General features: G+C 36.5%; 7 protein-coding genes and 1 long non-coding RNA gene across 27 annotated transcripts; 5 read left to right on the top strand and 3 right to left on the bottom strand.

Annotated features, from left to right (window-relative positions):
- Window positions 1-570: 570 nt before the first annotated feature.
- Window positions 571-12,800, bottom strand: prdm1c (PR domain containing 1c, with ZNF domain). The gene is made up of 7 exons (XM_048207767.1): window positions 12,694-12,800; window positions 11,256-11,444; window positions 9,702-9,824; window positions 7,834-8,098; window positions 4,104-4,891; window positions 1,782-1,910; window positions 571-1,698 (listed from the first exon to the last, which is right to left on the bottom strand). Exons 2-7 carry the CDS (start codon window positions 11,418-11,420, stop codon window positions 1,258-1,260), a joined length of 1,911 nt encoding a protein of 636 aa, XP_048063724.1. The 5' UTR covers window positions 11,421-11,444; window positions 12,694-12,800; the 3' UTR covers window positions 571-1,257.
- Window positions 12,801-19,000: 6,200 nt separating this feature from the next.
- On the top strand, window positions 19,001-30,513 carry LOC125278520 (prolyl endopeptidase). The gene is made up of 15 exons (XM_048207766.1): window positions 19,001-19,169; window positions 20,726-20,800; window positions 20,899-21,032; window positions 21,350-21,480; window positions 21,573-21,782; window positions 23,505-23,626; window positions 23,702-23,807; window positions 23,893-24,084; window positions 24,984-25,181; window positions 25,287-25,390; window positions 25,468-25,604; window positions 25,710-25,804; window positions 26,697-26,828; window positions 26,976-27,132; window positions 29,163-30,513. Exons 1-15 carry the CDS (start codon window positions 19,128-19,130, stop codon window positions 29,455-29,457), a joined length of 2,130 nt encoding a protein of 709 aa, XP_048063723.1. The 5' UTR covers window positions 19,001-19,127; the 3' UTR covers window positions 29,458-30,513.
- A 6,071-nt stretch (window positions 30,514-36,584) lies between these two features.
- On the top strand, window positions 36,585-61,283 carry gareml (GRB2 associated, regulator of MAPK1-like). Its single transcript, XM_048207764.1, has 6 exons — window positions 36,585-37,374; window positions 43,022-43,162; window positions 47,409-47,539; window positions 51,558-52,676; window positions 56,259-56,419; window positions 58,988-61,283. The coding sequence occupies exons 1-6, from the start codon at window positions 37,263-37,265 to the stop codon at window positions 59,751-59,753; spliced, it is 2,430 nt and encodes an 809-aa protein (XP_048063721.1). The 5' UTR covers window positions 36,585-37,262; the 3' UTR covers window positions 59,754-61,283.
- A 1,829-nt stretch (window positions 61,284-63,112) lies between these two features.
- On the bottom strand, window positions 63,113-75,561 carry hadhaa (hydroxyacyl-CoA dehydrogenase trifunctional multienzyme complex subunit alpha a). Its single transcript, XM_048207762.1, has 20 exons — window positions 75,418-75,561; window positions 74,052-74,093; window positions 73,896-73,966; window positions 73,106-73,239; window positions 72,887-73,025; window positions 71,447-71,566; window positions 71,237-71,339; window positions 70,598-70,720; window positions 70,381-70,499; window positions 70,252-70,308; window positions 68,171-68,280; window positions 67,953-68,087; window positions 67,390-67,561; window positions 67,206-67,292; window positions 66,276-66,416; window positions 66,135-66,203; window positions 64,452-64,647; window positions 64,123-64,237; window positions 63,887-64,032; window positions 63,113-63,733 (listed from the first exon to the last, which is right to left on the bottom strand). Exons 1-20 carry the CDS (start codon window positions 75,476-75,478, stop codon window positions 63,588-63,590), a joined length of 2,286 nt encoding a protein of 761 aa, XP_048063719.1. The 5' UTR covers window positions 75,479-75,561; the 3' UTR covers window positions 63,113-63,587.
- A 112-nt stretch (window positions 75,562-75,673) lies between these two features.
- On the top strand, window positions 75,674-88,910 carry hadhb (hydroxyacyl-CoA dehydrogenase trifunctional multienzyme complex subunit beta). The gene is made up of 16 exons (XM_048207763.1): window positions 75,674-75,825; window positions 77,419-77,503; window positions 77,598-77,639; window positions 77,809-77,899; window positions 79,768-79,812; window positions 79,899-79,998; window positions 80,595-80,682; window positions 80,845-81,032; window positions 83,922-84,102; window positions 84,318-84,439; window positions 84,555-84,634; window positions 85,107-85,154; window positions 86,535-86,622; window positions 86,910-86,984; window positions 87,982-88,146; window positions 88,238-88,910. The coding sequence occupies exons 2-16, from the start codon at window positions 77,437-77,439 to the stop codon at window positions 88,271-88,273; spliced, it is 1,416 nt and encodes a 471-aa protein (XP_048063720.1). The 5' UTR covers window positions 75,674-75,825; window positions 77,419-77,436; the 3' UTR covers window positions 88,274-88,910.
- Window positions 88,911-89,956: 1,046 nt separating this feature from the next.
- Window positions 89,957-203,601, top strand: tfap2d (transcription factor AP-2 delta (activating enhancer binding protein 2 delta)). Of its 18 annotated transcripts, XM_048207747.1 has the most exons (25): window positions 89,957-91,112; window positions 92,460-92,503; window positions 99,939-100,034; window positions 100,134-100,181; window positions 110,168-110,312; window positions 112,758-113,773; window positions 113,879-113,920; window positions 114,784-114,937; window positions 121,580-121,632; window positions 124,600-124,636; window positions 126,063-126,165; window positions 135,755-135,890; window positions 151,624-151,678; window positions 154,205-154,333; window positions 162,721-162,753; window positions 180,195-180,235; window positions 181,051-181,104; window positions 181,266-181,329; window positions 194,304-194,801; window positions 196,842-196,902; window positions 199,837-200,002; window positions 200,928-201,046; window positions 201,582-201,723; window positions 202,551-202,664; window positions 202,758-203,601. In XM_048207747.1, the coding sequence occupies exons 15-25, from the start codon at window positions 162,748-162,750 to the stop codon at window positions 202,972-202,974; spliced, it is 1,482 nt and encodes a 493-aa protein (XP_048063704.1). In that variant the 5' UTR covers window positions 89,957-91,112; window positions 92,460-92,503; window positions 99,939-100,034; window positions 100,134-100,181; window positions 110,168-110,312; window positions 112,758-113,773; window positions 113,879-113,920; window positions 114,784-114,937; window positions 121,580-121,632; window positions 124,600-124,636; window positions 126,063-126,165; window positions 135,755-135,890; window positions 151,624-151,678; window positions 154,205-154,333; window positions 162,721-162,747; the 3' UTR covers window positions 202,975-203,601. The 18 variants fall into 18 exon arrangements, with proteins under 18 accessions (XP_048063704.1, XP_048063708.1, XP_048063705.1 ...); XM_048207748.1 differs by lacking the exons at window positions 89,957-91,112; window positions 92,460-92,503; window positions 99,939-100,034; window positions 100,134-100,181 and adding exons at window positions 104,343-104,772; window positions 105,160-105,301; window positions 125,148-125,209; XM_048207751.1 differs by lacking the exons at window positions 99,939-100,034; window positions 100,134-100,181.
- Window positions 203,602-207,447: 3,846 nt separating this feature from the next.
- Window positions 207,448-221,844, top strand: tfap2b (transcription factor AP-2 beta). 3 transcript variants are annotated; one of them, XM_048207741.1, is made up of 8 exons: window positions 207,448-207,758; window positions 209,114-209,177; window positions 211,343-211,798; window positions 212,959-213,016; window positions 214,560-214,779; window positions 215,042-215,160; window positions 215,719-215,860; window positions 219,871-221,844. In XM_048207741.1, exons 2-8 carry the CDS (start codon window positions 209,130-209,132, stop codon window positions 220,169-220,171), a joined length of 1,344 nt encoding a protein of 447 aa, XP_048063698.1. In that variant the 5' UTR covers window positions 207,448-207,758; window positions 209,114-209,129; the 3' UTR covers window positions 220,172-221,844. The 3 variants fall into 3 exon arrangements, with proteins under 3 accessions (XP_048063698.1, XP_048063697.1, XP_048063699.1); XM_048207740.1 differs by lacking the exon at window positions 207,448-207,758 and having other exon boundaries at window positions 208,878-209,177; XM_048207742.1 differs by lacking the exons at window positions 207,448-207,758; window positions 209,114-209,177 and adding an exon at window positions 210,005-210,965.
- Window positions 221,845-221,991: 147 nt separating this feature from the next.
- LOC125278514 lies at window positions 221,992-228,778 on the bottom strand. The gene is made up of 4 exons (XR_007187160.1): window positions 228,177-228,778; window positions 226,735-226,823; window positions 226,567-226,651; window positions 221,992-223,003 (listed from the first exon to the last, which is right to left on the bottom strand). It is a non-coding gene; the product is annotated as an uncharacterized LOC125278514 (long non-coding RNA).
- Window positions 228,779-243,793: the final 15,015 nt, after the last annotated feature.

Below are 243,793 nucleotides of genomic sequence, written 5' to 3'. Positions count from 1 at the left end.
TCAAGATCCATAAAGGTACTAAAAACACATCTAAATCAGTTCATGTGAATACAGTGGTTCAAATATTATAAAGCGACGAGAATATTTTTGGTGCGCCAAAAAAACAAAATAACGACTTATTTAGTGATGGCCGATTTCAAAACACTGTTTCAGGAAGCATCGGAGCATAATGAATCAGCATATTGAATCACGATTCGGATCGCGTGTCAAACTGCCGACGGCTGAAATCACGTGACTTTATCGCTCCGAACCGCTGATTCGACACGTTGATTCATTATGCTCCGAATCTTCCTGAAGCAGTGTTTTGAAATCGGCCATCACTTTATAAGTCGTTATTTTGTTTTTTTTGGTGCTCCAAAAATATTCTTGTTGCTTTATAATATTAATATTGAACCACTGTACTCACATGAACTGATTTAAATATGTTTTTAGTACATTAATGGATCTTGAGAGAGGAAATGTCATTGCTCCCTATGCAGGCCTTACTGAGCCATTAGATTTCAACAACAATATCTTAATTTGTGAAGATGAATGAAGGTCTTACGGGTGTGGAACGACATGAGGGTGAGTAATTAATGACAGAATTTTCATTTTTGGGTGAACTAACCCTTTAAAGGAACAGTGGATGAAGTTTGTTTTTCCAGGGCAGCAACGGAGTTGTGCATGTATTCGGAATTTCGGTGACAAATGTTTTGTAAACAAGTCCCAGTTCGACACTGGATTTGCAGACCACGGGCGGCGAGAAAAACTGCATCAAATGTCCGTGTTTTGTTGGCAATCGGCGCACAAGTTCATATAATGTAAAGAACGTGAATTTTTTTGTTCCCTTTTTAGGTATAATGATGTCACAGCTTGCAGACGATCTCTAGGCAAAAGCTGCGCATACTCGTGACTCTTTATCTCTGCCCACGGCAGGCACGCCTCCAGGAGCTCGGCTGTTTTCGGAAAGAGTCAGTATAGCATATCTGTCTTTTATAAATATGATAAAACTAAAGACTTTTCAGAGATATGAAGGATGCAATACTACTGTACTCTACTATAAGTACTCAAGATTAACATGAGATTGGCAAAAACTGTGTGTGTTATGTACCTTTTAAATGATAAGCCAGTCAAATACAAACAAAAATAACTGAAAATGTATGTTTAAAATATAAACAGGAAATCACAGAAAACAGGTCAAGACTGTGCATCTATCAGACAATTTACCGATCACCTTCTTGTTTAATGGAAACCTTTGGAGAAAGAGGCCTGGACGATTCATTTCTTTATTATTTGGACCTGTGCTGCTTCCTGGTGGAGGACAGATGGATCTGCAAGTGCCTGTGTCCAGATCACCCGGCACATCCTCTTTATAGACTCCGTCTCCATATTAACCTCAAGGCTTTCTGCACCTTCGCTGAGATCAAACCTCTCGATCGCGTCATTGGCCAAGTCCAGCTGAGAGGCGGAGCCTGTGACGCTGGTGGCAGGACAGAACTGGTGGGTGTGGATCTGTAGGCTGCACAGGTGTGTGTACCTGCGAGGGCACTGCGGGCACTGGTGTGAGCGTGGAGCGGTGTGCAGGCGTCTGTGGAGCCGCAGGTGGATGTGCTGGGTGAAGCTGGCGGGGCATTGCTTACAGACATATGGCCGTTCACCTGAGTGCAGCCGCAGGTGAGTCTTCAGGTTACTGCAGCTGCTGAAACGCCTGTTACACACCTGCACATGAGACACATCACAGCAAATAAGATCTCCGTTTTCTCTCCTAGAAAGCAATGAGATGTTCCGCTGTGTGTTCTTACATGGCATTCATGTGGTTTCTCTCCCGTATGAACCTGGATGTGCTTTTGAAGGTGAGCCAGCTGGGTGAAATTCCTTCTGCAGATTTCGCACCTGTACGGCTTCTCACCACTGTGAACTCTCAGGTGCACCTGGAGATCAGAAAACCGAGAACCGAGAGACATTTAGTCAAATAATAAATAAATAAATATAGCTGCAAGCAGCAAATATCAGGGTTCAAGCATTTTAAGGCCTTTAAGCATATGTGTAAAATATATACACGAGATGGCAAGCCTGTAACCATCTCGATCACAGATAGAAAAGAGCATTTACAACCAATACAGGCAATTTACCATATGAAATATATGGTTTTTCAAGCTTTTTAACAGTTATCAGTGTTGAGCCAAAAACCTAGGACTAGTTCTCCAAAGTTGGTTTTCGAAATAATCTTGAACGATCTCAAACGATTCGATGGACAGCAGCAGTCCTAGAGGCAAAGTTGCTCAGAATGAGGAGTTCTACTATGTGGTACGAATGTTGTGGGCATACGCGAAAAATCATGGGATACACAATCCTTTATGCACGTGAACAACACGAAGGCGCCCCCGGTGGCTGATTTCTTTCAAATGTCTCACAGGCCTCTATGGCACCGAGTTAAACAGGCCCAGCAACTTTTGTTCCAGTCGGCCTCTGTTAAACTTGTCTGATAGCTGCTCAATCTTCCTTGGCTAATGCTGGCCATGTTTTTTTGAGATGCATCAATGGCCCTATCCCAAATAGCCAAATATACCCTCATGGTCTTCCTGTGAGTCCACTCTTTTGTGACGTAATGCCGCTTTGACTGCCAGTTAAGCTTGCAGACTTGCGGGCTCAGTAGAAGTGCTCATCGAGGGCATGCGAGCACCCTTCTGAAAGCTAAAATGACAAATGAACACCCTACGGTCTCTTGGACTTAAGCAGCCATTGTAAGTCCACAAGACCAAAAGTGCACATGAAGTGTGCCATTTGGGAAAGGGCCAATGTCCTTATAAACAATCATGGCACCTCAGACAAACCCTGCGTTCCATTCGGAAGGGCTCATCCCTATGCCCTAATCCCTTCAAAGGGTTTACCCTCCGGAGTGAGAGCTTCTAAGGGATGAAGGGTGTAGGGGTCAAAAAAACTCTTCTTTTGGAACGCACTTCAGCGTCATCTTAACGAGACAATCAAGGAGGAGTAGATTGTGCAAGCTGCTCCCTTTGTTTAATGTTACTTTATTTATTTATTTATTTTAGGTTTATTGCACCATGTATATTGTATCTATGTATTTTAAACATTTAAATGGACTGATAAAAGGAGCTGTAAAGTATTTTTGTTGAAGTACAATGTCGTTTTGACCATAATAATGTACCAAATCGAACTCGTTTAAATATTATAGTAGTATAGAAAAATACTATTCATTTATAGGTAAAATCGAACTCCTAACCTCCTGTTCCCATTCTGTGACGTCAAACAACTTCCCTGTGCAAAGGATCATGGGGGGCCGAAGTGTCCATCAGTTGTACCCTTCGAAATCCTTCATTCCGAAGGGCCCTTTGAAGTGGCAAGTTTTGAGCACTTCGGTTTGGAACGACCCTTCAATATGGCGGCCATAATTATTTTCACTCGAAGTGCCCTTCGGAGGGCGATATATCCCGTTTGGAACGCACCGAAAGACACTGCATGCCAGTTTTCAAGTCGATCGGACTAGCGATGAAGTAGTTATAGCCGTTTTCATGTTTTTTTGCTGTTATAGCGCCACCAAGTGGCCAGTCACCTCATCCTTTTTCACGTGGCCACAGGTGAAAATATCTCATTCCATTCACAAATCATAGCCATTTTAGTAAAAGTGGCTCCACATACTTCAAAGTTTTGGTGGCCCTTGGGGACCATTAATCGAAATTTAAACTATTTCTTTGATAATTATTGACAATCAGATTCCGGAGAATCTCGCTGCACTGGTTTGGTTCCGATTGGGCAAAAACCTAGCACTAGTTCACAAAATTAGGTTTTTAAAAAAATCCAAAATACCCAAAATATAATACCCAAAATACCCAAAAAAGTTTTGCGAGCAAAGCAAAGTTTCTTAGGGGAACACAAAAAACATGCACAAAAGCATTGACACATAATTTTTCTTCCCATCTCATATTTTTTCCATCATCATCACCATTAGGAGCATCATAATATATATAGTTTCATTAGGTCTTGATTTGAAAAATATCTAAAAATGTAAAAAATAATAAAATGCCTTATATATCATCATCTCTGACATCTTTCATTGAACCACTGACACTGTTGAAATTCATAAAAGAAAATAATTCATTTACCTTCAGGTTTGACAGTTGACTGAATTTCTTCCCGCACACGTTACATTCATACTGGATCTTTCCATTCTGTCTTTGCAATGGATACGGTAAAGCCTTGTAACCTACAGTCTGTTTCTTCTGGGCGCCCTGAGACTCTGTGCCGTATCTGTCGGCAGAGGAGGAGCCACCTGGGGAAGCCACGCCCATCTCAGGTGAGTCTCTATTGGCTGTGATGTCATCAGCACTGGATACTTCAGCAGGAGAAGGGTCGGTTGCGTTGCTGAGGGTTGGCGGTGGGTTACGTGACATCTTTGTTAAGTCTTTAGGTTTTGTCTCTTTTATTGTAGAGTCTCTCACATCAATTTTGAGGTCGTCTTTATTGGTCAACGCTAATGAAAGGTGATTCTCTTTGGATGTTTGACTCAAAAGAGATGGATACATGTGGATTGGTGGAAGGGGAATATTATGAGACATGTGTGCTGCTGTTCGGCCAAATCTTATTGGCTGATGTGAAGGCACGTACTGAATAATAGGCCATATATACCTTGGCATAAAGGATTGTGGGATAGCAGGGGTGTATACATGTCCTCCTACGTTTAAAGGAATGTCAGAGAAGCTATTAGTCATCAAAGATGGAGGTAATTTTGGATTCTGCAGGTCTCTGGTCATTTTTTCCCCATATTTAGATTGTGTGATGGTGCTAAGTGGAGTTACAGTGTGATGATCAGTCCCGGGGTTCAGATCCAGGATCTCGGTGACGGTATAACCTCTCTTTCTACTCCTCACCTTATCTTTATCTTGAGAATTAGCTAAAGCAGGAAATAAAGCAAAAACATTTGAGTGAATGATTAACATGAAAGAAAATCTTTATATTTAACAAGAAAGTTTTAAACTATTCAAAAATATAGCTGCAAGCAGCAATTACAGGGCCAAGCACAAAGAAGGCACATCGAGTCAGACCATCTGCAACAGTGAGCAATTAAAGACCTATTAAGATCATTTAGATCAAAAAAAGCTGAAAAACCATAAATACAGTCAATAATAAAGATTTACTGGTTTATCACTTTCGACCAATAGGTGGCGCTGTGACTAAATTAATTCAGAGTGAGGTGACAATGACACTCGCAAAGTGTGTTGTCAATACGTCAAAGCATTGCAGAGATACAGCCTCAAGAGTCATTTTGGCATCAAGCCTCTAATTCATTGCTGTGGTATAAGAAAACAGTTTCGTCTATCAACATGAAATACGTAATTTTTTGTCTGCATGGTCTGAAGATGAAAGATGGTGAAAATTGGACCAAGTCTATTAAGACCAGTCTCATTACAATAGGCCACATTTATATAAAGCTGTTAGCATTTAAAAAAAAAAAATGCAAAATTTTTGTCTCGAAACCTTTTGAGTACCTTCAGAGCATGGTGCCCATAGCACATACTGAGTTTCGTAATAGTACACCAATGCATTCATAAAATATAGCACTTTTTATCATGATACTGTATTGTAGTTAATGGCAATTTCATATTTTGCTCAATTATAGCGCCACCATGAGGCACAATCCCACCACATTTTTTATGTGTCCTCAGAGTGAGCCCATGCATGTTTGTGCCAAATTTGGTGAAAATATCTCATTTTGTTTTGAAGTTATAGACATTTAAATGAATGAGAACATAAAAAAATGACCCAGGCTTTGTTTTGATTTTTTTGCCACTTTCTATAAAAATTTTGACATTTGAGTATTAGCATTTAGTTAAAGGTCCCGTTCTTCGTGATCCCATATTTCAAACTTTAGTTAGTGTGTAGTGTTGTTGTTAGAGTATAAATAAAATCTGTAAAATTTTAAAGCTCAAAGTTCAATGCCAAGCGAGATATTTTATTTAACAGAAGTCGCCTACATCGAACAGCCAGTTTGGACTACATCCCTCTACTTCCTTCTTTAATGACGTCACTAAAACAGTTTTTTGACTAACCTCCGCCCACGGGAATACGCAAGAGTTGCGTTTGTAGAGTGTGTTTGTCGCCATGTCGTCGAAACGCTGTTATTTTCATCCCGCAGTCCAATCACTGGGTCTGATTCCGGGTAAAATTAAATACATGTTTACAATAACACTGAGCGCGTGCATCTCCACGTTATGGTAAGAGGAGTGACGTTTCCGGGCAAGGAGCGCTAAGCTGCTGTCGAATCACAACACAGGAACCGCTGGCACAATCAGAACTCGTTACGTATTTCTGAAGGAGGGACTTCATAGAACAAGGAAGTCATCAGCCCGTTTTTATGACAGTGGAAACAGCGGTATACAGATAATTAAATTATGTGAAAAATACTGTGTTTTTTTACACGCGAAACATGATCACATGTTATATTGCACACTATAAACACAATCAAAGCTTCAAAAAACCACGAAAAACGGGACCTTTAAACTATGGTTCTGTGTTTCCTACATTGGTTTAGTCTTAATCGGACTAATGGTTTTGAAGATATTTGCAAAAGTTTTTTAAGTGCTAAATCACCACAATGCACAAACCATAAGGCGAAACCTAGCTTGTTGATATCGTCGGACTCGGCAAGGATTCCGGAGTCTTCCGGAGTCTTTCTCCCTTGAAAATAAATTATAAGCATATAGTTATAAGTTATAAGCATATAAATATTTTTTTCACCACTAGGTGGCGCTGGTTCAAAACTTCTCAAGCTCCTTCAAGGCATCGTGATAATGACCCATACCAAGTTTCGTAATGATACTAATGCATTCATAAAATACAGCATTTTAGCACAAAATTCAAAATGGCCGATATGGGGAAATTGTATATCCTCCGACTCGGCATGATGCCCCAAATCTAACGAGAATATATGATAATTTTTTTATGATTTTTGGACAAACCATTTTATAAGTAAAAATAGCCATTCTTTGTATCTCCGGACCAGTAAGTGGCACTGCGCCGAAATGCTGCAAGTTGACTCAGGTCATGCTTGTAATGACTTGTACCAAGTTTGGTCTGAATATGATAAAGCGTTGCAGAGATACAACCTTATGTCTATTTTCATAAGTGCTATGTAAAATTTCTTTGCGTGTTTTTCGAAAACGGTTTGAGAAATCAACTTGAATTCCATTACTTTGTGTCGGCATGGTCTGAAGATGATCTGGTTCAATTTTCATGGAAATCAGAGCAACGGCCGAAGAGGAGTTCGAAAAAGAATGTTTTTCGGGAAATTCAAAATGGTGGGAAGTTTTACATGACGGAAAATGACGTCATAGGGTGCAATCGAATATTTTGTTTCTGGCCCATATGGTACAAAAGTTATTAGCATAAACTTGAGTGAAAATTTGAACAGGTGGTGGCGCTAGAGGGATTAAATTAGAGAGTCCAAAATCGGTGTGGTTAATGTTGGGACTGACCTCTATAAGTGTACCAAATTTCATAACTTTCCCGCAAGCGGTTCTATGGGCTGCCATAGACTTCCAGAGTGGAAACGGAAGAATAATAAGAACACCAATGATTACTAGGTGCCTACGTGCCTTCGATGCTTGGCCCCTAATAAAAAAAACACTGTGACAAATAAACAGCCATCACATGGTGAAACAGTCTTTCCAATGAAATTAAATGTGAAAAATATAGTCAATGATGTTCAATTTAAAGCTGTAATCCCATTAAACCGCACAATATATTGCAAATAAAATAAAATACATTTATTCAGTGTATTTGTATAGTACTCTTGACAATCAGAATAGCAAGAAACTGATTGTGGCTGTCACTCACGGTGTGGGGGAGGTGGCTGCTTCAGAAAGGCCGCTTCAGAAAGGCCGCTTCTCATTGGCCGCTTGTATTCTAGGCTCCGCCCCACTAGTAGCTCCTCCCCCGGCATTAGATCCTTCATTGCATAGAAATAAACCTGCATCCCAATTTGGAATCCTGCAAGATTCTGTTGCCAAGGAGATGGGGCAGAATTTACAAAGCACATCCAACCGCTGTCGCTCTCGCCCTCACAAGACAGGAAGTGATGTAATTGCCCCTCAGAGAAGATCTTAGCAAGGAGAAAAAGCATTGACATTTTAACAGAAGATTAAAAATTATGCATTAAAGTATGAAATTATCCTGTTCAATGTGATTTTTTCATCTTTTATCATCCATCGGTGTTGAGCGATAGTAATAGCTATGCTTAGCAAACATCATTATTAAGCATTCAGAGGGGTTTAGGAAATGAAACTGCGTGACATTAGACTTTTGCTCTCAGATTTAAAGTGCACATCTATTTGTGCGAGCGATCTGTGTGAAAGTGAGAGGTTGTGGTTTAGATGTTGATTCACGCTTTTAGCTGCTGGTACAGCCTGTCTGTTTGACCTTACGACACCTGTTTCTCTCTCTCTGTCTGTCTTTCTCTTTCTCTCTTTCTTTTTTCAGTTTAGTTCATTCTGTCTAATATCGAACTTAAGAGATTGGGCTTGCTCATTTATGAACTTACTTTGCATGCGATGCAGTCATATAGAGAGAACAAATTCATTTAGAGAAATATTTAGCCCTCTAGACATTCATAAGGTTGTATTTGTTTGGTATTGAATTTAATTATTTTATGTCAAATACTATTTAATTTACATATAATCATTAACATACTGTATAGTACCATTCAAATGTGTCTTCTGCTCACCAAGGCTTTTTATTTGATCAAAAATAGAGTAAAAAGAGCAGTATTATGAAGTTAAAAAAGCTGTTTTCTATTTGAATATTTTTTTTAAATGTAAATGCAAAGCTGAATTTTCAGCATCATTACTCCAGTCTTCAGTGTCACATGATCCTTCAGAAATCATTCTACTATGATGATTTACTGCTCAAGAAACATTTACGATTATTATCAATGTTGAAAACAGTTGTGCTGCTTCATATTTTTGTAGAAACAGTGATATATTTTTTCAGGATTCTTTGATGAATATAAAGTTCAAAAGAACAGCATTTATTTGAATCAGAAATCTTGCGCACCATTATAAATGTCATTTTTTCTGGATTATTTGATTAATAGAAAGTTTAAAAGAACAGTATTTATTTGATATAGAAATCTTGTGCAACATTGTAAATGTTTTTACTGTCCCTTTTGATAAATTTAGTGCATCCTTGCTGAATAAAAAAATAAACTGTCCTACTGACTCCAAACTTTTAAACAGTAGTGCTTGTTATGCATTGTATATTACCTATAAAAAATCAAATCAAAACATCTTTTACAAGAAATTTGACATTTCAAATTTTGTGCATAATTTTGCCCCATTTAACTCTCTTCAAATATATTGACTGAATTTCTGAAGTGTGAAATTCAATGGTGCTGCAAATGCAGCAGAGTGAGCTATTAAGGTTTTCTGGAAACCTTGTTCTCGTGTGTGTGTGTGCGCGCTCCTGTCAGCCACTTCCTTGCTGAGTCAGTGTGTGAGATAGGAGTGTATAGCTTTACTGGCACATGTAAGCGAGAAGGAGTGCGTCAGAGAAACCCAACATGAGCACACACCCCCCCTGAAACATGACTGGTAAATATGAACCTCAATGACTCAAAATGGTTTTTGATCTCACACACACTCACTTATACACACACACACACACACACACGTTTCTTATCTTTCTTGTGTGCACATCTGTTGACGTACCATCCAGATGTGTTTCCGGTTGATGTTTGCAGATATATCTTCACGGTGCAGAGGTTCTCCCAGCAGCGGGCCGAACCGGGTCCCTACAGGAATGGGTTCTGTGGTGAAAACACCCAGCTCCTTCTAACAGCACAATAGAAGAAAATCAGAAAGCATTACACACAAAAAAAAAAAACTATTTGCAGCGAAACCAATGTGTGCGGTGATAAATTAACCTCGGACTATAGATGACTCAGAAAGCTCTGTCTCCGTTTATCCAGTAAAGTGCCTCTTTACTTGTAAAAACTGTTGCTTTGTGAACACTTTGAAAAATGGAGCATATTTGTGCATGAGCATTTAAATGTGAAATTCATGTTTAAGTGATTTTTTTTGATGTATAAAGTCAGTTCTCTAGAAGAGTAGTTCATCACATTACCACACGTTTTACTGTTTTACTTGAAAAATGTGCTTGTGGTATCTTTCTTTACAATGAATTTATACTTATTTAATATTTTGTACCTAATGCAATGACATAACAGTTATTTTAGTATCATTGAGATGTTTTTAATTAATATTTTGATTTTTTTTTTTTTATATTTTTAAGTTTAAGGTTTTTTTTTGCCATTTTTATAGTTTTTTTAAAAGACTATATAGTTTTTTTTAAATTTAGTTTTAGTTATTTTAGTACATCAAGTTAATCTAAATGAAAATGAGAAATGTTGCCTTGGCAATTAGATGGGGATTAGTTTTTTATATTTATGGGCCAAGCACTGAAGTTGCGAAGTCATCTATTATATCCATTAGTTTTCTTCTTCTTCTTCTTCTTTTGCTCTGGAAGTCTAGACAGCCAATAGAAACGTTTGTGGGAAAATTATGAAATCTGGCACACAGATTGAGGACAGTCTGAACAGTAACCAGAGCAATTTTAGATTCTCCAATAATGCGCAAACATATTTGAACAGGAGCACGCCAAAATGGACGTGAGGCTGTATCTAAGCAATGACTTGCTGTAATAAGACCAAACTTGGTACATGTCATTACAAGCATGACCTGAGGCTACTTGCAGAGTTTCAGCAGAGCGCCACCTACAGGTCAAGAGAAATGAATGCTTAATTTTTGCTTAGAACTTCTGAAATGTTGCCCATGGTGCCAAGCTGATCTGAGCCTGTAACTCTGCAATGCTTTTTGACACCAAACTTTGTACGTGTCATTGTTACCTCACACTGACCACACCACCTCAATTTGGTAACAGCGCCACCTATTGGTTAAATAGTATACGCAATTAAATCATATTACATGTGACTGAATTTTTGATTTTTCAGACATTTTGACTAAAATCCTATAAAATGTCTTTAATTACTCATTGTTGCAGTTGGTCTGATGCTCCCAGCCATGCTCGCATAACTCATCATGCCTTTTTTGTGCTTGGCCCCCTTAATTGATGCATGCAGCTATATTACATTTAATTTCAGTTAAAATTTTATTTCAAGTAACATTTATTTGATTTCAATTTTTTTTCAATTTAAGCATCCAAATATATTTTTGAAGTCACTGTACAAGTATGTATGTGTGTACCTGATTGCGATGTGTAAATCTGAGGTATCTGGGTAATGATGTCTGGGCTCTGGTTTCCATCTCACATTGATCTTTAACATGACGGGTGTGTGTCACATCCACGCTGTCCTCAATTTGTACAGTGATGCGCTTGTTTGCTGTGGTGGTGAGTGTTTTAGATGGCATAACAAATCCGAGTTAAGATTACACCTGTGTATGACAGACAGACAGAAAAATGATCAATTTTTTCTGTATTTCTCATGCATACACGCTTGCTACTGGCAAAAATCACATTCATGATTTAAAATAGAAGTTTATGCAAAAAAAAAAGAAGAAATAGTAATTGAATTCACTCATCTGACTTCATTTGGAAATCATGATGATATAAACAGAACGAAGTGTAAGTGATTGCTAACTTTCCGGTAAATTACTAACCAACATTTCCATTAGTTAACTGAATGTGACTGAACATTTGAATCTTTTACTTAAGAAAATGAGCAATTGGAAAGACAAAACACAAATGACCCAGCTAATAAAATATATCATAGGAACGTTTTGCTGAAGTTCCTGTTAAGCTATGAAATTTTATCTCCGAATGTTCCCTGAACATTCAAAGAGTCCAGTTTTTTTCTTTGTTACACAAACATTAAGGGAACATTCAATCTGATAATTTTGCAAACATTATGAGAACATTACTTTTGAATGTTCTCTGAAACAAGTATTAACATTTAAAAAAAAAACGTCCAAAACATTTCAGAAAAAAACGTTCCATGAACGATGTAAAAATAATGTTTCTGTGCAAACATTTCAGGAATATCCCAGTTAACTCTGAATAAACGTTATTAAAATTACTGGAAGGACTAAAGTTCATAACTTTGTGAGAACCTTGCCAGAATGTTCTGATAATGTTCCCTGTTAAGTGGGGAAAATGGAGCTCAAATGGATATTTTCCAGTAATATCTCCATAATAATTTGCAATCAAAAGCAAAAAACCTTCAGCTGCTCTCCACATTCATTTTATAGCTCTATAATTTTACTGTACTCTATGTCAAATGTCTCATTTGCATCTATATTTAAAGAAGCATTTGAGATAACATTATGTCAATTATATAAAACATAAGTCTCTGGAGCTATGAATGAGAACCAACTGAGCAATACAATTGTCCTATATAAAGAATGCAAACATTTTACTGATCTTTTTTATTCCGATCTGATCAAAAGCACACGTTTGACAGGTCCAAGTCCTGTCAGTTTGATGTGGGAGCTCAGATGAACAAACCAGTAAGAATGAAACTCAATAAAAGAGCAGCGTTCTCGCTCTCACACAGCGCTGTGACCACAACACATCTGACCTGAAGAGTTTTCCTTCAGACTGATCTTCAGCTGATTCATACGCTTCTCACACGATACCCTACTACAAACCAACTGCATGTTCAGTTAGAGTAAAATGCACACTTACTGTGATGGTTTGAGTTGAGTCAGTGTGAGTTTCTCTCCAGCTGTCTGTAGGAGGAGGTTGCAGACAAGCTCTCTACCTCTGTTTCTCTCTCTTGAATGTGTAGATACCTTCGTTTTCATTCAGACATCACTTGACAAACTCCACCCTGATGTCTGCCTCCACCCCTTTGAGTCTGTTTCTCTCTTTTCCTTTTTGAGTGTGCATTTTTACAGAAACTCACATGGTCTCTATATGACATCTCAGACATGTCATAGTTTTGATATCTGTTCATATTATTCATACAGTTATCATACTTAGTACTGAATAATGACCATCACCACCTCATTTATTAATCTAGCTGATACTTACAAATGAAACAAAAACTGTTTTTTCTTTAAAGAAAATGCCTACACAAAATAAACAGAATTAACATTTTGTAAGTAGACTTATATTATTCTTACATGTTCAGTTTAATTTCTGTGCTGCAAAAGATACAGAACAAACTATTTTAAGTATACAAATACTGTATGGCTTTTACAACACCCATAAATAAATAAATAAATAAATAAATTAACAAACGTGCAAAACCCATTTCTGCCACATAAGAAAAAATGCTTTTGTAAATCATAATTATGGCATAAAACTCAAAACAATGACATTCTTAGTCATAATTATTTGATGAAAAGTCAAAATTATGACTTGAAAAGCCAAAAATATGACAACTTTTAATCTCATATTTTCCTATATTTAATCTCGTAATTAAAACCTATTTCAAACCTCTCTAAGATATTAGAAAAAGTTGTTGCCTCCTAGTTACAGGCCTATTTAACAGCACATGAGCCTTTCTAGTCTGGCTTTCATCCATCCCACAGTCCTGAAACAGCCTGGTTAAGGTTCTTAAAGATCTCCTTCTAGCTTCTGATTCTGGTGCTTTTTGCATTCTCCTTCTGTTAGACCTCAGCTCAGCTTTTGACACTTTTAGTCATGAGATACTCCTGTCACAGCTTTCAGCAACTAGAATTACTGGCCCAGCCTTTGACTGGTTTTCCTCCTATTTGACAGATAGGCAACAATTTGTTATAGAAGCACAAATCTTCCACCAAATCAATCAGTTCTGGTGTACCTCAAGGTTCTGTCTTGGGCCCTCTTCTTTTCACTATTTATACACTGAACAAAATTATAAACGCAACACTTTTGTTTTTGCCCCCATTTTTCATGAGCTGAACTCAGAGATCTAAGACTTTTTTTATGTACACAAAAGGCCTATTTCTCTCAAATATTGTTCACAAATCTGTCTAAATCTGTGTTAGTGAGCACTTCTCCTTTGCCGAGATAATCCATCTACCTCACAGGTGTGGCATATCAAGATGCTGATTAGACAGCATGATTATTGCACAGGTGTGCCTTAGGCTGGCCACAATAAAAGGCAGTTTTACTGTTTTGGGGTGGTCCAAAAACCATTCAGTATCTGGTGTGACCACTATTTGCCTCACGCAGTGCAACACATCTCCTTCACATAGAGTTGATCAGGTTGTTGATTGTGGACTGTTGAATGTTGGTCCACTCCTCTTCAATGGCTGTGTGAAGTTGCTGGATATTGGCAAATCCCAAACATGCTCAATGGGTGACATGTCCGGTGAGTATGCTGGCCATGCAAGAACAGGGATGTTTTCAGCTTCCAGGAATTGTGTACAGATCCTTGCAACATGGGGCTGTGCATTATCATGCTGCATCATGAGGTGATGGTTGTGGATGAATGGCACAACAGTGGGCCTCAGGATCTCATCACGGTATCATTCAAAATGCCATCAGTAAATGCACCTGTGTTCGTTGTCCATAACATACGCCTGCCCATACCATAACCCCACCGCCACCACTCGATCCACAACGTTGACATCAGCAAACCGCTAACCCACACAACGCCATGCGCTGTCTGCCATCCGCCCTGTACAGTGAAAACCGGGATTCATCCGTGAAGAGAACACCTCTCCAAAGTGTCAGACGCCATCGAATGTGAGCATTTGCCCACTCAAGTCGGTTACGACGATGAACTGCAGTCAGGTCGAGACCCCGATGAGGATGACGAGCATGCAGATGAGCTTCCCTGAGACGGTTTCTGACAGTTTGTGCAGAAATTCTTTGGTTATGCAAACCGATTGTTGCAGCAGCTGTCCAGGTGGCTGGTCTCAGACGATCTTGGAGGTGAAGATGCTGGATGTGGAGGTCCTGGGCTGGTGTGGTTACACGTAGTCTGCAGTTGTGAGGCCAGTTGGATGTACTGCCAAATTCTCTTGCCTTTGGAGATGGCTTATGGTAGAGAAATGAACATTCAATTCACGGGCAACAGCTCTGGTGGTCATTTCTGCAGTCAGCATGCCAATTGCACACTGTAAAAAAAATCCCATTGTTTCTACGGAAAAATACCGGCAGCTGTGGTTACCAGAACAATACTGTAAAAATTACATCAAACCGTAAACATACTTACGGAGTTACATGTGAATTTTACATTTTAAATATGTATATTTAACACTGGATTTCAGTACACTGTAAAAAAAATCCCAGTAAAATTTACGGTAAAATAACATATTTCATTAACTGATATAATGTTAATTTACCAACCTAATGAAGTACTAATATCTGTTTTGTACCTTTATAATACACTGACAGTCACCAAACACAGTGGTGATGAGTCACATGATGAATCAAAGTTCATCACAAGCAGCTTTTCCACAAGATGAGGAGGACAACACTAATATATAGAAGGAGCACACAGTGTCATTCACACACACACTAAACACCATCATGGTAACATGCATGAAATTTTAAAAATGCAATAAACATTAATTTAACAACATTAGATGTAACATAAAACCCTAATGTACATAACTGATTAGAAAAAAATGAGAAAAACTAAGAAGAAACAGAGTTATTTCAACAAAAATATATCAAATGTGAAGTGTCACGCAGGGAATTGTGGGAATGTCAATTTACGGTTTTTCACTGTAAATTTTACAATTAATTGTTATTTTTCACTTTCAAAAACTGTGAATTTAATGGTATTTTACCGTAAAATTACATTAAATGTACCGTTAGATCTATTACAGTTATTCACCGTATAGTACGGAAACTTTCTGTAAACCAATTAACAGTTTTTCACCGCAGCATTTTTACAGTCTTTTACTGTTAAAATCACGGTAATTTTTTACAGTGCACGTTCCCTCAAAACTTGCGACATCTGTGGCATTGTGCTGTGTGATAAAACTGCACATTTTAGAGTGGCCTTTTATTGTGGCCAGCCTAAGTGCAATAATCATGCTGTCTAATCAGCATCTTGATATGCCACACCTGTGAGGTGGCTGGATTATCTCGGCAAAGGAGAAGTGCTCACTAACACCAAAGAGTATAGAACCCAAGAGGTGACACTCTGATACTTTTTGGGCAACAGCCACTAGATGGCGCTCAGGTAGTGCAGCCGCCATTATGGGGTGAAAATACTAACTGGACCATAGAATCCTTCACATCTTACGCACCCAAAATCTGTGAATTTCACTGCCAAATCAGAAGCGCAATAGAATAGTTTTTTTTTAAATTAAGTCACCAGTAAATTGTATGGCTCCTACAGTAAATGTTGTATTGTCTTATATATGTTTTATTTTACCAGTTGTGGAATCCAATCATTCAACCATCTGAGATAACTTACAGTTAGCCTACTTTATTGAGTATTTTATGCAACTTTACACATTTATTAATAGTAAATTAATAATTAATAAATTTAAGATCATCATATTTGCAGCGAACAATATATTTCAGACCTAGTGGAGTAATAGTAATAACAATATCACTCCAAAGGTCTGAATTGAAATATATATATTGTATGTTTTAATGGATCACACTACAAACATAATGGTCTTAAAATACATGATGCATTGCTGTGTCCGTTATCCCATAATTCCCACTTTTGGACACTTTTGCTTTAACAGACATTAGACAACACTGCAAAATCAAGCTGTTATATTCATATATTTATTGTCCAACATTCTCAATTTTTCTGATGCATGTCCTTAATTTAATTTCATATGTTGGTATTAATTCAGTGTTTATAATGCTAATTCTTGAACTTCAAAGAATTTTAACCCAAACTGACTGGGTATCTAGAGAGCAAAGGTTTTGTGAAAAAAGTGGAAGACTTAAACTTTTTTTTAATTTTAAAGCGTGTAAAATAAACTGTTAAAAGGATTTGATGATCTCTAGCGATAGTATTTTATTCTGTGTTGTCATCATTCAGGTTGGATTTCAGCTTTAATGTATGTTTTTTTTAACAAAGCAGCTGATATTACCATAGAAACTAGTGGTCTGCCGAGTTGCTTTCACCCCAAAATGGCGGAAACGCAGGGCTGCTGCTGGGCGCCGGTGTTGCAATGGAACGGTCGCTTCTTGTTGAATGAATGAATGAATGAATGAATGAATGAATGAATGAGGCATTTATATAGCGCTTTCATATTTACTACTGTACACCCAAAGCACTTTACAGTTATATCAGGGGTCTCTCCTCATCCACTTGGATGATGCGACGGCAGCCACAGTACAACGGCGCCAGTGCGCTCACCACACACCAGCTGAAGGTGGAGAGAGTGAAATGTTGTTAGTGGATATTCATTGCTAACACAGATTTAGACAGATATGTGAAAAATATTTGAGAGAAATAGGCCTTTTGTGTACATAGAAAAACTCGGCTCATGTTCAGCTCATGAAAAATGGGGGCAAAAACAAAAGTTTATAATTATGTTCAGTGCATGTTACCAATTGGACAAATAATCAAATGCTATGGGTTTAACTTCCACTGGTATGCTGATGACATTCAGACTTATATTAGCACACCTTCCACCTCAGTGTTTCCTCCGCTTACATTAACAACTTGCATCAATGAACTCAAGCTTTGGCTGGAGGCAAATTACCTTAAATTCTACTGACCGGCTCTAAATCTGTTGTATCTAAACTATTCGGTCAACTGATTGATTTGGATGGTGACTTGATAATGCCATCTACGACGGTTCGAAATATTGGTGTTCTCATCGATTCCACTCTTTCATTTGATGACCACTTTGGTAAAGTGGTAAAGACAGCTTTTTTTCCACATGGCACCTACGTAATTTCTCTTGTATTAGTCAGCAGGATGCTGAAACTGTTATACATGCCTTTGTCACATCTCAACTGTTACTTACTTCTTTATGTCCTTTCAGCTAAAAATATCAAAAAATTACAATATGTTCAAAACTGATGTTTATTTGGTTCTGTTCCTTAAAGGTGCTAAAAATTATTATTACTTATTCATAAGTCTGACTTAATTTCAGCTTTGTCATCTATGAATTAGCATGTCATAATTTTGACTTTTTAATCTCATGATTATGATTATAAGAGTTACCAAAGCATGATTTTTTTTTCTTATGTGGCAGAGAAGGGCTTTGCAAAAGTATAATGAATAAAATATTTACTCCAAATAATAATAAAAATGTTCTGTCATTTAAAATCTTCTGTCATTTACTCACTCTCATGAGAAGGATGAGGGGTTGGTCAACTCCAAAAAGTACATAGGTACCATAAAAGAAGCCTATATGGTTCATGTGGGTTATTTCAAGTCTTCCAAATAATTTTGATTGTGTCATCTTAGACAGAACGTAATGTACAGTTGCAAGAAAAAGTACGTGAATCACTTGCAGAATCTGTGAAAATGTGAGTCATTTTAACAAAATAAGAGAGATCATACAAAATGCATGTTGTTGTTTTTTTTATTTAGTACTTTCCTAAGTAAGATATTTTACATAAAAGATGTTTACATAGTCCAAATGAAAAAAGAAAAAAGAAAATAAGAAGAAGCTGAATTTATTAAAAGTTTGTGAACCACTGATTCTCAATACTGTGTGTGGTTACCTGGATGATCTACGACTGTTTTTGTGTTTTGTGATGGTTGTTCATGAGTCTCTTGTTTGTTCTGAGCTCTGTTCTTTAGAAAAATCCTCCAGGTCCTACAGACTCTTCGGTTTTCAAGCATTATTTGCATATTTGAACCCTTTCCAGCAGTGACTGAATGATTTTGAGATCCATTTTATCACACTGAGGACAACTGAGGGACTCAAACTCAACTATTAAAAAAGCTTCAAACATTCACTGATGCTCCAGAATACACTGAATAAAATAAACATGACTCATAAATATGAATTAGTACATTTGTTAGCAGAACCTTCATCAGGAGTCATTTCTGACTCCACCAGCAGAGGGCGCTGTGGTGATTTCAGCGCTCTTTCCTCCAACGCGTTGTCTTTGTACGGATTCTTTTCCTGTTGATTCCGGACATTGTGCTGCGGCTCTCGAACACACTGAACACCCCGACACTCGTCTCTGTTTATTTCATCATATCATTATTTCATCTGTTCATCAGCTCTGAAGATCACTGAATAATGGCTTTCCAGTATCCAAACGCCTATAGAGACGAATCAGTGGTGAGTGAGTGAATAACAGAGAGAAAGAGTACATGAATGAATAGATGGAAGGATGAATGAATGAGAACAGAGGGATAAAAGAATGAATGGATACGTAAATAAATAAATAATTGATAAATATATGAATGAATGACTGAAATAATAAATCAAAGCATGAGAGACTATACATTAATGGAATAATAAAGTTTAATGTTAATAATTGCTTTAATGAATAATGGATGAAGGATAGATCAATATTCATATATGTAATAGATTAGATAGTAATCAGGGCTGGGTAGGTTACTTTTAAAATGTATTTCACTACAGATTACAAAATACATGCTTTAAAAAGTAATTTGTAACGTATTTTGTTAGATTACCCAGGTTTTGTAACTTAATCTAAATACTTTAGAATACTTTGGAATACTAATATGTAACATAAAAACAAGGCGATTGCGAGTTTTTATCTCACAATTCTAACTTTTTTCTCAGAATTATGTGATATGAAGTTGCAAAATCATAATTGTGAGATAAAAACTCACAACATTGAGACAATTGAGAATTTTGAGAAAAAAGTCAGAATTGTAAGATAAACTCGTAAGTTTTCAGAAAAATGTCTGAATTGCAAGAAAAGAAGTCATCATTGTGAGATTTAAACTCACAATTGTGAGAAATAAGTCAGAATTGCAAGTTTTTAATCACGCAATTCTGACTTTATAACTTGCAATTGTGAGTTTATCTCACAATTTTGAGAAAAAAGTCAGAATTGTGAGATAAAAAGGTGCAATTTTGCTTTTTACAATTACAAGGGACTCACAGACAACTATTGCAAAACATGAAAACAGTCGTGGACCATCCAGTAATGACAGGATAGTTAAGATTCAAGAGTATGTAAAATTTTTGAATGGCAATTTTTATAAATTCAGTTATTTTGTCTTGTGGAGTGTATGTAAACATCTGTTAGGTGAAATAGTTTATTCAGGACAGTACTAAATAAAAATAACATGCAATTTTTATGATGCCTCTTATTTTGTTAAAATTATTACAAATCTTACATATTCTGCAAACTTTTAAGCAGAACTGTAGCTTAGGATGCGTTTGCAGACTGTCAGAGTCGGAGAATCACCTGTTTACATTAATTGCCTGCCACAGTTTAAATTCAAAGTAATCACTTTGGTAATCTAAAATACTTTTCAAATGTAACTGTAATTTGATTACCACCCATTTAAAATATAACTGCAATGACATACAGTTACTCAAATTTAGTATTTTAAATATGTAACTAAGTTACATGTATTTCGTTACTCCCCAACCCTGATAGTAATATATGTAAAGATAGATAAAATACAGGATTGATAATAGATGGATGAATAAATGAATACAAGAATGAATGGCTGGGATTATAAACGCATCCATGAATGAAGGAAAATAGAAGGATGATTGAGTAAATGAACTTATGAGAGACTGATTAAAGGTGAGGATGAATGAATTGGGGTCCTGGTTGTTTACTTGAAGATATCTTGTGACCATGTTGCCATGGTGACCTCACTGCTCATGTGATGCATGTGTGTTGTCAGGTGGACGACTATCATGGCTGTAAAATTTCTGACCCGTACATCTGGCTGGAGGATCCCGACAGTGAAAAAACACAGGTGATCTCCACACAACACCTGTCCACTCTCCTTATGAACATGTGACGTATGACTCTGAGATGTGACTCTTAATGTATGTCGCTTTATGCATCTGCCAGGCCTTTGTGAACGCTCAGAATCAGCTGACCCTGCCGTTCCTGGAGCAGTGTGAGGTCAGAGACGTCTTTAAGGATCGCATGACTGAACTCTACGACTATCCCAAATACAGCTGCCCCTTCAAACGCGGGAACAGGTGAGGTGTTGAGCAGCAAATCGGGATATTAGAATGATTTCTGAAGGATCATGTGACACTGAAGACTGGAGTAATGATGCTGAAAATTCAGCTTTGATCACAGGAATAAATTACATTTTATTATATATTCAAACAGAAGACTTTTTTTTTTTTTTGTATTAATATTTCACAATATTACTGTTTTTACTGATCAAATAAATGCAGCCTTGGTGAGCAGAAGAGACTTTTCAAAAACATTAACAAATCTTACTGATTCAAACTTTTATGTGTGTGTTTTTGGAAGCACTAACAAACTTTTTCCCCCCCTCGTCCTTTAGGTATTTTCACTTTTACAACACGGGTCTGCAGAACCAGAGTGTTTTGTACATGCAGGAGAACCTTGATGCAGAACCCAGCGTGTTTCTGGACCCAAACACCTTCTCCGAGGACGGGACGGTCGCTTTACGAGGTGCTGGATGTGTCTGTGTTTGTTTCGTGAAGCATGTGACGTCTGTTTCTACAGCGTGTGGATGTCAGCTAACGCCTGCAGCTTATTGGCAGGTTACGCGTTCTCCGAGGATGGCGAGTACCTGGCGTACGGTACCAGCGCGAGCGGATCGGACTGGGTCGAGATCCGTTTTTTGCGCGTGGACGGCGCCGTACTTCTGGAGGATCAACTGGAGAGGGTCAAATTCACCTGCATGTCCTGGACTCATGATGGAAAGGGACTCTTCTACAACTCTTACCCCGAGCAGGAGGGCAAGAGTGACGGTAAAGACACACAAACACACGTGATACACAAATTCACACATGCATCTGTAAGAGACGTGTTATTTTAGTATTATTATATATACTAAATTAGTATTTATTATTATTTTGCATTAGCATTTATTTTTATATTTTATTTTTTATTTTAGTTCAAGTTTTAGTCATTTTGTGCTTTTGTCATTTAGCTTTAACTTTATTTTTATTTTAGTTTTAGTCATTTTAGTACTTTCGTTCATCTTCAGAACACAAATGAAAATCTTTTTAATGAAATCTGAGAGCTTTCTGTTCCTCCATTGACAGTCTACGCAACTACCACTTTCAAGCTCCAGAAAGGTTGTAAAGACATCATTAAAGGGGTTATATGTAAGATTTTCACTTCAATAAAGCATTAAAATACCCCAATATGTTTGCAGATATTTAGGAAACATGCTAAGTTCACCTACTTATTCCGACACGGAACGCACATTTCAAAGTAGAATGTCTGGCTGTAGCATTGTGTTTCTGAGAAACGTCTGTCTTTGTTTTGGTCTGTGCGAAACCGTGTGCTGCCAGTTTATCCAGTGGTATTTCAACATCACAGGTTGCCAGTTGGCGGAAAACACCGCGTATTGCAACCATGGAAACCTGCAAACAAACTGGTTGAGAGAATCGCAGATTCTACTTGACCTAAAAAGCCTTTGCATCCATCTACAAACCTCTATGAATGACAGCATATTAAAACACAGATAAATCAACTTACAGTGTGTAAGTCTCCTCAGCTTTCATTGTCAATTGCGTTCCCTCTTGTTACGTGTCCTCAAGCTGGCAACCCGCGTCTTTGAAGGAGGGGGCGGGGCAAACAATATTTTGAATTTTGGCTGCAGTACCCATTTCGACCACTACATACCGCACCTTTAAAGTAATCATTGTGATTAATATTTTGTAAATAAATTGTGTTTTATTGTGCAAACAAAGCACTCGCGTCACTTCATAATATTGAGGTTAAGCCACTGGAGTCACATGGATTACTTTAATGATGTCTTTACTACCTTTCTGGGGCTTGAAAGTGGTAGTTGTGTAGGCTGTCAATGGAGGGACAGAAAGCTCATTCAAAATATATTAACTGACCCTTTGCAAAGATCTGCCCTCCTTAGTTACAGTTGCTTTGACCGACAAGCCATGGCGCTGTCACGCCACACAGAGTGAAAAATACATCGTGGAGCAAAGAGGACACTGACAACACAGACAAGACAAAGCAGGACTTATGATATTAAACAAAGTCCCAGCTTTCAAATGTGTAATTTTTTAAGAAATTTGAACAATAAAAAACGTTTTGTGGCTCTTTAATGTGTCGTGACAGATTGCTGTAGCGCCTCGTGAACCGATCATCTCTTCCTACTAGTTCATTTATAGCATCAAATAAACATGAATGAACATGAAATGGAATGGAAAAGGAATGTTGTTTCAAATGCGGAAAGACGTCAGTACACACCATTTTCAAAGATCAAGTCCACTGAGGTTAATCTTCTTACTCTTGATTGCTTTGTCGGACAAAATGTCGGATTCGGCGTTATGATTGGTTAGATCGCTTGTCAATCAAACTCCCGACGAAGGGTCAATTTGTGTTCCAAAGATGAATGAAGGTCTTACGGGTTTAAAGCGACATGAGGTTGAGTAATTAATGACAGAATTTTCATTTTTGGGTGAACTAAACACTTAATCAAACGCTCTCTGTCTGTCTCTCAGGGACTGAGACGTCCACTAACCTGCACCAGAAGTTGTACTATCACGTGTTGGGAACCCCTCAGTCTCAGGACGTCCTGTGTGCCGAATTTCCCGATCAGCCAAAATGGATGAGCGGTGCCGAGGTAACAAACACACACAGGCGGTACATAATTTCTGATCGTGTTTGAGGTGAATAATGTATGCCTGTGTGTTTTCAGGTGTCTGATGACGGCTGTTATGTGCTGTTGTCCATCCGAGAGGGCTGTGACCCGGTCAACAGACTGTGGTACTGTGACCTGAACGACGTGCCGCAGGGAATCACTGGTACAGATGCACAGAAACATTATTATTCGGACAAAAATACTTCTTTTCTTCTGCCAGTGTCTCATTCCTCTCTTAATGATGGTAGGTTTGTTGCCATGGGTGAAGCTGATCGATAACTTTGATGCGGAGTATGAATACGTCACAAATGAAGGAACCGTTTTCACTTTTAAAACCAACCTGGACGCTCCTCAATATCGACTCATCAATATCGACTTCGCCCAACCATCCGTCAGCCAGTGGAAAGAGCTCATTCCCCAACATGACAAAGACGTCATCGGTGAGCGGAGATGCTGTTTTTTTAAATCAAAACTTGAAATTCACTGTATTTACTACCTTAATAAATGTCACAGGACTTATTGTGCCCAAAACATCTGCATGCATAACTAGGGATGCAAAGGGGCGGGAAATTTCCAGAATTTCCGGAAACTTTCCAGGATTTTTGGAAACTTTCAGGAAATTTTTGGAAAGTTTATCTGGAAATTTACAGGATTTTTTCCACCCCTTTGCATCCCTAATTATAACAAAAAAAGGTTATTTTCATAATCTACAAATTTAGATGTATTTACTTTCTCCCTCTGAAAAAATGTTTCTAACCCACTTTTAACAGTCCAATCAAAAATATTGAAAAAAATGTCCTGTCATAAATATTTTTCTCACTGAATATTCTGTTACAGATATTTTGTCATATTATGGAATTTAAATGTATTACTAATGCACACACACACACACACATATATATATATATATATATATATATATATATTTTTTTTTTAATATATTTATATATTAAAATATATTTATATATATTTTTATTATATTAATATATATATATTTTTTTTTCCATTAATATCTTTATTAATTAATTTATATAATTTATATATAGAGTAATTTATTATTCAATATTATTTTATGTGATTGTGTATTTTATTTTTATTTTTTAGATTTATTTTTAATTTAATTAAATTTATATATATATATATATATATATATATATATATATATATATGATTTATTATTATTTTTTATATGTTATTATGTGTAAATTATTTTTATTTTTTAATTAATTATTATTAATTATATTAAATGTTATTTTAATTTTAAATATTATTTTGTCAGTTGTTTTTTATGACGATAATGATAATTAAAACATAATTTCTCTTTATCTCTCTCTTTCAGTGTTTGCTACCTGTACATACTCCAGCTTCCTGTTTGTGTGTTTCCTCCATGACGTGAAGAACGTCTTGAAGATGTTCCATCTGTCTTCGGGGGAGGAGATACGCACGTTTCCACTGGACGTCGGCTCAATTGTGGGCTTCACTGGGAGGAAGAAAGACTCTGAGATCTTTTACAGCTTCACCTCATTTTTGTCTCCAGGTCCGTCAAGATTCAGAAGCTTCCAACCTTAATAACTCATTAATAACAATCAGGTAATGTTGTAACAGGTGTGTATTGAGTGACGTGTGCTGTGCTTTCCTGCAGCGATCATCTATCATTGTGATCTGACTAAAGAGCCGCTGCAGCCACACACCTTCAGAGAGGTCACGGTGAAGGGCTTCAGTCCTGCTGACTACCAGACCACTCAGGTACAGCAGCACGCTTGTTCATCTGTCTCTCTGTGGTTTGATCACCTTTGCTTTATGTCTGTCTGTGTTTCTTACAGGTGTTTTATCCCAGTAAAGACGGCACCCAAATCCCAATGTTTATTGTCCATAAAAAAGGAATCAAGTTGGATGGTTCCCATCCTGCCTTCCTATACGGATACGGAGGTTTCAATATTTCCATCACACCCAGCTACAGGTACAATACAAACCAAACACAAAAACATATAGCCGATCACACACTCCACACATGCATCCCCCTCCTGTTCCTATAAACGTCTGTCTCTCACCGTTTGTTTTTCAGCGTTTCACGGCTGATATTCGTCAGGCATCTGGGAGGAGTTTTAGCTGTGGCCAACATCCGAGGAGGTGGAGAATATGGAGAGACGTGGCATAAAGGCATGTGACTGTAATTCTGCAGTTAATCAGGGATTGATCTGTGCATATGTTCTGAATAGATTACTGGAAAATTGCATACTATACATTATATGCTGCCTACTATTTAAAATAATTGTACACTACCAATGAAAAGTTTGGGGTCAGTAAGATCTTTGGTAGCACTTTAGTTTAGGGTCCAATTCTCACTATTAACTATTTATTAGCATGCATATTACTAGGATATTGGCTGTTTATTAGTACTTATAAAGCACATATTAATGCCTTATTCTGCATGACCTTATTCTACATCCCTTAATCCTACCCAATACCTAAACTTAACAACTACCTTACTAACTATTAATAAGCAGTGATTAGGAGTTAATAGAGGCAAAAGTGAAAATTGGACCCTAATCTAAAGTGTGACCAGATTTTTTTTATTTTGAAAGAAATTATTAGTTATAATCAGCAAGGGTGCACTAAATTAATCAAACATGGTGACATTTATAATGCTACAAAAGATTTTTAATTCAAATATATCCGTTTCCACAAAAATATTGTTTTCAACATTGATGATAATAAGAAATGTTTTTTGAGCATTTCTTATTTGAATGATTTCTGAAGGATCATGTGACACTGAAGACTGGAGTAATGATTCTGAAAATTCAGCTTTGATCACAGGAATAAATTACATTTTAAAGTATATTCAAACAGAAAACAGTTATTTTAAATTGTAATAATATTTCACAATATTACTGTTTTTACTGTATTTTTGAGCAAATAAAAGCAGCCTTGGTGAGCAGAAGAGACATATCGACCCCAAATTTTTGTAGAAATAGTGTGTACTATAACTCAGCCCGGTGATCTTAAACATTTTGTTGCATTTGAATGAAAAGTCTCTTTTCTCTTTGTGCAGCGGGGATGTTGGCCAATAAGCAGAACTGTTTCACTGACTTTCAGTGTGCAGCCGAGTATCTGATAAAGGAGGGTTACACTTCCTCCAGCAAACTCACCATCAACGGAGGCTCCAACGGGGGGCTGCTCGTGGGTACGACACACACACACATACACACACACACACACACACACACACACACACACACACACACACACACACACACACACACACACACATACTCAGACACACATGTTTGTGTTCTCCTGGTACTGAGTTCTTGACTCCTCTCTTCTGCAGCGGCGTGTGTGAATCAGAGGCCTGATCTGTTCGGCTGTGCTGTGGCTCAGGTCGGAGTCATGGACATGTTAAAGTTTCATAAGTTCACCATCGGACACGCATGGACCACTGATTTCGGCTGCTCTGAAATCAAAGAGCAGTTTGATTGGTTAATCAAGTGAGTTTACTTTCACTCAATCCATTGATGCACAGAAACATTTAATTCTAAAAGCAGCAGAGGCAGTGACACATCTGAGACAAATAAATACATGTCAATTAAATGTATAGTTTGGATCTAATCACTCATGTCTACAGTAAGAATCATAATAGAGTAAATCACCTTCTGAAAGTAACTTAACACTTCAAATGAAGATTGTATCAATTATATTGTTACACCAGTATGCGGCGACAGGTGACTGTTAAAAAATGTATTTGTCATTGAATCATTCATTCAAGAGATTCGTTTAAAAATGCTGATTCATCCAGTAATGAAACAAGTGAAGCCTAAATGAGTGAGTCATTGAATCATTCATTCAACTGATTAAAAAATAAATAAAATTTATAAATTCAATAAAAAAAAAATCAAATTAAATATTTCTTAAAACAGACTGCAGCGATTAACAATTTGTCATGTTGTTTTGTTTAGTTGTCTATACAGAATCGTGGGAGAATCAAAATCTCTTTAAACAAAAAAAATATGATTCTTAGTTTATTCAGAATCGTGCAGCTTTATTAAATAGCAATATTTTAAAAATAACAAAACTAATAAGTACTTAAAATTGCTAAAACTTAAAGTAAAGGCTGACCCCAGACAATAAAATGTGATTTTGTAACTATATATATATATATATATATATATATATATATATATATATATATATATATATATATATATATATATATATATATATATATATTAGGGCTGCACGATATATCGCATGAGATTGTCGCGCATTTCATCAGTAAAGCCGGTTCCCTGATTACCGCTAAATCACCATCGCCTGCTTTCAAATGGAGCGGCATTTAATAGACGATTTAGTGGTAATCAGGGAACCGGCTGTACTGACGAAATGCGCATGACAATCTCATGTGATATATCGTGCAGCCCTAAAATATATAAATATATATATATATATATATATATATATATATATATATATATATATATATATAAAATTACTATTTAAAAAAAAAAAAAAAAAAAAAATATATATATATATATATATATATATATATATATATATACACTGTGTGCAGAATTATTAGGTTGATTAGGTTCTGATCATATTTTTTTCCAAGCACATTTTACCAATTCCAATCCACATCAATCTTAATAACTCCTATTAATATTGTTTTTAATCATTTATAAGTGGTATATAATTGTTCATGAAGGCTGGAAATGAAAAACACCTTATATTCAGGTGTGCAGAATTATTAGGCAGGTCTTCTTTTACAGGCAAAATGAGATTTAAAAGAGATTTAACTCAGACTGAAAAGTCAAAAATTATTAAATACTCATGAGAAGGATGCAATACTAATGCAATACTAGAAATTGCAAAGTGTTAAAGCATGACCAAGGGACAGCAAAATGCTCATTGGGTCAGCGGGGTCATACAAAAACAGGTGGAAAAGAAAAGACACGTTAACTGCAAAATAATTAAGAATTAAGGTGAAGAATTAAGTGTGAAACCATCAGGAACCCTTTAGTCTCCAGCGCCACCATTTCCCAGAACTGCAACCTACCTGGAGTCTCCAGAAGTGCAAGGTGTCAGGATCTCAGAGACTTAGGTTAGGTAAAGAATCCTAAAAAATGATCCGCTCTTAATAAGAATCACAAGCTGAAGTGTTATAAAATACATGAAGACTGGGTTTTTATAGGCCTTATAAACAGACAGCTTGAGAGTGACTCCTGAAGGACCAGCACCACATCCTCTTGTACCACTGTTTGAAGAATTTATCTTCCAGAATCTGGCAGTAAGTTTTGGAAGATCATTTTTAGACCATCTCTGCGAGACGGACATTTCAGGATAAGAGATGGACTGAAAGTGTACTCCTACACCTTACTGCCAGATTCTGGAAGTCATTTCTAACTTTCATTCAGTGAGATAACATGGACAATTTGCCATGGTTTAGTGTTAAGATTTCTTCTATCTTTTGGAAAATATAGTTTTAAAGAGCTGATCCTGATTCAATGTTCTGATCCTGCAGGTATTCTCCTCTTCACAATATCCGTGTTCCAGAAGGTGACGGTGTTCAGTACCCCGCCGTACTGTTGTTGACAGGTGACCACGATGACCGCGTGGTGCCGCTGCACTCATTGAAGTATATCGCCACCCTGCAGAATGTGATTGGTCACTGGCCCGGCCAGTCAAACCCTCTCTTTATCTATGTGGACACAAAGTCAGGCCACGGCGCAGGAAAACCCACCAGTAAAGTAATTCAGGAGGTGGCAGACACGTACGCCTTCATCGCTCGCTGCCTGAACCTCAGCTGGCTCGAATGAAACGTTACGAGGCTCTTAACCTCCTCTAAGCTGTTCCTCTACTCCTGCAGGTTTATTCTTCTTACAGTCCGATTTAATTCTTGCCTGTTTGCGCTCCTGTTCACTGAAATACTCACTTTTCTTGGTCTCTGTCTTTCTCACTCCTCCACAGTTTCATTATTTGATGTTACTTTCTACTAGACACGCTAAAATCATTTCAAACAGGAAGTGTTGGCTGAATGCTCTAACCTGAACTGCATTCATGACTGATTTCATATCAGTTCACCATGTGTCACGGCTGTGTACGGGATACACTGGGCTCTTGTGCTTAGGAAATATTATAATTACTGAGGTCACGGGGTGAAGTGTCATAACCTCTCAAGCACTTTACTAAAACTGTATTTATTTGATGACAGAAAGGCATGAACAGTTACAGTTTATGGATCACTGCATCACTTCAATGTACAGCATCCATAAAGAAATCATTTTGCAAGTGAATCTCATGAAAACATGTTCAGATCACATTTTGCCTCCAAAAACTAAAAGAAATAAATGTAAATTATGCGTAAAGAAAATGAATTCTGATTTTTTTAGGATTTTTATTCTTTGTTACACTAATTTTTAATGGATGTTAAGCACATTTAATCTTGGGGTTGAGTTTAATGATTTTATTTTTCATTACTGTAATCTGTCTGGACATGTTTCCCATTAATTCTCATTACTCAATATGAGAATATAATACATATTTTCATTCAGCATTAATGATATAAATGTGCATATAAATACTTTGTAATGTTACTGTAATGACAATGAGTATTTGCATACAGTACTGAGAATTGGGGAGGATGTCATGAAAAAGTCACATTATTTCTTTTGATTGGAGTTGAAATATAACCTGAGCATGTTCTTAACATGAGATTCACCCTTACAGTGTTTGTGAGAATGTGTTCATTTGTTTGAATGAGCTATATCTCGACAGAAATCCGTTTCTACCTCCACATTTATGCAGATGGTTTTAACTTTAAAGGGAAAAGCAAACAAAATAACCGAGTACAATAAAACCCATTTGAACATGAATAGTGTGTGTGTTCAGTAAGATCAGAACATGGCTGTTTTGGTTTGTGTTCTATTAGGTTATTTCACTTCGCCTGGCAGAATTAGCATTTCATATACCTTTTTAAAGACTAAAGGGAAATTATTAAACTCTTTTATGTGGATTCTAATATATACACTCATATACAATCAAATATTATTACTCACATTATCAGTGTGAATTGAATTTCTGCAGTGTCTCACTGTCTTCCTCTGCTGGCTGGTGGCAGGATTACATGCCCACATCCCATCATACAAAACTAAAGCAATTTCAGCATTATGTCATATCACTATATGGCTATTTTAGGGTCATTATAATGATGTGTAATGATATTTGACTTTGAGCTTGTCTATTACACACAGACACAAACATACACACACACATACATATATATATATATATATATATATATATATATATATATACACACACACACACACACACACACACACACATATATATATATATATATATATATATATATATATATATATATATATATATATATATATATATATATATATCAGGTTTTACATATCAGGACATAAAAAAAAAATCATCTGGTCTTCGGTAGGTCTTAAAATTAGGTAAATACAACCTCAGATAAACAACACATGACATATTACACTGTCATTATTTATTTAACAAAAATACAGCCAAAATGGAGGAGCCATGTGTGACAAACTAAGCACACCCTATGATTTAAATGCTTGTACAACCCGAATTCCGTGAATGTTGGGATGTTTTTTTAAATTTGAATAAAATGAAAACTAAAATACTTTCAAATCACATGAGCCAATATTTTATTCACAATAGAACATAGATAACATAAATGTTTAAACTGAGAAATTTTACACTTTTATGCACAAAATGAGCTCATTTCTATTTTGATGCCTGCTACAGGTCTCAAAAAAGTTGGCACAGGGGCAACAAATGGCTGAAAAAGCAAGACATTTTGAAAAGATTCAGCTGGGAGAACATCTAGCAACTAATTAAGTTAATTGATATCAGATCTGTAACATGATTAGCTATAAAAGGGATGTCCTAGAGAGGCAGAGTCTCTAAGAAGTAAAGATGGGCAGAGGCTCTTCATTCTGTGAAAGAGTGTGTAAAAAGATTGAGGAAAACAATGTTCCTCAACGTCAAATTGCAAAGGCTTTTCAAATCTCATCATCTACAGTGCATAACATCATCAAAAGATTCAGAAAAACTGGAGAAATCTCTGTGCGTAAGGGACAAGGCCGAAGACCTTTATTGGATGCCCGCAGGGCTGGCCCAAGCTTTTATGGGCCCTAAGCAGAATTTCATTTCGGGGGCCCCTCGGTTAAAATAACTTAAGATAAACAGTATCTTCTTCTATAAAAAATAAATGTAAATGTACAAAACGGACAATATTAAATTAAAAACTTAAATAATGACATAAAATTACCAGTTCCGATAGACCTGTAGGAAGATAACAATAATAAATGTATTAACATTAAAGGAACAGTTCACCCAAAAATGAAAATTCCTGAAAGAATTTCTTTCTTCTGCTGAACACAAAATAGGATATTTTGAAGAATGTGGGTTGCTGGTCACCAACTCTTTGGTTACTCACATTCTTCAAAATTTCTTATTTTGTGTTCAGCAGAAGAAAGAAATTAATACAGGTTTGGAACAATATGAGAGTGAGTAAATAATGACAATTTTCATTTTTGGGTGAACTGTCCCTTTAAGGACAAGGGAAGCATGTTTACTATTAGGCAGATGTTACTTTAAGACCTGCACACATCTAAAAAACAGACACGCATCCGATTTACTCTCAACTGATTACTTTCACTTTAGACATAACCAACTGTGTTTATGTAAACCTTGTGTGTATTTGACAGTATTAGTGCAATCAGACGCGAAAGATAAAGTCCACTATTCAGGCGTTGTTTGCCAGGCTTTTAGTGTGCGCATGTCAGAATGAAATTAATGAAATGTTTAACCGGCAAGGCTTTGAAGCACATGGCAATAATGAACTTTTGTGATTGCGAATAAGTGCAGAGTCCTTTGAGTGTAACTCTACCGCTGCGTTAACGTGATGCAAATGTACGTCGAGTTGCACAGTAATGGGACGGAGGTGCCAGAACAGCAACTGAGGGAATAAGCGCTGTGAAAATCAAGCTGTCATTTAATTTGCTCTTGGGGGCCCCTTGCTGGTGGCGGGGCCCTAAGCAGCTGCTTAGTTTGCTTATAGGGAGGGCCGGCTCTGGATGCCTGTGGTCTTCGGGCATCCACATTACTAAATGGGCCCTGGAATACTTCCAGAAACCACTGTCGTAAACACAATCCGCCGTGCCATCTGCAGATGCCAACTAAAGCTCTATCATGCAAAAAGGAAGCCATGTGTGAACATGGTCCAGAAGCGCCGTTGTGTCCCGTGGGCCAAGGCTCATTTAAATTGCACTGTTTCAAAGTGGAAAAGTGTTCTATGGTCAGACGAGTCCAAATTCAAAATTCTTATCAGAAATCATGGACACTATGTCCTCCGGGCTAAAGAGTTTATGCACAGCTCTCTTAAGGTCCTGCCACAGCATTTCTATCAGGTTGAGGTCTGGACTTTGACTGGGCCACTACAACACCTTGATTATTTTCTTTTTCAGCCATTCTGCTGTAGATTTGCTGGTGTTCTTATGATCATTGTCCTGTTGTATGACCCAATTTCAGCCAAGCTTGAGCTGTTAGACAGATGGCCTCACATTTTTCTCTAGAATACTTTGGAATACAGATGAGTTCATGGTCGACTCAATGACCTCCACTGCCATGATGGACAGTTGATACATATAAGTTGTTTGTGCTGATATGTTGTGTTTGGTTTTTGCCAAACGTAAGGCTGTGCATTATGGCCAAACATCTCCACTTTGGTCTCGTCTGTTCCAGAAGTCTTGTGGTTTGTTCAGATGCAACTTTGCAAACCTAAGCCGTGCTGCCATGTTGTATTTAGAGAGGAGAGGTCTACTGGAAACCCTTCCAAACAGGCCATAATTGTCTTGCCTTTTCTAAGTGTACTGTCAAGAACTGTAACATTTAACATGTTAGGCCTGTAGAGTCTGAGATGAAGCTCTTGGGTTTTTTGCAATTTCTCTGAGCATGACACGGTCTGACCTTGGGGTGAATTTGCTGGGATGTCCACTTCTGGGAAGATTGGCAACTGTCCTGACTGTTTTCCACTTGTGAATAATCCTCCTTACTGTAAATGATGGACTTCAAATGGTTGGAAATGGCCTTGTAACCCTTCCTAGATTAATTGGCAGCAACTATTGCTTCTCTAAGATCATTGCTGATGTCTTTCCTCTTTGGCATTGTGTTAACACACACCTGAAGCCTCCAGACCAGCAAACTGCCAAAACTTCTGCTTTTATAGAGTTGGTCATGCTTGATGATGATCAATTAATCAAAGGCATTTGATTAGCAGCGCCTGACTGCTACTTACCCTATTTTTATGGAAGCAGTAAGTGTGTGTTTAGTTTGTCACACATGGCTTCTCCATTTTGGCCTAGTTTTGTTAAATAAACCATGACATGGTGCAGTATGTCATGATTTGTTGTTCAACTGAGGTTGTATTTACCTCATTTTAAGACCTGCCAAAGACCAGATGATTTTTTTTATTATGTCCTGATATGTAAAACCATAGAATTTAAAAAGGTTAGGGTTAAGCCATAAATGGCACAAAATCTCATCTCAGCACTTCTGATGAATGGCTACGCTATTTTTAATTTGGTCAATTCATCTGAATATCAACATTTGTGAGATTTAGTCAGGTTAATTTGTCTAATTTTGTGTCTCTGGAAAATAGTGATCTACGACATTGCATTATGTTGAATATCATTTTTTTTTTTTTTGTCTCTATTTGTTGAGGGATTTGTGGACACATTAATGCTTTTAGATTTGTGGAGTAAAAGTTATAGTTTTTATTTTCAAATAAAAAGTTAAAATTAGACCCTTGGGGTAAGATGAGCCATCCAGATTTGACACAGAATGCACCAAGTGCATGTAGTTTCTTTTGTTATTTTTTTTTATTTAATATTTATTGTAATTAATGAGGTTATTATTTAATATTTCCATTAATTATATGTACATTTCAGATATATTTGCTTTCATAAAAAAACCTATTGAAAAACCTATTTCACAGTGTTTCTATTATTACATTTCTTCAATTAAAATATGGGCAATTAAATAAGTAAATATTTAAATATTATGCCTGCATAAGTCATAGAAAAACTGTACCTTTCAGATAAATCTCTTTTACTCGGATTCTGCTTTATCTGTCATTGATTATTCGACTAAATTGTCAAAATAAAATTTTAAATAGAATAATTGTTTTACAGTGGTGCTCAGAATTATTGGCACCCTTGGTAAATATGATCAAAGATGATTGTAAAAATAAATATGCATTGTTTATCCTCTAATTCATAAAATGAGTAAAAATCTAACCTTTCATTGAAGAAAAAGAATTGAAAGTGGGGGGAAAATCACATTATGAAGTAAATGTTTTTCTCCAAAACATGTTGGCCATAATTATTGGCACCCCTAAAACTTTTTATGAGTAAAATATCTCTGAAGTATATTCCCATTCATATTTAAATTTTTTTAGCACACCAGGTTGATCATAAACATGAAATTGTCCAGCCATGACTTCCTGTTCCACAGGAGGATAAACATGAGGAAACACAAAGGCCAAATTCCCTTAATCATTCATCACAATGAGTAAAACCAAAGAATATAGTTCTGATGTGCAGCAAAAGATTGCTGAGCTTCACAAAATAGAAAGTGGCTGTAAGAAAATAGCTAAAGCATTGAAAATCCCCATTTCCACCATCAGGGCAATAATTAAGAAGTTCCAATTAACTAAAGATGTTACAAATCTGCCTGGAAGAGGACGTGTGTCTAAATCATCCTAATGTGAAGTGAGGAGGAGAGTTTGAGTGGCTAAAGAGTCTCCGAGGATCACAGTTGGAGAATTGCAGAGATTAGTTGAGTCTTGAGTCTCAGAAAGCCTAAAAAAAAATATCAAACAGCACCTACATCCCCACAAGTTGTTCAGGAGGTTTTCAAGAAAAATCCTCTGCTCTCATCCAGAAACAATCTCCAGTATATTAAGTTTTCAGACATGATTGGAACTTCAAACGGAACCGGCTTCTATGGTCAGATGAAACTAAAAAAAAGAGCTTTTTGGCAGCAAACCCACCAGATGGGTTTGGTGCACACATGGATAAAAAGTACCACATGCCCACTGTTAAATATACTGCTAGATCTTTAATGTTGTGTGCCTATTTTTCTGCTGGAGGTCCTGGACATCTTGTTCAGATATATGGTATCATGGATTCTATCAAATATCAACAGATAAAAAATCAAAACCTGAACGCTTCTGTTAGAAATCCTATAATGAGCCATAGTTGGATCTTCCATCAGGACAATGATCCAAAATAAACATCAAAACCAACACAAAAATGTGTCACTGAGCACAAAATGAAGCTTCTGCCATGGTCTTCCAAGTTCCCTGACCTGAACCCTAAAGAAAATGAGTGGAGTGAACTGAAGAGAAGAAGCACCAACATGGAACTGGGATCTGAAGGATCTGGAGAGATTCTGCATGAAGGAAGGTCTCTGATCTCTTGTCAGGTGTTCTCCAAACTCATCAGGCATTATAGAAGATGAATCAGAACTGTTTTCTTGGCAAAAGGAGGTTGCAAAAACTATTGAATAAAAGGATGCCAAATAATTGTGGCCAACGTGTTTTGGATATAAACATTTATTTCATAATGTGACTTTCCCCCCACTTTCAATTCTTTTTCTTCAATGAAAGCTTCGATTTTTACTCATTTTATGAATTAAAGATCAAAAGGATAAACAATGCAGATTTATTTTTACAGTCATCTTTGATCATATTTACCAAGGGTGCCAATAATTCTGAGCACCACTGTAGTGACATTAATGCCACTTTAAAAATATATCTAAATATTAATACAAATGTGCTACAGCAACTAAATTAGCAAATGCTTGTATTTATTTCCTATAATAACACATTGGCTGATGCATCATCATCCCGCACATGCTAAACCTATATCTAAATATGTTACAATTTAAAAGTAAATCCACATTATTCTTAAGTGGGACATCTTCCCCCATGTTACCATACATATTGAGATGTAATATCACAGGAAAAGTAAAAAATAGCCTAACTTTTTAGGTTGCATTCTAAACATAAGTATACATTTAGGCCTGAGTACCAGATGTAAGCTGTAAATAATTAGTCCCTGACGCAAATGCTGAGGTCAAGACCCCCACCCCTCAAAAAGTCATTGTATAATTGGCATAATGAATCAAGGTTCCCACGGTCTTTAACTTGGACAAATTAGGGTATTTTAATTAATAAGCACGCAAATGTTGTACTTTACAAAATCTAAAGTTTTTCGTCTTTTATAAAAAATACAGAGCGACCCGTTTGCGTTTTGAGGTGGTATGAATCTCCAGTACCGGTGAGAGCACTGTTAGTCCGGTGTTCCGGTGCGCGCGGGTGCGTGAGGAGGAGGAGGAGGAGGAGGAGGAGGAGGGCGGGTGTCGCGCGCCTCGGTGAGTCCGGTTTAGATCACTTCACTTCGGAGTTTCTCTCACGCGTTTCTCTTCATCATGGCGCGATGCGTCCCTGACACCGGTTCCGTTCCGTCCCCGTGATGCGCGTGATGATGATGATGGTGACGGATGAAAGATGGAGAAACTATCCGCGAGCATTACCGGACTCTCGTGGAGCTCCGTGTCGCTGCCGTTGGACGTGATCGTGAGCAAATTCCGCTTACCGACACTCGTGCGGCTGAGCCACGGTAAGAAAGACATGTTATTGAATGTTGTTATAAACTGACAAGATCAAGCACATAATCAGCGAAGCTGCGCTCCGAGCGCGAGAGTTTGTTTGACGTTGTTGCGCCGCATCGCGTCAAAGACTCTTCAGATTGTTGCCGAATCAAAGTTAGCGGAATAAGAAACATGACATTTCGCTTGTATATTAATTAACTTTTTGCTCTGAATGTGCATATTAATCCTGGAAACACTCGAGATAGTTTCACAAACGCTTATAAAATCACAATTTTTATCGCACGAAACATTGTGTAAATGTTTGTAACACAGAATGAATCCTCAGTGAAGTGTGTAGTTGATTTGTCTTTTGGCTAAAGGTGACAGAGTGTGTGTTGTGTGTTAAAGAGCTGCAGCTCTTTTCATATGTTAATGTTGTAATGCGCTGTAGTGTGTGTTGAATACTAAACAACCTCCTGCAGGAGAAACTCCAACATTTACTCAACAATCACAACTGAAGAACACAGAATTAAACTCCCATCAATGTCGACACATTCCCGTGAGAGTCTGTGAAAGTTTGACTCTCCATGGTGGGAAAAAGCTTCTGGATTGGAACTAAAATAATGATCAACTACTGTATTTGTGGCTGATATTAGTCATGATATGATACACACCTTTCACACAAGTTTCACAGACTCTTTGTGTTTGCATTAGTTAAACTCCATATTCTCTGGTGAGAGTATTTAAAGGAATATTTTGCATGTTCTGACATCATTTACTATACCTGAAAGAATTTCTATTTTGGGTGCATTAACCCTTTAAACATAAAATGGTGTCACTTGACACAGCTGCTCTTAAAGTAAAGATTTGGACATTCTTAGTAATAAAACTTGATGAAAAAGGTTCCTTTTAACACAAGATAAGAGTCCAGAGCTTAATTTTTCCATTTCGCCTACCAGCTGACTGAACCAGAGGCAAGATTCTTACATTCATGTTAAATTAAATTTGGCATCTACTCTGATTAAGCTCCATTGACACAACCGTAATGGATTACTTTTTATTTTATGCACATGTACCGCATAAATACTTATGTCTGAAATTGATAACTATAACTATATTAGTGTCTACACTAGCGAGGTCCACTTTCCTGCAGAGTTTAGCTCCAAACCTAATCAAACACACCTGGAAAAGCTGATTAATGTCTTCAGGATTACTAGAAAGTTACAGAAAAATAAGTTTGATTGGGTTTGATCAACTCAGCTTGAGGGCCAGAGATAAGAACTCCTGCTTTCTGTTTATTCCAAGTGTGTGATGCAGCTATATCGTCTGTCGCTTTATATACAGAATCAGAATTCACCATCTCTTTAAAGTTAGATGGATTCTGAATGGCTGACAATGTTTTTATTGTTCATCAGTTGATGGATAGTGTTACTCTTTGTCATTATCATTATAGTTTTTGTGTAGACTACACTATTATATTAGGGTGGAGTCGCAATAACCGTAATCTCTAAACGTCTAATGCATATGGCATACATAACTGGAAACACTTCAGGATGATCAAAGTCGTTATCTGATTGGTTGAATTCTACAGGATGTCCGGAAGACGTATGTCTGCCTGGAAACAAAGATGCCGTGAAGCCAAACCCCCTCATGGAAAAAACACTGTCATGTTTAACAACTGTGACAATGAGCGCTTATCATGATCAAATAAACGCTGGATTTTCTATGTAAAGTTTGAGGCATGTTATTGTAGGGTCATCGACGTTACATATTCACGCCCTTAAACGTGATGCAGAACAAAATGAACGTAAGAAAACAAATTATTGCATTATAAAACCATTTGAGTGTAATTTCTCACACTCGATTAACTGTTAATTAATAAAAAAATACTTATAATAGCGTATTAAGTGAATAACTGAACATCATTCATTTGTTTTATTTATCACTGAAATATGTGGACATTTAACACTTAATTTAACATACATTAAAGATGATTGTGAATACATGTAGGGTAAGTACAAATGCGTGTATAAACTGAGCTATCAGGCTAATCGGGTATCTGTATGTTATGCCAGTACATAAGCTAACTAATACAGACATAAATTATCATTATAACGCAGTTGAAACAGCAGTATTTATCATAACATGATTTTGTTGGAAATGCACTAAAGAGAGTACCTATTAAAAGCAATTTGAACCAATGGGATCGCGTGGGGTCCCAATGGAGACTTGATTTCAGGGGGGAACCAATTTGGTTGCTCAGAAGATTTCGCGGGCAAAATCCAATCATTTCAATAGGATCTGCGTGATCGTGAAATTCGCCAATACAAAGTTCCCCATGCAGATTTTCACTCATGTTCAGGTTCAGTTCACAGCGTAAACCAACAGAATCTGCTTTATGAGCTCTACTTTATACATCGCTACAGCATTGACGATGCACAATGGAGCTTTTTTGCCCACAAAAATTTGCTAATGTTCTGCACCTTTAGAATTAGTATGATTATTAAAACTTTATGGCTATAGTTATCGTCCTTGGTGTGAACAGGCCTTTAGAAGTGCAGTAAATACTAGGGCTGTCAAACGATTAATCGCGATTAATCGCATACAAAATAAAAGTTTGAGTTTGCATAATATATGTGTGAGTAATGTGTGTAAATAATATGTATATATAAATACACACACATTAATGTATATATTTAAGAGAAATATGTTATGTACAAAAAAAGGTATTTATATATAAATTATATAAAAATATAAATAAATACATATACTTGTAAATATTTCTCAAATATATACATGGATGTGTTTGTATTTATATATATATAATAATTACACACAGTACACCCACATATATTAGGCAAACTCAAACTTTTATTTTGTATGCGATTAATCGTGATTAATCGTTTGACAGCCCTATACACTAATATGTTATACAGTATGGCTGCGTCCGAAATCGCATACTATCTTGAATAGGTTCTTATTTTTTTGAATAAGTAATTACTTTGCAACCGTTAAAAAGTATGTTCTATATGTGTGTAGTATGAATATAATCTGGACGTACTTCATTCACCATGTTGTCATTATCATGTGACCTACGAACTTCAGTTGCGTCGGGATAGTAAAGTGTCCATCAAATGCACACTTCAGGATGGCGCCGGAAGTAGTAGGTCATCCGGGTACTTTTTGCCTTTAAGTACAAAATATAAGTACTGTGAATTTGGACATACTTATTTTGTCACATACGGTTTTCACCTACTCTATAGTAGGGGTTTTCGGGATTCAGCACATAAATATGGTAGAGTGATAACAGATTTGATCATGTTATATTATTAAATCTCTTGTTCCTGCTGTAATGTTAATTTTAAACCTTCTCATCATCTGCTTGATTAGATGCTGCTGTGATGTGTTTGTGTGTAGGAGGATCTCACTGTATCAGCACAGACAGCAGTAATTATACACAACAGACAATCTGCAGAGAATGTGTCTGTGTTGTGTTGGACTCGTTCCCTGTGTAAAGCATCTGTTTGAGACTCGTCTCAATGAAGAATGCGTTTAATACCAGATCAATACAGTTCACCTCTCTTTCGCTCTCTGTCCATTCATCCATTCTTCAGCGGACAGATCCGCCTGATGTCTGTGAGGTGATGTTGTTTGTGTCTGATAGCTGACCTCAGTTCTCTTCAATAAACCCCATGTGAGGAAGTTCAAAGAACTCATTTGATGTTTGTGGTTGAGCTCTTATGTGTGTGTGTTTGTGTGTGAGACTGACTGTCTCTTTGGCTGTGTGTGTGTTTTAAAGCGACAAATTGCATCTGTTTCAAGGTCAGATGCATCCGGATTTGTAGTTTTGTGCATTATGTGTTTTACAATTCCTGGTCAATGTTTAAGGGTTTGTGTAAGGAATAATGTCAAGTTAAATGTATTTATAACGCTTTTCACAATACACATTGTTTCATAGCACCTTTACAGAAAATCATGATGTTAATGTTTATAATATCTTAATGCCTTACACTTAATTTAAGCCATACATTTTAACTTTGTTGGTTAAAATTAATGCATTTAGGTTGATTCAGCAATGTTTAGATGTAATCATTTTTAGCTTACTATTTTTTTCAATGATATTTACATTTTACAATGGTAAAAGCAATTGATAAATGCTGTATATAGCATATATATCACCGTATGAGTATACTGTATATATGCGGATAAATTTGGACATATTTATATATCCTATATAACTTTATTTAAAGACCTGGGTAATAATATAGTTACATTTTGCGAGGAAATAAAAAAACAGGCAATTGAGATTTGCTATGTAGTATACAGTATATCAATTTATGTGAGTGTTCTGTATGTAAGTGAATAAAGTTGTATATATATATATATATATATATATATATATATATATATATATATATATATAGGTTCTGGTCATATAATTAGAATATCATCAAAAAGATAATTTATTTTGCCCAGGCGAGACGCTGTCTATTGTTCAAGAGTGGCTTGACACAAGGAATGCGACAGCTGAAACCCATGTCTTGCATACGTCTGTGCGTAGTGGTTCTTGAAGCACTGACTCCAGCTGCAGTCCACTCTTTGTGAATCTCCCCCACATTTTTGAATGGGTTTTGTTTCACAATCCTCTCCAGGGTGCGGTTATCCCTATTGCTTGTACACTTTTTTCTACCACATCTTTTCCTTCCCTTCGCCTCTCTATTAATGTGCTTGGACACAGAGCTCTGTGAACAGCCAGCCTCTTTTGCAATGACCTTTTGTGTCTTGCCCTCCTTGTGCAAGGTGTCAATGGTCGTCTTTTGGACAACTGTCAAGTCAGCAGTCTTCCCCATGATTGTGTAGCCTACAGAACTAGACTGAGAGACCATTTAAAGGCCTTTGCAGGTGTTTTGAGTTAATTAGCTGATTAGAGTGTGGCACCAGGTGTCTTCAATATTGAACCTTTTCACAATATTCAAATTTTATGAGATACTGAATTCGGGATTTTCCTTAGTTGTCAGTTATAATCATCAAAATTAAAAGAAATAAACATTTGAAATATATCAGTCTGTGTGTAATGAATGAATATAATACACAAGTTTCACTTTTTGAATGGAATTAGTGAAATAAATCAACTTTTTGATGATATTCTAATTATATGACCAGCACCTGTATATATAAATGATATAGTAAAGCAATAAGCCCCATGAAGCCGTAGTTTACAGTGAATTTAGAACAATGGCCGTTGTTAAAACCCTTAGGTGTTTTAAATTAACTGTAAACCATGGCTTCACAGGGCTTATTGCTCTTATAAATGGTTAGTCCATAAAAATATTTATTTTAATATTTATCACAGATGTTTGTAGAGTAATTTACAACTGCTTTAAACGTGACTCAACAAATCAGAATCAAGGACCGGAACTATACTTTTTATAATTTACAATATATATCAATCAAGTAGTGGGTAAAGTTTGATATACTTATAGAAGTTGTTTATTTTGATATTAATTAAGTCAATTTAGAGCCAGTCAGCCAAGCATTACTGATGCTGATCATCTCGAAAAAGCCAAGTATCGGCCAAATACTCAGCCTGGCCAATATATATGTCTTTTTTGCATCAGTGCTGAACCTGTAAATGATGAATAATCATATCAGTTGTGCATTTTTGTGTATATACAGGTGAGAATGTAGAGGGTCTGTCGGAGGAGGATGTGATTTTGCTTCATTCCTGCAGACAGTGGACCACCATCACTGCCCACAGCCTGGAGGAAGGTCATTATGTGATCGGACCTAAAATAGACATCCCACTACAGTATCAAGGTACCATATAACACACACACTGCACTGTGTGACTGCGCCAACAGGTGTACTGACACTCAAGTAATGATTTTAATTCATTAGTAGTTGCTGAGTCAAGCATCACTTTTGCTAGTTCTATGGACGTGAATGATATTACAAATTAGTTTGTTGACTAGAGGTGTGCTTTAAATTTTCAAAGTGACATGTACAAAGTGACTTATAAGCAGCTCTTTTTGAGAATAACTTTTACTTTGTGTATTGTGTATAACTTGTGTGTTATGTATGTGTATAATTGTGTTTTTATGAGAAGCCAAAGGAGAATATCCACATTGGTGAACAATAAAGTTTAAACTTACTGTAGCAACATCCTTGCATTGTGGTGAAAATGCACCACATTTTCATCCAAAATCTAGTTCATAAAAGTAGAGTTTTAAGCAAATAATCATTGAAAGCATACAGCAGATATATTTCAGCACACAAAACTGATTTCATTATTATCCACTGAGAGTGTACAAGCTATTAAAAACACTCAGGCCAGAGAGAAAGAGAGAGAGACGGAGAAAAGGAGGATGATTGGTTGTTAACAGTATATTGATTGTTGTATTCAAGCACTTAACTTCACACATGGTCACTTAGACGTTCTGAATTACACACACAGTCAGTCGCTGCTCTCTCTCACGCACAGGCAGTCTCAATTCAATTCACAGTGTTTTATTGCAGTGAGTGTTTTCATACAATATGGGCAAAGTGTTCAGGTGATACAGGAACAACAATAAAGAAAAAAAGAAATTATACTATGAAGATTATGATTTTTTTTCTAGGGAATAAAGCCAAAAATGTCTGTTATTTAACCATCCTAAGATTGTAACAAAGACAAAGAAGTCTAAATTCTTTTATGAAGTAATTCGATATAATCTTTTATTATTTTGTATATAGTAGTGAAACTATTTTGTTTAAAATATAACATTTTTCACACACGTTTAATATTTTAAAACAAATATTATTAAATTATTCATATTAATTTTTATTAATTATTCAAACCACCTCTATCCATCTATCTATCTATCTATCTATCTATCTATCTATCTATATATATATATATATATATATATATATACATATATGTGCATGTATGTATGTATGTAAGTGACATAGCAATGTAATTAAATAACTGCAATGTTTATAACTTGGGGAAAAAATTGAATTCATTAGAATACATGACTGCTTATGAATGGCTGTCAATGGAGAAAGATGCTTTTTGGCCACAGAATGGTGTAGTTATGGCATCCACCAGCAGGGGCCAATTTTTAAAACCCTGACCCTTTGGTTAGCGCTCTCATTCATAAAGTCAAACTCATCATTACCTCATCCTGACGTCATTCCCATGAGAGCCGCGGAGGAGCCCGTTTTACTGAGCTTCCGGAATCGCAGACATTACTGCGCTGGACTTCCTCTCATGGGACGGCCGTTACCTAATATACCCGCCACCCGCACCATTAGGTCAGGTGACCAATGAGATCATCTGTTGGGGTTTCCGGAGGCAGTAAGATGCTGAGAGGGATGGATGAGGTCATTTGTGTCTCGGTGGCTGGGTCTAACGTCTCTCAGATAGACAGATAGAGTGCTAATAGGGAAGATGGAATTACAGAAGGATGATTTTTACACAGCTGAGAGATGCAGAAGATGAGACCATGTTGATATTTTAGATTTGATGCAGAAGAGGGTTGTTATCGATGACTCTCAAAACGGAAGATCTGCAGAATATAAACATTATATTTTGGGATTCAAGCGTATAGCGCCGCTGAAACCCTATTGTAAATGTTAAAATTTCCAAGGATCAGCATTCTCCCCTAAAAGTGATCAAACCGTAAGTCATGACTGTCTATGAGGACATTGACGCATCTCAAAAAACATATCCACCATCGGCCACTGAAGTTTGAGCAGCTATCAGACAAGGTTAACGGAGGCCAATTGGAATGAAACTTGCTGGGCCTGTTTGACTCACTGCCCTAGGGACCACCTTCACGTTTTTCACTTGCATAAAGAATCGTGTATCACTCGATTTTTTGCGCACGCCCACGATATTCGTTCCACATAGTAGCACTCCTCATTCTGAGCAACTTTGCCTCTAGGACCGCCGCTGTCCACTGAATCGTTTGTTAAATATTGGAGATTATTTCAAAAACCAACTTTGGCGAACTAGTCCTAGGTTTTTGGCCCAACTTCGATAAGCTTTATGAACCATAAATTTCCTATGGTAAATTGCCTATATTGGCTGTAAATGGTATTTTACATGATCTAAGTGGTTACATGCTCGTTAAATAAAACATAATACCTTTTTATGCACGTCCTTAACCCCTTAAGACCGGATGGAGCGTCGGCGCTCCCATTTGCGTGTCTCTCTTTAAAAGCCAATAAAAATTGAATCCATATAGGTAGCACAAAAATTCTTTTTGCATACAAATCCAGAGACTTTAAACTTTCATATCAAGCCTCCAACATGCTTCTGTTGCGTTGTTTTCACCCTCTAATGAGTCTGAGAAATATGCGTTTACAACAAAAACAGCCCAGCCGCTAACTGTATACAAGTATGTATATTTCACGTGCTCATAACTTGAAAAATGCACAGATCATAAAAAATGGCACATCAATATTTAAAGCAGATTCTCAATATTAAAATTAATCCAAAATCAATATAATATATTGCGTTGATCACAAGATATTACTCACGGAATGATTTAACATACTTGGCTAAAAACATGTCTCTCATCTCTCTGGGATGCAGTGTGTATCCAAAAAAAAAAAAAACTCTAAAAAAGCCTTCAGGTCTTAAAGGGTTAAAGGCCTTAAAGAGCTTGAACCCCGATAATTGCTGCTCGCAGCTATATTTGTGTGTGTTTCTGACCTAGCTAACCGTAGGGACTGGGAATAATAATCTTATTCATTTTCTGCATAGAGAAATTGATTTTTAATGATAACATATACCTGTAATAATAAACATATGTTGTTTACACTCTATGAAGAAAATGGACAAAAAATACTTTGCGAACCAAGACAGCTGAAAAAGTGGGCGATCAGTGGACAGTTTTGCACTTTATCCAAAAACTAAAATTTGTACATGTGTATTTCTGTCTTATACAGTACATCTGTGGTCAAACTTCTGCAGATTGCCTTCTTAAAGAAAAGTGCCTTCTCAAAAGGAAATTTTTTTTATAAAAACAAAAAATTCCTGATTTACTAGCTGTATTTTAGGTGTTTGGATTAGACTAATATATAGTAGATATTAATAAAGAAGAAAATATGAGAGGTGCTTGACCAATCAGAACCATGACGCAAGAGTAATGTGAGTGGTTGCCAGGGTGTTGCTAATGTGTTTTGAGTGTTTTTTGAAAGTTGCAATATGGTTTCTAGGGTGTTGGAACCTGCTCCCAGGTCTCTTTGATATTCAGGTCCATATACATGCTATAGATTTGTAAATCCAGTGTTTTGTTTTGTCATTAATTGGATTTTTTTCTTTCTTTTTTGTGTGTTTCCATTGTCTGTCAGTTGAAAATAGGTTAATCACTTAAGTCTTAAGGTAACAGCACATCTCTCCTCAATAAGGCCCATGATTTGAGGAATCATTCATGTCTGTAGCATAAATGCTGCAGTTTAATACACAAGAAATCTCTTTAGATTGCTATGGAAAAGTGTTTGCATATGTGTGTGCTAACGAAATGTGATTGGTGTATTTAAATTTATGCTTGCTGTGATTGGTTGAAGGTGTTTCAACTAATGTGTACAACAGAAATCTTAGTGGCTTTAATAGAAGAGATTTATTTTGTACAAATGCGTCCAGAACAGAAAAGAAAAGTGAAAGTTCAGAAGAGAAAGAAACCCTTTCAGCTCTGAGTGTCGTATAGAACTGCGGAAATAAAAGCTGTTGCCAGGAGACAGAAAGACAAAGAGAGATACGCTCTCTGACGCTTTATCTGTGTGTGTGAAAATGACCTATACGATCACACACACACACACACACACTTAAATGAGGACATACCATGTTGTTTATTTTATAAAGCGAATGCGAATTATAATCTCGACAGACTAAACTCCATACTCTAAAAGAGTCATTTTGCATTTTTTTTAAATAAATAACTGTATGAACTTATTTTTATCTTTCAGGATGTCATCAAAGGACAGTTTAGTACAATTTAGCTCACTTCCTCGGGAAAATTTTGTAAAACTATTTCTTTGTTTCTGTCTTTCACTCTTTTCGCTCTGTCCTCAGGAAAGTTTAAGTTATTGGATCAGGATCGGGATGTCCGTGAGCCGGTTCAGTATTTTGGAAGCGTGGAGGAAATTGCAGGAATCTTTCCTGATCGCGTGTTCGTCATGGAGCCCATCACGTTTAGTGTTAAGGTAATGACAGCATCTCAGCAAAACCTCACATAAATCAGTCAGTAACTATTATTAATTACAAACTAAAATTAAAATGGAAACAGAAAATATAAAAATAAAAACTCATTCAAAATATTATACTATAATAGTACAAACCCGATTCCAAAAAAGTTGGGACACTGTACAAATTGTGAATAAAAACAGAATGCAATGATGTGGAAGTTTCAAATTTCAATATTGTATTCAGAATACAACATAGATGACATATCAAATGTTTAAACTGAGAAAATGTATCATTTTAAGGGAAAAATAACTTGATTTTAAATTTCATGGCATTAACACATCTCAAAAAAGTTGGGACAAGGCCATGTTTACCACTGTGTGGCATCCCCTCTTCTTTTTATAACAGTCTGCAAACGTCTGGGGACTGAGGAGACAAGTTGCTCAAGTTTAGGAATAGGAATGTTGTCCCATTCTTGTCTAATACAGGCTTCTAGTTGCTCAACTGTCTTAGGTCTTCTTTGTCGCATCTTCCTCTTTATGATGCGCCAAATGTTTTCTATGGGTGAAAGATCTGGACTGCAGGCTGGCCATTACAGTACCCGGATCCTTCTTCTACGCAGCCATGATGTTGTAATTGACGCAGTATGTGGTCTGGCATTGTCATGTTGGAAAATGCAAGGTCTTCCCTGAAAGAGACGACGTCTGGATGGGAGCATATGTTGTTCTAGAACTTCGATATACCTTTCAGCATTGATGGTGCCTTTCCAGATGTGTAAGCTCATGCCACACGCACTCATGCAACCCCATACCATCAGAGATGCAGGCTTCTGAACTGAGCGCTGATAACAACTTGGGTTGTCCTCGTCCTCTTTAGTCCGGATGACATGGCGTCCCAGTTTTCCAAAAAGAACTTAAAATTTTGATTCGTCTGACCACAGAACAGTTTTCCACTTTGCCACAGTCCATTTTACATGAGCCTTGGCCCAGAGAAAACGCCTGCGCTTCTGGGTCATGTTTAGATATGGCTTCTTTTTTGACCTATAGAGTTTTAGCCGGCAACGGCGAATGGCACGGTGGATTGTGTTCACCGACAATGTTTTCTGGAAGTATTCCTGAGCCCATGTTGTGATTTCCATTACAGTAGCATTCCTGTATGTGATGCAGTGCCGTCTAAGGGCCCGAAGATCACGGGCATCCAGTATGGTTTTCCAGCCTTGACCCTTACGCACAGAGATTGTTCCAGATTCTCTGAATCTTTGGATGATATTATGCACTGTAGATGATGATAACTTCAAACTCTTTGCAATTTTTCTCTGAGAAACTCCTTTCTGATATTGCTCCACTATTTTTCGCCGTAGCATTGGGGGAATTGGTGATCCTCTGCCCATCTTGACTTCTGAGAGACACTGCCACTCTGAGAGGCTCTTTTTATACCCAGTCATGTTGCCAATTGACCTAATAAGTTGCAAATTGGTCCTCCAGCTGTTCCTTATATGTACATTTAACTTTTCCGGCCTCTTATTGCTACTTGTCCCAACGTTTTTGGAATGTGTAGCTCTCATGAAATCCAAAATGAGCCAATATTTGGCATGACATTTCAAAATGTCTCACTTTCAACATTTGATATGTTATCTATATTCTATTGTGAATAAAATATAAGTTTATGAGATTTGTAAATTATTGCTGTCCTTTTTTATTCACAATTTGTACAGTGTCCCAACCTTTTTGGAATCGGGTTTGTATATTAATGATACTAAAATAACACAGCAAAATGCATTCAGTTGCTCAACGGTTTTCAAAATAGTGTCACTTTACTAGTTGTGTAGTACATTGTCCAACAAATGGTCATTTAACATGGCAAACCACTTCACATTATGCACACTGCTTTATAATCGACTTTTCATTGTAAAATCTAACTGAATGTATAATTCAGATTATTTAGACAGTTTCACATTAAATAAATCAGTTCAAAAGAAATGACTCACTGATTCATTCAATGTTTATTTAATGTTTTTGAGCCAAGATTTGAGTCTGAAAAAATGATAAATGATACTATCACAGTTACATATCGTCGTTGTCGGGCAGAAACCTTGTATCACCATATTTTGTCATTTTTATTTCTTTTCATAAATTATTATTATTGGTCAGCCTTCACATTTTTCTGTCAGTTTTGCAAAAACTTAATCAATGAAAAGTATTAAAAAGAGCTAACTCCATTGGCTCTTCAAACTGTCAGTCAAACATCGTAACTCCACCCAGCCTCTAACTGAATGAAGTGCAACACGTAGTTTGGATCTTTTCTGCTTGTTTGCAGTGCAAGGGTAAATAAAGAACTGTTTGTTTGAATAAGTACAACGTTTTATTTACTCAACAAACACTATTTATATAAAAGCTTATGTTTTATGTATTTAAGGAGCAGAGAAGAGTGTCTAAGTCTAGCATTTGTCGTCGAGTCATAGTCTTAAATAGCCTGTGTGGAGCAGCTTTGTTTTTAATAACATGAAATTTTGGCCAAAGTGACAGAAAAAAAACTGATTGACCGAATAGCTACAGTAAACTTTATAACCTTTAAGTTGATGAAAACGTAATGTAAAACCTCAGATGCGGCTGTTCTAATGACGTATTTCCAAAATTCTCAGAAATTCGCTGGACAAAAACCTCATAACTCCATTTGAAGCTTGATTTTGGTAATCTGTTAGTTATATAATGACACATGCATGTGTCTGACTATACATAAAGCCACAATATTCAACTTTGACAACTTTGTTTTTTCTATTTCCTGAAAAGTAGCATTTTTGGAGGTTTTCACCCGACAGCGACAATATTTTAAAAGATATTGTCCCCTTAAAACGTTAGTTCACCCAAAAATGAAAATTATGTCATTACTGACTCACCCTCATGTCATTCCAAACCCGTAAGACCTCCGTTCATCTTCGGAACACAGTTTAAGATATTTTAGATTTAGTCCGAGAGCTTTCTGTCCCTCCATTGAAAATGTATGTACGGTATACTGTCCATGTCCAGAAAGGTAATAAAAACATCATCAAAGTAGTCCATGTGACATCAGTGGGTTAGTTAGAAGTTTTTGAAGCATCTAAAATACATTTTGGTCCAAAAATAACAAAAACTACAACTTTATTCAGCATTGTCTTCTCTTCCGGGTCTGTTGTATATCCGCTTTCACTCCACAGTGACGCTGCTTCTTCTTCTTCTTTCCTGTTTTACGGCGGTTGGCATCCAGCTTATTGGTGCATTACCGCCCCCTTCTGCTCCGAACAGTGACGCTGCTGACGTGTTATCTGGTGCGCCGAGCTTCGTTTATAGTCTGAGGGAGACGCACGCTGTATTCAAGCTATTCTACATTGTTTGTATTTTGGTATTGCTATATTTTTTTAAAATGGTGCGTAAGTGTGCATGTCGTTATGTCCTAATCGCGTCACTGTCCGGAGCAGAAGGGGGCGGTAATGCACCAATAAGCTGGATGCCAACCGCCGTAAAACAGGAAAGAAGAAGAAGAAGCAGCGTCACTGTGGAGTGAAAGCGGATATACAACAGACCCGGAAGAGAAGACAATGCTGAATAAAGTCGTAGTTTTTGTTATTTTTGGACCAAAATGTATTTTAGATGCTTCAAAAACTTCTAACTAACCCACTGATGTCACATGGACTACTTTGATGATGTTTTTATAACCTTTCTGGACATGGACAGTATACCGTACATACATTTTCAATGAAGGGACAGAAAGCTCTCGGACTAAATCTAAAATATCTTAAACTGTGTTCCGAAGATGAACGGAGGGTGAGTCATTAATTACATAATTTTCATTTTTGGGTGAACTAACCCTTTAAATGGCTTCAATTTAGTTAGCATTTTGTTAGTACCTTCTAGTGTAACTAACTAATTTTAGGCCAGTTTAACTGCTGTAAATTATGGGTAGTTTGTAGCTTGACAAATGAGGTTCGAACTTTACGACATCAGTCATTGTTTTTTTGCATTAAATTCTAATCAGTTTGTCTCTCTCTTTCTCTTTCTGTAGGTGGTTTCTGGGGAGTTTACGGAGGATAGCGAATTATATAATTTCTCTCTGCAGGCGGGAGATGAATTGACTCTCATGGGCCAAGCAGAACTGCTCTGCGTCCAATCAACTCGCGAGAAATCCCGCCTGACGACGCTGCTACGGCGACTGGGCAAAGCAGGCGGAGCTTTGGGACGTCCCGCCCGCACAAAGATGCCTTGTTTGATATGTATGAACCATCGGACCAATGAGAGCGTCAGTTTGCCGTTCCAGTGTCGCGGGCGGTTCTGCACACGCTCGCCGCAGGAGCTGCAGATGCAGGGAGGCGAACACACCGTGCGCAGCATCATTGAGCGCGTGCGGTTGCCCGTGAACGTATCCGTGCCCACGCGACCTCCTCGCAACCCGTACGACCTTCATGCAATCCGCGAGGGTCATCGATATAAACTCCTCAGCATCATCAGCAAAACTGTCGTTCTTTGCTGCATACTTCGCAAAGAGGAAGTGACGCCATCTCACTTCCTGTTGTTAACGGACATGCCGCGCTTCACTCTGCCGGAGGGGCTTTTGCGCGCGGACGCTTCCTACCAGCAGGTGGTACTACAGTGTGCAATGCGTTGCCAAGAGAGCTTCGACCCAGACGATTACTCGCGTGCCGTGCGTGAAGTCAAGACGGACTTCTCCGAGGAGTGTCTCAGTCCGCGACGAATTCGGGTGTGCGTTCAAGGATACGGGCGTGATGAGTTGGGGACGTCCCTGCAGAGACTGTCTCTGTGCGTATACGGAGGCGGAGCGGTCACGCACACAATCTCACATGGCTGCAGAGACTCGCTGGTCGACTCGCACACGCTGCCCTCTAGTGATGGCGACGGAGAGGAACGAGAATATGTCACACCTGATTGGTCGACTGACACACAGGAGATTCCATATGAGGAGCTCTGGACCAATCAGAGTTCTGGAAGCTTTGGGGTGACGTCTGAGAGCGCAATGAAGGCGGAGCATAACCTCATATCCTTTCACTCCACAACCACATCATTGGATGGAACGGTGGGTTCCGCCCATGTCTCTATGGTGCAGATGGAAGCAGGAAGAGTATCGAGAGTATCGACTCCACCCCCAGTTCCACCCAAATCAGAAGCTGTAAGCAGTTGTTTTCCACAGATTTTCACATAATCGTAATTAATAATCGCAATTACAATTTCAAGGGAATAATAGACAATTATGATTTTTGGCATAATCGTGCAGCCCTAATATCTTGGCTATATTTCAGCCCTAAAATTAAAGGTGCCATCGAATTGAAAATTGAATTTACCTTGGCATAGTTAAATAACAAGAGTTCAGTACATGGAAAAGACATACAGTGAGTCTCAAACTTCATTGTTTCCTCCTTCTTATGTAAATCTCATTTGTTTACAAGACCTCAGAAGAACAGGCGAATCTCAACATAACACCGAATGTTACGTAACAGTCAGGATCATTAATATGTATGACCCCAATATTTGCATATGCCAGCCCATGATCGAGGCATTACACAAGGGCAGCCAGTATTAACGTCTGGATCTGTGCACAGCTGAATCATCAGACTAGGTAAGCAAGAACAACAGTGAAAAATGGCAGATGGAGCAATAATAACTGACATGATCCATGATAACATGATATTTTTAGTGATATTTGTAAATCGTCTTTCTAAATGTTTCGTTAGCATGTTGCTGTTAAATGTACTGTTAAATGTGGTTAAAGTTACCATCGTTTATTATTGTATTCACAGAGACAAGAGCCGTTATTTTCATTTTTAAACACTTGCAGTCTGTATAATTCATAAACACAACTTCATTCTTTATAAATCTCTCCAACAGTGTGTAATGTTAGCTTTAGCCATGGAGCACTATCAAACTCATTCAGAATCAAATGAAAACATCCAAATAAATACCATGCTTACGCGATTAGACATGCTGCATGATGAACAATTTGTAAAGATCCATTTTGAGGGTTATATTAGCTGTGTGAACTTTGTTTATGCAGTGATAGTTGAGAGCTCGGGAGGGGGGCAGGGAGCGCGTGATTTAAAGGGGCCGCAGCCTGAATTGGTGCATTTCTAATTATGCCTCAAAATAGGCAGTTAAAAAAAATTAATTAAAAAAAAATCTATGGGGTATTTTGAGCTGCAACTTCACAGACACATTCAGGGGACACCTTAGACTTATATTACATCTTGTAAAAAACGTTTGATGGCACCTTTAAAGAAAAAATCTGAACTTGTATTTTGCATAAAGAAAGTGAAACCTATTTTTAGGACCATTACTTTTTTCATTATATGACATTATTTTCATGACAATTAAGCACCTAAATTCTCCAGTTTTTTGTAATTCTCATTATTTTTTTTGCCTTGTTGGGCTGGTCGAGAAACAAACAGATCAATGTTTTGATAGTGTCACGGTGTGCACACCTTCAAATGGCTTACACACTACACTGCATATATATATATATATATATATATATATATATATATATATACACACAAGTCGCTGTTTGGATTTAAATAGGCAAATGCTTAAGAGTCTATGATTGGATCATTATTGCAGTGATTATTATGTTTCTAGCATGTTATATGTCTGGCAACACTTCTTCAAAATCTAATTGATGGAGTGTGTAGCTTTTCATTTCTTAAACAACTATGTAGGAAGACACATCATGGCCATATTCCAGGTTGACAATGTCATGATTCATCAGGCTCAAATTGTGAAAGAATGGTTGGGAGGGAACATGAAGAATCATTTTCACACATGAATTGGCACTGACCTTAACTTTATTGTAAGTTTTTGGGATGTGCTGGAGGAGATTTTACAGAGTGCTCACCTCTTGCATTATCAATACACGATCTTGACCAAAAATTGATGCACCTCTTGATGGAAATGACGTCACAACATTTATTTCTATCATGAGGTGCATCAATTTTTGGTTCAATATTTCAATATTCAATATTTAGTTCAATTTTTGGTGTGTATATCAATATACATACACACAGTATATGGCATTTCAATAACGTTAATGAGATTTTGTTTTGCATTATAATGATAATTTTAGGGAAATGTATGTATTTGTTATGGAAAATAATGCCACTTCACATTTTTAATGGTTCTAAAGTAGGCTAAATTTTCTGTATGTATAATGTAAATAATATGTGTAAATATAAAAGATGTTATATTAAAAAATAAGTATAATAATAATTCATAATATTGTATAATAAAATATATAAATAGAAGTCCCTCTTTGTTTCTATTGATTTTGAGGTGATGTTCTTGAGAGTTTCTTCTTTTAGACATTTTCCTAGTGTTATTGTGCTTCTGACCCTGAGCTCAGCTGTTCTGTAGTTCAGTAACCCTCTTTATTGTCATGAGAATACTTGTCTTCCTCAGTTCTTTTTGCCATGGTCCCACACGCATGTGCATTATATACAGTATCACACAGCACTGCTGCCCTAGACTAAATTATTGATACTATTGCTTTTAAAGACTGAATAATGAGCATATGTTTACCGGAACACAGCATACACACACCACACACACACACACACAAACATAATCACACATCATCTCAGACTATACATTTTATATAATGTTAATATGAGGAGCTACTTGAATATTTTGAACACTTCAAAATATTCTGATAATACTAATAATTCAGGTGCTAATGTAGCAATTCTTTCTTATAAAATTACTGACATTTTACACAGTCAGAGAAACAAACATCCCGTCTCATCAGGATGTAGAGCCAGAATTAAAGTCTTTTTGACACTGTTGACTGAAATTACAGCCTTTTGCTTTTCCTCTCTCTCTTTCTCCCACACATAGAGGCTTCAGTTCTGGCCTGTAATTTAGCTTCCCAAACACACACACACTCTGTCCCTGGTGTATTTGTGGAGGGAAGTGAACTGTATCCCTGAATCCCAGAGTTGTTCCTCCCAGAAGTGGAAATTTGGACAGTGATTAAAGATATTAAAATGATCATTAAGACAGTATTTCCATATCAACTGTAATGAAAAATAAACACTTTTTTAAATATAATTTGTTTGATCATATTAGAGTTATTAAATAAGAAGTACATAATTAATCTTGAGGATATCAGATTTAGATTTAGGAGAACCTTTTTTATTACTAAAATATAGTTTAAAAAAATAATTTAAAAATCATTAACGCCGTTTCCATAAAATAAACAATATATTGACTTATAAGAACACTTTTTGTCTGTTCAATGATTTACACATCAGCCACCACAATTACTGTATGTATTTGAATCTTAATATCTTATATGCAATTATTTGATGAATTAATCAGCAGCATATCATGTAATTAATTTGATTGGCTGCCCGAGATGAACTGATACTTAATATTACATCTGTTCTAGCGATCATAGTTTGAATTTACAGTATTATATTCTTTTAATGTATGATTTTTGCCTGTGTTTAAATGTTTTCAGTTTAATGGTTTAGTATTTATTATTCCGTGTTACATTTCCATATTCTGTGTTTAATATTCATTGTTCAGTTTTTGGTATGTTCGGGTTCAGTGTTAATGACATGAGAAAATGGTTTCTTCTGCACAGAAAGTGACATTTACTTGAGTTGTGAGGAAGACAATAGCAAGGCTGTGTAATATAGGAGATGTCACTCACACTCTAGTGTGATCTAGTAATAGTTCTTTTGCATTTCTTCTGTCTCTCTAGGTGAAAGAGGAGTGTCGTTTTTTAAATGCTCCTCCTGTTCCGCCCCGCTGTGCTAAAGGCCCCGCCCCCAGCCCTCCAGTCCCCACCCGCTTCCCTAAAACTCCAGCCACACAGACGCTCAACCCAAACCTCTCATTTTATTCCTCTGGACTGCAAGAGAGGTAAAAATCACAGCTTATTCAAAGACTTAAGATATACCAAGACACTCATTACTCGTTGTTATGAATGATAGAAAGTGCAACGTAAAATTTGGCAGAATAAGTCCCCACCTTCTAAATAAAAGAGCCAATCGCCAATTGGTAAAGACATCGTGTCCCTGCTGCGGTCGCCTTAGAAATATACAATTTTTTAATGATATTTAAGCATTAAAAAATAACATTTATGGGACAGGTCATGTTAGATTTTGTTGCTATATTGTTGAAATATATCATTGAAATGTGAGTGTGGCAAGCAGTTTTTGAGATTTCAGGATTGCCTCATTCAAGGAGATAAGACTTGGTCTTGGACGCCCAAAATAGCTGCTGTGAAGGCGTTGCAAATATGGCCGCCGTCTTTTCTTGAAAGGAATTATTGCAAAAGAAAAAGTATTGTTGTACCCCTAGAGGAATTTAAATAGAGCCATTTTAAGTACTAATTGGTTGGAAATAAGTAGGAATGGGAATTAAGAGGAAGTTAATTCTTTTAGTACTTTTGAGGAAATATTTCCTTTAGGAAGAACTGGTAAAAATCTTCCTAACTATATCAAATACTACTAAACAAAATCCGAAGGAACAAAAACAATATTATTTTTGCATTTTATTTATTATGACAAGTTGCAAAAAAGGCCCGCACACGAAAAACTACAGCGTTACTGAGGATCGACAAATGATTTGGTCACATGATCTTGCATTTGCTTTCTTGTTGTCTTTTATCTTAAGCTCTATTCGGACGGGACTAGTTTTCCAGGGGGACATTCATGTTTCACAGATGTATTTTGCAATTTTAATCCCATCTAAATCTGCCAAGTCTGTGTTTTTCTCACACAACCTCCAAAGCAAATTACCTACTGTTTTTCAGCAAACTCAACGGTCCTCTGAGAGCTCTAATGTGAATGTTATATTATCCTAATGCTTCTCCTCATGTGTTTTTTGACCTACCTGAGCTACCGTTTGCACACCAATATTCTGCATTCTTTCATTTAGTTTCAATATGGATGGTATCCGAAGAAAAAATAACATTATAAAATGTATAAAAAGAGTCAAGTCACAGAAACTGTGAAAACTGCCCGTTTTAATATCAGTGCCAGGTAAGAGTAAGATAATTGTCTAGATTTCTCTGCTCTTTTATGCAAGTTTATTATAAACAGCTTCTGCTATAAACTCATGAAGTTTACTTAAATAGGGTTTTCATATTAAATTAAAATTATATCAACAAGTAATATATTAAAAGACACATACAGTACAGCCCAAAGGTTTGGAACCACTAAGATTTTTAATGTTTTTAAAAGAAGTTTCGTCTGCTCACCAAGGCTACATTTATTTAATTAAAAATACAGTAAAAACAGTAATATTGTGAAATATTATTACAATTTAAAATAACTGTTTTCTATTTGAATATATTTCACAATGTAATTTATTCCTGTGATCAAAGCTGAATTTTCAGCATCGTTACTCCAGTCTTCAGTGTCACATGATCCTTCAGAAATCATTCTAATATGCTGATCTGCTGCTCAAGAAACATTTAATGTGTGCAATTGTACAAAATATTTGTGTACAATTTTTTTTTCAGGATTCTTTGATGAATAGAAAGTTCAAAAGAACAGTGTTTATCTGAAATCTAATCTTTTGTAACATTATAAATGTCTTTACTGCCACTTTTGATTGATTTAATGCATCCTTGCTGAATAAAAGTATTCATTTCTTTAATTTCTTTTCAAAAAAATAAAAATAAAAATTCTTACTGACCCCAAACTTTTGAACGGTAGTGTATAATGCTACAGAAGCTTTGTATTTCAGATAAATGCTGTTCTTTTGAACTTTCTATTCATCAAGGAATCCTGAAAAAAAAAAGTACACAACTGTTTTCAACATTGAAAATAATCATAAATGTTTATTGAGCAGCAAATCAGCATATTAGAATGATTTCTGAAGGATCATGTGACACTGAAGACTGGAGTAACGATGCTTTGCATCACAGGAATAAATTACTTTGTCAAATATATTTAAATAGTGCAGAGTTATTTTAAATTGTAATAATATTTCACAATATTACTGTTTTTTACTGTATTTTTAATTAAATAAATGTAGCCTTGGTGAGCAGACGAAACTTCTTTTAAAAACATTAAAAATCTTAGTGGTTCCAAACTTTTGGACTGTACTGTACATCATACATGATGCACGCAAGCACAGCAGATGACCTTCTGTTACGCCCATATCAAGAAAACAAAAGTTGCAAAACAGGCATGCACACTAAAGCCCTATTCGGACAGTTCTAGTTTTCTAAATAATATTTGAGTTACAATTTTTATCACTCAACGTTTGTGATTTCATGTTCCGATAATGTTAGTCCCGTCCAAATCGGAACATGAAATCACAAACGTTGAGTGATAAAAATTGTAACTCAAATATTATTTAGAAAACTAGAACTGTCCGAATAGGGCTTTAGTGTGCATGCCTGTTTTGCAACTTTTTGCCTATTTGGATTAGACTTTTGTACTTTTATTACAACACAACTCTCTCTCTCTCTATCAGTTCTGCTCCTCGTAGCGGCAGCAGCTCTCCATCGCCGGACTCTTACTCTCTGTACTGTTACCCATGCACCTGGGCCGACTGTGTGACCTCTGACCCCTGCGTAAGCCCTGATCCCGCCCAGCCCGCGCAGGCTTGTTGGTCCCACCCTCGAGGAGGCGGGGCCTACACCTCCAACATCCTCAATACACCTCTACTCAGCACTGACTCCGCCCAAAAGAACTACTCCACCTGCCCCAGACCACGGCCGGTGGCGCAGAACCGCTTCGCACCATTCGGTGCCCTAAATCCCTTTGCCAATCCGGGACACACCCACGCCTCCTCCGACTGGCTCACCACTGGTAGGAACTCTCCCACTCTGATACCCGACCTCATTAGCTCCACCCCCAAGGAGCCTCAAACCAATCAGGGAGCTTCAGAATGCAGTCCCGAGCCTCCGCCCAGACCAGTCAAGAATTCAGAAGAGGACACGGTCACGGTGGACCCCGCCTCCGGATCAGTTGCCATGACGAGGGGGGCTGAGGGCGGGGCTGGGTCTTCATGGCGACCCCCGGCGGAGCTCTGCTGGCTCTCAGTGGAGGAGGTTTCGTCCAGTCTGAGGTTTATCGGCCTTTCGGACGACGTGATTGGTCTGTTCAGCCGAGAGAGGATTGATGGCTCTATTTTCACTCAGCTGACGGAGGAAATCCTGTCGGAGGACTTTAACCTCACTAAACTACAGGTCAAAAAAATCATGCAGTTCATCAAGGGATGGAGACCCAAGATATGAGGGCAGCATCCTCGTGAATGTATAGATGTTTTTATTTGAGAGACACAAAATTACTCCAGCCACAATGAGTGCTTCTGCTCGGACAATTTCAGATGTTTTATAAGTGTGTGCGTGTGTGTCTGAAATACACCTCTCTAATTGAAAGACTGACAGATTGTGACTAATATATTATGGAGCACTATTTGATGTTTTTATTTTTGGGGCGGGGTGATTTTGTGTACCTTCGGTGGACAGTCAGAGCTTATCTTGTGGCCGTCCTGCTGTCTTTCAAGGGTTTACTGACTGTGTTTTGACCTCTTTTGTCTGTTTTCTAATAATCTGACATGATTGTCAGTTGGATTTGGTTCAATCTGGGTGAATCTCATGAAACCTGTCAAGAACATGTCCAGGTCATCTTTCTCCCCAAAATCAAAAGCATAAATAAATAAATTGTCATTGCTTAGAATGTATGAAAATCTCATTCTCGTTACTGTAATGTGGAAAAAAAGTTTAAATAATATGTCACGTTACCTTAATTTATAGTGCCTTATACAATACAGATTGTTTCAAAGCAGCTTTACAGCAATAATCAGGAAAATAACAGAATCAGTGATGCAAACTTCATCAAATACGAGACAAATTCAAATCGTGCTGTAAAGCAGCTGTCATTCTTCAGTTCGGTGTTGATGCAGTTCAGTTTAATAACAATTTCATCAATTATGAAATAAGGGCTACAAGCAGCTCTTGAAATGTAGGAAGAAAGTGTGTTGCCAAAGTTTACTTCCTTAATTATCCCCAGGCACAAAGCGGTATGCCTCAGGGCTTAGTGCTAGGCCCGCATCAGTTACAATAAATCATTTTAATTACAAGGTGTGTAATGTGTGTGTTACCTCCCAAGTAAAATAATTTATACTGTTATTTTACTGTATTTTTTATTTTAAAAAATGCAATGATGATCATTGAGAATGATCAGAATGACAAAACTCAAAAGTAAAACTTCTGAACACATTATTTTAATAAGAATTTTTGTGTTCCTAAAAACATTCTGAGGAAAAATATGCAAAATAAAATTGATTTTTGGGGGGTGGCTTTTGACAGGTTTGACAAGGTTCACCCACTTAGAGCACAATTTTCTTCATTCCATCTGCTCATACTGAGCTCATGTCATGCACACAGGAAGTGAGCGTTTTTAGAGACTTAAAGAGTTCAGTTTGTGATGTACACACTAATAAGAGCAGTGAGCTTACAGTCTAAAGAACACACTGTAATTAGGTGACTGTAATTAAGAGTTTACTAAACACAGCCCACACTTGATGTGTTTGAGGTGAGTCAGAGCTGCTGAAATGAGAAGGTTTTAGCCTTATCTCACTGTTTTTAAAAAATTTTTTATCAGCATTTCAGGAATGTTTATTTAACAGATTTCCCCTTTTGTAGATGCATGTGTAAAATTTAACAGCAGTAGTGTTTCATTTGTACTGTAATTTCATCATGTATGATTTAATCCTGCTGGATCAACTACAGAAAAGAATAAATCAATAGTGCTCACTTGAACATAGTGTTATCGTCAGGTAAATCTTTGGTGTACTGGTATGTTCAGAATGGAATATTAGCTTTTTTTGCTTAGTTTATACAGCATACTACTATTAGAAATACTTATTAGTTATTGTTTGCAACTATTATCAAACAGACAATACTGTCTAAAATGTGTCATTTAAAGGGTTAGTTCACCCAAAAATGAAAATTCTGTCATTAATGACTCACCCTCATGTCGTTCCAAACCCGTAAGACCTCCGTTCATCTTCGGAACACAGTTTAAGATATTTTAGATTTAGTCCGAGAGCTTTCTGTCCCTCCATTGAAAGTGTAGGTACGGTGCACTGTCCATGTCCAGAAAGGTAATAAAAACATCATCAAAGTAGTCCATGTGACATCAGTGGGTTAGTTAGAATTTTTTTGAAGCATCTAAAATACATTTTGGTCCAAAAATAACAAAAACTACGACTTTATTCAGCATTGTCTTCTCTTCCGGGTCTGTGTATGGTATATCCACAGTGACGCTGCTTCTTCTTCTTCTATGGCGGTTGGCATCCAGCTTATTGGTGCATTACCGCTCCCTTCTGCTCCGGACTGTGACGCGATTAAGACATCCGCGACATGCACACCTACGCACCATTTTAAAAAATACAGCAATACCAAAATACAAACAATGTAGAATAGCTTGAATACAGCGTGCGTCTCCCTCAGACTGTAAACGAAGCTCAGGCGCACTACATAACACGTCAGCAGTGTCACAGTCCCGAGCAGAAGGGGGCGGTAATGCATCAATAAGCTGGATGCCAACCGCCGTAGAAGAAGAAGAAGCAGCGTCACTGTGGATATACACAGACCCGGAAGAGAAGACAATGCTGAATAAAGTAGTAGTTTTTGTTATTTTTGGACCAAAATGTATTTTAGATGCTTCAAAAACTTCTAACTAACCCACTGATGTCACATGGACTACTTTGATTATGTTTTTATTACCTTTCTGGACATGGACAGTGCACCGTACCTACACTTTCAATGGAGGGACAGAAAGCTCTCGGACTAAATCTAAAATATCTTAAACTGTGTTCCGAAGATGAACGGAGGTCTTACGGGTTTGGAACGACATGAGGGTGAGTCATTAATGACAGAATTTTCATTTTTGGGTGAATTAACCCTTTAACATTTACTTCTTGTTCATGGAACTGTTATTTGGGAAAACAACACTCTTGCTTGTGTGATACTGTTTAAATATATACTATAAATATAAAACTTGAATTTTGGGGCCAATTTTATTTATTTTGGGAGAAATTTTGGCCCAAGCCCCTATTAATTTACGACGCTGTAATCGTCCATTCCAGTCAAAACAGTCAAGAGTAAAAGAGCAAACAAAGCTAGAATTTAAACGAATTCATATCCCCACATATTTATATCCCCATACCTTAGTGAAAGCTTTGTTCCCTCGCTGTGCTAAGAAGATATCGCGGTTGACTTGTAGTGATGTAAGAAACAGACGAAAACATTCCTCAACTTGAAGACGCGACTGTTATTCTTGCTACCGCCAACTGAATGAAAAGTATTAGTTAAAGTAAATAGAATATAATAAACTCAATATATATTTATTTTGTTAAATCAATTAATATTTTACCAGTCTTCGCGCCTTAACCGGCATGCTCTGGGGCCCCACAATTTGAAAATCCCTGAACTTTGTAATATATTGGTATATACTTGCATACTGTATTACGAACATACAGTATCAATGTGAGTACATATGCATACATTATTCACTCTTTCAACGAGTTTTCCATTACATACAATGAAATACAGGCAGGTGGGGTGTGAAAAGTAGACCCTTTCAGTTAAATCTGAGAAGTTTATTGTAGCAGAATCATATGCAAACATACAAACTACTATCCTATACAAAAAAAAAATACAACAAATAATATCTGTGCAATAGTCCTTCTCCAGCTCAACCTGGAGATAATCTGAGGCACCTTGGTTAAAAAAAATAAATGTAGCTGCAACATTCATAAATGTTTTTACAGTGATGTTATGTGTACCTGAATGAATATTATTCATAAAATTCTTTATCGGTTAAAAAAAACAAAAACAAATCTCAACTTTTATATCATTAATGTTTTTTTTGATCACATAAACAAACTGACAAATTATGTACAGGCCAAGTTAGGAAAGTGCTGCTTTTTAAACCACAAATGATAAAACACAAATAAAGGATTTGTAAATGATGCACAACTTTAAGCAAGTGAATGTGACTTTTTTTTTTGGATAAGATGCCAAATTCTGAGATCAAAAAATTATAAAGGTGGTGTATTTTCACTTGTGAAATCTCTTGCTGGAGTTCTTGGCGTGGTCGATGAGCAGCTGGCAGGGGGTGAACTGGTTACCATAGACCTCTTCAAAGCGCTTCATTTTCTGGACAAGTTTGTCTGCACCGTATGAATCCACAAAACGGAACGGGCCTGAAATGTAGGAAAAAAGTGTGTTGCCAAAGTTTACTTTGCAAATCCTTAATTATCCCCAGGCACAATGGGGTATGCCTCAGGGCTAAGTGCTAGGCCCGCATCAGTTATGATAAATCATTTTAATTACAAGGTGTGTAATGTGTGTGTTACCTCCCAAGCAAGGCGGGAAGCCAAGTCCAAACACGGCTCCGATATCTCCCTGCACAGGGTCGGGCAGGATGCCTTCCTGTAGACACAGTACGGCCTCGTTCACAAATCGAGACACGAGTCTGTACTGAATATCCTCATCGGTGGAGCTAAAGAAGGCCAGAGAGAAATATGAAGGTTTTTTTTTTGAGGTATATCAATGCTACAATCTGTGGTGTTAATCATGTGAACCAACTTACACAGCAGGGGGCGCTGTTAGCTTGAAGCTCTTAAGAATCTCTTCGGCTCCTGAGTTCACCTTCTTTTCTTTCGACTTGGCTTCGTACACGTAACAACCCTTTCCAGACTTGCGCCCTGAAGTGCATATATACATGAAATAATCTGAAAGCTGAATTTGAATGTGACAAGTATAGTTAGGCTTTTTGCTATATTTTCTAAAATTTAAATCATCAGTCGAATGCACATGCATTTTTGGGTGAACTCCCTTTAACTTGCTATCAATGTTCTGTGAGACCAACAATTCTGACAATTCATGAAGATAAAGCTGTATGTAGTTTAACAGATGCACCTTTGAACCCCTTTTGGACCATCATCTTCAAGACCTCAACATTTCCTCCTCCAAATCGTGTTCCAAAAGCCTTGCCAAGATCCTCTGCAACATGAGCCGCCACGTCAATACCGACCTCGTCAGCAAGTGTCGCCGCGCCAACAGGAAACCCAAATCCTGTTGTCAGGGAATCCAATTTCTTGGGCCCAACTCCTTCCTACAGCCAAAGTGATGAGACAGGAAGATTACAGTTAGCTCATAGAATTAAAATAGTTTTGAACAAACAGTCAAATTAAATTATTGAATTAATAAAGTTGAATTAAATTGTCTGGTTCTTCACTAAGACTCAATTTAACCACAAGCAAGCAATTATTTAAAAAAAAAAAAAAAATTTAACAACATATCAGCATCAGACTATCTTCATGGCGGGAACAAAGTGTATAAGTCACACAATTAACAAAAAGCTATATAAAACATTTAAAACTAATACAAGAAAATTCTAAAATTCATTCAGGTGATAAATTCATTAGTTAATCTTAACCTCTGAATAAAAATTGTCTATTTTCATTAATAACAGTGCAGTGAAGTAAACTGTTTAATAGTCATTGGAGTTTGACACCCTTCAACGTGAAATCTTGAATTACACTACCAGTCAAAATATTGTAAACATTACTATTTTTAATGTTTTTGAACAAAGTCTCTTATGCTCATTAAGGCTGCATTTATTTCATAATAAATACAGAAAAAACAATCATATATTGTGAAATATTATTACAATTTAAAATTATGGTTTTCTATTTTAATATAAATTAAAATATAATTTATTCTTGTGATCAAAGCTGAATTTTCAGCATCATTACTCCAGTCTTCAGTGTCACATGATCCTTCAGAAATCAATGTAATATGATGATTTATTATCAATGTTGGAAACAGTGCTGCTTAATATTATTTTATAACCTGTGATACTTTTTCAGGATTCTTTGATGAATAAAAAGTTAAAAAATATCAGCATTTATTTAAAACAGAAATCTTTTGAAACAATATACACTACTGTTCAAAAGTTTGGGGTCAGTAAAAAAAAAATTCTTTTTTTTTTGTGAAAGATATTAATACTTTTCAGCATGGATGTGTTAAATTGATAAAAAGTGATAGTAAAGATTTATATTGTTAGAAAAGTTTTTAACCTTTTATTCATCAATGAATCCTGAAAAAAGTATCACAGGTTCCAAAAAATATTAAGCAACATAACTGCTTTCAACATTGATAATAACTGAGTATCAAATCAGCATATTAGAATGATTTCTGAAGGATCATGTGACACTGAAGACTGGAGTAATGATGCTGAAAATTCAGCTTTGATCACAGAAATAAATTATACATTAAAGTATATTAATATAGAAAACCACAATTTTAAATGGTAATAATATTTCACAATTTTATAGATTTTTCTGTATTATTATGAAATAAATGCAGCCTTAATGAGCATAAGAGACTTCATTCAAAAACATTAAAAATAGTAATGTTTACAAACTTTTGACTGGTAGTGTACCTAAACAGCATCTAGTAAAAACAACTTGATCATACCTAGATTTGATATTACTAAAAACCTTCTTCTTATCCACAAACATGCAAACTTGAGTCTAAAATGGAACCCATAAAGATCATTTTTCCCTGCATGAGCTATTCAAGCATGCAGGAATTTACCTGCAGTGCACGAACGGCCTCGGCTAACATGGGCGCCAGACAACGAGTGGTGTAAAACCCTGGCCCATCCTGTAAAAATATACATACAGTCACTCACTGCTGCCTGATGAACGCTGAAAACGTAACAGAACGTGTTCTTACCCCCACCACTATGATGACCTTCCCCTGTTTAAGCCCCACGGCCACGGCAGAAGCTGTTGTGTCTTTGGAGGTTTTATCTGTGGTGATGATTTCCAGCAGTTGCATTTTATCCACCGGAGAGAAATAGTGCATCCCGATCACCTACATAACACATGTAAGTCAGCATAAAGACTTTTGCAATAAATCACTCCTTCAGTACTGACTAATAACAATCAAACACATTTAAAGGTCCCGTTTTTCGTGGTTTTTTGAAGCTTTGATTGTGTTTATAGTGTGCAATATAACATGTGTTCATGTTTCGCGTGTAAAAAAACACAGTATTTTTCACATAATTTACTTATCTGTATACCGCTGTTTCCACTGTCATAAAAACGGGCTGATGACTTCCTTGTTCTATGAAGTCCCTCCTTCAGAAATACGTAACGAGTTCTGATTGTGCCAGCGGTTCCTGTGTTGTGATTCGACAGCAGTTTAGCGTATCTTGCCCGGAAAGGTCACACCTCTTACCATAACGTGGAGATGCACGCGCTCAGTGTTATTGTAAACATGTCTTTAATTTTACCCTATCAATTTGAGCCGGAATCAGACCCAGTGATTGGACTGCGGGATGAAAATAACAGCGTTTCGACGACATGGCGACAAACACACTCTACAAACGCAACTCTTGCGTATTCCTGTGGGCGGAGGTTAGTCAAAAAACTGTTTTAGTGACGTCATTAAAGAAGGAAGTAGAGGGATGTAGTCCAAACTGGCCGTTCGATGTAGGCGACTTCTGTTAAATAAAATATCTCGCTTGGCATTGAACTTTGAGCTTTAAAATTTTACAGATTTTATTTATACTCTAACAACAACAACATTACACACTAACTAAAGTTTGAAACATGGGATCACGAAGAACGGGACCTTTAAAAAACACACACGCACACGCACCTTTTCAGGTCTCCTGCTGGCTGCTGCGATGTCTTTAATCGGCAGAGCGGATGTGTTGGTGGCAAAGATACAGTGAGGAGGAATCACCTGCACACAGGACAGGTACGGTCAGAAGTGTATATGACTAGAAACTTACCAGCACAGCTGTATAATCGCACTTAAACACACAAAAAGCTGAACTTACAGCCTCAACCTCCTTCACCACTTTATGTTTGATTGACAGGTCTTCAAACACGGCTTCAATGACCATATCCACATTCTCAAAACCACGGTAGTCCAGCTGTCCTGACAGCAAGGACATGATCCCATCTCTCTCAAACGTCGTCAGACTTTTCTTTTTTGTTTTGTCGTTAAGCCTGAGAAAGAAAAAGGCACTTATTAGTACCTTAGAGAACAAATACATACCTTAAGGTACTAAAATGTACCTTTTTGGAGTAAAAAAGTTACAAAAATGTTCTATTAAGGGTACTGCCCCAGTGACATGCTATTGTACCCCTAAAGGTACATTTTTAAACCCTTTTTTCCCTCTTTGTGTACGGACAGAAAGATCACAGCACTGACATCTGGTGGCTCTGAGCTCTAATTGTTTCTTTCTAATGTCATGGAGTGCAGCGCCCTCTGCTGCCTCACACTATAACTTGCAGCTGATGTTGCCAAGTCAAGTGGGATTGAAAAACAAACTGCTGAGTATTATTTGTATATTAGATCTATCATGAATATGTATATCTATGTGTGTGCTACACCAACCCTTTGTACACCTGTTGTTGACCTCTGGCAAGTCCTTCCTGTGTCGTGTCCTTTAAGATGGTGGCCACACCCTTGTCTACTGTTACCTGGGCAACACCTGCTCCCATAAGCCCCGCCCCCAAAACAGCCAGCTTTCTAAAAAAAGTCAAAAGCACAATCAGTTATTACACTCATGTCCTGATGACATCATATCACCAATCCCCTCCCATCAGACATACTTCACTTCTCTCTCTGGGCGGCCAAAGTGGTTCTTTTTGCAGGCCACCTGACCATGATACAGGCCAATCAGAGCTCTGGACTCTGATGTCATCGCCAGCTTGCCGAAGTTCTAGAAAACAGACGAGAGGAGCTGCATTAATCAATTATGCTTTTAAGTAAACCTGGATTTTATGGCTCATATGGTATGATATAATGAGAATATGGAGCTCATAATTGAGGAGGAAAAACACTTATATTTAGAGGCCCAAACTGAGTAAAAATATGAAATTCTAATGCTTGTAATGTAAATCAATGAGATCTTTATAAGAGTATAGCAGACTACTTGCATAAAATACATATAAATATCAGTTGTCACTCTTACGGAAGAGGATTAGGGCCAAGCAATAATAAAAAATAAAACCATCTTGAGATTAAAGTTGTTAAATTTCGAGAAAAAAATTGTTAAATTTCAAGAAAAAAATCGAGATAAAATGTTGAGAATAAAGCCATTAAATTACGAGAACAAATTCGTTAAATTATGAGAAAAAAGTCGTTAAATTACGAGAACAAATTTGCTAAATTACAAATTTGTTCTCATAATTTAACGACTTTTTTCTCATAATTTAATGACTTTATTCTCAACATTTTATCTCGACTTTTTTCTCAAAATTTAACAACATTTTTCTCATAATTTAACGAATTTGTTCTCGTAATTTAACGACTTTTTTCTCATAATTTAATGACTTTATTCTCAACATTTTATCTCGACTTTTTTCTCGAAATTTAACGAGTTTTTTTCTCATAATTTAACAGGTTTATTCTCAACATTTTATCTCGACTTTTTTCTCGAAATTTAACGACTTTTTTTCTCATAATTTAATGACTTTATTCTCAACATTTTATCTCGACTTTTTTCTTGAAATTTAACGACATTTTTCTCATAATTTAACAAATTTGTTCTCGTAATTTAACGACTTTTTTCTCGTAATTTAATGACTTTATTCTCAACATTTTATCTCGACTTTTTTCTCGAAATTTAACGAGTTTTTTTCTCATAATTTAACAGGTTTATTCTCAACATTTTATCTCGACTTTTTTCTCGAAATTTAACGAGTTTTTTTCTCATAATTTAACAGGTTTATTCTCAACATTTTATCTCGACTTTTTTCTCGAAATTTAACGACTTTTTTTCTCATAATTTAATGACTTTATTCTCAACATTTTATCTCTACTTTTTTCTTGAAATTTAACGACATTTTTCTCATAATTTAACAACTTTGTTCTCGTAATTTAACGACTTTTTTCTCGTAATTTAATGACTTTATTCTCAACATTTTATCTCGACTTTTTTCTCGAAATTTAACGAGTTTTTTTCTCATAATTTAACAGGTTTATTCTCAACATTTTATCTCGACTTTTTTCTCGAAATTTAACGAGTTTTTTTCTCATAATTTAACAGGTTTATTCTCAACATTTTATCTCGACTTTTTTCTCGAAATTTAACGAGTTTTTTTTCTCGTAATTTAACAAGTTTATTCTCAACATTTTATCTCGACTTTTTTCTCGAAATTTAACAACTTTAATCTCGAGATGGTTTTATTTTTTTTATTATTGCTTGGCCCTAATCCTCTTCCGTACACTCTATATCTCCCAATAATATGTCTTCGTAAGATATTTAAATGCCTAGTTTTATGATCAAATATCTATAGCTTTTATTGTGGGGGTCAAAATATATAATGCAATGCAATGATGAACAAATGAACAAATAAACGCTCCTCAAAAACCTGATGGATCAAATTTGATACATTTTTTTGTATGGATGATCAAATATACCAAAGTTGCTTCAGCAATATAACTTTATAACAATAAAAAAATTGTTCTTACATTTATTTAATAAAAATCAGTAAAGATTTCAAAGCAAAAACATATAAAAGTATAGACTATGTACAAAAGTTTTTTTGTTTTAGCAAAGTTTTGCTCATGTTGATAATTTAGAGGCCTTTGTGTATCAAATATGATACAGTAGACTTTACAGGTTTAAACTTAGTGAAACCCTGAAATCTGATTGGATGTGCCACGTTCAGGAGGGGATGATACTGACCTGAGATTCAGCCTGATATCCAGCAGCGCTTCCTTTTTCAACGCCCGTCTGAACACACTAAAAACACACAAAAACTTGTGAGTTCATGAGCGCCTGAGCGTATGTGTGTCTGTGTATGCGTGTGTTTACCTCTATAATCTTCAGTGGCGCAGGATAAAGCCCTTTACTCTGTTTCATGACTTTACCGTGGACAGTTTTGTAGATCTGTTTCCTGACCGGCGGCAGACCCATTACAAAATCCTGCACCTCTGGAAAAACAGATTATAAAACAATAAAAAGGCCTTTAATAAACAGACAAGTTAAGAGTCTGTCTTATCTCATCTTGACACTGATCTGTTTGTCTTACTCTGCATGAGTCCTTTCTTCTTTTCCACGGTGACTTTTTTACCAGCGAGACCTTTAGCAAAATCAACAGCCACTTCCTCCAGATACTCGATGGTCCTCTCTTCTGGACTCTTCAGTCCCGGACCTGCCACATAAAACACAAAAACGTTATCAGGGTCCAATTCTGCACCTGTGCAGCTTTTAATCTTTCCTCTGAAGTTCAATTCAAAAGCGAGTAAAGGTTTTTCCATCTTATATTTATATTTTCTTTTATTTCAGCTTCAAGTAGCAAAAACAGTTTAATTGTTGAGATTATGTCTAGATAATATTTTGAACTTTATTATTATTTAAAAACAAAGCAAGAAAAAATCTTGTTTTCCATGATAAGAGCTCCTTGAATATATTTACATAATTGATTTGTGATATAGGGACTGTTTAATATAATATAATATAATATAATATAACATAATATATAGTAGTCAACATTTGAAGTGGATCAAAACCTTTCATCAAAGTTGTCCTAAAACCTTCCTCTTAGGACAACTTAGTTCTTAGGACAATTTTGATGAACTTTTTTGATCCACTTCAAATGTTGACTACTGTAATATAATATAATATAAAATAAAATAATATAATATAATATAATAATTGATTAAATCACCCAGAGGATCCACCAGCTGATGTACGAGCCCCATTTTTTTGGCTTTATCTGGCTTTATGTTCCTGCCGGTCAACATCATATCAAACGCAGCTGGAAGGCCGACCTAAGACACACAAACATCATTATGAAACAAGGTACCCTTCACCATTAGGGAGCGTCTACATATCCCTGTCCACTTGAGCGATTAGGGAGCATCAGTAAACTTCTCACCATTTTGGGCAGCCTCTGAGTCCCTCCAGCCCCGGGCAGCAGTCCCAGCATCACCTCTGGGGTGCCCAGAATCGTCTTTTTACTCTTTGTGGCCAGGCGGTACTGACATGCAATGGCAAACTGAAAGAACAAGAGAAATGAGAACCATGGGTGAATTTAAAGAAGGTTTATTGTCTCGTGTAATATTGCATGTATCTGTATTAAGCCCATTCACACCAAGAACGATAAATAGAAAGTTAACTATAATGATAAGTATATTAGCATCCACACCAGCGATATCATTCTGTTTATAATAAGCATGTGCTACAGTTATGTTGTCTGTCACTTTAAATGCTTAAGCTCTTGGAAGCAGGATGGATTCTGATTGGCTGTCAATGTTTTTTTATTGGTCATCTGCTGGAAAAAAATATTTCTGAAAGTGATTCCAACACTTATCGTTATCGTTATAGCTGTGGAGTTAGCTATTCTTTTATATTTAGAATGATTTTTAGAACTATATCTTCATCGTTATAGTTATTGTTCATGGTGTGAACGAGACTTTATCAGTATACAAATAAAGGAAACATCTGACTTCACAATACTGAATTATAGTAGCTTTTTATTGTATCTTTAACCATTTATACACTTCTTAACTGTTATTTTTAGTATTATTTATATACTATTATAGTATTTATTAATATTATAAATTGGATTTCCAATTTTCAGTTTAATTTTAGTAATTCTGTTATGTGCTTGTCATTTTTATTAGTTGTTTGACTATATAGCTTTAATTTATTTTTATCTCAGTTTTAGTTTTAGTCATTTTAGTATCTCAACTCAAACCAAAATTTATTCAGACACCTTGAACATTTCATTCATTAATACAGTTTATTCACTATAGTTTAAAAAATGGTAATAAAATATGACAAGATCTCAGAGTTAAACTGTGTCAGAAAAAATTAATCTTAATTATGTCAGATAACACTTAAGAAAAACATGGTCACGTGAAAGTGTCTGAATAATATTTGGTCAAAAATGTTTATCAATTTTACTGGTAGTCCACTGCATGAAGAATTTTTGGGTATAATGTGTCACAATTTACTTTATTTTGCTATCCTCACTTACATAAATGAATTATAGTGTCCTGCACACACTAGTAAAAATATATCAAAAATAATAAAAAATGTCTGAATAATTTTTGGTTTGACTGTATTTATTTCAGATAGTTGCCAAGGCAACATTTCTAATTTTCAATATATATTTTTTTTAAGTTTAAATTTTTCATCTAATATTTAGATTTTATTTTATTTATGCTTTATTTTAATTACCGATAAATGTTATTATTTTTAGTTAACAATAACATCACTGCTGTTCACACAGTTAAAAAGGCATCTCAAAAGTGATTTAATGACTAATTAAAAACAAAAAAAAGAGTGAAATAATAGATGATCATGTGCTGACCTCCAATCCGCCGCCCAGACAGGAGCCGTTAATAGCAGCCACAATAGGAATGGGGGATTTCTCAATCCGGTCAAACATCTTCTGTCCTTCCTGTGACAGTAATGCCACTTCCTCTGCTGTGCTGCAGGCCTGAATCATACTGAAAGGTGGAGATGATGATGAATACGAGTCTCTATAAATGGTCAAGGCAATCTGCGTGTGTGAGAGTGTGTGCTGTACTTGATGTCGGCTCCGGCGATGAAGCATCCTGGTTTTCTGGATATGAGGACGGCGCTCTTTACTGCTGAATTCCCCCAAATCTCATTCATCACCTCTGCCATCTCTGCCTGCATCTGCTTGGACAGAGTATTCACCTACAAAACACACAATAATTATATACAATCTCAGTAAAATTTCTAATTATTTCTGAAAGAGTCTCTTCTGCTCTCCAAGGCTGCATTTATTTGATGAAAAACACAGTAAAAAAGTAATATATAGTGAAATATCACTACAATTTAAATTAACTATTTTCTATTTGAATATATTTTAAAATGTAATTTATTCCTGTGATCAAAGCTGAATTTTCAGCATCATTACTCCAGTCTTCAGTGTCACATGATCCTTCAGAAATCATTCTCATATACTGATTTGCAGCTCAAGAAACATTTATTTATTATTATTAATGTTAAAAACAGTTGTGCTGCTTCATATTTTTGTAGAAACCTTGATACATTATTTTTTTAAAGATTCTTTTGATGAATTTAAAGTTTAAAAGAACAGCATTTATTCATTCGGCACGATCCTCATAGTGCATTATGGGTATCCTCTAGCCGTTGAGTCTAATTGGTTATACACTCGTTATTGTGGTGCATTGTGGGATTGAATGAGTGCACTCGATGATGTTCACTATGGTTTCAGACACCACTACAAATGGCTGTTTCCTCAAATAGTGCCCTATTAAACGGGGGTGGTTTCAGACACAGCCATAGACATTGTTACACAAGAGGAATCATGGGAGAACAGAACTCACCTTTGAGTTTGGATCATTGATTCGTACCACAGCAACATTATCCTTGACTTCATAACTGACATGAGTGCGAGCTGCAGATGGAGAGAGACAAAGGAGTGATTAAAAAAGAAAACATTAATCATGTCTCTATTCATCAATACTGTTTTTAATAGTTACCCAGCACAGCTGATGATATGGATAGACTTCTCTGTCCATGACCTATGACCCAAAACATAAATAAACATGATCACACATGTCTAAAGTTCCACTTAAACTTTCCATTAGAAAGTTACATAGTCCTTCAAACCACATAGAGGTCATTTTCTTTTAACAAAGCAATATTTATGAATACTGTAAATGGTTAGTTTGTGTTTATGATTAATCAAGTGATTTATTAACTCTTATTCTGTATCTTATCTAATAAAAAACAATTAATTTTAATAAGAATGTGTAATGTTAATACCTCTGAAACAGATTATAATCAATATTTCATTGATTATATTACAGTATAAATTGTAAGGTCAATATGTTGTACACCCCACGGCAGTCTTAAAGATAATATATTTAATTAAATTTGCGTTCTCTGTTGAAATGCACAAGTGACACAGTGACTTTGGCTCATAATCCAGTTGTCATTGGAGACATGCATGACCTTTGCCCCAGTTCCCCCATACAACCCCACCTGTCACATTCACATGACAAATCACACACACAGCATGCAGGTACACATGTCTGTGTGTGTCCAATCAGAGGTCAGCAGGTCATAGAAAGTTTGCATAAGTTAAAATAATACTAAAGAAACCATAAACTTACAACAAACATTGAATACACATCAATATACAGTACATTAAATATTATAATTGTAATTAGCTATTAATTAAACAGGTTTCAAAGGTTTTTATTATCAGATTATTGATGCTACATGTATAATATAATAAAATATAAAACAAATAACCATATATATATATAAATATATATATATATATATATATTATATTTAAAAAATATTATATGTTGAGTCTTTTACAAAGGTTAAAAGTCTACATGTTCTTTATAACAATATGAGAAACGTAATTTTCCATATTGACTATTGTTTTGTAGCATTTTTTTTTTTGCCAAAACTTCCAATTATCAATCAATGTAAAAAATAAATAAATAAATAATAATGCAAATAACAGACAACATCTCTTACATTCCTTAAAGGAGCATCTGTATTCATTTTTTTCATTGATTTTAAAGTCACAACAACTGTAAACACAGGTGAATAGTAAGCGGTCACGCCCCTGTATTACAATTAATTGTATATACTAACTATGAATTATAATTATAATTTAAAATCTTATACTTCACACCATTATTGTTACTATATTTATATTTGCTGAACTGTGACATACTGACCTGCACTGTAAAAACTAGGTGAAAGTTCATTCATGCAGGTCACCTCATTCAACATCTCCCAAACTCACTCTAAAGCGCTAGTAACGTACAATATACTGCATATACACAATAATAACATATGCGTTTATGAATATAAGTTTGTCACCTGTGACAGTTTTCACGGCTGTACAGCAGCCCCGCGCCAACAGCAGTCTCGCGCTCGCCATCCTTCTCAAAGCGGCGTCACCGTGAGCGCGCGTGTACGCACTGACAAGCGCGAGCCCCTGCAGCCGCCATTTAGGCTGCCAATTTAGCGCCTTTAAATAAAAACATATATTGGTGCTTATAAAAACGTTTTATATTTATTTATCTGTGTATATTGATGTTAACAAAATGTCGTTTAAAAAAATTTATACATAAAGTAAGTAAATATCCGCGGGATTTTTTCCCTGCTCAGGCAGTGATTCGGGTTGCCAAGTTGACGCGGGGTCCTAAGGCTCGTGCACTGCTGTAGTCATTAGACAGACGAGAGACATCAAACATCGCACTCTCTCCACATTTACAACATTAGCAGGTAAAAATATAATTTATGTACTTATATTATAACACACATTGTGTTTATATGATGAATCCTGATGAGTAGCTTCTTAAACAGTGTTTTTAGGCATGCGGAAGAATGAATCCGTGTACTTGTTTATGTGCGTTAAAGTGTTAGTTTTATGTCATTACTGTTGTTTTACTGTCATGTGTGGTTATATCATGATCAGTGTTGTTTCATAATGATGTCAAGATCTTTAATGCGGTTGTGCATTTGTCCTTGTCCAGTCTACTGACAGAAGTAGGTGAAGGGTCACACACTTATTCACACACTCTCTCTCACACAAACACACACTCACCAGATCAGTGTCAGACATATATATATATATAATATACATATATAATATATATATATATATATATATATATATATATATATATATATATATATATATATATATATATATATATAAAGATATAAAGATAAAGATATATTACTATATATGTCTGATTGCTATACATATATGATTACTAACACAATGTTAATGTAAAGTCTGAATAGCAGCTCAAAGAGCATTTGGACACTTTAGCAACACTGTCTCAACATTGTCTCAATGTCTGAAAGTCATTGCATTGATGCAAAATATCAAAGCAAGTGCCATTTATTTGAATGAAAAATAGCACAAGCAAAGGGTTTTCAATCAAAAAGGATCAAATGATACAACAAAATGTAATTTTGAACATGAAGGCAGTCAGTATAGTGTTTGTGGTTAGAGGAGCATGTTGATAGTCTACACCTGTAGTTCCTCTGCTAGGAAACATTCATACATCCACTAAATCACCAAAACACCAGCTGATTCAAAGATATTGAGACTTAAGAAAAGTGAGAGTTAATGAAGAGAAAATATTATTGCATTTGAGCGCAAATGTTACTTAATTTTGATATTTTGTTACGTAATGTACCTCACACATTTTCCATTTTTATTTTTATTATTTTAAGTGTCCAAACACTTTTAAAGGTCACTGTATATTTTATTAAAAATCTTGTACACTCCAGGGCTGTGTTTTAGCATTGTGAGTTAAGTTGATCGTAGAGAACATTGATGACAATGGTCTTCACAATCATCTTGGGCTGACCATGCTTTTGTGATACACAGCCCAGGTTAGTGTAAATTATAAATGCATTTTATTTATTATTTATTATTCATTTTTTTGTTATGCTTAACTCAGTTCTGTAAGGTTTTATTTTCATTGGTCTTTATTGAACTTATGAATGAGAAATAAAACAGTTAATTATTTTTTATTTTAGCTGCTACATGTTTTTAGTAAGTCTGAGATAAGTTGTAAAAATTCTATTACTTTAGTTTTTAAACATATGTACAGTAAATATACAGTTGTGATCAAAAGTTTACATAGGGTCTACACCTAGCAGAATCTGTAAAATGTTCATTATTTTAACAAAATAAGAGGTATCATGCAAAAGTCATGTTATTTTTTTATTTAGTACTGTCCTGAATAAGATATTTTATGTAAAACATGTTAACATATAGTCCACAAGACAAAATAAAAATGATCCTGTTCAAAAGTTTACATATATAAAGAGATTCATCATTCATACTTTTGCCTCAAGTCATCCAGATAATCAAAGATGGCATCTATGTTGTTGACTTCACTGAGGAGCAGTCCGCTGACATCTCTGCAGGCTGCCCAGTTCGGTAAGATGTTTTAGGTCTCCACAGAGCTAATGAACACTTCACATTATGCAGATTACTGAACATTTAACATGTCATTATCACTGTTTCTCTCCAGCTGCTCGTTCTCTCAGCACATCTGTCCATCTGCAAGCTCAAGGTAATGCTGACCTGTGCTCAGTCCAGTTACAATCTATTGTGCTATATTCTATAAGGTCCTCATAAAACTAAATGAAATACTTTTAATATTACATTAGATAAAAAAAGAAAAATGCACATTCCTTAAAATATTTTTGTTGTTCTTTTCTGTGTCTTTTATAACCAAATAGTAAAGAGCAAGAAGACTCTGGCCAAACCAGGAGTGAAGAACATCGTTCTGGTGGATGGCGTCCGAACCCCCTTCCTCCTGTCTGGCACCACGTAAGACATGGCCTGACAAGCTGCACAAAGTGCTTAAGTAAAATTCAAATATGGCTTTGTGAACTGAAACAAAAACAATCACACAATCATTTTTAAAGAGGAGAACGGAGATTAAAGCAGCATTGTTTATTGATAATGGATAATTGGATACATCTGATCTTTGGACACATTACAACAAATCAAAACTAAACTTTAACTGTTATTTTAATTAAATCCAAGACAAACATTTTGTTCACCCGGAATCTTTTTCTAATTTTTTTAAGATGACTGGTAAAGAAGATGATTTGTCAGATTTCCCGAAATAGAAAAAATTTGAAAATAAGGACTAATATGTATTTGGCAGAAATTAACATTTGCTTTAATGCATTTGGCAGGCACTTTCATTCAAAGTGACTTAAATTGCATTTAAGGTATAGATTTGATCAGTTTATGCATTTTAGATTCAAACCATTCAAACCCATGACCTTTGTGATACTAGCGCTGTGTTCTACTGTTTCAGGACTGAAATATTGTTTGAATTATGTTGAAGTATTTTTACTGAAATGTTTGCAGTGATATACTGGACTTGCTTTAATATGTTACTTAAGCTTGTGTTATTAATATAGAGACTAAGTATTGATTTTTTGGCTGTTAGTAACTAGATTTTAATTTTCTAAAAGGAATACCAAGCAGCAAACATGCAACAGGAAAACAGGCAACAGGAAATTTTGAAACTTTAAGGTTACAAAATCCAAAACTATATGGCACGCAATTTAAAGCTGGAGTCCATAAGTTTTGCCTCTTTGTCACCATCTCTGTTCGAAACCTGCAATTGCAGTTATTTGCGGAAATATCATCTTTACATGGGTTGTGCATGGGCAAAATACAAATGAATGTTTCAGCCTGAATTAAAGATACTGTAGGGTAGGCAGTTCCTGGTACATCCTGAGAGCAATAAATAATAGAAGTGGTCTAAATATTCAAACATATACTTATATCCTCTGCGGAAGTCTCAGGAACAAAACTTTTTTGTCCTAGCACCTGCTTGCACAGACATCACACGTTATCAGCGCGTTCAGTAAGGCTATGCAGAATTGTAGACAGACGTCAGTCACCGAGAGCCACAAACAAACAGCAGCCACCTTTTACATTTCCTTCTCAACCAAAACAACAAGCTTATGCTGCGTTCACACCATTTCGTAACTGTAATTAAGAAATGACCCGTGATATTCTACCTGGAGCTGTTAACGTCCTCAGACTCGGATTTATGCATTTCTATGTCAACACTATCAACACCGAAATGAATCTGCAGTAGTCAGGTGGTACAAGTAAGAGCCCTGTAAGTTGTTTACATTCATTAATATTGTAATGTTATGTGCTTTGAGACATGATGAAATTTAAAGCTGCACTATGTAACTTTTTTGTGTTCAAATTTTACAAAATTTATATAATGAGCAAGTACATCATGAATCCATTTTCCAAACCGTGTTTTTGTCTTATCCTGAATCACTACAGTACACCTATAATAAGTGTTTATATTCAGACTATTTTAGACCGGTCGGGTCGGCACCGCTGCGGAGTAGCCCAGTACCTGCATGACTCATCATATACATTAACAGAGAGACAGAGAACGCTACAGCTACAATATTCTTCTGCAAGACACATGCAGTTTTGCTTATTAACCGCAAGAGTGCCAAAAGTTGCATGGTGTTGCTTTAATGCCGTCTCTCGTCTTGTGACACTTTGCAGACTCTGCTGTGAGAGTTCATGTGTTTTGAAGGAGGCGTGGCTATGTAGAGCGCTCTGAAGGGAATGCTTTAGGAATATCAATGCAGTGTTGCCTTGCAAAAAACTGTGAAATCATTCTTTGTGTATCTCTGTCTTATTAGATATGCTGATCTGATGCCCCATGATCTGGCCAGAGCAGCATTACAGTACGTCACCACACACACATACACTATAAAGATTCACTCATCACTCTAAAGTTCAGGACTAACTGTCTGTCTGTGTTTTTCTTCAGGGGTCTGCTGAACAGAACCGGTCTCCCTAAAGATGCTGTTGATTATATTGTCTATGGAACAGTTATTCAGGAAGTGAAGACCAGTAATGTGGCCAGAGAGGTCAGTCTGTCCTCTAGTCTGTGATCATTTCTAAAATAGAATTTGGATGTTGAAGCTATTTTTAGTTTGTCTGGTCTGTGTTTATTGGTTGGCTGCTGAGAAACATGCTATCTGACTGACCAATGAGAGCTCAGGCATCTGTACAGAGATTTCATCTTACTGCAATGACGGTGTTTGTATATTGGGTACTGAATTAACATTTTGCCACACCTGTCTATCAGTTTGATTCAATGCAAGAGCTTTATTTTTCCATTAGGAACAAAAACTGTTTTCAACATTGATAATAATAATAATGAATGTTTCTTGAGCAGCAAATCAGCATATTAGAATGATGACTGAGGGATCATGTGACACTGAAGACTGGAGTAATGATGCTGAAAATTCACAGGAATAAATTACATTTTAAAGTAGAAAATAGAAAACCGTTATTTTAAATCGTAATGATATTTCGCAATATTACTGTTTTTACTGTATTTTTGATTAAATGAATGCAGCCTTCTTTCAAAAACAAAAATTTTTTATGTTTTCAAACTAATTTGAAATAATGCATATATAATATGTTAATTTGAAATTAAATTTTGATTGTTTTCTTGTAGGCGGCACTTGGCGCTGGATTCTCAGATAAGACTCCTGCTCACACGGTGACTATGGCGTGTATTTCCTCCAACCAAGCAATGACCACAGGTACTGAACACACATTTTGTGATGTTAGCGGATATTGAATGCAACACATCACTCTAAACAACCAATGATCACATAGTATGCATGAACAGATTGAAATTGAATAAAACTTTAACATTCTACAGCAGAGGCAACTTAACTGTTGATTGTTAATTTGTTTTCTAGCTGCTGGTTTGATCGCTGCCGGTCAGTGTGATGCTGTAGTCGCCGGTGGGGTCGAGTTTATGTCTGACGTTCCGATTCGCCACAGCCGGAGGATGCGGAAGACAATGCTGTCACTAAACAAGGCAAAGACCCTCGGGGCACGACTCTCTCTGCTGGGCTCCATCCGCCTAGCTCACTTCGCACCTGAGGTACTACATTACCCATAATACACCTCACATATTACCCCCAGTGCACCTCAATTTGATTATCAGTAGAGATGCAATCAGACGATTTTCCACATGTTCGGCCTCAGAATCACCGCTCACACTCATAGCCGCATGTAAACATGTCGTTGGCTTAGAAGTTCTTCATAGTTCAAAATTAGTAATACTTGTAAGGCCGAAGTAAACGGTGGGGGACCACCACGAAAACGTTTGGAACAACAAACCTAATTATACACTAGTTTTATCAAAAAATAGATATTTCAATACATAGCGATACTAAAATGTCTGAAATGGTTCCAGTACACCTTTTCTGCAGTACTGATACACCGATAGCAGCAATAATTGAAAATATATATATATATATATATATATATATATATATATACTTAAAGGTGCCGTAGAACGTGTTTTCAAAAGATGTAATATAAGTCTAAGGTGTCCCCTGAATGTGTCTGTGAAGTTTCAGCTCAAAATACCCCATAGATTTTTTTTTATTCATTTTTTTTAACTGCCTGTTTTGGGGCATCATTAAATATGCGCCGATTCAGGCTGCGGCCCCTTTAAATTCTCGTGCCCCTGAAGCTCGCGCTTGCCTTAAACAGCATAAACAAAGTTCACACAGCTCATATAACCCTCAAAATGGATCTTTACAAAGTGTTCGTGATGCAACATGTCTAATCGCATAAGTATTGTATTTATTTGGATCTTTACATTTGATTCTGAATGAGTTTGATAGTGTTCCGTTAGCCTGGGTGCCAGCCCGAACCCCGCCCACAACATTTTTTGGACGGGAAGTTCGGTCTGGACTCGATCCATTGTGGAGTAATTATGCTCGGCTCCCAGAAGGCTGAGCCAATCAAATTGCCAGGGCGGGCTTTAATCGATGATGGACAGGCTATCTGCGGTTACGTAACCACCCACGTCATCAAAGAGCGCTTGGGGAGTTTGATTGACAAGCGATCTAACCAATCAGAACGCCGCATCCGCCATTTTGTCCAACAAAGCAGTCAGGAGTTAGAAGATTAACATCGGTGGAGTTAAACTTGAAAAATTGTGCATATTGACGTCTTTCCGCGTTTGAAACAACATTCATTCTCATGTTCATTCATGTTTATTTGATGCTATAAATGGACTAGTAGGAAGAGATGATCGGTTAACGAGCCTCTTGAGCTGAGGCGCTACAGCAATCTGTCACGATCATGGTCACAACACATTAAAGAGCCACAAAACGGTTTTTATTGTTTGAATTTTTTTAATAACTACACAGTTTGAAAGCTGGGACTTTGTTTAATATCATAAGTAACCTGCTCTGTCTCGTCTGTCGATGTGTTGTCAGTTTCCTCTTTGCTCCGCGATGTATTTTCCACTCTGTGTGGCGTGACAGCGCCACGGCTTGTCGGACAAAGCAACAGTAACTAAGGGGGGCGAGTCTTTGCGAAAGGTCAATTAGTTTACAACAATGATGGCTGTTGTTGAAGAACTGAGATGTGTAGATTCCGCCATCGCGTCCGTTATAGAAGATATCGACAGCGCATTAATTTTAAAAGAGGAACAGAGGACCGCGATCAACGCATTTGTCGATGGGAAAGATGTCTTTGCCATCCTTCCTACGGGATTCGGCAAAAGTTTGATTTATCAGCTGGCCCCGATGGTCGCTAAGAAGAGTTCTGTTGACAACTATGCGTCGCTCAACATCAACACTTACTCTGTAGCTCTGATTGGTTGTAGGTCTATCCAATTGAGGTCTTTCCTGGATCGGTTGAAATACGCCCCCATAATCAAAGCCCAATGGAGCAGTATCAGACTCATATTCTGACTAGAATTGAGTATGACCACGTCAGGCTAGTGTTCCGTGGCTAACGGCTAATGCTACACTGTTGGAGAGATTTATAAAGAATGAAGTTGTGTTTATGAATTATACAGACTGCAAGTGTTTAAAATGAAAATAGCGACGGCTCTTGTCTCCGTGAATACAGTAAGAAACGATGGTAACTTTAACCTCATTTAACAGTACATTAGCAACATGCTAACGAAACATTTAGAAAGACAATTTACAAATATCACTAAAAATATCTTGATATCATGGATCATGTCAGTTATTATTGCTCCGTCTGCCATTTTTCGCTATTGTTCTTGCTTGCTTACCTAGTCTGATGATTCAGCTGTGCACAGATCCAGACATTAATACTGGCTGCCCTTGTCTAATGCCTTGAACATGAGCTGGCATATGCAAATATTGGGGGCGTACATATTAATGATCCCGACTGTTGTGTCACAGTTGGTGTTATGTTGAGATTCGCCTGTTCTTCGAAGGTCTTTTAAACAAATGAGATTCATATAAGAAGGAGGAAACAATGGAGTTTGAGACTCACTGTATGTAATTTCCATGTACTGAACTCTTGTTTTTCAACTATGCCAAGATAAATTAAATTTTTAATTCTAGGGCACCTTTAATATATTAAAATTGCTATCGTTGTTATTGTATATATTATATGAAAAGTATTATTACTATTAGTTATTATTATTTACAAAGATAATTAGCAAAAATGAAACAGGAAATTAGAGGAAATAACAGGAAATTATACTGGAAATTACACAGGAAATAGCTATAAATTCTAAACAGCTATTAAGACAGCTATAAACACTTTTGCTTAAAAATTATGACATACATTACTGATTGTTTGTAATTCTCAACCCATTCTGACTGGTTCTACATAGACTATCACAAGTCTGATAGAATCTGTTTTATAAAATGTAATCTATCAATAGGACATCTATATTTCAGTTTTTTAGTCTGTTTAAATATAGTCTATATGGTATAGTTGAGTTTCCTTCCTTAAAAGCTCCTAAATGTCTGTCTCTGTATGTGTTTAGCTGCCGGCAGTGGCCGAGTTCTCCACAGCCGAGACAATGGGTCACTCCGCGGACCGTCTGGCGGCTGCATTTGGCGTGACGCGTTTAGAGCAGGATGAGTTTGCGTTGCGGTCTCACATGCTCGCAAAGAAAGCTCAAGACAGCGGGCTGCTCAGTGATGTCATCAACTTCAAAGTGCCAGGTGAACAGTTAACACAATTACAACAGCACTGGCCACTTCATTTAAGTTTCTGACCAAAAATAGGTTTTGTTTTTGTTTGTAATTAATTTTATTAATTCAGCTTGCAGGCAATTTGTGAAAGCTTTTGAATAGAAATAACAAGACTTTTTATTGACGAGTCTGTTGATTTGATTTGAGCAGTTCTGATTGTTGTTCAAATGTATGTTTTATCACAGGGAAGGATATCGTGTCTAAAGATAACGGGATCCGTCCTTCCACCATGGAACAGATGGCCAAACTGAAACCCGCCTTCATCAAGCCTCACGGCACCGTTACGGCCGCAAACTCCTCTTTCCTGGTCAGTTTATCTGAGATAATGCTAGTTTGTTTTTATCCCTTTGTTTTAAGGATCATCTGTCAGATTTGTCACTCAAAGCTGAACTTTCTCTGTGTGTGTGTGTGTTTTCACTCAGACTGACGGTGCTTCTGCAGTTTTGATCATGTCAGAGGAGAAAGCTCTTGCTATGGGTTACAAGCCTAAAGCGTATCTCAGGTACAAAAGCAAAAATAATGCCTTGCATTAAAAAACTACCAACACTGACATCATCTGTATTTTCCTAAACAATTTAGCTGATCTGTGCAAATGTACCCACGAATCATGGGTATTTATTGAAATGCATTTATTGAATTTTAAGCTGCTCGTTCTGAAATGCCATCTGAAATCCAAATGCATGTATTCAGAAATGTGTGTAAAAGTGTAGAATATTTTTCTTTTAGGGTAAATTAACCATAAAACCTTTGGAAAAAGATGCATTTTACCTATGTAATGTAATGTAATGTAATTGTAAATGTAATTATTTGAATTTTCTGGTTAATCAAGCTCATGTTTTCCTGAAGCTGTTCATGTCGTGCAATGATCAGTGTTTATAGTCCCATACAGACATCATGTGCTCATCTCTACAGCACACAGCGGCTTGTGGTTCTGATGTTGATATTACTGTATGTCTGTGTGTTTTTACCTTCAGAGATTTTGTGTATGTGTCTCAAGACCCAAAAGACCAGCTGCTTCTTGGGTGAGTTCCTGCCTCTTTTCTTCTCTCCTCTCTGTTTCTCCTTCAGGCCTGTGAGGTTTTGTGCTGTGGGTTTTGTTATTGTTGTGGTTGGGTTGTTTTGTGGTGTGTAAGTTCGTGACTGACATTCATTCAGTCTGCAGAAAAATGAGACTCTGTTATAGATTGCTATTTGAAAGGTTTTGTGTAGGTTTACATTTATGCATTTGGCATTTTTGGTTTAAAGGTTCATTTTTTTCATATTTTTTTTAATATAAAGGTCTATATTTCCTAGTAGTCATTCTTAATTGTAATCTTAAAATAATCAGTTTGGCAAGAATGTTTTACCAATATTGAAACTTTTTGACTTTCAGTTCTACTTTGGTTCTCACACAACATGTTAAACACTTAAGTAATGTATTCAGTGTAATGCTTGCATAAATTAGTTAGCTTTTTACATGCACTACTGTTCAAATGTTTGGGGTTGTAAGATTTTTTAAAAATGCTTTTGAATGAAGTCTGTTCTGCTTACCAAGGCTGCATTTATTTGACCTAAAATACAGTATAAACTGTAATATTATGAAATATTATTACAATTTAAAATAACTGTTTTCTGTCTGAATTTATTTTAAAATGTAATTTATTTTTTTGTGATCAAAGCTGAATTTTCAGCATCATTACTCCAGTCTTCAGTGTCACATGATCCTTCAGAAATCATTCTAATATACTGATTTGCTGCTCAAGAAACATTTCCTATTATTATCAATGTTGAAAACATTTGCTGCTGCTATGCTTTATATCTTTGTGGAAACCATGAAACATTTATTTTTATGAATTTAAAGTTCATATTAGCATTTATTTAAAATGGAAATCTTTTGTAAGATTATAAATGTTTTTACTGTCACTTTTGATCAGTTAAATGCGTCCTTGCCGAATAAAAGTATTAATTTCTTTCAAGAAAATAATTTTACTGACCCCAAACTGTTGAACGGTAGTGTAACAGCCATTTGTCTCAAATGCTAGTAGTTAGATCACAAAACAATTTTGCATAGTCCCATAAATTATTTTAATTATTACTGTTGTTGATGTACATATTTTTACTGTGTTGTAGTCTAATATATATTATATTTATTACTGATCATTATGGTGTCAAAAAACAGAAATAAAACTAATTTAATCTGGTTCTGCATAGTGATTATGAAAAGTAATAATCTGTGTCAACATCATTCAATCTTTAACATTAAGTGAGGTTTAAATACAGTATGTAAATGTGATGTTTTTTTCCTGTGTGTGGTGATTTTTATATATAATATAATATAATGTAATATAATATAATATAATATATCTGTTTCTATCTCTTTCTCTCTTATGTCACACACCTGTCTTTGTTGTTTTCTTTCTCAGGCCGACCTACAGCACTCCAAAGGTCCTGGAGAGGAGCGGTTTGACCTTGGATGACATCGATGTGTTCGAGTTTCATGAAGCTTTTGCCGTGAGCATCACCTTCCAGTTTTCCATTGATACTACTTTAAATATCCTGTGCAGTTCCACAGACCCTTACTTAACTCAAAAAATGATGTTTCAAGATTTAAATCTTTTAAAAACCAACGCTGTTTGCATGTGTATAAGTAATACATAAATGCACCTGAATGCACCTGTTGTGGCAGAATTTTGGGGGGAAACTTTTCTATGCAAAAAGTGCAGTTATTAGTGAGTGAATGACGTTAAAGTGAAGTTTTACTGTTGTTGTTGTTGTTGTTGTTTTTTTGTTTTTTACAGGGTCAGATTATGGCAAACCTGAAGGCAATGGACTCTGATTGGTTCGCTCAGACATATATGGGCAGAAAATCTAAGGTAGGCGTGTGTGTGTGTTTCACGCTAGGTGGTGTGCAAAAGTGCTTAAAGATCGTCCAATAGGTTGTGCATTCAAAGCCCAAGAGGGCTTGATTCATGAACTATCACCGTTGTGCCCTTGAGCAAGACACTAAACCTCAGGATACTCCAGGGGGATTTGAGCGGTAATAAATGTACTAGATGTCACATTTCGTGAGAAAGCATCAGAAAAATTATTATAGAAACCAGGGGCCTCATTTATAAAGGTGTGCGAATAATGATTTTAAATGCGAATGTATGACATTTTCAGAAACGTTCCTTTGAACGATTTATAAAATGTCCATATGCACTAACATGTTCCTAAATGCATCTGTCTTTATGAATCGCAGTTCATTTTAAATTCAAGCGCAGTGTATAGAAGCGCATCAGCTCCACATATCTCTTTATGGTTCAGAAGAAGTATGGCACTCATCATCAATGGGCAAGGAAATCAAAGCAGGCTCTGAAAACTTGTGTTTTATATGTGCGGTATATGGCCTGGTATCTGTACATTATTTTCAGGAAATCATTTATATAAATGGATTTATTTCAGTGTTGTAATTATTAAAAAGCAGTTAATATTATGCTTATTTGTGCACATAATTATATCAGTGCATATTGTGATTGTCTATTTATTTTTACATTTTTGTAAACAATTAATTGTTGAATTAATTGAATTACTGATATGCCAAAAGGTTTGTAGGCATGCTCGTACACATAAGAACATTTTCATGTCAGTTTCTGCCTTTATAAATCCTGATTTGTTACTCACTTTTGACATGGTATAAAATCTATATGTGCGTTCGTTTTATAAATGAGGCTCCAGGTTTTGCATTTGCCATGCAAAACTGGTTGCTAAAGATGATGTTCAACTCAAAATTGGTTGGAAATCTTGCTTCCTTCTTTTAATGAGCAATAGTAATGTAGATGATATCGATGATAATGAAAACTCACGGTCATTGTTTCTCTGTTTTCTCAGGTCGGCGTCCCTCCAATGGAGAAGTTTAACACATGGGGAGGTTCTCTGTCTCTCGGGCATCCATTTGCAGCCACCGGCTGTAGACTGGTGACCACAGTAGCTCACCGACTGCAGAAGGAGGGCGGTCAGTATGGCCTGGTGGCAGCGTGTGCCGCTGGAGGACAGGTGTGTGACACGATCGCTTCTACAAAGTACTCTACACATTTGCACACGTGTGGAAATATCCTCATAACATTCTCTTCTATGTGTGTTGCAGGGTCATGCTATGGTGATTGAAGCTTATCCTCAGTAATCTGCGTACTTCCACTCTGTACATGCACACACATAGTTTCTGTAAATACTAATGTGCCGTAATGCCTTGAAAGGAAATGTTTCTGAAAGATATCTGGAGGTTTTTCATTTGAAATGATGCTTTTGACGTGGATGTAAATGTTAACGTAGCTTTATTTGAGAACATGTTGAGGATAAGATCAGATAAATATGATATTTTTGCATGCTAAATATAGCACTTAAAACCAGGCCAGTTAGATTTGGACATTATGTAAGAAGGCTACAATTCACATTTGATTTTGGAAGGGGTGATATGAATCTAGAATCTAGAATTCTAGATTTTTTTTTGGTCCTAATTCTAAGCATTCTAATCTCCAGATGAAGATAATTTTATCGGTCAAGTTTAGCAGCTGGATCTCTTATAGCTGTGTGATTGTTTCATACGGCAATATTAGCAGATCAGTTGTCAGTTTATGGCGTTTAGCTCTTAAGGAATGGATTGTAAGAAGGACTGATTCTAGATCAGCCATAAAGACACTGGTTACGCACTTAAACACACATGTGCCTCAGATTCAAGGAGGTGAAAGTGGAGAACTCTGTTATTGCTTTCTCCCTTTTCTATCAGTTTGTACAAATAAACATCATGAAATTGCCAGTTATGTTCATGTTTTCATGTATTTCATGTTACGTTCTATAAGGTGTGTGTGTTGTCATTGTCAATTCATGGGTCATTCCACATAATGGGCTTTTTCATGTCAATTTATAATTATTTTTTTTTAATTTATACAAAAATATTTTAAGTATCAATATGTATATATATATATATATATATATATATATATATATATATATATATATATATATATATATATATATATATATATACATACACACACACACATTAATACTTAAAATATTTTAAACACTTTAAAAAGATATATTAATATTAAAAAGACTTCAGGGGGATGTTGGGTCACAAAGGTGTTTTATATATATATATATATATATATATATATATATATATATATATATATATATATATATATATATATATATATATATATATATTTAAGGAATTGTATATTTTAATAAGGGTTATTTATGTTGGGTTGAAACACCTTGGTGACACAACATACCCCTGAAGTCTTTTTAATATATATCTTTTTAAAATGTTTAAAATATTTTAAGTATTAATATAATGTGTGTGTGTGTGTATATATATATGTATGTATATATATATATATGTATGTATATATATATATATATATATGTATGTATATATATATATATATATATATATATATATGTGTGTATATATATATATATATATATATATATATATATATATATATATATATATATATATATATATATATATATGTATGTGTGTATATATATATATATATATATATATATATATATATATATATGTGTGTATATATATATATATATATATATATATATATATATATATATATATATATAAAATATGTATATATATATATATATATATATATATATATATATATATATATATAATATGTATATGTTTAAGGAAATGGAAATGTACATTTTAATAAGGGTTATTTATAATTTATGATGGGTGAAACATCTAGGGGACACAACATCCCCCTGACCCCTGAAGTCTTTTTAATACAGTTAGTTTTGGGAATTATTCCCTTGTAATTTGGCTAATAATCATATAACTGAATATATTACATATATATTAGTTTTATATAATGCTAAACATCTCATGTTCTACTTTTTTTGCATTTTTTTTTAAATATAAAATTAATTATCATATATAAAATAATATTTGGTAATGTTATTATAATGACACTTATATTCTAGAGATAATAACAGCCCTCAGTCATATGAGGAATAAAGGCGCTCTAGCTACGGATTGCCTGATATTGACGCAGCGTTACGTCACGTGCAGCGCAAGTTTTGCGCACATTCATAAGCGGAGCGCTGTTTACCGAGTGTGTGATTGTATTCATATGCACCCAGAGGATCATCCTCCTGCGCCGTGAATCCCTTGGTGTGTAAATACGAGCGTTTCAACTCCTCAGAAGATGAACTACAAATATCGCCGTTGGACTGAAGCGCACCGGCGTCTCGATCCCATATGAACGCGCGACACGGATCCGTTTCATCCCGCCCCTTCACAACACAAGTTGTTTTCCTTCAAATTGCTCGTTTGCCAACATTTCACATTCCGCAAAACGTCGGCTTCATTAAATTATTTTTAAACGAATTAATTCCAATATTTTTCCAAACAAGCCTCTAGCCTACTTCTGTATTTGCGTATTAATGTTGTTATTTGTGCAGAAAAGTTTTTTGGAGCGCTTCAGAGATTTTGAACAGGAGTGAGGTGGAGAGAAAAAATGTTTTTATCCAGATGCAAAACGGAGTAAAATGTAAATAGCGGTTGCGTGTCGGTTTTTTGTTTTAACCTTCAAACGTCGTGAACCCGCGAGACGGGCGCCGCAGCGCGCGCTTTGATCAACCGCGCGCCTTTTATGCCGTTTGACTGGAGAATGCGCGCGGTGCTGTCGGTACAAATCTGCCTCACACTCCTCACCCCGTCAAACGGAGAGATGGAGGTGAAAGAGAGGGAGAGAGAGAGAGACAGGTGGAGGGAGACACTTTAATCTCGTCCTTCTGCTCGCGCTCGCACCTGCAGAACCTCTCTCGCGCGCTTTTAAGAGGAGAGCGTGCGGCCCCCGCGCGCCTCCACGAGTTTAACGCGCCCGGTTACCGGCTGCCGCTGCGAGGCCATAATGACAAACACAAGCTGTGAAGAGAATATTATAACATTTTAAAAGCCTGCCTCCTGCTCAGGCTCCTGGGAACCGAAGGTAATTGTTTATATAGGATAAATCTGTATTCTAAACTTCGTTTGGGGGGAATTTCCCGTTAGTAAACAATCAACGCGTTGATTTTGTAGTTTCACGACTCACTTTCTCAATAATATTTTGTTAGCATTTGTTTTGGGAGGGTTTCGCTTACAAAGTACCATGGTATTCTGTCAGGAAAAATCTGAATACCATGATAAATTAATTTGGTAGGCCTCAGTAGCATATCATCTGCTACCATTTATATCAGTTTTTCGTTTTTTCCAAAATTTTTTATCTGTAACTCATTTTATTGACCAACATATATTTACAGGCACAGCCTGGCTGAGGTGTGTGATTTATTCATTGACCTTTGACCCTTCAAAGTATTTTTTTAAAGGGTTAGTTCACCCAAAAATTAAAATAATGTAATTTATTACTCACCCTCATGTCGTTCGTTCGTTCGTTCGTTCTTCAGAACACAAATTAAGATATTTTTGATGAAATCCGATGGCTCAGTGAGGCCTCAATTGCCAGTAATGTCATGTGACTACAGTGGTTCTACCTTAATGTTATAAAGCGGCAAGAATACTTTTTGTGCACCAAAAACACAAAATAACGACTTTTCAACAATACCTAGTGATGGCTGATTTCAAAACACTGCTTCGAAGCTTTACGAATCTTTTGTTTCGAATCAGTGATTCGGATCACGTATCAAACTGCTGAAATCGCGTGACTTTGGCGCTCCGAACAACTGATTCAAAACAAAAGATTCGTAAAGCTTAGAAGCAGTGTTTTGAAATCAGCCATCACTAGATATTGTTGAAAAGTCGTTATTTAGTTATTAATATTAAGGTAGAACTACTGTACTCACATGAAATGTTTTGAGTATCTTTCTGGATCTTGAGAGGTTTGGTGACATTACTGGCAATAGAGGCCTCACTGAGCCATTGGATTTCATCAAAAATATCTTAATTTGTGTTCTGAAGATGAACGAATGTCTTACGGGTGTGGAATGACGTGAGGGTGAGTAACTAATTAATGACATAATTTTCATTTTTGGGTGAACTAACCCTTTAAGTGATTTTTCCCTTTTTCGCCCTTTGGTGCCTCTAGCACAAATAGCTAACCGTCAACCACATCACTAAAGTTTTTTGCTATAATTAAATATTTATTTATTTAATTTACATCTTATACTAATTCTAATGGAAAGAGCTCACACAACTGCTTGCTATTGTAACTTCCTCGCAAACATTTTTTTGCAAGCATGTATTTAGCCAACTTTTTTGGTTGAAATGCATACTATGTATGTGTATGTATGTAAAAAGCTGCTTAATTGTAACACCCCCCAACTTTTGACTTTCTTTGCAGGGATTCAAGTCTTTATTGGATGGGTCTTTGGTTCAACAAAACCGGTTAGTGTGAACTTCGTTATCTTATAATCAGTTTTTTAGTACAATTCAATGAGTGTAGGAATCCAAGATCAGCGCTTTTTCACTCACTCGCTCACTTTCTCTCACTTTTCTCTCATTTATATATATATATATATATATATATATATATATATATATATATATATATATATATATATATATATATAAAATAAATCTGTGGCTCCTTTAGCTTTAATCTATGTACCATGAGCGACAGACCTGCGAAACACTTTCCCTGCTAATATTTCTGTCTGATTTGACCAAATTTGTTTGCAAAACAACCTGACTCGCATTCATTCGGACCATTTTTTCAATTAATCACCTGAAGCTGTTTCTCAACAAACAGACGACACCGAGATAGGCTACTAAGAATAAACCATCTTGGATGAAGTGGATATTTTCCTACCAACAATTGAAACAAAAGGCTACTTTTGTCAATAAGCGGCCATTCAAACCTAAAGTTATGTGCGTCCACACTGTTTTTCAGTTGTTTTCCTAGGTGGACATGCGCTAAACGGATGTCTTTGAACAGTTTTTTCCCTTTTCGTGTTGTAAAATGTGTAAAAGTGTCTAGAAGCACATTCGTTGTTCTCACTGATCGTTTGATTTGAAGCATCTCAAGTCTTATTGAAATGCTAGTTACTTAAATGCTAATCTAGTAGATAAAAAAACTCTCAGAGTTTAATTTTTAACAACTTTTTAGGGTTGTTTTTGGGGAAAAAAAGGTCTCTCTACGTACCCTCAGATGAAATCCTGCAGGCGCCACTGTTCTATATTACTACAAGATCAGTTCCTTGTCTACATATTTATCGCAATCAGGCTACAAAAGCCCATAATTCTCCGTCAGACATGAGGCCTAAATCATACTGCGTTTTTCTCACAGACCTGGCACACCAATCATTACATATCCTCCACCCCTTGCTTATTCTTTCTTTTCTTTTTTTGGGGGGCTAAATGGTTAGGATGTCAGATAAACAGTCTGAGCTACATTTAGATTTTGATACTCTTTCCAAATATGCACAGAAAATACATAAAATTTCCACATATTCCGTCTGACTCTGTTCATATTTCCCCTATAAGCAACACTAGGCTCAACCAGAATGCTGATGAACTTCCAAGTCATTAAAAATCTGCGCCTATAGTTTTGCAAAGCATTGCGTGGTATCATATTAATGTTATTTATTGCACTTTTTCTGAGGTTGTAAAGTGTACTGTGTCTCATGCACATTTATTTAGGGTTGATGTGTAATTCATTCAGAAAATGCAACAGATTTCCATCTGCCTCTGTTCAAATTTCACATATAAACAACTAGGCTCAATCAGAACTTCTTAGTTGTTAAACATCGTTGCCTAGTTTTGCAGTCTCTGAAAACATTTACTTTTCACGTTAATATTATTAATACCAATTCCGTTGTAAACTGTGTGATTTATTGTTTTGATTGTGCATTTTATATAGAAGTAGTTTTATATATTTGTCATATCGCAGTGTTTTGTGTATTGTTTCGTTTTGCTTTTACTATGGAACTTCCTGTCTTTGGCATGTTTGCCTTAAACACCCCAGAGAGGGAATAAATGATTTTTTTCTCCCCGACTCTAATTTGTAAATTGCATCGATCGCGGCTGGCAGGAGATATGCCGGTGGATTCATACGGAGCGAAGGATTTATTTCATTTTTAACAGGACACTGACACAATTCTCATTACCGGACAAAAATCATTAGCAGCTCCACAGCTACATTCAGACAAATCGAGTAACTGTTAATTTTTCCGCCGAGGAGCCATGGGATCCGTGTGTGTGTGTGTGTGTGAGAGAGAGAGAGAGAGAGAGAAAGTGAAGGGGGGTTGGATCTGGTGCACAAAAAAATATAATAAATTAAAATGGACGACATGAATTGAGCGCCGAATGTCAAACACTGTCAACAAGATGGCTCTCTGTCACGGGGAGAATTTGAGACATTAACAGCTTCTGTCATTCTGCTGACAAAATGGTAGCAGAGATTTCCCAGGGTGCCGAGATGACTGCTGGCGTTTGTCAACAAGCCGCTGTCAGCGCAGAGAGAGAGAAAGAGCGAGCGCGAGAGAGAGAAGGCATACACAGTGTCACTGACAGCTACCACACCAACATCCCATGAGTCCTCGCCACCCAGAAAGAGAGGGAGAACAAGTGTGTGAGGGGAGAAAGACAAGAACGGATGGAGGAGAAGAGGGAGAGATGGATGGATGGATAGATAGAAGGAGGGGTGCAGGTCTCTGGTGCACCTTTCATATAAAATTGCAGGAGGAAAATGAGCTGTCACTCCAATTCCCAGGATGCTTTGCTGTTTAGCATAAGTGCGCTGTGTGGGCTGCTGTCGGACAGACTGACTCAGAGAGATAATTAACTAAAGCTGCAGTTTTCCTCCTCTCCTCTCCCTCCCTCCGCCAGACGCCTTCTCCAGCGCTCATCTGCATTTTTGCCAGAGGCGAGCGGTTAGCACAGGAGCCGGGTGGAGAGAGGGTAAGAAGCCAATTAGTCAGGTGGATGGATGAATGATTGACAGCAGGCTGCTACCTGAGTCCCACTCTACATTAATGCTGCTGTGCTCGGCTCGGCCTCAAACGCGCGCCGGTTCTTGTGTGTGTGTGTGTGTGTATGCGCAGGCCCGGTGTCGCACGCCATGCCGAGATGATTCTGCGCCCTGGCGGCTTTGTGCGCTTCCCGTCCTGTCTGTCTTGCTCTCATCTAAACCCTTTGTGGCAAGTCCGAGTCTTCTTTTGTACCTTCCCCTCTCCCCTCCTCCCTCAACGGAGAGCAAACCGACGTCTCGGCTACTTTAAGCGTTTCCCCGGATCTGTTTGTAGGCATCGTTTAGGATGCCGATGGCCGTATAACAATCACGTGAGTGTATGGTTTGCTTCTCTGATCTCACACAGACAACTGTGACCGTCTCTCAACAGTTGATGCTGATTCTTTAATAGGTCGGATATACTCTTTTGGTCTGAATTGAATCCTGGTGCGAGCGTAAACTTTCACTGAACCGCAGACGTCCTGCAGCGATGTCCTGACAGCATGAAGATTGGTATGATACGATAAATCGCATTGTGTCTCATGCTCCACCCTTCCTCGAGATCATTTCAACCACATTTATATCAGACGACTCCAGCGTGATGCCAAGTCCTGATCCGGAGGTTTTTGTCTGTAGGAATTGCCATGAATGAAGTCTGTACAATTGGTTGTACTGTGTTAAAGGATTAGTTCAAATTTCCTGATAATTTACTCACCCCCATGTCATCCAAGATGTTCATGTCTTTCTTTCTTCACTCAAAAAGAAATTAAGGTTTATGAGGAAAACATTTCAGGATTTTTCTCCATATAGTGGACTTCACTGGGGTTCAACGGGTTGAAGGTCCAAATGTCAGTTTCAAGCCAAGAACCCAGCCAAGAAATTAGGGTCTTATCTAGCGAAATGATCGGTCATTTTCTAAAAAAATAAAAAAATAAATTTAAGTACTTTTTAACCACAAACGTTACATAAAGCGTCACGCATTACATAAACACGTTGGAAAGGTCACGCGTGATGTATAGGCGGAAGTACCGAGCAAGTATTTACAAAGCGAAAGTGCAAAGGCTAAGTCAAACAGCGTTTACAAAAAAAATGTAAAATGACGATGTCTGACGATTTGAGTTGGAGTTTTTTGCCCTACCGCAGTACTTTCCCCTACGTCACATGACCTTTCCAACGTGTTTATGTAATGCCTGCCACAGAGCAGTGCAAGACGAGCATTTGTTGTTAAAATGTATATACATTTTTATTTTATTTTCTTTAGAAAACTGACCCTTCGCAAAGACCTGCCCCACTTAGTTACTGTAGCTTTGTCCAACAAGCCATGGCGCCGTCACACCACACAGAGTGAAAAATACATCGCGGAGCAAAGAGGACACTGACAACACGTCAACAGACAAGACAGAGCAGGATACTCATGATATTAAACAAAGTCCCAGCTTTCAAACTGTGTAGTATTTTAAGAAATTCAAACAATAAAGAAAACGTTTTGTGGCTCTTTAATGTGTCGTGACAGATCGCTGTAGCGCCTCGTGAACCGATCATCTCTTCCTACTAGTTCATTTATAGCATCAAATAAACATGAATGAACATGAGAAGAAATGTTGTTTCAAACGCGGAAAGACGTAAATACACACCATTTTTCAAGTTCAAGTTCACCGAGGTTAATCTACTAACTCCTGACTGCTTTGTCGGACAAAATGGCGGATTCGGCATTATGATTGGTTAGATCGTTTGTCAATCAAACTCCCAGCGAAGGGTCAATTGTTTTGCTAGATAAGACCCTTATTCCTCTTCTGGGATCGTGTAGAGCTCTTTGAAGCTGCATTGAAACTGCAATTTGGACCTTCAACCAATTGGTAGCCGTTCAAGTCCACTATATGGAGAAAAATCCTGGAATGTTTTCCTCAAAAACCTTAATTTCTTTTCGACTGAAGAAAGAAAGACATAAACATCGTGGATGACATGAGGGTGAGTAAATTGTCAGGAAATTTGAATTCTGAAGTGAACTAATCCTTTAAGGTCCTTACACATGGCACATGTAATTTTTGTTTTTCAGAGCTGCATTTTCAACTAATCTGTTAGTCATGGGATTGATTGCTCATCCAGACTGAAAAGCAATCAATCCAACTGAGCTCGATCTGAATTAACATTTGATCAGATTGGAAAGGGTGATGTAGACCTAAAATAATCAGATCATTAGGAAAAATTTAAGCTGGTAAACACTTGAAGCCAACTATTTTCGCAATTACAGTATGATGCGCATGTTTACATACATTTTACATCTTACAAATGTGCGTGTGTTTATTTATGTATTACATCTTACGTATTTGCTGGAAAAGCTCTTCTGACATATTTGGCAGCTTTATAAAGTTGTGCAATATGCAGTATTTGAAATTGATTGCAAAGTTTAGGGTTCATACAAACAACTTTATATGTGAAATCGGTTTGGATTAATTCAGATGAAAATGTTGTAAACATGCCTAATGTTGGATCTGCTGAATGATTGACACCAAAATAAAACAGTACGGTCCATTGAGCACACTGTAGATCCCTTCAAATTAAATATGGTGTCTTCCTGAAACTTGATTTGTAACCCTAGTCTGATGGATGCACACAGAAACAATTTCAATTAAAAGTAATAGGTTTTAATTTTGGCTGTCAATTGATTCAAATATTTAATCATGTTTAATTTCGTAATGTTGTCATTTTTAATTTAATGCATGCATTAAGGTCCAAGAAACAGGCCCATGTGTAATTATTAGCTGCACAAATTTATCTAATCTACTTCATGTAATTACTATATATATATATATATATATATATATATATATATATATATATATATATATATATATATATATAGATAGTAAGTAGCATTAAAAAAGCATAGGAAATACAAACATGGAGCTCAATGCAAAGGTGCATGATTATATTCACAATAGACTTTAGTTCTGTTAAACATGCATCTAGATTTGATTTATAAATAAAAAAAACCTGTATAAAGCATTTTCTTTATGATTTAATTATAAACAGGTGACTTTTGTGTGTGGGTGTATGTTCAGTTGCAATCAGCTAATCATATGGAACAGTTATAGTAAATTGATTAAATGCATTAATGAAGTCAATATTAAATCAATTGTACGTGTTAATGCATTAACTTTGACAGCACTGGTTTTGATCGATAACCGTGTTACATAATGTATATGTCTTCAAAACAAGAAATTTCTTTTTAAGCATCCCTTCCAAATGTGAAGTTTCACACGCAGATAGAGGCAATTACTTCAAAAGAGCATTTTTGCTGAGCACAGTGAAGCATGTCAGCAGAACTGACAGAGCGCCGGTCCGTGTGAGGTCTGGTTCAAAATGGCTGTCAGAAAGGAAGACCCAGCGTTTAGTGTCTGTTTATAGACGTTAAGCTAGTGAACGGAGGGAGGAGTGCGGATACTACACCTTAAGGGCATTTTTCCCTCTGGCATTTTACTGGCTGTGGCGTCATACTGCTAGCAGCATCAAAACACCGGCAGCCTTTCTGAGCTGACAAGATGAAGGGAACATTGAGAGGGCCGGTGTGTTTGGTGAGAGAGCATCACCAGCACAGGAGATACTCAAAGCTGCAATACTGCGCTGGGCTACTGGCAGACAGATGGGCCATCGACAGACTTCGAAGCTCGGGAAAAATCTTTTTATGTGCATTTTGACTGTCAGTTAGGTAGGATTCAAATTTGAATAAATGAAGTGATAAACGAAGTGCTTTGGTATGAGGGAGAGAAATACACTATAGAATACAAACCAAGCTTGAGTGTACACTCTTAGAATTTAAAGGTTCATTGGGGTTCTATATAGAACTCTAGTGTTCTTTACTCAGTTTTAAAAAACCCTTTATGCCAAAAAGGTTTTCTATAAGGAGAAATGTCATAAATGATTGCATACTTTCATGTTTAATTGGTTATTTCAGTTTTTTTTTCTAGTGATAGATTCTTTACAAGCTGTTTATTTAATACCATTTTGTCAAAAAATAAATTCAAACTCAATTAAAACTAAATCCATAAAATGATCCTATTATGGGAACTTCTAAAAGGTTCCATAAACTGTATAAAGCAGAACAGAAGAGAACATGAAGGACCTTTTCTTCTAAGGGCCTGTGCTGTTTCCACCTGGTATTAAGATCCGTTTTGGTCGATCAGATCACAAGTAGACGAGTCCGACACATACACGTTTACACCTGGTGTTTAATCTGTCTCTTTTGTCCACTTTCAACCACTTCTGTCCTGATTTCTTCAAGGGGAGGGTGTATTGGTGGGTAAATGTATGGGTTTTGTATCCATTCAATCTAATGGACAAAATAAGCTCTCGCAATTTACATATGAACGTGCACAGAGAGCTTTCGTTTCTGTTTTGACAGCCGCAAAAACACGCTGAAGACTGTGAATGTGTGTTAGAAATCAGGAATGGTGAGAGAACATTGTGCTTGGTATGTTTTTCGTCTTCAAACCAAACTTGGGTCTTCAGCCGACAAAGTTTAAATCCGTCTGGATAGTGCACTTCCCATAAAGTTTAGGCATTTGGTCAGTAGGCGGAGAGTAGACGGTCTTTTGTGGCTGTTCCACTACATGAGCGTTCCCACTGTGAAAACAGTCTGGTCAAATGTGTTTCCGACTACCTCTGGAAGTGGTCGAAAGTGGACAAGCTCAAAACGTTTTAGACCACCTGTATTTATTTAGCGTCGTCCACTTGTGATCCGATCGATTAAAACGCATCTTAATACCAGGTGTAAAGAGTGTCCCAAAAGACCGTCTGGTTTATGCTGCAAACAAAAATGGCAAGAGCTTTCTCGAAATGCTATGGGCCAATCTGACTTCACATAATTTCCAGGATTCAGGTGCACAGGTTTTTATCGGTCCACCAGAAAACAAAGTCAAGATCCCAGGCTGCTTCAATGAGAGCTTCTGAGGAGTATCTACTCCAGGGGTTAGTAACTGCTTAATATTTATATTATTTAGTTGTTTATTATAGAAATTCTTTATTTCCAAATATAGAAAGTCATATATTCCAATCTATCTCTTGCAGTGTGAAGAAACAAGCCAAGTGGAAAGTGCTGCACATTTGAGCTGAAAGGTCTGTTTTACTTGATGTATTTTGCTTTCAAAACAAAACTTTTTTATAATAGGGAAAGTTGGAAAAATTAAGAAAACTTGCTGATAGATTTAGATATTTTTTTAAAAAAGACAAACAAAAAGTTATGTTTGTTTTTTATAGCACAAATAAGGCTAAAAAAGCAACAACTGCTTTTTTATTTCACGAGTCAGTTGAATAAAATATGCTAAAAGAAGACTCAGTTCACTGACAAGGTGATAAGAGACTGAATTTTCTTTTTTTATTATTTTACCTGTAATATAATCTGCAAAACAAGATCTGCTCCAGACATACGCATGTTTAGATGTATGTTTCCACAGGCTTCTCTTATCATGTTGTCACCGAATTCCTTGATTCCACCCTCTTATTAGAGCTTATTTTATTCATTGTGAAAAATGCATAACAATGTTTAGGCATGTTTCCTTTTTTAAAAACATCCAAATCTGTTGGAAATTTCTGTCATTTTCACATATAAATGAATGGATTACTATGGTAACAGGTATTTGTTTTGCCTCTACAAAAGTAAGTGATTCCCTTCAGCAAGGACGCATTAAAGTGAAAAGTGAAAGACATTTATAATGATACAAAATATTATCTGTTTCAAATAAATGCTGTTTTTTAAACTTTCTATTCATCAAAGAATCCTGAAAAAAAAATTAAGCAGCAAAACTATTTTCAACATTGATATATAATATAATATAATAATAAATGCCTCATGAGCATCAAATCAGTATATTAGAATGATTTCTGAAGGATCATGTGACACTGAAGACTGGAGTAATGATGCTGAAAATTCAGCTTTGAATCACAGGAATAAATTACAGTTTAAAATATAGCAAGACAGAAAACAGTTATTTTAAATTGTAATAATATTTCATAATATTACAATTTTTACTGTATTTTCTAGCAAATCAATGCAGCCTTGTTGAGCTTTGTCTCTGCTCAAGAAGCATTTCTATTATCAGTTGTGCTGCTTAAATTTTTTGTGGAAACCATGATGCATTTTTATTTTTCAGGATTCTTTGATCAATAGAAAGTATTTGAAACAGAAATATTTTCTAAGATTATACATATCTTTACTGTTCACTTTAATACATCTTTGCTAAAAATAAGAGTATTGATTTCTCTAATTTCTTACTGACCTCAACCTTTAGAAAGGTAGTGTAAATATTTTTTCCTTTAATTCAGCATTTTCAATTCAGTTTTAGTTGTGCATGTATATTTTACATTGAGTGTTAAAGTTTGCTTTTGTCATCCTAAATTGAGATCTAATTTATTGAGATTAATTATTATTATCTAAAACATCCCCTTAAAGGATCCCCTATTTACCTATTTTTCCAAAAAGATTCAGCATTGTTAATCACTAAAGATTGTGTGGTTGATCAGTGCATTTTCAGTGACCAATTCCTAAGCTTTAACATTTGGTCTCCATATCTTGAATATTTCATTACATCTTAAAGGGTTAGTTCACCCAAAAATTAAATTTGTCATTAAGTAATCACCCTCATGTCGTTCCACACCCGTAAGACCTTCGTTCATCTTCGGAACACAAATTAAGATATTTTAATGAAAAAATAACGACTTTATTCAACAAATTCGTCTCTCCCGTCATTCTCATATGCAGTTGATGCAGTGTTTCTGTGTTTATGTCTGAACGCCGGCTCAGTATTGGCCGGCTCCTGCGTCAGCATCACACGCATATGTCGTTCGGCTCACGTGTACAGCGTCGGCCAATACAGAGCCAGCGTTCTGACGTAGAACCTGGAAGCGCTGGATGTAAACAGTGTAAGAGAATGACACAGAAGATAAGATATTGTTAATAAGATATTGTCGCTTCATAACATTAAGGTTGAACTGTTTTAACAATGTCTTTAGTACCTTTCTGGACCTTGAAATGGTTAAATTGCAGTTTATTGAGGAGTCATAGAGCTCTTGGATTTCATCAAAAATATCATAATTTGTGTCCCGAGGATGAACGAAGGTCTTGCGGGTTTGGAACGGCATGAGGATGAGTAATTAATGGCAAAAAATTAAATTTTAGAGTGAACTAACCCTTTAACTACTGAAATTATGAGTAGCTTGTGGCCTGGCAAACTAGTTTCAGGCTATATTTGGTTCAGTGTTTTGGTCCTGAGCTTGATTACACCCCCTGTCCCTGTTGTACTTCTGAATACCACCGTGAATACTAGTACAAGCTTTCTAACTAGGTAACCCCTCAGGATGAGAAGGTGTCGCTGTTTTATTCATGTTTCTCAGCTTTGGATTTACCACCAGAACATTACACGCACTTGCATTTTTCATTGCAAGAAGGCAATTCATTTGACATGCAGCTTTCAGAAATGCCTTATTTATAGTAAAATATTATTTAAATGATTTTTTTTTTTTTTGTGACCTGGAACATGCAATAAAGTAATAGTGGTGCTTTTCCACAATTAAAGATTTCAAACCATCTGTACCATACCAGAGTTCAACAGTTTTTGCAAGTTCAGAAAGCCGTTTTCACATCAAACCAAACCTGAAGCCTGCATCTAAAGCTCTAGTGTGAAATTGCCCACAAAGTAGCTTCCCCAGCACTGCTTGAGATGATTTTGTGTGTGAATTGTCAGTTGGTTGTGGTTCATGTTGTACATACAGTATCTGTCAGTAAATGGGAGTTTGAGCCCCGGTGAAGGAGATACAGTCACAAGAGCCGAGAGCTGTGAAAGCCTCCGTCGGGACACACACGCGTACATACACACACTGTGCTGGGACACGGACACCTGCTCAATAACGAGGGAAAGGGAGGAGAGGATGGAGCGATGGTGGATAGACTAAATCCTTTTTTCCATCATTACCTCAGTCCCGGCCCAGCGATGGCTTCTCTTCAGAACACTCTCTGCCTTCTGCTCGTTTAATTAGTCTCAGAGCTGCTCTCTCTCTCACACACACACTCACACACACACACACACACACAAACACACACTTTAGCTCTCAAATACACTTCTCGATCACTCCTGTAACCTTGCCTTACTCTGTTAACTCAAAACCCTTCCTATGTTCCCCACATTTTCTCAATTTCTCTGCCTTCCTTTAGAAGTCACATTATACAGTGGGATCCAAACTTCTGAGACTAAGTTGGAAATGGGGGATTTTTTTTTAATTCAAACCTGGAAATGAACAGATTTAGGATTTTGGAAGATTTTAAACACAGTAAAGTTTTGAATTATAATTAGAGAAAAAAGTAATATTGTCTACTATTCTAGATATAAAATGTGCGTAAATGAGTGTCATTGATCATGTGGCTCTTTGTAGAGATGGTCAGATGTCTATCTATTTTTCGCTCTATCCATCCATCTATCGCTCCATCTATCTATCTATCTATCTATCTATCTATCTATCACTCCATCCATCCATCCATCCATCCACCTACCTATCGCTCTATCTATCTATTGCTCCATCCATCCATCCATCCACCTACCTATCGCTCTATCTATCTATCGCTCCATCCATCTATCGCTCTATCGCTCCATCCATCTATCGCTCCATCCATCCACCTACCTATCTATCGCTCCATCTATCTATCTATCTGTCGCTCCATCCATCCATCCATCCATCCACCTACCTATCGCTCTATCTATCTATCTATCGCTCCATCCATCTATCGCTCTATCTATCGCTCCATCCATCGCTCTATATATCACTCCATCCATCCACCTACCTATCTATCGCTCCATCTATCTATCTATCTATCTATCTATCTATCTATCTATCTATCTATCTATCTATCGCTCCATCCATCCGTCCATCCATCCACCTACCTATCGCTCTATCTATCTATCTATCTATCGCTCCATCCATCCTCCCTCAAAGTATTTTTCTAGCATGTTTCGCATACAATTATCATATACATACAAGATTCATCACACACACAAAAAAAACAGTGACAGAAAATAATTATGTGCCAGTAGTAGTTATGCGAATAATTAAAACATTCTCTCTTTCTCTCTGTGTGTGACCCTGTGGTTCTGACCCGTCCGTACCCTCCATTGAGACGGTTCTCTTCAGTCAGAGTGTCTTCTGCTCCGGGCCTTCTGACCGCTCACCCATCATCGCCCGGCCTACACCTCACCATCTCTCGAGTTCATCCCTCCATCCGCTGTCGTTGCTCTTCAGAGTCTTTGTTTTCTCGCTGTCAGAAATGAATAATTTTGAAAGTGTTTTGAACTGTTTTGAATATCTGATGTGTTTAGCATATTATTAGTGCCTGGCACACAGAGCAAGTGCAGAATGTGAATTTAAATGAGTTTAAAATCTGATCTGAGATCCTGTTTACTGTCGAGCTAAAACATTTAGTGCCTGTGTTCGCTCCGGCACTGCGAGGAAAGTTTGGGTAAATTGTTTAATGTGCAGGGCTGGAGGGAAAAGATCGCGAGCAGAGCGAAAAGCAAACAGAGAGACAGAGCTGCACTCCTTCAGTCTGTCTGTCTCTCCTCTCTGTTCTCTGCGTCTGAAAGAGACGCGCTGGTGTGATAGAGTTCACGCTGACAGCCTGACACCACTCATCTGTCTCCTGAGAGTCAATCATTCCAGACAGGTACCATTACTCAAACACACATACATACACACACACACACCAGCCAGAACATGCATGAGAACACACACCAAACAGGAAAGTCACTCTTTAGCATCTCTCACAATCAAAACAACATACATGTGTGTGTTACACACAACTCTTTTAAACACAGAAATGTAGAAACGCACATCTATAAATGATCACATTACATATCTGACACATCTCGGATGTAAATACTGCGATTCAACTTCATGAACACCATTTTATCAAATTAATCTTTGGCTCTTCTTGGTTTCAGAAACTAAATTCGATGCAAGTTTATAGAGGCTGCTTTGTTAACAAAATGAATTACTGTTTACTTTTCTTCTGACTGTATTAATGAAAGTTTCTCCACAACAATCTTCACAGTGCCTTCCAAATTGCCTTATTCTGCAAATCAGTATCTCAAGAAGATGAATTTGGACCTTGATCCACTTTGCATTGGGACACTGATGACTGTCCAGCGAAAGTTTTCAACAGTGCTGTACACACCAGGAACAATATCCATATGGTATGATTTTATTATTGTGCATCTTTGTTGTAGTTGTTAAAGATGATGAAGCATTGGGTCAGATCAGTTTTCTTTATATAACACTTTATACAATACAAATTGCTTTACAATTAAAGCTTTATGGTAAATATCAAATGTGCTTGTCCTCTATTACTAGTTATTATAGTTATATTGCATTGTGGGAGTTTTAGGCAGTTTTGCGCCCTTGAAGGCACCACAAGAAGGGTGTTTCTCGAAGGGTGAGTAACTGAATCACTTCTCACAAAGGGCCCTTTCACTTTTTTAAGGGCGCCATCATCATTTTGAGACAGTTTTTTTGTCGTTTATGATGACATGATCCTGTGTGGTGCATTCTTCTGATTCAATTTGAAGAAATTTATATTAAGAGATGTTACCTGAGATTTAAACCCAACAGGAAATTATTATTTTACCATGCGCCACAGCAGACACAGTACACAATATATTTGAATTAAAGATATGTACAGTCAATATTGATGCAAATGTACTTATTTAACAGCTGATTTTTTTTTTTTTTTTGTGCTACATTATCAAAACAAGGTGTTGTGCCTACATGTATGGTGTTCAGACATATGCCCATAGGGCATGACAGAAATGAGTAGGGCATAGTTATGTTCCCCTCCTGTATATTGTAATTTAGCATGAATGAAATGCATTGACCAGTAAGCTTAATGTGATATAAGAATATACATTTTCAAAATGTAATTGTAATTTTATTTAACAAAATATTTATGATAGTGTTAAATCATACTAAATGACTACAGTTTTAATTGTAGTGCAGGTAAATATGGTATTTTGGCGGGAACTGTGGTAAAGGGAGAGTGATAAGTTCTCAGCAGATGTCGCTGTTGCCACAGCAATCCTAACCGGCTGCGCGCGGCGCGCTCTTTATTTCCACATCCATTAACTAATTTACCAGTTCTGCTGGTGGACTTTCAGTTAAAGTGATTTCACATACGTTCTGAACGGTAGAAACGGCATCAATGCATCGTCCGCGGGCTTCGCGCCACCCTGAGCTTCACCAGGCCTCACCTGTCTCGAGTCCTCGCGCGCGCTCTTGTAACCCAGAAGATGGGCGAGATTAATTATATCAGAGCTGCCGCTCGCGCCAGCAGGGGGCGTTACGAGCACACTGTGATCAAACCAACTTGGCTCTAACAAAAAGTACTGTGGTACCATGGTATTCTTTAAGTAGATTTAGAGTACCATGTACTTTAACCTAGTACTTTTTATAGTTATAGCTTACCCTGATACAAATCCATAGCATTGCATTGTTTTTGATGACATTGTGTTTGTTCTGCAATGGCGCGATTGTAATTCCATGGTTTAAGAAACTAAAAAACACCACATTACCTTTTATAAGGGATGATATCATATGAAAATGCAATGCTTTGATAGGCTACTTCCTCAAATTACTCCAACAAGGTAGCAGCTCCACAGTATAGGCCAACATGTCCAGATCCAATTGTTTCCTTTCAGTTGTTCTGTTGGCATTATGATTGTTTTTGTGGATATATGGTATAGTAATCATCCTTGGGCCTCTCAACGTCTTTACAATCTTCCTCTGTAGACTCTCAAGTGAGTTCAATATTCATAACTCATAGATTTACGCGTTAAGAATAAGCATTCACACATTTTCCTGATTGAAATAACGAGACAAGATTCGCTTCCTGCCTCCAGGTGCAGACAAACACCTGAACATCCCGCGCGATTCTTTCATTTTAATTAAACGCATCACGATCAGGCCTATAAACGCGTATTTTACTAATCTTTTGTTGGCAAGTTTGAAATTCAGTGCAGTCAATTCTGTACTTGTTTGCAGAGCCGTGTTCATTAGCGCCGGAGTCAATAGCAGCTCTTAACATATCTCGACTCAGATTAAAGGTTTAGTTTAGCTTTCAAAGTCTAACGCGCGGGTCAGGACTCGCTGGCTGTCTGGATTACAAGGGTTAACAGTCGACTTAACCGAATCAACTTAACCAGATAATGCAGAGGGTTTATTTCTGCCTGATTGTTCTAATATGCTTTAGATGACGACTGGTGTGAAGACTCTTGCTCTCACGCACGCGCGGCACTAGAAGACCTATAAACTTCCCTATTAGCTGCTTCAGTTAAAATGGCATTTGTGCAGTATTTTATCAGGCAGTTGACAAGTGAATTAGAGTTGGCTGTTAGCGCCGTTGAGCTTTATGACAATAGCCTTAGGGTCTCGCTAAAGATCGCTGCACCGCCCTGCTCAGCCCGCGCCGCTGCGCTCGGCGCGCTAACCGCTGACGCTCAAACCGAAGTGACATGCTGTCATAACAATAGTTTACAAAAACGTGAAGTTCTGCGTTTGGGCAGAAAAAGCCAGAGAGTTTTAACTTCTGCGTCTGTCTCTTTTCCCCCCCCCCTCCCATACCGACATCCCATTTGCGCTCTGACAGATTTGGATGTTTTGGTAATGTTCATCTGCCTCCATACATAACATGCTAATACTGGGATCGTCATTTGTAAACGGTGTGTGTGTGTTTGTTTGGTCAGAATGTTGCTTTCACAGAACTGTCTCCCTCTATGACTTGTTGTAAAGGTAAATATAGTGAAATATTGAACAATCCTGCTGCCCAAAAAAACGTACGCGCACTGAAAAAAAAAAGTTTTTCTATCTCTCACCAACACACAAAATACATCAAAGAATTGTTCTTTCTTATTGGTATTCTCTGAACGCTTCTGAAGGTACTGAGGTCGCAGTGAGGTCTGTAACCCTACACACACACACTCTCTCACACACACACACACACACACTCACTCACTCACTCACTCACTCAAGACACAGTCCAAATGAATTCACACACTGTCATACACAAAGACAGACAGATGTATTGTATATTGTGAGTGTGTGTGTGTGTGTGTGTGTGTACCTGGCTGCTCTGTGAAGTCTTTAATGGGATTTTGCCTCGGGCTGTTTTATTAAGATGTTGCTTTCTGCTGCCTGTGCAGCTGACACCATTCCCCCCACCCCAACCAAACACACACACTCACACACACACACACACACGCACACACACACACACACACACACACACACACACACACACACACACACACACACACACACACACACACACACACGCACACACTCCCCCCAAATCCCACCTCCAAAAGTACACACACACACACACACACACACACACACACACACACACACACACTCACACACACACTCCCCCCAGACCCCACCTCCAAAAGTACACACACTCATTCATCCCTCTGAAATTTCTGCCACACTGCAGTCCTTGCTCTGAGTCTGAGGCCGACGTGTGCGTGTGCAAGAGTCAGGGGTCCTTATTTCTGCGTATATCATTCTGTTTCTGAACGATTCCTCAGACAGATCAGTTTAACTATAAGCGTGTTAATGTGTTTTGATAGTTGAGAGTGTGTCTGTATTAACAAGTGGGGGTTTGGCTGTATTTGGGATAGTCTGTATCGTATTTGGTTATATTTAAAAACAACAGAAGTTAACATTCCCTTGGTCCTCATTTACATAGATATGTTAACATGTGGGTTTACCTATAGTTGTTAAAATTGTTAGCTAAAATGAAAACCATCCTTAGGGACATTCTCATTTGCAACAAATATTCATAAATAAAGTTAAATATTTTGAATTCTAATAGGGTTCTTTAGGGATTATAGGTTAATGTTTTGGTGATTATTATAAAAACTGTTGCAATCTGTCTTTATTTAGATAGCTAAGTGTTTGTATATGTGTGTACTTTAGGGACAAATTTGCACAAGTTATAGCTAATTGACTAAACCTGGTTGGTGACATCCTCAAAGGAAAAGTCAAATAAAATAAATTTGATTTATGTATTTGGCAGATGGATTTATAAGTGACTTACAGTACATTCAAGGTATTTCAATGCTTAATTCAGTGTTACTTGCTGTATTTATTTGTTTACTAGCAATTTCTAGGTGAAAATTTGTTTCAATGTATATATATATATGTCCTCATTTAGTGGTTTTAATTAAGGAGCTAAAACCACATTTTTCCTCCAGAAATGTGCTACAAAATACACCTGCCTTGGGGAAAAAATATATTTATTTATTTATTGTAATTATAAAAATGGAAATGTTTTAGTGTTTGGGATCAGTTTGCCTTGCCTTGCCTAAGTGTGCGTATAGTGTTCATAATTAGTTTTATATAAAAATAACATAAGTCTATGATATGTCCTCATGTATATATACATGCTACGTCAAGTGTGTGTGTGTGTGTGTGCACTTAGCTATATTTTGATACAAATTTGTTCCTTGCTTCAAGTCAACTAAATCTGAAAAATCTCACTGATAAAAATTGGTGTATACTTTGCAAAAATTTTCACTCAGAAATTGCTTGTAAATTTTATAATTACAAAGAAACAGAAAGTGACACAATGTATTAAACATGACATTTTGAAGTAAAAATACTGAAATAGTATTTTCTTTTAAACATACTCTATAACTTTGAAAAATATTTTTTACGATTATCAATTTGTGAATCTTTATTTGTAAAAATGATCCATCAATCGTTTAAAATAGCGTTCTTTTCTAAAAAATGAAGTTTTCATTTACGCATATAGGGTTAGGTTTAGATAGCTGTGTGTGTGTGTATATATGTGTGCCCTCACATAGACCGGACTCCAAATGGAAAAAGAACCACGTATGCATGTGTGTGGATGGCTGCAGTGTCAGGCTGATTGTGCTGTCAGGGTTCGAGATGCTCAATGAGCTTCCTGTTTGTCTCGCTCTGGGCACCATGTTCATCTGCAGACACTGACTGAGTGCCCTGTCTCTCTCTCTGTCTCTCTCTCTCTTCTCTGCTGTATCCCTCAGGCCTATAGATTGTGCAGAGCAACCCGCATTCAGCAGCTTAAAGACACGAGAGAGACAGGGAGGCTGGAAAGGAAGGGACACGGCAAAGAGTGACAGGAAGATGGAGGAAGAAAAGAAAAGAGTGCATAACAGGAAAAAGGGTTCAGTTAAGCTCTTTCTCTAACACATTTACACACACACATAGGGAGTTTGCTGGACACTGATGCTTTGTGACATCACAGCACTTTGTCTGATATTTTAAATATGAGGTTGAGACCCTGGTCAGGGGCGGAGCAGAACACACACAGAGACTGTAGAGCGCAATAGTAACTGGCCATTTTTTAGTAGCTTTGGCTCCGGAAGTATTTTTCACTTTAATTTTCTCTATAGTGATTCAAAGTAATAAACCACCAGATCAACCATTACAAACTTTGATTTGATGGAAGAAAATTTTGAGAATCGTACACTGTTGGTTTAACTTAAAAAAGTAAGTTAACTGGTTGCCTTAAACTTCTGAGTTCATTGAAATAAAAAATTTGAGTTTATACAATGAAGGCAAATCAACAGAAACTCAAAATATTATGTTATCTGAACTACATTAATTATCTAAGTTGGTTTGACAAATGAAAAAATATTCTGATAACAAATCATGAGAATAATTTTTTACAATATTTGAAGATGCAATCGACTACTCATCCCATATAAGCACTGCGATTGAGTTGAAAATGTAATTATAAAAACAATGTTTGCAATTATTATTTTTATTACTATACATTTATGTTTTAAAATGATTATTGTCTTTAAAATGATCAAATTAACTACTTTAGTTAACATGAACTAAGAATGAACAATACTTACAACATTTATTAATCTTAGTTAATCTCAGCATTTACCAATACATTATTAAAATCAAAAGTTGTATTTGTTAACATTAGTTAATGCACTGAACATGAACAAACAATGAATGACTGTATTTGTATTAACTAAGAAAGATTAACAAATACAGTAACAAATGTATCGCTCATTGTTAGTTAATGTCAAAAAATGAGCCCTTGTAAAGTGTTACCGTAAATGGCTTAACAAAAAAAAAATATCATGTCTTAATGAAAATATTAAAATGTGTAAGTGCAGAATATTTCTTAATTTATTTTATTTTATTTTAATTTAAAATAGCTAAGTGAATCAAATTTAATTGTAAAAGGAGAAATATGCCGTGAGGGTTATTAGTTAGTTAGTATTCAGTTAGTTAGATTTCTCTGGGTGAAGGTTGGTAGTTTGCTCCATCGCCAAGGGAAAGTTTGTGCAAAGTAAAAATATCAGTAGCTCAGTGTAAAAACAATAGAAGTCAATGAAAAGAAAAACAAATGTGTGTTTGTGATGCAGTAATTCACCAGGGAGAGATCGACTGACAGGCTGAGGGGCGGGACTTGGACTGACTGACAGTCATTAAATGTCATTAAGAGCAATTAGCAATTAATACAGAAGTTGCTAATCCCTGAAACAGCCGCAGTAATGAGCGTATGACAGCACACACACACACACACGCACAGTGACTGGTGGAGACTCGTCAGAGGAAGAAACATCAGTCAGTATCGATTGTGCTTTAATTTCTGCAGTCAGCCTTAGGCCTCAATCACACGCCACGTTTACAACTAAAGACACGCAAACACGCTACATTTACACAGGAGCTTAGCACAAACGTGCACTCATGTAGTCTGTCAGAGTTTGTATTATGATTATTGTCCATTAATTTCTTTTTCGTATTAAACTGCCAAAATTATTTTTTTCAGAATACCTTGATGAATGAAATTTTACAGCATTTATTTGAAATAAATCTTACATACACCCAAACTTTTGGTATAAATTGTTCAATATAATAACTGTATTTATTGTATATATTTTACTATGATGCATACCTATTGTATATGTATATGTATCGTTCAGATGTTTGGTGTCAGATCTTTTTTGAAAGAAATTAATACTTTTATTTAGCAAGGATACTGATCAAAAGTGACAGTAAAGACATTTATAATGTTACAAAAGATTTTAATTTCAAATAAATGCTCTTTATTCATCAAAGAATCCTGAAAAAAAAAAAAAAGATTTCTACAAAAATATGAAGCAGCACAACTGTTTTCAACATTGATAATAATCATAAATGTTTCTTGAGCAGCAAATCAGCATATTAGAATGATTTCTGAAGGATCATGTGACACTGAAAATTGGAGTAATGATGCTGAAAATTCAGCTTTGCATCACAGGAATAAATTACTTTTGACAATATATTCACATAGAAAACAGTTGTAATAATATTTCACAATATTACTGAATATTGCTGAACTTAAGAGACGTTTTTCAGAAACAGAACAAATCTTGAACTGTATTGTGTGTGTACATATATATATATATATATATATATATATATATATATATATATATATATATATATACACACACACATATATATCTAAACATACATACAAAACAGCATACTACTCTTACTATTTCTGCTATATAAAGATATGTCACAAATTGCATGAGTAGTACTATATGTCTCTCTCTCTTTATCGCTTTTTCTATGTCTTTGTCTTCCACTTTGCCTTTCTGCTAGTTTCTGTCAGGAAGGTGAGAGCGAAAGAGAGGGACGAGAGGAAGAGATGATTACAGCGGCGTAACTTTGGAGCAAAAGGACAGCGAGAGACATTTCTGAAGCATTGAAGGAGATACGTGAGCGAGAGAGGGAGAGGATGCGAAGGGTCGATTTATCTTACACTGACAGGAGCGGCTTCAAACGATGACCTTGAGGACTAATGAGAGTAAATGAGTGAAATATTTTTCACTTTTAAAAAAGTGAAACTATAATCAAATGGAAGCCTGAAAGATGGACTAATGAGCTTCAGCAATGATGAAAGCATGCGCGAGAGAGAGAGTGATACGGACTGAACGAGAGAGAGAGGGAGGTAGTCATTTGGCAGAGCCTGCAGTGTCAGGCCCTCACTCCTGCCATCTCATTAGCTGACCTGACGACTGCCTGATTAGAATACGTTTGATGAAAATTTCAAGGATTCCCCCCCCCCCCACTCAACATTCAAAATTTTTGGTGTGATTTAATAAATATTGCACAACTTTTTTTTTTTGAGACACAGAAACTGTGAGGTAATTAATTAAGATTAAAGCCGTCTGGACCAAGTTGATTTACCATCATTATTCGCCCTGAAATCAACAAATATATTTAAAACGCAGAGACAGCAATGGGCATGTTCAGATGCACACATCGCTTTTCATGAGAAACTTGTTGAGCACACAAGTCACATACTTGCATGTCAGATGTTATTTCACTCAACACAAGCTGAATTTGTACCCTTCAAAAATTAATTGAACATCTTATTTCAAGCTGTCCAGTTTGTTCCAGATGCTTCGTTCTTTGGTGTTTAATGCTGGGTTTACAAAACTGCTATATGTGCATTAGCGCCACCAAATGCTCAAACCTTATTTGTTGACAACTGAAGCAAACATCTCGCTCAAGTGGATTTGATGTTTTCTGAAGGATCATGTGACACTGAAGACTGGAGATGATGCTGAAAATTGATGCTGAAAATTCAGCTTTACCATGACTGCATCCTTATAGTGAGTATAGATAGATAGATAGATAGATAGATAGATATTTGCATACATTAATATGTTAACTTTAAACTTTCAACTAAAGTTTTATTCAGATTGTTTTTCATCCAGGTAATGTAGGATGCTGTTGAGGATCAACCCTGAAAACCACAGGTTAGTCACCTAATTTTTTTCTTTATTGCCAAAGTGTGTATTTTTTTTTGTGTTAAAATATTGTCATTTTAATGCAGTGACACTGGCTCAACCAATGACGTGAGTTTGGGGCGGGGCTATGTTTGCTGACACTAATGGCTCGTTTCCACCGAGCGGTACGGTACACAATTATTTCCATTTCGATATTGTCAGAAGTTGTGAATGGTACCAAAATACCGAACCATACCGTACCACTTTTTTGGGACCCTTCTGTTGGGGTACCTAGCACAGTAGTCTGGTACCTCAAGGGTGGAGCTAGACTCACTGCAGATTGGTTGACAGAGAATTGTCACATGCGCGTGCTACAAGGGGAATGCCATTTTTCAAATATACAGTTGAAACACAATACCGTTGCAACACAAACAGCCACATGCGAGAAGGAAAAACAAGATCTGCTGTATGTCCTCCATTGTTGTTTACCGTGTCACTTTCTTCTTCGCGTGAGAATGATGTCGATCTGTACTTTTCGGCATACACCACGTCTAGTAAGGGTACTGTTGGCGGTGGAAACGCAAGCCAATGGGCAGCCATTTTCGCTGTGGCGCCCGTGGAGCGATTGGGGTTTAGGTGCCTTGCTCAAGGACACCTGATTTCCTGCCGGTATTGAGAATCGAACCTGCAACCTTCGGGTCTGACTCTCTAACCATTAGGCCATGACTGCTCCGTAGTATTGCAAAAAATGTCACATTTCACCTTTAACTCCCGAATTGTCCACATCAGCATCCCTCAATCTGTTTCTGGTTCACATCAATGATTTGTTTAACCGGCTGCTCTTCGAGAGCTCAGTAAGCACTCATTCTGTGGTCCGATTCATTTGTGCACAGTCAATTCCCTGTGGAAGATCTAGGAGGAGCTGTTTGTTGGGCTGGAGGAACTGCCCTGTGGCGGCTCTTTGAGAGGTTAAGCTGGAGATTGTCATTGCCCAAGGTGAACTGGCTTTCAGTGGTAACCGGATGGAAACTAGAAAGGCGAGTTCAGGTCAGTTATAAATTATAACAGCTCCATGCGGAGTCACAAAAAACAATTAATAATAGAAAATATTCTCTCTAATTGCTGGACTTTAATTAATGAGCCCTAACCTTTGGTGAGAGGGAAATTATTCATGTATCCGGTCGAAAATATGAATATGCAAATACCAGTTGCACCCCTGGAGGACAGCACACAATGACAAACCAATGTCTATATTTTCATATTTCCGTTTGTTTTATTCATCCTCCCCTAGACACACACATGGAACCGTATGAAAAGCCATTACAGAAAACAGCCACAGGTGGTGACGGCTAATGCGCAACTTCCCCGCCAATCCGAACGATTCGTTGCCTTTTGCTTTTTTCCCCTCCACATCTATAAGTCGTAATTAAATCAGTTTTGCATAAAAAATAGTTTCCCTGCGTGAGATGAGGTTGAAGTTAAAACGTGACCCTTTCTGGCCCGAGAGGACGTACGTAGTAATGAACAAACTATCTGACACGAATACATCCAGCAAGCTTCTACAAACACGTACTCGCTATTTACTAATTCATTTGCGGGAAGAAAAATTCTCTCTTTACTCTCTGGCTGCGGAGTTAAATACTCGGCCTTGAGAAATCAGACCATCAACCTCTGAGCTACAGCAGCTGCAACTAAATTAGTATGCCATTAGCATGTTTTATTTCTTTAGGTGAGGAATTACATTTAAATATTAATTTGACTGCATGTTTAAAGGCAGTGCTTACCGGATCTCCATAAATTAGCTTTAATATGTGGATTAGCCCCTTAGCATCATACGCCAGTGCAAGGCAAGAGACAAGACTAGCGTCTGAAGTGAGTGTTTTTCTATCTCGGATTGCCATGAGCGGGACGTCGGGATCGTGACCCGTCAGGCCTTGCGCCCTAAAGCCGCGTATGATCGTAACATAACACGGTCTGTGTAGCGGTTATGTCACTGATAGCAACAGCACAGAGTGCTGGAATACTGTCACAGCTTCAACATGTCAAAGTATTTCAAGTAGGCATGAATGTTTTTACATTATATTGCCAAAGCATTTATACACATGCATTAATAAAGTGCCAATAATGGTAGCAAAATATTATTTATGAAATATTAAAAGTTAACATGTTTTTTAATTAAATATGTTTAATGTTTTTTTTTATTCTTATTGTAGGTATTACTTATATAGTTTATATTATAGTTTTTTATATTTTCTATTTTAAATTTTTTGTGTTTGTCATTTTAGTAGTTTCTGTACATGTCTATCAGTGTCGTGTGGTGGTGTTTTAAAATGAGGAGGCAAAGTCCTCACACACACACACACATATATATATATATATATATATATATATATATATATATATATATATATATATATATATATATATATATATATATATATATATATATATATATATAAATGTAAATTTATGTCCCTGTTAAGTTTAATTTTCCTGGTTAAATAAACATTACATAAAAAATAGAGACCAAATACAATTCTAATTTGTATTTTTACACTATGTAATGTTCTGTTTATTAAAACCAAGTATTGTTTTTATGCATTTTTTTACATTTATTCCAAAATAATAACTAAAGGTAGTAACAATTTAAACAATTATATATTATTTGTGAAGTATTAAACTTATTTGTGAAGTATTTTCTGCAGTTATCAAGCTTGTATGCACTGGTCACAGACAGACACAAAGATGTACCTTTAATTTCCCCAAGCTGATTGCTCACGAAACCCCCCACAGTCTTCATGTTTTCAGGCCATTTCAAGTTTGATTTTGATGTGACAAAGTGGTGATATCTAAGAGGCTGAGTTGTTTACTTACTTTTTAAAGGTCCTGTTTTTCGTGGTTTTTTGAAGCTTTGATTGTGTTTATAGTGTGCAATATAACATGTGTTCATGTTTCGCATGTAAAAAAACACAGTATTTTTCACATAATTTACTTATCTGTATAGCGCTGTTTCCACTGTCATAAAAACGGGCTGATGACTTCCTTGTTCTATGAAGTCCCTCCTTCAGAAATACGTAACGAGTTCTGATTGTGCCAGCGGTTCCTGTGTTGTGATTCGACAGCAGCTTAGCGCATCTTGCCCGAAAAGGTCACGCCTCTTACCATAACGCGGAGATGCAGGCGCTCAGTGTTATTGTAAACATGTCTTTAATTTTACCCTATCAATTTGAGCCGGAATCAGACCCGGTGATTGGACTGCGGGATGAAAATAACAGCGTTTCGACGACATGGCGACAAACACACTCTACAAATGCAACTCTTGTGTATTCCTGTGGGCGGAGGTTAGTCAAAAAAGTGACGTCATTAAAGAAGGAAGTAGAGGGATGTAGTCCAAACTGGCCGTTCGATGTAGGCGACTTCTGTTAAATAAAATATCTCGCTTGGCATTGAACTTTGAGCTTTAACATTTTACAGATTTTATTTATACTCTAACAACAACATTACACACTAACTAAAGTTTGAAACATGGGATCACGAAGAACGGGACCTTTAATTAGTCTTCCTATTAACACCATCATTGTCTTCATTCAGGCTAATGCGAGAATGTGCACGAAAACAAGAGGCGAGATTTATCGCATGAACCAATCATGTCCATCATAACCGACCATATTCAATCATAGTGCGATGGAGGCATTGCCTCTTGTCTCATGACTTTCCCCCATTCATTCTCAATTACCCCCCATCAAACTCACCGCATGCTTTGGGGAGGTCTGTTTAAAGTCAATGGGCTCAGGGGAGGCAAGCCTCCCGCTGCGGGTGTCACTGTTGGACACTGTTACTTTATAAAAACGAGTGACTTTTACACTTTTTAATGTCACAATTTGTAATATTTGCATTGTTTTGTTTTTGTAATATCGATTATTTTCTGATCCAGTTTTTTTGAGGAGACACTGCCTCCTTTGCCTCTTCGGAGGAAATGCCCCTGATGTCTATATCATTTTTATTTGAGTTATTTTAGTACATCAAGTTAAACTAAATTAACCCTTAAATGCATGACTGTTTCGTCAATCATTATTACATATTCGGGTCTTTATCGACCCGGATCTATATCTAACACGGATGGATCTCTACCTGTCGCTATAATATAAAACTCCTCTGATATTAGAGTAACAATTACAGAAGAATAAAATAAACCATATTTTGTTACCTTTTGGAGCTTGAAAGGGCTCCGTTTGAGCAGATGTTTTATGCCATCATCACTGTCCTCGTCAGAGCTCATTTCCCAGTAAATTCAGCAAATAATGGGCTAGTTTTATGTTTGAGGTCACGAATATGAGCCCATTCACAATCTCAAACGTATTCTCAAAACTATATAATTTTCAACATCTTCAAAATCAATATTTCGATAGCTAACAGCTTCACCAGATCCATCCAGTAACAGTTACAGTCATATTTGATTGCGTTCAGTACTTGCTCTGCAGTAAATCACTGAGCCATTTCATGTTTTTCTTATTATTTCGTTTTCTGTCTGAATGAGTCGTCACTTCAGCATTGTGTATCAGACATTGCCACGTTGTGGAATAAAGGTGAATTGCACTTATTCCGTAACCTAAGATTCAATTATTGTTGTGCAGAAACAATATACATACACTTATACACACCTCGGGTCGTTAGCGACCCTATACAATTTTTTACAAAAAATGAATACAAAACTAGGCATTATTTTATAATTTTATCATTTTTTTCTTGTTATATTCTTTATAATGAATTGATTGAGAAATACCAAGAAGGTTGATGTCTAACTTTAAAAAATGAATGAGGAGGAGGGTAGTGAATGACGTCCTGGGTCACTAAAGACCGAGGTATGCATTTAAGAGTTAAAATGAGGGGTGAGCAGCTCAAAAATTAATTTGGCTGCAACAAATGCACAACTGCTCTTTGCATTGGATGACTTATCTGATAAAATGTGAAACGAGGATTGTTTTTTAAAAGTATTTGTCTCTTATTTTTCTAAACTTGTCACGTACATTTTTCCTCCAAAGACACGTGTCATTTCACTCTGTTTTAAGCATTATATTTATGTTGCGATAAATGTCTTTAAGAGAGCAGACACCATAATCATAAGCATTGCATCTACAGGATGTTGTTCAAACATTCAAGAGGAAACATTTTGCAACGTATTGCAGATTAGTACACTCTCCAAAACGTGCATAAGGAATAAAATTAGTTTTTTTTTTTGTACATTATGTTTTTGTTCATATGTGATTAGCGCCTTTAATATAATTTGTTTGCTGACTAAAATTAGAATGTTTCTCACATGTCTCTTAGCAATAGCAAGTATCTAATCAAGGCAAATGGCTTTGATGTGAACTAAAGGCTTTGACGTGTTCTGCTTCAACTTCCAGTTTTGATAGGAAATACGTCAATACAGAAAAATGTAAGTAACCATTAGTCTTTACATAATCATGGCGCCCATCAGCATGCTGGAAACTACAACCTGAGGGGATCACTGTGGTCAAGGGATGAGACAACAAGCGGTAATAGCTTGAAAGGAAGGTATAATTGGTTATAAAGAAAACAAAGCAAAAGAAAGAGGGAGATGAAGAGCGGCAGACAGCAGTAGAGAGAGAGTTGAACTAAGGGATGGGAGATATGTCTGGATGAGTGTGTTAGAACCGAGGCCTGGGGCCATACTGAGAGCGAGAACCATAACCTGCCTAAGGGAAGAGGGACTAGCCTCTGCTAACACAGGTGAGTGCATGCAGTTTTAATACAGCTGTTGTAAACATCATTATACACCCTTAGCACAGGCTTCAGATGTATTTACAAGGCACTAAATATCTCCATCTTTCATAAGGCCTTATGAATGGCTCATGGTATTGACATTTTGTGTGACTTATAGCTGTGATGACTTGTGAAATCTGTATTTATAGAGCAGCACGCAATTGCTATGGGGTTGTAATATCAGGTTTTAGTTTCCAGCGTGCAAATGTGTAAAATTATGTAAAGACTGATAGTTAAAGGGATAGTTAACCCAAAAATGAAAATGCATTTACTCACCATCAAGTTGTTCCAAACCTGTTTGAGTGTCTTTCTTTTGCTGAACACAAAAAATTATTATGGCATTTTATTGCAGCATTTGGAAGATGTTAGTATTAAAGGTACCGCCTTAGACTGGTTTAAATCATACTTGAAGGATAGATCATATTCGGTTTGCATTGGAAATTTGTGTTCTACATCAGCTAAATTACATAATGGTGTGCCACAGGGTTCTATACTTAGGCCTATTTTATTTTCATTGTACATGTGCGTTTTAGGCTCAGTTGTTCGTAAATACAGTATTATGTGTCATCTACACAGATGATACTCAGTTATATATTCCAATAGATCCGAAAGGCTCTCAGTCTTTTGATGCACTTGTACAGTGCTACCCTAGTTCTGGTGTCTTTACACTGCATTGGTAACCAGAATATGGGTAACCAAACAGTTGATGGTCCCCATAGACTTTCATAGTATTTTTTTTATCCATATCAAGGATGTCATTGGGGTCCATCAACTCTTTGGTTACCCATATTCTTCAAAATATCTTCTTTTGTGTTCAGCAGAAGAAACAAATTCATACAGGTTTGAAACAACTTGGGAGTGAGTAAATGATGACAGAATTTTCATATTTCATTGAACTATTCCTTTATTCCTACATGTTTTTCTTTCCTGTGTTAAAGTATTTCCTGTTAAAACAGGAAGTTTGGTTGGAATATGTCGAAGAGCCCTTTTTTAAAAAAATAGCCATCGCTGTTTGCAAAGCTTTTCTGGAGCTCAAACAGTAGAGCATGCTAGCAACACCAAGAACATGGCTTCGATACCCAGGGAATCTGGTTTTAGTTCAGCATGCAAATGTGTAAAATTATGTTAAAACTTATAGTTAAGCTCTTCTAAACATGCCCTTTCTGTTAAAACACCAAGCAACACCAATTCAATTCCCAGGAAATGCATCACGTCGCTTTGCCTAAAAGTTTGTCGAATGCATAAATGCATAGATTTTCATTGTGAATGTTGACTGTACTGTTTGTTTTGCAGGCGACAGGCTGATGACAAACTACATTTCCCATAATTCCCTGTTTCAGCTCAAGAAAAAAGTTGCTTTCAATGCTCAATTATTTTGTAGAGAATAAAAATAGACACAAATGAATCAACTGTTGACACACATAGTAGCCTACAGAGCTATAAAAAGCTTAGATAATTTGGCGAGAAAAGTTTGAGTTCATATTGATATCTGACTTTTGATTGCACACTTGGTATCTTGGTATATTTGAAAACAATGTGAGACTTTATTGAGAAACTTATAAGTTTTGAATTAGCTTTCAGTTTTAATTTTAGTAATTTTGTCATGTGCTTTTGTCATTTTAATTTAACTATGTATATATATATATATATATATAGCTTTAATTTATTTTAGTTTTAGTAATTTTATAACTTTTTAGAAAGGTTTTTAACTCGTATTTATATTTTATTTCAACTTTATTTCAGTTACCAAAAATGTTAATAGTTTTAGCTAACAATACCAACACTGTGCTCCAGTTGCTCTCTATTGAATTTCATTTCTGTGTAAGAGAAACGGATATTATTATCTCATGAAATTCATACTATGAAATTTGGTTATGTCGCTCATAAATGCATGTTTCTCCACAGGATGAGCTCTGGGGCTTGGGTTTGTGCTGTGGTTGAGCTGGTAAACCCATGAGGTGAGCAGATCCTAACCCCTGACATGCACGAGAGACACTTGTTTATCTACTGATCTGTCTGTGAGCTTTAAGAGAGCGTCGTTTGAGAAACGCACTGGATTGTGATCTTAAGCAAGTAGTTTTTATGAGATAAACACAGGATTTCCTCAAACCCAACAAGGCTGATTTTAAAAATCTTTTTGACTGTCGATTACAGAGATCTTAAATATTAATAGACAATCCAACAGTAAAATGTCTCCTTGAGGAAATCTAAGCTCTCGTATAAAGGCCTAAAGAGATCCTTTAATTCACATCTTGATATTCTTCCTTATTTTAGACAGACTGTCTCTGAAATCTACCCTACATCACAATGTTCGCTTTGTTCGCTTTACAGGAAAACTCAGGCACAAACATGTACTGTAGATGGGGACAAATTGATTTAGCAGTAAATCCATCCAATAAGCACATGCACTCATTATTTAGTAATTTGGGGCTTGTTTAGACTAGCATCTATTGCTCCTAATCAGGTTAAGTGGTTTAAACAACCCCCAAAATGTGTTCCTATGTGTTAAACTTTAACACATAAGTGGCTTTTACATTTAGCAGACAGTTTTTTCCAAAGCATTCAAGGAATACGTTTTTCCAAAGTTCATGCATTCCCTGGGAATCGAACCCATGATGTTGCCATTGCTAGTGTCATGTTTTACTGTTTAAGCTACAGAAATGCTGTGTTATGGCACCATTGTATGTGCAACAGAACTGATGCCTTAAATTATGCAACTTTTTTCAGATATGGTGTCCTTTTACTTTTCTAAGTGATCAGACTTATGATATTTGCCTGGTGAACAATAAAAGAAGTGAAAAATTACACAGACTCATGATCCACGTTCACAGCAGCAGAATACGGTTGTCAGTCCTGTATTTGAATCCTTAAAGTGTTAGTTCACCCAAAATTGAAAATAATGTCATTTATTCCTCACCCTCATGTCATTCTACACCCGTAAGACCTTTGTTCATCTTCAGAACACAAATTAAGATATTTTGATTGAATCCGATGGTGAGGACTTTATAGACAGCAATGCCATTGTAACTCTCAAGATTCATAAAGGTACTAAAACCATATTTAAAACAGTTCATGTGAGTTCAGTGGTTCAATCTTAATATTATAAAGCAACGAGAATACTTTTTGTGTGCCAAAAAAACAAAATGCCGACTTTTCAACAATATAGTGATGGGTAGATTTCAAAACACTGCTTCGGAGCTTTACGAATCGAATCAGGGTTCGGATCTCCTATCAAATGGCTAAACTGCTGAAATCACATGACTTTGGCGCTCCGAATCACTGATTCGACTCATAAAGCTCTGAAGCAGTGTTTTGAAATTGGCCCATCACTATATTGTTGAAAAGTCGTTATTTTGTTTTTTTGGCACACAAAAAGTATTCTCATCGCTTTTTAATATTAAGGTAGAACCATTGAACTCACATGAACTGATTTAAATGTGTTTTAGTACCTTTATGGATCTTGAGAGTTATAATGGCATTGCTGTCCTGTCTATAGAGTCCTCACCATCGGATTCAATCAAAATATCTTAATTTGTGTTCTGAAGATGAACGAAGGTCTTACGGGTGTAGAACAACATGAGGTTGAGTAATAAATTACATTATTTTCATTTTTGGGTGAACTAACCCTTGAAGCCTTGTCTGTGAAACTGGGGGATGGTGTCCTTTTACTTTTCTAAGTGATCAGACTTATGATTTTTGCCTGGTGAACAATAAAAGAAGTGAAAAATTACATAGACTCATGATCCACGTTCCCACAGCAGCAGAACGGTTGTCATTCCTGTATTTGAATCTAATACGGTTATGTTCGGACACGGTTATTATATTATATACGGTTATTTACGGGAGTGACTCACACCCGTACATTTTCAGGACTCGCAACCGCACTCTCCGAAACCCCGCGCTGTGTGAACGGAACCGCACTGGACAACTAGTTGTCTGTCACGTCATACTGTGCGAGAAAGAGGGATTTCGTGTGTGTGGTTTCACTTTCGGTAACTTACCGCGACGGAGATGTGAGCTTTGTGTCATCTGAAGGTTTTAGATCCAATCACTATCCTCCACCGAAGCCGCTCCTTTCAGTTTTGTTTTGTTTATGCGCGACTCAAAATGGCGCGTCATGCGCGAGACACTGCAAGGACGTTAGACGCTAGTGCGATGGTTAGCCTAAATGCGTCCAGCTAGCGCGTTTACATCGAAGCTTCTGTCGGTTAATTCAGATTAGACGGATGAGTGGCTCAGTTGGACTCTTATTGTGTCAAAAAGTGATAAGACTTAAGTTTTATGGACGTCGCCATCTTTGATATTACTGCACTGTTACTGGAAAGAGTATACGGGCTTGACTCTCGTTGAACGTTAATACAGACCGTATTCGAGACGTTACTGTAAGATGCTGTGTGAACGGGACATTTCCAGACTCACACCTGTTAGTAAATGCGTTTGTCAATCCCAAAAATTGACAGTTTGAATGCATTGAGAGGGACTTGAGACCTATCTTTGTAGGTCACGTGTGAACAGGACATGATTTTAAAGCGATTGAGGAATGTTTATCTCCAGTGATCTACACTGAGGAAAGAAATGTTGTCAAATTGGACAATTGCTGAACAAATTAGCATCTCTCCATCTGAGCAGATGAAGAAATGACTTGATAAATTATAGAATACAGCATAAATTCTCTTACTATCTTACTGTATTTCCAGTTTTAATACCAATTTGTTGCTGATGTGTGAATGATATCAATATGTATGAAAGAAAGTTGTTGCATGTGTTAATATGTGGGCATTTTTACTGTGAAAGTGTTTAAAGAGACTTAAAGAGATGACAATTTTGTACTTTCGTGTGTTCCAAATCTTTTATTCTGTCAAACAACCCCATTGAAATTCTATTGTATGGATATTTTTAAAAAATAATTATTTTATGTTCCACAGAAGAAAGAAAGTCATACAGGCTTGGAACGACATGAGGGTGAGTAAATGATCACTGAATGTAAATTTTTGGGTGAACTGTCTCTTTAGGGGACTTAGAAACCATTCACAGCTCACATTTTCCTCCGAAAATTTAACAAATGTACTGTTGGCATGTGTATTTTTATGCACTATATAAAGTGTGAGATATTAGACATTCAGATGCTGCGATTGTGGAGTCAAGGTCTGAACCCTCCCTCGACAGACGCTCGCTCTGCATATGTCATTAGCATAATGAGCACACGCATAATTTACAGTTTATTTAACTTTAATTAACACAACTACAAATAATAAAATGAATAATAAATAGCTGGCTAGAATTTAATTTCCTGATGTAGAGCTCTTTTTTTTTTTTTTGCTTTGACTTTTTAGGTTTTTTTAAGGAATTGTTTGGTCCCATCCACCAAAATGCGTGCACACACACACACACACACACCTTTATGTGCTATATTGCACTGTTCTCTCCTGCATGTAAGATTTATTCTCACATGTATCTTTAATTCTTCCATCAGAGCAGAGTGCTGTTTGAGCTGAGAGGGAGGCAGGCGGCTCAAAGCAGACGTGTCAAACCAAAGTAACAACCTTAAAAAACGATTTCTCATCAAATTAGGCTGCAGTCCCATGTCCCACGGTACCTCAAATAAAAAGCAACCATCAATTATGGATATGACGCTCCTTCCTGACTGCAGTTATATATATAAATGTGTGTGTGTGTGTGTAGCATTTAGAGTCTCTCACTCATATTAGCTGCAGCTCCTCCCAGGTGTGCTGCTGAACATTTAATGACGTCCTCAGGGCAAAACACTTAAGGGTTAACCAGTCCGCAACAGCCCAGAAACACACTCACACACACACACACACACACACTCACACTAACTCCCTTAGACACAAATTGACCCCTCTAGCTTCCTTGGGTCAGTTTTCCCTGGATTGGATATCAGTAGGAAACTCAGTTTCAACAGATTCTTCTCAACCACAGACTCCATAACTGAGGCCTTCTTGGATAAATCAAGAAGGTTATTTTCAGACACTGCTGTTTATTCGGATCATATTCATAGCTGGTGATCCACACAAATCTGCATTTATTGTAGTAAATGGACAGAAAACACTGCGATTAGCTGTGTGGAAAACAGAAAGTTTAGACCAGTTTCCTATATTAAGTACATTTTCATTCCCTATTGTCTTATTATAAAATATTAAAATCACAATTTCACGACCAATCATACTGTTTTTTTTTAAATAAAAATATGACGCAGTCATGAATTTAAAATAATTTCCCTATTTCTAAAATGTAATTATTTATGTTTCTTCTTTTTTTTTTCTTTATTTAATTAAAACTAACAAAAAACTATTATTTTTAAATTGATTTATAATCATAGTTATGTTTAAGTTTTAATATCACTTTCCATTCTGTTTTCTCTTTCCAGTCTTGTAAAATCATTTTAACAAACAAAAGCCAGTTCCTGTATGATGTCATCCTACAGGAAGTGACATCATTTTGGAGGGAAATCGACAGCAGCGCAAATATCGGTGAGTATTAGCAGTGGATTTGATGAATTCTGTGATGTTAGTTGGTTTGTCTTGCTTGCAATAGTATTTGATACTGTCAGAATGTCTAAAGATGGTTTAAAAAATCAAAATGATCAAGTTGACATGCAAGTTAACTGTCAGTCCTTCAGTGAAGAATAGTTTTAATTAACTTATAGTTATATTAGTTAAGCTATAATTAAAGTTTAAGAGCATAACCGGAACACTCAAATAATACTACTTAATTTACTTTGTTAAAATGAGCAAAATCAACACAATTTTTGAACATTTTGTGAACATAATTTCATTATGTTTATTTGTAAAATGGATTGGGAAAATGCATTTTAACAATTAATTTATACTAATAGCTATAAAGTGTTTTGGAGTAAAGGTAAAGGCTTGTCAGTGTTTAATGTTCAATCTCTGTTATATTTATGAGTTTTTGTGGCTACTCATCCCATGCATTTCACATATTAAGAAAACGTTAGTCATGTTTAAAATGGTTAATGTGCCATTTCTACCTAGTAGTTCAATAAAAGAGTTTCATTTGGATTTTATTCTGTTTACTTGATTTAGTTAGCTTTTCACTACACAAGATATTTAAACAAAACATTTCTTGAAATTGTACAAAATTAAATGTGAAAAGTTTCTCAAATTTAATTTGTTTATCTGAACCAATTTTTATTTTTATTTTATTTTATTTTTATTTTTTTTAATTTTTTTGAGAATGGCCCAGCTGGTTTAGATGTGCGGTGCTAGTCTGTTACTGGCACAAGTTGGTTAAGTTGGTTATTGTTGCAAATACTTGCCTACTTACCGTAACTACCAACATGATGGATTTAAGCTGGTCACTAGCTGGTGTTACTCGGCCGAGTGAAGATTACAGTAGTTGATTAGACGCTGATTCTCTTAGACACAAACAGACCGTACAAGCTGATCTTAGTCTCTGTCGTGCATTTTTCAAACTTCACCAGTTTTCAGGTTTTTATAAACATCTGCATCAGAGGTCCCATGAGGGCAGGGGCATCCAGGAAAGACCAGAACACACACATTCGCACACACACTCCGCTTGGCGTGGCCGCCCCCCTTTCCATGCTTCCTTCCGCCTGAGTTTCCATAGCAGCATGCAACGGCCAATCAGATGGCAGGGCTGTAGCGCAGACTGGCAGATTTGAGCGCCTGACGCTGACACGGCCCGTCACCGTGGAAACCCCCCCAGGCACTGTAGCAGTGGGGGGGTGGGGGGGTGTCTGGGTGAGCTGGATGCTAAATGGCCTGCTGTCTGTCAGAGTGTACCCATCATCCTTTGCACGAGTTCAGTGTTTTTAGTGTGTCACGATGAGCATTTGAGTGACATTTCACATAGTGAACAATATTTATGTAAGTAGTTTTGAATCATTCTGTAAATGTGTAGAAATCTGTCTGGGAAAAAGCTCTGTCTCAACTTGTGTATTTGATGAATTGGTGAATCTTATGAAACCTGTCAAGATCATGTACAGCTCGTGTTTCACCCCCCAAAAAACAAAGAATTTATGAATAATTTGCTTATTTTAAGGACCATTCAGGTCAATATTTTCATGAGGGCTAAACATTTTCCATAATACAAAAATAAACTTCTAAAATTGTAATTATTATTTTTAAAAAATCATTATACTACAGTAGTTTGGACTGTAATACAGTAAAAAAAATAGAATATAATGACAACCATCATAAGAATAAAAATTCAAAACATTTTCAAATTATGGAATTGGGAATTTGATAATTAAAATAGGTAGGAAGCCTATTTAATTTCTAGGGAAATTAAGCATATTTTCTCTAAATTTTTATTACTATGATGCAAAAAATCTCATTCTCATTACTGTAATTATTAAATATATATTGGTATATATATGTAGTATTTTTGTTACATTCTTAATGTTGCAGATTCTAATGAAAATTTTCACTGAGAAAAATGCAACCAAAAAGTCAGAAGTAAAAAATATCGAGATGCATTACAGTAATGAGAATTTGGGGTCAAAATGTGGTTAACTGTCATGAAAGTAATGTAAAAAAATCTTACGGGTCCTTAAAACAGGCTTCATTTTATTTACGAAAAATGTCATTTCTTACCGTTTTATATTGGTTTTTGGCTTAAATGTGACCTGGATATGATTTCATGAGATGCACAGGACTAGATACATGTATGTATGTATGAGAGTGTGTGTGCGGGGGGGTCTCGGGGATGGCAATAATGTCAGTTTTTCAGGTGATTGAGGCATCGTGCCATTTCACCGGTTTTGTTTATACACGGCACTCGTCTCTCTGCCAGCATCACTCTCAGCTTATCCCCATCTCTCTGTCATTCCCTATACATCTCCTCAGCTCTATACGTTCACTCTATATCCGTCTGCGGAGCACAGCTCGCCTGCATTAATTCAACTCGGCTTCATTAAACCTGACCACTGGAGAATAAGAGTCGTTCTTGTTTCTGGCCATGAACCGCAGTGTGTGTGTGTGTGTGTCCCTCCGTCTGAGTGTGTGAGGAAGACCGAATTAGTGTTTGCATTTATGTGAGGATTGAGAAAATAATTCATGTGGATACAGTAGGAATGTGTGCTTGAGTGTGTGTGTTTGGCTCTTGGCAGCTCATTACAGCTCAGCAGGTAATTGGCCAGACAGGTCGCCCCAAGGAACCCTGGGAACAGAGCTGGGGGGCAGGAAATGAGCAGTGACCGCAGTAGACCACTCGAACACTGAGTGTGTGCGTGAGTGTCATGACCACGCTGTTAATCGTACGGTTAGCGTTAACTAACCCGAGTGCAACCTCCGCAGTGACACTAACAGACCTGTCTGCCAGATCTACACATGCATATCATACTGTCTTAAAAATGCGCGCACGCACTGTTTTTGATCGCTAGAAATCAATTTTGCACTGATGTTCAGTAGGCTAGGGGTGTAACGGCACACAAATGTTATGATTCGGTAAGAACCTAGGTTTTGAAGTCTCAGTTCAGTGTGTTTTCGGTACAGCAGGAGGAAAACACAAAATAAAATTGCTTTTTTTCTTCTTAATTAAAGAGGACCTATTATGCCCCTTTTCACAAGAGGTAATATAAGTCTCTGGTGTCACCAGAATATGTCTGTGAAGTTTCAGCTCAAAATACCCCACAGATCATTTATTATACCATGTTGTGAATGCCCATTTTTGAGTGGAAGGAAAAACATGCTGTTTTCGTGCATGTGTCTTTAAATGCAAATGAGCTGCAGCTCTCCGCCCTGCTTCCCAGAAGAGGGGCGGAGCCTGTACAGCTCTTGCCTCAGATACTCTGCCAAAAACATCTGTTTGGTTTTGATTATCATCTCTATCGCGGCCACGCTCATAACTGTTTAAACTTCTCATATATGGTTTTCTGAGTGTACACATCCGAGCTGGGTGTCAGACGGCGCGTCCTGTGAGTATTAAACTAACTTCTCTTACACGTCTTATTGTACTTAAAGGGTTTGTTCACCCAAAAATGAAAATTCTGTCATTAATTACTCACCCTCATATCGTTCCACACCCGTAAGACCTTCATTCATCTTCAGAACACAAATTAAGATATTTTTGAAAAAGTGCTTCGGAACATGTATCAAACTGACACGTGATTTCAGTAAGTGAGGCTTCATTACATCATAAGTGTTTCTAAATTTCAATGGTTCACCACTGGGGGGCGTGACTTTGGCAGTTTGAAACACAATCCGAACCAGTGATTCGAAACAAAAGATTCGTAAAGCTTCGAAGCTTCATGAAGCAGTGTTTTGAAATCACCCATTACTAGATATTGTTTAATAAAGTCGTTATTTTGGTTTTTTTTGGCGCACAAAAAGTATTCTCATCACTTCATAACATTAAAGGTGCCATCAAACGTTTTTTTTTACAAGATGCAATATAAGTCTAAGGTGTCCCCTGAATGTATCTGTGAAGTTTCAGCTCAAAATACCCCATAGATTTTTTTAATAAATTTTTTTAACTGCCTATTTTGGGGCATAATTAGAAATGCGCCGATTCAGGTTGCGGCCCCTTTAAATGCTCACGCTCCCCGCCCACGGAGCTCGCGCTTGCCTTAAACAGTGCATAAACAAAGTTTACACAGCTAATATAACCCTCAAAATGGATCTTTACAAAGTGTTCGTCATGCATACTGCATGCATGCTTCCGATTATGTGAGTATTGTATTTATTTGGATGTTTACATTTGATTCTGAATAAATTTGAGGCTGTGATCCGTGGCTAACGGCCAATGCTACACTGTTGGAGAGATTTATAAAGAATGAAGTTGTGTTTATGAATTATACAGACTGCAAGTGTTTAATAATGAAAATAACGACGGCTCTTGTCTCCGTGAATACAATAAGAAACAACGGTAACTTTAACCACATTTAACAGTACATTAGCAACATGCTAATGAAACATTTAGAAAGACAGTTTACAAATATCACTAAAAATATCATGTTATCATGGATCATGTCAGTTATTATTGCTCCATCTGCCATTTTTCGCTATTGTCCTTGCTTGCTTACCTAGTCTGATGATTCAGCTGTGCACAGATCCAGACATTAATACTGGCTACCTTTGTGTAATGCCTTGAACATGAGCTGGCATATGCAAATATTGGGGTCATACATATTAATGATCCCGACTGTTATGTAACAGTAGGTGTTATGTTGAGATTCGCCTGTTCTTCGGAGGTCTTTTAAACAATTGAGATTTATATAAGAAGGAGGAGACAATGGAGTTTGAGACTCACTGTATGTCATTTCCATGTACTGAACTCTTGTTATTTAACTAGGCCACGGTAAATTCAATTTTTAATTCTAGGGCACCTTTAAGATTGAACCACTGTAGTCACATGAACTGATTTAAATATGTCTTTAGTAGCTTTCTGGGCATCTGAAAGTGTTAATTATCTTACTGGCAATGGAGGCCTCACTGAGCCATCGGATTTCATCAAAAATATCTTTATACAAAATATCTTTTGACAAAAATTTGTGTTTCGAGGATGATCGAAGGTCATACGGGTGTGGAACGACATGAGGGTGAGTAATTAATGACAGAATTTTCATTTTTGGGTGAACTATCCCTTTTATCTGTCAAATATACATAAGGTTATGTCAAAAACACACAAAGTTGGTTATGTCTGTGAACATAAACGAGTAAAGAAATCACATGCGTATATTAGATCTGTGAAATAAAGTGACAGCAGCATAATATACAGTACCTACTGCTATATGTATGTTGTCAATATGAACCGAACAACAAAAGAAAAACAGAAAATCACTCACTGCTCTTAATTAAATAACTTTAGTAGCTTTAATAAGAATACATTTCTTATTTGCTGTTAAATGCTCTGGCAAGGAGATAAACATGGCGAACTGTATACAGCTCACTCAGGGGCAGAGCTAAAATAATAGGGCAGATTCCATCAGTAGTCATGGGTGGGGCTCTTGCATAAGAGCGTAATCTGGAACCGCTTGTTTGGAGAGACTGTTTATGATTTATGGGGATTACAAAAAAGGAGTTAGTGGAGTTTTACCATTATAGGATGGTTGTTAACACACTGTGGATACACATCTGTGTTTAAACACCTTATACTTACTATATATTTAAACAGTGCTTTACTGAGCAAACTGTCTTTAGATTAAAAATCTGTCAATACTGCTGCAACCGGCTGCAAAACACTCTTCGTTCTGCATTTTATAGTGCTGTTGTGAATGGGGAAGAGATTTGCTTCCACTGTTGGATGCAAAGTATTTTTAACAAAATGTATATTTTACTCAGAATTATTGCGCTCACATTTTATTGTGCTTCATCTGTTAGTCACATGCATGCACCGGTGCTTCTTTAGTGAAGTCTGTGAAGTTTAACGGAGACTCTCTTGCTGTCAGAATGATCCTTTATATACAAAATGGAAATACTGGTGTGATTTTGAACAAGTAATTATTACACGACTGCTAAAAAAGTATGTTCTATATAGTATGAGTGTGTGTAGTATGAATCTGGACGTACTACATTCGCCATGTTGTCATTATCATGTGACCTAAACAGCGTCAGTTGCGTCGCTTCATTGCCATTCACAAATTCTCTCCTGTGGCCTAATGGGATAGTAAAGTGTCCATCGTATACACACTTCAGAATCTCACCAGAAGTAGTATACAATCCAGGTACTTTACTCTTTTTTGAGTACTGTGAATTCAGACATACTACTTTTGTCACATACTGTTTTTCACAAACTATATAGTAGGGAAGTATGCGATTTCGGATACAGCCGCACAGTGGTTAAAATAACGCTGCATTCGTTTGGTAGCCTATGCATGCGTGCCGAACCAAAAGACCTGTATCCAGAATGTTTAGTGTGTGATTGAGAGCATTATTGTATATCACAGTATGCTGAACTTTGTGTTGTGCACTTGTTAAACTACTTTTCTCATGAAAGAGCTTGAGGGTCGTTCACACTGACATCGATTTGCAGCGACAAAACCACTGCAAGTCATTAGTTTTCACCGCATTGGAGATTTGAGGCGACGTGCGCGACAGCAACTGTTAGCAGTGCAACAAATATGAGCTAACTTTAGTTTAAGCAAATAAATGCTGATGAGATTTGGCAACTGCAAATGGGAGTTCACATGATCTGCTGTCTGATGCAGTTGGATACCACAAGTGGAGTAGGAACGGCTATTAAAACCAGTCAAACAGAAACCTCATATAATTTAATCGCTGTCCAATAGCTTTTATCCAAGGAGATATTTTGATTTGTCTTGACTTCTTTACTGGGTCTGCTTGATTGTGATTTTTTTTTTTAAATATATATTTTTAAATGTTTTATATGTTTATATATGTTTTGAGTCAGTAAGAAAAAAAAAATTGTACTTAAATAAGTACTTTTATTCAGCAAGGATGAATTAAATTGATCAAAAGTGACAGTAAAAGCATTTATAATGTTACCAAAGAAATATATTTTTAAGTAAATGCTGTTCTTTTGAACTTTCTATTCATCAAAGAATCCTAAAAAAATGCATCACAGTTTCCACAAAAATATGAAGCAGCACAACTGTTTTCAACATTGATAACAATAATAAATGTTTCCTGAGCAGCAAATCAGCATATTAGAATGGTTTCTGAAGGATCATGTGACACTGAAGACTGGAGTAATGATGCTAAAAATTCAGATTTGATCACAGGATGTATTTTGGATCAAATAAATGGTGCAAATAAGAGACTTCTTTCAAAAACATTTAAAAAATCTTACCAAACTTTTGAAGTGTGTATTTGTGGGTGACTTTTATAATGAAATCAAACAAATCAAATAAAAACAATAAGAAGTTTCATTTTTCATGACGAAAATGAGGCCTATTTAAAGGACCATTAAGATTTTTTGCACTATGATATTATTTTCATGTCAATTAAATTCTCGTACATTATATGCAATGCTCTCATGCTCATTTCTGTAACACAGTATGGTCACAATTACATAAAAATCAGCATAATTTTAAAGTCTGTATGATGAATATTTACAATTGTACTTATGCAAATTAAATAATACATCTTTTTTCATTACATTCATGAGAATGAGATTTTTCCCCCTACATTAAATTAATGAAAATTGTCATTTTTAGTATAACAGTAATGGTTCTGATTTTGGTCTGAATCATGAGATTCAGTTTGCATGTTATTCACCCTTTGGCCCAGTTTAGCATACTAACATCATTTGAACTGTAGTTTTTTTGGCATGTGTTCTTTGGAAATATCACGGTACATCTTGTTAATGTTGAGAATGAAATTGCATCACTAATAATGGAACATGATTGCATTGACTGGCATGTCATGCTAAAGCTTCAGTTATATGTGTAAATATTCAGATGGCCTGTGAGAAATACCTGCTTAGATGTTGAATAAGCATCTGAGAGTTCACCAAAACTATCAATAGTTCAACTACAAATTTAGTTGTTTTCTTGCTTGCTTTGAAATCAGTTTAAAGTGCTCTGAAACGCCTTCAGGCATGTGATTTGAAGGTCAGGGAGGTGTAAAACTAAAAACAGCCAAAAAAAAAAAAAAAAAAAGTACAATAAACCAAAGTCAGATTTTTAGAAAATGTTATGAAGTGTCTTTGGTTTATTGCAGGTCATTATTAAACCGCTTCTAATTAGCTGGCCTGTTTATGTCTCACATTGAATGGGAGAGTGACGTGTGAAGTTATGTGGCGGTGAGAATGAGATAATAGCGCCGCTGAGAGACCGCGGAGGGTGACGGCTTCACATTTAATGAAGTTGAACGGCTCTCGCCCCGGGTCATTTGACTGGGTCATTGTGCTCGTATGTTAATGTGGTTAATTAATAGGAGTGTGAGAGGAGCTGCTCTCCTGTGTGTGTATGTGTGTGGGATATATATCCTGGGGCAATGAGGTCGAGCTGTAGTTTTGGGAATGACTGGTGGTGAGTAGTTAAACTCAGGTAGAGACTTGGCTTAAATTAATGCATTCTGTGTGTGCATGTGTGTGTCCTTTTCCACCGGTAATGAGAGTTCCAGTTTTTCAACAATGCATTATTAGAATTCAATCCTTAGTTTATTGGCTAGAAAAAGAATATATTTTTTAAAAAGAATACTTTTTAAATTACAACACTTTTTAAATGTTTTAATTAGTTTATTTTTTTATATATTAATATTTTTAAAATATCTATATTTTTGAAATATATTTAATTATTTTAATGATTTTGAATCCTTAGTTTATTGGCTAGAAAAAATAATATAGTTTTTCAAGTACAACACTTTTTAGATTTTTTTTTTTTTGTATTTATTAGTTTATTTTTTATATTTATATTTTACAATGATTTATATATAGTTCTGAAATATATTTAATGCATTTTATTGAATCCTTAGTTTACTGGCCAGACAAAATAATATATATTTAAAACAATTTTTTTTAAATAAAACACTTTTTAAATTATTTTTAAATGTATGTGCTTAGTTTATTTTTAATTATTTTATACCTTCATATTTTACAAATATTTATCTATACAGTTAGAAATATTTTAATACACATTTTATTGAATCATTAGTTTATTTAAAAGAATGCTTAAACACATTAGTTTATTTTTATATTTTTTTTATATATTCATATCCATCTATATTTTTATAAATATTTTAATACTTCTAATTCTATTTTCATTTAATTAAATCCTTAGTTTATTGGCCAAATTGAACATCTATTTTGAGAATATTTTAAATGTATTTCTCATATTACTACTAATGTTTATATATCTATATTTTGTAAATAAATAAATAAATAAATAAATAAAATTAATACTTAAATTTTTTTTATACTTTTACTTAAGCACTGACAATGTGTTGTTCACAGCAATGTTTAAGTGTGAGGAGATCATATTTTACTACCCTGATCCTAAAAACCTTGGGTTTAATCAAATATATTGATCTGTATATAGAGAGAGTTCATTTGTTGATTTTAGGTCTCTATTGCTTTAAGAAGCAAATGTAAATGTATTTAAATCAGAAGTGTGTCATTTAGTATCACTAAACGGAATTGTAAAACTAACGTTACTGTTTTCAATCATGTTTGCAGGAACTTCTCTCTGCCATTCATAGGCAAAACAGATAGTTCGGCGTCAAATTTAGTTGGGACAGACTCTGCATTAACCTGGGATAAATCAAAGTATTTAACAGCAAAAAATGACACATTTCAGCTTTAAATGAAGCAGGTAAGTGAAATACTCACACACATATACATTTAGCTTATACAGCTAATTCATCACAATTCGGATGCACCCCCAAAAACACACACAACCCATCTTGAGTCTGTTAATATTACTAAGTGCTGTACAGAAATCCACTTTCCATGTGTCCACCCAGATGCTTCAGGCAGAATTCCTGTGCGCGTGTGTGTGGGAGACAGATGTAGAGTGACAGGTTGGGTAGATTGGCCCATGAGCAGTAGTCGCCTGTGGCACTGACATCACACACACATACAACACGCTCACCCTGTCTGTGGGCGATTGTGTGTGTCGAGTGGGAGGATTCGCCACCACACCAAAAAACCACATAATGAAGCCTGACACTGCTGTCAGGAAGAGGGAGGCGTCTGAGCCTTGTGTGGACACGCCCACCAGTTTACTGTAGGCTGAGAGGGAGGGGCCTCACTTAGACCTGCCCACTGACAAACTGTATCTGATAGCTGTGGTGTCGTTCATAGGCCTTTAGACTTGTTTATGAGAACCCCATGAATTGCCATTTGGGACCAATTTTATGCCTGTTTTCTGAGTGAAGTGGTAAAAGACCTAACTGAAGTTGATTCAGAAGTAGAGCAATTTATTATATTTTGATTTAAGTTTACAAATACAAACTATTCTTCTCTTTGAAATAAGAGGTATGGAATAAAATCTGGAACATGTATAAAGAAAGTAAATAATGATTCAATTTGACTTTAAGCTTTGCTTGTGATACAAACATGAATGATTGCCTCAAGTTGTGCAGCTTGTTGTGGATGTGATATTGTTTTTTGTTTTCAGCTGGTAGACGATAAAACATGTGAAAATATACCATAGACCAGAGCCACATCATAGAGACTTTAGGTAACAACCCAGAACACCATAGCAACCGCATAGCAACACACTGGTAACCACTCAAGACACCTTGACAACAGCATGACAACATACTACAGTATATAACACTCAGTACATCTTAGCAACTACATTAGCAACATACTATATAACACTGAAAACACATTAGCAACTGCATAGCAACACCCTGGCAACCACATAGCGATATACAAATGAACCCTCAGAACACCTTAGCTACTGTATAGCAACACCCTGGAAATCCATCAGAACACCTTTGCAACCATATAGCATCATACTATATAACGCTGAAAACACATTAGCAACTGCATAGTAACAGCTTGGCAACCACTCAGAAAACCTTTGCAACTATATAGCACCATTAACACTGAAAACACATTAGCAACTGTATAGCAACACCCTGGCAACCACATAGCGACATACAAATTAACCCTCAGAACACCTTAGCTACTGCATAGCAACACCCTGGAAACCCATCAGAACACCTTTGCAACCATATAGCATCATAATATATAATGCTGAAAACACATTAGCAATTGCATAGTAACACCCTGGCGACCACTCAGAAAACCTTTGCAACTATATAGCACTATTAACACTGAAAACACATTAGCAACTGTATAGCAACACCCTGGCAACCACATAGCGACATACAAATTAACCCTCAGAACACTTTAGCTACTGCATAGCCACACCTTGGCAACCACTCAGAATACCATGGTAAGCACAAAGAAATACAGTATAACCATCAGAACACCTTAGCTACTGCATAGCAACACCCTGGCAACCCATCAGAACACCTTTGCAACCATATAGCACCTTACTGTTTAACACTGAAAACACATTAGCAACTGCATAGAAACACCCTGGCAACCACTCAGAACACCATGGCAAAATACAATATAACCCTTAGAACACCTTAGTTACTGCAGAGTAACACACTGGCAACCTCTCAGAACACCAACGCAAGCACATAGAAATACAATATAACCCTTAGAACACCTTAGGTACTGCATAGCAACACCCTGGCAACCCATCAGAACACCTTTACAACCATATAGCACCATACTATATAACCCTCAGAACACCTTAGCAACTGGATAGCAACACCCAGGCAACCACTCAAAACACCTTTGCAACTGCATAGCAACATAACATTCAGAACACCTTGGGAACCACAAAGCAACACATTGGCATCATGGAATCGAGTTTTGTACAAGTAAAATAAAATGTAGCCTACTAGTTTTTGCATTGCTTAACCCACCTGACCCAAAATTCAGTGTCTCTATGGTTATATGATCTCCGTGGATACAGTGGCAGGTGTTCTCATGGTCTCCATGGTTATCGCTGAGTGGTCTTCAAAATAAAGAGAAAGAGAAAGCTGGAGGAAAGAGCGAATTAGGTAAAGAAGAAGAGAGCGAGGCAGAGGTTGCATGTAGTGCCTGAAACTCGTCCCTGAGCCGGGTTCGAGGCGTCGTGTAAAACCCCTGTCACAGCATCACTGGGAAATACACGGCAAACACACTCACACGCACAATCCGCTGATCAGAGCCCACAGACATGGCCAATTTGCACTTCTAAGCATCTGCCTTAAACCACTGCGTGTGTGCATTTTAAAACACTGTTTCATGAAGCAGAAAATGTACCTGTTAACCTGTTTGACACATCAAAGTGCTTCGCTAATAGCTAAACATTTAGCTTCTGAAATTAGAGTGAACAGCTATCGTAGGGTCTGGATTCAGATATCAGCTGCTGGCCGTTCAGACAAACACACGTATTACACGACTGCTTAAAACATGAGGCCCTTCATGGCTGTTTAATGCTAAATTAAAGCAATAGTTCACCCCAAAATGAACATTTAGTCACTATTTACTTGCTCTCATGTCATTCTAAATTATTTGACTTTCTTTCTTCTGCAAAACACCAAAGGGGAACATATAAAGGCTATTTTACATCCTTTTTTCCATGCACTTACACTGAATGGGAAATTGAGCTTTCAGACATCAAAAAAGATGCAAAAGAACCATAAAAGAATCTTAAAAGTGGTCTAAATGACTCATGCAGTAGTTGCAATGTTTTTGCCACATAAAGTCTTCTCATAATATTTAAGTTGTATGGAACTACACATGTATGGTGCTTGTGTTCTTTTTGAAGCATGAAAGCTTCTGTTCCTATTTATTGTAATTGCATGGGAAACTCATCAAATTGTTTTGTTTAGCCTGAGAAAGATATGTGTTTGGAACAAAGGGTGAATAAATGATGACAATTTTAATTTTAGGTCTCTTTAAGAAAACAAGATTTGCTATCTTCAAAAGAAATTTTGTGTATAACTACACTCTAAAAAATGCTGGGTTAAAAACAACCCAAGTTGGGTTAAATATGGACAGACCCAGCGATTGGGTTGTTTTGAGCCTGTGATTGGGTTAAATGTTTGGTAAATGTTTTTATTTAAGTCGACTATTGCTTAAAAATTACTATATTGCTCACTTAAAATAACCCCAAAATGGGTTGTAAATTAACATTTATTAATCTGTTTAATAAATAATAATTTAATTATAAACATTTATTAAATTGCTTATTAATAAATGTTCGCCTTTTGATTATTACTGTTGCCTCTAGTGATTATGTGTCTGATTTTTAATTTCCAATCTATTTGGTTCATTTTAAGCAAGCCATATAGTAATTTTTAATCAATAGTTGAGTTAAATAAAACTACCCAGCAGGTTGGGTCAAACATTTAACCCAACTGCTGGGTTAAAACAACCTAATTGCGGGGTTTGTCCGTATTTAACCCAACTTGAGTTGTTTTTAACCCAATATATTTTGGAGTGTATCTTTTTTTTGTGATTTATAAACATCCTGCATTTCTCCTCCTATTTTATACAGATGTTTTAGAGGAAGATTAAAAAGCTTTTTATTTTTATCTATGTGCATTTATGTATGTTGAAATATAAGTTTGCTAGTGACGTAGTTACACTACCTTTCAAAAGTTTGGGGTCAGTGAGTTTTTGTTTTTTAAAGAAATGAATACTTTTATTTGGTAAGGATGCAGTAAATCGATTAAAAGTGACAGTAAAGACATGTATAATGTTACAAAAGATTTATTTCCAACATTGATAATATAAGAAATGTTTCTTGAGCAGCAAATCAGAATATTAGAATGATTTCTGAAGGATCATGTGACACTGAAAACTGGAGTAATGATGCTGAAAATTCAGCTTTGATCACAGGAATAAATTACATATGTTGTAGTGGGTAATTGATTCATGAATCAAAGCCCTTGTTCCTGAATTTGTTCATAATATACTGTTTCACTTCATAGAGAACTAGAGAGTAGAATAAGACAGCCTGAGTCTAACCAAAACCTGACCGCATCCAGTCATCCAAACGTCTATGATCAGCCACGGCGCTGTGGCGATCCGACACGTGTGCATATTCCTTTTGTTCTTCGCGGTTCTCTCTCAAACCACCCAAAGCGAGCCGGACAGATTGAGTCCAAACGCTGCGCTGAGGTGTTTAAACGGTTACCTGTGCTTAACACAAAGGCACCGGACTAATTGACACAGACAGCAAGAAAATAGGATCTGTCTTAGAACATCTCTCTTCCACCGGCTCCCTCTTTCTCTCCCTCTTTTCTTCGGACGGATGAAAGGCCATCATTCCATCATGTGTGGTTAGCGTTTTCTTCGTAGCCTGAAGTGAAACAGGAAGTTCTTAACTGTTCAGTGGCTTTTGCTTGAGGCAAGGTTCTACCCTGCTCTCTCTTTCACTGTCTCTCGCTTTCTTCCCCCACCCTCTAACACACACACACACACACACACACACTTCTGTTCGTAGGGCATCTGCCTTCATAACCATCTATGCTTAATACAGCACATGGTAGAGGAACGTCTCAGTTGGAGCTGCTTCACTCGCTGTTGTTAAACTTCAGAGCTTTTCATGCTCATGCCAAAATGTAGATGTTTTTAGTTAAAAACAGCTGTGATTTTATAAAAAAAAAAAAAGAAATTGTATATCAATGCATTAGATAACCAAATATCAAAGCAAGTGTCATCAGTGCTCAAACGCTGCAGGAGCTTTTCTCAGAACTAATTTCACTTTTCTGAGCCACTTTTCCAACTCTTCTCGAGATCATTTTTAGTGCATGTATGAAGATGATGATGATTTCATAATAATATGTTGTTTTTATTAGTCCTGGACAAACATTTCCTATCAGCCGGTCAGATTTTAGTGTTTGGTTTTTTACGGGGCTTTAATAATATTCCTATTAACCAGTCATTTTCTTTTGATTTTAGTAGTAGTGTATACAGTAGTTGGTCGTATTTGGCAAAACCTCAGGCACCATTTGGCAGCCAGAAACCTTTTGTGTTTTAATAGTGTGTGTATTGTTTATCATTTAAAACCTAACAAACTCCATTTTGTGAAATATTTTGCTTGAAAACTGTGTGCTTTTTTTTCTTTATATTAAGGAATATTGTATTATGCGTATAATTTTTTAAGGATTGATATTGTGACTTTCAGACATTTTAAGTGTGACTTGCAGTGTTAGTATTATTTATACACTATTAAAGTATTTTAAATATTTTGAATTAGCTACATTAGAAATTCATGAAAATAATATTTTTAAAAAATTAACAATTATTTATTATTCATTTGTTTAATAATAATTTTTAATAAAATTAATAATATATTTCAATTTTTATACATTTTACTTTTAGTAATCTTGTGTTCTTTTGTCATTTTATAATTTTTTTATTTTTATTTAGCATTTTGAAGTGTTTTCTGGGCCCTCAAGATGTTGTGACAAACCCCTAAGGCTCAAAATAATTAAAGGATTAGTTCACTTTCAAATTAAAATTTTTACTCACCCTCATGTCATCCAAGATGTTCATGTCCTTCTTTCTTCAGTCGAAAAGAAATTAAGGTTTTTGATGAAAACATTCCAGGATTATTCTCCTTATAGTGGACTTCAACGGACCCCAAAATGACAGTGCAGCTTCAAAGGGCTTTAAACGACACCAGACGAGGAATAAGGGTCTTATCTAGCGAAACGTTCGATCATTTTCTAAAAAAAAATGTAAAATGTATATGCATTATAAACACAAATGTTCACCTTGCAATTGCTTCCGCCAGACCGCCTTCCATATTCTTCAAAAAGCTTGCGCTGTATGTCCTACGCCTTTCCTATTCAACTTACGGAACTAACGCGGCGCCAGTTCCGTTTTTGCGTAATTTGAATACGGATGGTGGTCTGGCAGAATCTAGATATTTGACTTCATAACTTGTTTAAATATGGATATTTTTTATACAAACGCATCGCTTCATTTCAGAAGGCCTTTATTAACCCCCCAGAGCCGTGTGGAGTACGTTTATGATGAATGGATGTATATGGAAGCACTTTCTTCAGCTCATACTCGTGGGTCCCGTTCACTGCCATTATAAAGTGTCAGGATATTTATTAATATTTCTTCGATTATTTTCATCAGAAAGACATATACACCTAGGATGGCTTGAGGGTGAGTAAAGCTTGGGCTAATTTTTATTTAAAAGTAAACTAATCCTTTAATTGGTTTGAGTAGGACAAACTTAAATTAGACAAATTAGTTCAGTCAGATTATCTTTTATAAGTATTTAGCACTTTGTTTTAACTTCAAGTTCACAGAAAAGATATATTTTAAGTGCCCTGAACTGTTTCATTGTTTTGAGTTTCATATACTTTAATCTTTTAATTTAGATTAACTTAACTTTAACTGAAACTGGGCTGAGATTTCTATTTCCCAGCATGCTTTGCCCATTACACTCGAAAAGGAGAGTAAATGCTAAAATTAAGTGTTATATAATGTTTTTTGTTCAAGATTAATGTTAAATGGGAGATTTTTTAGTGATTAATGTTTTGTTATGCTAATTTAGAAGAGTTTCTGTTAATTTGGGTTTTTGGAGAGTTACAATCATGGTGACAAGTGGTGCATGCGGCTTGGTTTGAGAACAAGTATGTTAAATGCTTTACATTGCTACTAATTCAGCAAGTGTTTTTCCATGCCATTGTTAACATGTTAGCAAATTAGCTAGTTAGCATTTTAATAATTAGCTTGTTATAGCTAGCTAAGTTTACACTAATAAAAATGTTGACATTGAGGTTACATGAAAATTTTAAGTTAAATGTATGAATTATTGTACTCAAACATTTCAAGTTAAGAACAATTAAATGTTTGAGTACAACAAATAAAAATTTTGCTTTCTTAAATTTTAAATTTTCTTAACTTAAACATTTTGAGGCAATCACATTGACTCAATTTTTTGAGTTTTGCCAACTTATTCGGGTTTACAATGTTATAGCATTTTTTTATGGTTAAAGTCTGATTACACTGTATTTAGCACAAACTCACAATAATATGTGGCAGCATTTGTGGCAGCAAAGTATGTATATTTGAGAAATCAATTACATTTATGCGTGCTTAGCGAAAAATCCAGTCCTCCGCTCACACCAGTCCTCCCAGTATGCCGAGCGCAGTGACACGGGTTTGCTATTCCGCACGTCGCCGTGACCCGGCGCAGACGCTTCTTGGCTTTTTCTTGGTTTTCCCCGCGGCACTTTTCTGGGGGGCGGTGGAACGGGGCAAAGAGCGTGAACCGGCGTGTGTTTGTGTCTGTGGGGAGAGCGGGTGACATTTAGAAGCTGCTTGGGGTTTCGTCCCGTTAATATCCAAACTAATTAGCCTCAAAACGCAGCGGAGTGGAATCTCTACCCAGCCTAGCGGCTAAAGCACTCCCGTACAGACCAGCACACCACCACAAGCTCCCCAAGAACCACAGTCCACATGATCTATGTGTGTGTGTGTGTGTGTGTGTGTGTGTGTGTGTGTGCGCGCCTAGATTACAAATGTCAGATAGAGATCGTAATTATAACTTCTCAGCTGGTATATCAGTCAAAACGCTGACACCCTCTCCCTGTCTCTCTCTCTCTCTCTCTCTCTCTCTCTCTCTCTGGCCTGTCTGCTGTGCGGTGAGGGACGATTGTCATGATGTTTTGACAGGCTGGTCAGAGCTGCAGTCCCTGTGGTTTCACAATTATGCAGCAGATCTCAGCTCACACCCCACTGCCAACAGATACAGGCCAAGAATCTCAATGCAGCTCCACACACACACACTTGTTCTCTCTCCTCCTGCTTTTCTCCACCCCGTGGCCTCCGCTCCCTTTATCAGCTTTACAGTTTTCTCATCTGTCTGTTATTGTTCACATTATTGTTTTACACAATCACTTTCACATTTATCACACTCTCTTTTTCATAATTGTGTCTGAGACTAGAGGATGTGCATGTTAAGGTAAAATAGGTTTGTCTGCCTGTCTATCTATCTATCTATCTATCTATCTATCTATCTATCTATCTATCTATCTGTCTGTCTGTCTGTCTGTCTGTCTGTCTGTCTATCGTTCTGTCTATCGTTCTGTCGTTCAATCTGTCTTTGTATCTATCTATCTATCTATCTATCTATCTATCTGTTGTTCTATCATTCTATCTGTTGTTCGATTGCTATCTATCTTTCTATCGTTCTATCGTTCTATTGCTCTATCGTTCTATCTGTCTATCTGTCTATCTATCTGTGTATCGCTCTATCTATCTCTCTATCATTCTATCATTCTATCTATCATTCTATCATTCTATCATTCTATCTATCGTTCTATTGCTCTATCATTCTATCTATCTGTCTCTGTCTGTCTGTCGTTCTATCTATCTATCTATCTATCTATTGTTCTATTGCTCTATCGTTCTATCGTTCTGTCTGTGTATCTATCTATCTATCTATCTATCGTTCTATCGTTCTATCTATCATATCATTCTATTGTTCTATCTATCATTCTATCTATCGTTCTATTGCTCTATTATTCTATCTATCTATCTGTCTGTCTCTGTCTGTCGTTCTATCTATCTATCTATCTATCTATCTATCTATCGTTCTATTGCTCTATCATTCTATCGTTCTGTCTGTGTATCTATCTATCTATCTATCTATTGCTCTATCGTTCTATCTGTCTATCTATCTGTGTATCTATCTATCGTTCTATCTATCATTATATCATTCTATTGTTCTATCTATCGTTCTATCTATCATTCTATTGCTCTATCATTCTATCTATCTATCTGTCTGTCTCTGTCTGTCGTTCTATCTATCTAGCTATCTATCTATCTATCGTTCTATTGCTCTATTGGTCTATCTATCTATCTGTCTGTCTCTGTCTGTCGTTCTATCTATCTAGCTATCTATATCTATCTATCGTTCTATTGCTCTATTGGTCTATCTATCGTTCTATCCTTCTGTCTATCATTCTATTGTTCTATCTATCTATTGTTCTATCTATCTGTCTGTCTGTCTGTCATTCTATCTATCTATCGTTCTATTGCTCTATCGTTCTGTCGTTTTATCTGTCTGTGTATCTATCTATCTATCTATCTATCTATCGTCCTATCACTCTATCTATCTATTGTTTTATTTTATTGCTCTATCATTCTATCTGTCTGTCATTCTATCCATCCATCCATCTTTCTATCATTCTGTTTGTCATTATTTTGCTATCTGCAATATAAGCCCTGTAAATCTTCAAACATTAAGACTTTTAAACTTTCAAACAAGGCTTTGTCAGGTCTCCATTTGAAGTTTGTTTTGACAAACTTAGCTTTTCTAGTTTTCTAATAAAAAAAAACTTTTACATGAATTTCATTTAATTCATTAAATTCATTTTAATTATACTTCATTATATTTAATTTCAATTAGCAATTATGCATCCTGTTTGCTTTACCTAATGTCTTATTAAGTTCAAATTCAGGAACTGAACTGTCATTTTTAAAGACATTCTCAATTCAATTCTGAATTGCGCACCCTGATGAATTCCACTCTCTTTATTTTCCTTGACTAACTAAAGAAAAATAATAATTTTATTTGCATATGTGTGAATGGATTGCTTTGAATTATATTTTTTATATATTTGACGTCTGACTCAGAAGCAGCTCATGGTGGCATAAAGATGCTCTTAATATGAATTGAACTTTCAAACACAGATTTCAGTACGCCATGTTTGTTTGTGGGCAGGTTACAGTGTAGCAGTCACTTACAGTATGACATATTTTGGCTGTGGAAAAGCGAAATGTGGCCACAGAGATGAAGGTGGCGAGAGAGAGTGAATGCAGGAAACCATGAGACACTGTTAGCATGTGAATGCACTGCTGTAACAGACATAAAGAGACTGTGTCTGTGTGCATAAGATATTTTGATACATTGAGGTTGGAGATAGAGAGCGTTTGACACAGAGGTCACCTTCATCTCATCTGGGAAAATCGTCTTCACAGGGATCCTCTGCAGCAAGGGATTGTGGGTGTTGTGGACATCCAGAATACTGAATGTAGCAGCACAAACCTTGAAACGCACCCAGAGGAAAGTGTTATTGCTAAGAGGTTGCTCTTTCATACCTCAGGAGACTTCAAGTTAAAGTTTCATTTTAAGGATCAACTTTGTCTAAGATGTTTCTCCTAGCAGACTCAAATTGTTGAAATACAGAAAGAGTACATATAAACTATAAAAATTAAACTTGTTTTATTTCAATTAGGACAGTTTTTGTATTTATTAAATTTTAAACGGACTGATTGCAGTCCTCATTGATCTATGGAAGCTTGTTTCTGCCATGGAATAAAAAAATTTAATTGCGACTTTTTATCTCTCAATTCTGACTTTTTTCTCACAGTTGCATGAATATAAAGTCACAATTGTGAGTTATAATATCAGAATTGTGACTTTATGTCACAAAATTCTGACTTTGTAACTCGCAATTGCGACTTTATATGACGAAATTCTGACTTTATAACTTGCAATTGCGACTTTATATCACTAAATTTGTACTTTATAACTCGCAATTGCGACTTTATATCACAAAATTCTGACTTTATAACACGAAATTGCGACTTTATATCATGAAATTCTGAATTTATAACACGAAATTCCGACCTTTTATCATAATTCTTACTTTATAACTCACAACTACGACTTGATTTCATGATAAACGGATAAATGTTAAAGGGTTAGTTCACCCAAAAATGAAAATTCTGTCATTAATTACTCACCCTCATGCCGTGCCACACCCGTAAGACCTTCATTCATCTTCACAAATTAAGATATTTTTGTTGAAATCCGATGGCTCCGTGAGGCCTGCATAGCCAGCGATGACATTTCCTCTCTCAAAATCCATAAATGAACTAAAAACATATTTAAATCAGTTCATGTGAGTACAGTGGTTCAATATTAATATTATAAAGCCACGAGAATATTTTTTGTGCGCCAAAAAAACCAAAATAATGACTTATTTAGTGATGGCCAATTTCAAAACACTGCTTCGGGAAGCTTCGGAGCACAAATGAATCAGTGTATCGAATCACGATTTGGATCATGTGTCAAACCGCCAAACTGCTGAAATCACGTGACTGGCACTCTGAACCGCTGATACCGATACGCTCTGAAGCTTCCTGAAGCAGTGTTTTGAAATCACCATTACTAAATAATTAATTTTTTTTTAATAAATATTCCAAAAATATTCTCGTCGCTTTATAATATTAATATTGAACCACTGTACTCACATGAACTGATTTAAATATGTTTTTAGTACCTTTATGGAACTTGAGAGAGGAAGTGTCATTGCTCCCTATGAAGGCCTCACGGAGCCATCGGATTTCAACAAAGATATCTCAATTTGTGTTCTGAAGATTAACGAAGGTCTTACGGGTGTGGAACGGCATGAGCCGTTAATAAATGACAGAATTTTCATTTTTGGGTGAACTAACCCTTTAAGTCTGAGTCTGCTTTTTAAACAAAGTAAAGAAGCAATGGTAGGAGGATGGTTAATATGCGCCAGCAGCGAGAAACAAGAATCTTTTGAGCGCATGTCAAAAGATCAAATACGATATGAAGCTTGTGACATATAAATGCCCACATCGACCTGATCACTTTATTTAGCGTTCGTGTAAACACTATGATCGGATTCATCAATCCGAATGATTTAATTCCGATTAAAACAAAATGTGTCCATGTAAATGTAGCTAATGTCTCAGACTTGCTCTAAACCCTAAAATCAAAGCTCGATATTCACTCAAACATTTCTCATCAAGTTAAATAACACAAGATTTTCCATTTTATGTTTTATAGCTGTATACCTTACTATATTTCAACAATTTCAGTCTGTTAGGAGAAACATCTGAGAAGCAAGAGATTTCAATTTCAAGTCTCAATTTGCTCTCCATAAAATCTCATGAGCAACAAGTGAGACATTAAAGAGATCTCACGTGTGGTTTGTCTTTCCTGTGGACACACACACAGCCATTCTGTCTTGAGGTGTGTGTTCACGCTGTGTGCTGTTTTGTTTACATCGGTGTGCTTTATAAGCTCGGAATATAAACACAGATCTTGTGGTTTGTTTTTATTTGCGAGAACGACAGGGATGATGAAATGGTATCATAAAAGTGTCGGCGTGTGTGTGAGAGTGTGTGAGGCAACGATCAGAGCCGGAATGGCTGTTTGTATTAATATTCCCTCAGGTGTGAAAGAGAAGAGATAAAATCAGATGTGGCTCTGATGTTACGCCTCCTGATAAACTGATATAATTAAAAATAAATATAAACCTTCTATTTCCCTCCGTGCCGCAGGCCATGGAAGTGTGAGGTAGATTTCCTTTGAATGCAGGGATGGTAATTTCTCTAAAATCATCAAATCTGACAACAAAGAAATGAAGATCTCCAGCGCTGCACACGGGTTTCTCTCTCTCTCTCCTTCACAGTTAGACTTTTCTCTCTCACAAACGCACTCAGACATTCACAGAGGCGTTGAAACGTTTCCAAATTAGGCAATAAAATCACAGCTTTTAAAATTAGGGTCAGAAATTTGAAATTGGAGAGAAACTTTCCCCATCCTGTTTGACTTTCTTTCTTCTGCATCACACAAAACAAGACATTTTGAAGAATGGAACCAAATAGCATTGGCTTTCATTGTATGGACAAAAAATATAAAGTCAGAAAATTTTGGAATGACGTGAATGGTGAGTCAATTATGAAAAGCATTATAATTTTTGGGTGGACTAATCACTTAGCCTGGGCCTGGGGCAAGAATACCTGTGAAAGTGACAAAAAATGTGTCATATAACCACACCACCATTCAAAAGTTTTGAGTCAGTAACATTTTTGAAGGTTTTTGAAATGCATCTCTTCTGCTCACCAAGGCTGCATTTATTTGATCAGAATACTGTGACGACAGTAATATTGTGAAATATTATTACAATTTAAAATGACTGTTATCTGTTTGGATATATTTTAAATGTAATTTATTCCTGTGATCAAAGCTGAATTTTCAGCATCATTACTCCAGTCTTCAGTGTCACATGATCCTTCAGAAATCATTCTGATATGATGATTTGCTGCTCAAGAAACATTTCTGATTATTATCAATGTTGAAAATAGTTGTGCTGCTTCATATTTTTGTGGAAACTGTGATGCATTTTTTTTAGGATTCTTCAATTTAATAGAAAATTAAAAATTATTTATTTGAAATAGAAATCTTTTGTACCATTATAAATGTCTTTACTGTCACTTTTGATCAATTAAATGCATCCTCGCTGAATAATAGCATTCAAAAAACAAACATTGAACTGACAAAACTTTTGAATGGTAATGTAACATATAGGGAAGAAAAATATTTTCAAACATTCAGTCTATTTCATAATATTCTAGGTTTCTATATTATTATATTAAAAAGCACTATTCAGATTGTGCTTGTTTGTTAGGGTGATGTCTGTAAAATCTGCATGTCATCCATGTTTCTTGGTTTTCACGGTCAACCAATGGTTTCAAGAGTGACTCCATACAGGAATAATAATTTAGGGCCTATTTAAATTCCCAAATGCTCATTACCTGCAAAAATGTCAGAGAGCAGCCCTATGGCGTTTAGTAGTGGTCAAAAAAGTCATTTAAAATGACTTTTGGGCCAATTCCTCCATGTAAACTGGAAGATGGCCATTCGGGCAGAAATTCAATTACTGTTCCATGGTGAATTACCAACCAAACAGTAGATAATTCAGCTGGGAATTTGATCCCGGCTGATGGAAAAAACATAGACGGATTCCCATTAGAATGGCAAAAACTCAGATTATCATCTATACATGCTAAAATTACATCATGTGCATGTGTAAAACAGTTTCTGTCTGTGTTAACATGGAGGAATTGGCCTATTTAAAATAAAAAAATCTAAATTTGCCATCCCAATATAAAAGTAAAAATGACCCTGCAAATCATAATGGTTCCAAAATGGAGTTTTCACAGCAATGCCATATAAGAACCATTTTGGTTCCCCAAGAACATTCCAATGAACAGTTCTTAAAAGAACCATTTTTTTCTTAGTGTGAAGAACATTTGAATAATCTAAAGAACCTTTTTCCACTATAAAGAACCTTTTGTGTAATGGAACAATTCTTCATGGAATCATCTATGCCAATAAAGAACACTTATTTTTAAGAGTGCATGATGCAAATAATGTCCCTAAGAATTAAATATAAACTAAGGTAATGTTATCCATTTTTGACACTGCAGGCTTCATCCCAGATCAAATTTTCTGATCCAAAATTCCAACCCAAATTGGTTCCGGTTCAAATGCATTCCAGCTCCTCATTTACATGCGCGCTCATTTAATTCACTCATTCTTGTTAAGGTCTTCACGGGGCGGCAGCAGGCCGATCATGCGAGCTCGCTGTCCGTCAAAGGCGTCTCTGAGTTAATCACCCTCTCCATGCTGGTTTCTTCTTTTTTCTCTCTCTCTCTTCTCTCGCTTTCTCTTCCTTCTCTGTTGTTTTCCCAGCTTCCCTTTAGAGAAAGTTTCAAGAAGTTTCTATAAATTAATAAAGATCTGGTGCTGTATGAAGCCGATCTGGCTTTGAACGGGAGCGTATTGATCTCACAGGTGAAGCAGGGATCAGCACTTCAAACGGAATGCGTTGTTCCAGAGGAGAGTTTGGAATGGCAGGCGCTCTCCCGTCTGAAAGCCACAGGAACCGACCAAACCCACACAACGGGTCATACGGCAGAGACAATGGCCACATGTTGTATTTCACCTGTTATGGAAAAAAACTCTGTTAGGGAAGAGTTGATAGGCTCAAGTGGCATAAATGAGCGAGATTTTGTTGCCGATATTTAGTTCTGCTCCATTCATTTGTTTGGAAAAAAACGGCTTTTAGAGAGTGCAGATTTTAACTTTTTATCACTCCACTTCTTCTTTTGGGACCATTTTCTTTGGTGGACAAATATAAATTACATTTCTAGCTCTACACTCTTACAAATAAAGGTTCTTTATGAGCATCAGTGGTTCCAGAAAAAACCTTCAAGTTCCATGGAACCTTTGCATTCCACAAATTGTTCTTTATAGTGGAAAAACATTCTTTAGATTTTTAAAAAAAAAAAATGGTTCTTTTAAGAACTGATCACTGAAAGGTTCTTTGGGGAAGCAAAAATTCTTCTTCTAAGGCATCACTGTGAAAACCAACCCCCTTTTGTAACCTCTAGTTTTTTAAGAGTGTATTATGTTTAAAATGTCAATATTAACGTTTTGGGTGTGATATTACTTAATGCTCTTTGTCTGTGTGTGGGTTATTAGTGAATAAGCCGATTTGTCTCTGAGCCGTGTAAGAAGATGATTCTAATTAAAAGCGTATGTAGGAGAGTTTCCTCTATTTGACTTCAGCTACAGGGAACAAATCCTGCGGTTAATCCAACCCGAGCGCACTGCCAGCGGCCTCACAGGGGTGTGTGTTTCTCTGTGTGTGTGTGTGTCTCTACAGAACTGAAAGAGAGGACAGTGACAGCATACACCTGATTCACCTGCTCTGTCACATGGTGAGGAGTTGCCTACAGTATGTACCGTCTGATCTATATTGCATGCAAAAATGGCAAGCGCTTCCACAATCACAAGCTTTAATCTGATTGGCTGATTTGCACAAGTCAGGGTGTGCATGTTTATATCAGTCCGTCTGGAAAAGTCTTTGCGAGTTCCCTGGTTGCTAAAACGAGCCTTCTGAGGAAGACCTACTTGCTGGATTTGGCAAAGTTTGCGAGGTTCATGAAATCAAATCTTTGAAAGTTTCATTGCAGGCCCTTGTACAGGCAGGCAGCAAAAAAATTGATTTTTTCTGGCGTATCCGATTAAAATCTGTTTAGTTGGTTGTAGCTTGAACAGCGATACACCACATGAAATCCGACCAGATCCGAACCACAACCACATTTGGGATGTGTAACATCCAAGTGCGCAATATTCTCTTGATTCTGAGCAAGCAATCAGATAAGATATGAACCCATTGCACATTATTATTTTTTTTTTTTTTTTTGTAACACCAAATAATTTTGTTGGTAACACTTTAAGGTTCATTAGCTAACATGAACTAATGATGAACTGCACTTCTACAGCATTTATTAATCTTTGTTGATGTTAATTTCAACATTTACTAATACATTATTAAAATCAATAGTTGTATTTGGTAACTAACATGAACAAACTATGAACTGCTGTATTTTTAACTAACGTTAACAAAGATTAACAAATACTGTAACAAATGTATTGCTCATGGTTAGTTATACATTAACTAATGTTAACAAATAAACATTATTGTAAAGTGTTATTGTTTTGTTTAGATTTTTGACAGACAAAAATACGAAACAAAAAAAAAATGCTCATTTGTGACATTTTAAGTACTTTTTACTTTAAGTATATCTTTATATAGAAAAATACACATGCATACACATATATTCATAAATGGGTCATTGACAAATAAGATTTTTAAAAGTGTAAAAAAAACATAATGGAGATATAATTAATTTTGAAGTTTTATTAAGTGTTAACAATGAGATTATGTGGTTTTTATAATCAATTAACACTGCTTTTGTCATTTTTTACAAGACTGACAAAATCTGTCATCAAAAAATTAATTTGGTTTAATCAAAATTTTTGTTTTTACCGAATGACACTTTTGGTTATACTGAATGACGATATTTTCAAACAATTCTAACAGGTTGATATCTAGCTAGCCAGCAAAAGGACAGTCAAACATTTTTTATTTAGTACAAGTTTTTTAAAATATTACAACATTTTCCATGTTTTATAGCGGTTGCACTGAATGACCTGATGTTTCGGAACATGCAAAAGTGAAAACATGAATTTTTCAAATAGTGAAAAGAGAGTTAGTTACTTTGCTTCACAACGATGTGGTCCTTTGCAGGTATCTAAAGGATGACACATCCTGTCACATGATATTGACCACATGACTTGATCCAAAATGGCCCCTTTATATTGGTTATTCCGAATGACATCAATGAAATTAATTTTTCTGGACATTCTTTCTTATAACAAAGCCACGACTTCTACACATAATTTTAATACCATGTTGCACTATGTTGATATATGATGTTATAAAATCATGCCAGATTAAAAATATATACATTTATTACATTTTAAGGTATTTTAATCACAAATGAAATGGCTATATTGGCCTTTGGACTGTTAAACCAAATGACCTTTTGACACTTCAAAATCTTTAAAATACCTTTATATGTAGCAAAATATAATTAAAACCTTTTGGATTCAATAAAAAAGATCTAGTGGTACTACCTTACATACTTTGCATGTCATATCTCATATGTTTTTTTATTAATATTAATGCCTTTGGACAAAAAAATGACCCGTCATGTCATTGACCCAAATATAAATATAAACAAATATAATTATGTATATTTGTTACACTGATTTAAGTCTTGAAAAACTTTGACTGATTGACTGAGTACGTTTTAGACTGATGAGGCTCAATTATGAATCATTTTGAGTCATAATCATTTTCATAATAAATATTTCACATAAATCAAATCATTCAGTTCCACTATTTTATTTAATGATCACTTTATAAATGTCATTATTGTCTTTTTTTTAATTAATTTAACATCCTTGCTGAATAAAAGTATTAATTTCTTTAAAAAAAAAAAAAAAACTTATTGACGCCAAACTTTTGTAAAATATATTACATTTAGCATATTTGTTTATATATGATTATATTAAAATATGCTCTTATTTACTGCATGTATGATCTTTGATTTGGTCTGATCAAATGATGCTGTTTCTGTGTGTCATCAAAAATGCAGATAAAACACACACACACAGGAACAGAAATGCTCTAAATGTTTGTGTTTTAAAACTGCCACCAAACAACTCGCACACACACAAACACACACACCTGGCAGTAAGCAACATGTTCCTCTGCCGCTCTAGTGTGTGTGTGTGTGTGTGTGTGTGTGTGCTCGCTCAGATCTCGCTGTTCAGGTAACTGTTTTGCTGCATACGCATGTTTACTCGTTTTTCTCTCCCTCCTCCTGTGGCAGGCCTGTCATCCCTCGCTCCGTGTTAAAAGCGCTCTGAGAGGCAGCTAATGCTGCTCAACAACACGCCTGAGCTTTGAAGAGCTGCGCCAGAGACACACTCGCGGTCCGGGTTACATCCTCGCTGCCACGGTTAGTCTCGCACACACACAGCGCTGGTCTCCAATTACTGCTTTCCTCCATTGTTTCTTGTTGATCGGACAGGCCTTGATGGTGTGTCATGGAGAGATTTGTGTTTGTGTGTGTGTGTGTGTGTGTGTGCGTGTGTGTGCACATTTCTCCTGAGTTTGTGCTGACAGACAGTCAATTTATGCCGTAGTTACCCAGCATGCATAGGTGGATTAATCAGTATTCTCATTTGCATAAATCAGCGGTGGAGGCGGGACTTTGTGTGGCATCGTGCTCGTGGGTTGGCTGAGTGGATCTGGGGGGGTCTGATTTGATTGGTTGATCTCGCTGTCAGCATTTGTGTTGCCCTGCAGGTCCCCCCTCCTTCACAGCAGAGTGAAAACCGCACACACACACACACACACACACACACGCTCACAGACGGAATAGGCCTCCTGTCAGAGGCTCGTTTGGAATTCCCTTTAAAGCCGGACGGAGCGTCTGTACCTGTCAGAATGCCTGAGAAGAGATCTCTGTGACTGACTCTTACACACACGCGCAGGGCTGTACCTCACCCACCCTCCAGACAAATGCCTTCATCTAACACTTCAGAGAGAACCGGCCAGCCAGAGGAGAGCAGTGGAGAGGAGGAAGCAGAAATATTTAAGTCTATAATGAGTCGGACATTATTGACCCTTTAAATGAGTGTGTGAATCAGTGATTTGTTCTGGAATAAGAGTGATGTGGAAGTGAGCAATGGCTGGAGATTTAATATTCTTAGTTGTGTTTTGTTTAAGTATTCATTTTCTAAATAAAAATGAGTCCAATATTGACACACTACTGTTCAAGAGATAGTTCACCCAAAAATGAAAATTTGATGTTTATCTGCTTACCCCCAGCGCATCCAAGATGTAGGTGTTTTTGTTTCTTCAGTAGAACACAAATGATGATTTTTAACTCCAACCGTTGCCGTCTGTCAGTGGTATAATGCAAGTCAGCGGGAACTTGGACTATAAGAGTAAATAAAACAACTTCTGATCACGCTCTGACAACGGCAGTGATGTCTCGCGCATATACTTCAATGAGAGCGAGACATCACTGCCGTTGTCAGAGCGTGATCAGAAGTTGTTTTATTTACTCTTATAGTCCAAACGAATCGAGTGATGAATGCCGTTGGACATAGTGGTGTATTAGAGGTAAAAAATGATATAAATACTGTTCGGTTTCTCTCACAAACCGATCGTTTCGTGTCTTAAGACATCAATGTGTCGTCACGAGCCGCAGGGTTTAATTTGGACTTGTCTAAGCAAATTTTATTTACTGTTATTGTAGAAGTTCCCATCCACTAGCATTATTTGACTGACAGACAGCAACAGTTGGAGTTAAAAATCATAATTTGTGTTCTACTGAAGAAAGCAGATAAACATCACATTTTCATTTTTGGGTGAACTATCTCTTTAAAAGTTTGGGGTCAGTAAGATTTGTAATACTTTCAGTTTTTATGTTTTTATAAACGCATTAAATTGATCAAGCAGTGAGGACATAATCATAATGTTACAAAAGATTTCTAATTCAAATAAATGCTGTTCTATTCATCAAATCTCAGTTTCCACAAAAATATGAAGCAGCACAACTGTTTTCAACATTAGTAATGATCAGAAATGTTTCTTGAGCAGAAAATCATCATATAAGAATGATTTCTGAAGGATCATGTGACACTGAAGACTGGAGTAATGATGCTGAAAATTCAGCTTTGATCACAGGAATAAATTAAATTATGAAATATATTACAAACCTGATTCCAAAAAAGTTGGGACACTGTACAAATTGTGAATAAAAAAGGAATGCAATAATTTAAAAATCTCATAAACTTATATTTTATTCACAATAGAATATAGATAACATATCAAATGTTGAAAGTGAGACATTTTGAAATGTCATGCCAAATATTGGCTCATTTTGGATTTCATGAGAGCTACACATTCCAAAAAAGTTGGGACAGGTAGCAATAAGAGGCCGGAAAAGTTAAATGTACATATAAGGAACAGCTGGAGGACCAATTTGCAACTTATTAGGTCAATTGGCAACATGATTGGGTATAAAAAGAGCCTCTCAGAGTGGCAGTGTCTCTCAGAAGTCAAGATGGGCAGAGGATCACCAATTCCCCCAATGCTGCGGTGAAAAATAGTGGAGCAATATCAGAAAGGAGTTTCTCAGAGAAAAATTGCAAAGAGTTTGAAGTTATCATCATCTACAGTGCATAATATCATCCAAAGATTCAGAGAATCTGGAACAATCTCTGTGCGTAAGGGTCAAGGCTGGAAAACCATACTGGACACCCGTGATCTTCGGGCCCTTAGACGGCACTGCATCACATACAGGAATGCTACTGTAATGGAAATCACAACATGGGCTCAGGAATACTTCCAGAAAACATTGTCGGTGAACACAATCCACCGTGCCATTCGCCGTTCGGCTAAAACTCTATAGGTCAAAAAAGAAGCCATATCTAAACATGATCCAGAAGCGCAGGCGTTTTCTCTGGGCCAAGGCTCATTTAAAATGGACTGTGGCAAAGTGGAAAACTGTTCTGTGGTCAGACGAATCAAAATTTGAAGTTCTTTTTGGAAAACTGGGACGCCATGTCATCCGGACTAAAGAGGACAAGGACAACCCAAGTTGTTATCAGCGCTCAGTTCAGACGCCTGCATCTCTGATGGTATGGGGTTGCATGAGTGCGTGTGGCATGGGCAGCTTACACATCTGGAAAGGCACCATCAATGCTGAAAGGTATATCCAAGTTCTAGAACAACATATGCTCCCATCCAGACGTCGTCTCTTTCAGGGAAGACCTTGCATTTTCCAACATGACAATGCCAGACCACATACTGCATCAATTACAACATCATGGCTGCGTAGAAGAAGGATCCGGGTACTGAAATGGCCAGTCTGCAATTCAGATCTTTCACCCATAGAAAACATTTGGCGCATCATAAAGAGGAAGATGCGACAAAGAAGACCTAAGACAGTTGAGCAACTAGAAGCCTGTATTAGACAAGAATGGGACAACATTCCTATTCCTAAACTTGAGCAACTTGTCTCCTCAGTCCCCAGACGTTTGCAGACTGTTATAAAAAAGAAGAGGGGATGCCACACAGTGGTAAACATGGCCTTGTCCCAACTTTTTTGAGATGTGTTGATGCCATGAAATTTAAAATCAACTTATTTTTCCCTTAAAATGATACATTTTCTCAGTTTAAACATTTGATATGTCATCTATGTTGTCTTCTGAATAAAATATTGAAATTTGAAACTTCCACATCATTGCATTCTGTTTTTATTCACAATTTGTACAGTGTCCCAACTTTTTTGGAATCGGGTTTGTAAAATAGAAAACCATTCTTTAAAATGTTAATAAAAGACCACAACATTGCTGTTTTTACTGTATTTTTGATCTAATAAATGCAGCTTTGGTGAGTAGAAGAGACTTCTTTCTAAAAAATGTAAAAAATCTATCTGACCCCAGACTTTTGAACGATAGTGCACAGTAGAAGTTTATGTGAACTGTAAGGTCAGATCATTTGCTTTTTTATAGCTCAAGATATTGAATTAAGTTATGTTTTTGTATAGTGTCAACTTTGTCTCAGATTCTTCTTTCAAAATTAATTAGCATTTGAATAATAGGAATAATTGACAGAAGTTAAATTAGGCAGTTGTTGACATACAGTAATAATACAGTAGAAAGTGGATAGCATATCAGATTATTTGGTATTGGAAGAATTTGAGAACTTCTTAGTTATTTTTTTTGGTGAAGTATCGACTTTGTCTCAGACGTTTCTCATAAAATTCATTACAGAAATGCAAATATACATAAATGAGACAATTGTTGATGTACTGAAAGTATATAAAGAGATATAAAAGATGGCAGAATTTGTTCATATTGAGATTTGGATGCCGACTTTTCCAGATTAAAAATTTGAAGCTCCGAGGTCACTCTTTAATGAATATGACTCAATGGCTTTTCGCTTCAAGTTATGTTTCAGTATCAATTTTATATCCGATCTTTCTCATAATATTCCTAAAAAAACATAAATAAAATTTCATAAAATTAATTTGAATTGAATATCTCAGCTCAGTTAAGTGCAAGGAGAAATGTTTGAGTTCATACTGAAGTTGCAAACTGTAGTATCTTAGTACATCTGAGCACAATTTGAGACATTGTTGAGATCTCTTGTGAAACATCTGAGGTTCCTCAGTTTCTCCAGAGGAAAATTAGCAGGAGGCTTAAGTACATTTTCATTGCTCTCCATTAAATATCATTGCTATTGAAGAGCAACAATTGAGACATACTGTGTATATATGAAGATCTTGTGTGACTATAGTCTTTCTAATAGACCATTTCAATAGACCCTGAGAAAGCTTTAAATCAGGTGTTGTATAAGTTTGTTGAGCAGATTCACAATTAGCTGTGCTGCTGTTCTGGGCAGCACTGCAGTAGGGCAACAGAACAAAGACAGATGCACTGTGGGATATGAAAAACTGAACACACACACACACACACACACACACACACTGTGCCCAAATAAGCAGAACATGTGTATCTCTGCACCAAAGGGAATGAGGCTGTTTTTCTTCTCTCTGTGTGCTTGTATTTGTGCCATTAAATGTGTATTTCAGTAAAGGGCCGGTCACATTTGGTTCCATTGACTGCGAATATGAGAGACAGGAAACACAAGCTCAAGCGAAGAAGTTTTGCATTTCACTGCATTCCACAGTTTAAGTTCAGTGAACTCTGACCTGCAAATTCCTATAACGTGAAGACGTGTGACCAGTAGAAGATTCTAGAAGAACCCTTGTCTACTTTAAACTTTAAATCTTCAGGATTGCAGCGTTGCAGAAAAGTGGAGTACATTGCATATTTTTCTTTTTAAAGTATTATTGGTTGAATTGTGTTTTCAAGAAAGAAGCCACAGAGTGTGACTGTTGCAGTGTCATGGGTGGTTGCCAGAGTGTTGCTATGTAAATTATAAGGTGTCCTGAATCATTGCCAGGATATTGCTTTGAAGTTTTTAAGGTGTCCTGAGAGGTTGCTAGGGTGTTGCTAGGTGGTTGTTCACTGGCCCAAGTCTAAATAGGTCGCCATCAAGTCTTGGTGATATTCCATGAATTTGTTCTGGCATTTTATCACCCACCTGGAAAAAATAGTGTATCTGTTCATACCTTTGCAAACACAAACTTTGCAATAAATCCATGTTTTTCCCATAGCTTGTGAAACATCATCTCCATGTGAAACTCTTGTGGGTTTCGGCTGTAACAAACACTCGGGAAAACACACTGATTGAGTTTGCAGGTGTTTGGATTGAATTTGAAGGTGTTATTGCAAACAGAGATTTGAATTTCCATCCAGAGCAGAAAAAAGGAAATGAGACCAATAACCTTGACTGGCATTTACTCCTGTGTGTGTGTGCGTGTGTGTGTGTGTGTGTGTGTGTGTGTGTGTTTTATATGCATGAGGATTCTTTCATTTGTGTTTTATTTGCGCTCTTCGGTTGGGGAGATAAAGCTATTAATATATATGGCGATGAGAGGAGAGAGGCTGTGGCATATGCCTGCGAGCAAGAATATTAAAACTAAGAGAACTATAGTGATATCCAGCCCAGGAGTACACACACACACACACACACACACACAGACACGATTCATGTAGGAGACACGAACAATCTGGTGCTGGTTATTGTCGTGTGTAATCGATTTGCTCGGCCTTCTTAGATCTTAGGTCTTAGTTTTCATAGGTCTCACATGATCTGACTCTCTCTCTCTCCCAAGATAAAAGTAGCTTTATTGACATGGTAAAAAAAAACTGTACTTTGGCAAATAATTACTAACATTATATATAAATACATAAAATAAATACATAAACATTTAAATGCATTTTATGCCCATTGCATGCATATATATATATATATATATATATATATATATATATATATATATATATATATATATATATATATATATATATATATATATAAATATTCCTCTATTGTAATAAATGTAAATGTAAAATTTTTAGACCCTGTTTTTTAAGTCATTTTGCACCAAATATACAACCGTCTATACGTCTGCTAATTGCATAAATGTAAATGTAGCATTTTTATTATTAAAATATAATATTATGTCTATTAATATTAATTAATTTAATAGTAAAAATCATAACTTTATAACTTATAAATGACACAATGCAACAGTCATGAAATGTATAAATAGTGAAACAAACCTCATTTAATAACAATAAAAGTATTTCAGACTTTTATCCTAAACACACTTTTCCTGCACCTCTTTGTTCACCCATTGTGTTAAACAATCATTGAAATGTGTGTTTTTGATCAGAAAGATTGGAGTAAATGCTGCTGTTAACAATCATAACTCACACTCACTAAAGTATGAATGAGTGTGTGTGTGTTGTGAGGAGAGCATGTGGTGTTATAGAGGGATTAGTGTTTTAATGAGGGGGTGTGGCCAGGGTGGGCGGGGTCAGCCACTGCCTCAGGCAAAGAGCAGAGGGTCACACTCACACACACTGGGATGGACACACTCAGGGGGCCTCAATTAGAGGATGGAGGATAATTCCCCCCACCTGATACCTGCTGTCGTCCTGCGCTGTCCTTTTTCTGCCCTCCTGCCTTTTCTCTTTCTTTTACCATCTTGCTTTACCCCTCTTTACCCTTTTGCTGTCAGTCTCTCTCTCTCTCTCTCTCTCTCTCTCTATATATATATATATATATATATATATATATATATATATATATATATATATATATATATGTGTGTATATATATATATATATATATATATATATATATATATATATATATATATATATATATATATATGTGTGTGTGTGTGTGTGGGGCCAATAAGTATTCATTAGATCAAGTGTCTATATCTGTCTCAAATGCTTCAGGATTTTTTCTCTTCATTAACGAAAATTTTCTTCATTTTTTTTTTATCAGTGTCTTTGAATCAAATGGTGATTTTTAGTGGATTTATAAAGTCAAGCTCACACAGGTGTCCTAGAAGAGTAGTGTAGAACAGGTGTAGTGCATCATAATAACTATCAACATATATGTGTGTGTGTGTAATTTACATTATTTTTAGTTTAAAATCACATTTATTAATTACTCACTGAAAAATGTCTGTGTGTTTGTGTGTGTGTGTATGCGTTTCCTCATTTGCATGTCTGTTATCTCAGGTTTCTTTGAATTGTTTCTGTCCCTCTGGAGTTTGTGATTGAAACCCTCCCAGATTCTGTTCCTCTCCTTCCTTTATTCTCTCTGTAACTCTCTCTCTCTTTCTCTCCCTCCTCATCTTTTCTGGTCTCTCTCTTTCTCCTCTCGCTTTGCACCTGTTTCCCGCTCTGAACAGCTGCTAATTGGGTGAATCTAATTAGTGATTACCCATAAACCTCAGCGGTGTTTGATAGGTTTGTTCTCCGACCCGTAAAATAATCCATCAATTATAAGTGTGTGTTTGTTTGTGAGCTCCAGTCCCTGTATCTGCATCATAAACTGCCATAGGAGAAAGAATTTTAACGTCAAAACATTACATATCAATTAGTACTAACAAACCTGTCCCCCAAAATATATCACAGAAATGTCATTGTTCTGATCATTGTTGTTTTCTATGGGTTCAGAGGTCACCGAGGGGGAATTCTGTGACCTTCACATGACCCTCATTCCAAGCATTCCAAAAGTCATTTAAAGTCATTCAAATCACAGAAGTTTTACAATAAAGGTTTACATTAAAGACCCAAAATAAAAGAAAATCTATTTAATTGCACATCCAAATAATTTAAATTGTATAAATTACATAAGTAATAAATAAAATAAAATGATAATATATAATTTTTTTGGGATATAAAGTCTCTTTAAATATTGATGTGATAAAACATAATGATTTTTTTTGTAAAATGTATCATTTTTATCATATATATATATTATTAATAATATACAAATATTATTCAGAAACTTTCACGTGACCATGTTTTGCTTAAGTGTTATCTAATATAATTAAGATTAATTTTTTTCTGACACAGTTTAACTCTGAGATCTTGTCATATTTTATTACCATTTTTTTAAACTATAGTGAATAAACTGTAATAATGAATGAAATGTTCAAGGTGTCTGAATAAATTTTGGTTTTACTGTATATATAGTTTACTTTTTTATATATATATATATATATATAATTTCTTGTCTTTCTTTTAATAATTTTTTCTGATATTTAAAAAAAAATGTTTCTATTTTTGTGTCCATTCAATGAAAGTTAAAGGTGTCAATTATTAAATAAATAATTAAATATTTAATATTAAATATCTTCTAAAATTAAATATCTTCTTTTGTGTTTCGCAGAAGAAAGCCATAAAGGTTTGGAACAACATGAGGGTAAGTAAATTATGTCAGAATTTAAATTTTTAGACATTTATTTCTAAATCCTTTAAAACTCTTTCATTTTTACACACTGACTGAACAAGAAAACGTTACTTTATAGCACGCATACTGTGTTCTACAGCATCAGTCCGTAGACATGATCACACTCCTGTTCTTTAATCAGTATCATTGTAATATAATTAAACCTGCTGTTGAGAAACACTGCAGCTTGTGATTTCTGTGGAGAGAGCTGCGTTGCACACAGCAGAGCATGATGGGACGGATAAAACAGGGACTATTAATCCAGAATGCCCCAAATGAGAACGAGCGAGAGTTTTAAAACTCGTTTTGCTACAGGAAGCTGTCACAGACATTTACTTTCGTGCCGTTTGCTGCAACAACTTTCTTCCATAAGCCCCCGTGACCCCAGAGACAAACTCACTACGCCTCCATACCCTAAATAACTACAGATTAAAATTTTACACACACTCTCTCTCTCTCATGTTCTGACAAAGAGCAGTGTTGGCCTGTCATCTCCCATCTCATCTGCTGAGGAGACATCGCTGTGCCATCTCCTCTCAGTAAACACAAACACACACTCACAAATATGTTCAGACACACTTCGGCACAAACGTTCATTATTCTGTTCACATGCATCATGCTGAACACACATGGAGTCTCAAAGAACAGTTTATTAAAACCAGAAAAACTAGATACATGAGTATAAAAGAATATTGGAGTACATTTTACAAGAAAATATTATTTCAGTCTTTCTACTTCAAAATGTCATGTTTAATTCAGTGTGTTAAGTAAATTCCTACACCAGTTTTATTCTGTGTGACATTCTATATTAATTCTATACTGATGCACCATGTTTCTATGTTGCATGGCAGCTATAAACATATTAAAGGGTTAGTTCACGCAAAAATGAAAATTCTGTCATTAATTACTCACCCTCATGCCGTTCCACACCCGTAAGACCTTCGTTCATCTTCAGAAAACAAATTAAGATATTTTTGATAAAATCCGATGGCTCAATAAGGCCTGCATTGACAGCAAGATAATTAACACTTTCAAATGCCTAGAAAGGTACTAAAGACATATTTAAAATAGTTCATGTGACTACAGCGGTTCAACCTTAATGTTATGAAGCGACGAGAATACTTTTTGTGCGCCAAAAAAATGACAATCAACAATATCTAGTGATGGACGATTTCAAAACACTGCTTCATGAAGCTTCAAAGGTTGAACCGCTGTAGTCACATGAACTATTTTAAATATGTCTTTAGTACCTTTCTAGGCATTTGAAAGTGTTAATTATCTTGCTGTCAATGCAGGCCATACTGAGAATCGGATTTTATCAAAAATATCTTAATTTGTGTTCCGAAGATGAACGAAGGTCTTACGGGTGTGGAACGACATGAGGGTGAGTAATTAATGACATTATTTTCATTTTTGGGTGAACTAACCCTTTAATAATGCATTTAACTGTTAAGTCAACATTGCAGTATGTACACAAAAAGTACATTTGCATTAAAATCTTTTAAATATAATTTAAAGGGATATTTCACCCAAAAATGAAAATTATCCCATGATTTACTCACCCTCACGCCATCCTAGGTGTATATTACTTTCTTTTTTCAGATGAACACAATCGAAGTTATATGATAAAATATCCTGGCTCTTTCAAGCTTTATAATGAGAGTGAATGGGGGGTGTGATTTTAAGCCCAAAAAAGTGCATCCATCCACACTGTAAAAATGATTTGTTGGTGCAATTTAAAGTAGCCTTTAAACTAAAAAAATTGAGTTGATACAAAGAAAGAGATTAGTTTATTCAACAGAAACTCAAAATATTATGTTATCTGAACAACATTTGTGAACCTAAGCTGATTTGACAAAAGAAGTTGTGATAAATCATGTAAATATTTTTTGCAGTGCGTCATAAAAGTAATCCATATGGCTCCAGGGGGTTAATAAAGGCCTTCTGAAGTGAAGTGATTTTTTTTTATAAGAAAAATATCCACATTTAAATCTTTATAAACAAAAATAACTAGCTTCCGGCAGACGGTCTAAGCAAGATGACTTACGGCGAAAGAGTAACCTCTGACCCAACTAATGGCGAGCGCGGAAGCGCAGAGGATAGAGCAAAACACCAGTCATGAATTAAAAGTCTAAAATGAGACATTTTAAAGAGAAATTTTAACATAAGAGGAGAGGAGCTTGACTTTGTTGCCCAGCCCTATTTGTTTGAACCGCGAGAAGTGTCGAAGCTTATGATACTCCTACATTATGCGTCACGTCAGAAGTTACTCTTCTGCCGTAAGTCGACTTGCGTAGGCCGTCTGCCGGAAGCTAGTTATTATAGTTTATAAAGTTTTTTAAATAATTTTTCTTATAAAAACCCATCACTTCGCTTCAGAAGGCCTTTATTAACCCACTGGAGCTGTATGGATTACTTTTATGATGCTGGAAGCACTTCTTGGGGGCTTCAAAATCGTGCCCCCCTGTTCACTACCATTATAAAGCTTGGAAGAGCCAGGATATTTTTAAAATATATAATAATAATAAAATATATAACACAATAATTTGTGTTCATCTGAAAGAAGAAAGTCATATACACCTGGCTTGAGAGTGAGTAAACCATGGGATCATTTTTAATTTTTGGAGAACTATCCCTTTAAGACACCTGATTTAAAGCATAAAGTTTTTTTTATTTACTTTGTGCTTGACATCAATGCCTCCTGTAGAATATAGTTTTAGTTTATCATATGCAATATTTTTGTGAATATAACGGCTAGAGTTTGAAGGTCGTTCAGGTCAGAGAATGTGTTTGTTTTGCCAACAAATCGACTTGTTCTTGTAGTGTTTTGCTGACCGCTGTCATTGTCTATTCTAATGCAGATGTATAGATTTATAGATGAGGAGAGATCTTTATGTTTAATTTATCACCTCTCTCTTCCTCCTCCTCTCTTCTCAATGTCTGTTTTTTTTTTTTTTTTTTGTAATCATAAAGATGAAAGCACTGATGATTTTTGCCCTTAAGTATAAACAGAACTGGCTGACGACATCAATATCCACAAATCTAAACAAACGGGAGGAGCAGCAAACTTCACAAAAGTGCCTCTTCAGCATGTGCGTGTTTGTGCGAAGCACTGACCAATTAGCCTACAAATTAGAGCAAAATCAAGGTAACGAGGCTTGAGCGGGATCTTGATCGATAAAATGTTTTTTAAAGCCCCCAAATCTCACTTTAGACATAAAGTGAAATGAGAGTGAAACTGATTTCAAATGGATACAGACATCAGAGTGGTTCAGATACACATACACGCAAATTCATTGTGACGTTCAAATGAAGTTGACTCTGCTGGGACGGCTGTCGTGGAAATAAAGACACGACCATAACAAACTCAATAAAACACGAGTACAAGAGAAACAAATAAACATAAAAGACAGAGAAAGTGTTTTAGGGTAAGGGACATAACCTAAAACAACACAACTCTATGTGTGTGTGCAGAAACTGATTGCTCTCTGCTACTTTCAAGACACTGTGAATTTTCCTTTTTCAGCTCAATAACAATAAAACAGAGAAAGTCTTCAGATAAATAAGTGCCTCTCACGGGAGGAACGGGACAATCTCTTTATTTTTACTGTCGTTTGTCCATCACACATTTTTTTTCATGGTTCATTACTGCTTCTGTCAATGGCTTTAATTTTCCACTTCTCTGCCCTGACACACGGTGAAGGACCCGTACTGGGCTTCACTATCACTGCCTGTCTGAAAATACAAACATGCAGCTCATGCAACTGGGCATAAAATGTGAGTTTATGTGAGTTTGAGCTTACTTAGCCCCTAGAAGTGATCTGACAAAACTGTCATCAAATGCCAAATGTAAAGTTTTGCATCTTTTTCATATAGAGCTATGGTTTGGTTAGGGTTATTATAAAAAGAATGGGGCTAGTTGTCAGATGAGGAAGCTATTTTGAGTCAAAAGTCAAGAGTTTAAATCCTTGTTTTGTTAGCAATAATGTTGTCTTTTTCAATCATCTAGATAAATCCTAAAAGCAGAAAAGTTAAAAGACTATTTTTTGTGTGTGTGAATGCAGTGTTCCAAATTAAAATATTAATATTTCTGTACATAACTTAACAAGTTAACACAAAAAACACACTGGCATTCGGACAAAAGTCAACTAGTGTTCAAAAGTTTGGGGTTTTTTTTATGTTTTTGTATATTTTTTAAATGTTTTTGACATCTCATACTCAAGGCTGCATTTATTTGATCAAAAATACAGTAAAAACAGTGAGATTGTGAACTATTATTGTGATTTAACTTGTAAGGGGGGGGGGGGAATCTAACCCTCTCCATTGACTTTGTATTGCGTGAGGCTGCCTCCTTGTCATTTCTTTCAAAAAACAGAACAATGCCTAAAAGCTGCTGTGTGACAATGTGTACAGAAAACAAGCTAAAAAGCCAGAACCAAAAACCCTGAAGTTTTTATAAGCTGTCGACCCAAAAAACGAGCGTTTAAGGACTAAAAAGTGGATACAGGTGATTGAGACAGAGCGCATGTCATATTACTATGAGAACTACGCCCACTGAAGGGAAACGTAATATAATATATAAAACTGACCTCTGGATATTTGACTCATCAGTGACTAAATGTTTACTGCACACGTAGGCATACTGAGGCATACTGAGTGTCAAGATCCCAAAATTAACCCATTTTTCCTGCTGATGCTTCACTTCTTATTGCCTGTATCCACTTTTGTCTCCTTAAAGGGATAGTTCACTCAAAAATGAAAATGTGATGTTTATCTGCTTACCCCCAGCGCATCCAAGATGTAGGTGACTTTGTTTCTTCAGTAGAACACAAATGATGATTTTTTACTCCAACCGTTGCCGTCTGTCAGTCAAATAATGGGAGTGAATGGGAACTTGGATCAATAAGAGTCGAAAAACCTTGCATAGACAAAGGTTCTGACAACGGCAGTGATGTCTAGCACTCATTGAAATATATACGCGAGACATCACTGCCGTTGTCAGAGCGCGATCAGACCTCACTAAGCGAGTGCTGAACGCAGTTGGACATAGTGGTGTTTTAGAGGTAAAAAAATGATATAAATACTGTTCGGTTTCTCGCACAAACCGATCATTTCGTGTCTTAGGACATCAATGTGTCGTCACGAGCCGCAGGGTTTAATTTGGATGTGTCTATGCAAGGTTTTTCGACTCTTATTGATCCAAGTTCCCATTCACTCCCATTATTTGACTGACAGACGGCAACGGTTGGAGTTAAAAATCATAATTTGTGTTCTACTGAAGAAACAAAGTCACCTACATCTTGGATGCGCTGGGGGTAAGCAGATGAACATCAAATTTTCATTTTTGGGTGAACTATCCCTTTAAAGGCTGGCTTTTACGGTTCGGTAGCTTATAAAAACTTAGTTCTGGGTTCTACACCTTGTCACAAAGCGGTTGGATTGCCCAACCCCCCGGTGTGGGCGTGGCCTAAATGCGCTCTGTCTCTATTGGCTGATCTCAAGTGATTGACAGGTTGTCCCGCCCACGCGCACGTAAACACGTCATCAAAGAAAAGATGCCGCTGCAAGAGGGATGGGAAGTTATTTTGATTAAAGATTACAAGAGCACATGAATTTTAAAAAAATGTTGTGCACGGATAAATCATTTATAATAAATACTGCAACATTCCATGAAAAAAAATTCAATTTTGATTTAATTGTGACTTTAAGAGGAGCTGGCTTTAAAACAGTTATTGCGTTTTAAAAGAGAGCGAGGGGAAGCGCGAGAGAAGTGAAATGCAGGGAGACAGGTGTTGGCAAAAGAGCAACCGAATGAAACATGAGGTGAGACAGACGGGTCGAAGAGAGGCGCAGGTAGAGAGACATATATTCTCTCATTCTTATTCATTTAGAGCAGATCTGATAAACACACACACGACCTCTCCGGCTGTACAGAGAGAAAGAAACGAGCTGCTCTCTCCTCCCGCTAAGTTGTCACATCGTATCCACACTGATGGGGGAGGAGGGGTCAGGGTTGGGGCGTCGCCTCAGGGCTCGTCGCCGAGCAACAAAAGACCACTCAGCTCGCGTTAGCCCTCCCGTCGGCCAATCAGGACTGACGGAACTCGGGCGCGGTCCGCTGCTAGCCTTCAAATGCTAAGTGCTTCATTAGCCACCTTTCATATCGCCGTCGCCCCCGGCAACCCACTTTACACTCGCCATCCCTGGGAGCGCGGCAAAACTTCAGACCGCCGTCAGGCCACACACACACACACACACACACACACACACATTTACTGTCATCAGTGAATTCTGTGGTTTGCAGAAACGCTCACAGTCATACAATCACAACTCTGAATTCATCATGCGCGCGCGTAACAGCAGAGTACAGCATGAATTTGTTGTTATGAGCGTGTAATGTGGTTAGACATTACCGTGTGTGTGTGTGTGTGTGTGTGTGTGTGTGTGTGGCCTGAAGCTCAGCAGATGCCTGAAGCCTCTCCTGTCAGGATGGAGAGATCGGACGGAGAGGGAAACAGGAGAGAGCAGCTCCATTGGGGTACTGCTGTCTGTGTGTGTGTGTTTCCTGTTATCTTCCTCTCAGTGTCCTTCTCTTTCTCAGTGTGTCATGGTGAAACATTGAGTCAAGCAAACACTCTTTCCTCAGGACTGAATTCACACTGAAATCTGGGAAAGCAGCAGCACTTAGTTCAGCAAAAAGTAGCCTACCAAGATCGTATATGGTATTTTTTAAATACCATAAAATAATACTATGGCATGTGAATGGAAGTCATTCGAAGCCTTTGTATGTGTGACCCTGGACCACAAAACCAGTCAGTTTTTTGAAATTGAGATTTATTCATCATCTGAAAGCTGAATAAATAAGAAGAAAAAATAGGACAATATTTGGCCAAGATACAACTATTTGAAAATCTGAAATCTGAGGGTGCAAAAAAATCAAAATATTGAGAAAATCTCCAAATGAAGTCCTTATCCACTCACAAAAATACATTTTTGAAATATCTACGGTAGAAAATGTACAAAATATCTTCATGGAACATGATCTTTACTTAATATCCTAATGATTTTTGGCATAAAAGAAAAATCGATAATTTTGACCCATACAATGTATGCTACAAATATACCCGTGTGACTCATGACTGGTTTTGTGGTCCAGAGTCACATATAGGCTACAATGGCAAATATTAAAATGATAAAACTAATCATGTAATTGTGCAGAGTTAGGACAGCTAAATACTAAACGACTATTAAAAGGCAGGAGAAAACACTTACCATGACTCTTGTTGATGATGTCGAAGGTTTTGCATCCATGGATGTAAAACTGGTGCAAACTGAATTTCTCTAATACTAATATAATATTTAACCCAGTATTTTTGTTTTGGGTGGTAAATGAATCATCTGCTGTTGCATGCATTTATAAAACAGTCCTATAATTTTAATATATGTCAATATTTTATTCCAAGTACAACTTCTGTACATTGAACAATTCTTGATTCTTGATCTTAGTCTGGAAGAAAAGCTAGTTAAGATTCAAACCATCTTTGATTGCAGACTTTTCTTTCAGTGCAGATGGTGACACCATAGTATTCTATTATATGTGACTCTGGACCACAAAACCAGTCATGAGTTGCATGGGTATATTTGTAGCAACAGCCAACAATACATTGTATGGGTCAAAATTATCGATTTTTTTTTTTATGCCAAAAATCATTAGGATATTAAGTAAAGATCATGTTCCATGAATATATTTTGTACATTTTCTACCATAGATATAACAAAAATGTATTTTTGTGAGTGGATATGCACTTCTAAGGGCTTCATTTGGCTAACTTTAAAGGAGGTTTTCTCAATATTTTGATTTTTTTATACCCTCAGATTCCAGATTTTCAAATAGTTGTATCTTGGCCAAATATTGTCCTATTTTTTTTCTCCTTATTTACTCAGCTTTCAGATGATGTTCAAATCTCAATTTCAAAAAATGGACCTTTATGACTGGTTTTGTGGTCCAGGGTCACATATCACTCTCAGTGACCTTGTCAGAACAAACCTATGACCCATTTAAAAAAAACAAAAACAAACAAACAACAACAACAAAAAACACTGGTTTAAAGGAATATTCCAGGTTGAATACATCCTAAATAGCTTGATATTAATTACCACAGACAATAATTTTGACTTGTCACTCGGGTTGAGTTTGCAAATGAAACAAAATTATACTGAAAGTTAAGCATATACAATGTAAATCTATAGGCTAGCACTTGTTTGTTGTTTTTAACCCAGAATGTTCCATTCATGAAAAGTTAGAAAAGAAAGTCTTGTCGTGTCTCTGTTCACGATGAAGTAAATTAACCGTCTTATCTGTGTTTGAGAAATCAGCAGCATCTCTTCATGTTGCATTTTTGGTCATCTTTACATGTTTTAGCCTGTTGATTGTTTCTCTGCTGTTTAATGGTTGGAGATACTGGTACTTTAAATCTGATTCATTTGAATATTCATTCAGTATTTGTTTAAAGGAATGTCTTGCTCATTGTAAGTGCATTAATATACACATGACTTTTGTTCAAATAATCCATGGCTGAGATAAACACATTTAGCTTGCTGTCTGGGATGGAGGACTCACGTGCAAGACTTGACCTTTAAGTTGACCCCTGGACTATTTAATTACTCAATATAGTGAAGTCAGAGTAGTGGAGGAATGCTGTAAGGATGTAAAGACTTTTGCATCTCAGAATGAGATGAACATGCTCTTTTTTGTTTTTCGAAATGTGTCAGTAAACTTGTGCTGAACACAGAACACTTGTTTAATATGAGATGTTTTCTGGATAATATGAGATGTTTTCTGGATAATATGAGATGTTTTCTGGATAATTTGTCAGGTTTGGCGTTCATGTCGATCTAAAATATGATGAAGTAATAGGCCCAAACTCTCTCTCACTGTGTGTGTGTTTGTGTGTGTGTGTGTGTGTGAGAGAGAGAGAGAGAGGGTCAGTCTACTGTATTCCCAGTGCTCCCTCTAGTGGACTGATTGCTTTACAGCTCAGTCAACAATCCCAGTGTCACTCACAGACTCTCATAGGAAAGAGCACAAGTTCATTTAGCTGTTTAAATAAAAACAGTCTTTTCAATTTATTTTTATATATATATATATATATATATATATATATATATATATATATATATATATATATATATATATATATTATGACTACAGACTAACTCTAGACTAACTTTTTTGTAAAATTCATTAATTCTTAGAATTATTTTGGGGGCATCTGCACATTATTTTGTCTATTTTGTGCCCAAACAGCTCAGTAAACCCACACACACACATTACACTGTAAATTTGATACATTATATGGGCTGTGTTTGTAGTGTTATAGAAATGATTTGCATATTTGCATATATAGAATGTGTAATTGTGAATGTGTGTGTGTTTTTCAGTATGTGAGTGTCAGTGTGTTTATATTTCTGTGCATGTGTGTATTTGTCGATCTGTGTGTGTGTGTGTGTGTGTGTGTGTGTGTGTGTGTGTGTGTGATTCCCCTGTGTTGGCCTGAGGGCACCTTCACTTCACAATTAATGGAGAGTCTCATGGGAGCTTCAGTCTCCCTCTTTTACATGAAACCTTCCTCTCCTCTTCCCTCCATCCCCCTCTCCTTGCATTCTCTTCTCTTCTCTTCTCTTCTCTTCTCTTCTCTTCTCTTCTCTTCTCTTCTCTTCTCTTCTCTTCTCATTTTCAACACTTCTTGTTTCATTTCTTCTCATTTTGTCTCTTTTGTTAGCTCATCTTTTCGTTTTTCTTGTTTCTTCTCTTCCTTCTCATTCAATTTTTTGGTAACGCTTTATTCTACTGTGCGCTTGTTACACATGTAGTTACTGTAGTAATAACATGCATAATTACACTCAACAAACCATAATCCTAACCGTATAGTAAATACATGTAAGTTAATTATTCTTACTCATTTCTTAAATGTACAGTTACACTGTAATAGACACCTTAAAGTAAAGTGTAAACAGTGTTTCAATTTAAAGGTCCCGTTCTTCGTGATCCCATGTTTCAAACTTTAGTTAGTGTGTAATGTTGTTGTTAGAGTATAAATAAAATCTGTAAAATGTTAAAGCTCAAAGTTCAATGCCAAGCGAGATATTTTATTTAACAGAAGTCGCCTACATCGAACGGCCAGTTTGGACTACATCCCTCTACTTCCTTCTTTAATGACGTCACTAAAACAGTTTTTTGACTAACCTCCGCCCACAGGAATACACATGAGTTGCGTTTGTAGAGTGTGTTTGTCGCCATGTCGTCGAAACGCTGTTATTTTCATCCCGCAGTCCAATCACCGGGTCTGATTCCGGCTCAAATTGATAGGGTAAAATTAAAGACATGTTTACAATAACACTGAGCGCGTGCATCTCCACGTTATGGTAAGAGGCGTGAACTTTCCGGGCAAGGTTCGCTAAGCTGCTGTCGAATCACAACACAGGAACCGCTGGCACAATCAGAACTCGTTACGTATTTCTGAAGGAGGGACTTCATAGAACAAGGAAGTCATCAGCCCGTTTTTATGACAGTGGAAACAGCGGTATACAGATAAGTAAATTATGTGAAAAATACTGTGTTTTTTTACATGCGAAACATGAACACGTGTTATATTGCACACTATAAACACAATCAAAGCTTAAAAAAAAACACGAAAAACGGGACCTTTAAAGTACTTTATTGGCATGATTGTGTTTATGTAATATTGCCAAAGCATTATACACAAAACAAGTAATGACAAGAAAAAATAACTGAACACATATCAAAAAAAGTATTAAAATAAGGTGCTAAGTAATGAAAAAAAAATACATTTTGTATAATATAAAATAGACTTATGAATGAAAATAATACTGTAATATATACACACGGATAGTCTTTGATTATATTGTTAAAGGCAAATCTCTTTTTCTTCTCTTATCTGCTTATTTCTTCTCGTCCTCTGATTTGTCTCTCATCATCTCATTTCTTCTGCATCTCTTCTTTTCACTGATTTTTTCTCTGCTCATTTCTTTGCTTCTGGACTCTTCTTGTCTGTTTTGTCTCCTCTCCTCTCTTTTCCTTCTTTTCACTTCATCACCTCTTCTAACTCTTCTATTCACTCTCATTTCATCTCTTCCTCTCATCTTTTTCCTGTCACTTCTCGTGACGTCTCGTCCTTCTCATTTTTGTCTTGTCTCATTTTTTCTCATTTTGTCTCTTTTGTCTGCTCAACTTTTCTAACTCTTCTCTTCATTCTCATTTCATCTCTTCCTCTCATCTTTTTCTCATAATTTCTCATCACGTCTCTTTTCTTCTCATTTAGTCTCTTCTCATTTTCTTCTTTTCTCATCTTTTTCCTTTTGTTTCATCTTTTCTCACTTCATCTCTTTTCTACTATTTCAGTTTCTTGCCGTTTCTTCTCATCTCTTTTCATTTCATTGGACCTTATGTCTTCTTGTCTCTTCTCATTTCTCTTCTCCTTTTTATTTATTTCTAATTTTCTGTATTTTATTTCTTCTCATTTTGTCTCTTTTGTCAGTTTGATTTTTCTAACTTTTCTCTTCATTCTCATTTCATCTCTTCCCCTCATCTTTTTCTCATCACGTCTCTTCCTTTTCATTTTTGTCTCATCTCTTTTCTTCTCATTTCTTCTCATTTTCTTCTCTGCTCATTTACTCTCTTCTTATTTCGTCTCTTCTCTACTATTTGTTTCAGTTTCACGTTTTTTCTCATCTCTTTTTATTTCATTTGCTCTTTTGTCTTCTTGTCTCGTCTCTTCTCCTTTGATTTATTTCAAATTTTCTAGATTTATTTAATTTCTTCTCATTTTGTCTCTTTTGTCAGCTCAACTTTTCTAAATCTTCTCTTTAAGCTCATTTCATCTCTTCCTCTCATCTCTTTCTCATCACGTCTCCCTACTCATTTTTGTCTTGTCTCATTTTTTCTCATTTTGTCTCTTTTCTCTTTTCTTCATTCTCATTTCATCTCTTCCTCTCATCTTTTTCTCGTCACGTCTCTTTTCTTCTCATTTAGTCTCTTCTCATTTTCTTCTTTTCTCATCTTTTTCCTTTTGTTTCATCTTTTCTCACTTCATCTCTTTTCTACTATTTCAGTTTCTCGTCGTTTCTTCTCAGCTCTTTTGTCTTCTTGTCTCGTCTCTTCTCCTTTGATTTATTTCAAATTTTCGATATTTATTTCATTTCTTCTCATTTTGTCTCTTTTGTCAGCTCAACTTTTCTAAATCTTCTCTTTAATCTCATTTCATCTCTTTTTCTCATCACGTCTCCCTTCTCATTTTTGTCTCGTCTCTTTTCTTCTCATTTTGCCTCTTTTGTTAGTTTGATTTTTCGAACTCGTCTCATTTCATCTCTTCCCCTCATCATTTTCTCATCACTTCTCATAACGTCTCTTTCTTGTCATTTTTGTCTCATCTCTCATTTTCTTCTCTTCTCTGCTCATTTACTCTCTTCTTATTTCACCTCTTTCTTGTCTCCTCTTATCCTTTTCCCTTCATTTCATCTCTTTTCACTCCATCTGTTCTCTACTATTCTTTTCTTGTGTTTCTCATTTCGTCTCATCTCCTTTCATTTCATTTGCTCCTTTGTTTTCTTGTCTCTTCTCCTCTTTTCTCTTCTCCTCTTATTGTAATCTTCAAAAAAAGAAGACAAGAATATTTTAACCCTCCAGAATATCATCAATTTTTCCTCCCACAAAACACACAACAACACCCAACTGAAGAACACAGCAGGCCACATCACACATTCATTTTTTTTTTTTTGGCGTGCATGTATGAAAACACATTTTCACATTTTGTGTCGTCTCTCTGTAGGCCGCCTGTGTCTCGTGTGCACCACATAAGTTTGCGTCTGTGTGTTATACCATATTAAAGCGCACGCAAAACCTTTTGGTTTATTTAGATAAAGACATTCCCAAAACCACACAGACGGATCTCCGCAGAACAGAATCAAATCTCAGGAAGCGTTTGATAACGAGAGGAATGAGATGATTGCATCACCTTGTCTTCCACCCGTTTCTCTCTTTTTCTCCCTCTCTGCCTCTTGATATCTTTTTAAATCCAGAGAGAACGGAAGATTTCATTTCTTCCTCCATATGTAATCAACATCAAACACGCTCGCGCACTTTGTCTCGCTCCCGACGACACTTTCCATCATTTCGCGCAGTCTCACCTGTGTCATCAATTAGAGTGTCTCTGCGCACAATGCATTATGGGAAGGAGTTCAGAGCTGTCAGGCATCATGAAGCGTTATCGTGCGTGCACGCAGCAGGAGTAATGCGAGGCGTCTGCGGTGTCAAGCGTTCTGTTTAATGTGATTCTCTCTCTAGTACTGTAACTCTCTTTCTGCGGCTGCTGTTTACCATACAATAATACAACAAGTGTGTGTTTGAAGAGTGACTGCTCTGTGCGCTTATGCGGGCTGAAGGGGACGGCACGTCACCGCCTATAAACTCATTTCAGACTGAAACCCTTTCTTGTTAAGAGACATTGCGTTACTGTGTTTGACCTGGAGCGGGTTAGATTGACAGAGTGAGTTTTATCCTGCGGGTGTGGATGATTTGGAGAATCTTTCGTAATGGTGAGAAACATGATTCTGGTAAGGGTCAAACATGGGACTATAGCTTTATATACATTATACTTTGTCCACCAATCTCACGTTTTGGGAAATCATTAAAACTTTTTAAAGATCAGTCCCTGTTTACTTGTTTTTAATACAACACTCTTAAAAATAAAGATGGGGTTTATTTGCGGTGATACCGCAGAAGAACCAGTGAATAGTAAACGGTTCTTTAGATAACAATTTTCTTTTTATTACTGTGAAGAACATTTTTAGAACCTTTTTTGGGTATAAAGAACCTTGTGTGCATTAAAAGGTTCCACACTTTTAAAAATAAAGGTTCTTTACTGGCATCTATGCATGGTTCCATGAAGAACCATTAACCTCAATGGAACCTTTACGTTCCACAAAAGATTCTTTATAACGATTTTTAAAATGTTCTTCACACTAAAAAAAAAAGGGTTCTTTTAAGAACTGTTCACTAAAAGGATCTTTGGGGAGCCAAAAATGGTTCCATGAATTTTGAAGGTTCTTCATAGAACCATCAATGCTAATAAAGAAACTTTATATTTAAGAGTGAAGTTCGGGGTCTTTTTGTGAATGATTCATAAGTCCACATTTTAATAACAAATTTCCCTTTTCAGCTCAAGTCACCTATTCATAGTTTTCAGTCACGTGACTGCCACGTAGACCTGGAGGGCAAAACATGCAACTGAATTACGGACCAGTCAATTTTCCATCTCAAAAGAAGAAAATCAAATACATGTGAACGAAACGCAAGTTTTGGGCACTTGTGATCCATGTACAGCACCTACTGCAGAATTTCAACTATTAAAAACAGTTGGATGTTCTAAAACGTATTGTGAAAAACACTTAAAGTCCCTTAATGCACTAAAACTGTGATGATAAAAGATCGAATTCAGTATAAACCTTTTAGAAGATGCATACTAATATACAGAGCAGATGAAGCCAGAATATAAACACACAAAGCACAGGTTCTCGTTAAGTTAACCATTCTAAAGAAAATGCTTAATGAGAAACTGTGCTTTGTGTTTATATTCTGGATTCATTTGTTTGCGTGTATATTAGTATGCATCTTCAATAAGGCTTATCCTGAATTTGGTCTTTTTACATCACTGGCGAAGGAATGAAGGAAAGCCTTGTTCTGCCCTCCAAGTGGGTGTTCCTATAAGGGTGTGACGTCATGTGAAAACTATGAATAGGCCGCAAGGTTATTTGAAAATTTTCAGGCAACTGGTATGGTTGTATAGTCCTTTTAATGTCTTATCATTTGACATAGAGGCATTAACATTGGGGTACATGGCGATGCTCCTGAGGATGAACTTGACCTTCAGCGTCCCGGTCACCGTCTTAGTTCCCAGCATGTTGAGGCTCAAAAAAATGTAGGCTGATTCCTGGGATAAAAAACATAAAATCAGTTTTCCAAACTGTCATTCAGGCTCCATCTGGTATAAAATGCCATTTTTCACGAACCTGCTTCAACAAACCTTTAAAGGGGACCTCTAATGCCCCTTTTACAAGAATGTGTCTATGAAGTTTCAGCTCAAAATACCCACAGATCATTTATTATAGCCTGTTAAATTTGCCCCTGTTGGGGTGTGAGCAAAAACACACTTTTTTGCTGCTGCTCCCAGACGCTTTTCAGAAGAGGGCGGAGCTTTAACAGCTCATGCTTTGGTTGCTCAACAACAACAAAGTTGGAGAATCTCACGCAGCCAAAATGAGGATTGTCAGTAACGGTGTTCAGCCTTACATTGTTCAAAGCGGAGTCGACACTGATGGAGAGACTCAGGAAGAAGTTACAACTTTTAGACATTTCTGAATGGTTAGTGGATACATTTGATGCTGAGATTGATGAAGAGATTGTTGAATAAAGTCATTATTTTGTTTTGTTTGTGCGCACAAAAAGTATTCCTGTTGCTTCAATGAAATTAAGGTTGAACCACTGTAGTCTCGTTGACCGTTTTAACAATCTCTTTAGTACCTTTCTGGACCTTGAAACTGGATTTCATCAAAAATATCTTAATTTGTGTTCTGAAGATGAATGAAGGTCTTACAGCTGTGGAACGGCATGAGGGTGAGTAATTAAAGACAGAAATTTCATTTTTGGGTGAACTAACCCATTAACTAGTGCTTTCAAAATGAGTAATAATCGCGTCTAACGTAAAAGTTTGTATGTGTTTGGGTATATATACACACATATATTTACAACAAGCATGATCCCAACATCTGAATAGAATTGTTTAATAGTAACAATATTTCTGATGCTTGAGAATTCTTCATTTCATCTTGTCAGGTTGTTATTGCAGTAATATTGTCACAGTCCTCAGTGTGTGTGTGTGTGTGTGTTTAAACTCAGATTGACTGATAGAGGCTTCAGGGAATTTGCTCATGGCTTTTGCCTATAACCTTTATATAAAACCAGGTTTTGATTTGAAACGTCTCACTGGCACCCGTGACACTGCATTTCAGGAATGAGTTTGCTGAGTGTTTCTGCAAAAGCCAGACATGCGTCTCTTCAGACAGTTGGCTGTTTGGGTTATCTTCCTCACATCGAGAAGCTGTGAGTTATCATGCTGTGTGTGAGAGAATGTGATATTGTCTCTGTGGCGAGTGGGAAGGTCTGCGCCGCGTAATTAGAATATCGGCTCCTGTGTTGTGACTGGCTTCTTTGAGCGAGCTCACCTGTGTGCTTCCTGCTCATTAGCATTCTCATGCATATTAATAAGGAGCAGAGGCACAGCACGCCCTAGCTTGGCCGCAGGGCATCATGGGAGATTACTTGCATGAGTAATCCCGCTGACTGGAGTTGGTCCAGAACTCCACAGCTGTCTGTCAAAGCGCAGGCGGGCAGAAGGGCATCAGGGTGTGGCGGGGCAGGGCAGTAAAGGGCTAGCGTTTAGCATGGGCTTAGCATTAGCTCATCAGGGATGAAGACAGTCTCTTTTTGAATCGTAATGAGATCGCTTACAGGATTTTTAAAGGCAGTTTTGCTGATTAGCTTCAATTTAGTTCAGGATTCTGCTCTCTAAATGTCTAAACTAATGCTGTTTGCTCTCTGATGTATCTTTTCCAACATGTAATTCTACCTGTTGACATCTCAGATTCATTAGTGCAAGAAGAAATGTAGTGCTGAACTACAAAAACATGTTTCTGAGGCGAGAGAATCACTTTAATCGCATGTTTCATGTACAATACCATTCAAATATTTGGGGTCATTATGGTTTTTTTAATGTTTTTGAAAGAAGTCTCTTATTCTTATTTTAAAATGTAATTTATTCCTGTGATCAAAGCTGAATTTTCAGCATCATTACTCCAGTCTTCAGTGTCACATGATCCTTCAGAAATCATTCTAATATGCTGATTTGCTGCTCAAGAAACATTTCTGATTATTTTCAATGTTGAAAACCGTTGTACTGCTTCATGTTTTTGTGGAAACTGTAATATATATTTTCAGGATTATTTGATGAATAAAAAGTCCAAAAGAACAGCATTTATTTGAAATAGCAAACTTTTGTAACAATATAAATGTCTTTACTGTCACTTTTGATCTTTTGAATTAAAATATGAATGTATTAATATTTGTATTAATCATAAAAGTGGTCTATATGACTCTTGCAATATATTCCACTTTTAAAGTTATATGATATGATTCAGACTGGACTCTGAACAGACTTTTATTCTGGATTTGCATGTCTTTTTGAAAGTTTTAGTTCCCATTCAGAGTAAAAAGTTTTAGTTCCCAAAAGAGTGACCAGCACAATTCACAAATCATATTTTCTCCTTTTTTTGTTCCACAGAAGAAAGAAAGGTCATATAGATGGTTTGAAACATCACAAGAGTGAGTAAAACATATATTTATATTTAGTAAATAAATGTATATACTGAATCTTCATTTTTGTGTGTTAGTTTCACTCTTAGAAGAAAAGGTTCTGTTAGGGCTTCCCATCATGGGAACATTTTATGGATTTAGTTTTAATTCATTAATTTTGATTTAATTCATTTTTTATTGTGATTTAAATTGATTGAATTAAACTGCTCATAAACATACTTTATCGCTAGAAAAAAATAAATAAATAACCCTTTTAAACATAAAAGTATTATGTAATCATTTAAGGACATTTTTCATTGTATGGAACCTTTTTGTCCTAAAGGGTTCTTTTAAGTTGAGTTGAGAACCCTAGAGTTCTATATAGAACCCCAATGAACTTTTTATTCTAAGAGTGTTCCTTTAAATGTGATGACACGTGTTGCTTCATTGCTCATGACCTACACACAGAAGAAGACAGTTTCTTTCACAGTAAAACATCTTTATGTTAGGTTAACCAGCAATGCCATCAAAGGGAAGGTAACATGTAATTCATCTTGTTCTAAAACCATCTAACTGCAGCCTACAGGCAATTCATTTATGAAGAAATCAACAGCCAAGTTGATCCCAACTGATCCTAGAATCAAGTGTCTGTGTGTAGTTATTATTCTATAGCCTTCATGTATCATATCTGAGAATACATACAGTGTTAATCATACTGTAAAAAAAGAAAAAAGTGTACGATATATACCTGAAGGAATTTTCCCTATTGATTTTTTTTTGTTAGTTTTTTTTGCAGGTGTTTTACCTGTATTTTGAATTACGCATTGAATTTGTCTTGTGTTTAGGGTTATTGGAATGTCCATTAAATTACTGGATAATGTCCTGGCAGAAAATTACCAGTAGGCCTACATTTTCCATTTTTATTTTTTACATTTGATATCTTAATCGACTCTATTTATTTACTTTCTTCATGCATGTTCCCAGTCTTCTCGTGAACGGTTCATCAATGCATGTTGTTCCAGGGTCTTTCAGTGCATGAAACTACTTTTCTTTTCAGCAGACGTCACAATGAAGGAAGCAGTGTTTTAAAAGAGAAGTACACATTCAGATCTGACTGCATTCTGGTACGCATACTTAACACCCTGTTTTCATCATCCAATAAGTTCCCAGTAGATTAAATCAAGTCCTTCCCCACCTCTTTTTCTCATTTAGCATTCGGTTTCTCTTGAAAATATTACATTACCAAAGTAAAATTATTTGCAAATGCTGATTCATGTTGACTCGACATTCTCTAGACCTAAACGCTGTTTCCATTCATTTGCTTTCTAAAGGCAGCCAAATTAAAGGTTATGTATTAAAGATTTTTTTATGTTAAAATACATTCTTTTAACCCAGTTTATTGTTCATTGACTGCTATTAGTATGTCATTAATGGGTTTATCTCCCCCAAAAGTGTAAACATCGAGCCTCCCGGCCACCATCAGATCTGACAGATCTCAGATCTGTCAATCTCTTTCCAGCTCAACATGGGCCCTGTCCCAAATGGCGCACTTCATGTGGACTTTCGGTCTCGTGGACTTAAATTGCGCGTGCTCGCCGAGTCTACGAGTCCGTAGGCCGTCCCATTCAGCATTTTAACGCTCTGAAGTGTGCTCAGCAGCGCCCCCTTTGTATCCTTGAAGCGGTCTTAAAAAATGTGACACTTTGAGCACTGTTGAGTGGATTCGTAAACACCTCTGATTGGCCATTGTGTTCTTGCACTCATCAGATATGTCTGTGATTGGCTTCAGTGATGAATGCATGGGAGCGTTTGAATTTGAAAGCGTTTTGAAAGCAGGAGCGTTTGAAAGCAGGCGTTTATCAGTGGACTGGTCCACAATAGATGCCTGCTTTCAAACGCTCCCGTGTCACGGTGTATCTGTGTAAGCACTCGGTGAAGAGCGTCATTGATGACTATTTACAACGTCTTTGAAGCGTTGATCTTTAAAGCCAATCACGACATATCCGATGAGTGCGTCAACACACGTGCCAATCAGAGGTGTTTACGAATCCGCTCAACAGTGCTAAAAGCATTACATTTTTTTAATTTCAGTACTGACCTGGTACCAAAGTCATTACTTTTGACAACTCTACGTCAAAGCGAACGTGGCATTGCAATGGACGCTTCAATACATCATCATCATGCACCCATTCAGAGAGACAAATGTTGCAGTTTATATTGTTTACTTTTATGTGTCCAGTGTAGACAGCCTCAAATATTTGTGGCGCGTCATGCCAAAAAATGCACCCGGTGCAGAAACTGATATTTTAAAGAAAGTTGGTAACCAGACAGTTGACAATAGCCATTGACTTCCATAGTATTTTATTTTTCCTACTATGGAAGTCAATGGCTACCGTCAACTCTTTGATTACCAACATTCTTCAAAATATCTTCTCTTGTGTTCAGCAAAAGAAAGAAATTCATACAGGTTTGGAACAACTTGAGGGTGAGAAATGATGACAGAATTTTCATTTTTGGGTGAAGTGAACTATCCCTTTAAGTAAAGTCCATAGAAGAGATGATTGCTGTATCATTTAATAGAGAACAATGCAAGATTGGCGTGTTTCAATTGTGTTTATTCATCAATGTTTATCTCTGTGGTACAGAAATGAGATTCCACATTTGCTGGAAATTGAATGTTTGGAATGAAGTGTTGCAGAAGAGCAGTATTGATCGGTCCTGTTCCAGCTCTCTGAAGTTTATTAGTGTTTCCACATCATCAGATATATGAAAGTGTATGCCAAATATATATGTGTGTGTGTGTGTGAGAGAGAGAGATAGAGACAGAGTGAGAGGTAGGGAGCACAGTGGGGTTCACATACTGTGTGAATACTAATTCAGCTCTCTTGGCAGGTCAGGGTCCCTCTCCTCTCGACATTTACCCATCTGCACCGCAGCACACACTCTCACACTCAGCTCCTGTGGATTACCTAGGCCGCAGGACAGAGCCGTTTCTATGGAAACCTCATAGCAGGCCGCATGAGTTAACCGTACACCTCTTGTAAAGTCTCTCCTCTAGGAGTGTGTGTGTGTGTGTAAAGCACACAGCGCTGGGTGAACTGCACTCCGACCTGTCACTCAGGTAATTATTGTACTCTTTAATGAAAGACAGAAAGTCTTTCTTTTCCTGAAGATGGTTTTATGGTAAAGCTTATCAGTGACTAGATGACACCTGCAAAACACCTCAAAGAAACACTGGAACCACACATTTTACTCATTCGAAATGCATTAAGCTGAGCAGATTATGATACATACGATACCGAGTCTTACCGAGGCTGCATTTATTTGATCAAAAATGCTGAAAATAGTAATATTGTGAAATATTAATACAGTTTAAAATAACTGTTTTCTGTCTGAATATATTGTAAAATGTAATTAATTCCTGTGATCAAAGCTGAATTTTCAGCATCATTACTCCAGTCTTCAGTGTCACATGATCCTTCAGAAATCATTCTGATATGATGATTTGCTGCTCAAGAAACATTTATTATTATTATCAATGTTGGAAACAATTGTGCTGCTTCATATTTTTATAGAAACAGATACATTTTTCCCAAAAATACTTTATGAATGGAAAGTTCAAAGGAACAAAAGAAATCTTTTGTCTTTTCATTCCACTTTTGATCAATTTATTGCATCCTTGCTAATAAAAGTATGAAATTCTTCCATAAAAACAAAAAATAATTACTAACCCCAAACTTTTGATGATGTACAATACTGTATATTAAAGATGCACCGATACTAAATTTCTCCACCAATATCGATACTTTTATATCTTCTTTTAAATTAATGATAATTTCATTATAATTAATAATTAATCATATTTTTAATTATTATATTTTGAAAGAAATGCAAATAAAAACTTTATTCTCTCCATTTTATCAACTTGTTTCAGAGTATCTGGTATCACATTACTCAACACATTACTCAAATTAATATTGATACACATTAACTAAATTCTGAAGATGAAATTAAAATTTCTTAACTTTCTGAATGTTATTAATTCATATAATTACTATTAATATTGAATGTCAAACAGGTTTCTTAGCATTTTCTTTACACAAAGCCCAAATGCTGTGTTTTTTCCTGCCCTCTTTTGATTGACAGGATATATCGGCCCTGACTATTGGCTGTTTTTAAACTATCGGCTATCAGCCGTGGAAATTTGCTTTTGTCGGCCAATACTGATTATTGGCCGATATATCGGTGCATCTCTACTATATATATTCCGGGTTCAGAACAAGTTTAATTTAATCTACAACAATTGTGGCATAATGTTGATTACCACAAGCATTAACTTGTCTCCACATGTCCCTCCTTTTCTTAAAAAAAAAAAAAAAAAATGAAAATAAAATCTGGGTTAAAATTGCTATGCAAGTGAAAGGGTCGGCTATCTGTAAATGTTAAAATAATCACTTTCAGTAACAATATGAGTGTTATGATTATGTTTTTAGTATGAAACAATCACTAAGCTTTTCTGTTTGAAGTTATCGACTTTACAACTTTGTGTCCATGACGACGCAATGATGTAAAAACCCTAAAATCCCAAAACGAAAAAATTATTGTTTAAACAGCTTTACGGCTCAAATAATACACAATTTAAACAGAAAAAAATTAACGAAAGTGCATTTATAAAATTATGTCACATCTTAAATCCTCCCAAAATTTTACTTCCATTGTAAGTGCCTCACCGTAAACGAAAAGGATGGACATGTCAAAATTATTGTTATTTATAGTAAACAACATTATGCCACAAATGCTGAGAACTTCACTTGCCTTAGCTTAACTTGTATTAATCCGAAATATTCCTTTTAAAGGAGTTTGCGTGCATTTACACAGTATAGTATTTGTATAAATTGTACAATTACACATTGTTATTGTACATATATAGGCTGCGATACAGCAGGTTACACAAAATATTACAATACACAATCACGTTTAATTACAGAGTTCATGTTACAGTGTGGAATTATTCTGCTTGTTATTATACAGTTTTTGTTATTGTAGTTGATTACGTTAGCATGTAATGTGACGTGAACATCGCCAAAAAATCAACAGGTAGCTGCGAAACTAAACCAAGACCATGTTAGTGCATTTCATGTGATGACAACAGTAATGAGAACAGAAAAACGGACGGATGTTGTCATTTCAAGCCATTTTCAGCCATCTGATATTGTGTGTCAAAGTGTTTATCGGAAGCGGTGTTAATGTCATAATGTCTATACGAGACGGGGTATATTACAGGGTATCTGACATTGAGTGTGCGCTTGTGTGTGTGTAGGTTACCATTTGATTGACAGGTGAGCAGAGTCTCAGTGCTCTGGGCTTCATAATCAGCAGCTTTATTCCGAGCACAAAGGATTGTGGGAAGAGAGGGATGAGAGAAGCCGAGAAGTGCAGAATAGTAAAATTCCCGGAGGAGAGGAGGGGTTGCCTTCTCTCCTTTGTTTATTTCTTTGCTTTCCTTTGAACAGGTTCTCAGTGTGTGTGTTTTTGGGAGCGCAGGTAGTGTATTTGGTGTATTTTTGAGTATGTGCACTTCTCTGTGTGTGTATGTCTGTGTTTTTTGAAAAGAGTGTTGTTCTCATTATGACTGATAGATCAAAAGCACGATTAATTTCTGAGCACGTCTTCCCTGGTGCTGTTGCTCCAGCTGTTCAGTGCTGCTCATGCTGATAAAACAGCCTCTGTGATTGGACGAACTCTTAGTCAGTCAATCAAATGTGTGGGTGTGTCCAGGTGGCGGGGGCTTGGTGTTATTTTTTTTGTCTTTTTCCTGCATTATTTTATTGTTTCCTGTCCCCCCCGAGTGTTTTTATAACATTCATCTGGATATGTAGGGGTGGGCGATATACCAGTAGACACAAATAATCGATAGAGATTTTAGACTATCGTCTCTATTGCGGTTATGCTCATGTGATGCTTATCATTTGAATGCGTTTTTAACAAGCGAATTTAAACCATTGAAGTGCAATAAGCAGCGGAAGAGAACTCTTTGCTAAATGCACGTGCTGTCTGAGAGACTAGAGACTAGTTTCCGAGAGCTGTCTGAGTGAAGCGCACACGTAAAGCTGCTGCTCATAGAGCGTGTGAGTACTGAACTGAGTTCTTTTTGCTGCCTCATTGGGCTTGAACAGTCAAATACACACACACTTATGTGTCAAAATGCCCGTCTTTGCAAGTATCCTCGTAAACACAGTCATTTATATATCTAAAGTGAACGAACAGTTGAGAAAGAAAACACGTGTATCAGTATATTGGATCCGTGCATTCGCTCTTAAAGTGACAGCAGCCTAATAAACCTGCTGCTGTCTGTCATTAATGTTAATCAAACAACAAACGAGAGAAAATCTCTCACTGCTGTTGACTGAATCACTTTTTTTACTTTAATAAGAATTTGATTTACATGGTGAAGACAATGTTTTTATGCAATGTTTTTATACATTTGATTATTTTATGCAATTTAGCCGATGTAGTATTTCTTATTTCTAGTGCTTGAAGTTTTTTAGGTCAATTTAATTTTTGTCTTTGTTCTGTTGTAGTTTGTAGTTCATTTCTTTGTTCTTATTTTATCATTGACTGTTTACTCGTCCTCTGTACGCTTGAGAGTTTTTTGTTTTTTTTTAATTAGTTTTATAAAGTGACAAGAATGATAAAATGTCAATGGTATAAATTTTTTTGATATAACCTTATTCAAAGCAAAAATAACTATATTGTGATATATCATTATCTTGATTATAAAATTACTCATATTGTGTTATAAAATTTTGCTCAAATCACCCACCCCTATGGATACGTGAAATATATTTTAATTTAAATTGCAATTTTAATCTGTTGTAGAATGTGTATATTTGCTAACTCATTCTGTCTTCCTAATTAATGAGGTTAAGCACTTTTTAAGTTAAACATTACTATTTCTTCCTTGGATTAATCACTTTTGCTTGTTGTTTTGGATCAATGAATTATTGAAAAATAAAGTAAATGTTGCACTGGACCATTAGTGAGTTGATGCTACTGCTGCTCAAACTTTCCAACCTCTCCGGGCAGCTGTGTTTTTCCAGTGAAGGTTTTATTCAAGGCGGCGTTTCTCAGAACTGCTGCTGAAACTCATTTACTTCAGCTCCAGGAAGTCAATAGCATCACTTCTCTTTCCTTTCTGCTTTTTCTTTTCTCTGTTTCGTCAGATCTACTTAGTATGTTCAGAATGTTTCTCGCCTGTCAGTCTGTTTATTATTTTCATTGCATCTCTTTTTCCGTTTCTGTCTGTCCATCCATGTGTTTCTGGAAGGATTTGACAATGAGAAATGTTTCAAGTGATCTTTGCTCAGTTGCTGTAGCCAATAAACGGCAGCTTCGGGTGATTGTTCATAAACAAAAACAGAATACAAACCCAAATCATCCAGAGTAAATGTTCGTCGTTAGAGCGTTTGAAACTCGAGTTTTCCCGCTTAAAAGGTGCCATATTTTCTAATATTTACAATATCCCTGTCTGTCTGTCTCTTTCTCTACCAGTTCAAATGTCGTGTATGTGATTTTTCTCTTGTTTTGGCTGCTGATTAAGCTCATATCCATAAACAAAACGACCTCGTTTAACAGATTACAAAGGAATTACACGATCAAAGAGCAAAAGTCAGGATGTGGGAGAGAGAGAGCGAGTGTGTGAGGAGATTGTTTGTATGTGAGACACAGACAGAGAGAGATACACCTCTTGCCCTGCTCTATCTGATTTCGGAATCCATTTTGTGCTGAATGAACGTAACAGCTAATCCCGCCCTCTGGTACAGGCCTGAGGGTCTCTGACACTCTCTCTCACACACACACACACACACACACAGCAGACACACTGGATTTAAATGCATTCAAAGAACCATCATTTTGTTACATTCCAACATGTTTTTATAAATGCACACTGTTTTGTGAATGAATGCTGACTTGCACTAAATATGATGTATCCTTGTGTGTTTTTAAGAGGACAGGTTGCACTACAAAGTACACTAATCATTAGATTTACTATTTGCTTTATTTGACAATTTGTAGCATCCTATTTACTTTTAAAAAGAAAGTCCTTTGACATGAGTATGCCACCCCACTTGAATATTATCCATTCTAATTGGATTTCAGTGAAAATAGTGTTGCCATTTGAACTGGTTTGAGTTGAATCAGATTTTAGTGGTTTTGAACTGCACACGTTGTCACAGATACTTTATGGAAGCTAAACAGGTAAAACATACAGTAAAGAATACACGTCTAAAAATAAATGTTCCAAAAGAAGGTTTTTGCAGTGATGCCATTTTTGGTTCCCCAAAGAACCTTTCAATGAACGGTTCTTTACAGAACCATTTTTGTCTCGTGTTAAGAACGTTTTAAAAATAAAAAGAACCTTTTTCCACTATAAAGAACCTTGAATGGAAAGATTCCATGGATGTTAAAGGTTCTTCATGGAACCATGTAAAGAACCTTTAGTTTTAAGAGAGTAGAACAACTTTAACCATCAAGGGTTCGTCTACTGATATGTCATGATTAGTGATGACTTAGATGCGACCTGCTTTACTGTTGCTGTAAAACTTTTAATAAATGTAGGATGGATTGTAACTTTAGGAATTTCATTATAAACAACAACTAACTTTTATTAATGATTGTTTTTATCTTGTTGAATAAGCTTATTGAATAACCTCTGCTAAGAAGGATAAGAGATCTAATGACAGATCATCTCGATTATTAGATGAAATGGATTAAACTGGGTCTAGATTAAAAGAATCAAACTACATCTTTAATCACTGAAATGGCCATTCGACATGAAAGCAGGCTGTTCATTTATTATAAGTGAGTTTTCCTCACTGTGTAGCTCTGCCTCTGGTGAACATAATGAAGTATTGATCCATTTTCATGCCGAAAATGGACTTTAATGTAACTTTTTCTGGTCAACTGCACAAGCTGTCCTCTTCAGGTTGGGGTAATTTTTGAATTATCCAATTTTAGCACATAAAGGGCTTTTAAAATAGAGGTATTTGATATATGATAACTGGTTATGTACAGTCTTGGAATGGTGTTAGAGATTTACATTGCTCTAAAACTGACCGGAGTATGACTTCCAGAAGTTTGGTGAGTTCACCGGACCGTAAAGCTCCGTTTGTAACGGACCTTTGACTCGGAAATAATGAAGAAATGAGACGGAAACAAACGATGACAGAAGTTAAATACTGTGTCATCAAGCAGATGCTCATATGTAGAATTTATTGCTTTAATTTGTCAGAAATTACAAGCTCGATGGAAAATAAATGTTTCGACATGTCTTTTAGCTAAATATTTTTTATGTAGGCCTAGGCTAACTTTGGGCTTACACAGGCTACATTTTATTAGCTAGCCTATATGAATTAGCTATTATCATTGTTTTTTTTTTCGAAGATTTTATATTATGGTGTAAAACAATTGCGAGGCCTTCCATTACGTTTTTGTGACTTTTTGTTTGTGTGCGTGCATGCGTGTGTGTGTGTGTGTGTGTGTCTCAACGGTCTACCGTTATTTTGGCAGATTGCTCTTTTTAATTAACGCTCATTTTGCGCGCATCTGGCACGTGTCTAGATTTAAATTATTTTTTAAGATTCAGTTTAGTTCACTCAAGGAAAAATAATACACTGACGGTCAGTGTTGTTTGTTGAATTAATAAATAGCTGGTCATTTCAAGACACCTCATTTGGCACATATTTTGACAGATCTGGAAGGCGGGAGAAAAACTACCGTTATTAGTTTAAATCCTCTCGTACGTTTTTGATAAACCGTTTGGGTGGTTACAGTCTTTCACTGACCATTTATTGATTCTACTTAGGAATCTTAACGAAAAGAACCAAACAATGCAGCGGAGGCCTAATCGTGGGTTGTTTGAGGTAAATGTAGTGTCTAATCATGTAGGCCTATTGTCATGACATAAACAAAGTTTAACGTTATATATTTACATTGAAACAGCACAGTGAAATTAACCAAATATTTCGTGTTTTTGTGTCAACAGAGAGAAAATTAATTTAGTGCACTTCATTAAATTCACCACGCGCTGAAACTGACGCTGCGCCCCTCCCCCTCCAAATCTATTAGCATATAAAACTCTGTGTGTGTGTGTGTGTGTGTGTGTGTGTGTGTGTGTGTGTGTGTGTGTGTGTGTGGTAAATGTAGGTCACATCGATGAGGACTGCATACTTTGTAATTAGAATTATCTCGTAAACACCTTATTCCGTGTTTTCCAGTGTAGAGAGCTGGAGAGCCGTTACTTAACGGACGCCGACACCATATTGAGCCGCGAGCTTTACTCTCACATCCTCAGCTAGATGAACTTAATTTGGCCAGTGGTCAAACAAACGTTATTGTCAACATATAATGTATGAACTTGAGTTTAATTAAAACGTTTTGATTTTCGTTATCACTATTATATTTCCAGATTCACAGCACTTATAATTTTAGCTTTTGCTAGATCACTGGTTTCAAACTTAATAGGCTATTTAGGAAAAATTCAAGGAACGCCCTGAGAAACTTTTTTGAAATGGTCGATTTTTTTCTTTTTTAAAGATATAAAGTCAAGGCTAATAAGCAGATCTGGTTAAATATGACGTTTGAACCATAATATCCAGCAATTTAGCAAGCCGATCTGCTCATAGATTAGCCATCGTAAAATCGCAAAATGACTAAAGTTGAATAAAACGCCATGTTTACACAGATATGGATATCAGTCTTCATGTTGTCTGTCAGTGTTTTCGTTTCATAGGCTAAGCCTTCTTCATATTTATGTTTTGAAAACATTTCGATCTTGCATGTTGATATGGTTTTAAATGAATTCAGGTTTTTATGAGTCACCAGTTTGTCTTGGCTCATGATTGTTGATGCCCCAAATGACAGTTCTTATGATCTTGTGGCAGCCAGCTGCCAGTCACCGTTTGGGACGCTTTTAATCCAATGTTAAATCAATTACAGTCGACTCTGGGCCAAACTACACTGGGATGGACACCTCCTCTAAAGTTTCATTTTGCATCTGTTATTTTTATTTCTAATTTTCCATGGATTGGTGGCGGATTTACGTGTCGAAACGATCTCGAGCAGCATCCAGACCGAACAGATGGACTGAAGCCCTGACCGGTACAGCGTGCATATGTGCATCCGCTGCTGTGCGCGTTAAGCCCTATTAAGACCGTCTACCGTGCAACTGGTGCTTTTCTCAATCCCGCGAGCTCTCGCAGACTACACAAGCGAAAGCTTCTAATCCCTCACGTGAGAGGACTGGTTCTCTCGCGCTCACATCGTGTAATTTACAGTCTGCCTGGAGGCCCTAGATATATATCTGAAACCAGACCGTGTTATTTCATAAGAGCCTCCTGCTGGGCGATTCATTTCCGCCGTCACCTCGAGACCTTTAAAGTGCATTTACAGCACAACAACCAGCTCATTTTACTACACTATTCTGTTTTTGTTACGCAACACACCGTTTGTTAACTACATTTGTGTTAGTCGCATTAAAAATCGCTATGATTTTATTAGCCTAGCTGATTAGCCTACATTGTGCCATGTTAATTGAATTCATCATAGTGTTCGGTCTTTTAGGATCATATATTTCCTTTCCTTTCTGTTGTGTTTGCCAGAGAGAGAGAGAGAGATAGAGCCAATGATATAGGCCTGTTAGCTCAATAATGTGCTAACATCAGTCCTTTTAGTTAGCCCATTAAACGAAAATAAAGAGAGGCTTCCCTTCTCGCACGTTGTTTTCCGAGTAAAACATTTATGAAGTGGAATACGTCAGTATATGTGTATGTTTGTGAGAGGATCCTCCCTTCGCGCGAGACACCGGGCGCTTGAGGCGTCTCCGTCCGCCCTTCTCATGCACGAGGGCGCGAGCCCGCGGTAATGGCGGTAATTTGGGTTAAATAAGGGTAGCATCAGCTTTTTAAACACTTAAAAACTGCCAAACCTCTAGCAGACACAAAAACCTTAAGACTCGAGTATTTTGCTGCTGGGGAGGGAGGAGACATTCAGAAACGAATGACTGGGACTCACTTAAACACACACGTTTGCACACGAGCTAAATGTCTTTCTCATAAACTGTTAAACGTCATCACCGGTTTTATTTTCCTAGGGAAAAATATACAGTTATTAATATTTAGGACCTTTATCACAGGCTGTAGGTAATACCGGGTGCCCGTGTCTTGTCATGCACCTGTGTGGTTCTTAAAGCATAAATTTGACCGACATGCTGATTTAAGCGATGACCCCCCACGCGCGCCCCACTCATCATCCTAAACGTGCACAAAATACTTCCAGCGTGGGTCAGACCGTCACTGTCCCGGTTCAGTAAACGACAGAACAGAAACAAATTCAACAAATGTTGAATGGATTGGCTGCAAGAGGATTAAACTGAATCAAAAGTGACCACAGAGAGCCGATGTGTTCAAAACCCATTGCTAAAATACGAAAATGTCAAAATACTAAATGAATTAAGCTAAAAAAAAAATAAAAAAATAGTGTGGTCTATTTAATGTAGCTTACAACCGACGATAAATGGGGTATAAATAGGCTATTTCTATACAATAGCATTAAAACAGTCTTTAAATAATTCGTACATTCAATATTATTCTGCAATGTAATGGTTTTGCAGCATTATTTCCAAACGAAGTTTTCGATTAAAATGGAAAAAAATGGTCATGTGATAATAATTAAGAAAAAGTAAAGGGAAATATTCGTTCTACCATGAACTGTATTTCCAATTAAATTTGCTTTCATCCAACGTCTCTCTCGCTCAGTTAAATAGAAATAAAAATATTTGTTAAAACAGATTAAGACCACTCTATAAACAAGTGAAATAAGGAAACATAATGTTTAATCGTACAATCAAAATTACAGCGACACAATACACCGAGTTAAACTTACGTGTTGTTGAAAAAAATCCAAAAAGCAGGTAAATGGTAAAGCCGCGAGGAAAACAGACAAATAAAACTGGCCCTTCTACAGAAAGCTCTAACGACCTTAAAGAAATGTCCACAAAAATCATCAAAAATGTTGAAAGCGCACTTGGTTCCTTATTAGGCGAAGATACAATATTTATTCCGTGTCTCCAGGGATGAGGCTGCTCTCTCTATTGTCCTCCCTTTCCTCAATGCTGATGCTTAATTTTCAAAACTTCTATATTACCAAGGGACCTACGACATCAGCCGGAGAAATACCCAGCAAGTACAAAATCCGAGCCAGGGAGCGCTTTGTGCAGAGGGGAGGCATTTCAGCCGCTTTTACCGACTGCGCGAGGCGACATTTCATTTTCACGCGCTATTTTGGGGATTTTTTTTTCTTTCATTCGTCCAACAGCGCGAGGAAATCGGGTTATTGGATCGCGAGAATGTCAGCCACATTTCCGGGACTGGTGCACGATGCGGAGGTATTTAAATTCTTTTCTTATCACCTCACAAAAATCATCTGATTTCGTTTCATTTAGCGAAAATTATGATCACTTAGAAAAGCGGAGTGGAAGTTAAGACTTCTGAGGGGAGTTTGCTGCAAAGGCGAGGATAAATACTATGTATTCAGTTCTGGTGAAAATACCTTTTACTACTTGTTTTTTCGTTGCAAATATGGGTCTCGAGCGTTCTTGTAAAAACTACACAGTTATTGGAACCATTTGCTCGTTCTTTATATATATTATTAACAGTAGTGCAGACTATCGTGTCTTGTGCTTACCTGCAGTGAAACGGGCGTAGATTGTCGGGACAAAATGGCTTTTAATGTCGTTTGCACGGATGTAGTAATAATAATATAGTCAAATAACACACTCCGTGGCAAATGATAGACAAGTGAGGGAGGGAAAAAACGCTGTGAGCTCGTGGAGCAGTTTGCAGTATGTTTCACGCACTCCCTCCCAGGCACGGAGAGATGACATCGCCGTCAGGTACTTTTCTAAAGACACTTTGAGCTGCTGTGTGTGTTTGTGTGTTTGGGGAAGGTTTGAGTTTCCGCCGCGTGAGAAATGCGCGCGGATCGCTGCGAGCGCGTGTAAATGACATCCCTCATATTTTTCTCTTTTTTCCCCGCACAGATACGTCACGACGGATCAAACAGCTACCGTTTGATGCAACTCGGATGCTTGGAATCTGTGGCCAACTCGTCTGTCGCTTACTCTTCGTCGTCTCCGCTTACATACCCAGCTACCGGAACCGAATTTGCCTCCCCGTATTTTCCCACGAACCACCAGTACACGCCCTTACACCACCAGTCCTTCCACTACGAGTTCCAGCACAGCCACCCGGCCGTGAACCCGGACGCGTACTCGTTAAACTCTCTCCATCACTCGCAGCAGTATTACCAGCAGCTCCATCACGGCGAACCGGCGGACTTCATCAATCTTCACAACGCCCGGGCGCTCAAATCCTCGTGCCTGGACGAACAGCGGCGGGAACTGGGCTGCCTGGACGCGTACCGTAGGCATGACCTGTCAATCATGAGCCACGGCTCTCAGTACGGCATGCACCCCGAGCAAAGACTGCTGCCCGGGGCGGGTCTGGGGCTGCCGCCACCGGGGGCCGATGACCTACAGGTACAACTCACCGGCATTCTACCGTTCAAGCACAAAATACACACACTCAATGTGTCACCATCGCAGGCTGCAGAGAAGTTGACGCCTTCAGGGATGTTGTATAGTCACTTTCACTGCCCGAACAGAAGAAATGATTGCCCGAGGGCTTGAACAAAAAAACCTTAAACATCCGGAGAGATTGAAAAAGAAAAATCGAGGCCGCGCGATCATTTTCTTTTCGGCCTTTTCGCTTTCGAACAACTAATTAATTTAATAAGGCACAAAACATTATATAGTATTTCGAAAAAAAAAAATAGTATTTCGAAAAAAAAAAAAAAAGCTGTGTACAAATGAAAAAACAAAACAAAACGAAAAACATAGTCTGTATGAAAAATGCATTAATTCCCAACATGTAAAACATGTGAAATAAGACTTTTTAAGGCTATATTTTGAAACGTTTGCAAGCACCATATTTCAGTTGATTTAACTGGCGGATTTTACATATTTAATATAGTGAATATTGAGAAGTCTGAATTCGGCAGCGCGTATGTCGGGCCTCGCTGCTGTAAAGCCGCTGTTTCTTTTTCCTCTGTTAAAAGGCGGATTAAGGGCTTGAAAAAGTGCGAACAAAAGGCAAATCCTCCGCAGTAGAGCACCGTAGTTTATCCAATTTAGGACTTAATGTCAATCAACTGGTTATTTATGCACAGACATCTGAAACAGCTCAAGTTTAACTGGTGAGTCAAAAATATGTTAAGATCAAAATAATGATCCAGTCCTTTTAAAAAAATATGCAGTGAGACAGTGAAATTGAATACATTTGAGAGTAAATATTCTAGCTAGCAGATTAAATTTTGGTTATTTTACTTCATTGCATTGAAAGAAAATTGTAATAGTACGTTGAGTATTTAAATAATAGCATCGACGTAATCTAATTTATAATTAAATGATTCTATAAAATATTAGAGCATTGCTGAATACGGTACTAATAATTAATATAAAATATGTGAAGTAAACGTGCATACACGTTTTATTGCTTTGACTAATATATATATATATATATATATATATATATATATATATAAACTGTTGCATAATTTTTAATTTGCCCATCGTGTTTTATTGGGCCTATTTAAATAATTTGGCCCAAATAACTTCTATAACAGTATAGCCTTTGTTTTCTATTTAATTTTACATTTGAATGCAATAGAATATTTTTTAGAACGCCCGTAGTAAACTGTTTTAATTCTATTTTAGCATTGATGCAACTTTGCAATTATGTATCACTTTTTGTGCATGGTATATAGCCGTAGAAGTTTAGGCGTGTTCAAAACAAAAATCGTGAAGAATCGTTTTGGTATTGCTGTCGCGTGTTGAGAGACAAAAAAGGCCCACAGGAGAACAGACACAAACACATACGTCCCGTGAAAAGATTTTGGACCTTTCTTTGGTGCTGAATGAAACCGTGCGCTCGGTGAAGGCCGCGGAACAGATGCGGGCAGTCTCGTGCACACAAGCGCATCTTTGAGCCGCTAAACAGATTTGGCACGCGGAACAATAGAAGCTGCCGCACCTTTAACACGCACACGCGTAATTTATGCCTGATCCGACGGGTTTGTATATTGATTTTATAATCACTTTAACTGCGGGGAAAAGAAAAATAGAGCAGGAGTTTGTTAAAGGGTTACAAGAGCACGCCAGTATGGTGTCAGTATGGATGTGAGCGTGTGTGGGTGAAATATGTGTGTGTTTTTTTTCTCTGAATGTGTGTCTGACTTGGCCTCCAGACTGGTCGTGGCTCGTGAGACGGATTAACTCTTTTCTTTTGATGCAATCCAGTGTTCCTTGGCTGATGACATCACTGATAAGAGAAAGTAAAATAATAATCTGTTCCTTTGGCATTACAATGTAACAGGTTCCTCTGCAGTTTAACTAACCACGTGGTCTGTCATACATGCCTCGTCAAACACAAATACTGATCACAATGTAGGCTATAAGATTTGTTCATTATTAATCATCAGGTTCATATATATATGTATATATATATGTTTATGTGTCTAGGGATCTGTAGACGCGCAATGCGGACTGGTATTAAATGGCCAAGGAGGAGTGATCCGGAGAGGTAAGGTCACAACACTCACACTTACAAATAGAGAGCATGACAAGCCATACTACACTGTTTAAAAAAATAAATAAATAAATAAAAAAATTATATATATATATATATATATATATATATATATATAGCCTACTATGTCTTTTTACTTCAGAAATTCACTTTATAATTAAATATGTCAATATTGCCAATTCTTTGTAATATTTGTGAAATTTACTAGCAATTTCTGAGTGAAAATGTCAGTGATTTTTTTGTTTGTTTCAATAACGTCAGTCGTGTCTTTTAAATGATTTTAATCTTTTATAATAATAGAAGACTAAAATAGATATGGTAAATTATATTGCTATATTTAATAATTGATTTCCAGTGACAAGACAATGATTTAATATTTTAGCATAAGCATTTTAATTTAAAAATAATAAAATTCAACGTTAGTTTTATTCATTTATTTGAATCCCAAATGGTTTCATACCGAAAAACAAATAGTAATATTTAAGTAAAAAATATTTTATTTTGTCTTTTAGCAGGAAAATCTCAATATGAATTGCATTAATGTGAATGTCAATCAACAGGCCTAATACTTTCAATGTTGTAACTCTTAAATTACTTGCGGCATAAATAAATACAACAAAGAAATAATAAACATTTCAGTATCGGTAATTAATTTGGCTACATTAAATGCATATTGTATTTACATAGCCTATTGATGCTACGATTCTTTTATTATTTCATCAAGCAAAAGGCGCAAATTAATATTATCTTTAACGTTATTCTAAAACGTTTTTAAAGGCAAATATCAAGTAATTTAAGATTATTATTTTGGTGTTTTGTTGTTGTTGTCATAGACGTTGTCGTTTTTTAAATGTTTATTATTTGTATGGATGCAATGAATGTTATCTTTTGTCTTGTTTAGCTACTATTATAGTATACTAGTCTTTCTGACGTAGGCATTCAGAGAAAAATTCATTTATTAGTCAGAGAGCGCATAATTAAGGAACTGTAGGCTTTATTGTTTATAAGTTCAAACCCCGATAAAACATATTTCTCAAGGTCATTCTCCTTTGACAGACGTTCGCGATAATCTCAGAAGAATTTGTGTATTCTCTGTCTGCTGCTGTATTTTGTAAAATCGCGAGTCTTGTGTGGATGAATCGAATCGCGTTCATATTTCGTAATATTTTCTTAATATCACTCGCATCTTTGTCTGTCTCTTCAAAGCAGCAACGGATCGACACACATGTGGAGTTTGCCATAAAGCGAACGGTGTCTTGGGCGCTTAATTTTTAATAAACTCTGTCTAGGTGTTGGGCTCGCCATCACTTCCAGTTAATGGTGTGCAGGATTTAGCCGCGAGCTCCGCCGCTCCAACCATCACAACCAATAATCATTGCTTTACCTCGCGCTCCGGTATCGATAGCTTCTCGCGCCTCGGGCGCACGCTTTGATATGTTAATGCAGCGCGGCTCCAAATTCAGTGGAGATCATATTAATGTTGTTCACACTGACTGCAGCTTTGGCTTCGTTGAATATTCAGATAACCTTTTTCAAAAGAAATCACTCAAGAAACGAGGATCCTACTTAGAAAAGTCGTCTGTGTTTTAATCATGATTATCCCTCTTAGCTTTCAGGAATTTGATCAAGCTTCACCCCGCCTTTACACGCGCACACACACACTGAAAGTGCATCTTTCTCTTCTGTGCGCGCGCTCGCTCGCTCGCTCACGCGCGTGTGTGTTTTGGGTGCTGGGTGATGAGCGTGAGGCGCGCGCCGTAAACACACACCACCGCTACAGTTGAAATAGAAACAGAATGACATTTGGCCTATGTCTTTTTTTTCTTTAATTTTCGTGGCAAACTCGCAAAAAGCGCTTGATTCGCTTTGTGATCGCTCGCGCGCTGCCTCGGGCTACTCTCCCTCGCGCTTAAATACCCGCTATCGCCTCTGGGCCCGGCGCGCGCGACCAGACTACCGGCAATAGCTCTTTTTCAATTGCCCTTGGCAACATAAAATACAAACTACTTTGAATCAAAACATTTTGGGTGGAATTAATGTGAAGTGAACTTGCATGCTAGCAGAGATCTTGGGTTTGTCAGAGCGCTTTAGGGTGACTGATGAGGAGCAGGTTAGAGGCCCACTAGCCAGAAAAGCCCTTCAGGAACACACACGTTCACACTCAAACACAAATACACACACACACACGTGGCTAAATAGGGTAGACGACCCATTGATTCCAGCTCAGTCTGAACATGTCATTTTTAGATCTTTACAACATAAATGGATCTGCCTGTAGTGTGGATTTGACTTACAACGCTTAATAAATAAGCATAATATTTAATGTGCAAAAATGAACAACTCCTGTGCAAAACATACAGGTAGTTGACATGAAATACTTTGTGGATTTGGAATGCTATGCTACTGGATCAAAAATCATTTTAATTTTAGTAGCATTTTTTATTTTATTATGCATGCAGGTTGTATGAGCTCATATTATGACTACATGGAATATTTTCATTTTTTAAACATTCATTTGTCACACCACATGATGACCTATCAACTATAGAAGGCAAAAAGCTGATTAAAATAGTTAAAACTAGAAAAAAAACGTGCACCTGAGCCCAATTCTGGGTTTTGGATGTGCACACCTATTTTGTATTTTTATATGTTCATTTATACATTCATATATATATATATATATATATATATATATATATATATATATATTTAGCGCTACACATGTTATCCACCAACCACCCATATACATCTACACAGCTTCAAAATAGTTGGCTGTAGCAAAATAAAAGCATTACGAATGATTATGAATCATTGTCCATCGATTTCTTTTCAGCGATCTGATAGACGCTTTATTCAATTTCTGGAGCTTGCATCGGGGTGATTTTCTCATTTACGCCCATTTGACATGTTGTTTGTTGTTGTGTACAGGTGGCACATGCGTAGTGAATCCTACAGACCTGTTCTGCTCTGTACCAGGAAGACTTTCTCTTCTCAGCTCTACCTCAAAGTACAAAGTCACCATCGCTGAAGTCAAACGCCGCCTGTCTCCTCCAGAGTGTCTCAATGCCTCACTACTCGGTGGGATATTAAGAAGGTAAAGAGACACACTTTTAACACACCTGAAACTGGAATTTTGGAATATCTACATACTAAAGCATCCAAATCTGAACCAGCTACAGCTGTAAGAACATGCAGCATTTGTGCACAAGTCCTAAGAGAAGCACAGGGTTAGTGTTTGTTGGCACAACAATGTTAGACCTCCAATCATTGAAATATGAAGGAAAACTCTTTTTTTACATGTAGTTTATTGGCAAAACAATGCAATACATCTGAAAGCGACAGAAAGAGGAAAAATAGATGGAGGCCTGGACACTTAATCCAGAGATAAAGAAGAGACTGTGGCTGTATGTGTGTGAGAGAGAGAGATGGAGAGGGAATGAGAACAGTGAAGCTGAGGCTCCATTATTGATGAGGGACACAGACTGGAGAGCTGAAATGAGGCCAGTGACGAGAAGAGAGGAGACACACACACACACACACACACACACACACACACACACATTCACTCACTCACTCATTTTAAACACACAGGACAAAACATCCTGGTAATGCACAGTTTCATTAACGCCTGCAGAAACACAGGAATCACTAGCAAAACGTTCAGAAATTCATTCTATTTAAAGGAAAAAATGTGTATTGATTGTTAAATGAATATTTGATTACCTTTTATGCACATTATGTAGCGATGCATGGACATGAATGTCCTAAATATTTGTGTTCACTGAAAAATGTAAGGACTCGCTTTAGTTGTCACGCAGCTACAGTTCTCATGTGCTCACTTAGGAATGGAGGTTTGTAGAGTGTTAAGGTTTAATAATGTAAAAGTGATTTGGGGAAAAAGACTGGATAAGAAGGACATGTTGAGCAGTGAACGCTTTTCAGTGGATATGAAATGTGACACATGCTTTGCATGCATGTAAGTGTGTTGCTGATGGACTTTCTCCATCTGTGTGGGTCAGGGCCAAGTCGAAGAACGGCGGTCGCTGCCTCAGGGAGAAACTGGACAGGTTGGGACTCAATCTCCCAGCAGGCCGGAGGAAAGCGGCGAACGTCACGCTGTTGACCTCTTTAGTGGAAGGTATGGATTCATTTGAGCTTTATTTCAAGAAGCTCTTGTTTATTTGTTTCAGACATTGAATGCTAATTTGATTTGATGCTAGATGACTACCTTTAGGAAGAATTTGGTTTGTTAGTTGTTTAAAGGAAGCAATTTTACTATGAGATTAGTAAAACTGCACAAACTTGTTTACACTTCATTCTGTCTTATGTAATATCTAGTTTTTAAGACCTGCATTTTTGTAATTCAACAGGTTGATTGCCTTGATATCTGAGCGTGTACATCAGAAAAGCATCTGGTTTTGTTTCTTCATTTTTGTTGAGGATGAGATCTGTTAAGATTGAAGCACACATGTCTATTCTGCCGTAAAAGAAAACGTCTGAAATATTTTTAGTCTTCAGACATAATCTTTATTACTCAAGGGAAGTTCGAAATGAATTCCAATGGTATGAGACAGATTGATGCAACATCTATGCAATTTTTTAGGCAGCATTTAGAGAATGAACTGATTTCCGAGCTTCACTCGTCACTCATCTATCCTTCTCTGTATGTGTAGGGGAAGCACTACATCTGGCTCGGGACTTTGGCTACACCTGTGAGACAGAGTTTCCCACCAAAGCGGTCGGGGAGCATCTCGCCCGCCAGCACACGGAACCAAAGGAACAGAACGCGCGCAAGAAAATGGTGCTGGCCACCAAGTAAGACAGCAACTCTTTAGTGCTTTTAGCCAAATCTGTTTACACTTAACACTTTATTGGATAGGTATTTTAAAGGGACAGTTCACCCCAAAAATTTTTCACTTACTCACCTTAATGTTGTTCCAAACCTGTATGAGATTCTTCTTGTCTATTGAACACAAAAGAAGATATTTTGAAGAATTTTTGTAACCAGACAGTTAATAGTATTTTTTGTCTACTATGGAAGTCAAAGGCTTCCGTCAACTGTGTTTGATTACCAACATTCTTTAAAATATCTTCTTTTTTGTTCAACAGAACAAAGAAACTCATACAGGTTTGGAACAACTTGAGGGTTGAGTAAGCACAGAATAATGACAGAATATTCATTTTTGGGTGAACCATCCCTTTAAATCTTGAAATGATAAATTGCGCCAAATGCACCAAAATGGTTCCAAATGTTTCAATTTGGGGTTTTCGCAGCAATGCCATAGAAGAACCATTTTTAGTTCCCCAAAAGGCCTTTCAGTGAACAGTTATTAAAAGAACCATTTTTTTCTTAATGTGAAGACATTTTTACACTATAAAGAACATTGGAATGGATGTTAAAGGTTCTACATGGAACTGTAGATGCCAGTAAAGAAACTTCCTTTATAAGAGTGTAAATATGAACTTCAAAAACAGATGCGAAACTGCACCTTAGAGAATTAGATCTTGGAAAAGGTTTTGTTACTGAGGACTGGAAGACCTCATTAAATCTCCTTTATGCACTACTTATGAAGTGTGCTTTTTTACAACGCATTTTCGAGATGCGTCCTTGTAACTGTGTTCAAATGGCTTTGTGTCTGCAGGCAGATCTGTAAGGAATTTCAGGATTTGTTAAGTCAAGATCGATCTCCACTCGGTTCTTCTAGACCAACACCTATTCTGGACTTGGATATTCAGAGACATCTAACACACTTCAGGTATAAAGTCAAAACCTGCATGGAAAAACACAGCAAACATATATGCAAACATAAGTATTGTTGTTAATAAGCATTTTCTCTTGTCTTCTTTAGTCTAATCACGCATGGATTTGGTACGCCGGCGATTTGCGCGGCTCTTAGCACCTTTCAAACGATCCTCAGCGAAATGCTCAATTACCTGGAGAAACACTCAGCCAATAAGAGCGCAGGAACGCCAGACACCAGCCAGATCAACTCCAACTCGGATAAAACGCTGCGCAAAACCACCGAAGCACCGATGAAGGACGGTAAAATCGAGAAAACAGAATGACTCTGACGCAAGAGTGGCCGCTTTCCCAGTTCCTGATCTGAGCCCTGATGGGCGGGCCTTGTTCAGGGCGTGGCTACTTGGGGCGGGGTTACAGGGTTTTTATTCCATATTCTTTTATTTATATAACTGGCATAACTTCTTATGACCTCAGCTTTGCCTGTATGTACAAACCAGTCACATCATTCTCACTGCCCAATACTTTGCAAAACACAAACCATTTTCATTATTTTATAAGTTATTGAAGAAGTTATTTTGCTTAAAGTTTGTCTGTATGTAATTAGTTTAAATAACGATTTTAAAGATGCAATATCTTTTATTAAAAGACTCACATTCCATTTCTGCCAAGACCTAATTTGAGGTCAGTTTGAGACTGTAAATTATGACAGGTAACTTTCCCTGTTGCAGTTAGTTACTGTATATTGTGCATGTTAAACTTTGTACACCATCTGAAACGGACATTCCCCACTGTTGTTCCAGAACACAAACTCTTGACTGCATTTGTAAAAAAGTTATATATAAATATATAAATTCAATCTTTTCTTGTAGGCTTTGAACTACATATATGAAATAACCCTACATGCAAACTACTGGTGTTCAATAAAGCATATTGCTCAAAGTCTTATATTAATTCACCTGACTGGAATTGAATTCATTTGCTTCTTCTTGAATACAGATCATAATTGATGTGCATTTGCAATGCCAAACTTATGGATTTGACACAGACAACACCTTATTGATTAATCAATCACATATTCAACTTAACCTGCTGTAGCCAAAAATTCTCACTCACCTGCTTTTGTTATGCTAAATAAGTGGATTTTACAAGAAGTCTTCTCTGGCTGACATTTTCTCTCAGGCTTTTCCTCATCCTTTGTCTGGAGATCTAGATTTTTAAAATAAAGGCTGGAGGAAAGTATTTGCTTTACCTCACTCACAGAGAATGGAGACACCAGTGAACTCATTCAACTTAAAATACTGAGAAAATAATGAATGAAAACAATCATATGAAATGAGAGAGCAAAAGCTTTATTTGTCGAATTATTTATTACATTTTATTCATTTCAAAACCATAATCACGATGCAGCTAAACCTTTGCAATTATTTGGACAAAATACATTTTCATTGTGATGGAATACATTTTAAATGTAAATAAAACATTCCGAAAAAAAGCCTGATGTGGGATAACCCAAACACCACAAATCATTAACCGCAGAGAAAGACCAACATGTTGCACCAGAAGGCTTTACAAAGTCAATAACTGACTGACAGATCGATGCGAAGCTTTTCACAAGATAAAAGCGATTCACAATCATATTCACAATTTTTGGTAGGAACCCGCTGTCTAATCTCAGTAGCTACTGAGGACGTTTCAATAATCGACGTTAACGAACGTAGCCTAAATAACAAAATAACACAATCTTGGGAAAAACCCAAACATATAATTAGCGTAGGCTATTTATTTTTTACGAGTCAGTTTGATCAGTTTGGGCGGTTCTAATGCATGTGTGACGTTCAGTAAAGTTCCGCTTCAGCCTTCTCTCCTTCAACTCGACCTAGTTTACGCGGCAATTAATTAGCCTAGCCTAGCCTACATGTTCATAACATAAAATGCAAGTGAAAAACCAAACAATTGGCATTTAATCTATCTATTTACACAAACATTAAGTGTTTTAAAGAAATTCCATTCTGAGAATAGATTATTTCTGAAAGCAATCTAGTCAGACTGTTCCAACCCAAAGGTTTATTATCATAAATATACACCACAACTTTGTTCAGATAAAACGAAGGTCTAAATATATTCTTATACGCATAGGCTGTTGATATTAGCCTATAGTAGGCTAATTATTGCTTTTGCAGTTGTGTACCCAATTATGAGTCCAACCACACATTTGGTTCACTACCTGTGAACACGGAGACATACCTTCGATACAGACAAAGCTAATTAATTAGCTACTGACTTACCCTATAACAAATACTAGGCTTGTTCGCATTTTTACAAAAATAATAACATACGCAAATAATAATAGGCCTAATATATTTTTTAATTCTACTTCGTGAATAGTTTTTAGTAGTGAGGATGTCCTGGATGTCACCAAAATGAGTTTTTCCTCAGATTTAGAGCTGCGTAAACGTCTACATACAGAGAGAACTTTGAAGGTCTGGTGGGAAACATGTTTGTGAAGATTACTATTTTTTACAAGTCATTGTACAGACGCTGGACGAACCGAACCTAACGAATCTGGATTAGATTGACTTTCTGGCCTCTTTTGATGGTGTACAACATGAACTCAATCGATATTTATCATGTTACTCGTGCGCCATCTTGTGGCTGGTTTGTGTAATGGCAGTGCAATGGTTACGTTCACGCATACATTGTTGTAGGATAACTTTTAAATGATAATTTTAAAATATATATCATTTTTAAAATTCTAGAATATAATTGCTCATATATATATATATATATATATATATATATATATATATATATATATATATTTTAAAGGTTTGCACATTTACACTAAAACAAAACCAAATATTTTTTGTTTGTCATTGTTTCAATATTCTCAGCTTTATGTTTTGCAAATATGACGAAAAATGCCAGAGATGTGTGAGAGTCTGTGTGTGCTCATGTGTTTTTTGTGTTCTCTGAGAATTTTAATGTGTGATTATGTTTCAAATTCAAATCAGAGTCTGTGCAGAATGAGCCTACTTTCTCTCAAACTGTTTGGACATCTGTCATGGCCTCTAGACATGCCCAGAGTGAGTGTTTGTGTGGGTCTGGCACTTTCTCTGTGGCAGCGGGGCTGCTGAAACATTAATCACAGATTATTTTCACTCATCCATACGTCAAGCAGCATCTTAATGGCCAATGCAACAGATCTGAGAGCACTTGAAACTGATATGAAACTGGGTCAAGATCAGTGAGCTCAGATAGTCTCTCAGTGTCAGGGATGAAAATGTCCTGTACGCATTTAGTTTCTCATTCTGGAAAATGTTAGGAGATGTAGCAAAAATGTTGACAATGCAAATTAATCGCCAATAACAAAATTTACAAAATGGAAAACTGTGTATTACTAGTGACCCAGTGACTCCTTGTGCAGGAAGGAGGAATAGTTCCCTAGATGGACATAAACTTTGTATGACTGTCTGCAACTTGAACTGTCTGTTCTTACTGCTGTATCTTATGTAGTTAAATAAATTACTCTCTGATCTTTAGAAGCAAGATTATAATTTAAATGGTAAGTGCTTGTGTTGAATTTCTAACTTACATTAGGCCTACATGGTTTATCAATTACAATCTTTTTTTTTTCTTTTTTCTTTTTTTCTTTTTTCTCTTATATGCTGTTTCATAAATTGTTTTGTGTTGCACACCTAATTGTTTTATTGTTTACATTTTGCAGACAGTAGACTATTTTAATAACAGGGTCCCTCTATACCAACCTGCTAGGACTGTCACAAAAGATTAACTTGTGCTCATAATATCAATATAAAATATAATAAAATATCAATTTTCGGTAGCTTTTCAAACTTCAGGGTTTGTTTGTGACTACAGAAATTCATAATAAAATATGAAATATTAACTGGAGTAGAAAAACGTAGCTTTTAATTAGCCCATGTCTTCCCTGCTTATAACTCTCAATATATCATCTATATTTTATATATATATATTTTTTTTTCCGTTTTTATTTTTTATTATTAATTTATTTATATATTTATTTGCAGTTAAATACTTTTTTAACGCCATTTTAGGTAAGCTTTTGCTCTTGTCTAATGTTAGTCTTTGTACGATAGCCTAGGCCTTTTTTTTTTCTTTTTTCTTTTTTTTGCACATTTTAAACGCAATTTTGCAGAAATTATGTTTGATATGTTTGCATCACGGTAAAACGTTGTTGCCAAGTGTTGAAGCGAGAGTATGCAAGTGCCCCCGCCACCCCACCCCCAAACAATACAAAAACAAAACAAAAAAAAAACATTTAAATATTGATAAATGAATGTCTTATTCCCAAAACATGTTTAAAATCAGTAAAAAACTTAATTTGCTTCAGTGTAAATTCATGTTTGTTTTAATTTCATTTGCTAGTTGATTCAGGCCATTGTATTTTGATAAAACTAAGTTCAGTACCACTTTAGTAACAGTTCTGTTCGCTGTGATCACTTGATTCGGTTTAAAATGAGGCTTTTCTCATTTAGCTGACTGTGAGAAGTGTTTGCCTCAATTCTGATTTTCAGTTATTAATCGCGTTACAGCGTAATTTAATTATTAATTTGAAGGAAAAAAGTACTAGATAAAAAACGCCTGTTACAATTCATTTCAACCCACGTAAGGATAAAATACATTAATGTTTTACAATCAAATAGGCACATTTACCTGGAAACCAGTTTGTATACGACGTCTGAGTCAACAGTTTCCAAAGGGCGGAGCTTAGCGAAGGCTCAGTTACAGGCAGGTATTCAACAGCGGGGCTGGGACTAAACTCTGCAGGAGCTGGGTTGAACACCGCGGTCCATTTGGATGTCAGATATTTTAGAAAACAGGAAGTATTATGGTTACATAAAGTTTAACTGTTTGACCGCAATTCAAAACCTCTGAAACGTTTTGTTAATCTATTTACACAGTCAAAACCTCAACCTGAAACGTGCTTTTTGTTAACTCCTCAAGTACTATTTGTTTGACAGTGACCAGCAGGGGGCGCACTGGACTGACTCTCTGCAGTATAGGGCGCGCAGGCCTGTAAGAGGCAGCTGTGGACATCTGACCTCGCTCTGTTGCGATTGGCTTCGAGGTAATGTTTGCTTACAGCACTGACAGAAATCTGATAGTTGTAGCGAAACACTGAGCAATCAAAAACAACTCGTTTCACTTATTCAGTGAATAAACAGTTGCACATAGGCTGGTTAACCTTCTATATATAGAGAGTTTACCAACCTATCTTGGCCTTTTTCAACTGTTATATATATTACAGATGCATTGATATATCGGCCAATAATCGGTATCGGCCGATAAAAGCTAATTTTTACACTATCTAAAAACAGCCGATAGTCTGGACCAGTTTATCCTGTCAATCAAAAGAGGGCAGGAAAATGCACTGAATTTGTGCTCTGTCTAAAGAAAATGCTAAGAAACCAGTTTTGATTTTCAATATTAATAGTAATTATATGAATTAATAACATTCAGAAAGTTAAGATATATCAATTTAATCTTCAAAATTTAGTTAATGTGTGTTAATATTAATTTGAGTAATGCATTTATGTTTATAACTGATGCCAGTTACTCTGAAACAAGTTGATGAAATGAAGAGAATAAAGTTTTTATTTGCGATTTTTTTCCCAAAATATATTAATTAAAAATATAATGATTAATTATAAATTATAATAATTTAATAGAAGTTATAGAAGGCAGAACCCCGAAATTATCGGTATCATTATCGGTGTCGGCAGATATCACTCTGAATAATCGGCTATCGGTAACAGTGGAGAAATTTAGTATTGGTGCATCTCTAATATATATATATATATATAAAACCTCTGAACATGGAATTTAAAGGAGACAGAATAAAAAGTAGCCTAAAAGCCTAACCTAAAATAACCATTAGTTTTATATATAATTTTAGAAGTCATTCTATAATATATATATATATATATATATATATATATATATATATATATATATATATATATATATATATTATAGAATGACTTCTAACATTATATTATAGAATAGAATATATTATAGAATGACTTCTAAAATTATATATAAAACTAATGGTTATTTTAGGTTAGGCTTTTAGGCTACTTTTTATTCTGTTTCCTTTAAATTCCATGTTCACACGTTGACTCAGTCCTGTAAAATGGCAGACTGCGTTTGTTAAACGTTCATTTCATCTGCAGTTGATGATGGAGCTGGAGTTTCAGCGAATCCCCCCGCAGCAGGTTTACATACAACCCAAAGTCAACACACTTAACATTAGACATTCACTGTATCAACGCCGTTACAGCACACACTCTGCGAACACAGTAAAAGGAATCAGTGATTTTTCTATGAGCTTTACGTTTTCAGTGAGTGAGTGAGTGAGAGAGAGAGAGAGGGAGAGAGAGAGTTGAGATCTTCACTCTTCACATGAATGCACTCGTTATACAGGGATCAGCGCGCGAACATGCTGTGGAAACTGGTGGAAAATGTCAAGTATGAAGATATATACGAGGTAAAGAGAAGACAAACTGCATCCACATTTGTGTTTTTTTTACTGTATGGTTTATTTATATAACGACAAAAAATACGTTGTATTTTATATATTTGTCTATTTTTTATATGGGGTTTATGTTGGTTATTACAATAATGAAGAAAATCAAAAGATAAAATAATTTTGTCATATTTACTTAACTCGGTCTTTTCTATTATTTCTTGTATGCAATTTTTGTAGCTTATTAATTGTAGTAATTTTAGCAGGTAACCTTATTTCCTTTAAAAATATATATTTTTAATTTGTTTCCAGGAGAGTTTTTAATATTATAACTTAGTAACGTAGTAATGATGCAATTTGTAAAATAAATAAATAAATAAATGCTTTTTGTTTTAAATCGAGGCACTTTCAGTATATTAGTTTTTATGTATTGAATTAAGTATTTTAAGAGTTTAAGTATTAGCATAAAAACAAAAGAAAAAATCTCAATTATTATATGCACTGGAAAAACTTCTCGCATTATTTTTTTGAGACTGTGCCATATAGATTTATTAATAAGAGAATCGCATCCAGAAAAGGAGAGGACGCAGAGTCACGCGTGGGAGTCCTGTGGATTCCCCTGAATGAGCTCGAGCTCGTGGGAGAGACTCGTGGTGGTTTTTGGAAAAGCCTCGCGGGATGCCGACCCAGAGAGTCACACATGGCTTTTCTCTCACAGTCACCGTCACGCGTGTAATTAAACACTTCGACCCCAGTCCGTGAAATCGACCATTATACGAGCTGTTTAATGGGGCACCATTAGTGGAGGACTTTAAACTGTCACCCGGTGCAAAAAACAAAACAAAAAACAATTAAACCATTTTCGGACATTTAGTTTAAACCACGATGATCCATCGAAAGGGCTTTATTATATTAGTGCAGTGATGTTACCGTGAAGTGAATGTTTTGTGTTGGGCCTGCTTAAACACTCATGTGTTGTGATGTGAAATAATAAGAGCATAGTTTGGCTAGTTAGTGTTTATGTTGTATAAAGACTCTTTTCCCCAAATTAAGTTTTTTTCATCAGATATAAAGAGGTAAACTGACATGTGGCTTCTTTTTCTAAACTCAAGAAGTGTCTAGCATTAGTGCCCTATGGTGGAATCTGAATTTGCTATTGTGAGTTTGGGTTGGTACGTGTCTGAATAGCTATAGTGAGTATGATGTAGTGGTTATAATGCATATTAAAGTATGCGAGTATGCTTGTGAAGGAGGCCTCTGTCCATCTGCCCTGTTCAAAGCAGCTGATTCCGGAGATTCGTTTGTTCTGGCTGGAGATAAATGGACTCTGCACACACAACAATAACATAAAAGACAACAATAGCAAAAGAAAGAGGTCTGGACCCGTGCATGCCGGACCTCAAACAGAGAGGGGAATAAAACAGAGCACGAGTGTTTCCTCCTCCTGAATGAACGTCACTTACAGCAGCAGCGCCTTCACGCTCCGCTGCTCCCCACTGCTTTAAGTATTCCCGCAATATTAGAGGAGTCATGAATAACAATTATTCTGAGGAGGTGTAGCGAGGCGAACGGACGGAGCACTGCGCACTCTGGATCAGAACGCCGGATCGGGAAGAACAGAACCGAGACCTGGAGCAACAGGGTTCTCTAGGAGAAGTCATTTGAGCTGAAAAAACAAGTTTTTGCTCCGCGTGTTGTCATGAGGAGTTGAGGAAGGAGCGCGTTTCTTCAGGCGAGCGTGTGTCGTGTTGTCGCGTGTCCCTCTGCTCTTATTCCGCCCAGATGTTAGTGCACACGTATTCCTCCACGGTGAGTCTGAGAACAACAAGAAAGTATTTTATTGTAGCTGCGTTGTAAAACGCACTGTGGGAAAGGCGGCGTTTTGCGAGATACAGATGCAGCTTAGTCGCCTGTTTAATTATGCGTTCGCCCCAGTGTGTGGTTATACGTTGTTTTAGATGTTTTGAGGAGTTACTGCACATGAATCAGTCAGAAAATACAAATATTTTGAAATCTTACATACTTTCTAGGATCACCGCGGATGCCTAAATATCCTTTCGATAACTATTGTTGGATTCGATCCAGCAGCTAGACATCCAAAAAGTTCATTATTGTTTTTTAAATAGAACATTAAGGTTTGCATAGGTTCGCTTGTAATCGTGTTTCTATTCTTTTCTCGTTTGAAGGACCGCCATGATGGGGTACCGAGCCACAGTTCCAGACTGTCCCAGCTGGGTTCGGTCTCTCAGGGTCCGTACTCCAGCGCTCCGCCGCTCTCCCACACACCTTCCTCGGACTTCCAACCGCCGTACTTTCCCCCGCCGTACCAGCCGCTGCCGTATCACCAGAGTCAGGATCCGTACTCACACGTCAGTGACCCGTACTCTCTGAACGCTCTTCACCAGCCCCAGCAGCACCCGTGGGGCTCCCGTCAGCGGCAGGATGTGGGCTCGGAGAGCGGAGGTTTACTGCCGCAGCCTCGAGCTTCTTTACCGCAGCTCTCGGGTCTGGACCCCCGGCGGGACTACTCGACCGTGCGCCGACCGGACGTGCTGCTCCACTCCACACATCACGGGCTCGAGGCGGGGATGGGCGACGGTCTGTCCCTTCATGGCCTGGCGCACGGCATGGAGGATGTGCAGGTTGGTTATGATTTTTGATTTTTGGCTTGGAAAACAACCTCTTTTTGGGGATAGAAATTCCACAAATACGTGGAATTAATAATTTAGATTTTTTTTTCTTTTGCAGTTAAGATAAGCTAATAATTTTATTTAACGAATTAATTTAGTTTTGATTATTTTTTTCATCTTGTATACTACTGTTTTACAACATTATAATATTATTGAGTACAGCTTTATTATGACAATTCTGTATTTTTTCAGGGTGTTTTCTGACCTGTTGACATTTTCGTTGACACGCTAAACATTTTAACAGATTTCATTCTTTCCTGAACAATATGAATAAAAGGAGTCTTTAGCATGCATATGTAGCAGCTTAATATTTAAAATATCCTAAAGGCTAGCTTGTTATAATTTGTTGTCGTGGTAAACACATAAAAAATTAGACTATATTTTTACGTTATAACTAATAATTAAAACCATTACATTGCGGCCTGCGTTAAGAAACACTGTTGTTAACTGAAAAAAAAAAATTGTTGCAATGGCTAAAAATGAAAACATCACAAACAGCAAATCTGTTAAGGCTTCATCTGGGTTCACATTTCTAACCATCCGTTTTTTGATCAATATATCTCTGCACACATCATATCTAATTTCGTCAACTGACAAGTTTATATAAATTTTAAGGCAAGGCCTGTCCCCGTTCAGTTGACTGGACAATGACTGTCTGCCTCTCTTCCCAAAATAATTATAAAACCTAACGGACATCTAGCTTTTTTTTTTATATAAAAAAACCAAGGGAGAGTTGTTTAGAATTTATTATTTTGTTTCAAATAAATCCAGATGAGTTTACGTGTCATGTCTAGGCAAAACCATTAAGAAAACTCATCCAGAAAACATAAATGGAAAATTGTAATTCTGAACGATTTGTTAAGTGAAAATAATGGTATGAGACCTCAACTTAATTTTAAAAAGCAAATTTTTAATTGCAAATGTTAATTATTTGAATCCGAGTTTTCCCCCCTTGAAATGCACTTTTATTTATTTATTTATTTTTTGGTGCAATCCACTTGTATTTTCTTAAGTAAACAGAAGATTGTTGTCCTGAAGTTATCTGAATTTTTATAATTGGCTGTGGGTTTTGTTCAAACGTTAAATGCTTTCACATTACAATGTCTTTTTAGGCTCTGGAGGACGCAAACAGCGGGATGAACATCCTGGATCAGTCAGTCATTAAAAAAGGTAAATGAGAAAATGGCTGGAAGATATATTCTAGTACTGTATTTATGTGATAATGTCATATTTTCAATTATCGGCTGCAACTTTTTGGAAAACGTTCTGATATAAATAATCACTGTTTTATGGATTTAGGGCAAAAAGTCATTTCAGGTGAATACACCTTAGCACACCCTTTTACGCATGCGCTGAACCACCTCTGGAATTCAAATGATGTCACCTGCCTTTTCTCTTACCTTTGGACGCCCAGTCAAAGCAAGCGGAATTGGAGGCCATTGAATATTATTTTTAGGATCATATAATCGTACTATTAGGATCGAACAAAGGATTTCGAAATAAATGTACCCTTGTTGTAGGTGTAAGTTATTATCAATTGTCTCTTATTTTATTACAATCCAGATGTAGGCCTATGTATGCCTAAATTTTCTACATTTTCTTTGGACAAAAAATCGGAAACATGACTGTGTAAAATCGACATTTCAGTACCACTTTGTTGACAGGCTATAATTTCTCCACGGAGGTTTTGACATATTTACTCTGAGATAAGGCCTTCATGCAGTCATAAGAGCTCCAGCAACACTCCCTGGGCTCGTGTTAATATTTGTCCGTTATGAGGGACGTTTGCCGGTAATTTAGTTAACGGAACACGGGCCTCCCAGAAGAGACGGCCTTTAAGTGGCCGCTGTGATGGATGGTTTTCTGAGCGCAGATCTCGTGAGCTCGTTTAGAGCTCGTTTTCTCTATTATCCCCTGTAGAGATCTCCGCGGGCTCGAGCGCTCGTTACCCCATTAGCGCTTAAGTTAGTAGACGTCATTTGACGGTCAGCTTGTGACAGTGTGTATCGGGGGGCTGAAAATAAGTGGTTAATGTTATTAGCTCGTGTCCATCGCCAATCGATAACACAACAAATGAGCTCAGTAGTTTTGAAATGCCAATGTGGAAACAAAAGATGATAGGAAAGTGTGACTGAATTGGAGGGGAAACCAAAGGAAAGCACTAAATATTACTGCCTGGCAAGATTTGTAAGTGTAATGCTAGCATCTCATTCACGTTGTTGGAAACTGTAAATGCTAACCGCACAAACTGGACCATGGATCAACATTCCTTTTCAATTTAACACCGTTGATGACAGATATTGGCAACATGCTTAGATGACATCATTAATTAAATAATAATAATAATAAACTGTAGGCTTTCCGCGCTGTTTATATTTGTGGACAATTCTGGCTTGCTTTCTATTGTACGTGGAATTAACGTATGAAAACAGGAGCACGCGCTGGCAGCTCCGGGCGCGTGCGGGGTGACCCTGACCAGCCGAGGGCTCGAGCTCACGGCGCTTTCATGTGCCAAGATTTCACATTACATAATATTCTCACAGGCTGTCTGTAACTAGTCTAGACATTGTTTTAAAATAATAGCACCTCTTGTTTTATCGCTGGTGTCATTTTACGAAGCAAATACACTATGTAAAGCGGTCATCATTCCCAAACATGAGTAGGTCTATATTAAAGGACGTAGCTTAATTTTCTGTTTGATCCTCTCGCACAGTTCCAGTTCCTCACAAGAGCGTCGCTTCTCTGATGATGAACAAAGACGGTCTAATCGGCGGGATCTCCGTGAACGTCAACGAGGTCTTCTGCTCGGTGCCCGGCCGCCTGTCGCTTCTTAGCTCCACATCCAAATATAAAGTGACGGTTGGCGAGGTCCAGCGGCGCCTCTCTCCGCCAGAGTGCCTGAACGCCTCTCTGCTTGGCGGGGTTTTGCGGAGGTGAGAACATCAGATCCGCCAGAATCCAAATTATAACCAGTGTAGAGGTCAATGCATTAAAGACAAAACGATCTTACAATCAATTTGAAACTCAACATCAGGGTTCTGCTGTTAGCATTTTCTTGACTTGGCGGACCTCTTTTTGAAAGATTTTTTTTATTAGGCTTCTGCCAATATGTCTGATTATGAATTATAAATTTTCATGGTGTATCTTTGCTGTCAATCGTCATAAAACATAACTAATTGTCCATTTTCCGATCAGAGCGAAGTCGAAAAATGGCGGTAGATCACTGAGGGAAAAGCTGGAGAAAATCGGCTTGAATTTGCCCGCGGGGAGACGCAAAGCAGCCAATGTCACTTTACTGACGTCTCTAGTAGAAGGTAAAGCAGGACATCTGATTCTGATTCCCCTGTTCACTGATTCTTTTCTTCATATCCTCGATGTTTACTATTTGGGAGTTTAGGCCCATCAAACAATCACCAATTCTAATGGAAAACTAGTTTTCGGAACGTTGTAGGCCTAGTTTATCTGTTTAATCGTGGATCTCGAATAATTTTACAATTTAAGCCTAAAATGAAAATTTGGATTTACGAATGAACCACGATTATGATAATTGAAATTTTATTGCTTAGCTTTAGAGTTATTGCTTAGTTTTAGAGTTAGTTTCTATAATCTGTTTTTCTTATCTTCCTTAATGCAGTGCAAATAGTTAGATGCAAAAGCACCGAAGCAAAATTTTACCCAGCTAATTTCATATAATTATTGTTGCGACTGTCTTGTTGATGCTGCACCGCAATTTTTCATTTGTTTAACAGGCTATCTCTCCCTCCAGTTCAGTTGCAGCTACGGCTGTAATTTAGTAGCCTATAAAATATTTTCTGCGAAAATGTGGTGTAGTAATTCCTTTTCACTATATTGTATTTATTTTTCATTTCCAGGAGAAGCTGTTCATTTGGCTCGGGACTTTGGCTACATTTGTGAAACTGAATTTCCTACAAAGGCCGTGTCTGAATATCTGAACAGACAGCACACAGATCCAAACGAACTGCACTCACGGAAGAACATGCTGCTCGCCACAAAGTACGTATACTTCATGTCACAACGTGTTTGTTGCATGTTTAAGTGATATTTATGCCATCGTTGCTTTCTTTGGAAGCTGGTAACCGCTTGAGCAAATGTGTAGCCACATTTCGAGGTGAATGTGGAATCCATCACGGATTGCTGGGGAGTGTGTCGTTTTGATGGCTGTCCGCTTAGTGCCTGGTGCGTTTTGACACGTTTAGCTGGTTTCTAATGAGGCAGTTCAGGCCCAGCAGAAACACGCGTCTCTTATCAATCTCAGCCTGGCACCGAGCTAGAAACTCATTATATTTAAGTGAAATGTTTCAAGTCTTAAAGTGCCAGCTTTCCCCTTGAAGTTTTGCCTAAGGTCATCCCTCCTCCCTCGCCTCTCCTTTCACAGTCTGTCTGTCAAAGTCCCGTCAGTCAGCCCGCGCCCCCGCCCCTGCACGCGCCTCGGGCACTCGCGTTCTGTCGCTCTGGAATGAGAGAGCGAGAGAGAGGCGCGCTGCGCTCTCCCGACTGGACAACAAGACTGTTTGTGGTTCTGAGACGCGAAAGCGAATGTGGGTCAAAATCTGACAAGCCCAGACAACTGCAGATGCCGCAGCAGGGCTCTGCAACACTGCCAGTTGGAGGCATTTGAACTGTTTGTCACAAATGACCTTTTAGAGATTGAAGTGTGATCGTTTGCTCAGATTCTTATTTGAGACTACATTGCACCTCAACGCATTATTATTATGAACACATTACACAAGTACTTTTTGGTACATGCTGTTAAAACGAAAAGAATTTAATATGAATTCATGTTTTTTTCATGCATATATTCAAAATGAATCAACTGTAAATGACTTCAACGCTGCAAGTTTTAAAGAGCATAAAATATGAATTATTGTGACATTATTATAGGATCTTTACTTTGGTCACACTAGATATTTAAACTAAGCAGACTGAGACATGTGGAGGTCAAATGTTGAAAGGTCATTAGTATGTCAGGCCATCTGGGCACATGGCTAAAAGTTCTGCCTGTATTTTTTTTCTATATGATTCCCCAAAGCAAGAAAGGCATGAATATTTAGTGCACTACCTCTTTCAGGAAGTGAAACATGCTGAGAACGGAATATTCTGCTGTAATGACAGATAAAGACACTCTCCCAGTAGACTGGAAGTTAAATTGATGGCTTTATTCTAATTGATGGGCTTTCCTCTCAGAAGCAGAAATATGCAGACTTTGCTCTGAGGATTTAAAGTTCTGTATCTCTTTTCTTATGTACGAACATAACTCTGGAGAGTTTCATTTAAAGTAGATGTTATCCTTTTTTTGTCCATTTTGTAGATTTTTTGGGAGGAGACTTTTGGTCACAATGTGATTGGGGGATGAGAAATGGGTCTTTTACCCATGATTCCCAGGGACACAACAGAGCTACTACCACCATTACTAGCCTGAACCTGTCAGAGCACCTGATTCCTAAGTGTTTTCTATTACTCAAGATAATTAAAAATGTCTTATCTTAAAAATAAAGGTTCCAAAAGAAGGTTTTGATGCCATAAAAGAACCATTTTTGGTTCCCCAAAGAACCTTTCAGTGATCTGTTCTTAAAAGAACCATTTTGAATAACATTTGAGAACCTTTTTCCACTATAAAGAACCTTTTGTGGAATGGAAAGGTTCCATGGATGTTAAAGGTTCTTCATGGGATCATCAATGCCAATAAATAACCTTGTTTTAAAAGTGTAGGCAATCACATCTTCATTATGAGAGACACTGAGATGCACAAACATGCTGATATATTGTAATCTTTGATCTGTGAGAGTCTGACATATTGAAAGTTTTCATGAATTATTTTCTCATTTGATCAATTTCATCATAAATGTCCAAATGCTAATTCATGGATGAGGGTTTTCAGAGTTGCTATACAGTAGCTTTGATATTATGTATGAGATTCTCCTTTATAATCAATATTTCACACAAAGTTAAAAGAATATGTAGATTTATATATAAAGAAATAAGGAGAAATATCCATGGGAGTAAGTTGACAGCTTCTGTTGTGGGCTTTTTAATGGAATCAGGGTTGGTGTCTGTTCCATTTGACTGTTTAATTCAACTTATGACTTAAATTCATTTCTTGAAAAATGTATGCTGTAATCCATGAGCGAGCAGGTCGCTTTTCCTTAACTGATACAGAAGATCAAGCACGAGCCTTCTGATATGTTCTGATAAATGTGAATGAAGAATTTGTCATGCTTGATGTGCCAAGAAAAATGTCACGACATTCTCTGATTGGATCACAGCTGTGTAGATGGTGAAGGAATTGGATAGGACACAGTTAATACTAGTGCGACTATGATTGATCCTAAAACCCAGCTGACTAGTCTTGTAGGCAGAGCATGTCTAGACCCCACTTGTCCCATTAGCAGAATGTTGTGCATTTATAGGCATTTTAATTCAGCATTATTTTCCTACAGAATAAGAAATGTAGTTCCTCCAGTGACCTTGTGCAGACACTCAACATGAGACAAGCAACAATACATATAACAATATTCACGATACATACAGAAAAAGGACAGCAAAAATTTTTTTATCTCTCAGCATATATGAAATTTAGAGCATTATTACAATCTTTAAAAGAGCATTATAACTTTTCCCTCACTAGCCATTGTAAGATTTACACTTAAAAAGTAAGGTTCTTTTTTGGCATCTATGGTTTCATGAAGAACCTTTAACATTCATGGAACCTTTCTGTTCCACAAAAGGTGAAGGATTTTTAGATTATTAAATTTTCTTTTCACCAAGTTCTTTTAAGAACAGTTGACTTAAAGGTTCTTTGGGGAACCATAATGGCATCGCTGTAAAAACCCCCTTTTTGAACCTTTTTTTTTTTCAAAGTGTACACTTAGAAAACATATTTAATATATAAAAATAGCCTATTATTTTTTATAATGAGAAATGTCTTAAATGATTGCATAATACTTTTACATTTATTGGGTTATTTTAATGTTTACGAGCTGTTTAATTCATAAAATTCAATAAAACTAAATTATTTAAAACTAAATCCATAAAATGATCACATGATAACCTCTAAAAGGTTCTAGATATGACATGCCTGACAGAACCCTTTAAGGTTCTATATAGAACCTTTTCTTCTAAGAGTGAACAGAATTAGAAAGTTCCTCCAGTGACCTTGTGCAGACACTCAACAATAAACACAACAATACCCACAATACACTTAAAAAAAGAGGATTTTCACAGTGATGCTGTAGAACCATTTTTGGTTCCCCAAAGAACCTTCAGCCAACAGTTAATAAAAAGAACCACTTTTTTCTTAGTATGAAGAACATCTTAATAATTTAAAGAAACGTTTCCTTCCAAAAGAACCTTTTGTGGAATGCAAAGGTTCCATGGATGTTAAAAGTTCTTCATGGAACCATAAATGCTAATAAAGAACCTTTATTTTTAAGAGTGAACACTACATACAGAAAATGAACAGTATACAGTACAAAAATGTTATCAGACAGCAACTAAATTTAGTATTTATATCTTTTCCATCAATATTCACTGTGAGACATACAAATAAGTAGTTTTTGTTCATAAGTGTATTTCTCCAATTCTACATTTAATAACTATAGTATCCAATAAACTCTCCCTCCGGCAAGATTTCCTAGTTATTAAACAGAAATTATGGATTGTCTTGCGATAATGGAAACCAAGAAAATTCTGGACTTCATCTTTGTCTCTCTTGTGCAAATATTTGTCAAAGCGTCATGCTACATCTGATGTTCCATCCATACAACAAAGACTGTCAGACCATAAAATACACATATACTTTGCATAACTGCAGCAATTTATTACAAATGAAGTTCTCAGTCTGATTATTCATATACAGATTACAAGCCAAATTTTAAACTCTGTTTATAACACCTTGGGCAACATTTGCTCGTCTATGAAAATGCAAGATAGAGAAATGAACGGCAGGTTCTATTATTCCTTTGGATGGTCTGTGATTTGGATTGTCTCTCTTCCTCTCTTCTCAGGCAGTTGTGTAAGGAGTTCACGGACCTGTTGGCTCAGGATCGCACTCCATTAGGAAACTCTCGGCCTACGCCCATCCTGGAGCCAGGAATCCAGAGCTGCCTGTCACACTTTAGCTTCATCACGCACGGTTTTGGTTCTCCAGCCATCTGCGCCGCCCTCACGGCTTTGCAGAATTACCTGACTGAAGCCCTTAAAGGCCTCGACAAGATGTTCCTGAACAACCCCACTTCCAACCGACACACACCTGCAGACGGACCCGGCTCCAAAGGCGGAGAGAAAGAGGAAAAACACAGGAAATGAACTGTGGAAATACGATATCAAGGAAGGAAAGTCGTTGGAGATGTTCAGAGATTCTATAAACTCTAGTTTTATGACATTGCGTTTTACATTCTGGGTTGAAGGTGGAGAGTGGACGACAGATCATGGGAAAACGAAAGGAACGATTGACTGGAGGACATGAGTCTGCTGTGACACGTTCACCATCTTCATCTCATTCGTGTGCGAGTGTGAAAACATTCAAGGAGTGTTTGTGAGTGTGTGTGTTTTTGTGTATAAAAGTTTGACATTTTACATGATGTTAGACGCAGGCTGTCCTTTACACACGTGCTCATGAATCTGATACCTAATATTTGAGTGTTCGTCGGTGTAATGGCCAGCACACAGCACACAGGTTTGCTTGGGATAATGTTGGAGACACTTTTAACTACTATATTTAATTATACTTATTATACAGAATTATTGGTGCACACTTCTGCAATATTAAATACATTCCATTCAGCCTTCGCCAAAACTACAGTACAACAAACATCTGTTCATAAAAGACAAAAGTGGCTGTTAAGTGAAACATTTGCTCCATTGCTTGAAAGAAAGACAAATTATTCTAATATAGGAGATTTTATTGCATTTATTGCAATGAAATTGAGTGTTAGCCAAAAAGAGGCTGTAAATGTGCAACAACAAAGAGTCATGCTAGTTACGGTCCAGTCCATCACTGATGTCACATCCATAGTATGATCTATACTTTGCATAATCACAGAAGTTCATTACAAGCGAAGTTGTCAGTCTGATTATTCATTTAAAGATTACAAACCAAATTTTAAACTCTGAGATTTAACATATTCTTTCAAACACCTCGGGCAATATTCAGAAAAGCTTGCTTACAAAAATGCAAGAAAGAGAAATGAACATGAGAGCAATTTTGTATTTTTTGGTTGTATTTCTTTGTATTTGAAACTGCTATTGCTTGTGCTGTCTTGGCCATTTGGTTGTGAAAATGTGAGGACATTTTCAGTTGCTTTTAACATGGCAATCATCTTAGCTGACCAACTGAATCACAACTGGGATTTCATCTGTTGCTTATGTATTTTTTTATTTTTTTATTTTTAAATATATACTAACATTTACACAGACTTAAATCAACACAGACACAGAAAACACATTTTATGGCCTAAATATGGTTTATTTGTTTTACAACCCTACATCAGCTGAATGGAAGCTTGCTTTGACCGTGGTGTTGACAGCGTCAACAAAAAAAGACTTTTGAAAACAGACATAAAAAGGTTCTGCATATAACTGAGGTACATAAGGACAGGTGACCGCGCGTGCTGGAACGCGGCCACGCGCAGCCTTTTCGCGCTTGCCTCAACCGGCGTGGGCGCGCATTTTCTCAGTCCCGCAAGCTGGATAATAGCCTGTCTGTCAAAGTTAATATTTGGTTTACTGTGTGAGAAAGGTTCTTTTATTTATGTTTGTATATATTTATTTATGCTTAATTTAATGGGCGTTTGTACATAGGAATAGACTGGGTCGTCTATCTGTGACTGTCTCTGTGCGTGGGTGAACGCTTGTTTTAGATAGCATCTTGTATTTTTTGTTTCATAGATACGGTGTTATGTGGTGAAGGCTAGAAGTTGGTTCTTGTCTGGTGATTTTCATTTACCTCGAAATAAGAATAAAACGTGTGTTTTATTGTAGGTGTTGCTGTTGGTTAACTCCTTGTGTTCTTGTTTCATGCGTTAACGTGACAGTTCAAAGACGTTTATTAAAGTAGTTTTAATAAAAAAGTGCATACATCCAAAATAACTAAAATTAAATATCAGATTAAAAATATGTTCACGTAGTCCTATCATTAGTAATTATTTTATTCGCATGAAAGTTAATTTTCAGTCAGGCAATAGTAGTCTAGCATACAGGTGACATCTTAAAGGCTAACATTGGATTTGCAAACGATATTTCATTTTATTTCAGGAAAAACAACCATTAGTTTTTTTTTTTTGTTTTTTTTTTTCTTCAATTAGTAATTAGCCTACTGAATTATTTCATCATAAACCTCCAATATATAAATGCTATGTAGGCTAAATGTTTTCTTTAAAGATAGCCTAGCCTCTCACGATCTTGTTCCTTGGATATTTCTTTTGCTATAGTTAGCATGACTGCAACAGAAGTAACTGAAACAATGAAAAGCTAATATGAAAAATAAATAAACTGCAGTCTATTAAATATCAATGATGTGATGTCATAGTTGTATTAACAATATTAGATCACAATATAACTAGGCTACTTTAGTCATAAAGCGTTGTTTACGGTTCAGCTAAAGATGGAAGGGGCCATTTATAAAAATAGCCTATTAAAACGTAAAAATCGGTCATTGAAAGTCTTAGCCTAAAATTATTGTGAATATGCTATTATTATTATTATTATTATTATAAACATCTCGTAATATTTTCATTATCACGCTTACTTGTAATGCAATCAGCAGAACGGAAATCAACAAGAATCGTAAACGGAAATGAGAATTCTGATTCTGCATCTTCCCATCTCGTTTAAGGCAAGCAAAGAATGCTAAAATTGATCGAAAACAATCCCTTGAAGGCGTGTGTCCGCGGTCACGGCAGTAAAGTGAACTCATATCCCGGCCGCAGGTCAGACCCCCGCGCGCATCAGCTCGCGCTGGTGTATTTAATGCGGAGGAGCGCGTGGCCTGCGGGTTCCGTCGCGTGACTCGTCATGCGTGAAGTATTGTGACCCAGGTGCAGCACCCGCATGTCCGCGAGCGACGTGGATCTCTACGAGATTCAGAGATTTCTCTTCAGCAGAAAAAGAAAAGACTAGCCTCGCTCTCACCCACGGGACCTGAAACAACACAAGCCGAGATCTTTCATCCTTCTCTCGAACTCGGTTCTCATTACCTCTAAAAGAAAAAAAAGAAAAAACCCAAAACAATACAACAAAAGCCCATAAGACCAAACCCATGTCTAATATCACTGATTTTTATACTCAATAATACTTATTGACTTTAAACAATAGCTGTTTTTAATCATACACATCTAAAATCAGTAGGCTTTTCCCCCAAAGCATAAAAAATAAAATGTGCATCAACAAAATGTCCTATGGGAAAGAAAAGCTCCCTGATTTTATCAAACAACTGATACCATTTCCAAAGTTGTAACTTGCAACTAAACATTGATGATTGGTTGTGAGCAGGGTAGGCTATATGTAAACGTTAAAAATTTCTCATTAAAAATCCATTTTATCCTTTTAATTCATGATCAAAAGAGGGGCACAAAGGGATGAAGACAATGACAAGACATAAAATATCGAATGTTTGATACATTTCATGCCTGAATCGGTCATTAAAATGGACCTGAGGTGAAAGAGACTGGCGTCCTAAAACTAAAGGTTTTAAAAAAGTCTCTTTTCCATCAACATATTTTTTTTTTCGGGATGAGATGACGAAGAAGAGCTTTGTCTGAACGCAGGTCCCTGTGCTCGCTGTCACGCAATGGACTGTAAAAATGGTTTATCGAGACACGCGCCGGGCGCGCGTAATTCCTGCTCGAGGCGGGATGACCGCAGGCAGCGCGAGCCTAACTGATCAACCTGGATATTTCATTATTCATTAATTTACTGTTTAACAAATCCCGCTCATTATCGCGGGAGCGGCTGGCAGGATCCGCAGTTGGTGTCAGGCGTGGAGAATTGGGCCATTTGATCCTGAGCTGTTTTTTTTCTCTCTGTGTGTATTATTATTATGGGCTATTCAACATCCCGAAACAGCTCGAGATCGTCATGAATAATAAGCAGCGCGCGAGCTTGTCAAAGCCCGTTGAGCGTGACACAGCCTGTGGATAAAATCGAGGCGTTTTTAATATAACCCCCACTTCAGTCACTATTTGGAAAAGACAAAACAACACGCTGATAAACAAACGGAAATATGCGATTACTACGGCAATGACACGCGTCCACTGTGGACGAGAGGGACATCAAAAGCAAAGTGTCTCATCAGACGGTTTAAAGGTTCTGTAAGCGATTATTTTGAAATGCCAAACACATGCTCTTCTACCCGAGATACCACTGAAATAAGTGCCCTGAGATAACACACCTGCCTCTGTGAAAGCTCTAGGCTCTGTAAACAACAAAAACTCGGGAAGCGGCCCGCCTTTTTGTAGCCAATCAGAAAACTTTAGCCAATCATAAAGGCGCTCTATCGCTGTCAATCATTTTGCGCGCCTTCGTATGTTTGTAATGATTTGAAGAACGTATTTTTAGCAACATGGCGTTTGGTTAAAGGGATACAGGCAGTTTAATTCAAGTGTGGTCTAAGTTAGCAAAACGGCATTTTAAAGCACATTTAATAATACAACACAACAATAAGGTTAGGTTTTGTTATCTTTTGCTTTGACTACAGTGTCTAATGGGTCACAAATTGACCCTTTTCACACGTCTGGGTTTCTCAGAAGCGGAAGTCGTCATAGTTGGTGAAATTCCATGGCGGTCAATGAGAGAATACATTAAATATATATTTTTTTTGTGTTTCCGTTTGCTCAAATAGCAAAAGAATAACTCAACAACAGTGTTTTCACAACTTTCAAAAAGTTGTGACAGTAAAATTGAAATAATAGTAAATATTTCTCTTCTGACTGCCGTTATCAAATTTTCCTATTTTTGAAAGTTGTGAAAACACTATTGTGGAGTTTTTCTTTTGCTATTTGAGCAAACGGAAACACAAAAAAATATATTTAATGTATTCTCTCATTCACCACTATAGAATTGTATCCAACTATGACGAAACCATGAGAAACCCGGAAATGTGAAAATGGTCTATAGGGTCTATTAATAGCAATATAAATTGACCAACAAACAAATGGCAAAATAAGTGGTAATTTGTTCTAATCACCTTAGGTTTTGCAAATCATCTTAGGTTAATTGCAAATGTTCTTGTGATGAGAATCATATGTTAGTGCATGAAGTGAATAAAAAAAATCAAAATACCATTTAATCAAGTCATTTAGGTTTTTTGTTTACATTTAAATAGGATCAGATCACAGCATAATAAAATAACTTTCAACAAATTAAAGTGGACTTTTTATAATATTATTGACAAAAATATCACACTAGTAGCCTAAATAATGTCCAGAGACCATCCCTTAAGAAATGGCTGAAGACCATAAAACAGGCACTTAAAAAAAAACTGCTCTCATACATTGTCACTTCTGCTCTAGCTTCTGCACTGCTCTGATTTACATTTGAATCTCCACTATTATTGACTCCTGTATGATAAACTGCTTGTGAGTTTCCTCATTTGTAAGTCACTTTGGATAACAGCATCCACTAAATAACTCAATGTAAATGTAGGCCTCTTGCAGTAGTGAATGGTTAATCAATGTCATGTCATCTTTCATTAACTGAGCATGATGTCGTTAATGGTTGTGGCGTACAGTATCTGTATGCATAACTTCAGTTGTGTTTAACGCTTCATTGAATCAAAACACCTCCCATGACCTCCTCCTGTACCGCTGCTTTTACCTCGGCTCTGCATCTTCCTTCCTTCCACACTGAGGTTCAATGACAGTTTCAAAGCCAAGAACATATTGAGGTGTTCACTCCAGGTAATGTATGTGATTTGAGATTCTTCAAGCGTTACTTAAGTTTTGCATTGAAGTTAGTTTGTAAGCAGAAAGAGAGAACAGGCTATAAAGATGTTTGTTTTTTTTGTAATTTTCCAATACGATTCTCCAGGTAGCAAACACAGACTCATAAAAATACACACGCAGTAATGCCTACCAAGGCAGTATACTGGTTTTATTTGATGTGTGTTTGTGGTTTTGCCTCATTGGGTTTGTGTGAGTAAATGATTGATTATGTTCGGCTTTGATGTTTCCTCTTACACACACACACACACACACACACACACACACACACACACACACACAAAATCATAAACAAGCTTATAGTCTTTTTCTCCTCGAACTTGCTTTGGGAACTTGTCATTCTACTCAGCATCTCAACTGATAATACAAAAGTTCCTCTCTTGAATGTCAAATAACTTTGTGGAATTAACAGGAAATAATTAATTACTTAGCCCAAAAATTCCAAACACTAAAAACTTGTTTTCCATTGTGGATCCTGAAACATTTATGGCATTGAATTTCCCATAGGCCTTGGACTGATTTCTAAATATTGTGCACACAAAATCAAACTGTCTTAAATAAATGTTTGATATTTTTAAAAAAGATAGAAAAACTCTAATAAATAAGAGAAAAAGTCAACTCCACCAGTTCAGTCTAAACTAAATGAATTTCTGCAATATACTCTGGGATCTTTAAAAGTAATTAAATGACCAAAATGGATAAATGGATGCTGTTGAATTGACCAAATGTATTATATCAGGTCTGTGAATGTATGTTTGTACTTACATGTATGTTTGTGAGTTAGCAGCTGGTGCTGGTGAGACGAGAAAAACAGGTCAAGGTTATGAATCCAGAAAACACTCATTCTTCTCTGTAACGTGGACATAATCTGAGTTATCACAATGTAAAGGATTAGTGTAGGCAACAATGAAAAGGCTGTCATCATTTCCTCACCCTCATGCCGGCCTCCAAACTCCTGCTCTTTTCTATCCAACGAAGGCATATAGGATAGAATGGTACTTTATTTAATCCCTGGGGGAAAACTGCATTACAGCACACATAAATCGCACAACAGGAAAAACAACTAAATGCAATATAAAAATACAGAAAGAGAAATACACTTAAAAATCTGATGTAGGATTTACTTTGAAACAATTTTCACTGAGAAAATGCTAGTAAACATCACAAATAGGTACAGGTAACACATTGAATTAAATGTGACATTTTGAAGTAGAAAGACTGAAATAGTATTTTCTTGTAAAACATACTCCAATAATCTTTATTTGCATCTTCAAAAAAATCATTTTTTATGTGGACAGTAACCAGGGGCAGCTTCAAAAAGGACCAAAAACATCAAAAGATAATCAGTGAATAACAACTTAAATTTCCGTCTGCTTATGATTTCAGAAGACTGTGCAAAAGTCTTGGCCATGTCAGTATTTTCTACCCCAAAAAGGGTTTGAAGCCAGTTATTTATATCTTTTGCTGTAGTGTGTCAGTAGGAAATATCAGTTCACGTTTCTAAACATTCATTTTGCCATTAATTGTAATAATCCAGTGAGATAACAGCCGGTGCTCCACACTGAGATCTGATCTCACTGTCATCAAATCTGTCTGTGATTACATGAAGAAACAAATGAAACTGAGACAAACTAAATCCAGAAGAACTGTGGCCGTGTCTCCAAGATGCTTGAAGAAACCTTTCTGCAAAGCTACCTGAAAAACAATGTGTACAAGTGTACCTGGACAAAAGCTGTTAGGGTGATCACATCAAATATTGATTTGATTTAGTTAATAGAAGTTAATTGATAAATAAAATCTATTTATGACAGTATTTTTGAAAGCATTCTCACTTTACAGCATTTTTACACAAGTGCCTAAAACTTCTCACAGTACTGTAGCTTTGCAGGAAGGTTTCTTCAAGCGTCTTGGCCACAGTTCTTCTGGATTTAGTTTGTCTCAGTTTCATCTGTTTCTTCGGATTTGATGACAGTCAGATCAGATCTCAGTGTGGAGCGCCGGCTGTTGTCAGACTCCTTGTGTATTCAAAAATCTCACTGCATTATTACAATTAATGGCAAAATGAATGTTTAGAAATTTCCTACTGACACACTACAGCAAAATATATAAATAACTGGCTTAAAACCCTTTTTTGGGGGTGAAAATACTGACGTACCTAAGACTTTTGCACAGTACTGTATATATAGTGCATAAGTCCTATGGACTACTTTTATGGTGGGATTTAGATCTTTTCATCTTCATGGTCATTTTTTTCCAATGCAGAAAAGCACAATAATGGAACAACATGATCATTTTTTGGGTGAATTATTCCTTTAATCTACAAACAAAAAGAGAGCTGTTTGAGTTCAGAACATGTTGCATGTTTCATGTCTCACCTGCACTTCAGGTGTCTCTAAGTTTGCTTTATTTCTCTTCAGGCATAGTACTTCATTTCCCAACCTGCACCAATGGACCTTCTCCACCCCCTGAAACATAGACAAATGTGTGTGTGTGTGTGTGTGTGTGTGTGTGTATGTGTGTGTGAGAGAGAGAGCCTGCAGGTCTAACTAGCTAATGCATTGGTGATCTCTCTCTATAATGTCCCACACACACTCTCTGCTCAGGATTTAATGGCCTCTGTGGGTGGTGGGGGGAAATAAAAATGAATGTTCACAATATAATATAGGCCACTGTTTGAATAAGTAAAATATTATCCTTGTGCTTATGATGAGCTTTATAGTGTTTGTCTGGAACAGTCTGTTGAACATACAATTACAATTATAAACTCTGATGAGATGAGCAAACCCCTCTCTCTCTCTCTCTCTCTCTCTCTCTTTCTTTTGGCTTTGCTGCTGTGACCTTGTATGCTGACTAAATCCATGCCCTTGGCTACTGTTATTTACACATGGATGAACACACACATACACACACAAACCAAGGCACTTTTGGAACTTTAGCTGGGTGAATATGTGATGTTATGTGTGAAAGCACATGTGGATGTAGAACAACAGAAGTTTAATAATCAAAACCTCTTTTTTGGGTCCTTAATTAGAAAATAATTAATAAATAAAATTCATAAAAATGTTTAAACTAGTGGCCTAATATATATATATATATATATATATATATATATATATATGTCTATAAAATAGTTTGTTAGTAATGTTAGTAATGAGTAATGTAGTTTGTGTAAAGCAGTACCAATTATTTGTGTGTGTGTGCGTGTGTGTGTGAGAGAGAGAATGCTGTTCTTTTGAACTTTCTAATCATCAAAGAATCGTGGGGAAAAAAATCAGTTTCCCCAAAATTTTAAGCATCACAACTGTTTTCAACATTGACAATAATCAGAAATGTTTCTTGAGCAGCAAATCATCATATTAGAATGATTTCTGAAGGATCATGTGACACTGAAGACTGTAATGATGCTGAAAATTCAGCTTTGCCAACTAAGGAATAAATTACAATTTAAAATATGTTCAAATAGAAAACAGTTATTTTAAATTGTAATAATATTTCACAATATTACTGTTTTACTGTATTTTTGATTAAAAAAATGCAGCCTTGGTGAGCACAAGAGACTTCTTTTAAAAACATATGGTGCTCATTTAGATAGATATTTAATGGTCATGGTCACTGGAATTGTGATTTTTAATTAGTACTGTGGAAGTGGAATGTGTGTGTGTGTGTCTTTGGTTCTCAGCAGTGCTGATGTCCAGCAGATGTATATCTCTGGCGACGGCAGTCCTGAACACTGATTGGTTGAGACATTGTTTCATGGAACAAGATGCTCAGCAATGTGGACAGCATATATGTGTGTGTGTGAGTGTTTGTGAGAAAGTCTCTCTCCCCCTCTGTGTGTGTGAGACGAGGATGTCTTGTGAAAGGCCCATCTGCCCTGGTGTCTGCCCACCAGTCATACTGCCAGCGCAGGCACTGCAGTGGACGCCTAAACTCTCTGTGACAAGGACCCCTAGAGTGCAGAGTGCCACCCAACATAAACAACACTGGCACTGCTCTCGCATATGACAGCCCGAGAGCGCGATTCTTTGATTCGCTGTGTCTTTTTACCTCTTCATTATTATTCAGTTTTTTTAAATAATTTCTACCTTTCTATTTAAATATATAATGTAATTTGCACTCAGTCAGTTTGTAGTTATTAAAAAGACTTAAAAAAGCTGTATGATAACTGTTTAAATCAATTTATATTTTAAGTCATCTTGGATAAAAGTGTCTGCTAAATGAATAGAATGAATAAGTCACCTGCCAACAAATTCACCTATATATTCAATGGAATAGATATGTGTAATCGTCAACACTACGGCACTAGTTAAAGTTTCACACCTGTAAGACCTTTGTTCATCTTCAAAAAACACAAATTAAGATATTTCTGATGAAATCCGTGAGCTTTCTGTCCGTCCACAGACAGCAACTTTGTTACCACTTTCAAGGCCCAGGTAAAGATATGGTTAAAATAGTCCATGTGACTGCAGTGGTTCAACCTTAGAATACTTTTTGTGCGAAAAAAAAAAAAAAAAAAAAAACTTTCATCAAAATAACATAAGTTCATCATCGTAAATTTTTGTTTATTATGCTACAAATGAGCTTAACTTTTATTGAATATAAACCATATTTAAAGGGACAGTGCACCCAAAATGTAAAAAAAGATCTCATTTACTCACCCTTATTTTGTAAAATCTATATTTTTTTCATCTTTCTGTGGGAAAAAAAAAAAAAAAAACCCACAAAAAAGATTGTTACAAAATTGCATGCATCAAATGTCCTCCATTAAAAACATCCCATATAAGTTCCGGTTTAAGTAATTTCTGCCTATTCTGTTTAGTCATGTCAGTGAAACGTATAAAGAATTTAAAGAGAAATAAATTCAAATTTACCATATTATATTTTCTTTAAATACATCATAGTGGTCTCTCCCAAAACATAAAGACAGCAAAGTCAATCTAAAGAGATCAACCAAGTACATATCTGTTATTTCTGGCCTCTGTCCCAATGGGAACAAAGAAAAGAGCATCAAATGAGATGAGCAGTATCATATGATGTGGAGTGAAACTTGAGCATTCTTGGAGAGTTCATAAAAGACAGTTTTCATCAAATTCAGACCTTGCGTGTATCAAAATGTGAGTCTCCAGTAAACTGGAATGTGATGTTGTCTTTTTTCCTCCTCTTCTTTATGTGTGTGTGTGTGTGTGTGTGTTGTGTGTGTGTGTGTGTGTGTGTGATTTGCACATTCAGGTCATTCTCTGTCAGTCTCTGTCTGAACTCTGATTGACAGCTGCAGTCATGCTCCCTGAGGGCAGCTTACTTGCTCCTACACGCATCTCTCTTTCTCTCTCTCAGTCCATCCTTTCCTCATTTTCCTCTTTCACTCACTTCCTCTGTCTCTCCAGCACATCAACTCAGTTTCTCATGTCAAACAGTGATTGATATGTTCCTGTATTTACAACAATCAGCTCTACACTTCCATCATAAAACACACATGCTTAAACACTTCAACAATATACTCAAAGTCCCACTGGGGAAATTTGCCATCATGATTAAGAACTCACAGAAGGGACTTGTAAAACTAAAGCAAGCTAATTATATTAAGATATCAATTAAAATCAAATCAAAATTCATTGATCAAATGCAAAACGCTGCAGAAGTTACAAGGGCTTAATTTGTAGGGTTTTTAGCAGTTGTCCCTTGTTCTTGGTAGTTGCTGAAAAAAAGTCAGAATTGCAAGTTTAGCCCGTATCTCGCAATTCTGACTTTACATCTCGCAATTCTGACTTTATATCACGCAATTCTGACTTTACATCTCGCAATTCTGACTTTATATCTCACAATTCTGACTTTATATCACACAATTCTGACTTTATATATCACAATTCTGACTTTATATAACGCAATTCTGACTTTATATCACGCAATTCTGACTTTATATCTCGCAATTCTGACTTTATATCACTCAATTCTGACTTTATATCTCGCAATTCTGACTTTATATCACTCAATTCTGACTTTATATCACGCAATTCTGACTTTATATCTCGCAATTCTGACTTTATATCACTCAATTCTGACTTTATATCACTCAATTCTGACTTTGTATCACACAATTCTGACTTTATATCACGCAATTCTGACTATATATCACGCAATTCTGACTTTATATCTCGCAATTCTGACTTTATATCACTCAATTCTGACTTTATATCATGCAATTCTGACTTTATATCACTGAATTCTGACTTTATATCTCGCAATTCTGACTTTATATCACTCAATTCTGACTTTATATCACGCAATTCTGACTTTATATCACGCATTTCTGACTTTATATCTCGCAATTTTGACTTTATATCACTCAATTCTGACTTTATATCACGCAATACTGACTTTATAACTCACAATTCTGACTTTATATCACGCAATTCTGACTTTATATCACTCAATTCTGACTTTATATCACGCAATTCTGACTTTATATCTCGCAATTCTGACTTTATATCTCGCAGTTCTGACTTTATATCACTCAATTCTGACTTTATATCACGCAATTCTGACTTTATATCTCGCAATTCTGACTTTATATCACTCAATACTGACTTTATAACTCACAATTCTGACTTTATATCATGCAATTCTGACTTTATATCTCGCAATTCTGACTTTATATCTCGCAGTTCTGACTTTATATCACTCAATTCTGACTTTATATCACGCAATTCTGACTTTATATCACTCAATTCTGACTTTATATCACTCAATACTGACTTTATAACTCACAATTCTGACTTTATATCATGCAATTCTGACTTTATATCTCGCAATTCTGACTTTATATCATGAAATTCTGACTTTATATCTCGCAATTCTGACTTTATATCACTCAATTCTGACTTTATATCATGCAATTCTGACTTTATATCTCGCAATTCTGACTTTATATCTCGCAATTCTGACTTTATATCAAGTAATTCTGACTTTATATCTCACAATTCTGACTTTATATCATGCAATTCTGACTTTATATCAAGTAATTCTGACTTTATATCTCACAATTCTGACTTTATATCATGCAATTCTGACTTTATATCAAGCAATTCTGACTTTATATTATGCAATTCTGACTTTATATCATGCAATTCTGACTTTATAACTTACAATTCTGACTTTATATCACTCAATTCTGACTTTATATCATGCAATTCTGACTTTATATCAAGCAATTCTGACTTTATATCATGCAATTCTGACTTTATATCAAGCAATTCTGACTTTATATCAAGCAATTCTGACTTTATATCATGCAATTCTGACTTTATATCAAGCAATTCTGACTTTATATCAAGCAATTCTGACTTTATATCATGCAATTCTGACTTTATAACTCACAATTCTGACTTTATAACTCACAATTCTGACTTTATATCTCGCAATTCTGACTTTATAACTCACAATTCTGACTTTGTCATGCAATTCTGACTTTATATCTCGCAATTCTGACTTTATATCTCACAATTCTGACTTTATAACTTACAATTCTGACTTTATATCACTCAATTCTGACTTTATATCTCACAATTCTGACTTTATATCACTCAATTCTGACTTTATATCACTCAATTCTGACTTTATATCATGCAATTCTGACTTTATATCTCGCAATTCTGACTTTATATCACTCAATTCTGACTTTATATCTCGCAATTCTGACTTTATATCACTCAATTCTGACTTTATATCTCGCAATTCTGACTTTATAACTTACAATTTTGACTTTACATCACGCAATTCTGACTTTATATCTCGCAATTCTGACTTTATATCTCGCAATTCTGACTTTATATCATGCAATTCTGACTTTATATCTCGCAATTCTGACTTTATATCTCGCAATTCTGACTTTATATCATGCAATTCTGACTTTATATCCCACAATTCTGACTTTATATCATGCAATTCTGACTTTATATCAAGCAATTCTGACTTTATATCAAGCAATTCTGACTTTATATCATGCAATTCTGACTTTATATCAAGCAATTCTGACTTTATATCAAGCAATTCTGACTTTATATCATGCAATTCTGACTTTATAACTCACAATTCTGACTTTATAACTCACAATTCTGACTTTATATCTCGCAATTCTGACTTTATAACTCACAATTCTGACTTTGTCATGCAATTCTGACTTTATATCTCGCAATTCTGACTTTATAACTCACAATTCTGACTTTATATCTCACAATTCTGACTTTATAACTTACAATTCTGACTTTATATCACTCAATTCTGATTTTATATCTCACAATTCTGACTTTATATCACTCAATTCTGACTTTATATCACTCAATTCTGACTTTATATCATGCAATTCTGACTTTATATCTCGCAATTCTGACTTTATATCACTCAATTCTGACTTTATATCTCGCAATTCTGACTTTATATCACTCAATTCTGACTTTATATCTCGCAATTCTGACTTTATAACTTACAATTCTGACTTTATATCATTCAATTCTGACTTTATATCTTGCAATTCTGACTTTATATCACTCAATTTTGACTTTACATCACGCAATTCTGACTTTATATCTCGCAATTCTGAAATATATCTCGCAATTCTGAATTATATCTCGCAATTCTGACTTTATAACTCACAATTCTGACTTTATATCATGCAATTCTGACTTTATATCTCGCAATTCTGACTTTATATCAAGCAATTCTGACTTTATATCATGCAATTCTGACTTTATATCAAGCAATTCTGACTTTATATCAAGCAATTCTGACTTTATATCTCGCAATTCTGACTTTATAACTCACAATTCTGACTTTATATCATGCAATTCTGACTTTACATCTCGCAATTCTGACTTTATATCAAGCAATTCTGACTTTATATCAAGCAATTCTGACTTTATATCTCGCAATTCTGACTTTATAACTCACAATTCTGACTTTATATCATGCAATTCTGACTTTACATCTCGCAATTCTGACTTTATATCAAGCAATTCTGACTTTATATCTCGCAATTCTGACTTTATAACTTACAATTCTGACTTTATATCATTCAATTCTGACTTTATATCTTGCAATTCTGACTTTATATCACTCAATTTTGACTTTACATCACGCAATTCTGACTTTATATCTCGCAATTCTGAAATATATCTCGCAATTCTGAATTATATCTCGCAATTCTGACTTTATAACTCACAATTCTGACTTTATATCATGCAATTCTGACTTTATATCTCGCAATTCTGACTTTATATCAAGCAATTCTGACTTTATATCATGCAATTCTGACTTTATATCAAGCAATTCTGACTTTATATCAAGCAATTCTGACTTTATATCTCGCAATTCTGACTTTATAACTCACAATTCTGACTTTATATCATGCAATTCTGACTTTACATCTCGCAATTCTGACTTTATATCAAGCAATTCTGACTTTATATCATGCAATTCTGACTTTATATCAAGCAATTCTGACTTTATATCAAGCAATTCTGACTTTATAACTCACAATTCTGACTTTATATCATGCAATTCTGACTTTATATCTCACAATTCTGACTTTATATCAAGCAATTCTGACTTTATATCATGCAATTCTGACTTTATATCAAGCAATTCTGACTTTATATCAAGCAATTCTGACTTTATAACTCACAATTCTGACTTTATATCATGCAATTCTGACTTTATATCTCACAATTCTGACTTTGTATCACGCAATTCTGACTTTATATCAAGCAATTCTGACTTTATATCAAGCAATTCTGACTTTATATCATGCAATTCTGACTTTATATCAAGCAATTCTGACTTTATATCAAGCAATTCTGACTTTATATCATGCAATTCTGACTTTATAACTCACAATTCTGACTTTATATCTCGCAATTCTGACTTTATATCATGCAATTCTGACTTTATATCTCACAATTCTGACTTTATATCATGCAATTCTGACTTTATATCAAGCAATTCTGACTTTATATCAAGCAATTCTGACTTTATATCATGCAATTCTGACTTTATATCAAGCAATTCTGACTTTATATCAAGCAATTCTGACTTTATATCATGCAATTCTGACTTTATAACTCACAATTCTGACTTTATAACTCACAATTCTGACTTTATATCTCGCAATTCTGACTTTGTCATGCAATTCTGACTTTATATCTCGCAATTCTGACTTTATAACTCACAATTCTGACTTTATATCTCACAATTCTGACTTTATAACTTACAATTCTGACTTTATATCACTCAATTCTGACTTTATATCTCACAATTCTGACTTTATATCACTCAATTCTGACTTTATATCACTCAATTCTGACTTTATATCATGCAATTCTGACTTTATATCTCGCAATTCTGACTTTATATCACTCAATTCTGACTTTATATCTCGCAATTCTGACTTTATATCACTCAATTCTGACTTTATATCTCGCAATTCTGACTTTATAACTTACAATTCTGACTTTATATCATTCAATTCTGACTTTATATCTTGCAATTCTGACTTTATATCACTCAATTTTGACTTTACATCACGCAATTCTGACTTTATATCTCGCAATTCTGAAATATATCTCGCAATTCTGAATTATATCGCAATTCTGACTTTATAACTCACAATTCTGACTTTATATCATGCAATTCTGACTTTACATCTCGCAATTCTGACTTTATATCAAGCAATTCTGACTTTATATCATGCAATTCTGACTTTATATCAAGCAATTCTGACTTTATATCAAGCAATTCTGACTTTATATCTCGCAATTCTGACTTTATAACTCACAATTCTGACTTTATATCATGCAATTCTGACTTTACATCTCACAATTCTGACTTTATATCAAGCAATTCTGACTTTATATCATGCAATTCTGACTTTATATCAAGCAATTCTGACTTTATATCAAGCAATTCTGACTTTATATCAAGCAATTCTGACTTTATAACTCACAATTCTGACTTTATATCATGCAATTCTGACTTTATATCTCACAATTCTGACTTTATATCAAGCAATTCTGACTTTATATCATGCAATTCTGACTTTATATCAAGCAATTCTGACTTTATATCAAGCAATTCTGACTTTATAACTCACAATTCTGACTTTATATCATGCAATTCTGACTTTATATCTCACAATTCTGACTTTATATCATGCAATTCTGACTTTATATCAAGCAATTCTGACTTTATATCAAGCAATTCTGACTTTATATCATGCAATTCTGACTTTATATCAAGCAATTCTGACTTTATATCAAGCAATTCTGACTTTATATCATGCAATTCTGACTTTATAACTCACAATTCTGACTTTATAACTCACAATTCTGACTTTATATCATGCAATTCTGACTTTACATCTCGCAATTCTGATATGCCATCATGATTAAGAACTCACAGAAGGTACTGGAGAATTGGTAGATGTAAACTCACAATTGCGTGACATAGTCAGAATTGCAAGATATAAACTGACTTTTTTTCTCAGAATTGTGAGCTATAAACTTGCAATTGCAAGTTATAAAGTCCAGTTCTGAGGAGAAAAAGACTGACTTTCTTCTCAACTCGCAATTCTGAGTTTATATTACGCAATTCTGAGTTTATATCACGCAATTCTGACTTTATATCACGCAATTCTTACTTTATATCGTGCAATTCTTACTTTATAACTCACAATTCTGACTTTACATCTCGCAATTCTGACTTTACATCTCGCAATTCTGACTTTACATCTCGCAATTCTTACTTTATATCGTGCAATTCTTACTTTATATCACGCAATTCTGAATTTATATCTCACAATTCTGACTTTATATCGTGCAATTCTGACTTTATAACTCACAATTCTGACTTTATAACTCACAATTCTGACTTTATATCATGCAATTCTGAGGGGAAAAAAAGTCAGAGATATTCTGACGATAAGTCGCAATTACCTTTTTTATCTTTTCTTCAGTGGCAAGCCTCCATAAGAAAGTGTTTGGCCACCCGTTTTATTGTCTGAAAATCGTAATCTTACCATTTTGAAAAGTTATACACAAGTTTAATGCAAAGGACTGTGGATTTGTTCAGACCCTTAACCCAGAGTATGATCATTAATGATGTGATAAAGTGATACTGATACTTACCTTAGCAAACGCTTCTAACAAGTGTGTGTGTTTAAGAAGAATGTCAAATGTGTGTATGATCAGGGTAGTATGTGTGTATATCAGTAGGTGTGTCTAATGTCTTAATAAGAGCTCTTTCACGCTGCTCTCTGTTGTTTGTGATGTGTAATTGTGTCACTCTGCTCAGGGTGAGAGTCCGATCCGAATCCGGAGCGTTACGAGAGCCGTAGTCAAATCTGCTGTTAAATCCGTTAAGAGCCGAAAATTAATTACCTAACCAGAGCAGGAATGATTCCAAAAGAAGGAGCCCGTGTGAGGAGATGCAGAGACAGCGAACAGAAGGAGGTCGAAGGAACGCTACGAGTCACCAGACTTCACGTTAAGCTTGACTGACTAATTATTGCTTATAATTTGCGTTTGGATTAATTAACTAATTAGCTGGGAATGTCTGAAGGCGTAGCGCAGTCTGTGCATGTCAGAGTGAAGACTTTAATTATTGTGATATTTTTAATTAGAATCTGCAGCTGAGTGAGACACACATCCACACACATATAGGCTACACTCAAATAGCACACAAAAAATAACACTTACACACAAAAATAATATAATAATATAAACAACAAGCACACATACAGGCCTACACTTAAATAACACAACAGTTTTACACATTCCTGTAGAACATGGTGCTTGCAACAGAAAGATCTTGGGTTTGATTCCAAAGGAATGCTGCACTAATAAAATGTATACCTTGTAGTTACTTTTATGCATTTGTCAGATGCTTTAATGTAAATAATATACAAATAACATACTATACAACATACATACATAACATACATATACAAGTAACATTTGAATCTAAATAATATATACAAATTAGTGCTATCAAAATTGACGCGTTAACGCATCTGATACATTTTTTCAGTTTAACTCGTTAAAACTATTTAAAGCAATTAACACAGTATAGGCCTATCCTTTTTTTCGTCATAATTTGGCTAGCGTTACATTATCACGCTCTTATTCACACAAATGCCTTTAAACCATCCAAGCGCCACAAGACAAACGAGAATGCGCTGTCTGTGAATGTTGTGTCTGTGACACCAACGCTATCTCACGACCAATTCGTACGTAGTTTCAAGGTGGCTAATTCATATGAATTCGTACAACCTCACTTGTACGACGATTTGTATAAACCCCAGTGACGGGTAGGTTTAGGGGCGGGGTTAGAGGTAAGTCATTCGTGCAAAATCATATGAATTTGGCAACTCATAAAATACATATGATTTAGCAAAAAACTTACAAATTTGTACGAATTAGCCACCTCTGACGCATATCAGTGTTGAGTTCTCTTTCGCACTTCAACAAACAATAACACACAGAATTAAGCCAAAATGCCCATTCAATACCCATGAAATTAACAAAGTGCTGTGAGAAAATAAGATGCGCATCAGATCTGCATCATGTTCGGCAGCGTCAGCTCTTAAAGTTACAGCAGCCTAATAAACCAGTTACGGTGATGTCTGTCATTAATGTTAATCAAATAACAAAGGTAAAATTGTAGCTTTAATAAGGATTAATCTATATTTAATTTAGAATTTATGCAGTGAAGACTGTAAAGTGTTTGATAACTTTATTCAATTTCAGTATAACTCCTACCTGTTAGACAGGCCACAGGTAAATATGAATATATTTATTATAATGGGTTTGTGTGAACACTGTTTTAAGTTCACTTAAATTAAAAGCCTAAATTTTTAAAGCCTAATAAATGTTGAAATTGATAGTTTTCAGTTATACTGTAATGCTGAATGTCTATAATTAATGTTTTTTTTTTTTTTTTTTTTAAATCTATAGATATCAGTACCAGTATTAGTTTAAAAAAGATGCCATTAAACAAATATTTAAAATATACTGTCTTTAAAGGTGCCCTAGAACTTTTTTTTAAAAGATGTAATATAAGTCTAAGGTGTCCCCTGAATGTGTCTGTGAAGTTTCAGCTCAAAATACCCCATAGATTTTTTTTTTATAAATTTTTTTAACTGCCTATTTTGGGGGGCATAATTAGAAACGAGCCGATTTCAGGTTGCGGCCCCTTTAAATCGCGCGCTCTCCGCCCCTCCCGAGCTTTCCACTCTATCACAGCATAAACAAAGTTTACACAGCTAATATAACCCTCAAAATGGATCTTTACAAAGTGTTCGTCATGCATACTGAATGCATGCGTCGGATTATGTGAGTGTTGTATTTATTTGGGTGTTTACATTTGATATTGAATGAGTTTGAGGCTATGCTCTGTGGCTAACGGCTAACACTACACTGTTGGAGAGATTTATAAAGAATGAAGTTGTGTTTATGAATTATACAGACTGCAAGTGTTTAAAAATGAAAATAACGACGGCTCTTGTCTCCGTGAATACAGTAAGAAACGATGGTAACTTTAACCACATTTAACAGTGCATTAGCAACATGCTAACGAAACATTTAGAAAGACAATTCACAAATATCACTAAAAATATCATGTTATCATTGATCATGTCAGTTATTATTGCTCCATCTGCCATTTTTTGCTGTTTTCCTTGCTTGCTTACCTAGTCTGATTATTCAGCTGTGCACATCCAGACGTTCTGCCCTTGTGTAATACTAACTGCCCTTGTGTAATGCCTCAATCGTGGGCTGGCATATGCAAATATTGGGGCGTACACCCCGATTGTTACGTAACAGTCGGTGTTATGTTGAGGTTCGCCTGTTTTCCGGAGGTCTTTTAAACAAATGAGATTTATATAACAAGGAGGAAACAATGGAGTTTGAAACTCACTGTATGTCTTTTCCATGTACTGAACTCTTGTTATTCAACTATGCCAATATAAATTAAATTTTTAATTCTAGGGCACCTTTAAGTTGTTTCTACATTAACTTGGAGAGTCACTGTAAAATTATTGCAATATAAAAATATTAAAACACCAATGTTTTTAATCGCGATTAATTACAGAAAAAATGTGCGGCTAATTAGTTAATTTTATTAATCAATTTACAGCACTAAGGAAAAAAAAAAAACTTTAAAGGCACACTATGTAATTTTTCACCACTAGAGGTCGTCGATTCAAAACAAAGGTGTAGGTTGATGACGCCGAGATTGAGCACGGAATTTTGGAAGATGTCGTTTTCGCCTCACAGCCGGTGGAAAAGAATCAGGATGGGACTCGGGCAGAAATCATGTTCATGGATGAGATTATTAACGTTACTGTAGTATGAAGCAGAGCAGGGAGTGGAGAGGCACGAGGCCGCTGGAGTGATTGCTAATGAGAGACGAGTGCGACACACGGCTCAAGAGCAGGAGAACTTTTATTATGCCACAGTCGCTGCTTCCGCTTCTTCCAGTCAAGCGTATGAGAGGTAACGCAGCGCTGTTTATCATATTAGATACATTTGAGTGTGTTGAAAGTTGTTATAGTGCTACTCTGTGCTTGTTTGACGACTAATATGAGACACTTAATGCACACTGCAGTAAGCTAGATTGATATTAGGCATGGTAAAACATGGTATTCTTGGTAAATCAAGAAAACAAGATGAAAAAAAATAAGACTTACTGTGTTGAGCTATATAACATGATAAGTTTTCTGTCTATAAATGTATCCAAACAGTTGCTCACCTGTCTAATAAAAACACATATTAAAGCGTCTTTGGTGTTTCCATGGTTTCTACAAAATAAAACCAGAAACCGAGGGTAACGCGGATATGATGTCATTGATAGGCGACGCACGGACACAGTCCGTGTCCTGGTTAAAATGGCTTATTTCTCTGGATTTAAACATTCTTGGAAACATTTGGGATAATATAAGTACACAAGTCAACAAAATATATAACACTGTTCTAGTGGTTTTTGGATATTTTAATCCAAAAATCTTACATATTGTGCCTTTAAGATTTTTATAATGCATGCAACCGCATGCAGCTTAAGCTCTTCTTATATGTACATCCTTTTTCTCATATAGTTTTTTTTCTGGAATATTTTAGCCCAGTGCTGGTATATAAAACAGATAACTGCAGATAATGAACACACGCTGGTGTTGAGGTAAATTCGGACACTGCAAGATGTCTCCAGCATCCTTCTCCCTCCCTCCCTCTTTCTGAAAAGAGAGAAATGTGCATCGTCGACAGGATTCGGCTGTGCATCTGACTATTTTCCATCACAAGGGGCCAAGTTTAGTAAACAGGCAAAACTAATGAGGCACTTTGAGCTGCGAAGCGGAGCTTCAGCCCGGGGCCCGAGAGCCCGCTCGCACCTGATGGAGCCGAGAGACATCAAAGCAGAGGATTACAGCAGCGCCAGGGGCCACATTCACAGACTTATTATACGCCTCGTTCCTAATCCGGTTATCTGCAGAATATGGCTGTGTTTAGGAGGCCTTGGCCTCACACACACACAACATGCAAGTACAGAGTCACATATAGAATGCAAAAAAAACACATGCACACACATCAAAAACAGACAACCACATGGCCACAAACACACTTAAGAACACAACCTCATATTCATAACTAGAAAGCTTTCCAAACGCTTTTTTTTAAATATTCATTCACTGCTCATACATGATGCTTGAATCCTTCATAAGGTCACATTACTCTCCGACAGCAGGAATCCATCTGTCAGAGTGCCTTTAATGTGTGTGTGTGTGTATCTTCTGAAGGACTCGCAGCCCTGGGCGCATTTGGATGTGTTTCTGTTGGTCAAGTTGGTGCTGTGGTCAGATTTGAAGAGAACACTGGACACGCGGTGAAATGAAAGACAAATGTTTATGGGTGAAAACACGTCCAGGTCACATTTCACCCTCAAGAAATCATGTTTTGCATAAAGAAAATGAAGCCATTTTTAGGACTTCAAGAATGTTTTTGCATTGTGACATTTTACCCCCAAATTCTCATTACTGTAATGTGTCTGGATGTTTTATTTTTGAGTTTATAATGTTTATAATTCCTATTATTAGCAGTCGGGATTCTCATTAGATTCTCATTACAGTAATACAATATTTTCATATTTAAATCAGCATAAATTAAAGGCAGTACTAGAAATACTACCATGTTGTATAAAAATGTTGCAATTTAAATAAGATATATATATTTGCATTAAAGTAATGAGAATTATTTATGTTTTGCATTAAGTTGTTTTATTTAAATTGCAATTTTTTTGCTAATTCTCTGGGGTGAGAATAGTTCACCCAAAAATAAAAGTTATTATTTACTCCCTCATGTCTTTCTCATCCGTCATGACCCTTATTAACACAAAAGGAGATGTTTGAGAGAATATTTGAGCCACTCTTTTCTGGAAAATGAAAGTAAATAATAACCACAGCTGGTCAGCAAGATTTTCAAGGCAGGATTTTACTGAATAATACAGTCAAAGCTATGATGTGGCATCTGTAAATGCTTGATAGTCCCTGTTCTCAATCACACTTTGCTAAACATCTTCTTAAAACAACATGGTTTTGAGTAAATTATGAATAATTCCTTAAAAATGTCATTGAAATAATTTCCCAGTGCAAACTATTTTCTATAAGCTAAATATAATTTATTATCTCGTCCTTTTGATTTTGTGGTGAAAAATGACCCGGACATGTTCTTGACAGGTTTCATGATGAGATTCACAGAAATGGACTTTCAAATTAAGTGAGAAGAGGAGAAAGACAACTTAAAATATGTAAAGTAAGGGAAGCAGGAGCGAGAAAGAGAACAGATAAAGGAAAAGAGATAGTGTGTGAGAGAAAGAGGAGGAAATTCTGACACACTGATTCATACTGCATGTGTGTATGTGTGTGTCTTCATGTGTTAAAGTGTCTGTGTGTGTGTGT

The sequence above is a fragment of the Megalobrama amblycephala genome, linkage group LG11, assembly GCF_018812025.1.
Source record: "Megalobrama amblycephala isolate DHTTF-2021 linkage group LG11, ASM1881202v1, whole genome shotgun sequence".
Taxonomy (NCBI): domain Eukaryota; kingdom Metazoa; phylum Chordata; class Actinopteri; order Cypriniformes; family Xenocyprididae; genus Megalobrama; species Megalobrama amblycephala.
This window is presented reverse-complemented; position numbering and strand designations above follow the sequence as displayed.

Coding starts and splice junctions, on each gene's coding strand:
- prdm1c (XM_048207767.1), bottom strand. CDS start 11,420: ATGCCATCTAAAACACTCACCACCACAGCAAACAAGCGCATCACTGTA. Junction 9,825..11,255: donor GATTTACACATCGCAATCAG/GTACACACATAC, acceptor TTGTGCTGTTAG/AAGGAGCTGGGTGTTTTCAC. Junction 1,699..1,781: donor AGAAACCACATGAATGCCAT/GTAAGAACACAC, acceptor TCTCATGTGCAG/GTGTGTAACAGGCGTTTCAG.
- LOC125278520 (XM_048207766.1), top strand. CDS start 19,128: ATGGCTTTCCAGTATCCAAACGCCTATAGAGACGAATCAGTG. Junction 19,170..20,725: donor CCTATAGAGACGAATCAGTG/GTGAGTGAGTGA, acceptor GTGTGTTGTCAG/GTGGACGACTATCATGGCTG. Junction 26,829..26,975: donor CAACGGGGGGCTGCTCGTGG/GTACGACACACA, acceptor TCTCTTCTGCAG/CGGCGTGTGTGAATCAGAGG.
- gareml (XM_048207764.1), top strand. CDS start 37,263: ATGGAGAAACTATCCGCGAGCATTACCGGACTCTCGTGGAGCTCCGTG. Junction 43,163..47,408: donor CATCCCACTACAGTATCAAG/GTACCATATAAC, acceptor CTCTGTCCTCAG/GAAAGTTTAAGTTATTGGAT. Junction 47,540..51,557: donor CCATCACGTTTAGTGTTAAG/GTAATGACAGCA, acceptor CTCTTTCTGTAG/GTGGTTTCTGGGGAGTTTAC.
- hadhaa (XM_048207762.1), bottom strand. CDS start 75,478: ATGGCGAGCGCGAGACTGCTGTTGGCGCGGGGCTGCTGTACAGCCGTG. Junction 66,417..67,205: donor CCAGCAGGAGACCTGAAAAG/GTGCGTGTGCGT, acceptor TGTGTTATGTAG/GTGATCGGGATGCACTATTT. Junction 64,648..66,134: donor AGGCCGTTCGTGCACTGCAG/GTAAATTCCTGC, acceptor CTTTGGCTGTAG/GAAGGAGTTGGGCCCAAGAA.
- hadhb (XM_048207763.1), top strand. CDS start 77,437: ATGGCATCTATGTTGTTGACTTCACTGAGGAGCAGTCCGCTGACATCT. Junction 79,813..79,898: donor CTGGCCAGAGCAGCATTACA/GTACGTCACCAC, acceptor GTTTTTCTTCAG/GGGTCTGCTGAACAGAACCG. Junction 86,623..86,909: donor AGTTTCATGAAGCTTTTGCC/GTGAGCATCACC, acceptor TGTTTTTTACAG/GGTCAGATTATGGCAAACCT.
- tfap2d (XM_048207743.1), top strand. CDS start 193,338: ATGAGGCTGCTCTCTCTATTGTCCTCCCTTTCCTCAATGCTGATGCTT. Junction 193,650..194,303: donor GACTGGTGCACGATGCGGAG/GTATTTAAATTC, acceptor TTCCCCGCACAG/ATACGTCACGACGGATCAAA. Junction 202,665..202,757: donor AGACATCTAACACACTTCAG/GTATAAAGTCAA, acceptor TGTCTTCTTTAG/TCTAATCACGCATGGATTTG.
- tfap2b (XM_048207740.1), top strand. CDS start 209,097: ATGCACTCGTTATACAGGGATCAGCGCGCGAACATGCTGTGGAAACTG. Junction 214,780..215,041: donor CTTGGCGGGGTTTTGCGGAG/GTGAGAACATCA, acceptor TTTTCCGATCAG/AGCGAAGTCGAAAAATGGCG. Junction 215,861..219,870: donor AACATGCTGCTCGCCACAAA/GTACGTATACTT, acceptor CTCTCTTCTCAG/GCAGTTGTGTAAGGAGTTCA.